The 259,072-nt window shown below is 38.6% G+C and overlaps 4 protein-coding genes across 10 annotated transcripts; 1 reads left to right on the forward strand and 3 right to left on the reverse strand.

The window, feature by feature from the left end:
• Positions 1–28,448: 28,448 nt before the first annotated feature.
• WASHC3 (WASH complex subunit 3) lies at positions 28,449–66,846 on the reverse strand. 2 transcript variants are annotated; one of them, XM_081128533.1, is made up of 7 exons: positions 66,665–66,846; positions 66,019–66,117; positions 58,836–58,901; positions 56,439–56,546; positions 52,222–52,329; positions 35,937–36,001; positions 28,449–28,986 (listed from the first exon to the last, which is right to left on the reverse strand). In XM_081128533.1, the coding sequence occupies exons 1-7, from the start codon at positions 66,713–66,715 to the stop codon at positions 28,902–28,904; spliced, it is 582 nt and encodes a 193-aa protein (XP_080984659.1). In that variant the 5' UTR covers positions 66,716–66,846; the 3' UTR covers positions 28,449–28,901. The 2 variants fall into 2 exon arrangements, with proteins under 2 accessions (XP_080984659.1, XP_080984658.1); XM_081128532.1 differs by having other exon boundaries at positions 52,222–52,332; positions 66,665–66,841.
• A 9,009-nt stretch (positions 66,847–75,855) lies between these two features.
• NUP37 (nucleoporin 37) lies at positions 75,856–109,520 on the reverse strand. Of its 3 annotated transcripts, none has more exons than XM_081128845.1 (10): positions 109,459–109,520; positions 107,869–108,089; positions 103,516–103,640; positions 100,029–100,101; positions 97,979–98,073; positions 83,496–83,586; positions 81,642–81,823; positions 81,107–81,157; positions 79,451–79,544; positions 75,856–78,966 (listed from the first exon to the last, which is right to left on the reverse strand). In XM_081128845.1, exons 2-10 carry the CDS (start codon positions 108,022–108,024, stop codon positions 78,853–78,855), a joined length of 981 nt encoding a protein of 326 aa, XP_080984971.1. In that variant the 5' UTR covers positions 108,025–108,089; positions 109,459–109,520; the 3' UTR covers positions 75,856–78,852. The 3 variants fall into 3 exon arrangements, with proteins under 3 accessions (XP_080984971.1, XP_080984972.1, XP_080984973.1); XM_081128846.1 differs by lacking the exon at positions 109,459–109,520 and adding an exon at positions 108,858–108,949 and having other exon boundaries at positions 78,704–78,966; XM_081128847.1 differs by lacking the exons at positions 97,979–98,073; positions 100,029–100,101 and having other exon boundaries at positions 78,705–78,966.
• Positions 109,521–109,602: 82 nt separating this feature from the next.
• On the forward strand, positions 109,603–149,057 carry PARPBP (PARP1 binding protein). 4 transcript variants are annotated; one of them, XM_081129809.1, is made up of 13 exons: positions 109,609–109,763; positions 110,981–111,126; positions 113,262–113,417; positions 117,095–117,328; positions 117,960–118,067; positions 123,617–123,787; positions 124,841–124,995; positions 130,932–131,115; positions 132,981–133,067; positions 133,945–134,123; positions 136,350–136,431; positions 146,648–146,783; positions 147,491–149,057. In XM_081129809.1, exons 3-13 carry the CDS (start codon positions 113,265–113,267, stop codon positions 147,829–147,831), a joined length of 1,830 nt encoding a protein of 609 aa, XP_080985935.1. In that variant the 5' UTR covers positions 109,609–109,763; positions 110,981–111,126; positions 113,262–113,264; the 3' UTR covers positions 147,832–149,057. The 4 variants fall into 4 exon arrangements, with proteins under 4 accessions (XP_080985936.1, XP_080985935.1, XP_080985937.1 ...); XM_081129810.1 differs by lacking the exon at positions 132,981–133,067 and having other exon boundaries at positions 109,603–109,763; XM_081129811.1 differs by lacking the exon at positions 113,262–113,417.
• PMCH (pro-melanin concentrating hormone) lies at positions 147,490–151,380 on the reverse strand. Its single transcript, XM_081129813.1, has 3 exons — positions 149,059–151,380; positions 148,530–148,728; positions 147,490–148,238 (listed from the first exon to the last, which is right to left on the reverse strand). Exons 1-3 carry the CDS (start codon positions 149,305–149,307, stop codon positions 148,189–148,191), a joined length of 498 nt encoding a protein of 165 aa, XP_080985939.1. The 5' UTR covers positions 149,308–151,380; the 3' UTR covers positions 147,490–148,188.
• Positions 151,381–259,072: the final 107,692 nt, after the last annotated feature.

Raw genomic sequence — 259,072 nt, forward strand, 5'->3', positions numbered from 1 at the left:
CCAGCTGAGGCATCTTTGTTTTCCTGATGCAAGCACAGAAAAAGTGCTCAAAGAATGTTGGTTTAGAAAATTATACCTCGGGTATAGGGTGGATGGTATCTGTCTGTAGAATTTCTTACAACTGTGTATGAATCGGACCCTAAAATAAAAATATTTCATTTAAAAAAATCCATAATGAACAAGGCCAATTATTATTTAAAGCTCCTCGGCCACCCCAGTAGAAGACCAGAGCCCAAGGTAAGTTCAAGGCTTTTATGAAGTTGCCAGTTCTAAATGGGGGAAGGAGGGGTTTGGATGCTTCAAACTGTTCGTCGTCGGGTGTCCTGGACCCCACTTGCTCTCAGAAATATCAAGTCCTGAGAAGCTTTGAGGGGGTTGAGGCACCTGCTAGCACAAACAAATCATATCAATTGTACAAAGGCGCCCCTCCAGGCAGATGAGTGGGGAAAGGGGCCTCCTGCAGGCCTTGCGGGTAGACAGCATCTGCGTGTGCAGTGAGAGTGTGACGTGCCTTCCCCGGGGCGCTTGTGCCCAGGCACACCGGCTAAGAGGGGTGTGCAGGCCGGAGTTCAGACCCCCTCTCCCCTCAGCCTGCGCTCATGGAAAAGCCTAACCTGGACACAGCAGCCCAGCCCGAGCAATTTCCCAGGTCCGCCCTCTCACCCCAAAGGGCCAGTGGCCATGTGTCCATCCGCTCGGGGCATCTGCTCATGTTGAAACATTACTCATGGGTGTAGCAAACACTTAGCATGTTCTGTTAATTTTCTTAAAGAAATCAATGCAAGTGTGGCTCATGCTCCACAAAAATTCATTTTCCTTCAGTGAATATCCCTTCCTTTTGGGTTTGCTCCTGGCGAAAGTTCTTGTCAGATACAGTCCTCTGTGGAGGCTTCTTTGTTCCTTGGGGAGGGAAAGTGAGGGTCCAGGAACAAGTCTGGCCCCTTTGTGAGCGGCCCTGCAGGACTTAGCTAATCAGGGAGAAACACGCAGCGCAACAGCCTGTCAAAGCCTCTTCTCACCTCGGTACCTATAAGTGTATTTGCATCTGTTGTTGCCTTGGGTTTCTTTTCCACAAGCACGTGAGCTCCTTGCGGGTAGATACCTTGAACTCACACCTGCTTGCTGGCTGATTTCCTGGGGTCTGATGCTCTCACACTCGGGGGGACAGACACACACCTGCTCCAGTGACGTGCAGCAGAAGGTGCTGGTTTACTGGGGAAGCTTCTGTGCCCAGGCGCAGCAGAACTCATGGGTGCCCTGGGCTGCCACCATCCCCAGAGGGATGTGTGTGTGACCGGCCAGAGCCGGATGCATGCCAGAGACCGCTCCAGGAGGAGGACCCTGCCCTGAACTGCCCTGCAGATTTACAGAAAAGGGATGGCGGAGAACATCTGGTATACTGCAATACTGGGAATTTCCTGGTTGAGCGCGAGGTCTTGTTCAAAGATGGAACAGACCCTCAGAGATCGGCTTCTGGGGTCAGCCTGTTCCTTCTTCGAGTTAACACAGACTTGCTCAGCCAGCCTCTTGCTAAGCTACCAAGAGGATGGCTGGGACTTGTCTCTTCTCTGGCACCAAGCAGGTAATTGGACACTCAGTGAGTGCTGGGTGTATGGAACTATTCTCACGAGGAAGGAACATATTTATTTCATTTAAATGTGCTCTCCTCCCACACGCTAGCCCTTAGGGGTAGATGAACTTGGGGGATACTTTCTGTGCCTGCCCACTTTATAGGGAAGGGAGTGAGCAGACAGCCTTGATGGGTTCTTTTGGCATCTAGATCCCTAGAATGGAAATCAAAGAAACTTCTCTCTCCTGCTGGGTTGAAGAGGCCGCCGCTGCAGAAGCACAGGTATAGAGGAGCTGGGTGGGCACAGCTTTCTGCCCTGCACCACAGTGTGGGCAGAGTAGCCTCTCTCGTGCCCAGGAGCATTCTGGGAGAGGTCTGGTTAGGGATGGCAATCATCAGGGCCTGTGGCAGTCACGTGCTCACTGCTGAGTGCTCTTTTGGAGGTTAATGTCTGAAATCAGGGCTGTTCCAAGGGGAAAAACAATCCAGAGTCCATCAGAAAGTTGGGTTTCTTATGAGCCCTGAAGGCGCCAGCATCCTTGAAGTTCTCCATCTGCTGTTCTGGGCTTACCAAGGAGCAGGATGAGTCTCCTGCTGCAACTGAAGGGGCAGAGTTTGGGGTAAGAGTCTGTAACACGAGATGGCTGGCTTCCACAGTCACGGCCACTGGTGGCGGGTCTCGGGGGTGGTGGTGAGGGGGTTGCATCTTTTGGAGTCAGAGATGTAAGGGCTCCGGCGGCGTGAGGGATTCTCACCACTGTGGGGCTGGAGAATCCCCTCCTGAGGAGGAAGGAGATGCATTTCCTTCCATGGGCAGTAGGAGGCGCTGCAGCTTTAGAAGGCAGAGGATGTGGTTCTGCATTGGACAAGCCTTGGTTACCCCTCCTTCAAACGGAAGAGACTCTCAGGGCGGGATGATCTGCGACCTCCGGGTGATGCTCGCACCCATGAACTTGCCAGGCCAATGATGAGGACACCAGGCCTTCTCTGCGGAGGGGCAATGTAGCTCATCCACCACCACTGCTACTGCTACTACTGCTGGCAATGCTCTGGGCACTCTGCTGAAAGCTGCATAAGGGTTTTTTTCACTTGACCCTCAAAATAACCCCATGAGCTAAGTAGTAACTCAGGAATCTGAAGCTTAGGGAGGCTACGCGATTTATTCAAGATGAAACAGCTTGGAACGGTATAGCCTGGATCAGAACCCAGCTCACTTGGACTCTAGAGGCCACAGTCTCAACATTACTCTGTTTTACATATGCCTCCAACGTCTCAACAGCAATAATCTATTGCAGCTGCAATATCTTCCTTCAGAAAGTGCCACGTGGCAGGGCCTGTGCTGATCCTGTCCCCCACTGTGGTTCCAAGGCCGAGGCCAGTGCTTGGCCCAGCTGGTCCTAGATACACAGCTGTGGACTAGAAACAGGGATGTGCCTGTAGCGGAGAAGCAGCAGTGTGTCCCCGGCCTCTTTCCTGGAGTGAGCTCTGAGTCACCTTCCTATACCAGATCCAGGGAAGGAGGCCATGGACCATCGGGCTGTTTGTGCTTTTAGTATTTCGAATTCAAAACAAGCATTGTTTTAGGATCAGAGTGAATTATCCTGACATTCTATCACATCTTATCAGACTCTTCTTTATTCAAAATGTTGTTGGTACTATTACCTAATAAACTGGAGCAAGCCATGAATTCCACTGGTCTACAGAGACTGCGGTTGGGTTCCCAGTACCAAAATGATTTTGATTATTGAGTTGGCATATACCTACACATTCCTAAATCAGTGGTTGGCAGCAGCAGGATTCTGAGAGGAAAAGAAAAAACAGTGAGCGCGCACACACACGCGCGCACACACACACGCACACACACACACACACACACACACACACACACACACACACACACACACACACACACACACACACACACACACACACACACCCCCCCCCCCCGAGCAGCTTCAAAGCCTCTTACACGTTAATGGATTCCTTATGGATTACATGTCTGTAATTGTGAAAGAGCACGAAGAGCTAGAAAGAACCTTATTTTTTTAAACAAAAAAAGACTCTTTTTAAAAATATTCTTTTCAAAAGTCAATTTTTTCAGGAGAGAGTAGGAAAAAAACCCCGAACATGATGGAACTCTTAAAAATGTGTTTCGGCAACACAATAGGAAACCAGAATGAATGTAGGCAAGGCAACCACACGAGGCAGTCACGGAGTGAGTTCATCTGCACCCCGGCAGCCAGCGGAGAGGGCGAGAGCAACCAGCACGAGGGAGAACGCCAGCTCATAGTAACAGGGCTGGGCGCGGGCGTGCGGTAGGGGAGGAACATTCTAGAATTCAAAACAACAGACTATTCATATCACATTCCTAAAATCCGTATCATGAAACCTGTTTATATTATCCTTAAATGAATAGTTCAACGTTCAAATTTCAGTGTCCTGGCCAACGACCCACCAACCATTTCCTTGTTCGTAACATTTTCTTTTCTTGGTCCCTTGAAAAAATAACGAATGAGTTTCTCCATTTATAAAGCTGCTCTGAAATGTCTTCTGACGTCACAGAGGCTCGGAGGTCATCTTGGGACACTGGATGTCATGGGTGGAGGGGGGGCTTGGGCCAGGGACCAGGAGGTTTGGTGATTGTGAGGCAACTTCTGATCTCATTAGCTGATGGTTGACTGACATTTTGGAACAAGATTTTGCAAGAGACTGGGGAAAGGAATAGAAAGAGCATGGGAAGGAAGCACTTAGGAGACCGAGAAGGCAGGAATGAGCCGAGTGCTCTCAGATTCGAGGAGGATTTTATTATTGGACGCAGCCTGCGGGGAGCTTTCCGCCAGGATCTCGAGGCCTGGCTGAGGGGCCTAGGTTTTCTTATCAGCTTTGTGCTAAGCTTACCAAGCAACGTGGCTCTGTAAGAGGGTATAAGTGAACTTCTCATTTACAAGTGAGGCAGCCAGGTACACAGCATAGCACAAGGGGTCAGTCCTCCCTAAAGATGACATTTCAGAAAAAAACAAAAGGAAGCATAGCTCAACACGCTTGGAAATGATTTCTCAGAGAAGCGACATAAGCTAAAAAGAACTAGTTTTCGTGAAAACTTTATCTAGGTTCCTGGTGCTAGATCTGTAATAGTTTATTATGGGAAGTGAAGGACTTTGGGGGGATGTTAAATTTTCCTCAGTAGTTCTATCAGAGGCAGAATGTCAGCTGGGTTGCACAGGATCTGTCTGAATATGTAATTTCTCATTGCAAACAGTAATTTCACTTTGAAAGATCTCAGGAAACCGCTCTTTCCAAAATGTGTGGAAGGGTGGGGGGAAAAAAGGGCTTTATAGTCAAGTAGACCTACTTTTCAACCCACTTGTACTACTTCCTGGCTGTGGGGGACTTGGGGAAGTTACTTAACTTCTCTGAATCTCCACTTAATAATGAAGATAAAAACACAACTTCTGTGAATAGCAACTAAGATCATATATGAGAAAACCCAGCATTGGGCTGGGCACATACTAGGTCTCCAATAAATACTAGTTTCATTTCTTTTCAATGCCTTCCTTTTCTCCCATGTTCCCACCACCTCCTGCACTCTGGTTCTTGAAATCTTTTAACCAGTGACAGAGCCTTTCCTTGCACAATAAAAAAAATAATAATGATAATTAGCATAACAGCATAAATAGCACAACATCACTGAGCACTTACTATACGTTCCATCTTATTTGACCCTCAAAATAATCTGATGAAATAGGTATCATTATTGAGTCCATTTTATAGAAGAAGAAAAACAAATCTAAATAGGGTTAAATACTGCTTCAATGATCTGTTGATGCCAAAACTCAGTGGCATGAATCTGAGGAATCATGTTTTTTGTTTGTTTGTTTTTTTAATATATCTTTACTGATTTCAGAGAGAGGAGAGGAGAGGGAGAGAGAGAGACAGAAACATCAATGATGAGAGAGTCATTGATCGAGCCCGCAACCCGGGCATGTGCCCTGACTGGGAATCGAACCCCGACCGCCTGGATCCTAGGTCGATGCTCAACCGCTGAGCCACGCCCGGCCGGGCAACAACAACCATGTTATTATATCTCACAGTTCTGAGTGGACTGGGTTCAGCTGGGTGGTTCTTCTGCTCCCTGTGATGTGTCTGTGGCTGTGTTTGCTGGGAGGTTCGTCTGGGCTGAGCAAGATGAATTGCTCATGTGACTGGTGCTGGGTGCTGGATGTCAGTGGGGAGCACAGCTGGGACTGTCCACCAGGGTATATATATCCGTGCTCCTCCACTGCCTCTCTTGGGATGGCAGCTGGACTCCACAGAGGAGTGTTCGCACAGGAAAGAAACGGAACCTTCCAGTTCTCTTAAGGCCTGGGCTCAGAAGTCTCAGTGCTTTGGTTCTGCCACAATGCATTGTCCAAAGCAGTTTCAGGCCCAGAAAGAGTTAAGGGGAAACAAGTTTCATGCCTCAGTGAGGGCAGGAATGGATGACAGCCTTGGTTGGAGTATCTATCACAAACACTTTGCCCACATTCATGGAGCTAGTGCGTGTGAGTCAAGATTCCAACACATCAGTCTGACTTCAAAATCCACGTGCTCAGCCGCTAGGTCATATACCTACACATGACCATACACAATTAAAATATTAATGTCTATGGAAAACACAATAAGCACAGTATAATTTCAGAGGAGAGATCAGTATAAAATAAAGAACTCTAGAGACCCTAGACTGAAAAAAGCACCTCTTTTTGTGCCCCTCCTCCCAATGTAATGTAGAATAAATGCTGTTTTTTGAAATGTCACAAGGGTTACATATGATAAGGTTAAAATGAATTCTTTCTAGATTTTTCCATTTTAATATTCTGGGTACATCCATTAAAGCTGAGATGTTTTTTCTCTGTGTATATATGTGTGTGTGTGCATGCACGTGTGTGTGTGTGTGTGTGTGTGTGTGTGTGTGTGTGTGTGAGGCCCCCCCGCTGACAAGTGCTCTAAGCACACAGTCAGCCTGCCTATTGGGTAGTTCCCACCTGCGTGGCAGAGGTCGCAGAGGCCTGGATTCAGCAGGAAAAGCTCTAGGGAGAGGCAGAATTTAGTCTGGCTCTGAACTCTCATGAGGATTTGAATCAGGGAAAGAGAGAGAGAGAGGAGGAAGGGAAAATATGAACGAGACATGGAGCTGGGAATGAGCAGAGTGGTAGCTCGGGGGATGGAGGATGGGACCCGGCTGAAGTAAAAGGGCCCAGATTTGGAAACGGGAGGGCTGAGTAGTAATTTCCTTGATGATTGGAGCTAAATTGGCTCCTCATCGTCAGAGGTGTCCCGGAGGAGCACTGAGAACCCGATTACAAAGAATGAAGAGCCTCATGACACCCAGGCCCAGCTGTGTAAACTCTGTTTTAGACTTGGCCTTGCCGGAGGCAGATGCCTGGAGAGCCCTGTTGGGGGCTGGGTGGGAAGGATGCTGCTCCAGGATCACCCGACGGCCAATCCAGGGACATCCAGGCTTACCCCACGGTCTGACTAGTTTCATTTGGAGAGGGACTGACCAGCATAAAGCAAAGCCAGTCATTACAACCTTCTTATAGCGCTTTCTGGAGACTTTATTAACCTAAATCTCTCTTATCTTGCCCCTCTATCAGGACTTCCTGGTGATGGCAAGGACATGGGGACTCTTGGGAGCCATTCTGAGCAAACACAATCTTCAGATTATTTCCCAAGTAAGGTGGCTTCCATCACTTTCGTTTGCAAACCCTTTTCTTTTTCTTCCCATTTGAAAGAAACCCAGTATGACTTGTAATTTTTTTCATGTAAATTACAAATATTTAGAGTCCCTGTCAAGGGAATGAAATAAAAGCAGATGTTTTCCCTTATGCTGAACCCAAATAATATCACATTAGAAAACAGAGTATTTTCAAGTCTTGTTAAAAAATATTTCAAGGAAATAAACATTTGTTTGATGCAAACAAGAACAGAATGCAGCATTTTTAGTATTAACATAGAATTCATTGCTAAGGGGTCTGAGGCCCAGAAAGACTGAGTGACTTGTGTAAGGTCACAGGGGGAGTTTACAGCCAAGTCAGAATCTGAACTTGGTTCTCTCAGGTCCCAGCCTATGTGCTTTCTTGAGACTCTGGGGTAGATTTGAGGCAGGATAGTAAGAGGCTAGGGAGGTTCCTTGACAAGTGGAATAAGGAAAACTGAGATAATATAATTAAACAAGGCCAAACAATTAGCTGGCTGAGCAACTGACAGCCAGCTAATGAACCACAAAGTTTTTTCTTCCCTAACCAAGGATATCTAGGAGCAAATGGTTTATATATTCCAGGCCATCCCGGGACAGAACGGCCTCAGTCCTGGTCCCTCTTCAATGACGTTCTTGATGACGTCCTTTAAAAATGAAACTAACCAGCCCTGGCCATTGTGGCTCAGTTGGTTGGGTGTTGTCCCGTGCACAGAGAGGTCACAGGTTTGATTCCCAGTCAAGGGCACATGCCTTGGTTTCAGGCTTGATCCCTAGTAGGGGGAGTGCAGGAGCCAGGTGATCAATGTTTCTCTCTCACATTGATGTTTCTCTCTCTCCCTTCCTCTCTCTCTAAAATCAATAAAAGCATCAAAAATAAAAGTATCCAGAAACTAACCCCTGACCCCTCTATGTGCACATTTTGATGAATCCACATATTGAAGGACACACTTGAAAAGCTAATGAATATTCTGTTAAGACTCTCCCCTAAGACGTCCCCTAGGATTCCTGCAGGCTAAAGAGAGATAAAAAGCCTCAAGACAAAGGAGCCAGGGTGCCTCTCACAAGAGCACGCCCATGCCTCGTATCTTTGCTGTTTTTCTCCTAAACATTAAGGGACCCTATTAGACTTGCAACCTCGGGAGCAGTGGGCAGTGGCAGGTCAACCTGCGCTAACCCTCTGAACCCGTCTCCAAGGCCCCTTTTCTCTGGCTTCCCTCTCCTGTTGCTTATTGCCTCTTCAGCCCTCCTTTGTTTCACTGCCCCAGCTTTAATAAACATCCTCTCAAAAGCCACCTGGACTTGTGCTGTGAAATCTTTCCTACATGAAGTCAAGAACACACACTAAGCTAGGGTCCTAGGCAGGCCCACCCCAGGCCCGGACCCCATCCCGTAACTGACTCATTGCAAAGACGGCCACATTTCTTCATGCCTCCTGTAGCTACATCCTTTGACTTATGGCTTAGTATTTCCTCCCTTCTCAAAGGTAGACCATTTCCCCACCTTTTGAATCTGGGCTGTTTGTTTATTGCATCCATTTTACAGGTGATAGAAAGAACTCAGAGAATAACAATGATAGTTGCTACCATATATGAGTATTGATCACTGCCCCACACCAGGCACTTTCCCAAGCACTCTCTGAGTTAATTTGCACAACAGAAAATGCAGACATAAGAAGCCGAAGTGACTGGTTCATGGTCACATAGGTAGTAAGCAGTAGAATGAGGCCTGGAACCAAGACTGTCTGGTATCAATGTCCACGATCTTAACCATTACATTATGCTGACCAGTTGGATTCCTGCTCTTACTCTCCCCACTAAAATATGATGCATATTACATCAAAACTTTGCTGGCATGAGATAGGACCCTAGGAAGCAAAAATTGCTTTGTCTACAGACAAATTCTGTGTTTTCAGCAGATGTATGTAGATAATAATAGTTACTTGAGTGTTTACTATGAGTACTGCACCTGTACACCTGACATCCAAGTAAAACACCCAGCATAATGCTGGCCCTTAGTAGGTCCTCAATTATAGTCGGCAAGAAGTAAGCAGCAAATATACAAGGCAAGAAAGAATCCAGAAATTATTGAGAAGTAGGGACTGCTAGTAGCAATATTGCTATATCTGTATTGGGACAAAAACATGTTTGTATTTTGCGAGGCTGGGTTTGCTTTATTTAAATATAGAAATAGCAAGTATCTACATAACCTTTACAAACCTGTTCGAAAGAGGGCAACTGGTACAGAATTATATTTTAGCCACACAATTATTTTTGTAATATAATTTCCCCATCTGTTTAAGCCATCCTGTTGCAAGGCATGGACACACTCCTTGAGAATAAAAAACAGACTTGAAGAATTTTCAGTTTCACATAAATTCTATTAAAGAAGAATAAAGCAGTGAAATCACAAAATTTCTCCCTTCTCTTGCACCATATGGGATTCTTTGAGGTTTAATAATATTATAAATAAAGCAGCTACGAGATGAAATACAAAACAGTGAACAACAACTTAGAAACATTTTGAAGAAATAAGTATTATATCCCAGTGCTGCCAGGCTTTCAACATAAAAGTAAGATAGAAAACAGAGCAAGAAGTCTCATTTGTTCTATCAAGGAGGCATAAATATTGGCTCTGCATTCAGCCAACCTCTTGCAGCTGTACACCAACTCACAACTATTAAAAAGATTCTTAAATTCCCAGGGAAACAAAAATCAATTTCAGCCATATAAGTCTGTACATAAATCTATTGTGCTTTATTCCAAGTATTTTCTCATCAAGGAGTTTGGAACAAAACAATTTCTGAAAGAGAACGTCTCCAGTTCACCCATTCCACTATTATAAATATTTGAATGACTTCCAGTAACTTTGCTTAGAAAATCTCAGTGTCTGTATATAACATGCCAACGACAGCTCAGCAGTGTGTCAATACATTTTGTTATTTGGCAAGACAACCACTAATAGCAATAAAATGGAATTCTGATCACCACTTTCATATATTATATTTCACTTCTGTCAAAACACAGGGATGGTTACTCTTGCCTCCTTGGCAAGGTAGCCATTTCTGGGCTTATATTAAAAATCTATTTTATCTATTAAAGCTTAGAATGACCTAAGTGATTACTATATGAATCCCAAATCAATATGTGTAGTCAGCTCTTGAAAGAATTCCAATTACTGTAGCCCTTGTTCATATTTTAGATGGAAAATAAAGTTATTGGGTTGTTTTCCTTAAGGCTCATTTTATATATTCTGTTTGTTGGAACTATGATTGCTGGCATAATAACTATTGTTCACATAGTTCGAATAAAGAAATGGGTTGATATAAATTTTCTGGGTTTGTAAGAATCTGTACTGGCCAAGAGAAACATACATATTGGCTAAAGTTTGGAGATATAGATCAGAATGGAGACGCACTTCTCAGACTTTAGTGTGCATTAGAATCTCCTGGAGAGCTGGTTAAAATAGATTCCTCGGTCCCACAACCAGGATTCTGATTCAGCAGGTCTGGGTAGGGATCAGGACTTTGATTCCCAACAGGTTCCCAGGTAATGCTGGTGCTGTCAGTTTAAGGGCCATCTTTTGAGCAGCAGTGGAATAAAATGGAGTGATCAATAGCAAAGGCTAAGATCGTGCCTTTGCCACTTACAGACTTGTCGATTTGGGGTAATTTACTTAGCCTATTTGTAAGCCTCAGTCTCCTTGATGGGGGTTTGTAAGGATTAGTTAAGTCTGTATGGCACTTGGCATAGTGCTGGACAGATACCTGGCAAGTGCTCAATAAATGACAGCCATGGTTATCAGAAATGATGTGTTCTCCTTTTCCAGGGTTGAATGTGTCAGGATTCTGCTTCATATCCTAGTGTATTTGCAAATTATTTGTTAAGTATGTGTAGATAAGGAGTTCTCCGATTAGCACCTATTTGGGACTTGAATTGCTCAGGTGGGCCCTAAAACACTTAAATATTTTGACCCTTGGGCCTTCCAACTAAACACCACACGAAAACTTTGATTCTCTGTCCTTTGGGTCATTTTTCATTTCAATTGCTTTAAGTTCACAACTCCACAGTTATGTCTCCTTATGAAAGATCTTTTTAAGAACATCAGTTTAGTTTCAAACTCAAACTCAAGTCTTTGGAGACTAATATCCTTTCTCTCCATATTTTACTATGAAGAGGTCTGGTGTTCTGCCAACGCAACATATTAATAAATTTAAGCCTGAGATTTTCATTGTCATGTGAACGTTGAAATTGGCTCTCAAGTACACCAAGCAGCCAATTCAGCAGGATACGTGTATTGGATTCACAAGGAACACGCCTGTGACAAAATTACTTTAAAATCCCTGATTTTGTGGTTTGCTTTTAATTTGTTAAAAAGGCATGATCCACCAGTTACAAGAATCTCAGCCAGTTCAGGCTAAATTACTTTTGAGAAATATATGATCTCACTTTAGTCAGATGTCAATAAATTATTTTGCCTTGCATTCAATCATTTATTCAGTTGTTCATTTAACACTAAGTCCCATTTCTGTGGTAGGTGATGGTCTAAACTCTGGGGAAAACACTTGCCCCAACTTCCCAGACTTTACAGTCTAGTGAGAAAGGTAAAAAGCACAGTTATTAGAACCTCATTTTCGCAGGCTGATAAATCTCTAGTCTTTACCAGTTAACAAGCTGTAGAAAATAAGCTCATTATTTGTGTTCATACCCAATGACTCAGGAATCTGTCAACAATCACCGAAAGCCTCAGACACATCCACAGCTCTGGACGACATCTTCTAGGAGTAGGATTGTCCAGAGCTTCTAACCAAAGGACCACTTTACATTTCCTATGATTTTATTTGTAAAATAAATTTAGAGAAATCAAATCAAGTCAACTTTATAGTTCATAACTAGGTATTACATGAACTCTCAAGTAAAAAAGAAAACCCAACAGAAAATGACATGATTGAAGATAGAGGAGCAATCTGTACATCAGAGCTGATTTCTTTGGCTCTTCAAAAGATACAGGGATTTAAATTCACATGACCTGTTATGGGCTGAGTGTTTGTGCCCCCACCCTCAACCCCCCTTACCCTCACTGAATTCATAAGGCCTAACCCCTAATGAGATGGTATTTGGAGACGGGGTCTTGGGAGGTAATGAGGGTTAGAAGTCATGAGGGTGGGACTTTATGATGGCATTAGTGTCCCTAGAAGAGACACCAGAGAGCTTGCTCTCTCCCCACCACGTGAAGACACAGCCAGAAGGTGGCCGTCTGCCAGATAGGAAGTGGGCCCTCACAAGAAACGGAATCGGCTGCCACCTTGATAGGGGCTCCCCAGCCTCCAGGACTGCGAGAACAAATTTCTGTTGTTTAAGCCACCCAGTTCTATGGTATTTTGTATGGCAGCCTGAGTGGACTAAGCCATCACCTTAGAAAGATGTCATGGATTTTTATAATACTGTGGGAATTTGTATAAAAACGTATCTCTTATTATTCCCAAGCAGGGCCCCTCAGCCCCAGGCTGCCTGCACACAATTTTCTCTCTCTTGCCCCTAGTACGCATTCCAAGTTGTGCTATTTTCTTTCCCCAAAATGCCCTCCCCAAATCTTCCACTTTCTGGCTCAGAGATTCATCTCTAAGAAATCTTTTGTGATTAGTCCCTAGTCTGTTTCCAAAAAAAAATTCCTTCATTGCAATGTTTGTTTTTCTGTACACTTATTTACATCTCTCTTGCGTCCTTTAGCTGGTTCAAGGTTGTAGGTCATATCTCCTTCACTAGACCTTGAGGCAAGCTTGGGGTCTAGATTTTCCAAATCTTTTGTGTCCTTCTTTGGCCCTTTTAGAGGGTTGTACAAATAAGACAGGGATGCAATTTACTGAATGAAAGTTGAACTAGATGCTGAGAGCCAGCGGATGTTCTGAGGCAAATGAATCAAGTAATGCAAGTAAGTACAACCAAACTTTGGCTCCTGAGCCTGCAGGTCGGCGTGGGAGAGAGTCGTTCTGGATAAGTGAGTTTAATAGATGGCTGAAGATTTATCCTTTTAAACACCAAGAGTTTTAATTATCTTGGATGGAAACATTTCCAGTATGTTAATGGTCCCTGCCTTCTAAAATAGTGCAGTCTGAACCTAATCCAGCGTGATGACTGGGGCCTGTCATTAGAGGTAGTATTGTGCTAGGACACAGAGAGGCCCTCAGGCCCCGAGGCGGTATGCAGAACTGTTTGTCCCTACTCTAAATGGCTGCAGATTGCTGTGTTTTTATTGTTACTGGGTTTTTGTTTTTTGTTTTTTTTAGCTTCTCAGGGCCTCCCCTGCTGCTGGACTGTCCCTCTCACAGTTGCCTGTGTGACTAATTATGCCTTTTCGACTCCCTGTTCCTCATTTTCGGCTTCTCATCTGAAATGAGTTTGGAAATCACATGCCCAAGCTTACTGTGGTTGTTGTCAAGATGATTATTGTTGGACACGTGTGTAAATGGAGAGAAAGGCTCTGTGGGAGGCTTGCCAGGGTCTCCACGGCTAAAGTGTGCAAGAGAAAAACACACATATGTTGTGAGCTCCCAGATCAGCTCCTCTGAAGACTTTCTAATTGACTTACTATTCTTACTCTCTGGGTCTGAAAAATGGAACTTGCTGGGAGTATTTTTTTTTCCAGATAAGTTAGGAATTCAGTCATAAATGTACAAGTAACTATCAAGAGGTAACGAAGTATAAGACACATGCTAGGTGCTATGGGATGGGCCTCTACTATGGATACTCTATGTCTGGCTTGCTCACTGTTTTCTGTACTGTACTAGCACATAGTAGGTACTCAATAAATGTGTTGAATCAGTGAAATGAACTTTATAATCTGAGCAGAGATAAGATATTGATACATACACACCCAAACAAGTTTACAATGTAAACTGTACTAAGAATCATAACAGAAATACAAATAAAGTATGTACAAGCACCAAAAGGCTATCTTTGGTCCTGCTGGAAAATCCAGAAGGACTTCATGGAAGAGGTAGTAGTTTTGACTTGAAGGATGGGGCTTGAAGGATGGGGCTATATTTCAATCAGCAAGAAGTTAGGGAAGCAAGAAGAGAGAAAATGGCACAGACAAAGACCAGATGCTACAATGGGCGGGGTGTATTTGGGAGACAATTAGTACATTTTGAGTACATGTAGCAGAGCAGAAGGAGATTACATTATAACATTATATTGGGGTCAGAGACTTTAATTTCAGGCTAAAGAATTTGGACTTTGTTTATTAGGTGATGGGGAGGAACTGAGGGTTTTTGACTGGGAGGTGACATGCTTAGAGCTGCATTTTAGAAATCTTGGTAGATGTTGGAATTTAGGAGTTGAAAGGAAACAGGGCTGGAGGTAATTCCAAGGGAATGGGTAGGAGGCAACATGGGCCTGAACTAGGATGCTGGCAGTGAGGGTGGCAGAGAGGAAATGAGTGTCAGATGCTGCAGAGGTAGAATCAGAGGGTTTGGCAATTTGTTTGTTGCCAGGAGTGAAGGGAAGGACACGTTGGGTATAACTCCAAGTGGTGACCTTTCTGGAACTCAGAGTCCAGAAGAACAGGTTTAAAGAGATGGAGATGTGTTTGATTTGGGATATGCTGAGTTTGAGAGTGAATCGTTGATAGCTCTGCTATAAAAAGCATGGGAAACTGCCCTGAAAAACACCAACAGGGATAAACAAATACAAAATGAGTGCTTATGTGGACTGGGCCGACAAGAAGGAGTTAAAGGGCCCTCGCAGGTTAGGCTCAGTGGTTAGAGCGTCGGCCTTGGGACTGAAGCGTCCCCCGGCTTGATTGCAGCCAAGAGCATGTACCTCGGTTGCAGGCTCCATCCCCAGCCCGGATGGGGTGCAAGCGGGAGGCAACCAATAGATGTGTCTCTCTCTCCCTTCCACTTTCTCTGAAAAAGCAACGGAAAAAACATCCTCTGGTGGGGATTCAAAAAGGAGTTAAAGGGCCCACATCTTATTCTTAGGCCCTTCTTGACATGACTATGTTAAATACTGTTCAGTCTTTTCTTTCAAAGAGCTCTCAAGGGCAACTTTAAAAAAAAAAAAAAAAAGCCTTTTACTTGTTTTCCCCGACAGAGCCCTCTAGCAAAGACGGGGGAATTAATGCTCTGAGAAGGTTGAGCATGACTGGAGTGGCTCATGGTCCTCCCTGCAACAACAGGACAGCGAGTGAGCAAGGAAATGAACAAAGTAAGAAAACTTGCCCCAGACAAAAGCTGGATCTCATCTTCTACCACCAGAAACAAGGCGTTTTCAGATTAGCAGGCAGCTCCCCCGTAGAATGTTAGGATACTCACTTGGATTTTATAGAATGGATGAGTAGGATTTTGACGTGGAAACAAGATAAAAAGGTACATTTTAGGAAAAGGAAACTGCATATAACCCTGGCACAAAAGAACGATACGGCGCGGAGCCACCTGGCTGGAGTATTGTGGAGAGAGTCTGGGGAAGAGACATTGCAATTAGGGAACCAGACAGAGGTGTAGTTTGGGAGGTGGGTTGGGGCCAGGGCTCTGGGCCTCATATGCAACACTGAAGAGTTTACACTTAGCCAGTGTTGGGAGCCATCTCAGAGGTCCATTGGGAAGCAGAACAATCAGATATGTTTAAGCGAACTCTCTGGTGGGTCTATGAGGGAATCACTTGAGAACTGGGCAGTAGAGGCAGAGATAAAGATGCTACTGAAGTGCTGCTGAAAGCAAACGAGGACCTGAGCACATGAAGTTATGAACCAAGGCTGTGCTTAGCCTATACCAGGCACCTACTGTGCGCCGATTGACAGGCTGCTCGGGTTGACACAGCTTCTGGCCCATCAAAATTGGATGGACCTCCTCTTAGATCCCAATCAGCTTTAGCAGTAGGTCACCAGGCCAGAGGCCCTGAAGTGTAAAAGGTTCTAGAATATTAATACTGTAGTCAGAAGCCAAGGTTAGTCTTTGGCTTGGGGTACAGTGTTAATACAGTAGACACCGGGAAGCAAAATACCAGCAGGGTCTGGTGGACCTGCTTCCTTCCAGCACACAGAGCACCCCAAAGCATAGTCATTACGGAAAGAAACAAGTCAGGTCCCGGGGAACATGAGTAGCTTCTAAAAAGTCTAAGGGAAAACAGTAAGAATCCTCCACCGAAGAGACTGTGCTTCTGTTTTTTCAGTACAGTGAATATGTGCTGCCCTGTAAGACTGCTCTGTCCACCATGGCAGACACCAGCCACAGGGGGCTGCTGAGATCTGAAATGTGACTAGTCCATCTGTGATTTGCATGAGTGCAAAACACAAGATCTCAAAGCCTTAGTAAGAAAAAGAATGTAAACTATTTCATTAATACTTTCTGTATTGGTTATAATATTAAAATGATAATATTTTAGATATATTGGATTAAATTAAATGTATTATTAAAATAAATTCACTTTTAAAATTTGACTACTAGGAAATTTAAAATAATTTATGTAGCGTATATTATCCTTCTGCTGGACAGAACTACTATGAAAAGTTGTGTTATTTTCTATTGCAAAAGTAAAATTGTTCTGTCCCCCCTGATTTGTCCTACCTTTTTCTTGTAGGGAAGTTGCCAACATGTGCACTTAGAACAAATTCAAAATGTAATAAATAGATTAATGTGTTCTTGCCTGCTGTCCAGAATTGTTTGTCTGCCGTCCGATGTTTCCATGGAGATTAGTGTAACTGCAGGCTTGTTCTGTACAGTTGGCATATTATGACATTATTTAAATGAAAATTTTTAAAGGGTTCATTATTTGGGGCCATTGAAAGACAAGAGGATGGGAGGCCACAAGGTTCATATGAATTGCTTTCATATCAGGGAAAGTGGTCTGACATGTTCAAATAGCCTCCCAAAAGAAGGGGTTACTGCAAAATACTCCTCTCCTGCAAAGAGCTTGGAGCTAATATCTCTATTAGAACATTGATTAGCAATCGCAAATTCTCAAAAACCAGAGTTCTTGAAGGATCACTTTTTTTTTTTTAATTCTCACCCAGGGGTATTTTTTCCATTGCTTTTCAGAAAGAATGGAAGGGGTGGGGGAAGAGAGAGGGAGAGAGAAACATCAATGTGAGAGAGACACATCGATTGGTTGCCTCCTGCATGTATGTGCCCCAGGGCCAGGGACCAAGCCTGCAACCGAGTTACCTGCCCTTGGCCTAAATCGAATCCGGGACCCTTCAGTCTGCAGGCTGAAGCTCTAACTACTGAGCCAAACCGGCAGGACTGAAGGATCATTTTGCTTTCACATTGGTGAACAGCAAGCAACTGTTCACAAAGGACATTCCTGGATCCACCTGCAGGGCCTCCTTTGTTTTCTTGTGGGCTAGTGGATATTGTAACATTTGACCCTAATAATGACCTTTAGTGTAATCGGCCCTAGTTCTGCAGACCCTTCCTGCTTCACACCAACAACCCCCTACGATTCTACAATTGCGGCGTGTGGTGGTGCTTCACAGAAGGCGAAAGAGCCCTGAGCACTCCCCACCAAATGGAACCGATCGTCCAATGAAGAGAGACGTAAGGAAGGATCTGAGACATCGTGTATTTTACTATGTTTTGCAAGGCTCTTTGCATTTGGAAGCAAGTAAGTTTGTTTTAAATAAAAGTGGCCTCTCCTCTTTAAAAAATAAAAGAACTAAAAGCAGAATCTTATTCAGTTTTGGAAGTGTGAGCAAAAAAATGTCCCCCCCAAAAGTTAAATGATGACTACGAAATCCACAGGGGAGAAGGGGAACCTGGGCCGCCTGCCACGCGGAGGGTCTGTGTGCTTCACGACAGCTGGCAGCAGCTGAGCTATGTATAGCGCTCGCCAGGCAGCGAACCTTGAGGACAGAACAGGCAGTTCTTACGTACCTGTCACCAGCCCCTGTACAGCCGAGCGAGATGGAACTGAGAGATTCTCCTGTCAAGTCTTTAATATCCGTAAAACAAAAATGACTTCATCTGTGCAATTAGTGAACAAGCTGTTCCCACTGTCTAACAGCTCCAGGAGGAGAAACTTATTTTGACTTTCATTTGTCCCATTTTTCCTGCGTACTGAATGTTGCAACCTTCTGTCAACTCAGATCTCTTGGCCTAACAATTACAGCCAGCATTGAAACACTCTGCCCTGAAATTATTAGTCCAAATAAAAGGAGGGAGAAATAAATTAGACTCAGCCCTCCCACCCCCATGTCACACCCCCTCCTGCCCCTCAGAAGGTCTGTGGTCAGGATCTCAGAATTCCTTCATCCATAAAATCAAACTACATTTTGTTTAATAAATTAACTTTACAGAGTTGTGTTTTGCAACAGCCATCATTGCTCTCTTTTCCTGTTGGGGCAGTGTATTCCATAAAGTTTAAGACAATTAAATTCTCCCACTTACAGGGAAGAAAGCCTAAGAGATCTCTTTCTTTCCCATTCAGTTTCAATTATCTGAAGGCAGAAGGTGGAAGAAAGTCATGGGCTTCTAGAAACATGTGGATGGGATGAGGCCAGTGTATACGAAAAACACACTGTGACTGGAGTAGCTCATCTAGAATAAAATTTTCAAGTATTAACATATTATGATCCAGAAAAAGCAGAAGATGGACTTTGTGTCTTCACTTTGACTCAATGGTGAGGCCAAATAGGCAGATCTGTGGATCTTTTCCATCAAAATCTGAAAAGAAATATCCCCCAAACTTTTCAAGCATACCATTCTCCCAGGCCTTATTGACCTTGCTAGTAACAAGCCCTAGGAATCTGGGGACTGTCAGCAAAACTGCTTAAGTGATGCCACTTCTTCTAGGACTTAAGAATCCAGACTCATTATTCCAAAGTGAGAAATAGATGTAGAATTAGGGCCATTCATAGGGAAACACAGTAGTAAGAAACCACTCACACTGTGGCTTAGCAGCTGGCACTCTTACGGTCACCATAACCCACTTTAATTTGGGGGGGATATGTTACCTAAAAAAAGTCATTTTCACTTTCCAAAGTGTTTCCATTTAATTCCACATCTGATTTGTGAAAAGTAAAAAAGGTTTTTTACCTCTTAGTGTAGATATGTGTAATTCCACTCTTGTCATGTCATTCCATTTATGAATGTGTTAGCACAGAATTAATATTTTTATAGTGAAAAGTCACAATTTTGCTATTGAGTGCCACACGTTGGGCTTTGACTTGTCTTTCTTCTGAGCTAATCAATGGGTGTGAGGACTCCCACCGGGACACTGCAGGAAATACAGAATTTCCCTTACTTCAAATTCAAATTCATGAATTTGCATGTCATTCCTGCTCAGGGCCATGTCAATCGTCTCTGTGTCATTCCAGTCTTAGTGTGTGTGCTGCGGAAGCGACTCTGTCATTCCATTTTTCAAAGGGCAAATGTGCTAATAGGGATGAAAGAAAGAACAGCAGCTGCGGAGGATTATGGGGGACACCCAAACACCCACTAAGGGCTGATTCAGTTATTAGTCGTGAGACATATTTACTTTATCTTTGTACAGGGGGAGCTGATATTTTTTTAGCACTTAGCATGGTAGCATGGAAATGACAAAATTAATTCCAACACTAGCAAATTCTTATTCTTTCTAGTCTTCAGACCATAAATTGCAGAGCCAGACCAGAGCCAGGTAAAATTATCAGCCAGACACAAAGTGGCTGATGAGGCATTTCCTCTGAGGACAAGGTAGGTCACTGGAATAGATCGCTGTTTGATGGGCGCACAACTATTAGAGATTCGGCTCATGAAGTTACCAGTGGATTAAGTCAACCAGAGGCACCTTCAGTTTGATGCAGGTCTGCTCTTAGGATCTTTTCCCCCCTCCTAAACATTTTAGAAATGATACGAAGGAATTTTAACCACACCAAGATGGAAGCAGAAGAGAATATTTTGGAGGAGAGAATTGATAATGTTCTTGGCATGCTGGGGAAATGATGAGAATTAAAAGGAAAATAGTTTATTAAGGGCAATGTTGGGAGAAAACAAGACCTCATTTGTTCAAAGATAGTTATTGAATATCTACTAGGTGCCATGCTCAGTGGTATGCTTAACTTCCAGGAGCATACCTTCTAATTAAACGTAAGGATCTAAAGTTGAAGCACTGAACTTCTACTTTGGGTTGTGATGGAGTAATAGGAACCACGTTTACCCTCCCCCCTTAAACAACTTAAAAACTGGTTAAAATCTATGAAACAAATTTTCAGACATTGGAAAATAGACAGTGCAGGACAGACATCTCTGAAAATTGATGGGGCTGGGGGGAATCTGATGAACGCCCCAGCTTACTGCCTGGTGAGTTTTTAGGCCACTGCACAGGGAAGGGGAAGCCAGCGGAGTTTGGTGATCTTCCTGAGTTGAGGAGACAGAGTTTGGAGTACAGCCATGCCAAGGCAGCCGGGCCTCATGGGGCAGAGCACCGGAGAGAAGAAAGCTGCAGTGAGAAGGAGCTCCAGTATCACAGAGGGTCCCCTGAAGTCTTTAGCTGAGCAATAATCAGTGCATGGGTTTGAGGGAAATATCAAGACAGAAGAAGCAGCCACTGGGAAGGAGCCGGTAGAGCAATCCTTGGAGCACAAAAGAGCTGGGAATCGTTTATATTCCTACCAGCCAGAGAAGAAAGACTTCCTAACACACAAGGAACTATGGAGAGCCTTCAAAAGAGCATTGCCACAGTAGCGGGGTCAAATTAGCCCTAGATTAAAGGCTCTTCGGCACTCACCAAACAAAGCTTAAGAGCAAGCCTCAAACACATCAAACTCTTTCCAAGTAATTTAACTGCATCCTATTGCAAAACCCCCAAATATTGGAAGCATTACAAACATATCCAGCACCCCCTCAAATGTTAAACAGTCTGACAGTAAATTAAAAATTACTGCTGAAACTAATAAAAATAATATTGAACATAGACTGTAATTGAAAAATAAAATTTAGAGAAGAAACAAGATTGCAGCGTAGGTAATAGCTGCACCCGCCGCCTCCCGCAACCACATCAAAATCACAACTAAAACACAGAACCACCGTCACTCAGAGCCTCCTGACACCTGGCTGCACAGAAGCCCCACAACCAGGGAGCTGAAGCAGCACCGAGAGCGGGAGGAGGGGGGAGATGCGGGCGGGTTGGGGCTGGATCGGAGACGTGGCCGTGGGCCCACACCCGGTGCCGCGGGGTAAACCCGGGAGGACATCTCGGTGCAGAGTTTTCCCAGAGGAGGGAGGGGTCCCAGCCCCACAGCAGGCCCCCAGCCCAGGGCTCCAGGGCCGGGAAGAGACGTCCCCACAACTCCTGGCTGTGAAACCAGCGGGGACTGTCCCTGAGGGTCGCGGAGGCTGCGGGAGCCCCAGCAGCTCCTCTAAAGGGCCCGGCACGGACTCACTCGGACGCTCCCTCTGAGCCCAGCGCCGGGCAGCAGCCGGAAAGGACCCGGGACCCTCGGGGAGGAACTAACCTGCCTGGAGTCGGGGCGAGAGCTGGAGGGGCCGCTTCCTCCCGGGCAGAAGGGCTGGCAGAGGCCACGGCTCCTGTGGCGAGTCCTCCCGGCACACAGCCTGCAGGCAGGCGCCATGTTTGAATCGCCAGCACCTGACTCGAACCTTTGGCCCCGCCCCGTGATTCCCGGAGGCCCCGCCCCTCCCCACCTGCAGCTCATCCAGGCCATTTCCAGGGGCTTTTCTGTGCAAGTGGCCTCTCGAGCCTCATGCTTAGGACTTTCCTAAAATCTCTCAAACAAGCAGCAGTGGGCCCCATACGGCTTGATAAGCAGCCCCAGGCCTGGCACTAGCAGCAGCCTGCATTGGTGCATAGCTTGGCCTCTCCTGGGCTCCTCCAAGCCCAGCACAAGTAGCAGCCAACTACAGTTTGCTGTGTAGCTCATGCTGGGGGGCCCTGGGCAAGGCACTGGCACAGGCTGACTGTGCACCTCCCGGGAGGCCCCAGAGACAGTGCACCTGGTGGTTAGACTCGACCACGCTGGATTACAACCCTACCACATCCACGAGTGACACACTCAAGGGGAGCACTTGGTGAACACCAAAGCTCCACTAAAGTAAGTCCTGTTCCATAGGGGTGTCTCCAGCACAGCAGCTCTTTGGCTGTAATTGCAGCGGGTCTTCACAGATGATTGGCCTGGGGGTCAGTTCCTCCGAGGGACGCCAACAGCAACCAAGGCTCAACTACAACAGGACAGTGCACACAGCTCACATAAGGGAGCACCTAGAGGGCCCAGCTCAGGTGACTGGGGAGGCTGAGCCACTGGATCCTACAGGACACCTACTACACAAAGCCACTCTATAAATTCCAGGAGACATAGCAGCTCTATCTAATACATAGAAACAAACACCTGGAAGCAGCCAAAATGTGGAGGCAAAGAAACATGTCACAAAGGAAAGAACAGAAGAAATCTCTAGGAGAGGAACTAAATGAAATAGAACCAAGCAAGCTACTAGATACACAGTTCAGAATTATGGTTATAAGGATGCTCAAAGATATTAGCAAGACTATTACGAAAACAAGTGAGACCATTGATGACTTAATAAAGTACCAATCAGAAATGAAGGCTACACGAACTGAAATGAAGAATAATTTACAGGGAATCAACAGTAGAGGATGCTGAGAATCAAATCAGCAATTTGGAACATGAGGAAACAAAAAACACCCAATAAGAAGAGCAAAAAGAAAAAAGAATCCAGAAATATGAAAATGGTATAAGGAGTCTCTGGGGCAACTTCAAGTGGCCCAACACTTGTATTATTGGGGTGCCAGAGAAGAAGAAAGAGAGCAAGGAATTGAAAACCTATTTGAAAAAAAATGACAGAAAACTTCCCCTACCTGGTGAAAGAAATAGACTTACAAGTCCAGGAAGCACAGAGGGTCCCAAACAAGAGAAACCCAAAGAGGCCCACACCAAGACACATCATAATTAAAATGCCAAAGGTTAAAGACAAAGAGAGAATCTTAAAAGCAGCAAGAGAAAAGCAGTTAGTTACCTACAAGGGATTCCCCCATACGACTGTCAGCTGATTTTTCAACAGAAAGTTTGCAGGCCAAAAGGGACTGGCAAGAAATATTCAAAATGATGAAAAACATGGAACTACAACCAAGATTGCTCTACCCAGCAAAGCTGTCATTCAGAACTGAGCTTCTCAGATAAGAAAAAGCTAAAGGAGTACATCACCACCAGACCAGCACTACAGGAAAAGTTGAAGAGTCTTCTCTAAGAAGAAGCTAATGAACAAAAGAATCTGATGAACTAAATAGATCCAGAGACATTGACGCAGGCAACAGATGATCCTATTTCAGAGGAAAGAGGGAAGGGGGATGGAAGGTGGGAAGAGATTAACCCAAGAAGTTATATGCATATATACATAACCCATGGACACAGACAATGGGATGAAGGCCTGGGGAAGGGTGAAAGTGAGGTGGAGGGGATCAATTGGGGGGAAAAATGGGACACCTGTAATACTTTCAACAATAAAGATAAATTAAAAAAAGAAAAAGAAAATTTAAAAAATTGCCAGGCATGCACAGAAGCAGGAACACTAGATCCAAAATGAGGAGAAAATCTATAGAAACAGTCTCAGAAATGACATAGATGATGAAATTAGTAGACAAAGACATTGAAACAACTATTATAAATATATCCCATGTTTTCAAGGGGTTAGAAGAAAGCATGAGCGTGACAAGGAAAGAAGTGGATGATATCTGAAAAGACTCAAGTCAAACCTTGACAGCTGAAAAATGAACGGAATGGGTCTGGGATTAACAGATTAGACATGAGAAAAAGAAAAGGTTAGTGAATTTGAAGACCACACTAGAAACTATCCCAAAATGAAACACAATTAATAGTGAGCTATGGAACAACTCCCAGCAGCCTAACGTATGTGTAACTGGAATTCCCGAAAGTGAGGAGAGACAAGTGGAGACAAGAAATATTTAAAGAAAAAATTGCTGACATTTTTATTTATTCAACAAATCTGCTGTGTACCTGGAGCTGGGACTATGATGGTAAGAAGTACAAACACCCTCCCAGTAGCCCAAAGGTGGAAGCAACTCAAATGCGCATCCGTGGCTGAATGGGTGAGCAAGATGCAGCGCGCCCATACAATGGCATCTTAGCCTCACAAAGGAAGGACGTTCTGGTAAGGCTACCACGACGTGGATGGACCTTGAAGATATAGATAAGCCAGCCGCAAAAGGACAAATGCTGGGTGACTCTACCTGTAGGAGGTATCTAGAGCAGTCAGATTCACAGATACAGAAAGTAGAATGGTAGTTACCGCCGGCTGGGAGGAGAGGGAGCCGGGAATGAGTGTTTAATGGGTTGAGAGCTTCAGTTGAGGAGGGTGAAAAGTTCTGGAAGACAGTGGTGGTGATTGCACAATGTGAATGTACCTAATGCCACTGCACCGTACACTTTAAAATGGTTAAAATGTTAAATTTTGTGTTATGTATATTTTACCACAATGAAATGATTAAAATCATGCCAGAGCCTAAGAACCGAACGAGGGAATATTGTTCCCATGAGATCCTCCCTAAAAGGGGAGACAGAAGAGCAAACAAGTAAACACGGTTGCAATGGAGTTTAACAACCAGCACCACGGGCTGGGTACTGCTCTAAGTGCCCAGGACAAAGGCTTGTTTATATAATGAATGACTGCTGGGTGCTTGCTATGTTCAGGTCCTGTTGGAGGTGTCAAGGCGACGGCAAGGAACGGAGCAGACAGGAGTCCCCACCGTTGTGTGGCTTGCATTTTTATCGGGGGAGACAAACAAACTATATTGTATGCCAGAGAGTGGTAAGTGCTTGAAAAAAAGGTTAAGCAAGGAAGGACAGGTAACTGGGTGAGTTTGTTTTGTTGAGTTCTAGGATTAACAGTTCGATTATATGTTTATACCTGCAGTTTAGTTTGGTTGGATATAAAACGTTTAGCTTGCATTTTCTTTCTTTGGGTGTCTTAAATATGTTATGCTTTTGTCTTTCAGAATAAACTATCACTGTCAAAAATTTTGATGACAATCTTATGCTATTTCATTTAGAAGTGACTTGTTTGATTTTTATTAGATGCCCAAAGGATTTTTCTTATTGTCCAACAGGCATAGTAAAATAAGTCTTGAGATCAGCTGTTCTGGGTTTACTTTTCAGGTATGTAGTGTGCCTTCTCAATATATAATTTTAATATGCAATCTTTTTATTTTAGGAAAGTTTTCTTAAATTGTACTTTTTGTACTTTGTTACATTGTATGGTTTGCTTTTCTTCTTTATGGACTCCTATTATATGTAGAATCTTCCTTGGTTTTATTTACATATATAAACTTCCCCTCAAATCCTCTACATTTTTGCTAGTGCTTGGTATAGTCAGCCTTTCAAATTTTAGCTGTTCTACTAGGTATGTAGTAGTATCTGGTTCTGGTTTTAATTTGCATTTTCTTAACGACTAATGATGCTGTGCATCTTTTTGGATGCTTGTCATCTGTATACCTTTTCTGAAGTATCTGATCAAATCTTTTGCCCATCTTTTTTTCTTTCTTTGAGTTTTGAGAGTTCTTTATATACTTCAGAGATAAGTCCTTTATCAGACGTATAATTTGCAAACATTTTCTCCCAGTCTCTGGCGAGTCTTTTCATTATCTTGACAGTATCTTTTGAAGAAAAGTTTTTAATATTGGTGTTGCTTTATTAATTTGATTTTTATGGCTCACGCTTTTAGTATTGCATCTAAGAAATCCCTGCCTAATCTAAGGTCACAAAATTTTTTTCGTTGTTCTTTTTCTAGAATTCTTAGTCTTAGGTTTTACACTTACGTTTATGACACATTTTAAGTCAAATTTATGTAACACTTAAAGTATGGATTAAAGTTTATTTTTTTAATGTATGAATATCTGATTGTTCCATCACCATCTGTTGTAATGCTGCTCTTTCTCCACTAAACTGCCTTTACATTTTTGTTGAAAATTAGCACCAAGTATATGTTGGTTTAATTCTGGATTCTCCATTTTGTCCCATTGATATATTTGTCTATTTTGACACTAATACCATACTTTAATTACTGTAGCTTATAACTCTTGAAATCAAGTAGGTTTAGCCTTCCAACTTTGTTCTTTTTTCAGAGTTGTTTTGGCTATTTTAGCTAGGTTCCTTTAATTTCTATATGAATTTTAGAATCAGTTGGTCAATTTCTATTTAAAAAAAATTTCTGGAATTTTTATTGAATTGTGTTTAATCTATACAAAAATTTGACAAGAGTTGACATCTTAACAAGATAGAGTCTTTCCCCATTGCCTTGAGAAGTATAACTAATGGGAAGTTCCAGCTGAGAGAGAAAATATAGCCCTTGATTTGGGAAGAAATCATTTATTTACTGAAAGAATTTTAGAAACTGGCTAACAAGTAGATGGCTTTAGTGGCCATACTTTTGTTTATTAATCAACAAGAAAGGTAAAAGGGAATGTTTTGAAAAGACACCTTGGTACTGCTGCAGCAGCTGTTGAAGGAAAGAATTAAACTGTGGGAATTTAAGTTCTTCAGGACTCCTGGAAATCAAGCTTGTTTTTGTGAAGAACTTGATCAGAAACAAAAGTTTCATTGGACATGATGTTGTCTGGGCACTTTTCAAGAGCACATGGACACAATTTACTCTCTAACAGGAGCCACGTTCTGGGTCAGATATAAAAGTTTCTCCAAAAGACTCTGTGGGTTATATGTAAAAGGAAACATTTAAACGTTGTATTATAATTGCAACAGACTATAAAGATATAGATTTAGTCATTGTTTATCCTTTGGTCATTCTTGGAAGATTTTAAAAAACTCAACATTTTAATGAAAATGTTCTGGAAATCTTGAGTGCAGCTTACCGTCCAACTCGTCTTTATATCCAAGAAGAAAATTATACATTTTAAATGAAAGTAAGTTCAGGCCAGTTTGGTATTTTAGAAGCAGCTGTCTATAGCTGATGCTGATGGCGGTGCCCTACGACATATCCTCCGGGCCCACCTTGGATTCCAGCCACCGCTGTGATAGAGTCCCACTCAATCTGACTCACCTTTTGGTGACAGCTACCCATCTCCAGTAAGTGCCCCACTTACCCACTTTGTGACAAAGTGTCCTTTCCAAGGCCATGGGAGGCCCTAGGCCTATGTGCAAGTATGCTGCATAAATGCAGAGGAGTAATGCCTTCAACCAGTGGGTCCAGGGTGGGTGGACAGGGGGTCCAGCCTCTAGTCTTTCTGGTGGACGATCCTGGGAAGCACTTGCTCATTTCTAAGGTAGTGCCGTGGTCCTGGAATCAAGTCCCAAGCTCCCAAATGGCAATCTTGATAGGACACTGTTGTATGGGTTTCCCCCCCTTACTCTCTCTGTTCTCTCTCTTCTGCTTCCTGGGATCACCTCGCAAATGACCTACATATACCGAAGCCCTTTTCTCAGGGTCTACTTTCAGGTGGCCTAAGTGAAAATGAGCACCATTAATCAAAGGTCTCTCTATATCTTTCCATGTAAGTATAGTTGGTTCTCCATACCTGCATATTCACCACTTGTGGATTCAACCAACAGTGGATGGAAAATATTTTTTTTAAATGTTACACTGTTGCTACGTGAACTATGTACTTAGGCATATGATGGTTTCCTTTGTACTGAACAGGTAGCAGGCTTTTTTTTTCTTGTCATTTTTCCCTAAACAACACAGCATAACAACTATTTACACAGCATTTATATTGCATTGGGTTTTATAACTAATCTAGAGATGATTTAAAGTATACGGAAGGATGTGTATGGGTTATTTGCAAATATTATGCCATTTTATATAAGGGACTTGAGCATCCATAGATATTGGTATCTGCGGGGGTCCCTGGAATCAATCCCCCCCAGATACCAAGGGTCAACTATATTTTAGAGATTTTCTAGACTGTGTGCAAATAATTATTCTTGAATTATTTGCAAGGTGAAGTGAGGACATTTTAAACCTGTGCAAAATAAAGATATTTTTCTGTTTAGGCAAAAAAAGAGCTAATGACAATGGTGCTTGCCCACTCTGAACTACACTGAAACTACCTTCAATTCCACTTCTATCTGATAATAAATATAAGAATATCTAACTTTGATAGTATATGATCTAATGGCCAGGTGGTGAAAGCTCTAGATGCTAATAAACACAATCAATAGGCTAGCTTTAGGTTGTCAGAGAGAACTTCATTCCAGTATTACTTGCCGCCAGAAATCCCTTTAACAACTCTTGTGGTACAAATGCGCACACCCCTCATGCAACATAGTCACAAAGACTGAGCGATGACTTGCTTAGTCACATTCACATTTTGTGTCGAGTCTATTTTTGATCACTAACTTCACGCTGACTTTACATTAAATGCTCACTGCATCCCTGTACCAACTGAACTTTTTTAGGCTATTTTACTTTTCAGTTCAGGGCCCTTTATTTTGGCAACAAGACATACTGCCAGGTTATAAAGGCTTTATTATGACGGTGATTTTAACACAGAGGGAGCTTGGTGGTGAGTATCCGGCCGTCTGATGGCTTCCTGACAAGGCGTCTGAGCTCAGGCTCTCTTCCGATAGAATGTAAATGTATGCCTACACATCTATATGGAATTGTTATCAAAATTAAACTCAGTCACTAAAAGAAGATTCGCTCTCTGAACTTTCTTCCGTGTTTTTTTCACCTTCGCCGTCAGGCACTGGAGCATCTGGCCTCCTGAAAGAGAAGGAAAAAAATGTTTCAAGGTTTTTCCAGTTGAAAAGAGCACTTACTCACTGTAAATTAGGTTCATCCTAGAATATTGCTGCTAATAAATCTGCCAAGTCTGCGCCCTTAACAGAGAGACTCCCACTCTCCACCGCAGCTCGCGCTCTGGCGTCTCCAGCACCATGGGGATTAAGTGCTTTCCTGCATGGGCCGGGCCGTGGCACTGTCTTCTCCTGCCAGTCCTTACAGAGTGTGCTGCTTCAGCACTTTACGCTCCTCGCTACCACGGAGACAGCTATAGCCGGCGATGCGAGCTGGGGAGGCTGGCACGACCAGTGCTGCAGCCGGGCAGCCTCCAAGTGCCCCGAAGAACAAAGAAAAGCCAGCAGTGGAATGGGAAGGAAAATCTTCATGCTCAGGAAGGCCGCAGGGAGGAATTTTTAAGATGGAAGAAAGTTCAAGAATGGCTATTGGGAAACATAGGCAATGTGGAAATTTTTCAGAGGCAAAGGTTCTTCATATTTGTTGAATGTTTTCACTTATATGTTTTATCTTCGGAGAATAAATATAAAAAGTATGAGTTGGTAAAAATAGTGTCTCAAAGATTCCCTAGGTACAACAAGGAGATACAAGAATGTTCAACTCCTACTGAGTGGCTGTGTGATGCTAAAGCAAAATAAAATTTTAACAGTGTCATTAAAAGCATCAACTAGACAGGCTCCACCGTGTCTGTCAGTGAATCATTCAGTCAACATGGCAGCATCATCACTCAGCCTCTATTCACGCTACCAAGAAAGTAACCTCGGTGAGTAAAGTATACTTTTGGGGAAACTAAGAGAAAAAGGAAGAATAATACAGCTGCTCTGTCTTAAAAATTAAAAACTACCAGACTTATTTCTCCCTCAAGCCCCTTCTTACTAAAGATTTAGAACACCAACAAACACAACTCTTCTATGCCAGACACGTAACTACTGTTACTAATGTAAGAAAATGTATAGTGTATTTACTTCCAGTTATTAGAAATCACGGCTGAGGTTTGGCTTGCATTTTTAATATCGTATCTGGCATCCTACAAAACAGAAGGAATGCTGGCACTGCTTCCTAGTCGTCACATATAAACCCGTTCACTCTGCTGTACAATTTTAGATGATGCCCAGGAGGGAGTCACAGGTACTCAGCAGTATAAAACTTTAAAGCTGACCACAGCATTTCTAGGTTTGACAGATGCTCCGTCCGCCTAACATAATAACACACGACCGCAGTCTTCATCACTGTCCACAAAAGCAAGACCTCTAGAAGTAGTGGGCACAAATGCCAGGCACATTTCCCCAGCAAATTTCTCTATATAGCCAATTTCTTATTGTCTTCGCTTTGTTAAAAAAGGAAAAAATTGCCAGAGGGGATTATTTGAATATTACCTCAAAATTATATTACTATCTAAGGTAACTCAAACAAATAAAACAATGTGTGTAACTCCCCTAAAATAAATGCTACTTAAGAACAGGGTAAAAGCAGCTTAGGCCTAGAAGAGAGTGAAACTACAAAATTAATTAACTGATGTGTGTAACCACTTTTTGATATATATAACGCTGTATAGCACAGTGGTTAAGAACAAAGACTGGAGACAGACTGATTGGGTTCAAATCCCAGCCTTGCTACTTACCTGTTGGGCAACTTTGGGGAAGCTACTTAACCACTACGCACCCAACTAACTGGATTGTTGTGATGATAAAAACATATCACCAAATGTAAGTCTACTGAATATCAGCGTACAGTTATTTTTATTACATAATTATTACTCTCATCATCACCATGCACCTACTTTGCCAGGGACTACAGATGCTGGACCTACAGAGATGGATAACAAACAGTTCCTGCCCTGAGGAGCTGTTATTCCAGGGGTAGACAGAAATGCAAACAATTATTGTTACACAGCGTGATCTATACGGATACAGCTGTACGAGCTACATGTGTGAAAAAAAGAGTAATTCTCTCTACTAGGGTTGGCCAGGCAAGACTCCAGATGGATGAAGACACTTGTGAACGGGTTTGAGATGTAAGTAGGAGTTCGCCAGAAACAAAAAGTACGGGAATAAGTGGGGATGAGAATCTGAGTAAAGGGGAAAACGGGAATGGCAGGGTGCTGCATTTGGAAGCTGTAAGTCATTTGGTAGCTGGAGTGTGAGGTATATTGCGGTACAAAAGTAGATGAGATTAGGTCATCTGGCAGGAGTAACAGGCGAAGGATGGGGAAAAGTTATATAAAATATGTTTTCACTGAAATTGCATAACTAAGTCCGGGATTCTTACGCAGCATTTATTTCACATTCACATGTTATGTAATCATCACTACCATCTCCAGAACTCTTTTCATCTTGCAAAACTGAAACTCTATACCCATTAAATAGCTCTCCAACCCCCTTTCCTTCCAGCCTTTGGCAACACTATTCTACTTTGTCCTTGAATTTGACTATTCTAAGTGAAATCATATAGTATTTGTCATTTTGTGACTGGCTTATTTCATTTATCATAATGAAGGCCTTCAAGGTTCATCCATGTTATAGCATGTATCAAAATTTCCTTCCTTTTTAAGGCTAATAATATTCCATTGTGTGCATGTAGTACATTTTGTTTAACCGTTCATCTGTGGATGGGCTTTTGGGTTGTCCCCACCTTTGGGCTGCTGTGAATGCTGCTGCTATGAATACGGGTGTACAAATACAGGGTGGGACAAAAGTAGGTTTACAGTTGTTCGCATGAAAAATAATACAATAATTAATAAATAATAATACAAGAATAAACTGTGTTTCACGTCCTCGCAAATGTAAACTACTTTTGCCCCCCGGATATGTCTGAGTCCTTCTTTTGGGTGTGTGCTCAGAACTGGAATTGCTAGGCAGTATGGCAAGTCTAGAGTTAACTTTCTGGAGGAACTGCCATATTGTTTTCCATAGTGGCCATATCATTTATACACAGTACACAAGTCTCCAATTTCTTTATAACCTCACCAATGCTTGTTATTGTTTGTCTTCATCTATTTTTTACAATTGAGATATAATTGACATATAACATTATATTAGTTTTAGGTATACAACATATTTTGATGTTTGGATATATTGTGAAATCATCACACAATAGGTCTAGTTGACATCCACACGCATAAAGAGCTTCAAAACATTTTTTTCTTGTTATGAGAACTGTAAAGATCTACTCTCTTAGCAACTTTCAATTCTACACTATTGTTAACTATAATCCCATGCTGTACACAACCTCCCCGTGACTTATTCAAAGTTTAAAATACAGATTTTTCAGTTTGAGAAAACAATATAATTCAGAAGGATAACTGCTCTGTGTATGTTAAATATGTCTTTGCTGAAAACACAATAGTATACAGGCAACTAGAGGATTACAAACAAGTTGTGATACGAAGGGCTGGTAAAGCCAATTGTTTAGAACTTGCTACATCTTCTTCCATTAAAACATTCATAAATCACAACTAACATTTACTGAACATTGACTGCTTTGTCCGGAGCTGTGCAAGTGCATACTCTTACTTAGGCTCAACAACTCTATGATGGGCGAACTCTTCTATTTCCCCTTTTACTCATGAGGAAACTGATGCATAGAGAGATTAGGTAATTAGTCCAAGGTCATATAGCTAGAAAGTCGCAGGGTAGAATCTGAACCCCAGCAAGCTGACCATGTCTAAAATCTGCCTCAGTGTGAGCCTTAACCATCACGGATCTCATCTCTTGCTGATGGGCAGGCCCAGAGGCTAACCCCTATACCCTAGACTAGTAAAAATATTAATTACTACGTAATAATGGTAACCTTAGTTCTGGGATATAAATGTAAGCAGGAAAGGATATGGGAGAAACGCTGTTTTCTTTTTCTTTCCCCTGGTAAGGAAATCCAGGCATTGGTTGAAAGAATTTATAAGGCGTGATCTATCTGTTTGCTCTATATTTCTAAATAAAAGCTAAATCAGATTAACCTTAATATTTTCCATTTCCATCCCCTTTAAACTCTGAATATGATGGTGACAAAGGTACTCTTTCCCATATCCTTTCATTTCAGTGGCACTGGAAACTAATTTTTACAAGCTAAAAGGACTAACTCTTGGTTATATAGAACTATTGTTATTTTCAAAAAATTGGATTTTAAAAAATAACTAAATAATCACTTAGAAGTAGCAAACAAATGCTATTTATCTGGTAATTATCAGGCATTTTTGTCAGTTTCACAGACTTCCTAAAATTCAATGGTAGTCTTTTTTCTAGGAGAATAGCCAGGCTTTCTTCTCCTTCAGCAGATAAACTGTTTTATTTTAAAATTATGTACTCATAGCTACTGAAATTTTATACATAATCAAATAACAATGTATTTTCTGATTATATTAAACTCAGCCTTGCTTTCTGCTCAGTGCAGACAGAGCTAGACTATTTCTTCCAACAGTTATATGACTCTGTCTTACTATCTAAGGCTAATAAAAAAGGGTAATTTATACTTTAAAAGAAAAAAGGAAACAGAACAATCTTTTACGGAAAGTTCTTGGACGAGGTTGAATACGTACCTAAGATTCTAAATAAAAGTCCACCCTTCACTTGGGTGGCACACTTCCTTCTCTTCCGTCAGCTGAGGCCTTTCTTCCAAAGTAAGGCTCCTTAACTTTTAAGTAAACACGATCCCCAAAGTGCCAGAATTCCTCCCTGACAAGGCAGGTGAGTCCACTTCTCACATCTAGCTAAGTGTAGTTAGGGCTGGTCTGCTAGGAGTGGTGGTGACAGGTTATAGTGAGTCACCCCTGCTCCAACCAATGCCCCTTGTGACCAATGGCCTGGACTTATGAGGTAATGGTCAGAATTCCGGCTCCAGGCTGCGGTTGAAGAACAAGTTTTGTGTAAGATGATGTTTTAATTGTTACTGGAATTCTACCCTAAAACTTGGCACCACCTTGCAATCAAATGTTTCTCAACATTTACAGACTATGACATACCCTCAAACTTGCTAAGTCAGATATGTCAAGGCAGGACTGAGGATACTGGGAGTTCTCGCCCTGGTAGTCATGCATGGACTTCTTAGGGTGTTGGTACCTAAATGGAGTCTTGAAGAATATGAATTTGGGGGAAGAAGCTCCATGGAGAAGAAAGAAAACATTCAAAGACACCAAAAGGGAACAGGAAAATGATACACTCTGAGAAGTGCCAGTAGTTTGCTACGGCTAAACGAGGGAGGTGGTATGGAAGAGTGGCAAGGAATGAAGCTCGAGTGAGATTCTGGGTCTTGATGACAGAAGCATTTCTGTGCAATTTGAATATGTCAGACTACATGTGGTAGGTAGTGGAGAGTCACAAGAAGATCTGAAGCAAGAATGAAGTATGAACAGAAACACTCTGGCTTTAGTGACAGATTAAAAAGGGAACTGGGAAACCAATCAGGAGCTACTGTAGTAATTCAGCTGAGAAATGATGAGAATTTGAACTAATCAGCAATGAGCACGGAGGAGTGTGGTCAGGGGTAAGGGACAGTAAAGATGAGACAATCATAGGGACTGACCTAGTAGAGGGTAGGGAAGAGGGCACAATTGAGGATGAATTTTAAGTTGCTAGTGTGGTAGCTGGTTACATTAAGGATTATGATGTAGGTTTAGTCTGGACAAGGGATGAAATGAAACCAATAGGAGATAAAGGGACTGGGTATCTAGCATTTGCTGATGCTTTCAGGGCTGCTAGTTTCACATTTATTACACTTTCTTTAGAGAGAGAAAAAAATCAGCATTTTAAAGGTCCCTTTAGCTTTCTGTTATTATAGACGTCTACTATATATTTCCAGAAGCAAAAAAAGAGGCGATGGTCAATGTTAAATATACTTATAACATATATTACAATGAGTACCAAAATAGATTGGACCCACATGTTCAATTCCCATTAAAATACATGTCACAAATCCATCCGCTTTTAAAGTGTGTGTCAGAAAGAATTTCCAGGACAAATGTCAAATATCCTGGAGATGCTTTAGTTCAAATTACCAACCTATGTCACTGTACTTCAACTGTTTTGCTACTTGGATATATACTAAATATAGATACATGTTGGAAATCAGTTCTTGTAGACTTTAAAAAAATTCTTAAATTTCATATTTTGGAAGATAAAATATGAGAAAAAGACTGTTTTATGGTGTTTCACCTCCAAAATGCAGTTTCTTGAAAGGGTGAGAGCCAAGAAAAATCCCAAAGCAGTACACTGCTAGTAGACAGAAAGCCTGGATCACACAGCTAAATGCACTGGGGTGAACTAAACCCCCAAACTGGAAAGACTCTTTACAACCATCTAGACACTTACAAAATGACTAGTTCTGAATAATCCATTATGATAGATATTTATCCATGATGAGATCTGTGGCCACGTTTGCTTAGATGAAATAAATTATTGCCAAATTTCTGAGCCACAAATTTTCAGCATTTCTCAAAAAATATTTTATAAACCTCACAAAAACTGGTATCTAGTTCCATCATAACCATGAACACAGACCTAGAGTGACTTTACCCTATTTATTTCTCAATCTGGCTCAACTGAGATCTTGGTAGAGTAAATTTCCTATATGCTAAGGTCTTAAACAAAAACCTGGTAGATAACTTTTTAAAAAAGAAAGAAAAAGGTAGCATGGAGAGGAAAAAACCCCACCTCATTTTTGCAGGCACTACTGCTGTACAACAAAACTGCCAACAAATTCCATCTCTTTGGATATATAGATTCACCACTGACCTACTGTAACTGCCCTTAAATGTGCAAAGGCCCTTAAATGTAAAAATTAGCAGCATAGATTTTTCATTTTTGTAAAATAGCAGAGACACTATACACTATGTATAGGAAAAATATAGAGAGTTTGAAATCTCTTTATTATAACTGATAAATTCAATATCTCAGCAGTAATATTATAACATTAGAAGAATTACTTACTCAAGAAGATCTGGGTCTAATCCTTCTGATATCATTTTGTTTCTTATTGCCATCACCGGAACACCCTAAGCAAAGGACACAATAGAATAATGCAATTATTAAAAATGTCTCCTTCATAAAAACAGAGAAATAGACCAATGGAACAGAACTGAGCACCCAGAAATAAAGCCCAAGCATATATAGTCAACTAATATTTGACGAGGGAGCCAAGAATACTCCATAGAGAAAAGACAGTTTCTTTAATAAACGGTGCTGGGAAAATTGAATATTCACATGTAAAAGAATGAAACTAGATCCCTATCTTTCACTACTCACAAAAATTAACTTGAAATGGATTAAAGACTGAAATGTAAGACCTGAAATTATGAAACTTCTAGAAGAAAACAGGAAGAAAGCTCCCTGACATTGATCTTGGTAATGATTTTATGAAAATCACACCTAAAGCACAAGCAACAAAATAAAAAATAAACAAGTGGGACTACATTAATCTTAAAAGGTTCTGCACAGCAAAAGAAGCCATCCACAAAGTGAAAAGACAACCTACAGAATGGAAAAAATATTTGCAAACCATATATCTGATAAAAGGTTAAGATCCAAAATATATAAGGAACTCATATAACTTAATAGCAAGAAAACAAATAATCCAACCGTAAAAATGGGCAAAGGACCTGAACGGACATTTTTCCAAAGAATATGTACAAATGGCCAACAGTTACATGAAAAGATGCTCAACCTCACTATTCATTAGGGAAATATGAATTAAAACCACAGTGAGGTATCACCTCACACTTTTAGAATGGCCATCATCAAAGACAAATGCTGGAGGAGATGTGGAGAAAAGAGAGGCCTTGTGTATTGTTGGTGAAACTATAAATTGGTGCAGCCACTATGGAAAACAGTATGGCAGTTGCTCAAAAAATTAAAAGGACAACTACCATATGATCCAGTAATTCCTTCTGGGAAAGGAAACGAAAACACTAACTTGAACAGATCTCTTCACCCCCAATGCTCATAGCAGCATTGTTTGTAACAGCCCAGTCATGTCCCCTGATGGATGGATGGATGGGTGGATGGATGGATAAAGACGTTGTAAGACATATATATATATATAGATATCTATATATCTCTACATATAGACATATATTTATAAATATAGATAGAAATTTATAGATATAGGTATATTATTCAGCCATAAAAGATAAGAAAAACCTTACCATTTGCGACAATATGGATAGATCTTGAAGGCATTATGCTAAGGGAAATAAGTCAGACAGAATAAGACAAATACTGTATAATTTAACTTATATGTGGAATTTAAACAAAAGAAAACCACACCAAACTCAGAAAAAGAGATCAGATTTGTGGTTATCAGGGTGGTGGTGGGGGCAGTGGGAATTGGAGGAAAGTGGCCCAAAACTACAGACTTCCAGTTACAAAATACGTAAGTACTAGAGATGTGACGTACAACATGATGACTATAGTTAACACTGCTTTTGATATATAGGAAAGTCAAGAGAGTAGATTCTCACTACAAGGAGAAATTTTTTTGTTTTCTATTGTATTTATATGAGCTGATGAATGTTAAGTAAACTTACCGTGGTAATCATTTCACAATATGTGTAGATCAAACCATCACGCTGTACATCTTAAACTTATACAGTGATACAGCACTAGGGCAACTCAGTGCTCTATGCTGAGAAAATGAAGATGTAGTCAGCCCCTGCCCTCAGGGAGTACAGTCTAATAGATGAGTTAAACATAAGATCACAATACAACCATGAAATTTATAACACAGGCCTGCAAAATGGGCAATGGCAGGCCTGGCAAAGGATTCACAGAGGTGAGTATTCAAGATGGGATAGGAATTTATTTAACATGAAAAACACCAAGACTAGAAATATATACAGATCTTTAAATAATCTACCATACACAAGCTTGTCTCAAATATATTTTTAAGAACAAATATATACTTGTCCAGATATTTCCCCCCTTCAAAATGCTGACTTTATTTTACATTTCACCCAATAGAATCTGTGTTTAGGTCCAAGCAAGCATACACTAAATATGAGTCAAATGGATTAGAAACTCAATATGAAGAGTCTTCAATGTTAATGACCTTATATCTCACATAGAATGTTACAGATCTTGCCAAATTAAGTTCAGGTCATTGTTAACTATAATCCTCACTTAAAAAATAATGTTAAAATTTTAATTCTTATTTACTCTTTTAAAAAATGTGCAGAGAAGATGCCGTCTACAATAATAATCTCCTATTTTGGGCACGGAGGAGGAAAATGTCCAAGTTCCCTACAGCTTGCTAGGAGAAAGGAGGGTGGGAAAGCAACAGCTCTCCTTCAGACGCACAGCTTACCAGGAGCACTCTCTCCTGAGGGGCGGCACAGGCGAGGCTCACTTACAGGCCCATTCACACATTTATCTCCATAACCGTTATGTTTAATTCTATAAGTTAGTGACATTTAATCTGTTAAGACGTGGATAACAATGGACACCTAAATACATCTTAAGTATCAGATGGATGAAAAGTAATAGCACCACCATAAAATTCTCTACAAAAACATACTCCTGAAAGTAATACTGTTCCATGGGGACAATCTTTAAGGTATTCTGAAAAATGACAAAGAAGGCAGAAGATAAAACTCTGAGCTTCTTGTTAGCTTATGAAATTTAAGGATAAATGAAAGGAGGGGAAAAAAAAGCAGTTGCTTAGGGGCATTCCACATTAACAGACTATTTAAAAAAAAATTAAAAAAAAATGTTTTTGTTGATTTGAGAGAGGAATAGAGAGATAGAAACACTGATGATGGGCTGCCTCCTGCACGCCCCCTACTGGGGGATCAAGCCCACAACCTGGGCATGTGCCCTGACTGGAATTAAACTGGTGACCTCTTGGTTCGTGGGTTGATGCTAAACCATAGAGCCACACCAGCCAGGCTATGTTAACAGACTCTTACATTTGGGATAAAGTAAGCATGAGACTAAAACTCACATCACTTTTAAAATATGTTACCTGAAACTAAGTCTTGAGAGAAAGATTTTAAAATAAAATGTACTTAATAATCACTTGAAAACAAAATTTATATAATAGTGGAGGAGAAAGCTGACTACTTAAATGACAAGACTGGGAATTTTATTTGATAATTAAATGCCATTCAACTATTTAGTATAACAGAGAAAGTTAAAAGTTTGGAATAGTTCATAAAAAAAAACTGAAGTGCTAAGGAGAAATGGAAAAAAGAGCTAAGTTAACATCACACTTCTTTAAAAAGACCTCTCAGTTTCTCTTAACTATGGTTTCATGGTATAAGGTCTTTCTACAAACTCAACTATGTGATTACTTATACTTTAGCATAATCCACAAGACAGCATTGGTAAGATTATACAAAATTACAAAGTTGAGAAAACAGAAGGGAGAAGAAATGAGGTTAAAAAAAACCACCCATTTCCTAAAATATAGCAAAGAAAGTGTGTGTAGGGTGTGGTGAGGGGAGGTGGTAATTGGTAAGGGAGGGAGGGATAGGGAACAGGGAAGTGGTGGAACTAACCAAGCTCCCTATTTTAACAGTTTCATGGGGTTGGTTATAGTATAATAATAATGGAATCTGAATCTATAAGCTCCTATTTTACCTTTAGTCTCTCAAAGCTGATTCCAGCAAAAGAATACAAATATTACCAAAATTTGGTGAGTCTTCAGTCTTTTCTGTATATGGATATAGATAAAAGAAAATACCTATAACTTTTAATATCTTACCCTACTAGAGACTTTACTATTATCATCAGCTTACTACAAGTATCATAAAGCTTGATACAAAAATACTTTGGCCTGTTACAAAGGATACATTCCAAAGGGATTTGCTGCTGTTTCTAGAGACGTTGCTTAGAAAATCTGTTGTTCTGCTGTATCCATCCTTAGAGGTTAAGAACAGTCTGGTTTGTTAACATCAAAAAGAAGTGTCCAATTTCTGATCTCCAAGAGACAAGGCTTCTGGTGGTCTAAGGAGGACAGGACAGACCTCAAAACTAAAGTCTACTCAACTGTGGGGTTATTTTTGGCAGGTGATAATGGCAGTTTGTCCAACATAAGTAATGAAGAGGAGAGAAGGCAGCCATAAGTCTGATGTTCCAAAAAATCACGTCTGTATTTGCGTCACTGGAGAAAGTGTGCAAAGAAGCCACAATAATGAAATTATGATGGCAACGCTATCATTTAATAGTAGTTTCTTATATCACAAAAACTGTTTGGAGATAATAGGACTGCCAGTATTGACATTTATTTGTTATTGTGTTAATGAAATCCAAGCTACTGAATTCCTTTAGAAACAATGTGGAAATTTTCCTAAAGTTTTAGATTAGAAGGGGGAAAAACCCTCTTATTCACTCCAAAGAGTGATTTTCATTTTTTAAAATAACAAAAAATGTTCCTTATATTTGAGTTTTCCTCTGTTTATGAGCTTGAATCACAATTCAGTTACGAAAGGCGGAAAATACGAAGCTTGTGAAGTTTTTCCTACTTGGTCAATAAAGGAAAGAGCTACTGGGGTGACAGGTGGACAGTGCTGTTTTTATTTTCAGGGAGAGGGAATGGGTAGGAGTTGAAAAGATACTATGGGCTCGAAAAAGGCAGGCAGTCCTCAAATTAGGCTCCTTCTCCTTAAATTTTAACTTAGTGACATGGGCTCAATCATTTCTTTCTCTTCTGATTTTCAGTAATACGCTCTTTAAAATATCTATGCTGCATTTTATGAAATATATTAGTAGGGTGTTATATTTAGAATAAAATTTTCAGATGAAATATTCTATATAATGGACAATAAATGTTTACTGAATAAACCATAACACAAAAGCAAGCGTATGCTTAATAATCTTTTCTCGTAGCAGCTTTCTGTGAAGGGACACAAGATTAATTTAAATAAATCTCAATCTGTAGAATGAATATGGCTATCTTAAAAAAAAAAAAAGGAAGCTTTATTTCTAATGACTGCAGATTTTGAAAATGACAGACTTTAAAATGATCTCTGCTATCGTTGCCTCCAAGGGTCATTAATTTGAACCTAAATATAGGGTAAATATAGGGTGTCCCCCCAAAATGTACACACACACTTTAAACAATTATAAGCGCAGTGTTTATTAAAATACATTTCAATTTCAAAATTGAGCTACCAGCTGTCACAGTGTTCATACATTTTTTTCCCTTTTTCTTTTATTATTTTAAAAAATTCATCTTTATTGTTGAAAGTATGTGTATGTATATTTTTGGGACACCCTGTATGTGGGCAAAAAAGCAGCTCACAAATCTTGACAGTGGTTTCTATGGAGCTAACAGGAAATTATTCCAAACAGATCAGCTTCACAGGGAGAGAGTATTCTTCACTGCACGTCAGGTATCTTTAAAGATGATATGATAAAATGGATAAAAATTATACCAGCCATGACCAGGGCCCCAGGAGGCTGGTAAGGTGGTTCATGTGAGCAGCTCCACCAGTGGCTTTTAGGCATGGGAACTAAGGTTAACCTAAATACCTATCAAGAAAACCTTTAGGAATTATTTTAAAAAGTTAGGGGTTTATTGTTATGGGACTCAAAATCTATTTCCCCATGTGATTGATTCTTCCCCTGAATATTCTTGTAACATGGTAAATATTAGATGTTAACTACTAAAAAAGTGCATGGCGTGTTCTTTGCATTTTGTAACTACTCAAGTTTTTTTTTTTTTAATTTCACAGTAATTAGGTGCCATGGAAGATCCACTTGCCTCCCTTCATTATAATATGAAAACATCTAAAATTTAAAGACTTGCTTTGATAGCCTAATTAATGCTATAACTTCATTATGAGTACTTCAGCTACATTATAGCTTTGCTAAGCCTCATTTCACTCAAATGATATTTATTGTTGAAAACGTGTTGATCAGAACTTTCTAAATTTAATTATACATTTACTTTCTAGGAATAAAAACATTAAAGAAATTTTTATGGCAAATCATTTTGGAATTTGCTACTTGACTTAAAAGTGTACTAAATTCAGATGGTCTCTTACTCAGTTTTTGGAAACTCATTACTAAATGCACATATTCAAGAGGATTTAAAGAATTATCTCCAAATATAGTAATAAAAGAATGAAATTCTTAGTAATTAATTATAATGATAATTCTGCTGATTGAAACCAAAGAATATCCACTTTCGAACTGATTTTTCAATAGCAGTAATGTGTTTGAACTGGTGTATTATGAATTGCTCACTCAATGTCCTTAGGGATCATAGGTACCTGTTTAAAGAGAGATGGCCAGAATTAGGCATTCCTTGTGGCTACAGAACCACAACGAAGGGCCCTGAATCTTATTTTGATGCGTCATCAGCACATGGTCTAACTAACTAAGTGAATAAGTCATTTGTGAACTTAGACTAGGGAAAGAATAAGAGAAGTTGGGATGCTGTATTATCTTATGAAAACTCCGGTGAGTTGTCCTTAGGCCTGGAGATAGTTATTTAAATTGCATTATTAAGATAAATGCAAAAGATGTAGATATCCTCAGACAGAGGAATACATAATTTTTACTCATTTTTCCCAAATATTTTTAACTCTATTTTATTTCCTTTAAAAACATAAACATATTAGTATTTTCTCCAAATTGTAAAATAATCCTCACCACAAAATTAACTCACAAATGAAGGATGTTGCTGCATCTTGCACTGCTGTGATCCACTCAAGGCACATTACCTGCCACACAGGAGTGTCCACACCATTATGAATGCCCACACTATGAGGTCCCTGCCCAAATGTGCTAAAACGCCTTCCTCAAGCTGATGGCCTAAGACCTCTAAGATACATCCTTCCAAGTGCAGCGAGTGCACTTCCTTACTACAAGTCATCTGCTCCTCTGGTCTTTACTTCTTCCATTAATTACCCACAATCTTAGAAAAACAAATTTATATTTAAGGTGAGATTCACAATGTATCTAAAAAGAGTAAATGTAAGTAAGTAACTACTTAATTGACATGACTATTATCTCCTCCTCACCAATTTTTAAAACTTTTATGTGAAAAGTACTTTATTTCTGGCAGAGGTGGTTAGTAGGAAAGAAAGAAATCAAAGCTGGATAAATAAAACAGGATAGTTGGATCAGAGTAAAAGAATTATACCACACATTTCAGCGAAGAATAAAAACTTTCATTATTAGTGTATATCTTCAAAAGCTCCCTTACGAAGCTTAATAGCAATGTTCCTTTTGTCACAACTTCTAAAGCAAGAGTTAAGAAGTTGTTTAAAGGAGTTGGAATGAAAGACAAAGTCCAAAGTTAAAGATGTTTTTCTGCTAAATGCCTGTCTTTGTTGCTTCCCGTTTTATATAGCATCTAAAGGAAATTCCCGTGAAATTTAAAACTTCCTTCAGCTTAGCCTCTAGAAGTTCCTTCCCCTGCCTTTGTTTCCTTTGCTTTTCCTTCTTTTTGGGGAGAGCTGCAGAGGTGTGGTGTTACAGCGACTCTATGGCAGATGAAGTAAATTTGACACTCAGCCAAATAAATACACTGAAATAAAGAATTACATGTTTTGGCTTGAAAGGACTTTCTGATAAACTGTCCTATACATTATCTTAATCATTTTAATTATGCCAGTGACACAAAAATATGATATAGAGAATATATTCCTTCAGAATATAATTTTATACTTAAGAAAAATTGTTTTGACAAATTTGATTATTTTGCATTCCCAATGTTACGTTTCACTTACTCTCCCCCTTAAAATTATTATTAAATGTAAATGATCTGATATATTCTTAAAAAACAAAGAATTCAGGTGTATAGTAGCGGAATACCCTCCTACGACTCTAGGGGAGACTTACATCTGTGTGCACCAGCGTGTTGGTGTGTGACAATTCTTCCACCATGACTGAGAATTCCAAAGCCTCCTGAGGTTCATGGTTCAAAATACATTTTTCCAGAAACTATAAGCACCATACATAAAAACAGTCATGGTCAAATAACTAGATCCTGGACACAAATTAATCACAACTCAGCACTTTCACAGTAACTGAATGCCACCTGATAGCTATAATGAAAAATATGTGATATCAGTATTAAAATATTCTGAGCTATATGATTATGGCAGCAGTGGTAGGAACACATAAGAATCAAGGCAGGTACGTACAATATTACCAAATGGATACTGACAACCATCTAACTTAATGCCTGCCCACTACGTGTTTCTCCTTCTGTATTCTAACTTCATCAGACATTAGGAAATAAGAAATTTCAACCCTAAACTCAGCAATATCATTGTTTATTGCTAACAAACATATATAAGAAAAATCAAATAGCAAAGAATAACAAAAGGGAAAATTCATCATTTAAAAGCAATACTTCTCAACATTAAACATGTACACAGGGTGCCTGGTCCTGAGCTCCCTGACTTTCACGGCAACTTGGGCAGGGTTCAGAAGGCAGCCAGCATACTGCAAAATCACAACCTGTGAAACTGGCGTAATTCGTCACACATGGTTTCCTTAGAAGCTAGTTCACTGACTTTAGCAGAGAATAAGTAATTTTGGTAATTCTTTGCCAAAAATACTAAGAAGAGTTACCTGTTTCTAGGTTCTCCAGATACTCAGGCCATGGCAAAGCACAGGTGAACCTCAGGGGCTCCCAACTGGCGGTTCACTGTCAGTTTCCTGCCTCAGGAGAAATCTCCACCTAACCCTTCTTGCATCTGATGTAAGACAGAATGTGGAGGAAGGAGGTAACTGGTTACCTGAGTTCCATTTACCCCAACTCAACATTACTACTCATATAGTGCATCACTCTGCTAAGCTTTGCTTCTTTCTTTGAGTTGTGGTCAAGTGGACCTGGCAGACCATTTAGTTGATGGGAAGAAGGAAATATTTTCTCTTTTCAATGGCCCAAGTTAGTGACATTATGCATTTCATTAGACAAATGTTCATTTGCATCTTTTCTTTATCTACATTCACACGTGGGGAAGCAATAATTTTATATACGGCTTTTATCTTGAATGTGAAACACCACTAAAAAGGTGTCCCCCGCAAACCTGTTTGTACTAAACAAATACTGACCTTGATACTGATTAGTAAATCTTAGTATTATAAAGGAAACAAAACACATATTGATATTATAATACCCATGGAGTTAAAAAATACAAAAAGAAATAACATATAGTTGTTAAATGAAATCAATACCAGTGTTTTCCACAGCTATGGTTACATATGAATCACTTTAAAAATATTTTATGTATTGATTTTGAGAGCTTTCAACAACAATGATTTGTTGTTTCACTTATTTGTGCATTCATTGGTTGCTTCTTGTATGTGCCCTGACTGGAGATCGAACCTGCAACCTTTATGTATCCAATGACGCTTTAACCAACTGAGCTACCTGGCCAGAGCCAAACCACTTTTGATTATGCTGCTGATCAGATGAGAAACTTACCCTGGAGCTCTCTAGACCATGGAAAGTCACATTGGGGTCATATCCCAAACAAGGTTCTAAGCCCTTTATTACTCTTACAAAAACTACACCTTATCTAAAGCGCACTCTACTTCATGCTTGATTAGTTTCACAAGGTCCAAGGTACATCACTTCTCGGTGAACATCTTTAATAATCAGTTGGAGATTCTTCGTCCTTAGGTAATGGAAGTCCCATTTCCCCAGGCCAACATGCCCTGTTGGCAGCAGATGCGTCAGAACCACCAGGACCAAGGAGATTATTCAATTTACATCTGGAGCCGCCAAAGAAAACAGAGCTTTAAAAAAGTCCAAGTGTCCGAAGGACTGTTTTGGCAAATTTGGTTTCAAAAAAATACAAATCGTTAGCTTCTCAATGTGGAAGTCGGACTTTCCCAATGCACAATTTATTACTGGCAAAGGATTCGCCAAGCTCTGCCAGTAAAAGGGGGAAAGTTGTTGGAAAAGTGATCTATGTACACAATTCCAGTTAAGTTATAAAAGCAATATGTAATTTAGTAAAGGCTGTGCTGCACTATTATGACAGCAAACATTAAATCAATTATCTGCTACATTTGGAACACAACAGTATTACTCACTCAAAAATCTTGTGTAAAAGTTGCTTAAAAAGGAGAAAAAAAAAAAAATCAGAAAATGCCAGCAGGTGTTCCAGGAACATTCGTTAATAATGAGGCCCAAACCTGGGGATCAATTAAACAGATCATAAATCTAGAGAAAACTCCAGATTTCATTTTATGTATGAAGAAACTGAAGTCTTAAAAGGTGACATGACCTGCACATGGTCACACAGGATTGTGTGACAAAGCTCAGAAACTGTATCATGTTGCGTCCTAGGGGCACAGAGTACAGATCTGGGTGTACTCTTTAGCATTCAGATGTCTTACAAAACAACTCCTTTCTGGAACTGCAGTCACTCATATCACACAGAAGGTAGTAATCCAAGAGAGACAGAAAAAGGAATGGAGACCAAAAAACGAGGTACTACTTCTTTCTCTGTGAACTAGTACTTGTGACATTTGAAAAATTCTGCTGGCTTATGTCCAAAGGAGTTTGTATTAATTAAGCAGTTTTAACAACCTAGGCTCTAAAATCTATTTGCAGGTTCTGTGACAAGTGAGGCAAAGCAAATATAAAAGTAGGATATTCCAGGAGATAGCGAGTCGCAGGAAAAGGTAGATTTCTTGGCAGCTCAGGAAAAAAGCCAAAAATATGATAGTTCATTGATACTTAGGAAGCCTGGAAGTTTTTAAAAAATCTGTATTTGTAATTTGTAGGACTTCCTATCTGGAGTTACCACTACATGGGTGGTCAGCAAACTTATATTAGCAGACAAATTAACATGGCTTGAGGAACATATGTCTACTCTCTGTCTTACTAGAGAGAATAAGGTGGTTCTAAACAATAATTCAGAAAGGAAGCAAGAAAGATCACAAGGGGGTTGAGGGCCTAGTAAGTATTAAGATGCTGAGTAAAAGAATATCACATTTTGGAAAAAGATAAACTCAGCTTAAGCAGAATTATAGGTGTAAGACCCTGGTTATGGAGCAAAAACTCATTTTTTAAATGATAAAAATATATTAAAAATGAAAGAGATCCTATTATTGTCTTTAAGAGGTGAAAGGACTTCTGGCACTGTTAATTTCCTTTTTAAGGTATAGAAATATTATTTTGGGGATCTTAGAATAGATTTTTTAAACTGTTGGTATATAGTGATTTTTTTTTTTTTTCCAGAAAGACAGGTTTTTTTTGTTTTGTTTTGTTTTGTTTTAGACCAAGTTAATGCTATCTTCCCTTTTGTTAATACAAGCAATTTTGTTAATAGAAGCCTATCCAAAATGTAAGCTTCTAAACTCAGCTTTGTTAACATGTAGTAATGTGTACAATGGTGATAAACTACTCAAGACCATACCAATAGACAAACTATAGCTTTTTGATGAGTTATGCAGATGATGGTCTTTCTCTATGTTAATAACTAAAACTAAATTTTGAGTAGTGGGCAGGTTGGAGAAACTTTAGTTGCCTTCTGAGGTCAAGAAAAACTGGATATTTTATTTTTTAAAATTTTTATTATTTTTAAAAATATATCTTTATTGATTTCAGAGAGAAGGGAAAAGAGAGAGAGAGAGGAACATCAACGATGAAAGAGTCATTGATGGGCTGCCTCCTACACGCCCCCTGCTGGGGACTGAGCCTGCAACCCGGGCATGTGTCCTGACCAGGAATTGAACTGCGACCTCCTGGACCCTAGGTTGACGCTCAACTGCTGAGCCATGCCCGGCCAGACAAAACTGGGTATTTTAATAAAAATCTACAATCTTCTAGTACTCATCAGGCAATTTGTAATGAAACCCCTCTGGAATGAACTGGGATTAGGTTCTTCCTCATAGGAAGTACTCAGATTTGTTTTTCTTTCTACCCACATGCTCTGAGCCCTGTTTGTTCTCAGTCACACTCAAGGAACTGAATCACCTTAGCGGAATGAACAACCAATTAGAAGACTAATAGAGAAAACAGGAAGGCACTTCACCATCTGGAAATATACACATACAGAGCTACCTAGATTCTTTCCATATCAGTGGCAGAAATAGAAGGATTCAACGATATAGGTTGTAATGGGTCTCTAATGACTCTCCTGTGAGGTATTTTCTAAAGTAGAGTAAGACTGTCATCTGTTCTAGCTAGAGTTCTGTGAAGACATGGATATAGAAAACACTATTAGCTATGCAGATGCTGCTGAAGAACAGTATTTTTGGTGATGACTTATGATACTAGAATAATTATACTCCTGGAAAAGTGCTAAGTGACTCAGAAGACCCAAAAAGGTTATGCTTAGCAAAACCCACAGGTATGATCAAGGGACTTTAAAATGAAATCAAAGGGTAAAAAACCCTCGGGGCAGAAAATCTGAATAGACATTTTTCCAAGAAAGACATACAGATGGCCAACAGGCATATGAGAAAATGTTCAACATCATTAGTTATTAGGAAAATGCAAATCAAAAACACAATGAGATATTGCCTCACACCTGTTAGAATGTCTATTATTAAAAAGACAAGAAATAAGTGTTGAAGAAGATATTGAGAAAGAGAACCCTCATACACTGTTGGTGGGATTGAAAGCTGGTACAGCCACTATGAAAAACAGTATGGAGGTTCCTCAAAAAAATTAAGAATAGAACTACCATATGATCCAGCAATTCCTTTTCTGGGTATTTATCCAAAAGAATATAAAAACACTAATTAAAAAAATATATATGTACCCTTATGTTCATTGCAGCATTATTTATAATGCCCAACATATGAAAACAAGCTAAGTGTCTAGCGATGGATGAATGGATAAAGATGTGGTGTGTGTGTGTGTGTGTATATATATATATATATATATATACATATACACACACAATGAAATACTACTCAGTCATAAAAAAGGAAAAACTGCCATTTATAACATCATGGAAAGATCTTGAGGTATTATGCTAAGTGAAATAAGTCGAATGGAAAAGTACAAAAACTGTATGGTTTCACTTATATGTGGAATATAAAACAAAAAAGTAACATAAACTGACATAACAGAAATAAACTCACAGATACAGACAACAGAAAGGTGATTACCAGAGGCAAGGGGTGTGTGGGGAGGGAAAAGAATGTATGGTAATGAATGGAAACTAGACTTTAGGGGTGAGCATGCAATAGAGTACAGATATTGAATAATAATGTATACTTAAAATTTATATAATGTTATTAACCAATGCTACCTCAATAAAAAATAATCTAAAAAATCCTCAATTAATGACAGGAGAAAAAAATCAGTGGAAGAACTAGCAGGTAATTATTAAGAGGAGAGATATGAAGAAATAGAAAACAAATCCAATAGCCTAAAATAAAAGTGTGTGTATTTGTAGAGAGGAAACACGAAATCTTGAAATCAGTGAATATCAGGGATCGTTAACACTTAGTAGAGTGAAATTAATGAATAGGAGCTGGCATTTGAAAGGCATGTCTTACATGTCTTACAGTGTTTTATAGTGGAAGGAGAAAGATATCTATAAATCAATACACATCCAGATATATGGGAATTCTTGAACATGGAGCTCAGAAAGGGCAGATGTTGTATTACCAGGTGGAGCATTCTTTTTGGCCACCTGACCAGGTGCAGGATTTGGAGGAGGTTTTCTGAAACATGTTGCAAACAAGCGGAAAGATAAAATACAGACATGATATAATGGCCGCTTAGTTTTGCCCAAAGGAGAGTATCTGATAAACGCCTACATCTGAAAGTTTTATCCTTGAACAGATGAAGCACTGAGGGAGCCGACTCAACTATATCACCCTTACATTTGGACAAAGAGGCGGCACTGAATGATGATACAGAAGTGGCCATGCCCAGGAAAGACCAACCAGGACATGGTCCAACGCGAAGCCTGCCCCCGTCGACGTTTCAGTGGTCACCCATGGCTTACTTAGGGACAGGAGAGCCGGTGGAACTACAGGTGGCCAAGCAGAGCGACGGCTGGCAGATTCACATTACCCATGAGGGGTCCACTACTTGGTCTACTCTGGGTTTGGTCCTACAGACATCTGGATGAATAACCTGGAGAAATGGGGCACTTCTACGCATTTCCAGCTGGCACGAGGCCTTAAAGGGGAGCTAATGTGCCGGGTGAGGAGCCCTCTCAGCGAACGCCGCTTGGGCGCTGCCACGATGGTGCAGAGGGGAACGCGGAGACGGAACAGGGCTCCGCTCCTCCCACGGCTCCCTTTCGGTGGGAGGGCAGCGTGCGTGGAGAGTCACCAGCACGGCATGGAGGAGCCGGCTTCACACAGGACACAGGCAGCGCGGTCAGACCGGCCAGCGACCGGGACAGCACTTAACGCTGCATGTGCTGCGGGGTTTGGGATCTGGGGGGTTAGTGGAAGTGCTCACAGGAGCGTGTTACATGAGTAGAATGGGGCACACAGCAATTAAGAGAAGGGAATCTACATCCAGAGGCGGGAGAGCATGGAGCTTATATTGGGAAGGATCTGTGGTTTGGTACAAAGAATGGAATTCAGGACAGGGAGCAGTAGGAAACAAAAGTTGGGTAATAAGATTCTGGGATCCAGGCTGGCACAGTAAACTGAAAACAGTAAAATGAAATTTAACTTGGATGAACTTGCAGTTTTAAGATGGCAGTGTAAAGATGTTGCTCTCCCTTTCTTCTTGAAAATTACCCCCAAACAGTAAGGTCTAAACTAAAATTTTAATGACTCAGAGGCATATACGAACCACAATAACATGGAAATTAAAAGCAGATAAAAGAATGATTGATGACTTAGCACAGACAGGCCAAGTCCACTTCCAGAACCCTGGAAACGTTGAGGAATCAGAAATGCCTGTACCAAAGGCAGAGGGGAGGCAATGGACTGAGATCAGGAAAAGTAGGCTAAAAAGAGGAAAAGTCTGAGGAAGAAGAAACTAAACCTCTGCTCTTACTTGGTGACAGCAAGCAAAAATAATGGGCTAAAGCTAAAGTACTTCTACATAATTAAAAAAATTAATAATCATTTATTCATTCTTAAATGTTTCTAAATAAAACTTCTTTTAATGACATAATAGAGGTTGACATTTTTTAAAACAGTTCCTAATCTGAAGAACTTTTTTTGGAAATACATATGCTCTAGCTTTAAGTCCCAACTTCAGAGATTTTAATTCAGTAGAGTAGGAGCCAAGAGCTTGTATTTCAACAAAGCTAGTCAATCTAAAAACCACTGAGCAGTATCACCAACACCCATCAAAAGGCAAAATGGCCTAGAGAAAAATATAGGCATTTTCATTCATTGGGAAACACTAGATGTCAGGTATTTTAGGGACTGAGAACAGTACAGTACCCAAAATAATCCTCTACCCTCATGGAGCTTGTATTCTAGTAGAGAGAGATACACAAACACAGTATGTAGGATATGTAGTATTTTAAATATTGGAAGGTTATAAGAAGAAAAATATAGCAGATAAGGTGCAAAAGGAATGGGGCCAGAGAGAAGGTATATGTGAGTAAAGATTTGAAGGAAGTGAAGGAGTACACCATGAAGATATCTGGGAAACAAATGTTTGAGGCAGAGAGAACAGCTGATGCCAAGGCCTTGAGAGAGGAGGCTGTCCATATATTTATTCAAGGAACATCAAGGAGGCCAGCAGAGGTGGGGCAGAGTGAGCAGCTTCTAAAGGAGCCCATCCACTCTTTCTGGTTGTCAGACATTATATGTTTTCAATTATTTTGGTGATTAAAAAAAAAGTATAGACAGCAAAATAAAACTATCATTCCATGTAATGATTTCCTAGGAAAAATATAAATTCTAAAATCATATAATAAACTAAAAGCATCACCTTACATGGCAAAGAGATTTATGCTCTTTTCTATGAACCAAACCATTGAGAGATCAAATTCAGAATAAGAATATTAAAAAAAAAAAGATTTGTGCTATCATATGGGAATTAAGCTAAAGCTGTATGAATACTCTACTTTCATTCCTCTATCGATATGCAATAACTTTGTGTAAAGCAATTATATATATATATAAAAATCTATATTAAACTGTTAGTCTTAAGTATGAGATTAATTTTAATTAGAGAGATATGACTTTTGGTTACTTTTTTTCAGGGCATTAACTGAACATAGGAAAGAAGTAAGCAAGAGAGTAGAAAACTTGGTCACTTGGTTTAGCAGTTATTCAGGTTGAAAAGCAACAATGAAACCCTCCAGAGTTAAGAATTTCAAAGGAGGCTGCTAGACAGAGAAGACAGATCAAATTAGCTTACCACTTGAACCATTTTGAGATATCTGGCATATCTTGGGTCCTTGGCTACAGTTAAGATATTTTCTGCTGTTACTTCACTTTCCTGTGGTCCAGAGTCTTGTAAACTTTTCTGCTGTAGAGAGTATTGCGTGTAAATCTTTAGACAGTTCACAAAAGGGGTCCATCATGCTACTTAAAAGGGATGTTTCTTTTTATAATTCTAAAGCAATCAACACCAGAAAAAAAAATCATATTTCTAAATTTAAATACCAATAATTATAAGATACATACTTCCAAATATTTACAAATATTTAAATATGATTCCAGAGGAACTACACTTAAAAATACTATATTTTCCCTTAAAATTGCAAATGTATTTATGGAATTTAAAAATATTACTTGTCCCCAAAGTGCTGATAAAAAGATGAATTATAGGTGGAAATATTTTAATAAAACTTCTAATAAAGCTAATAAAACTATTCTATTTGTCTATTGTTCCACTCTAATGGGCAATGAACTGATTTTCTAGGTATCCACCATCTACACAATTGAATTCCTCATTAACCAAATAATCTTTTCCTGTAATTATTCTGTCTGGGGCCCGGCAGGTCTGTGTGAGTTGGGTGCTTGTGGAGCCCTGACAGCCTGAGGCTTCTAACTATTGCTGACCGACTTCCGCGCTTGGTTTTTCTTTTATCTCAACATTTCACAATTCACCTCCTTTCTCCTCTCGTCATCTTCAGGTCATCTCCTGCTGCAGCTAGGCAGTAATGCTCCTTCATTATGATTTTCATAGGGCAGATGTATGCTTTTCTATCTCTGAGGTAGATAGTATTATCTTGCCCCCGGTTAACAGGGATAACATTTAGCAGTGGATGCTCATGAAGCCAGAGCCCTCCCTCCTCAGTATAAATAATCTTTTCCTAAGTGGATATGGCTATTCTATTATCTCAGAGAGCAATGCCTAGAGAATTTATGGAAGAAAAAATCATTTTTCAGACAAAATTATCTGGTTTTGTATATTTTGGCTACTGACGGCAATGTGAATGATAACATTCTCCACGGAGTGGCTAAGATTAAACGCTAGACACTACTCACAGTGAAGAACACTGGGGAGTGATCTAGGATAAAAATGCTTTCATCATATAGGCAATTGTCGCAGTACTGTGTCCACACTGCTGCGCTGCCCTTGCTTAAGTGCAAAGCAAGGGCTGTCTCTATACAGTTCTTGATTTTTCCCCCAACCTGAACATTTAGAATAAGTTTACTTTTATGAATTCTCATTCATTATCTGTATATTAGCATTAAGAGGAATTTCCTTAACAGGATGAAATCAACTTTATGTCTACATAGCTATGCCAAAATGTAGACAAATCGAGAAATATCTTTAAATATTCAGTTTTAAAAATATGAATGTGAATTATATAGTAAGGTTTTTCCTCACATAACTCAAATATAAATTAAATCTGTCAAAAACTGTGAAGTGAATAAAACATACAAAAATTCTTCAGGTTTCTACTGTTTTATGACACCATTAAGTACACCAAAAAGTGTGCATTCATGTGTGTATTTATTCATCTGTAAAGTAAATAAATACACAAAGTCTAAAGATTTAATTAAATAAAAAATTCAAACAAGACCCAAATATGCTTTTAAAAAATTATGAAAAATTATGAATGATGAACTCATACAATAGTACACAGACTAAATGATAATTACATAGAGGCCCTCCGGATCTCCAAACTTACCTGTTAACTTTCGCCTAATAATCAAGACCTCAACAAGGTTTAATTATGTCAGGTCTTACACCTTTGCTATTTGAATGACCCAATAAATCCTCTATCACATCTCTCAACTGTCCTTCATTTTATTCTCAATCTGCACAACTGGATGTTCTATTGTGAGTAATGATGAAATCTGAACCACAAAATTAAAGTTGCAGAAAAATCAGTATGCAAACCTTCGATCTTTGACTCATACAGAGATTGCAATGAATGGATAATTAAGAAAAAGTGCATGACTACCTTTTATCTGATAAGTGAGTTGACTGTAATACCAATGGAAATTCTGTATTAACAATACTTAAGTCTAATTCAAAATATTTTACAAAACTATACAAATTAATAACAATTGAGAAGAAATAAGTTAATTTGATATTAAGAACATGATAAACAATTATTTTATTAACCAAATCAATACACAACTTTACCACAATTTTTAAACTGAGGAAGCCAACAAAACTTCATAAATTCTCCAAATGAATATATATTTTAAAAATAAAATTGCCAGAGATATATCATGTTATTCTGAATTTTAGAAAATTTTCCTGTGATTACTCATAATAAATTTTTTGAGATGTTAAATAGGCAGGACAAATACAACTACATAAGTTTTAAAAGACATATTATAGATGGCATTCATAATAACACCTGGAAAATTAATATTCAGTTATACAGATACCACTTATGACAGCTAGTATCCACTCTACTAGGTAGAGTGGAAACACTTTCTTAATATTTTTTACACATCTTGTTTGAGGAAAAGGGTGGTTCATATTTAACTGAAAGAATCTTGTAAAGTTAAACAGCTGCATTTCCTCTTATATATCATATAGGGTGTCCTGCCCAAAATGTATACACACACTTTGAATAATTATAAAGGCAGTGTTTATTAAAATACATTTCATTTCAAAATTGAGCCAACGGCTGTTACAGTGTGTATAATTTTTTTTTGGGACACCCAAAAATATATATTCTAATGGCCATCATAATGGAATTTCCAATATTAATTCAATGGATGTTAAATAATCGAATTGTTAAGTAAATTGGTTATCTAATTCATTCCAGAAATCTATAAATATATGGCTCCTCCTACAGTGTCTCATACCGCATGGGCTCAATAAGTGTGATGAATTCAATATAGGTGCTAGAGGCAGTGCAGTATAGCAAGTAAGAGCCAGGACTTTTGGCACCAGATTGCCTGGGTTAAAATTCCAGCTCTTACACTTTTTGTTAGCAAATTACTCATCCTCTGTGTACCTTATCTGACACATCTGTAAAGTAGAAATGATCATATAGTATTTACTTTGTAGGGCTGTTATGAGGATTAAATGAATTAATTTATGGAAAGCACTTAGAAGTATGCTTGGCATCCTTTATATGTTAGTCATTATCATCATGGTCAACAAAATAATGATCTAAAAAAATCCTGTGAAAAGTACCTCCAGGTACAAATGTAGAATTCCATAGAGATAGGGAGTATACTTGTTCAGTATTACTTGATAGACCACCATGATTTTATTTGGAATTTTAATACTTCATTGAGATGCACTAAAGATTATTCTCAATCAACTTTTACTTCTTAAAATAAAAAGTAACATGAAATTTAAACTTATACAGAGAATACATGGACATTAAGGCATAAACACCAAATGTAAAGTGTGACCCTTACTAGGTTGCAGATTTGAACAAATCAAATGCCAAAACACTTTTTAGACAGTTGGTATTTCTTAGATCAGTATCTCTCAAATTTTAAGGAACCACAAACCACCTAGGGATCTTGTTAAAATGTAAATTCTGATTCAGTAAGTCTGGGTGGAGCTGGAGATTTCTAACAAGCTCTCAGGTGATGGCCATGCTGCTGGTTCACAGAGCACACTAAGTATAAGAGGTTAGATAATACCAGGGAATTACCATCAGTTATATTTGGTATGATAAAGGCATTGTGGTTATGCAAGATGTCAGAACTTTACAGAGATGCTCCAAGAATTATACAGGGTGAAATGGCAGGATGCTTGGATTCACTACAGCAAGTGATAAAAAAGAGGAAGGCAACGGCCACGAAATCTACACTAGTGAATCGGATAATGGACATTTGGATATTCATCATACTATTCTATTTTTGTGTATGTTTGAAAGTTTTTATCATAAAACATTTAAAGAGTGCATTTCTTTAAAGAACTCAGAAAAACATTTCCATAGTGAACTTGAAGAAAATAACTATATTTGAGATTTTACCTAGTCCTGTATAGAGCAAAGAAAATATAAACTTTAGGAAGCCCTTCAAAATCACAAAACAAAACAGCTAATTTTTTTCCCAAACTTCATTTTTGATCTTAAGGCTTTAAAATATTACTATTCAAAGTTTTACATTTTTAAAGTTCTTACATCAAGTCTGCTGCTTGTGTCTACCTGGTTCAACCAGAAGATCTGCTTATGTTCTTGGAAGTTAAATACTCACCTGTGATTGCTCTGAAGTGGCTTCAGAATGTGATTTGTTTGTGATACCAGTGGCACTTACAGGAGATCCTTCAACTGTGACATCATCTAGGCCTGGGATAGATGACAACTGAGAAGGGAAAATTAATGTTGGTATATGAGGATAATAGAAGGTGCTTAAACATTAGGTATGTGTTTTAAATAGCTCTCGTATGTTTTTAAGCCCATAGAAACAAGTTAATAAAATCTCATTTTTGGCCCTAGTCAGTTTTGTTCAGTGGTTAGAGCACTGGCCTGTGGACTGAAGGGTCTTGGGTTCGATTCCAGCCAATGGCACATACCTCGGTTGCAGGCTCAATCCCTGGCCCCAGTCAGGTTGTGTGCAGGAAGGAGGCAACCAATCCATGTGTCTCTCTCACATTGATGTTTCTCTCTCTTGCTCTCCCTTCCACTCTCTCTGAAAAACAATGGAAAAAATATCCTCAGGTGAGGATAAAAATAAATGAACAAATAAAAAAAATAATAAAATCTCATTTTTGGTGTTTGAAATTCTCCATGCCATAGACTATTTAAAAGGGAAAAGGCATTCACAAATAAAATATTTTTTAACAATTTCTTACAAATCTAATTTAGCTTATAACTATTCTGTTCCCAGGAATTGCTTTGAAAATATAAGAAAGCCTAGTGAAGGAATAAGAGCAATGGGCTTTGGAGTCAAAGTGCCTGGGTTTATGTCACAAGCCATGTGACCTTGTATAAATCTCCATAGGCCTCAATTTCTCACCTGTAGAGTGGGGATAAAAAAATTTACCTCACAAAGATGTTGTAAAAAGATTATTACTAAACATACTTTGTAAAAAAGTGCTTTGTAGCACATTTTAAGTATCAATTATTTGAGAAATGATAAGTCTTTCTTAAAAGATATTTAGTTTTTAAAGACTACCAAGACATACTGTGTTGTTTTTTTAAAAAAATTTATTGATTTCTCTGTGTGTGTGTGTGTGTGTGTGTGTGTGTGTGAGAGAGAGAGAGAGAGAGAGAGAGAGAGAGAGATATTTGTTGTTCCATTTATTTACGCATTCATTGGTTGATTCTTGTATGTGCCCTGATTGGGATTGAATCTGCAACCTAGGCCTATAGAGACAACACTAACCAGCTGAGCTACCCGGCCAGGGCTGACAAAACTCTTGTCATCACATTTTAATGTCTGACACAGCTCACTCTTTTTTTCCTTCTTTAAACATTTATCACTGAATGTTACTACAATGTGTTCTTTTTCATGCATAAAAGATGGATGTGCTGTCAGTGGTTGAGCATGTCATGTTGGAGTTGCACGATCCATGCAAACCCTCTTTTCTGATTTCGTCTTGATATCAATGATATACATTTGTCAGATGTTTGGCTAGTTTCGGAGATTAACCCATGACCATGGAAATAATTAAGGTTAACTTGTCCATATAGTAACTTAACTCATGACCTTGGATTCTAACTCAGGAATTCCCCAAACATTAAAACAAGACACATAACCATAATAAAGAATAATGAAAAAACCAATAGTAATAAGATCTGAAGCAGTGGCATTCATTGAGAACTGTTGACTGATGACAGTACTTAGCAAAGTGGCTATGGCCCAAATAGTTTCAAGTGGGTATCGCTGCTAGAATTTCTTGAACATGTTCAAGGCCAGGTATCCTAAACTTTCCAAGCCAAAGAAATGTTCTGAGAGAAATACAGTGGTTGAAGTCTATCTGAAGATGTAGAAAGTACAAATTAGACATCTGAATCCTTATGCTAAAGATATTATTAGTCACTTCCTCCTCATAAATATTTAACATTTTTTTTCAGAGTTTTTTGACAAAAGGACAAGTCACAAAAATATACTAGTGTTTCCATTACTTTATAAACACAAGCTCTACAAGCTTTCAAATCAAAACACCCTTCTGTTTTTGCTAGTTACCTTTTGTAATTTCTGACATCAAAATGCATATTCTTCATTAGTATTTAATATATTTGCAAACAGAAAATAGCTGATATTTTCTCCAAATTTTGCTCTGAAGACATCTCAAGTTTTATATAATTATCACTGTGTTATCAAATGATTTCTATTAAGATAACTGAAAATTCTCCATCAAATGAAGCAAACTATGTAATAGCTCAGTTTGTTAACATGTTACATTATGGTTTTGACTAGTATAATGAAAGAAATTTCAATCCATGTGTATATTTAAATAGAGTCAGGTTCATAATGAGTATCTTTTCTTTTTTTAATTATAATAAATTTAATAAAAAATACTGTATCACCTCAGGATGCAAGAGATAAGTTTAATTCATTCCCAAATGCAATTAAAGTTAAGTATAACTGAGAAAGTTGCTAAGAATACAGCAAAATTTATACTATAAATAATTCAGAAATACAAACCTTTGCATCTAAAATATTGAGAGTTGTTTCAATTTGTTGGATACGAAGAGAAAGGTCTGCCAGTTTCTGGAAAAGAAAGATTAGAAACAAATGAATAAAGTCTGATTAAAATAAGCTGTAAAAAAAAAAAGGGTAGATTTGAAAATAATAAAAACTATGGTTTAAGTATTTGTCATTTTCTAATATACTACTCTTGTATTTACATGAGTAGGAATAGGAACTAAAGTATTGTATTATTTTCATTAGCATGCTTCAGTTATTTTATAAAACTGTTTCACAGATAAGAAGTTACATTATCAGCCTTATCAAACTCATTATCAGAGCCACAATCAATATTGGGATCAGAATGTAAACTCCTCCCAGGACAGAGTTTTCCTTCAGTGCTATACCCCTAGTGCCCAGAACAGTACTTGATACTTAATAGGAGCCTAATAATTATCAGTTGATGTATGAAAAAATTCTTCACAGAAAACAAGAATAAAAATTAACATAAGACAGCCTGGAACAGTATCTGCCTTTATAAATTAATTAGACATGTAAGTATATACAATTAGTCCTAAATTCAAACTTTTCAAGTTTGAAAAGTAAAAGGAGATGAAGTTGAAAAGTAAGCAGTTTATGTTGGAAATAATTAAAACAAAGAAGAAAATCAGAGTCCTAAAAAAGCAAAAGGAATCAATCTACCATCAAAATCCCAGATAAACTAGAACCAAGGGCTTACTGTGCTCGAGTTACTCTATACAATTAAATTATCTATCTATCATCTATCTATCATCTATCTATCTATCTATCTATCTATCTATCTATCTATCTATCTATCTATCATCTATCTATCATCTTCTATCATCTATCATCATCATCATCATCATCATCATCATCATCTATCTAATCTATTACCACACAAAAGTAACATCATAAAATATGATCCATAAGAACTTTATTTAAAACACTCGATTCCTAAACATTATTATATTTAGTGACACAGTGCAAGAGCAGTTGACCAGTTTACTAGTTGGATGATATGCAGCATTTTGACTGCTTTCTGAAATATTATCAAGATCCTGACTAACTCATCAGCAGATTTTAACACCCCAAGAAATGGTTATTTTGCCCACATTTAGAAAGAAAAAACTAAAAGCCACCAGAGCAATTAGTGCTTCTTCACAGACACTTAAAGATGAGCATCTTGATATCTACAAAGATATAACTTAGAAATAAAACATCAGAATCTAGTTTTAATGGCATTTAAAGCTAAATTTCACTTTTTTTTCTGGATTTGTTCACAGGAGGCTTTTATGAATAAATGTAATACAGGTTTATAACATATTATACAAATGAATTCCTCTCCAAATTTTAGGTGTTTTCATGAAAATCATGAAAATTAAATCTTGGTCAATCTAATGAATTACTAATTACAGAAATCCTACAGCAAATTATTTTGTAAACTGAATAATTTCTGAATTATGAAAGTAAATGAAATAAAAAAGATGAATCAAAAATTAATATTTGTTTTAATATTTTATATAAGTATGTATTTTAAGCAATAATCATCATTGTAAACATTCGAGCATTTACTTTACATATCATTTGAAATCTCACACCAGATGTATGTATGAAGTAGGAACTATTAGTAGGACAATTTTCAAGCTGAGAACAGTCTTCAAACAAGTAAAATAATCTGAACTTAAATACTGCAACTCCAGATACTATTTTTGAAAGAATTTTACATTGTTTTGAAAGAATTTTACGCTGTTAAAACATGATGCCATAGGTGATGATGTGTCAGTGTAGATGGTAACACTGATTTAAACAAATGTACCCTACTGGTGGGGGATGTTGATAGTAGGAAAGACAGCGCAGAGGCCAGGGGTCAGCGAGTATATGGGAACTCAGTGCTTTCTGCTCAGTGTTGCTGTGAACCTAAAACTACTCTAATAAATAAAGCTTATTAATTTAAAAGCGATGGAAATTACCGAGTATTTCATAGACTTTTTCGTTATTCAAAGCTAATAAATAATCAATCCTTTTCTTACTAAGACAAAGATGCCACTGTGCTACACACTGGGAATCAAATTTCCTAAAACAGATGCTGTTTATCTGGAATTATTTAAAAATTGGTATTAAATTTTTTTCAGAGTTAGCTCATAAAACTAAACTGTCCTTCAATGAGTACTCAATGATTCATATTTAAAAACTGGTATTAAATTTTTTTCAGGGTTAGGCCATAAAACTAAATTGTCCTTCAATGAGTAGTCAGTGATTCATACAGGATAGGCTAAGGATTAAAATACAAGTCTTAGTAAATAGAAAATAAGAATGAAAATTTTTTTTTGAAAATTACGTGTTGATAAGGAAGATTATAGAGGCTCGGACAAAAATGTTATACAGCTGATCCTCCATATCTGCAGGTTCTGCATGCTCGGATTCAAACTGTAAATCAAAAATATTAAGGAAAGAAAGTTATGCTGTTGCTGATGTTTACTAAGGAGTTAGGACTACAATGGTTGTGTCTGTACTAAATATGTACTGACTTTCTTTTCTTGTCATTATTTCCTAAACAATACAGTATAACAACTATTTACATAGTATTTACATTGTATTAGGGATTTTAAGTAATCTAGAGATGATTTAAAGTATACAGGATGCCCCAGCTGGTGGGCTCAGTTTGTTGGAGCATTGCCCTGTACACCAAAGAGGTTGCAGGTTCAATTCCTGGTCAGGGGACATGTGTAGGTTCGCAGTTCAATCCCCTGTCAGGGTGTGGATGAGAGGCAACCCACCGATGTTTCTCTCTCACATCAATGTCTCTCTCTCTCTCTCTCAAATCAATAAAAAAAACATATCCTTGAGTGAGGATTTAAAAAAACACACACAAAAGTTTAAAAAAAAAAAGTATACAGGAGAATGTGTGGTTATATGTACATACAACATCACTTTAATAAGGGTCTTGAGCATCCCTAGATATTGGTGTCTGTGCAGGTCCTGAAACCACTCCCCCGTGCATACTGAGGGATGGCTGGACTTGCTAGAGCAATAATTCTTAATTGTTTTTTGGATGCAGAATTTGTGTGGTATGTCAACCTTTGGCTTTGGCACTCATTTTACCTACTCTCATCTACTTTATCAAAACCTCACCAAAATGAAATCACCCTTTAAAAAAATAAAACAAGATTATATGAATGACTTATTCATGCAAGACATGAAAGACACTTATCTAAACATCAATATATTTTAATTTGTAATAATTTATTTAAATATCCTTGATATCTAATCTAATAACAATAATTGTGAACTACAGTAGTCTCCCCTTATCTGAGGTTTTAGTTACCTGTGGTCAACCATGATCCAAAAATATTAAATGTAAAATTCTAGAAACAAACAATTCATATGTTTTAAATTGCACACTGTTCTTAGTAGTGTGATGAAATCTTGGGCTGTCCTTCCCAGGATATGAATAATCCCTTTGCCCAGGGTATCCATGCTGGATATGCTACCTGCCCGTTAGTTAATTAGTGGCCTTCTGGCTAATCAAATTGACTGTCATGGTATCTCAGCGTTTGTGTTCAAGTCATCCTTTTTTTATTTAAAATGTCTCCACGCCCTGGCCAGTGTGGTTAAGTGGTTAGAGGGTTGGCCCTCAAAGGGTCCCGGGTTGGATTCCCGGTGAAGAGCATGTATCTGGGTTGCAGGTTTGATCCCTAGCCCTGGTTGGGGTGCGTGTGGGAAGCAACCAGTCGACGTGTCTCTCTCACATTGATGTTTCTCTCTCTTTCTCTCTTTCCCCCTTCCACTCTTTCTGAAAATCAATAGAAAAAATATCCTTGAGTGAGGATTTAAAAATAAATAAATAAAATAATGGATCTCTTGGTATATATCACACTGCACTGTACATGTCCTAGAAGCCAGAAAGAAAAACAATTGCTTGTTTTATTAAGCTTCATCTGACACATAAGCCTAGAATTTGTAAAAGTTGTCCAAGCGTTGTAAAAGTAGTAAAAGTGTAGCACTAAATAGGGTTTTAAGCAAAACATTATTTGGTTGAAGATTCAGTCTAATGGTAGGCTTAAAATTGGATGTAGAAGATAAGCACTGTAAAGGGCTTTAGCTTACGTGAGAATTCTCAGCACTTCTGCCTATACTGACGTGTTTTAGAATATTTAAAAAAGGATTAAAAACTCAGTATTCTAGGCATGTTACAAGTCTGAGTCAAAATAATACATCTGACTGAACTGTTTATAGAGTACCTTTGACTTTCAAATTCACCATCAGGTTAAATTTCTGCTGAGTTTTATCTGCAATATGCATAGAACTTGCATTGCGCCCCCTTCCCCCATTTAAATTTGCAGTCTCAATGTGATTCTGCTGATTAGGGCCAGGATAGAAATGCTTACTGGGGATTTGTGAAGGAAGAAGAGATGACCCTAAGTAACTCTGTAACTTGGGTCGGATTCAACTTTCCTTTCTCCATCTTCTAACTTCGCTCCTGCCCTGGTTCCAATCATTAGAGTTACAAAGTAGCCTGGTATCCAGAAAGCTTTTAAAAAGTCAAGTTCTTCACTTTTCTCTTTATTAGAGAATTCTAAAAACCAGTATTAGTGCCGAAGAGAGCCCCAACAATTTCTTGGAAATTTAATTCAAGTTGAGTTTAGCAGTGACTGAAGTTATTACAGTTTAGTTCAAACCAGATTATGTGAAAAAAAAACACACAGCAGCAGCAAGAAAAAGTACAGGTTTTCCTCTCTCCCCCAGTTCACTTCCAGTTAAAAAAATAACAGCTGAGGTTCATATTTTGTGAAGGGAAACAGTTGTTTGGTTCCTGTTTAAGACTTTAACTAAACAAGGACTACAGACCTAGTAGGTGCTATCAACAATTTACAACACATTTCGAAAAACCAGATTAATCTTAATGTGGGAGAAAATGGCACTTTATGTTTAAATACATATATTACATTTATTAAAGACATTTCATCAAATGGACATGGCATAGCAGAGAAGATAATACAAATCTAAAAAATAAATTTTGAAATAGCTATAAAGAGAGACCATAGTCTCTCACTTGGAAATGATGTCAACATATCTCTCATTCAGGCCAGAAGGTGCAATATAACAGAATACTGAGACATTTTTGCTTTTTCCAGTTAACAGATTAGAGTTGGAATCCCAGCTCTGCTACTTTCTAGCCGTGTGTGAGAAAATTAGAGCAGCTACTGCAGCTATAAATATTATGCACTCAAATATAAGTTGAATGAGTGAATGGATGACTAAGCAAATTATTTAAACCTTTCCACATCTTGGTTTCTGTATTTCTAAAAGAGAGAAAACTGGATCTCTCTCAAAACGTTGGGCTCTGACAATTAAGTACATGTAAAGCACTTAATATAATGCCTAACGCAAAATAAGCACACAATATTAATTACTGTCATCATACCGAGCAAACAGCCTGCAGCTATATCCAAACTGCTGAAATATGGATTGTACAAAATGAGTTACTGTCAACTTAGATTATCATCCATTAAGGAAAAACAGGCAATAAACAACATTTAAACATCATGACTTTTTGGTCCAGTTTGTGTGTCTAGAGTTTAAGGAAGAACTAGGGAATACTGAAACAGTCAAAACAGCTGAGGGGCAGTTCAGAGAGGAACAGAAGGAAATAAAATAGTCCTGAGGCTTTGATAATTCATAAGCAATCAATAAACAAGAGACGGTTACTGTAAATAGCACTCACTCCTCGGACAGTGAAAACTGTCAGGCACTACAAAGGTGAGGGGCTATCCGTGGCCCAGAGCAGCTCAATCAAGTCGCTTTCATAGGTGTGTTTGCTGTTTGTTGTTGTTTATTTTATTTTATTAACTGGTGATGAGAAATATTTAACTGGGGGTGGAGTATTTGCTCCTCTCTGCTAACAATCCTGGAATAGTCTCTCTCCAGATACTTCTCCACCCTTCCCTGACATGAAAAGTGAAGGACTAACTCCCTGGCTTACTGCTTTTAACCAGTCAGTGTTATACTATATCCCACTTAGAAGGTAGTGGGATATAGTATAACAAGATAAAACTCTGGGAAGCAAGATAAAACTCTGGGAAGCAAGCATTGAGTCTCTGGGCCAGTTAGATAAAATATATTGAACTGAGTCTCTTTATCAATTATCATTTCACTTCCTTTTGTCTTACAGAAAAGACAGAAGTGATTTCGATAACTAGACAAAAACATCCGCTGGAATCTACAAGTGAAAATAGTTTTCCTGTCCCCATTCATTTTTACTAATAACACACCCAACAAAAACTCCACTTGCTAAGGCTATACCTTATATTAAATACAATACAGAAGGAAATGAATACTGTTTGTTTAATTGGCTCACCTGTGAATTATCTAATTTTATTTTCTCTTTTTTTTACATGTTTTTATTGATTTCAAAGAGAAGAAGGGAGAGGCAGAGAAAGATAGAAACATTGATGAGAGAGAAACATCAATTAGCTGCCTCCTGCACATCCCTATCAGGGATCAAGCCCAAACTCAGGCATGTGACCTGACCCGGAATTGAACCGGTGACATCCTGGTGCATGGGATGACGCTTGACCAACTGAGCCACACTGGCCAGGCAGACCCCTTCTTCCTTTCTTACACCCAATTTCAACCCATGATTCTTCCCATTCTCTTTTTTGCCTTTACTTCTTAAGACAGGGATCCCTGGATCTGGCACCTAATCCTTAATTGGGTACTTAATCCTGACTTCACAAGTCATTTATTTGCAGACAGTGTTTTTATTTCCATAATATTTGATGCCAAAGTTATATTTCTAGGCTACCTTCTTAACCTTTTTTTTTTTTTTGGACCAAGGAATGTAAAATAATTTTAATGTAAACTGAAACAATGTGTACCTAAAAATGTTAATCTCTGGGGTAAGAGAGAAACAGCTGATTTGAAAATAAAAAATGTCTTTGACTGTGATATTTTGGAATTCCTTACTGAGCTATTTCACAAAGGCCTCTAGAAACTTCAGCAGAAGTGGGGTACAGGAGTAATGGAACAGACTCAAAGAGGATTTAAAGTTTGTTTACATAATAGCTGAGTGAGATGCCACGGTATGGGAACCGACTGTAATTCTTGTTTTACTCGATTGCTGCCTTCAAAAGTGCAGTGATTTCTGGGCTGCTCATGAAGCCAGCATCACAGGACCTACCTCCTCACAAACTGTAGAGAAGCGGTTGAGGAACTGTACAGTGTGCACCACAAACTGGTTTAGAAATGCCACCGTTCTTTTCTGTTGAATAGCTGGCACCTGTGTTATGTAAAAAAAATACATGATCCGTACAGGAGGAACGTACACGGTGCAATCCCTTTGGTACGAACAACAACGGGTGTTCTGCTGGGACAGGAGCCCCCGAAGAGCCCTCATTTTCCTAAACCGTGGGGGTGGGGCGTCGGAAGATGACAGGGGCTATAGAAAAGTTTCAGAATGGGCTCTGGAGGCGCAAGCACGAACTTGTCGGTGACACAGCACATAAAAACACTCAAAAAGCTTGGGGGCCGACTCAAAGAGGAAGGGCGGGGGTCGCGCCCGGCCACGCCCACGCCGCCGGGCGTCGTCCCGGAGCGGGCCGACTCGGGACCGGCGGCGAGGGCCCGGAAGGCACGCTCACCCCTTAGACAGACACGGAGGGGCCCCCTTTTAAGGTGAACTGTGGGGCTCTCCCAGCCGAAGCCGGCGGAAAAGAAGCCCAGGTCAGGCACAGGGTGAGGCTTGGGGAGACGGGGTCCCCCTGGCCATCGGGCGTCCCTTCACCATCCCCTCCCAGGTCACCAGAAGTCCAGCTCTTTCTACAAACCTTGGTCAGGTCTATGCCTGACCCCATGAGAGGAAGCCCGTCCTCATCCATCTCCTCAGCGGGCGGGGAACCCGGGGGTCACCCACAAACCCTCCCCGAGGTGGCCTACCCAACCCCGGGATAGGGTTCGAGCGTCTCCCAAACTCCCCGCCTCTCCGGCCCTTCCTTCCGGAAGGAAACGCACTTGTTCTCCAATCACTGTGCGGCTCTCGGAGAGCCCGCCCCCCCGCGTGGCATTCTGGGACTGGTAGTTCCAGGTCCAGGTTGTAGCGTCAGACTAGGGGGCGCGAGGTGGAGCGAGGCTGCGGTTCTAGCAAGAAAATCTTTAAAATGTGGGAAAAAGGAAAAGTAAAAAATTACGTCCGTTTCAGGTTATCTCTGCCTAGTCCTGTCTGTTATATAGATAGCTCAATCGTTAATCAAATAGGTCATTTGTTAATCAAACATAAATAAATTTTCCTACTACTAAATACCAGATACTCTGCCAGGCCCTGTGGGGAATACGAAGATGGCATCACATTCAGCCTTCTGTGCTTTATGCCCTGAAGGAGAAAATAAGACTTTCCCCCCAAAAGACTTTAGAACATGAATAAAATGTTAAATGCTCCTGGGGAGGCAGAAACCAATGGAAATGACATCCACTTAGGGTGATCATGAAAAGGGCGCAGAGCACCTCTGGAAAGAACTTTGCATTTGGGAATAGACGCTCTTGTCTCGGGTGTTGACTGCGGTTTACCAGCTCTGTGATCTAGGACAAGTCGCCAAACCAAAAGTTGAACCCCTTCTACCGGGTACCGAGCAAGATGCTCAGGACTAAAAAGATGAAGAAAACAGTCCCTGCCTTCCAGACGCTTAAACTCCGGGTGTCGTGGCGGGTTCCGAGCGCCCCTATCGAGGCAGACGCGAACTGCACGCAGAAGGTTGCGCACCAACGGGAGCGCACACCCGCGCAGGGGCCAAGTGTCCCGGTACCGCAGACAAAAGGGCCTCCTAAATCCTATGAGAAAACCAGAGAAGGTAGCTTTTTTAGCAGGTACTTGAGTGGAATTAGCCAGGCAGACAATCTGGGTGGACCTCTGTACAAAGGCATAGAGGTAGGGGGAAGAGGTATGTAGGGGATGTGGATAGCTGTTAGGTTCTGTTGAAGCAAAAATTCCAGAAATGGAGAATAGTAGAGAAGGAGGCAGGAGAAGTAGACAGAATAGCTCATCATGGCCCTTTCATACTAGATTTGATACTACAGTCCGTCTTCCTCTAAAGTATGAGAAATTATTTGGGAGTGGCGGTGCTTCTTACAATGCACATTCCAGGAATTCCTTAATCAATCAGGACATCTGGGAGTGAGTTTAAAAATCTGCATTTTAACCAATCTCTCTTCCTACCTTCAAGTATCCTGAACCAAAAAGTCAGAAAGCTACTTCTATAGGTGATGGAAGCCATTAAAAAATTCTGAGAAGAGTGACATGATTCACATTTGTAAAAAGGCTACACAATGCCTACCACATAGATGAGTAAAAAATGTTGGAAACAGAGGAGTTGAGAGTAGTATTTGTATACGTAGAAATGGGAGATAGAAGTGATGAAGGATAGGATAGGAATTAATTTAAATACATGTTTCTTCATGTCTATAATTATATCTATATAATTATGTCTATATAACTTCTTCATATCTATAATTGAATATTTCATTACTATTTTTCAACATTTATTGAGCACCTTCCATGTTCTAAATACTGTACTAGTGCCACAACTATAAAAAAGATAAACACTGTGACAGTTCTAGGCAAACGTATTTTATGTTTTGTTTTTTTAACCTGGACAAAGTTCATATGAGGAGGAATTTTTCCATTAGGCTATAAATTCCCTGGGGCAAGGATTATCTTATTTTCTTATGAGTCCTCAGTACCAGCCACTCTGCCTTTCAAAGAATAATAATAATTTTAATACACAGTTTTAAGGGCTTATGATGATCTAAGACGGTGTCAGGCATAGAAGAGCCATCCATCCATAGATATCCCCTGCTATGTGCCAAGCACTGTTATATGAATCTGAGATATAACAGTAAAAAGAAAGACAAAAATTCTTCCCTCATGAAGGTAAACAATTAATAAATAAGCAAGCAAAAAGGTATTAAGTTGCTTGCAGTCCAGATAGGGTGATAGAAAATGGGAAGAGATTAATAGCTAAGAAGTAAAGAGATAAAGGCTAGGCTAAAGTATGACCCTAATAGGAGCACCTAACTCAGGTTGATGAAATTAAGGGTGGCTTTCCAGAGGAGCTGATGTCTTAGCTGAAATTTGAAGACATTAAAATTAGCAAGGTGAAGAATGGGGAGCACTTCACAGGGAAACAGCATGTACAAAGGTACTGAGATTTGTACACCAGAGATATACATGTTCCAGATAAGAGCACCCCTTCCCTGGCTACCTTTGGGAGGAGTAAAGACCACCACTTATTCTTTGGAAAACTGTCTGCTTCTGCCCAGCTTCTCACCTCCTCCTCTGCTACCACTCTGTGCCTGAAAACCTTCACAATTAGTCCCAGGCTCCCAAGTCATCCCTCGTCCTTCAGACCCTCAACCTCTTATGACTTTCTACATCACCTTTTCTGACCACTCCCCAACTTCTGGACCCTTCCTCTAGGGTTTGCAAATTGGGTCATTAGCAAAATCCTCATTTCTCAACCCCTTTGACCACTTTCCTCTTTCAACTCAAGTTTGACTGTTCCTTGTGGTTCTCTCACCCACACCCCTACATTATTGGGCCACGAGGAGGGGAAGGTGTTTTCTTTGCTTCTCCTTCCTTCCAGGCCATTGCCCTTCCTCATTCCATGAAAACACCCCACAGCTCTAAGTTTATGCTATCAAACATAAAATGGTATCTTGCAGCAGTCATCTATAGGCTCCCGGGTACTACTTACTCATTCCTGAAGGTCTTAGTTTTTGGCTTACTGCCATTGTTTCTAACACTACTCTTATTACAGTTCTTGGGATTTGAGCAACTACAAAGATCATCTTTCCAATATCCGGATCTCTCAAAGTTCCCTCAACTCTCCTCCAGTGATCTTGTCCTCTACCCTCCTACTTGGGCCACACTCTCCCTTGCATCTTTAATGTTAGCAATCTTGTGGGTGGGATGTGGGCTTAAGTGATTTATTTTTGTTATTGAGATCCTTATAAACCCAAGTCTGTCCCACCAGCTCATACTGTTGGCCAAGTTTCATCTGGTTTCTTTTTGCCTCTGCAAAGTCTCCCAGAGTGCCGTAGGCTTGCTCTTCCGCCTACTGATACCCAGGCCAGACCCTTCTCCTTGAGTAGCTGTCTGCTCACCTATGTCCCTCTAGCCATAGACATCTCCATAGAATTTAGTTCATGAAGGTCGTCTTTCCTCTGCCTCCTGAGATCCCTGATCATCGATCATCCATAGCTCTTGATAGCAGTGCCATTCACAATTTAATAACTGACTTTCCAGGACTGTTAAAAACAATCTATAGCTATACACCTTGGCCAACTGCCAGAAATCTCTGAAATATATACTCTTTCCTCCAGCCTTTTTCTCGTTGGAAATGTGTTAGCAGACTTCACTGACTGTAGTGAATTTCAGAGACAAGATGGGTAGATTGTAATGAATACTGATTTCAAAGGGCAGAGAATGTATATGCCACCTGCATGTATCCATTCAAAAACAATTTTTAAGATTTTTTCCAACAATTATCTTGGTTTTCATAGCAGATTACTAGAGAAATCACTGCTATTTAATTTTATCATGATTAAGTTCTCAGGTAAGATAAATGATGAAGATCGGGTTCCTATTTTTCTTTTGTGTGTCTTTCTGCTTTGCTTCAGGATAGAACAGTTAGAGGGGCATGGCGTTGGTTCATAATAGTGGGAAAACAGAATTAAATGCCCCCATCCCTGCCCCACCCTAACCCTCAAGAGTGACACAAATCCTCTGTTGGAAGCTGGTTAAGTGAAGGAACCCTAGCCTACTTACTGTGTCAAGAATTCATTGTTTCAGGCTACTTTTGAATTGCTCTGACCTTTGGAACTTCACTCAGAAGTTGGGTTGTAGGCTTATATCCTCCAGGCTGGAAACTGGATTCCTCTCTAGAAAGTTGACTGCTTCAAGAGAAGAGATCTAAGGACAGTTACAGTTTGGGGGTTCCTGATAAAACAGCAGGCAGCCTAATGAGGGGGCTGGGAAAAGGTCTCAGTTGCATTTGTACCTATGGGTCTTAATATGTGCAGGTGACTAAGTGATGACACAGAGAGGCTAATGCCATTGAAAGAATTCATTACTTACATTTCCCAAGAGAAGGGGGGCATGCCATGCCACACAGGGCCAGAGGGGAAACACTAGATTTTGGTTCAGAGGAAGACAGAAGCAGGAGCCTGGAAAGCCTAGGCCAGATTTTTTACTGGGATTTTTTTTGGGGAAAAGAAAGGCAGGGCAAAGGAAACGGTTGAAGATTGGCTACTGTGAATGATTCTGGAGGGCTTTGGGGCAGAGAGGCTGTCCCTAGCTTCTGTACCTGACTCTAGGTGGATTTAGGGCAGGGGAAGAATTGGCTTGATATAGAAAAAGGTACATAAGGTTTTTGGGGGTACAGGTATCCCCCTTTTCAAAAGTTCTTGTTATGCCACTTCACTAACTGAAAGATATCTGAAGAGGATTTTAGCTTTTGTACAAAAACATGAAAAGGGAAAATAGTGCTGTGGGTTTTTTTTTTGCAAGGAACCATTATAGAGGCAGTGTGCATCCCTTGCATCCACGAGTGGCCCCACCAAGCTCCTTCCCTGGGAACTACACTCAGCATCTCAGCATCAACCCATCAAAGCTTTGAACTGTCTGTGTGCATCTGGGCTTTCTTTTAGGTATTTTGTGCATCCCTTAGCAAGATATGTCCTAAAATGTCAGAGATGCCTAAGAGAGCTCATAAGGGTGTCACACTTAGTATAAAACGGGACATAATTAAGCATTTCGATCACCATGAACAAAATAAAGATATTATGCATGTGTTGAATTTTGGGTCTGAGAATGCTCAAAATTTTTCCATATAAATGAATGGTAATTGCTTCTTTGTTTCACACCATTTCAGACTATGAAAGATTTCATAGGAAACACTCCACTTTCAGATAGGGGAGGGAACCTGTAGTGGGTTAGGGATTGGTTGATTTGCATATAAAAAATGTGCTTCCAAGTAAGTTGTTTTATTATCTTTAGGAATTAGTTAGCCCTGAGAGAGGCAATCTCTCCCAGGGTTTATAAGGCCACAAATGCATGAGCTTCAAGAATACAGAAAATAAACAAATATAGCTAATATAATGAGCCCTGCAATGAATGGATGCTTAAAAGACAAATACAAAGTGTGAGAAAACACATAACACTCACCTTGCAGATGTGGACTTCCAGGTAATGGATTCAGTAAGGCACCTCTCTCCTGAGTCTAGGTTCTCATTCAGTTTCTCAAGAAGTGATCACAAGGGAACGAGGAGCTGCCTGGCGATGGAAGAAACAGGGAGGGCCTTTGGGGGTATCTAATCATTCCTCATCCAGACTCCATCAAACCTGTTTTAGTAACCCCAAAACACTCCACCCTCCCTTCAGAGGAAATGATGCCCCGCGAAATCCAAGTGTCTTAACTTTCCTGCCTCAGAAGATGATGCCATGTCTCTTCTGTTAATCCTTAAACCCCACCTTGCTACCTTTATCTTTGTGTGACCATGTGGGATTGCCAACCTCTTTGTAATTTCTTTGCAGTCAGAGGCCAGTTTCCATTTCTTTAAATCCCCTCACAACATTATATAGCCATGCACATGATATAGTTAATAGCTGCTTATTTTTAAGTTAAGAATTTATTATAAAGGTGAAATCTTTATCATGGAAAAAAGAGTAAAGGAAAAATAGGAGGAAAAAACGTCCCTCACGTCACCCTTCTAAGAAGTAACCATGACCATCTTAATAGTCAAGTTATTTTATTCTGAAACCACGAAGTCCGATTTCTCCGCCACTGGTGGGGCATGAGTGAGGCGGGTCTGTCACAAGTCTTTGCTTAGCTTTGTACACTCCATAGCACTTCGTGCTCTTCACAGAGTAACCCTCTCCATTTATTTTAAAAAAAATTTGCAGCAAATGATGCCACTATCAGCTGCTTCTAATTAACCTCCTCTGGCTGTTTCAGTAAATGACTCAGCACCTGGACTTCTTAAAGCGGTCAGGTTTTTTTGAATCACAACCATAAAAATCACTTAACACTACTCTGAAAGTTCAACATCAACATTTGGTCCTGTAGCCTTGTTTCTAGAATCCAAAATGATCATGTTAGAACCTTTGCTATTACCCTTTAAAAAAGGGGGCCAGGAGGTATGAGCCAGTCAGTCTAGGAAAGTGCTTCACAATATTTTCCAGTATGAGAAGCCCTTAATAGAAAAAAAATTTGAGGATTCCCAGATGACTGTGGTTGGATATTTAATATTCATTGAAAGAACACATACATTGTTGAGGATTTAAAATGGGAATATTAAATGGAAATGGTGAACTATATTGGGAAACCCATCTTAAAGTCCCAAATTTTAAATTGGAAGATAGTATTTCACACCCTTTTATTTTCCAGGCTAGGTTCAATTAGTTTTCCTCCCATACATCCTGCCTTACAAAGTCTTGCCCCTTCCATATCACATAGGCAGGAGTGGTTAACACATTCTGGCTTTCATCTGAATCCCAGAGCGAAACGTGGGATACATAATAGATATTGAGATAACAGGCACACCCTGACATATCTGGGGACTTTTTTAAAAAATATATCTTTATTGATTTCAGAGAGAGGAAGGGAGAAGGAGAGAGAGAGAGACAGAAACATCAATGATGAGAGAGTCATTGATTGGCTGCAGCCTACAACCCGGGAATGTGCCCTGACTGGGAATCGAACCCTGATCTCCTGGATACTAGGTTGACGCTCAACCACTGAGCCACGCCAGGCTGGGCTGGGAACTTTTTAACCCTCAAGATTTCTGAATGAGATCTTAAAACCCACTCTCTCTGAATTGGAGGGAAAGGTTCTTTGGCAGACTTATTCCTCCTACCTGTTAATGGTACTTGGCAAGAGGCAGATGGCAGGATGTCAGAAGTCAACATCTGCTAGGATCATGTAGGCAAGCTTGGTTTTGGAGCTGTCTGTATTATCTCAGGACCCCAGGAAGTCATGGCTTCAAAGGAAAAAGAGGATTTTGACAGTGGTAAGATGTGTACAATATTGAGAAACCCTTGTAATAATTCCTTATTCTGCCAGTTATTTGCCATCAACAGGTAGGAAGCAATGACCAGGGTTTTGTAAAGATTATATACACATGTGAACACATCTTAGTTATTGTGGCAGGTGACTGGAATGATGGGGAAAGGAATAGGCCAAAAACAATGAAAGAATTCCAGAATAGCTCCATGGGTTTAGAGGTTAGAGCATGTGTGGGGTAAGGCCTCTGATACAGCTGTGTATATATCCAGGTCCTATACTTGCTCACAATCAAGCACCAGGAAAGACTCACTAGAGCTCCACAGACTTCAATGAGGGATACGTGCACAGATGTTCTCGCTGGTACAGGCTTTTTGGAGAGAGATGCACCATTAGCTGTTCACAGCACAGCTTGAGGTTCCAGTGTCCAAGTCTCAGGAGAACCAGCCTTACAGAACATTTGGCAAAGTATTTAAAATTCCAGAGTCTAAATCTTAATGAAAATAATTTTTTTTTTGTAGGCTGGAAACCAAAGTGAGCTATTATACAATAATTTTAATAAAATATATCTAAGTTATTTTATCTGTAATAAATAAACACCCAGTTTTCATTATTACTAGTGGAAGAAAAAACTAGCACCTGCTAGAGTTAGCCAAGGAAACATTAGATTAAGAAAGAGGTAGAAAGTTCTTTAAAACATAACTTATATTGGTCTGGTTTAAACTCAATGTTAATGAAGAAAGTCATTTCTTACAGTTAATAGTCTTAAGTAAAAATGAACCCAAATGAACTAATTTGTTTAGACAGTCTATTTTCTTTATCACTGTGGTATAATTTATCACTAGTTGCCTCTGGCTTACTTTAGGGGTTAGTTGTCTGGGGCTTATTTCCTTTACACCCTGTCTCAAAAATAGAGACTTCCCAAAACAGTATTAGAAAGCTCTTAGTTGAGATGGTTGCAGAGATTAACCTTAATTTTGGCCAGATCTAATCTTGTCTGGATTTGGCTCAATGATAGGATAACAGCTGTGTTTATAAAAAATATCAAAGTATTGTGTTTAACCACCATTAGAAGATACCAGCAGCATTCATTGCCTTTTATTACAGAGAAAGGAAATGGTACTCAACTCAATACAGCACTAAAAATGCAGCTGGTAGAAATGCTTATTTCATGTCTTTACATCTATTAGGTTACTCAAATTGCCTGCAAAGGCTGAGAAACCTGGTGGCATCCCTTTTAACTCACTATTGTTCAAATGAATTTTATAAGTTTATATAAGTGTTACAAGCCCCTAGGTAGAGTATTCTTTAAAAATTAGTTGAGAAGGCAAATAGCTGTATAACAAAGACCGAAGTTAAACAGAAATAAGCTGATCCAGGGAAATTTCCAGGCAAATGTAACTTGATCTTACATAAGAGCCACAATTGTTTCCACTAAGGTAGTTCAAAGAATAGCTGAAAAGGGCAGAAAGTAGATTCAATGCTTTTGTATTTCCCATGAAGTCTGTGTCCATCCATGCAAAGAAATTGGTTAGGTTAAGTCTGAGTAATGGATATGTCATCCAATGTGTGTATTCACTTTTCCTTTGTGAAATGAGATCCTCAAAGCTGATATCCTAATTATTTTGTTGTGTTAGTGTGATTAGTTAACAAATGGTTGCCATACATTAAAGTCATGTAAATAATAACAGCAAAAGAAAAGAACCTATGTTTTGAGGGACATAGTTCTTTAAGTGTATAATTAGAAACGCATGTTAGTTGTTTTGAAAACCCTTTCCAATGCCTGTTAAAATAAATGTTTTTGAATCAGCAAGGTGTTAGATTAAAGAAACAGAGTGTTCCCTCTGTCCCTGCTGCTGAGCACACCAACAGCTTGATAACGATACACTGGAACAGAACACTGCTGCTGAGGACTTGACCAAACGCCCATGAGAAACATGTGGAAATGGATCATCATCATTTTTACTTTGTAAATTTTATTTGGGTTCAGAATGAAGGTTATTACTGGTATGGCATAAAGCTGGGTTAAACTGAGTTTAACTTTTTGAGCTACAGAAAAACATGGGGAATAATCTAGAGCAAACACTTTTTTTCTCCTTGGAAATTAGTCTTGGGCACGGTACTGTCTCATAACTTCCCAATCAGCATTTCTGGGATAATGTCAGATTTTGGACAATTACAAAAAACCAGACACAAATGTGCAAACCAGATTTCAACTTCTTCTCCACTGACGTGAGATTTAAAACAGCAACAGGAACATTTCTAAGTCAGTGTCAATATGTAGTCGCAAATTACCAAAGTAAGAAACAAATTGAAGCACATGGGTGTGCGATTTTGTGTTCTGGCATGGGAGAGACACTGAAATATTCGCAACATACAAGCCAAATCATAAAACTGAAATGGGACTTGAAAGTGTAGGGTTTAGTTCTGACATCTTGCAGATTTGTGATATCCTGACTTTTGCTTCAACAGTCCTAAATAATACAAGTTTTAGAACATAAGTACAACTTTTTTTTTCTTTTCACAGTGTTTGTAAGTGAAGCAATCCTGAGGAAAACTTAGTTTCAACAAAAGAAAAACCATCTTAGACATATTTATAAACATGGAAAAACTAAAACTAAGTGGGACACACACACACACACACTCACTCAGATCTTGTTATGTTATCGGGACTTAGATGTGATGACCAATAACTAATTCCCAATCAAACATTTCTTTCTGCCTTAGTCTAACTTAAACACAGTTTACTAAGGAAAAAAATATCATTACACCATTTAAAGAATTGTACACACTAATGTTTAATAACAAAGTAGAAACTAGAAAATGGTTGCACAGCCTATATGTAAGATCTAAAAAAAAAAGGAGATTCCAGCTCTCAGTGCTTACTAGGTAGAATGTATACCACTTCTGAAACTAGGAGGAAAGACATCCCTTTCATTTCTTGAGAATATCTTGTCTCAGACTCACATTAATTTACAAATGGGTCACAGCCTATATTTGGAATAACTGTATTTACAGGACCACCATGAGTTATCTTGCTCCTAACAGAGAGTAGTCCTACTGGAAATTTCATCAGACAGCATTTATATTGGGTAAGCCCTTACTCCAGAGAATCCATATCCTAGATGCCAAGCCCAACATACTCATCTCTCCAATCTCCATCCATAAATACAACTGCTCAATTCCTAAGTCAACTTTTCTAAGACAATTTTCAAACACACTGGCCCAATTTGTCACTGCAGGATGTATTGCTTATTTTCAAAATATATCCTGAAATGACAACTTCTTACAAAAAATCTTTGGCCTATCCTGATGCTGTTAGGGCTCTTTGTCCCATCACAGAGACTGTTAATGGGAACCATGTTAAAATTCACTGCCCTCTGCCCTTTTAAGCTCAAAATCTGCTTAAGAAGGGGTAAAGGAAACTATTTCTATTATTTGGCACTAATATTTTATTGTATTAAGTAATTGGCATGGAAATTGCTATGCTATGTAATTTTTCACCTGTACTTTAAAGTATATAACAGTTTACACCGAACATCTACATGATTACAAAACTTATACTGAATTTTAAAAATACCTGCACCATTTCCCTGGTTCTTAAAGGTAATTATCTTGATTCCATAAGATACTTATTATAAGACATCATATGAATAGAGAACTTGAGTAAAAATATTTATTGGCATTGTTAATTAAAATAAACTTCCAATTCCTCAAAATAAAAACTATACATTTCTGAAATAAATCAATACCTGAACTGTGTGGCAGATGCTTGTTAGGTATTTTTATTTGCCTTTACTCCATCCTCAAAGTAACTCTGCGAGACAGATTCCTGTCTCTACTTCACAGGATGAAATGCAGCTTCAGAGAGGGCATTAACTCACAGGTGTGCAGAGTTCATAGGAATTCATTTAATTCTACACCCGACTGACAGGCAGAACCCTAAACTTACACTCTTCTGATTACATCATGATGTGTCATAAATACATGGTGACCCTCCTTACATAATACTGATTTCAGTGAGCTTTGAGATGGTGAATACAGTTCTTTTGCCACTAGATGTCATCTCAAAACATTTAAATTTCTTGGTAAGAATGGTGAAAATTCATAAAAGGCAAATACTGTTAAAAGGTATTAAATGATAAGTAATTTTTCCAGTTAAGCTCTATCCTATATACCAGATGTTCTAAGAATGCAGAGATGTATAGTCACAAGGAATTTGCACATAGTAAACAGGGTTGAGTAACAAAATTGGTCAGGCCCGGCTGGGAGTGGCTCAGTGGTTGAGCATCGACCTAGGATCCAGGAGATTGCGGTTCAATTCCAGGTCAGGGAACATGCCCGGGTTGCGGGCTCCATCCCCAGATGGGGGCGTGCAGGAGGCAGCTGATCAATGACTCTCTCATCATTGATGTTTCTATCTCTCTCTCCCTCTCTCCTCTCTCTAAAATCAAAAAAGATATATTTAAAAAAAAAAAATTGGTCAGATTTTTAAAGAAATTAATAATCTGTATTATATTAAATTGAGTAATAATCTTTAATAATTCCTGAAAAAGTCATAAGATTCTCTACATATAACAGATTTCTAAAAAAATTCATGCTTGTGGGCACGTGCGCAGACATGCGCGTGCGCGCGCACACACACACACACACGCACTCAACAACTTCCAGAGTAACACTGAAAGATCCTTTTTTCCTTTTATAAATATTTGTCCCCGAGAATTACGAAAACAGAATATATTTAAAGTATAGATGAAAGGATATACTTTGGATAATCCTGTGATACACACCCTCTGAACAGAGTAGAAAAATAACTTTTCAAACCATCAATATTTTATTTAGCAAAAACAACTGGGATATTTCTAGAGCTTACAGTATATTTAATATAAAAATAAGGAATTTTCCAAAATATGTACTAAAAATACGGAGCTTACAAATCCAAGCTAGATGGAACATTTATTTTACATTTCAGTTACCCAAAACAACAGCTTGTGATCTCCTCCAACTGCACACAGTGGGAGAGTTCTATGCCAGGAAAGGCCAGATCCAATTACTACAGAACCAACGAGGATGGGCTATAAAACAAGAATTAAAGAGGCTTACTAAATCATCAAATTAATACACAAAAACTACCCTTCAAAAATAAAAAAATGCATTAATACATTGCCTTTATTTATAGCAGAATTTAAAAATATGCTTCCTCATAGGGAAATATACATTATTTATTTGCAGCTGGCTGGAATGACGGATACAAATAATCTACAAATAACTGGTGCAGCCCAGAGTCAAATATTTTTGCAGCCCAAACGAACCAAGTAAGCAAAATGATATTTAAATGGAGAAAATATAACAGAAGAAATAAAATGCTTCTTATATGAATGTAAACAAAACATCTATTACCACTGGTGATTTAAACATCAAAAAGTGCCTTTTCTTTCCAACTTAAGCAGATGACATTCATAAATATATTTAGTTACACATTACACACTTGGAGGTTATACGTAAAAAAGTGAAAAACACCAATTTAAAAACATATGTCACAAAACATCTCCACATTACCTGGGGGTGTCCTAAATGATGAATTTGAAACTGGCTTGCCATTTTACCAGGATAACCAGTGGTTGCAAACAAGTGTTCATTAATGGTGGACCACCTAAGAAAGAGTAAAAATAATTACAGTATCTTACAGATAACGATAAGCTTTCTGAAACAGGTTATTATTTTTTGTACAAAACAATAATTTTATAAGCCTAAATTTGTTAATATGGCTTTAAAATTAGACTGGAAATTCTAGGGAAGTTAATTATATTTTCTCATTCTGTGAATATTTATTAAGTGCTTATTGTGTGCCACTTTGTTAAGTTCCAACAAGGTTAGCAGCTCCTTTTTTTATAACCAACGGGCTGACAGTGTGGTAGGAGATACAAATAAGGCATCAGAGAGATAGGAAACATTTCGCAGTTCAATACACGAAAAACACACCCTTAATGTTCTTATTGACATTTGTTATAAAACAGTGATAAACTCACAAGTTTAAATTCCTTGGGATGATATTTACATATTTAAATATTCAAGTTTCAAGGCATCCTAGACGTTAGAATACAATGCATCAATGACTCAACACGTGTTAATGGAGCTCCAGCACCATCCCAGCACTATAAGTAGAGAGATGAGAAAAGAGAAAGGATTCCCTGCCCAAAAGAAAAAGTGTGGCATACATTATTAATTGCTTGCCCAACAGCCACTCTGCCCTTTTGCCATGCTAACTGAACCCCAACTACGTTCTGGCAGAGTGTGCCCCACCCCAGGGGATGAGATACGAGAGTTTAAGGCAATGACAGCAATTCCCAATGAAAAGGGAGTGCTCTTCCACTCCGCTCACTTTGGACAATGTGGGATGAAGCTATGATGCCTGGAAACTGGTAGTCAACTTGGGACTATGAATCAACAAGTCCAAAGCCTTGCCACTGAGGGTGGCAGAGGGAAAGGTCTGAACTTAGCTGACACTGATGAGAAGTCTGCCTCCTCCAGACTTCTTGTTAAGTACCATATATTTGCTCATATCTCTGAAGTCAGGATGCATCTTACAATCTATGGCATTCTTACATTTAGCGGAATATCATCTCAGATTTGATGTAATATAGCACATAATGAATATCCTATTGGCTTTAGTATGTATGTTTTCCTGTGACTTGAAGCTGAAAGCACCCTAAAGACTACACTACACAATGGAATACTATGCAGAAATAAATGAAAAACAAGGTAGACATGTACACTGACTTAAGAAAAAACAAAGAGCAAGTTGCAGATAGGTAATATCTAGTTTCTCATTTAGCACAAAATGAAGTTTACATGTATAAATATGGGTTCACCTACATTTTATATCTTGATCAGTACAAAAAATATGAAAGCATAAGCTCCAGATTGTGGATGGTATTCATACAGTGGCAACATGTTTTGTGTGTTTTATAAAATTAAAAAAACCACATTGAAAAACAAATCACTCCCTTGCCTAAAGACAAAAGCAAAAACTTAGGGAAACAAAATACCATTTATAAAACTATCAGAGAAAAAAGACAACCCCCAAACAAACAAGCAAACATAAACCCAGAGCAAAGAGGAGGATTAGGAAAGTACTCCAGGTGGTGGCAGAGCATGAACAAAGAAATCAGACTAAAAAAATAAAATGACAATTCCAACAAAAAGGTAAAATACCTAAACATGCAGGCTCGATCCACATGGACAGGTCTCTTCACTTGAGGGTAACTAGAAGACAACATTTTGGATTTTATGAATTAAGTGCTGGTCTCAAGTAGAAGAACTTAAATTAAGGTTTAAAAGGTATTTTCTTTTTAAAAAACACAATGGCCAATATACTTAAACTGTGACAAAATCCCAAATTAGCACAGGATTAAAGTCGATGAAATATGATGAAGACATAGCATGATGTAGAACTGTTACAAAACACAATCATTCAACATGGTCAGATTATTTCTGTTTTTTTTCAATGTAAGTATACACTGCTCAAAGAGTTCCTCCTCTGCATTGCTCTTTCTGGGTTATACTCAACGTAAATCTGCAAAGCACAGATGCCCAGCTATGTTATCTAAAAACCCACAGCTCTGGCCCTTCTACAGGAGAGACTAGCTTTTGCTCTACAGTGAGGGCCAGGTATACAAAAATGGCTCAATGGATCATTTAATAATAGTAACTGATTTTTTGGTAAGCAATAAATGTAAGAAGAAAGTACCTGGATCGAGTAATATCCCAAATTAACCAATCATTCCCTGCAACAGCTCCAACTTTGAAGGTGTTTTTTAAACACCAGTGTGCTGACATTAATGGTATCTGTTCTGATTCAAGAGATAAAATAGCCTGTTGGGACATAAGATCATAGAATCGGATTGTTCCATTCTTCTCTGCAACCATCAGCTGTAAGACAGGAAAATAAAGAAAATTCAACCAACTAATTCACCAAATTTGAGAAGTAGGCAGAGAGTCAATTTATATAGTAAAATTTAAACATCTACATATATTCTAAGTGGAAGATCAAATGCAAAGGAAGAAAGACTATGTAAAGCTCTTTATCAAATATATTTTTTAAAATGTACAGAAAGTTGGCAATAAAACTCAAGAAAATTTGGTATAGTTTTAAATAATGTATAGTCACCAGAAATAAATCAGCCTAAGGATTCATTCTGGGAAAAGTTACCCTTAAGTTATTGTCTAGAAAGGATAGATAAGTGTGTATCTAGCAAAAGAGAGATATTTATGTGTTACACAATCTTATGCAACATAAGTTTGTTTCCAGAACGGAAGGCAGCATGACATAAAGAGCACAGCCAGGCTGGGCGCCTAGGAGAAAGAAAAAGGGAAGATACATGGGAAGATGCTCACGGCGACTAGAATAGTGCAGCTTTAAAGATCAAGTGAGCTGGGTTTCAAGATAGAAGTAACAGTGTAAAAAGCTGCCTTGAGATTAAGAATGGAAAAGCCTACTGGATTTGTTAAAAATATCACTGATGACTTCTGAGGAGTAGTAGAGATTGAATGAGATTTTAGTGCTAGACCAAGAAATGGGGAAAGAGGAACTGAAGTTAAGGGTTCAAACATTTACAAATAAAAGGTGTGAAGACAGACTGAAATTAAACGGGGACACAGAAGATTGTAATGGTTAAGAGCACGAACTATGGAGTAGGCTGCTTGGGTTCAAATGCCAATTCTTCCAGTTAGTAGCTGTGTGACCTTGGGCAAGTTCTTTACCTTCTCTAAGCTTTGGTTTCCTTATCTGTAATGAGGCTCACCACAGTACCTATATCACAAGGCTGGCATGAGGAGTAAATGAGCTGATAACATACAAGAAACGCTGACGATGGGCCAAGTATATGTAAATATTATGTGTTTGCTATAACTAATCAAGCTTATCTTTTTGTGTAAGTATGAGGAAAGAAAAGAGTCAATGGAAAAGAAATATGAATACATCAGAGACCTGTGAACACAGGATGCTTAAGGAACTGGCATCAGCTCTAAATAACTGAAGGATTAACTTTAAGAAGATGAATGTGGTAACTTCTTAGATTCTAGGGAACAATAAAATAGAGTGACATGCAAAAGATACTGGCAAACAAGAGAACTCTTGTTGTGTGGCTCCCATCTTCTCAATGATAAGAGTTAGGGCCAAGCGATATGTTTAGAGTTTTAGAAAGCTCTACTCTGAATAGGAATTGACTATCATACAGTTAGGTCAGATTTGCTGCAAGCCACTGATGCTTTCTGTTTATAACTATGGTTCACAGCATGGACTTAACTTTTTTTTTTTTTAAATGAATACTGCTACTAGATAGTTTAGGCATCAGTTTTTAGATTGTAATTTACCAAAGAGCAGGAAAAGTGTATTCTGAATAAATGCCATTTACAGATGATGGTTGTCAAATAAAAACTTAACTATATAGAACTTTGAAGGTAAGTGTTCTAGAGTAAATGCATTTGTGACAATTAGAGTCTGAGGTGTAAAAAGTCATTGATTTTCCCATCCACGTGTGCATGTATTACGCATGTATATATCTTTTCAGCTTGATAAAAGAAAGCTGTTATAAATAACCACCTTAAAAGTTTCCTCAGGATGCCAGCACACACTCATTCCAGGGGAGTTAAGAGCAAAATGGGATGTCTGTATTCCCTCCAAGTTCCAAATCCTAAGAAAAGAAAAGGAATATAATTTTAAATATTTTTGATATATCACTAAATAAAGAAATTTCAATGAATTTATTCAAGGCTAAAGATTATAAGGTAGACATTTGTACTTAAAGCATATCTTTTAAAGAAAATTATAACCTAATTATAATTATTTTAGACATTTGTGAAAGTAGTATGAAGAATTTAACTTTTTCCATACTGAACCATGGAAAAACAGTCACATACATATTCTCTTTAATTCATTTAACATGACAACACTGGTAACCAAATTATTCGTATACTCCTTATTTTGTGGGCAGAATCTCAAACTACTCAGGCTGCATTCCTACATCAGTAGTCATTTCAATTAACAATAGTTTCTATCAAGGGTACCTCACTCACACACACACTCAGTGGTTCCCATTTTCAAAATAATATATAAGGAAGCTAGTATGAGGTGGTGTGAGTTTAGGAACACAAGGAATTTTTCCTGGTTACTTACTCCTTCTGCCTCTGGGTTTCCCTATCGGGGACTAATTCCTGTCTTATGCTTTTTGATCTGGCTTACTTCCCAGTTCTCTTTCTCAAAGGTGGCCTTGATTGATAGCTACCACATTAAAGGAAAAAACACCTGGTTCTTTCCACTCTCCCTCTCTTCAATACTTCCAAATCCATAGTAACAAGGACCAAGCTAATCACTAACTTGGCTTTCTCTCTCAATTGCTTTCCTATCCCACGTGGAGATAAAAACTCAGAAATCTCACTTTGTTGTGAGAAGTGCTATTCCCCACCCAGACCGCTAGTTTTCAGCTCATTCACACTTGGCCACTATTACATCTCATTGGTACAGAGTGCGGCATAGAGTTAGCATGGCAGGAGACAGAAGTTGGTGGATGGTTGGCAAAGTGCCCACAGATTTCTGGTCCTTAATGGAATTCATTTGTTAGAATGCCTAGGACTTTTCCTTCTAGGTTTTATAGTTTATACCTCATTAGGAACCATAAAAAATGTCAACAAATGAGTATATCTTTTTTTTAAAAAAACATATCTTTATTGATTTCAGAGAAAGGAAGGGGGAGGGAGGAAGGGGGGGAGGGAGAGAGGGAGGGAGGGAGGGAGGGAGGGAGGGAGGGAGGGAGAGAGAGAGAGAGAGAGAGAGAGAGAGAGAGAGAGAGAGAGAGAGACGTCAATGATAAGAGAGTTGTAATTGATTAGCTGCCTCCTGCACGCCCCCAACTGGGGATCAAGCCCACAACCCCGTCGTGTGCCCTGACTGGGAACTGAACCCTGATCTCCTGGATCCTAGGTTGATGCTCAACCACTGAGCCATGCCCGGCTGGGCAAATGAATATATCTTTAAAGTCTAGGCAAAAAATTATTTCAATGAAAGAAGACATATTTACTGAACAATGCTAGTATTCTGTACCAAACACATTATTCCAAATATTTTTTCTTCCTTGAAGAACTTATAGGGTCTCCAATCCTGAAATATTATAGTAACATATAAACTAACATAAATGTTTTTCACAATGTTTATGTACTTGATTAGATAACTGAGAACCATACTTTTTCTCTTGCCAAATGAATACTTTTCATCTGTATGTACTATATAAGGGAGAGAATTACAATATAATTGAAGAGGTGAATCACTTTTACCAAGGGTTTCTGCAGTTGTGTTTCATTCCCCATAGTGAAGATAATTAATTGTGGCAGCTGAATATTTCTTTCTTCTCCTTTGCCTTTTGTATGGTAAAGTACCTGGCTGGCATGTATTTTATCATGATTGAAATAGTAGAAATCTGTCTTGTAAATGCAGTGAGAGACCATGAGGAAATGGTTTAAAGGCTCCATTCTTTTGATCTTATTCTAATACATATTTGATTTTTGTTTGCAATTATATAAATTGAATACATACCAGAATATTTTCATGATTTTTTCCCCCCCTTTCAAATGAAGAAAACCAGAGGTAGGAAATATGGGTAAAGATAGTCTAAAGAAACAGGTCAGTTTATGAAGTGTATTCATGTCCAATAAACCAATTTTTTTCACAGTATTTTATCCTGAACAGAACCTGACACTTATTAAAATAAAAACCTACTTAAAAATGAGGAGAGTGATCCAGATTACTTTATAGGACTAGGATGAAATGATTTATGGTTTATAATTATATGCTTATTAAATAATTCTCAGTGGTTGCATACTCCAAGTACCAAGTATGCATAATACAACAAATTGGGATGAAATGAGTTATCAAAACTAAATTAGCTACAGATGGCGCACTTTAGGTTGTTAAGCCTTATTTCCCTTTTTGATAGATTCCATAATTAAGTTCTTCTCAAATCCTTTTGTGGAGCTCAACTCATTTTTCTGTGTCTTTACTATATGACTCATCTAGTTAATAACAGTTCCATCAGATTAAGTCACATTTCTTTTGTTTAAAATACTTTTTACAGTACAGCATACATAATAAACACACAAGAATCTTAAGCATAAAGCTCAATGAGAACACACTCAGAGAAAACAGTACCCAACTTAAGAAACAGTATTTCCAGAGCTCCAAAAGTCATCCTGTGCTTCCTGCTGGTCACATTGCCTTGTCTTCTCACAAAAGGTACCCGCTACCCTGACTCTTAACACGATAGTTTACTTTTGCCTCTTGAAGATCATAAAAGTGAATCTTATGGTACATATTTTCTTGGTCTGGTATCTTTTATTTAACATCAGATTTTGTGAGATTTACCAACATAGCTGCATGTTGTATTTTGTTCAGTCTCATTGCTGTAGGAAGTATTCCATTAAGTAATCTGCACTGTATTTATCCACATTACTGCTGATAAACATTTCAGTTGTTTCCAATTTTGGGTCATTACCAATAATGTCGCTATAAAATTTCTTGTATGTCTTTCAGTAAATGCAGACACCCACACACCCACGTACCCCGTTATACACACACACACCAACCCACCTCCTGGGTACATACCTAGGCGTGAAATTGCTGGATAATAGCTTACAAATATGTTCAGCTTTAGCAGGTATTGTCAAATAGGTTTCCAAATTGGCTGTACCTCATTTTTCTCTCTCTCATGTTTCTTTTTAATTAACAAATGAAAAAGCCTAAACTTCCTCTAACACATTTTCTGACAAAAACAATCTTAAAATAATCATTTGTCTGAATGGCAAAGGTATAACTTTTTAGTTCCTCTTATTTGTAAGGTAGATTTCTCAAATCACCCCCTTTTTCTTGCACTTTATGTTTTCGTGTGTCAATGTATGGGTAAATTTGCATCAGTTTTAAAATGTAGTGAACGCAATTTATATAGTACACACTCTCTTAACTGGCCTCCTTCTGACACTCTTCCTTTGCCCTTCTGTAGAACTGTTGAGAAAAAAGAAAGCCATTTTCTAATATTCTAACACGTGCATTTTGTAGGCATACCAAGAGGGACTATGAGTTCACTGCTAGCAAGCCACTGTTTGTGAGTGACGTAAACCCATCCTCATTCATGTAATTCTACAGTACTATACAAGCTGCAGAACATGAATGTGAAAGCAATTTCAGTGAAGCGAAGTTGATGGCAACTAACTAAAGGTTAAGTATCTAAATTAAAAAACATTCTTAAATTAGGCATGTGTGACAGTTACAAAAGATTAAGCCATAAATGTTATAAAAATCTAGATATATTTGAATTAAGACTGTTTAGCAAGTGTTTTCATTGTAGGCACTGTATTATGAGTGTGGTTTGTGCAAAAAAAGAGGTTCCCAAAACTAGTATATGGTCTCATAACTTAAGGAAAGAGAAAGCCTTGGCCTCATGTCAAAAGGTTGGCAAATGGCAAGTTGACAGATTTTCATATGTATGTTATATATGAAAACAAGGTAGGTAGACATTCCTTTAAAATGATTTCCTGAATTTACTCACTTTTTTGCTTATCTAAGGAACTGTAGGTTTAGACAATGTCAGATAAGAGAGTTTCCAATGTAATGGGGGGGGGGGAAATCCATAAATTTGGAAATTCATATTTTAATATTTCAAAAAATATTGTTAATAAATTTGTTTATCATAAATAAAATTACCTAAAAGTTAATTAGTTATAACCACAGAAACATAATTTTCAGAAAAGTGGTACATCACAAAACGAGAAAACCTGTAAGGGTTCACAGCCTTTTAATACATATAATCAAACATACAGAAAGATAATACACCATTTATAAAAATATAACATCAAATTAAACTACCCTGATCAAAAATCAGGAGCTATATGAAACATATGAGTATATGTACTTAAATGTTTGCAAGGAAATTTCAAAGTAAAAAAAAGCTTTTAAGGTAAAGTTAATCTGCTGACATATTAAGAAGCCATTAATATAGAGTGAATTAAAGGGCATCACTCTTCTAGTAAAATAAAATGACCCAATTTGACTATAATTATAACAAACATCTCTAACCCCTCACCACTCTATAGTCCTAACAGAACTCGCAGATTTACTCGTAAAATGTAAAGAGTTATACCGATCTAAGATTATGAATTACTTTTGGTAGTTTATTGTTAAATCATTTCAGACTGAGTACTTTTCAGCAGAACATTAAGTATTTCTACCATATATTATTTAAATGCAGTTGTCCCATTTAATTAATACAAAGATTTCATAAATTGGTTGTTGGCATACTGAGGATCCTAGATATTCTTAAGGGCCTTTTAAATTGAAAATTAGCAGAGGGAGATGTTCCTCTGAGAATTCAAAGGGAAGTTTCCTGGGTAATACTCTGTTCTTTTTATTTGTTTGTTCTCTATTTTTAATAGGCAGCTCATTGTCTGTTAGGGAGTTCATTGTATAAGGAAATTTCTGCTACCAAATGTTTATGACGACACAGACAAAGGAGGAATGGATGACATTAAATGACACATCTGTGTCCATTTGGCCCTCTGTAACTAGTAAAGCAAAAAATACAAACCACAATCTAAAAGACATGGCTGGATCATATAAAGCACTGTATTAATTAAATATAAAAGCAAGAACAAAAGTAATACCAAGATGTAATTATAAGGATGAGAAGACACTTTACAATGTTACTGGGTGTAGGAAAGGGACCTCCAACACTTACAGACAAGAAACATATTTTTCACTGAATTTGTGATGGCAAAATAAAGCTTTTCCCCCTCTCATTTTGAAATAATTAACCACTAAATTATTCATCATGCTATGGATGCTTCAAAAAAGGAGCAGACATGGTGTATTTCCTTAGTAAGTGAACTTACAATTAGAAAGAAAAGTGAAACAAATTATGAAATAATCTGGTATTAAAACATCTGGTTTTAAGTGCAAAAAGAGTTCAGAAGTGGGGGACCACTATAATTGAAAGCATAAATCTAGGGATTAGATGGACAAATCTTGACAGTGGATATGGTGGTAGGTTAGATTGGTGAATAAATAAACTGTCAGTGTGTGGCTTAGACTATGAAGGACTCTGATAGCTAGGCAAAAAGCCTTACCATTGGAGGCAACAAAATGGTATAATAGTACAAAATAAGAATTTTGTAAAGGGTGCTTCAGTATGTGTCAGTGTTGGAAATATATTCAGAAATAAGATTAGACTAATTCTGCTTTTTTAAAATATATGTACTCCAGACTACTAACCAAGTAGTATTAATGTACTAGTAGTATTAATGATAAAAGAATGGATTAGAAGAAATTTTACTGATCTAAGATAAAGAAGAATTATACGGAAGAAAATGAGGGATAACTGCACATGATTTACATTACCCTTCAATAACTAAAACTAATGAGTCAAAAATACAGTCCATAATCAAAGGCCATGTATGTTTTGGAGAGAGAAAAAGTGCCCTGTTTCAAACATAACATTAATAAGCCAACTATATCATGCAAAAAATAATCTACCATATATCTTCATGAAGCCTTGGAGAGCTTAAAAAAAATTTATAGCTTACTTGTTGTTGCTTCGTTTACTTGAAATTATACACAAATTTAGCAACTACTACTTACTACAAGTTTATCATCACAGAGGTAAGACACTACCTGAGGTCACCCCAGAGGAGAATTAATATCTTATTTAACTTACATAAATAAATATATATATTTAAATTTTAGTGGTTTTTTTTGTTTTTTTTTTAAATATATCTTTATTGATTTCAGAGAAAGGAGAGGGCAAGAGAGAGATAGAAGCATCAATGATGAGAGAGTCATTGATAGAGCCCGCAACCCGGGCATGTGCCCTGACCGGGAATCAAACCCCGATCGCCTGGATCCCAGGTCGACGCTCAACCGCTGAGCCACGCCCGGTCGAGCTAAATTTTAGTTTTCAATTACACTTTACATTCAATATTATTTTGTATTAGTTTCAGGTGTATAGCATACAGTTTAGTGGTTAGATAATCATATACTTTACAAAGTGCTCCCCCTGATATTTCCAGTACCCACCAGGCACCATACACAGTTATTAAAATATTATTGACTAGATTCCCTGTGCTGTACTTTACATCCCCGTGACTGTTCTGTAACTGCCAATGTGTACTTCTTATACCCTTCACTATTTCCACCTAATCTCCCAACTCCTCCCGACCCCTCTCCGCCGCCACCCCGCCCCGGCAACCATCAGTCCTCCGCATCCATGTATCGAACAGGTAGATTTTTGAAGGATAGGAATTGTCGAAAATTTTGTCACATTTAAAAATAAACCTCAAAATTAAACTCTCAACTGCAAAAAAATACCATATGGTAGTTTTCAGATATTATGTAATGATTTCATCTTCAAGGAATTCAGAGTAAAAGGACTTTTCCTTTAAGTAACATAAACTTTAATACAAACACCAGTAAAGCTACCAGGGAATATTAGCATTTCATTATTTCTAAGAAAAATTTTGATATACTTAAAAATTTAAAATTTGATTATATGCTATAAATGAGGGAAAGTACTCCTATCAGTCAGATAAAAAGACTTTGAAAATAAACCTAAAACGTGTTTATGGATATTATTCTCATGTACATAATTCACTTACTGCAACCACATGAGGGCCCCATAAAGCAGGCTTAAATTACTGCAATCACTGATATGGTAATCCACTTTATCAAGCAGAGGTTTTGTATTTCATCTATACAGGCACGAGAGAGAACAAAGAATTGAATACTAGACAGTGGTGTTACCAGTACACCACTATATAAAATTTCAGAAAATTCTTTCGTCACTTTATTACTTTTACTCTAGTATAATCTTTCATTAACATATGATTCCATTTCATTAAATTAAAATATCTGCAAATGTGATCAACAGGTTTTAGTATAAATTTTGGATAGTTCTTAATTAAGACAGAATCCTTATGTTCCATTAGCTGGAGGTAAACTATTACCAAAATCAACACAAACTATTTTATCTCATTCTTAAAGTTCCTGTTAGAACTATGCAATAATTAAAATGTTACAAAAATTAGAGGGAATTTTAGAAGACAGGCAGAGAACTTTATTTAGCCATAACATTCTAATGAATAACATAAACTTTCCTGATTTCTCTTTGCATCTAGAATTATTTAGGCATGATTTGCTTCTAAATGGGGATAACCTCCTCAGGGATGCTTCACTGGCCTACCTAAAGAAGGCTTTCAGTTCCCTTCTTCCTGTTTCCCACAGGACTATTTTTAAATAAATCACGTATTTTGTGATCCCAACTGGGGTGAGGGTGGGGAAGGAACATTCCATCTTAACTCTGGGTCTTGAAGACTGTTCAAATATATATGAACAGAGGTAATGTGGAAAGAACTCAGCTAGCGTGGGGTACACAGAAGACATCTGATAAACCTCCTTTTTCCTCTTACAAAAACTTTCAAAAACTGATACTATTGGCTTAGTGAATATCTTAGGTAACTGAGTATTCCCTTATCTAGTGATTTGGTTATATTCCTAAAAAATAAACTTACTCTTTATTTTTTATATCCCACTCCTCCCATTCTTTTTAAAAATGATGACAGCTAGAACACGACAACTACTAATATCCCATGCTTTATAGTCAAAGTGAATGGCACATTACTTGCCTCTATTATTTTCATCTTAAACTAAGAATTCTTTAGTTTCTAGAAGCCAATTTTCTTTCACCATAAATTTTATGTAATATTTTAAGAGATTACTGGTGGGGAGGAGGAGGAAAGGGATTTACTTCTGACATCCTTTGTAGTTACAGTGAGTACTGGGTCTTCTATTTCTTTTGTATCCCCAGAGAACTAAATGTTGGCTATACTAAACATGTTTAATAATTACTTGTTGATCTGACTTGCTCTTACAGAACCGTACTGTTTTTAATATACAAGAACATCTGCTATTTGGCACTGATGGGGAATGAGATGTTCTGTATTAGTGAGTTTTTAAAATAATAAGCTTAAGGCTTTTTTGTAGGTAGGAGATAATAAATCTTTCTAAATGAATATGTACTTATTTACTTTTCAAATATCATAACAATTTTAACTTTCTTTTGATGACACTTGATCTTAAATATAAATATTAGTATTTACATTTTCCCATGCATGTGCATACTCACAAACAGATATTTACGTAGATATGTGTACATGTTTGTATATGTGTTTTCATATGCTGGACATGATAAGGGACCGTAATAGAAATGGTGTAGAACATGAGGCTGAATGGTTAGCAATCCCATTCCATGACTTACTCGGAATTTCTTTACTAAACACATCTCCTGTCAGATGCTTTGTTTGGTAACAGCATCTTTTGTTCTAAAGACGTGGTGATAGATACAGATATCTCTTCCTTCACCTATTCACTGAGCACCTACCACAACAGGACGCTCCTAGGTGCTGTGATGCCTCTAAGGGAGTAAAGCATGGCTGGCTCTGCAAAATATTTTGTTAGTGAAGAGGCCAGAGTGGTCTACTTGAGAATAACTTCCCTTATCTGAAAACTGAGTTTGTGAAGTATGAAGAAGGACATGATGGCTTCATTTCAAGAACTCTTACTAGAGTGTTTCAAAAATTATAAATTCTTCTCGCCCGGCTGGGCGTGGCTCAGCAGTTGAGCGTCGACCTAGGATCCAGGCGATCAGGGTTCAATTCCCGGTCAGGGCACATGCCCGGTTGCAGGCTTGATCAATGACTCTCTCGTCATTGATGTTTCTATCTCTCTCTCTCCCTCTCCTTTCCTCTCTTTGAGATCAATAAAGATATATTTAAAAAAAAAAAAAATTATAAATTCTTCATAAGTAGAAGATAACACTTCTGTAGACATGACTCTAAGTACAATTCTATCAATCTATTAAGCCCTACATGACAGGTGATTTTGATTAGAATACACAGGCAATATGAGCATCTGCTTTTTCAGTAACAGAAAAAGACTAAAGCTTCTTAAAGAACCTTCAAGTAGAAACAGTATATGTAGTACTTTGGAACTAGACTGCCCAGGATCCTCCCTGTAAAAAGAGGGAATAATAAGAGAACACACTATATAAGGTTTTTGAGGATTAAATTCATACAGAACACTTAGAATAGTGCCTGGTCACATACTATTATCTAAATCAATGCTTCTCAACAGGTGGTGATTCTAATACCCAAGGCATTTTTGATTGTAAGAATTGGAGTACGACAGGCATTCAGTGGATGAGAAACAAGGATGCTAGACATTCTACATGACTTTTAAATGTCCTAGTGAAATTTAGAAATACCTGAAAAGGTAGGCACATTTCAAGATAAGAGATGCTTTTTGCAGTTTTTGTTAGTACTCCATCCTACAACAAAACAGTAAATAATTTTGATAGTATCCATATGAAAACTGGCTTATTTTCTCAACTCGACATCCTATAATTTGTTTTGTCATGTTATCTCTACTTTGATTAACACTATTTCCCTCTTTCACTTCCCATATTTAGTTTTCTTGTTACTACGGACATGAGTTTTTATCCTAATATCAAAATTTACTCAGGGCTATGACACTGCAGAACTCCAGATGGCACTATTTATATTGTACTCTATGCAAACCATAGCCCTGGAATTGTTCGACCTGGCAGTCTTGCCTCTGCCTTACATTTTTCTGATATTTAAATTTATTCATTGTAAAACAGCACAAAGACTATCTCACTATGTCTTCTTATGTAGCCATATTTGAGTGTGTGTGTGTGTGTGTGTGTGTGTGTGTGTATATATATATATATATATATATGCCCTGTTTTCTTTTTATAGAAATGTTTATACAACTAAAGTACTATAATTTTTACAATATATTTTGATAGGTTATATTTTCTATGAGTTTCATTAAGATTATACGGTATCATAAAAGATTTGTTAAAAAAGTGGGTATTGGGACTGACAAAGAACCACTGACTTAAATGAGAACTCAGTTTTCTTAAGAACTTGCACAGATTACAGAATACTAAAACTAGATGAAATGTCATATAAAATTTAACCTATCATATGAGTAGCACTTTGGCTCACAGTTTTAATAGCTATGTTACAGAATGTAAAGAAATAAAGATCTAAAATATTCTCAGATACAAATACCATCTTCTCAGGATAAAGGTGGAAACTGTCACTCAGGCAGAAGAGTGAGTGACTTAAGAGTGCAGGTGAGCTAGACTGCCTGATACTCTCATTACTCTAGGTAACAACTAAGTCACGGTCCATAAGTTACATAGCCTCTCTATAACTGTATCCTCACCTTGTAAAACAAGGGTAAAAACAGTACCGATCTCAGAGCTGTAAAATTAAAGAAATTTACATAGACAAAGGCATTTAGAGTGGTGAGCATACAGTAAAGCACTCAATAAAATACTTAGCAATATTTACTTATTAATATTGCATTTATATGAGGAAAATTACCTTTGGCAGTCTCAGAGAAGCCTAAAATGGTTCTGAAACCATTATTCACAGTTTAAAAATAAATCACTGATTGAGTGTCTAGCAGTGACTGGCACAAGGTAGGCACTTGATATTTGCTGACTGAATAAACTAATCTATTGATTTATTTTGTATACATTTACTTCTTCTCTATAACCAAAGATGAAAACCTTTTTAATGGATTGACATACACGTGCACGTGAGAACTATCTTTATTCTGTGTGATTCAGAACTTGACAATGTTCAATAAAATACATAAACTTTATGAACCAGTTCAGGGGAGAGATCGCTTTGAAATGGTGTTCCTAAGGCTATAAATCTAGCTGATTATAATATTGTCTCTCTTTTGGAAATGCCAAAGTCAAACATCAGTAAACATGTATAGATCAAAATACTGCATTTAAAAATTATTTTTAAAAAATTGGTACTAATTCAGAGAGAGAAATTACCCCTTCTTCTCTTTATATACAAAACGTTAAAAATTGGCATTGAGGGACTGTTCACGTTACACGCACGCGATGATGTAATATTCCCCTGCGTAGGCTGCGCCTCTCTCTCCTCCTCCCCGGTCCTGGCACCACCACCTGTTTTCTCTCTATGGACTTGCTTATTCTTCAGATTTTACATAAATGGAATCATAGAATATTTTATGTCTAGCTTCTTTCACTTAGCATAACGTTTTTAAGTTTTATCCATGTTATTATATGTATATTTATATATCTGTACTCTTCAATCCTTTATTTTTTTTTAAATGTTTTTAAAAACAGAGAGGGAGGGAGAGGGAGAGATAGAAACATCAACAATGAGAGAGAACCACTGATCGGCTGCCTCCTGCACGCCCCCTATCGGGGATCGAGCCCGAAACCTGGGCATGTGCCCTGACTGGGAATCAAACCATGACCTCCAGGTTCATGTGTTGATGCTCGACCACTGAGCTATGCCAGCTGGGCTGAATTGCTCAATTTTATCAATAGCTGGGGAGTTAAATTTAGAATTCATGAGCTCAGTTTGCCAGCTAGAAGTAAAGGAAAGTTATGATTGGCTATTAAAGTCAAAGTTTTTGGGTCAAAAGGTAAGCAATATAGATATGATTTTTAAAAGAAATAGAAGACACAAATAAGTCAGGAAGTTTAAAGTAAGGAAGAGAAGTATCATGCACTCTCATAGTAACAAAGGACAGAAGGAATTCTGAGGGGAAAAACTACAGTAGAAAAATGTTTCAGTACAACAATCTTCATTAACTCAAAGTGCAGAATTGCCAAGTTGTGAGTAAAGACACTATCCAAATGGCATCTATGCAACTGGGCAGAGGAAACAGACATTTCCATCCCAGGAATCATTCCTATCACTTTATTAAATAAAGCAATACCTCCTACAGTCTCAGTCTGCATGTCAGTGGTGAAATCCTTATCCAATCATAGTCAAAGCCTGTGTCACCTAGGGAGTCATTTTATAGGCAAGTGATACAATGCTTAAAAAGACATGCAAAACAGTAACTAAACTGAAGGTCAGTAAAGAAGTAGCAGATCTGAATAACATCTCAGTGGCTTACAAAAACAAGCATAAATTTCTTGCTCCTGGGTCTGTGGGAAGCTTTACTTCACAATAGCAGAGGGGTCCAGAATGTTTCTCATTCTGGGGCCAGTAGCTACCTAAGACATGCTCATCCTATAGCAAAGATGGAGGACAGTAGGTCAAGTGAAACCAAATAAAACACTTAGTGTTTGCTTGGGTCTGACCTGCCAGTATTAAAATGGCCTAAACAAGTCACACGGGTAAGCCCAACAGAGTGGGGAAATCTCCTTCCACGGGGGGCGGGAGAGCAAGTATTTGCTGAACAATAACACCATAAAACACAGTCCAGCAAAATAAGACAATTATGGGCAACATAGTGACTTTTTCAAAAAGTTAAATTTATGAAGCTTAACTTCACTTTGAAGTTAAGCCCTTTGTCCTTTTTAAAGTAATAATGCTCTTCCTCTCATAAAATTATGGTAATAGAAGGCAGTAGAACTTTTAAAATTCTTATTACTTAACAAAATAAGAAGTTGGAAACCCTGTGTCAGTCCCCCCAAGTTTTAGGACACTTTTACTAGTCTACAAAAACCCCAAAGTCTACTACAAGAAAAAAATCACAGATCACTGACTGTAATCCGGGTCTTCGTGGCTCTTACTAATCAGAGGGGAATCCTTGGCCTGCAAAGACATTCACTTCCCCCTTCTCAGGTATCATTATTCCAAATGCGTGATTGGGAAAGTCTATGTTTTAGAGAACTGAAGTGTTACCATTTATTTCCAGTGATCTAATCTGATTTTTATCTTAAAAATGTTCCCTTTTACTCTTTGGGTCTATATATAAACTTGGTTTTATAATACTTGAGGCCCTAGAATCTTAATGTCATGTAAATCTTTCATGTCCCTGACATGAAAATTTTAACAGGCAGTACATAAAGAATGGCCTAGGACTCTGTAACTTTAAAAAGATGAGCTATTACAAATATTAAAATTTAAATAGTAGATAGTGGCTTTACTTCCAAAGTGAAAGGACATATATTTAATAGTTTTGTATGTGTACAAGTGTTTATAAACACTAATGATTTTGTGATAGCCTTATCAAACATTAAAACAATGCAAGATAGTAACATACAGTGTTTTTTTCCTTTTTCTCACAGTACTGTTGAAAGAAATGAAGCAACTGACACTCCTATAATGACTGATTCACTCATTTCACTCCTGACTCCACAGCTTATTTCCACCTCCTACTCGGGCTCTTCATCTTGTTTTTTACTCGTGATATTCTCCAGCTTTAGGTACTACTAAATGTTGTAGTTACTTCACCTGTTCCAAACTGGGGGTGGGGTGGAAGAATGTGATACTGAAATGCATTATATGTACAGAAAACCTTATATAGAGACTTTTAAATTTGTCAAAACACGAATTTCCCATGAGTCTTGCTTTAGCAAATGAAATTTGCAATTCATCATTAAACACTAACTTACCAGACAGGATCTGTGAGATAACTTCACAATATGGCAACTGCCTTTTATTATCCTACTGATCTTGTCCAATATTGGAGAATTTGACCCAATATATATTTAGATTTCACAAATGTTCAAATATAAAATAAGAGGCAGAGAGACACCCATAAAGAGGCAGAGAGACACCAAGAGAAGTTTCCAAACTGGGATGAGAACTTAACTCACCAGTTTTGAAACTCACATTTATGTCACTCTTACAATTTAAATGAATTATCAGTTTGTGGGGCATCTATAGAAGTTACATTTTCTCTATTTTTTAAAATGTAATTTTTTTTTTTTTTTTAAAGTATATCTTTATTGATTTCAGAGAGGAAAGGAGAGAGAGAGAGAGATAGAAACAACAATGATGAGAGTCATTGATCGAGCCCACAACCCCGGCATGTGCCCTGACCGGGAATCGAACCCAGATTGCCTGGATCCCAGGTCAATGCTCAACCGCTGAGCGACGCCCGGCTGGGCTTAAAATGTAATTCTTATTAAAACAAAATGAAATTTTAAAAATGTGTTTGTATCATGAGCAACATACCTGCAGGTATGATCATCACTTACACTTGCAATTCCTTGGCCTTCTTTGGGGTCAAACACCATATCATTAATGAAATCTGAATGACCCTCTAAAACCTAACATAAAGGGAAAAATTAATAAGAACAAAAGAAAAAAATTGACAGTATTCCTACCTATTATTTTTACTTCACTGCCTTAAAAGCTTTCACTGCGTGCTTCTCTTTTCCATAAATATTTCTTAGCAATCTGCTATTTTTAAAGCATGATTTATACACCCACTTTTCTCTGAGGTTTATCTTGGAAAGAAACTGATTATTCAACGCACTGCTATTAGCTTGATCTCTCTTTTCTAGTATGCATTTCTTACAAAAACACATTTAAAAAAAATTTTTTTTTTACTGTACCTGTCCTCATATCACCTCCTTTTTCACTTATTACATAAAGTTTAAATAAAAATTAAAGCTAGAACTTTCTAGGGGCACTGAGAAAGAGTCCCCTCACCTATTTACCTCATACCTACTGCTCTGCATACTTGCTGCTGCCTAATAAAACACATAGTATGAACTTCACCATTTAAGGTCTTTATTCACTTGTTCAGTGCGACCCCCAGCCCTGGAGATAGCTAGTATTATCAACCCACAATCACAACCCACAAATCTGCTTCTGGTACCAGAGGGAACAAAGAGGAAGGTGCAAGGTGGAGGACTATGTGAGCTGGCAAGGTTCAATTAGTTTCAATCTTCATAAAATTTTGATTTAAATATTCTTGTGTAACTTTGACAAACTCAGATCCTCCAAACATTCTTCAAAGCTTATGCCACAGTCTACAAGACAAACTAAATTGATATTAAATATTTAATGTCTATTAACTCTAGCACACATTTTGTGTTTAAATCCTCATTGGAGGACATGTTTTTACTGATTTTTAGAGAGAGAGAGAGAAACATTGATCGGTTGCCTCCCATACGTGCCCCAACAGGGATTAAACTGGCAACCTGGGTATGTGCCCTGACAGGAAATCAAACCTGTGACCCTTTGGTGAATGGGACGGTGCTCCAACCAACCAAGCCACACCAGCTAGGACCCACTTTTGTTTTGCGGTGAGAACATTTAAGTTCTACTCTTAACAACTTTCAAGTATTTAACACAAAACTGTTAACTATACTCACCATGATATACATTAGTCCCCAGAACTTATTCATCTTATGATTTGAAGTTTGTACCATTTGACCAAAATATTCCCAATTCCCCTACTCCCCTAGCTTGATAACCACCATTCTACTCTGTTTCATTGAGTTCAGCTTTTTAAAGTTCCACATATAAGTGAGATCACACAGTACAGTTGTCCTTTGAACAATGCGGAAGTTAGGGGTGCTAACCCCCTGAACAGTCAAAAATCTGCGTATAACTTTGGACTCCTCCAAAACTTAACTACCCTCAGTATCTGCTGGGGATTGGTTCCAGGACTCCCTGCAGATACAAAAATCCGAGGATGCTCAAGTCCTCTATATAAAATGGTGTAGATCAATGCATACAGTTGGCCCTCCACATCAGTGCATTCTCAACTGTGGATGGAAAATAGTTACAGGTATTTATTGAAAAATTCCATGTGTAAGTGCACAAACAGACTGGAAGGTGACCAAAGTTACGTTATTAAAGTGGTAGAGCTGGGCCTCCAAGTCAGGTGTTTTGACCCTGTGTCTGTGCTCTTAACTGATTTGTAATTCTACCTTGCACTACACTGTACTGACCGTTTGTTTCCTCAAAGTCTGACTCATACTCTATATTTGTTCATGTCTATTATACTCCTACTATATCAACTGTGAATTCTAATTCTCCCTCATTTTCTCTGCCAGCTAATATTTTAATTTAGTAAGTGGTATCAGATTTATAATCTGCAGTCCTTACTAAGAACCTAGATACTATAGCCTAAAATAGAGTAAATGAGACCCTAAATTACATACTTTAAAGATGGTCATAAAAGTCATCTTAAATTAGGATAAATCCAATAAAAAAGCAAGAGATAATGAATGTTTTGAAATAAGCTATAAATTATACTTGTCAAGCATACCTTGTATTCATTTTTATCTTGAAGATCTGAAGTAAACAATCTAATTTTCTTATCAGTAGCTGAAGTACAAAATCTGGAAGCAAAAGAAAGAAAAACAAACCCACTTTTAGCCTCTGTAAATGAAAGTTCTCCACCTATACCTTCCAAATCCCCTCTAGTCATCAAAGCTACTTTCATAATCATGCTCTCTTTTGGGCAGAAGAAGTATGCTGTGACTCTGTTATAGAAAATGTTATATAGCCAATACTGAAAGCAGAGGCTCATAAATTTTTTTAAAAAACACAAAAATTAGTATATTCTGGATTTGTCTCTTCAAAAACAAAAGTGTACAATTTTATTATAACTCACCACATCAATTTAACTTTTAACTTTTTCTTATAAGTATAAAAAGATTTAAAAAGTATCTTCATTTTAGCTAGGTCAATATTAGACTTAAAAACACCATTACACATCTACCTCAGTCTTTGGCTTCTTCAGTTATCCGGAAGCCTTCTGAATTTTTCTATTCCTCTAAATAAGTTAAATTAGATGAAAGAAGATAGTATTTTACCTGTAAAAGCGGGTATATTTATATCTACTAAAAGCTGAAGTATTATTTATACTGACACTAAACTTTTGTGATATTTTTAGTAGTTCATCAATGTATACAGTACACCAAAAAAATCCAAACCAAAATCTAAGCAATAACTATTTTTTAAATTCATTTTATTGTTGAGAGTATTACAGATGCCCTCCATTTCTCCCTTTTGTCCCCCTAATAACTATTTTTTTAAATTAGTTTGCTTTTAAATCCTAAAATTTTTAGATTCTCAGCATGTCAGATTATGGCTGGGGAAAAAATAAAAATTATATTCATATACTGAAAAAGTTTATTTCTAATTGTTTTAGGTGAATTATCAAACATCTAAATTTCTTTAGTTCTGACTACATTAAAGTTAACCACATTCTTCCTCAACTAATAAATTTATTTAATAACATTTAAATTAAATAAAAGTAAGACTTCTAATCTATAGACCTCAACATGTTGGTACATCTGAGACCACATCTCTTTTCAGTGATTGGGGAGAGGCACATGGAGGAACTCAGTGATACATAGGGTGGGCAAAAGTAGGTTTAAGTTGTGAGTATAAGAAACACAGAATTTATTGTTGTATTATTATTTATTAATTATTGTATTATTTTCCATACAAATAACTGTAAACCTGTCCTGTATATGTCTTTCTGGCATGTATGCTGTATTTCATACATATAAAAGATAAGAAAAACTAAAAAAACAAAACTTATTCTATCTAATTGTCCTTTTCGAAGTTTGCCCCATTATTGTTCTGGATATTCCTTATTTCCCCACTCAGAGAAAACTCTAGAACAAATTTGCTACAACATTAATAAAGTGAGGGTCTCTCCCAAAGCAGATGTTCTCAAAGTTATGTCATAAAGAAATCACTAAGCCCGGCTGAGCGTGGCTCAGCGGTTGAGCATCAACCTAGGATCGAGAAGATCGCAGTTCGATTCCTGGTCAGGGCACATGCCTGGGTTGTGGGCTCGATCCCCAGTGGGGAGCATGCAGGAGGCAGCTGGTCAATGACTCTCTCTCCTCATTGATGTTTCTATCTTTCTCTCCCTCTCCCTCTCTCTTCCTCTCTCTGAAATCAATAAAGATATATTTAAAAAAAAATACTGTATTTAAAATCAATGGCTGGTTAATGTTTTGAATTTATAATTTATATTGGTATAGTTCCAAAATGGATTTGAGGCAGCTAATCAAAAAGCAACAAAAAAAAGATGAAACAATATAGGAAATCCATTAAAAAGAAGACAGGAAGACAGGTGCCATGGGAAAAAGACAGTTTCTATAGCTTTCAAAATCTGCTAGAGAATCTACAGACTGCTGACTGACTCTTTTTTAGCTCCAGAGCCTCTGAACACTTCGTTTTAATATAAAAGGAAATGAACAGCACACTGGCTACTAACAAAGGTATATGTATGTTGACAAGAGCTGTTGTGTAGATTATTTATAATTCAGATAACTAAGATGTGCAAAAGCTTCTAAAAAAAAATCATAGAACATGTTCACAGCCTTGTTGTAGGTGAAAATTCCTTAGGTAGGGAATAGAATGCACATGAAAAAGTGCTCAACATCATTAGTCATCAGGAAATGTCACTCGAGTACCAACCAGATGCTAAAATTAAAGACTGCCAACAAAAAATGCTGGCAAGTACGTAGAGCAAGTTGAATATCCTTAGGTTATTGGTGTGAATATAAAATGGTAGAACCATTATGGAAACTAGTACTTTCCTAAAATGTTAAATACACCCTCTGACTCAGTAATTCTATTCCTTAGAGAAATGAAATCATATATCCACTAAAAGCTGTATACAGAGATGCTCATAGCAGCTTTAGTCATAATAGCTAAAAACTGTAGACTGCCCGACATCCATTTATAGGAGAATGCATATAAATTGTGGGATATTTATACAATGTAATGGAATACTCCTCAAAAATAAAAAGAAATGAACCACTGGTATACATAAAATGGATGAATCTCAAAAACATTAAGCCAGACACACAAAAAATATTCTGTATGATTTCATTCATATGAAGTTCTAGAATAGGCAAAACTAACTTCTGGTAAGAGAAATTGGATCAATGGGTGCTTTGGCATGGGATGGAGTGCAGGAATTGACTGGGAAGAAGCACAGAGAATCTTTTGGGGTGACAAATGCTAAATATGACCAGTGAATGGGTTATACAAGTGTATGCATTTGTCAACACTGATGAAAATGTACACTTAAGAGTTGAGAATTTCACTGTATGTAAATTATCCCTTAATTTAAAAAAATTAGATTAGCTCAGTAAGAGCTTACTTGTGGATGGCTAAATATATTTACTAAAAGACAAATCTTATAGATGTGGGATTTGCAGAAGCAAGGTTAGTGTTTTATAACAAACCTTAAATAATCTGACATATTATGGCCCTGTGAAAAAGGTCTTAACAGGTAGTGTTACGGTTTTTCTCAAAAAGCAATAGTGCTTTTCAAATGCTTACATGAAAACTGAAGCGCAAAGATTAATTTTATGTACTTTTAAACACAAAAATGTGACCTCGGCCTATGTATAGGGCAGTAAAATTGATTAATGACTCAATCGAATGTAGTTCTTTTGACAGAGTTATACTTTCAGTAAGTGGTAAACTCAGTGAAGACTCTGTGAAGACTTAAAATGATTCCCATGAATCTCAGGTCGAAAGCTTTGTCCTCAAGTCCAGACATGTGCTCAAGGTAATCAGTGCAATGGCTGATATTTAAACCACAAATTCAGACAATAAGCCTAAATTATGAAATAATAGCAAATGTTAAAATATCTACCATCTAGAGTTGGAGAAAATGGAAATAAGAGGGAAAAAGTACTTAAAGATCAAAGGCTTCATTCAGATCACTTAACACAAAGGACATTAATAAATACTTCAGTTAACAATTTTAAACTTACCTGATTACTGGAGGCAATGAGTCAAGTCGAGTCTCTGGGCTCCAAGCTATGCCACCAACCCTGATTCCATGGTGAATTGTTTGTAGTGTTTTATACTGAAGTCCTTCAATGTCTGCTTCCTCTTCCTAAGTATACAGTCAATGTTATAGTAAGTTATGAGAGCAAACAATATAATACTCTCTATATATTTCATTATGACAAAGAATTTACCCGGAGGACATGTACAGTAAGCCCTCACTTAATGTCACTGATAGGTTCTTGAAAATCATGACTAAGCAAAATGATGTATAAAAAAAACAATTTTATTAGGGGCTAGTTGATATAAACAAGAGTTAAGTTCCCATGGCATATTTCTGGTAAAAAAAAAATCACCAAACTTCTAAATAAAGACCCAAACAACTTCTAATATTAAACATTGAAATGTGAGAAAGACTAACCAGTAGGATGATTTTCCAACCTGCTTATTCCAGTTTAGGGTCATGGATGGCTAGAGCCTCTCCCAGTAGCACAGGGTACAAGGCAGGAACTCACCCTTGCCCAGATGCCCTTCCAACACAGGGCATACTCAACACACACCACACTCACGCAGACGAGGACAATTTAGACATGCCAATTCATCTCACATGTGCAGCTTTGGGATGTGGGAGGAAACCCACACAGACTTGGGTATACAGGGATTTATTTTATTATTATTATTCTTTATATCTTATATTGATAATATATATTTTAAAATCCATTTTATAAGCTTAAAATATTGTGACTTTTAAAATAAACAAATCATAGTTTTGTTATTTATATCAATACCCTAATTGGGTCTAGAGACAAAAGCAAAATTTTTCTTTCCTTTTCTTTTTATATATTTACTTTATAGGTTTTTTAGAGACAGGAAGGAGAAGGAAAGAGAGGAACATCAATATGAGAGTGAAACATGGATTGGCTGCCTCCTGTATGCCCCCTACTGTGGATCAAGCCTGCAACTTGGGCATGTACCCTGACCTAGAATCAAACCAGCAACTTTTTGGTGCTCAGGAAAACGCCTGCCCAACCAACTGAGCAAAAAAGGTCAGGGCAAAAGCAAAATTTTTGATGACAAATTTGCCCAAGGAATCTTCTGTATTAAGTGACTACAGTTATCTTTTATAAAAGTTTATAGGATTATAAAATACCCGGGAAAAACCTAGAGCAGGTGAAATTTGATATTTAATGGAATACATGTGTCTATATGGAATAGAATTATCTGAAGGCTTGATCTAAAAATTCCATTCATCCTGAATCTAAATGCGAAGTTTTATAATGTGTACTTTAACTGAATCCTAGTGGATGTGTTGATTTTTCCAGGACTTTTCCTTTGAGATCTTAACAAAGTCATTTCACAAATATATTAACATCTTTTTTTCCACATAATTCAGATGTTCCTTGAAAATAAATTTAAATTTCAGGTAAACTTAGAGTTAACAGAAAAAAGTTTTTCCATAAATGAAAAAAAGGATAAAAATGCATTTATCAAGGAAAGAAAAACACTGTCAAATTTTATCACTTCATAATTTGTATGTATAATAACTGTATGGCTAACAGCCAGATATACCAAGGCAGCAACCACTAGGCAATTTTAAAATAAGGTTAGAAGCCTAATCATAGCTAACTTCATGGTTTCAGTTACATCTATTTTTCTACATTCAACAAATCAATCTTCTAAATATGAAGTTTTTACCATCAAAACAGACATTATTTTGCTACTGTAACAATAGTGCTGACAATTAGGTCCTGCAATTTGTTATCCAAAGTATATATGAAGTTATTGGGTGGTCGTGGGGATAAAGAAACCCCAAGGACTGTACAGCCTGAGCTTTATGTATTACCAGTGAAACCTTTTTTCCTGGCAGCAACGTCTGCCACTGAGCCAAGTAAAAGGCCAGGGTGCGTGTGTGGTATAGGCAGAGACAAATGCTATTCTGGGTGTAGGCGGTATTGTATAGACAGGAAATTAAGATACTTTGGAAAACTTGCTATAATACAAATCATTATATAAGGCTCCAGCATATTTGACGTTGGAGCAAAGCCAGGTTGATGAAAGGGCTATTCTAGGATTTAAAATGGGCAGGTCTTCCCACCACACCCATTTAAGACAAAACACAGAATTTTAGTTAGACGAGACTGTACAGTTTACCTAGTCCACTTCTTTCAGAATTTGTACAACCCTTTTCTAAACACTTTCAGTGAGAGGCAACTAGCTACTTCTTGGGGGAGCTTACTCCATTTAGAATGAGTTCTCTTTAACATTAGAAGAGTTCTCTTTAACATTAAACCAAAATCGCTTTCCATGTAAATTCTACTCATGACTCCAAATTCTGCTCTCTGGAACCATACAGACTAAGTCTAATTCAGTGATGGTAAATACCTGGCCATAGCTGATTCCCCCTTAGGGGAACAGACTCAAAGAAGGAGCTTTGGCATTATCTTAAATAGAATTGACAAATGATACAAAATACATTTACCATTCTGAGTCTAATTCCTCTTTTATGCAGCAGTTTTAAAATATTTTAATACCACTCTGAAATACGTCAAGTACATTATCTCCTTTAAATCAAAATATACTGCTAAGAACTAAAGAAAACATTAAACATTACTGTCAATTTACAGAGAATATAGAGCTGTGCTGTCCAATGTGGTAGCTACTAGCCACATGGGGCTTTTAAGCACTTGATATATGGCTAGTTCAAGCTGAGACGTGTACATTTTATAAAGTGCAAAATCCACACCAGATTTCAGTTAGTATAAAATAATATAAAATATCTGAATAATTTTTATATTGGTTATACATAAAGCACTTTGGATATGCTAGGTAAAAAATTAATTTCATCTGCTTTTCACTTTCCATAATGCAGTTACTACAACATTTAAATTTAAATTTGTGGCTCATATTATATTGCTATTGGACAGCACTGAATTAGCTCTTTGGCAGTTTAATCATTGCACTGATTCATGGTGAACATCCAGGTAATTAAAAACAGGAAGTCTCAATTCTCCCTTTTAGCTCTTGCAATCTATCATATTAAGACTTTATATTCATCTCTATTAAACGTTAGCTTGTTCAACTTGATCCATTAATTATATATTATACAACATTTGGATTCTGTGCAGAGTCTGACACACAATATGTGCGCAGAAAGTACGTTAAACGAAGTATGCCATCCAAAATATTAGGTATCCTTCTTAGCTTTATGTTCTTGCCTAAGTCCAGTGTTCTCATCCAAGTCCCAGTAGAGGCCTTAACTCATTATTGAGAAGACCCTCTGAATAGACTTAGAAACTTTCATGAGCTCTCTCTCCTATACACATAGGACTTTCATAGAAGTTTTCTTATTGCACTGGTTTACATTTAAACATCTCCTCCAGGGTGGGGTGCTTGCTTTTTTAACCTATATATCACCAGTTCCCGCACCAGATCTGCACTTCATGAATATTTGACAAAAACATGACAACAATCAATATTATCAGTCAGCTTAAATTTCCATCTTTCAAAAGAACACTGAGATTCTGAAAAATGCTTTGTTGAACTCTCCTGATAGTTGAACCCTCATTGTTCAAAAGTCTCTCTTACACGTAGAACTAGCTATTCTGTGAGAAAACATGGTGTCTGCTCACACAAAGCAATCTTAAATTTGGTGGTTAAATACAAGGCTGTGCCTGAATGTCACCACTGACCAAATCAATAACACCTAAAACTTGTATATGTATTAAATGTGCCAGATGCCTTCTAGGAACTTTACACAGAATAAAAACCTAGGCATTTTGGCTTGAGTTCATTGTCTTAATGACTATGCTAAACTGCCTGTTGAATTAATATGATCCCATACGTTGCATACTCTAGACATATGCTTCAGATGTATAAAAAGTATGAGAGCATATTAACAGGAAAGCAGAAAATTATGACAGCTATAAAATGGTCTGGAGGATTATATTTTAGGCTCTCAACATTAGTTTGTTTCCTATCTCAAAGTGGAATGTAGAAAAATTGCATTAAATAATTAGATCTCACTTAATTGTTTTCCCTATACATACTAATGGTCAGTTAATCATAACCTTTAATTATGAACATATTCCATTTCTAACCATGAGGCAAAAGAGAAGCCTTTTATTTTCCTTTTTCGCTATTTAATGTTTGCACAAATCTCAGGTGTAAGTTACTGGGAATGTCTCTCTGTAGCTTTTCTTATTGTTTTGTGGGGTTTCTTTTAATTCAAACTCAATATACTTTCAAAATTTAGCAAAGGTTTACCAATGTTTGCATAAGCTTTCTTATTAGTGAAATATCTTCACTGTCATTCACTGTAGTTTCTTTCATACACTAACCTGAAATGTACACGTGCCAATGACCACGTAGTTATTGCCACCATATGCAATTAGGTTTCCTGAATCCCCACTGTCAAAGGGATTAAACTCTACCACATGCACATAATCTTCACAATCCACAGTGTAGGCAGCATTCCTTGTGGCATCTTGCTTCATCTTGTATGTCAAAGCTTGAGGAGTTATAAAAATAAAATAGCCTTCTACTGGACAAGGTCACGAAGCTGTGAATTACAGCACAGAAGCAGTTAGAAACTGTGAAAATATCACTTTCAGCAAATGATCAAAATAAGAATACAGTATTGCAAATGCCACAGACAGCTCAAAAAAATTACTTATTTGAATACTTTGTGAATGATACCTGCAGCATAAATCACCGTAATTTTGTTTAGATTATCTAAAAAATACAGTGAATTCCAGAAGAGGAAATCACCTTAATAAACATATTTATAAAAAATTAAAGATACATGTGCCCGGGTTGCAGGCTTGAACCTCAGTTAGGGGTGTGCAGGAGGACGCTGATCAATGACTCATTATTGATGTTTTTTTGTCTCCCCCTCTCCCTTCCTCTCTCTAAAAATCAATTAAAAAATATTTAAAAAAGTTAAAGATAGTTAACATTTACAGAGCACTTTTTGCAGGTGCCATGTTAAGCATTTTACTGACATAATAGCATCAAATATTTGCATAAACTTTAGAGGGAGGTACTACCCATGGTTTCCCTTTTTAAAAATATTCTTTAGGATGTTGATAAGCTTGCCAAGGCCCTAGGACGAGCCAGAATTTGAAAACAGTACACCATGTGTTGGAAACCAGGGCTAGAGAAGAAAATCAGAGCTCTTGCCGTTCAAGGAGCTCACAATCCAGGGATCGTTATGGTTCAGTGTGAAAAGTGCTATAATGTAAGCAGATACAAAATACAGGATCTGGAAGGAATGACAAAATGTGTGATATAAAAATATTCATAAAACCTGCACAGAACATCAGCCAACCTGTCGGGGCCTGGTGTGCACTCTGGAGGTAGCATTCCCAAATGAGACATGGACTTGGAGGTCTTTTTTTTAAAAATTGGACACAGTTGTCCTGAATACAGATGGGCTGGGTAACAAGCACATCACATACCCGATGAGGATATACTGAGAATCAGAGGAGCCTCACCTCGGAAAGCCAATAAACTAGTAACCTGACAAGTGGGCGTCCGGGACTGGACATTTATCTTAAGGTGACCAGCACTTCGAGATGCTCTCAGAGGCACTGCGGTGTGGGAAGTGCGAAAGATTCACGGTTAGGATACTGGGTCCCTTATTGCTCATTGAAGCAGTGCCCGGTCTCACTACATTATCGGGGTCTCACAGGAGCTGGCGGGCTGGACTTGCCCCCGTACAACTGGAAGGGGACAGAAGTTCCCGCGAAGAGCTCACTGCCCCCCTCACCCGCCCGCCCTGCCTCTCCCTGTCCCAGGTAGGTCCCCGAGACCCCGCTACCCACTACCCCGAGCCCCAGGTCGGAGGAAAGAGGGGCGGAGAACCGCCTGGGGAGAGCGGGGCGCTCGGTGGCACAGCGGCTTGGCCCCCTGGGCTCCGCGATACGCACCGGGAATCAGCCAGACGGAAGCGGGTCTCCGCCGGGGGCTGTTGCGCCTCCCGTCGACTCTGCTTCCGGGTCAGAGGGCGGCAGCGGCGATTGGCTCGCAGGCCCTCCCGCGAGATTTAAAATGTAACCCGCGAGGCTCAAACTGCGGAGGGAGTGGGGCTGGGGCGGACCTCACCTCCGTCGGGGCTGCGTCTCCCTGCTCTGCCCCGAGACAGGGGAGCCTCACCTCTTCCTCACCCATCTGTCACTCGTTGAGTGGTGGTTCAAGCCGCGGGTTTTTCGGTGACAGGAAAGCGCCGTTAAAGGTATTTGTGCGGGGGCTTCGTTCTGGAGCCAGGTTGGGTCTGGGTCCCACAGTGTCTAGTAGTGGGTGGAGCCGGAAGGCCAGGCCCATTGCGGACTCTTTAGGATCATTAGTTATGTCAGGAATCGGGGTTCTAGTCCCCAAACCTACGCAGACTCCAGTTCTGCTGTATTCGCTCTCTTCCTGTTGTATCCTCTGGAGGAACTTTTTGGACTTGCATTCTGACAGTGATAGCAGCAACGATTCCCATTTTTTATTGAGCACCTATTGAGTGTTTGGCACTAGGTGGATTATTTGTCTCCCGAATGTCTCATAATTTTATGGGGTAGGAGAGATATCCTCCCCGTTTTACAGATGAAGTATATGCTCATCAGAGATTTTTTAATACCGAAGGGCATACAGCTAATAAATGGGAGAGTCTGGATGTGGACTCTGGTCTCTCAGACTCAAAAGTATAGTTCTTTTAATCACCCCACGCTGCCTCCCCAGTGACAGTTTCCTCTCTCACAATTTTTGCTCCGGTGCAGCTTGGAATCCAGTTTTGTTTTGCTTTTTAAAAAAAACCAAGTGTTTATTATCGCTGCCGCCTTCCACTACTGTTTTTTCATAGTGCAGCCTGACATTGAAAGGAATTGCGTGTTTGTTGTCTCACTGACTCCTCACAACTGGCTGGAAGGCATTATTCCTGTTTCCTTTTTGATGATACCTCTATCTAGGCAGTCGGGTGTAAAGCTCATTGCCGAGGCACACAGCCAGCTATCTACTAGGATGAGAGCTGAGACTAGATCAGGGATGGCAACTGTCTGTGGCACTGCCTGTTTTTGTACAGCCGGTTCCCAAGCTAAGAATGGATTTTACATGTTTAAATGGTTGGGGGGGAAAAAATCAGAAGATGGATGATATTTTGTCATGTGTGAAAATTATATGAAACTCAAATTTCAGTTCCTATTAGGTTTTGTTGAAGCTCATTTGTTTATGTATTGTTTGTGGCTATTTTCACACAGCAGGGTCAAGATGAGTAGTTGTGATGGAGACTGTATGGCTTGCACTCCTCAAATATTTACTATTGGGCCCTTTCCAAAAAGTGTACTGACCCCTAGATGAGGCTGTTGGCTCTTATATGTGCCAGGCACTGTTCTAAAAGCTTAACTTATATTTATGTCATTTACTTTTACAAAACCCGACGAGATAGTAACTGTTATTATTTTCGTTTTTCAGTGCAAGGAAGCTGAGGCTGGGAAAGGTCACCTAACTTGGCAAAGATCTCACAGCTAGAAAGGGGTGAAGCCAGGATTCAGAACAGCATAATTGCAGACTCGTCCTCATTTTCAGCAATCTGAACTCAGTACCTTTAAATAACACTAGTAAGTAATTTACTACTGAAGATTTATTTCATGCAAACTGATCATATCACAGAAGCGTTACTTCACTTTCTTTTTTATTTCTTATAAGAGATGAGGTGATATTTTTAAGAGGAATATAATTCTTAGCTATTTACTAGGATTTGTATTTAAGTAGATACTTTAATTTAGTCTTATACCTGTAAATTTAAGTTGCATCACTGATTGTGTCTATAAATTATTATTTTTTTAAGTGGCATATGCCCATTTTCTTGATCATAGACACCCAAGATACATTGGGATTTTGTTTATGTCACATAAAAAAAGAAGAAAAAGATCCCAGAAGGAGTAAGTAAATGGGATGAGTATAGTAAAATACCCAAAATAAGATAATGGCTTGTGAGTGTGTTGGAGATTGGAGTACTTAAAGTAGGAAAAAAACTGACAACCAATAGCAGGCATGTCTGTAAACTCGGAGAAAGGAATTGATGCCTTATACAGGCTTGGGTGCATAAAACATTGGAACTATATCCAATTCTTTTGAAAGACTTTTGTTTATCAAGAGAAGTTATGTAATAGAGTAATTTCAGAGCACAGCTTATGAAGTTAGGCATCTTGGGTTTAGGTCTGTTTGAACTTTTGCTAGCTAAGTGACATGGGGCATCACTTTTTTCAGATACAAGATGAGGGTAATAATAGACCTTCTTCATAGGTCTCTTGTGAAGATTGAATGAGTTTATAAATATTAAGCTTTTGAAAAGTATTTGGCACCAAGAAAGCTCCTACATATTAGCTGCTGTGTTGGTTATCTATTGCTGTGTAACAAACCACCCCAGAACTTAGTGGCATTAAAACAACATACTTGCTTATGATTCTGTGGATCAGTAATTTGGGCTGGACTCGGCTATGTAGTTCTGCTGGTCTTGCCTGGGATCACTCTTGTGACTGCAGTTAATCTGGCAGGTTGATTGGGGCTAGAGAGTCTTAAGATAGCCTCACTGGCATGTTTGTGAGTTGGTATTGGTTGTTAGTCAAAGCACCTAGTTCTCCTTATAAGGCTTCTCCAACAGGCTAGCTTGGACTTCTTCATATGGTAGTCTCAACACAGCAAGAGAATGAAAGCTGAAGCTTCAAGGTTTTACGCAGTCGGCCCCCAAGACCACCTTCCAGTTGGATGATTTGCTCAGAGAACTCAGCAAACTCAGCATATAGTCATACTCATGGCTATAGTTTATAACAACAGAAAGATACTAAGCAAAATAAAGAAAGTATATGAGGCAAAGCCCAGGGGAGACCAAGAACAAGCTTCCAAAAGTGCTCTTAGTGTAGTCACATAAGACATGCTTAATTCCTCTATCAACAAGTTATGACAACATGTGAAATGTTGTCTATCAGGGAAGTTCTTTACTGATTCCGTGCCCAGGGTATTTACTGAACACTTAGGCATCCTATCTTTGTTCCAGAATTCCAAACTCAGAAGGAACCTATGTGTTCAGCATAAACTACATTGTTTGTACAAGCAGTTTAAGCACAGTGAGCCACTCTTACCGGAAACCCTTCTGAAATCTAAGTTCCCAGATGCCAACCAAGGGCCAACCTTTTAAGCAGGACTTTCAAAGGATAGCAGTCAGGTCTGCTGTATTAACTCTTTTCTGCACTGGCCTTTTGAGGTCTAGTCTTGGAACTCCCACAGTGCCATTCTTGCTACATTCTATTGGTCAAATCAAGTCACAAGGCTGACTCACATTCAAAGGGATAATATAACGATGGGATGAAATTGGACTTCCCCCTCCCCAATCTACTACAAATATTATCATCTATCTCGAAACAATATTTTTAAACACAGTTTTAATTAGCTATGTGTCTATAATTATAAGTTTGCAGAATTGTTCTATCTGTTTTGTATGAATTTTCAGATCGAAAGTTACCTTTTGTTATTTCAAAAGATTTGGCTTAAGAAAACTAAAGGAGAGGAAAATGCAATTGGGTGGAAATTGTTTTCTGTTTTCCTAAATTTAATTAAAAGCAATCTTAGTAAATATGAAATGATCTCTTGGTCATTGCTTATTTTTCTCTAACTCTTGCTTGCTGATACATGTTAAGTATTAATTTCCAATTAAAATAAGGCCTTTTAACATTGCATTCTGCCCTACTTTAAGAGGATGACTGTGCTTCATCAGAAGTCTGTCTTAAATATGATTAAAGAGTTCAGAAGGAATTGGCACACTCTTTGTGACTCTGAGAGAACTACTGTATGTGGGGCAGACTCCATGCTCTTGGCATTGCAGCTTTCCATCGCAGAGAACAACAAACAGGTTAGTAGGCTGTATTTAGGTTAGCTTTTTTTAAAAAGTGAGTTTTGGTTGCTGCCTATTTGAATAAACTTCATTGCATTAATTTCTTTGCAATAGATGCCCTCCTATGATAATATCAACATACTATTTTCACAAATGCTTCTGTATACCTGTGTCAAAAATTGCGATTGGATTTTAAATGATTTATTTCAAAATTAAAGCCTTCATATGTGCACTGGGAAACGAGAGAGAGGAATTGAGGGAATTATTAAGAATCACTGTCTAGTGATTGAAGGCTGCTGCTCTGAAATCAAAGAGAGCATGTTCAAATCATCTATTGTTTGTTTGCTTGTGTATAAATAATTGAAAAGTAAATATATCAACAAGCTAAGTAGAATGTAGCCTGGAAAAATGTTAGTTCTCATTGTAGAAAAATTTAACGTATTAAAATAATCCACCCAAGTCAGTTATTCTTCGGGACTTGCCTGTGCAACATTCACTCAGGGTTTCTTCCTACTTGTTCGTGTTCTACTTGCTAACTCACTTTATTCACTGTGAAAGTTCAGACTCTGGGTGGGAAAAGGGGGAGTGGTGAATTGCAACTGAGCTTTTCACAGTTTGTGTAGGTGTGCACAGGTATGCAGTGGAGAGGGTGGGCTGCAGTTCAGTTTTACTTCAACTCTCTGTATACAGACTAAGCTTAGGCATTCCCAGCGGTGCTCAGACTTCCCAGTCACTCAGCAGTATGAAACAGCATACACCTGTGCCTGCAGGTGCACTCATAAGTAGCATACAGTAATAAAAGGGTGGAGTGGCTATATGTTTCCTCCACCTATATTTTTCACCCTGGGTTTGTGTTCTTGTTTGGGTTTTTAAGTCTCTGAAGTTTGAGAACATGAGTCCCTACAGTATATTCGCTATCACTGAATTTGACTGCAGTAAAACCTCTGAATACCTGCTTTAGTGGGGAAAAAGAAAAGGTATATTAAAATAATCTGAGTTTTAGGTTTTTGGCATGCTTTCAGAGGAAGAAGAATTTTTTTAGCTTAAATCATGTAATACCTCTCTAGCAGTTTTATTCTGCTAAAGATTTAACCTGTGATAGATTCATTCACTATTGACTTCATTATATGGCTAATATATATGACTTCATTAGGTTGCAAATAATAATTTAGCATTTCCTCTCTTTGGAATTGGCTTCACAGGTTGACTCTGTTTTGCAATTACGTTATAAAGGCTGTTTTTCGCCTTGAAAGCCTTAAGAACATTACAAGTGTTCTATTGGATGAACCAGACAAAGATATTAATGTTATAACTTCCTGGAAAGCAATCACAGCACCTGTGGTTGACTGTCAGCTGTGAAAATCACCTAGCGGAGACATAACAAGCAGCAGATTTTTAAAAATTGAATTACATTTAAATACCACTCCTCCCCCAGCAAACAGACTAACAATTATTTTACTTAGAATAAGAAAAGAAAGACAACTGATGTTTCTGATTGCCTAAATAAGGTGTTATTTAATATGTACAATCTCATTTTATAATCAAGGAAACTGACTCAGAGGGATTTCCATATCTCACCCAAGTTCACACAGCAAATTAATGCTCTTAGGTAGACCTGCTTTCTTTTCTCTTTTGCTAATAAAAATTCCAAGTTAGTTAAACATGTAAAGTTTATTTAAAATTTTGAATAATTGTAAAAATAACTTTGATAAAATATGCAAAGTACAAGAGCTCTGAAAAAGTGTAACTCTTGCTTTTTCTCATTTTATTCTTGTGAAATGGAATCCTCCTTATGTCCATCAAAGAATTAAAGCATTGAACATTTTGAACTTCCTTCATCAAATAGTGGCCAGCTGGCATGTTTTCTTAGCAAAACATTTTCTGATTTGACCACAGACTCTCTCTCAATCAGTTGTTACCGGTTTGAAAAACAGAATATGCTGTCATGGTGGGCACCTGATCATGAAAACTGATATCTGGAGTGCAATTTTATTTGGATTTAAAATGTTTTTACAGTCTCAGTATAAATACTGTTAATCTAGTCAGAGGCTTTTCTCACAAGATCAAGAGCTTGCACGGTTTTTCTTAAATTAGTTACAATCAACAGAATGAGATTAGATTATACATTTACATTAAGCAAAATCTTAATTTATTTTTACCATGAAGGATGTTATATCAAAATAGTTTTAAGATTTTTGAGATAAAACAGTTTAGTTTTGAAACTCTAAATAACTGGATTTATTTAACTTAAATACCATATGGAGATTAAATAGTATGTAACCTTTGTGGGTTTGGGGAGTAAAGTATGCAATTTTTGATTCAGTGCTGAGAAATTACAAATTGTCTTGTGTTTGGATTATGGATCTAAGGTTTGAGAGTTAAAGATTTTTTTTGTTTGTTCATTGAACTAGTTTTGTGAAATATAATTAATGTCCATAATTATGATATCACAGGTCCCTACTCTAAGGAAAATAAGGATAATTTTCTTAGCTGTTTTCATATGGATGAGTAGAGAGTTAATTATTTTAAGGCAGGTTGTACACTTTGTCTTAAATTTGGATAGTAACTGGAAAATGTGACTGATCTTTATAAAAGATATAGAGATGCAGGTATGAGAGAGTCAGATATGTAGAAATAGTACTATGTTATAGGGTTCTGTTTCATTTCTTTTCCTTATTCTTCATTGGCTAAATATGATGTTACAGTTTAGTTCCAGTGAATTATAGTTCTATTTAATATCCACCCATCTTTAAATGCAGTTACTATAATGGAAAGATGTAGGTGTTTGCAGAAACTACTAGCATATTAATGGACCTTAACTGTAGAAGAGAGCAGCATTGATACATTTCACAAAACCACATAGGGATACTTAAAAATAATTGTTATTCATGGAGCATTGAAAAGGAACAGTTAGAATTTTTTACTAAATCGGTTTGGCATTTTGTGGAGGACACCATTATTAATATTTGGGATACAAAATGGAAGCGGGATGCAATCAATTAAAAAAAAAACCTTCAAAATTCCAATTTTGAACAATTTTGCTTGATTAGTACCATCTGACAACTTATGGAAAGAAACCTGACTGACTTTTTAGCACTCGTTTAGTGTGTCCCTAAGCAGGGAAGAATAAAAATTATTTGACTCAGGTTTTAGCCCTGGTATTTTGCTTTCTCTGGAAGAGTAGTGAAATGAAACATAATTTTTAAAAATTTAATTTTTATAATCACTTTTAAGACTAACACTGGACTAGCATGTGTGGTACGTGGGAATTCACTGTGGCATTGACACTTTTAAAATAAGAGATTAAAAATACATTGGCTAAAAGCATGGATAGGAACTAGATATTAACAGAATCGAATGTTTCCTGGTCAGTAGTACTTACTTACAGCTCAGTGCCCACCTGTCGCCCCACTTTGGGTAGAAATTTAGTGAAGTTCAGGTAATAGACAATGCCTATATATTTGCCCATTTTGTCACATGCAAATTGGCTGTAGTTGTTCATACTTTATAAAATCATCAAAATCTTATTTTTAATAACTGGTTTTAAAATTATTTCATAGGTCCACTTAGATGTTCTCTTCAAATTCACAAGAATGTAATACAAAATTAAATTTATACATCACAACTCAATTATAACTTTATCAATATTCTGGCACCCAACTTTATCTTTTTATTTTTGGCATTATCTTTTTCAGCACAGTGGAGAATTCACGGTCTCTCTCAGCGATGTCTTATTGAGCTGGAAACACTTACTACATGAGAAATTGAACCTACCCATTGAAAAGATGGAAACAATTGACCATTATGAGGACATTAGGAGGACTTACGATAATTTCTTAAAGAATAGTAATATGTTAGATCTGATCGATGTTTATAAAAAATGTAGTGTTTTGACTTCTAATTGTGAAAATAATGCCAACATATCCCCCGTAAGTATTTTTTAAAACAATTCTAAATCAAATTAAAATTGGACTAGACTTATTTTTAACTCTGGTATTAGCACTTATAGTAACTTGATAATGCTTTTTCTCTTTGGATCATGTTAAGAATGGAAAATTTAGCTACCTGAAAGCTAGTCATTACTTGAAAGAAAGGTTTTGGTGGTAAATTTTGTTGAACCTGTGTTGTTGTTATTTGGTTTAAATGTAAGAATAGCTTCTTACTAGATACAAAATTTTTTAACAAAGAAATCAGTCTGAAATGCATTATTTCTTTTTTTAAATGTATTTATTGATTGATTTTAGAGAGTTAGAAAGAGAGAGAAGCAAGACTTTCTTTTTAATTTTCTTCTTCCATAAAAAATAAAAGATTAAGATTAAATTTCCAAGGTCATCTTTTAACCCTAAACTTGTAAACGTCTGTGAGTACAGGTGCCACTGGAAATTAACTGAAACATTTTGTTAGGAAGTTTAATTCCATGTCTACATATTGTTGACTGCCAACCAAGGCCAGCTAATACACTATATACTGGAACATCAGTGACATTGGGTAGAGCTAGGTGTGAGATCTTTTTTATAGTTGGCATAGCATTTTATTATTAATGTCCTGTATTTCCGGCAGAGTCAACTACGGGATTTTCTGTCTGGCAGACAGTCTGCAATAGATGATGAAACTGATCCTTGTGTACCAACGTCACCAATGAGTAAACACACCCAGGGTAATGAAAAGGTACCGATAAGTTATGAGTAAATTAAAGCAGAATGTGATCCCCTTCAAATCACTATGAATTTGATTGTACATACAGCTACTATATTTTTAATTTTTTGAAAGTTTTTAATTAGTTTAAATAAAACTATTTGCAAAGAGTAATACATTGGAGACTAGCGAAAGCATAACAATCAGTTACTACATGGTTTGGGGCCAAGGTAATAGGTACTGTGCAAGGATAGGTATCTCTCTAAGTATCAGAAACTGGTTGAAGGTCCAGATTGCCAGAGTTCTTTGAATCTTTATGTAGTGTCCTTTGGTAACTATGGGGGATTGGTTCCAGGACCATCCTCGGATACCAAAATCCACAGATGCTTAAGTCCCTTTCATAAAATGATGTATGTTGTATTTGCACATAACTTACACACATCTTCCTGTTTACTTTAAATCATCTCTAGATTACTTTTAATTTCTAATACAATGTAAATGCTATGTAAATAGTTGTTATACTGTATTGTTTAGGGAAAAATGACAAAAAAATCTGTGTATGTTCAGTACAGATGTAGTCATCGTAGCCTAACTACATAGTACACATCAGCAACAACATAACTTTAAAATTTAGACTATTTTCCACCTGGGGTTGGTTGAATCCGCAGATGCAGAACCTGTGGATACAGAGAGCTGACTGTATTTGGTAAACTTCACAATTACTGCTTTACACGTTTTTTTCTTGGGAAGATATGTACAATTGGAAAAATCTGCTCTGTACCCTTTGCAGTAGAATAACTGATGCATCATGAGTTCTGATAACAGGGTTTGTTGTACAAACACACCACAGAAAAGCAGTGCCAAGTACAGGTTTGGTCTCACAATTTACTTTCAGCTGGTAAAGCTAGGTCCCAAATTAAATATAGTAATCCCTCACTAACCGTGGGAGGTATGTTTATGAAAGTTTCTCTGGTTAATAAAATCACCATTGACAAGATAAAAGTTTAAGAGTAGTTTTAGATATGTTGAAGTAAAATTACATTCAACATATCTAAAAATACAATATATAAAAGGTTCCAAACCCAGGTGCTCCAGTAAGTTAACGTGTTTGATGAATCACCTTCTTCATTTTTCAGATTCTCTCATAAGTCCCATGCTAGATAGGTAACACTTTTAAACACATATTTTATCACTGCCCTCAAATCAATACCTATATACTTACGTTTTAGACTTAATAATTCACTTTATATCTGTATCTAATAATCTTTCTCTCCTGTATAAAAGTTAAATTGCTGATATCATGACACTTAATCCCTAAATGTCTTCAGCACATCATTTCCTGAAAATAAGGGCTTAACCACTATATCAGTATCCTATATAAGAAAACTTAAGTATCCCCTGATATCATCTGCTATCTTCCCTATTCGCATTTCTCCATTTGTCCCCAAAATGGATTTTATGTTTCTTTAGACTCTTGACCTAGGAGAATTCCCCTCAGCCTTTGTTTACTTCTTACTTATCTGATTAATTCCTACTGGTACTATTTAACTTGTTTCTCTATTTCCAATAAACTGGGAGTTACATCTAAAAGCTTTCTTTGAGGTTTAAAAGTTCTTCACAAATACTTTATAACTGATACTGATTTCATTTTGTATCATATCAGGAGAAACTCAAGTTGTATTGAATCGTCCAGTCTCTCCAGTATAAAGAAGTGGTTTTCCCTTTGCGTCAGCAAAGATCTGTGGGTTGTTACTTTGTCACTGTGTTTTCCCAGCAACCTTTCCCCGAATAGTTTTAAGCATGTATTGATCATGCTTGTCTAAATCAATTATTTCTTTAGAGTTTGCAGAATGGCAAGTGTCTAACTCTATCATGTCTTTACATTAATTAACTACCATTTCTCAATAAAGAAGAGCTTAGTCTTATCAGCTGTGATGAAGTACGGTTCCCTGAAAATGGCGGGGTCACTACTTAATTCTTTCTCTTTAATTACCATTTTAGGAGTTGTTATAATAGTTATGTATACTATAGGAGGTAAATTAGGTATTTTTTATATGTATCTTCTTTTTTATGTGTGTATATATTGCTAAGGACTCATGGAGTTTTATTTATTTAGGGTTTTAAAATTGATTGCAGCCATTAATCTTTGATGCTAAAGTAGAGGGATCCCCTTCAAGCTACCTTCTGTATCTTTTTTATATGCCCTTGTAGACTTTTGAGCACTCCCACCTTTCTGGCACAAGAAAATATCCCATCTACCTTTGAATATTTTCTACTAAGATTTGTGATTCCTTTTAGTGATTTGTAACATTTTCTCTTGCTTGAAATGAGTGCTTCACTTACATTCTGCTTTTTTCTTCCTCCTGCTCTAAATCTTGACAGAACACTTACTAAATTACTTGGTCTTTTCTCAGTGGTACTTACGGAGTACATTCATACATCAAAAGGGTAGATCGGTTACAGATCTGTTCTTTTTTATCTATTTTACAAGCTCTACAGGGAGGAAACAATTGTTATTATGCCTTTTAATTAGGAATGAACTAATTTGTATATGTAAAATGACCTAAGCTTTTTAGAGTTTTGGCTTACAGATATAAAATATTATCTTAAAGGTATACCTGTGAAAAAGGGTTATAGTTTATAGAAACCGATCTGTCTTCGTTAAAAGCATATAATTTTCTCATTTAAAAAAGCAATAGTAGTTTCACTGTGTTAATCCTTTACTTTTTATCTCTTGCCTCCTTTGGTTGTATTTTCCAGGAGAATTTTATCTACTACTTAGCTGATGGATTAGATTTTATGAGGACTATTAAAGTAGCAGCCATCCTGTAAGCCATTTTTCTCTTCCTTGCAGACTTCTAATTTTTCTTTTTGCAAAATATTTTTGGAAGGTGATGTATTTCTTTTAAAATTCCAGAGTAACTTTTTGGGCTGCAGTCTTGCAGAGATTTATTTTTATCACCAAATGTGCTTACTAATGCCACACAAGAGTCCTTAAATAGATGAATGGAATGAATATGAGAAACAATGTTTTTGTTTCCTTCTTTTATTTTACTTCATTTTATTTTTCTTAAGGAACTAAACTATTACTTTAGAAATTCTGAAGTAATGAAGGGAAAAGTACAATAAAGGCCCCAAAAGAAATAATCAGTTAAATAAAAATTTTTACCAGTATATTAGTTTTAGTCCAACTTTTCTGGGGTCATTATATATAATTTATATGTTGGCAAAGAAAGTAAAAAATACCTGTATAAATTATTAATCTTCTTAATTTAGAAAAACTGACTTCAAATTGAGATTAAATATTTGTACTCCAGTAATAATTAAGGGATAGGAAAAGAAACTTGGAGTTTTCAGAAAGCTTAAAGTTGTTCAACTTCTAAACAAACATTGCAAATACTTTGTGGTATGGATAGAATCAGTTTATTAAACAAATAAACAGAACAGTATCTTTATTTTCGGTATCTTGGTAAAAGCTTCAATCTTGTGGATTTTTTCAATTTAGGCCCTTGCTTCTGGACATCATCACTGTATTTATGTGGAATGCTTTTCCAGAGAGCCTCTTTAAAACCTGCTTGCAAATACAAGAGCAGGGAAACCATAAGTGCCATGTTATCTGACCATAATGACAGAGACAGATTTCTAATTACAGCTATGAGTTAAAAGAAACACACTAACTGTGAAGACTCCACGATGTTCCCCTGATGTTTGCCTAGCATCAGAAAGACAAAGTCTGTTAGCCTTAAAGAGCAAGTTGTAGGTGTGACAATTTTGTACCCAGTAAGGGTCAGATATATACATACTGATAAATCCTCATTGTTTTGGGACAGTAGAAACACAGTGAAACTAAATTGTGGTTTTATGAAATTAAATGTGGAAAAAATTAAAACGTTTCTGATTGCAGTGTGAATGTCACTGTTTCTCTGCCTTGATTTTTGGCAAATTGTGTTACTCATCCCAATATCAAAGGGATAAAGGAGAGAGACGTTTTGACGTACTGTTGCTCTTTGAAGTTAATATGGAAATGTTTGTATTATAGATTCACATGAAGTATTGTGATTTTTTTGCAAAAGTAAAGATAAAAGGCCCTTTGTAATATAAGCAGAGAACTGTCATATCTTAGTTTATAAAACTTTAGGACAGATCTTAAGGATGATTTTAATTTAATTGTACCTTAAAGTACTTTGCTTTTTAAGGCAATGCAGTAAAAACAGGGGCACTCATTTGATCCCACAGAAGTTTCAATTTTGGAATTTCTAAAAGGGCCTTTAATTTTGAGTTAATTTTTCTTTCATTCATCATTGAACAAAAACTAATTCAGAACCTATTAACAGAAATGGATTGATTTCCTAATATAATGCCAATCATTCTTTTGTGCCTTAAGGATACATCATTTGCTCTCATGGAACTCATAAAGTAGTAGAAATATAAAGAAAATAAACAAAATATCAGAAAGTATTAAGATCTATGCAGAGAATTATGTAATTGACTGACATACAGAGTTGTAACAGGGCAGTAAGCAAGTATGTGGATGGATGGCTACTTTATATTGGGAACTTAGGGAAGCTCTTTGCAAAGATGATAAATGCTTGTAAGAAAAAAGTTCTAGAGAGTTAATACTTAGACTTCTTCATTTAATCAGTTTTGCTTAAATTGCATTTTCAGTCCATATCCAACGTAACCTTATCCTGTTCAATGAAGTTTTTTTTTAAATTGACCCCGACTGTCTCATGTTTCAAGAATTGTTTTTCACATGGAATTTAAATAATTCAAAAGGGTGTTATCTTTAAAAGCGCTTTTAAGATTCATATGAACTTGAGACATCCTTAATAATTATCTAAAAGACTTCCTAATGATTTTTAATTTTTTGTTGCTACCTCTTTACCTCTCTTTATGCCCTGTTTTATCATTTGATTGTGAAGGACAAGTAACAGTATATATGAAAGAAATGATGCCCATATCAAGTGCTCTCAAATATTGTGCATCTCATGCTTGAATGGTCTATAGCTTTGTTTTGTCCAGTTAATGTCAACATCAACTATTTACTATTATTTGCTTAGCGTTTGGTTGAACCTTTTCATTTTAACTTACTTGATTATTTGGTATTGTCAAAGTCAGTATCTTAATTCTCCAAAATTTTAACCATATAATGTCAGCCCTTATATCTAGCCCTGAAAGGGACATAGGGCCAAACAGTGTCAGTTGATCCATGCCCTAGACTTCAGGGGGCTTCATTATTGGCCATTATTTATTGGCATATGTATGGGGGGGGGGGATGAAATCAGGCCTCACCAGAAATGCAGACTTTGGACTGTATCTTATATATCATTTTCTAAGAGCCATTTTCCAGTGATTATGATAGTTGGTATTTACTTATAGCTTTTCATTGCAGCAGGTTGGTTTTATGAGCAAGAAGAACATGTTAATTGTCCAACCCAAACTTTTGGTTTATTTGTCATTTCTTTTTCCCAAAGATCTGAGTGAGATGTTGTCATTGAATGGTTATAAGTATTTTTACTGCATATAAAAAAATGATGGATTTAGAACAATTTCAATAAAGAAAATACTATTTTATTGTGCAGGTGAAGTTACTAGCAAAGAAAATTTTCTACTCATATTTAAACCTGCTAGTGAATTCAAAGAATGACCTGGCTCTGGCTCATATTCTCAATATTCCTGATCGAGGACTTGGAAGAGAAGCCTTCACTGATCTGAAACATGCTGCTCGAGAGAAACAGATGTCTATCTTTCTGGTATGGATCTGTTCAATTTTTAAGATTTTTTTAAATAAAGACTCTTTGAACAGTGGATCCATGTACCTTGATGTAGAATTCTTATAACTATGGTAAAATAACTTCTAAACTGTTACTTGATGTCCTACCTCTGCATTTGAAAATCCATAGTATTTTTATTGTTTTGTCATATCCTTCACGTTTGACAAGGGAGAATTTCCCTAAAGCAGTGCTTTCCTGTATGTATTCTATACAGTGCTAGCCGAAGTCAGAAAGTCCCTGTTGCATGCTTTTTGAATAACTGTTTCCAAGAGAAAAAGTTTGGAAATAGTATGTACCTTCATTGGATATACATAAATTCATGTTTGTATTTCAAAATTTTGAGAAGTCCTGCTAAAGAAATCTGCTTAAGTTAAACTTGTTATTTAATCTTTGGTTTCCTAAGTTATCTTACTGTGGAACTTTTCATTGAATTTGTTTTTCTAAGGATACATTCTGGAAAATACTGCTTTAGAACATTGTTTTGGTGGAGATGCTCTTATAGTTAGTGATCATCTATGTATTTTTATCATTGTAAAGACAAGGCCTTTGAACTACACGTGGTCACATAATCCTAGGATGTGAAACTAGATGGGGCTTAGTGATTATCTAGCCTAAATCTTTATTTTTATATATAAAGAAGCTATAGCTTGGAAGAGTTGAATTAATTGCCCACCTTAAATAAATCAACACAGTTGATGCTGAAAACCCCTTTGTTCTGTGCAACAATTCCAGTAGCCATTACTTAATCTATGTAAGAATATATTCACGAACCAATTCTTTATAGCCAATAGTATACTCTTATGAACATGCTATTGATGCCCTTAATTTGCCCCCCAACCTTTGCTGGCATGAATTCTGCATGGCACCCATGTGTTTGATTATTTGCTTCTGAATTGAAGTGTAGTGTGGGCCACAAAAGTGCTTCACTTGTATAACCAGGATTATATCCATGTTCCCGGCTTCATAAAGTAAGTTGTAGTTTTCACTCACTAAATCATTAAACATAGCGGAATCATTTGTTTCAATTCATAGGTGGCCACATCGTTTATTAGGACAATGGAGCTTGGAGGGAAAGGATACGCACCATCGCCGTCTGATCCTTTAAGGACACACATGAAAGGATTGTCTAATTTTATTAATTTCATTGACAAATTAGATGAGATCCTTGGAGAAATATCGAATCCAAGGTAATGACTTTTCATGAAGTACAAACGTGGTATTACTCCGTCTTTAAAGCTTCACAGAATCAGAGGTAGGGATATAAGAGCTATTGAAGTGACCAATCATCAGACCAAACCGGGGAGAAGAAAAGATAGCTAATGAATAAAATATAATCCTGTAACCTTTCCCCCTGAGTTTTTGCTTCTCTGTGATTCCAAAATTTTTGCCAGAGTCAAAAGACATGCTCAATTTAAATTTATTTAGAAAAGAGGGTTTACCATTTGTCTTTATCTGGAAGAAACAGATTGTTTAGGACTGAAAATGACCTAATAGATAATATCTTTGAACTTTTAATTTGGCAGTAGGAGTCCCATATCTGTACCTAGCTTTTTACACGTTTCCACTCTACCGGAGCTATTTCGCAAGGATCGCTTTTCATCTTCAAATTGTCGTCGTTTTTGGTCTCTCTTGAGTCCTCAAATTTGATCATTTGCTCTCTTTCCCCCATAACTTCTGATATTCCATTCTCTTTATATTCTACCTACCTCTCTTGACTGCATATATGCAAATTCTAAATGTATATTTCAGTGAAATTCAAACCTCTTTCCTGAATTTCAAAAATATATCTTTACTTATATATAGGTTGTTACCTCAAAGGCAACTCAAATTTAACATTTCCCAAGCTAAATCTTCATCTTCCCTTGAAAACCTGCTTCTCCTGGCTTGATGAAGCCTCTCTCCCTCCAGTCACCCAGCAGGAACCCAGAACAAGTCTTAAACTCCTTTTTCTCCTTTCTCTATTCCTTCAGTCACCAAGATCCATCAGTTCCTCTTACTTGACATTTTTTATGTATTTCGCATCTCTATTCCCATAGCTACTATCTTATTTCCATTCTTTACACGGCCTGTTTTCAGATTTTCTCTCTTTCTTCCCTGGATTTTTTCACTTATTTCTGACTTGTTCATTCTGCCTCCAGTCTTGCGTTGCCCCATCCTGTTGTCCTCACTGCTGCCAGTGATCTTTCTGAAACAGCAAATGTTACTTCCATGATTAAAACCCTTTAAAGATTCCAAATAAGGTAACGGATGAAACTCCAGAAACCTCAGCATGGCATAGGAATTCTGTGTACTCTACCTACTGCCTGTGTATCACTCTGTCTCTCAGTGTCAAAACTTAGAGGTAAAAATTCATTCAACTCGCCCAGCCGGGCGTGGCTCAGTGTTTAAGCGTCGACCTAGGATCCAGGCGATCAGGGTTCGATTCCCGGTCAGGGCACATGCCCGGGTTGTGGGCTGCAGCCGATCAATGACTCTCTCATCATTGATGTTTCTCTCTCTCTCCCTCTCCTTTCCTCTCTCTGAAATCAGTAAAGATGTATTAAAAAAAAAAAAATTTATTCAACTCTTGTAACTGAGGATGAGTTTGTACTACTTGTCTTGTAATAGGGTGGTGGTGATAGGGAATCACAGTAATCTTTGAATCCAAAGAAGGATGGGGAATAGGCTGGCCGGGAAGAAAACTCAAGAAGCCATTCTCACACTTCCCTCCCCACTGCCAGGTTTCCCTTTGGCCCTTTTAGCTATAGTTTGGCTGCATTTCTACCCTTTGCCAGTAGGTGCCACCATAAAATGCATACTATACTTTCACTTAAAAAAGGTTTCAGGTTTCATAGTTGTTCAAAGGTTTAAGATTCTGTAATTCAGGTTTATTACACAGCAACTCTTTAATGGCACACCTGAATTATATATGTTGGACTAAGTATTATGCATTTTTAGAATATTAAATCTGGTTGAAATGATCCTGTCCAGAATCTCATTTAAATATATTTCAGAAGCATTTTGATACATGTTATGTAGCACCTTTAATTATATTTAATTGTTAGGGATATAATTTTTTTTAGTCCTCACCCATGGCTATGTTTATTGATTTTAGGGAGAGAAGGAAGGGGAGAGGAAAACATCTACATGAGAGGGAAACATCAATTGGTTGCCTCCTGTACACTCCCCACAACCTAGGTATGTGCCCTGACTGGGACTTGAACCCACCACTTTTTTGTGTGGGACAACTCTTCGTCCAACTGAGCCACCCCGCCAGGGCTAGAGATATAATTTATTTTAGTAAGTAGTTATCAAATTCATGAAGGTGGTGAGGAAAAGGCAATTGCTCTGTATGGTAAAGTGAGCTAGTAATTTAATTACATTAAAGCGTTACCAGCCATTTGTCTTTATTGTCGCTTCTTACTCTCTTTCAGGCACGATGCTTTGATACAAGCTTGGGGATTTCATTGTGTTTTCCTCACTAGCCTCATTTTTCTCTTTCTGCTACAGGGCTCTGATGTGATGCATTTAATAGCCAGGAGCTGCAGCTCACCTTCCTCTCCTAAATTCTCCTATTAATGTTTAGCCAGCGTAGTTATAATGTATCTTCTGGGAAGCCTTCCTGATTACCTCCTTGTGCTCTTCCCTTCCCACTCCAACTCTTTCTACGTTTAGTGTCTCATTGTATCATATAATCAGTTGTGACCTTTTAAAGAGAAAAGTTTATTCATTTTGTGTTTGTAGGGCCTAGCACAAATGTCCTGATGTCATTTGAGTTAAAACTTCAAGAGTTTCTAGGCTTTAGAAGTGTTTGAATTAAGCCACTGTGTCGCTGAGCAGATATTTGAATAGTTAATGGTTGCTTAGTGCGTAGTGAATGTGTAGCAACAGACTAGTCATGACACTGGTGTTTGAGGTATTTTGCCAGGGGTCAGATATTGACCTTGACAGATATTTTAAATGCAAGTCTTATAAATTTTTTGCTAAATAAAATACAATCATTGAGTTATATTATTTTAAAAATCTAGCATATTCTTGTGGAAAGAATGAGAAAAGGGAGGTAAAGGTGACTTTACCTAATATCATTCAAAGCCTTGGTTTTTTTTGTTCTTTTAATTGACTGAGACATTCTTTCATATTTTATTATCCTTTTGAATCTTTTTCAGAACTTTTCCATTAGTGATTAATTCCCAGAAAAAGCACATAATATTAATTATGTTTTCATTTTGGCTACATTTTACCCAATTACTTTCTGTGCTTTTAATTGAAAATTAGGAAAATACTAGCTGATAAAGAAAGTGCCTGTATACATAATATAATACTTAGAGTCTGCTTATTACGGATGTATGGCAGACTAGGTTGGCTGATTGACCCTCCCCTTTGACAATAATAATGCCGGATAACATTTTAAAAATACTTCTTAAATGCATTGATAAACAGGCAAATACAATGAAAATACAGACAAAAACTAGGGGAAGGAAGAGAGCCAGAAAGGGAAGTCAAGAAGGGAGGGCAGCTTTTATTTTCAGAGTATTTGCTGAATTTGGTGATTTGGAGAATCTATTCTTATAGCCACCAAAGTCTGAGGGGACAGAGGACAAAGCCCAAGGACTGCCCAAGGTGAGGAGTCTGTTAGGACATACTCATCCTACATGGCTACCCTCTCATTGTAAAATGAATTAAGAATAAGGGCTTTAACCTCATAAAGGGTTTCTGTGAAAACCTGTGTAATGGTAAAATATTTTAGGATTCTGTTTAAGATTTAGAACAAGACAAGAGTTCTTGGTCTCATCATTTCTTTTCAACTTAGTATTAGATGTCCACCTCACTGAAGTAAGGCAAGGAAAAGAAATAGGAGATACAACAATTGAAAAGGAAGAAGTGCAACTGATGATGACAGTATGATTATATGTGTAGAAAACTCCAAGAAGCAGAAGAAAAATCATTAAAATTAATAGTAGAGTTTATCAATGTTGCCCAGCACAAGGTCAGCAATTGTATTTTTACACCATCACCAAATAGAAAATGTTATAAAGTAGCATCAAAAATATAAAGTACTTAGAATAAATCTAATAAAAGCCATACTGGCTTCTCCCCCTTGGAAGTTTCAGGCACAATTTGAAAGTCAACCAGGGCTTTGTGTCCTGATCTTGGTGCTACTAGAGATTTGTTGTGTCCTCAGGAAAACCCCATTCATCCTGCTTGCTTACCACTCACGGCTTCCAACTTTCCACTCCGGCTCTTGTTTTTCCTTTTTTGGGGGAGAGATTGGGTGGTACTTAGAGGTTTCCTCCTATTCCTGCCAAGCTCAGTAATATTTCCCCGCAGAGTATCTAGAATCCAGTGGATACCCCCTAAGTGCTTCTGTATTGCAAATAATAATAATATGGATCATAGTAAAATATATTTTTATCTTATGTGTTAAAAACTTAAGTGTTAAAAACAATCTTTTGTTGATGTGATAGTGGTCAATTTCCTCAACAAGCATATCAACCATCTCTTCCCTGTGCCAGGAGTAAATGATAATATGAAGATTACTAAAATACAGTTCGTTTTGCCCTGGCCGGGTGGCTCAGTTGGTTGGAGCATTGTCCCGTGCGCCAGAAGGTTGTGGGGTTTCATTCCCTGTTGGGGCACATACCTAAGTTACAGGTCGGGTCTGGTCGGACACATATGGGAGGCAACCCACTGATGTTTCCTTCTTACATGGATATTTCTCTCCCAGCCTCTTCTCCAAAATCAACAAACACCCTCAGGTGAGGATGAAAAAGCATGAGTCCTTTCTCAAGTTGCTCATTTTTCCTGAAATGTTTCCCAACTTGTCTAGTCTTAAGAATCACCTGTGGTACTTTTAAAACAATGCAACTATTTAATGTCCTCTGGACATTGTGATTCATTAGGGTAGGATCTGGAGTTGATCTTTTAAACTAATGGTTAGTATGAGTCTAACAATCAAACGAATTTGGGAGCTACTGGTCTAATGTACTATTGCAGTTTAATTCTCTGTGGTTTTTTGCTAACTTTCCTTCTCTATTTGGACCAGCTGTTTAACTGTGAGCAATTATATTTCCAATGATCATTAGGGAACCTGGCTTGTCCCCTGAAACATAAAGTCTGGCAATGAGGCAGTGAGGATGAAAACCTTAACTCATAATTTCCTTCCTGGCACTGTAAAATTCACGGAGAGGTTAAACAGCGTACCCAAGGAAGCACATCGGGGAGCTGCGATTTGTGCTCAGGCAGCCTGACTCCACGCTCAGACCACACCCCTTCTTGTTTGGCTCAGTGCAGCCTTTCCACTGAGGATGGAGATCTCCTGACTTCAAAAAGTCTCCTTCTGTTGCTGGACACCTCTAATTTCTTTCTTGTAATGGACCCAAATCCTTCTCGCTATACATTTCTCATGTTGGCTTTAGGTCTGCTTTCTGAAGCAGGAACTGCAACCCAAATTTATTCAGGTTCAGGTTTACTATAAAGAAACAATTGAGTTAAGGTTTTTTAAAACACTTATCCGTTGGCCATAGTTGGTCCAGCCTCTGGTTTGCTTTAGATCAGTATTAACTAGCTTGCTCTTCTCTTTTATGTAATAACTCTTCTCATATTATAGTACAATATCATGTGTTCCAGGTCAGTCTCCTTCCTCACCACCTCCTTGCTAGCCCAGAACAGTATGTATTAATACTTGGATAAACTATTTAACTGTTTTGAGACCCAATGTTTTCACCTGTGATTTAAGGGTAATAATACTTATTGAATTGTTTTTAAGATTAAAGTGATATGTAGGATTCAGGTATCCAGGTAGCTTTTGTTACCTTAGTTGTATCTAAAGGCACATATTTTAAGTATGTTTTATGTATGTAATTGCATCTGAATCTCTCATATATGCTAAAGTATTTATTTCCCTTTAGCTTTCAAATGAAGGAAGAAGTAACTACCTTGTTGAAATGACCTGCTGTTGGAAAAACTTTTAAATTTTACTTCTAAGGGTCTCATTCTTTTCTTATATATATGTGTCACTGTTTGATTTTCAAGGTCAAAGCCTTATTCTTTGAAAAGTGTTGATTAACCCAGAGAATTATATTTTCAAGCTTATGAGCATGGTGGTGTAATATTGTTATAAAGGTGATCTTATTTCTATTTTCAGCCTTGCAGGGGGTCGGATACTCTCAGTGATAAAGATGCAACTGATTAAAGGCCAGAACAGCAGGGATCCTTTTTATAAAGCAGTAGAGGAAGTTGCTCAGGATTTGGATTTGAGGATTAAAAATATTATCAGTTCTCAGAAAGGAGACATAGCTGTTAGCACCACTGACATCAGTCCTGCACGGGTAATGAGCTTTTTATATTTTATTATCCTTCGGTATAGAACATTTTCTCTTCTGTTTGTTGTAGAAATGGTTTGCTGTTGCTACTTATGTCAAAAGAATGTTTCCTGTGTTGTGTTGTTGAAAACTTAAGCATCTCAGTAGGATTATGTAGGATTATGTTCGACTTGGATAAATCATAACACCTTTGGACCAAATTGTCTGTATTTGTTGAAGTGTAGGGCACTGGATAATTTTCAATATCCCTTGGAGCACTTGCAGTTTATAATTCCTAATAGATACTCAGGTGTCCTGCCCATAGCTTTTGATAATCTTATGAAATGATTATTTTACCTTTTACTCAGATATAAAATAAGAACTTGGTTTCTCTGGTTCTGACCTCAGTACTAGGCACCCTATAGAACAGCAACAGAAATGGTTTCTATTCAATAGTTTAATTTTCTTTTATAGGATTTTTCTATCTCTGTGTTTTTATATTTTCTACCTCCATTGCAGCACACTGTGAACATTAGGAATATTTCCTACACTTAGAAATCTTTTAACTGAATATTCCTAGGACATTCGCCTCTCTTGTTATTTTTTTAACATAGATTTTTGAACATTATACAGTATTATAACTATAGCATTATAGGAAAAATGGACTGCCATGTTTTTAGCTCTAAAACACAATTTTGGAATATGTGTTAAAATCCATTTGTTGCAGTATAATTATTCAAGTAACAAAAGCCCCTTTTCATTAGTTGTGATGGTGACAGCCAGTGTATAGAGAAACACTTTTGCTTATTTTTTAGTACTTATTTATTCACATTCCTTAGGGACTATTTTTAGATATTTTTCAATAACAATGCATGTTTTTAGATTAATTTGATGGGGGAGATTCTGGGTTGCTCCCATATATCCCATGTATATTAACAATTCCTGTGACTAGCTTGGCTCAAATGACAACTAGGTTATTGCTATCAGTATAAATTAGAAATTGTCACAACTCAGATAATTAAGAGCATCAATCTCTCCCATGCCCAGTCACCAGAAATAAAAATGCAGACAACCTGGTTCTTAATTGTATGTTTTTCACCAAATCAGAAATCTTCGAAAAATACAATTCAATAATTCTCAGTGAGTATTATTTAATACTAATTACTTAATTAGTATTAAACAATATGGACTTACCTGGTGTTAATGAAAAATATACATGTTAAGCACTAGATTGTGGTAGTTAATTGGTTGAAATTCCAGTGTAGGTGTACATTAAAGTTCATTGGTAGCCTGAGCCTGTGTCGGCCAAGTAGAGAAAGGAGGCCAAGACCACACTGATGAAGGCTGAGGAATGTCCCAGAAAGGGCAGCTTTGATATCTAGGCACACCATCCAACAACCCTACTGGTTAGGCACTAATTACCCGTTTTACCAGTGATTTAACTGAAGCACGTTGAGGTTAAGCAGCTTTCCCAGACTTATTCAGCACATGCAACTAGTAAGTTGGTATCAAAATTGAGCTGAGATACCTTCAGAGTTTGTGTTTACATGTATCTATATGTAATATTTTATGTCGTATAGTTTCCCTCATTCTTCTCTCCGGTCACTAAGTCTGTCTTTATCTCTACAGCTACTGTCTTCTTCAGTTCTAAGCTAGACTATTAGTCTCCTCAGATTGTGCTGTCTTCAGAGTTAATAATATTCTTATCCTGGAATATATTTTACACATTGCCATCATTTTTCTAAAATCTAAATTAGTACTGTTTTACTTCCTTGCTTAATAAGCCAAGAGATATTTAACTGTATAACAGACTGACTTCAGACCTCTCTGCCTGATACACAGAGCTTCCCAGGCTCGCCTCACACAACTCTCTCTGTTACCTTGTTCTTCAGTGGTGTCATCCTGCCTGGCCCCTGAAAGTACCTTGCTCTCTCCTATCCCTTTGTGTCTTCCTCCATGAAGCCATCCTTGATTCCAGGGTAAATTGATCACTACTTTTTGTGTGCTCCCAGTGCACCATGTATACTTTATGTTGGAAATAGCACTAAGCACTGTAATGCAGTCATTGCTTACTTATTTTATCAAGGAGACTGTGGGCTCCTAGAGGCAGTGGTTTTTATATTGGCAGTCTTAACTTCAAACACAGTGCTTGGGACTTAGTTTGTACTTATCAGTGATTACTGAATGAATGAATGTCAATTAGTTTTTCTTTTTCTGTTTTTTTCTTTTTTTTAAATATATCTTTATTGATTTCAGAGAGGAAAGGAGATGGAGAAAGAGATATAGAAACATCAATGATGAGAGAGTCATTGATTGGCTGCAGCCCGCAACCCGGGCATGTGCCCTGACTGGGAATCGAACCCCGATCTCCTGGATCCTAGGTTGATGCTCAGCCGCTGGGCCATGTCCAATCTGGCACTAGTTTTTTATTTTGTGTTTGAGAGATCTTTCCAGCCACCTGTGGGGTTGGCATTTAGATCACCAGAACCCTATCTCTCTGTGGTGTAAGAGAGAAGAAATACTCAGAGAGGTTAAGTCATGAGGCTGAGGTCACACAGCCAGGTAGTAGCTAAATTTTCTGACTTAAAGCCCAATGTTATTTTGACCAGAACCCTATGTCTTCCTCTTTAATGATACTATTTTTTGTATTCGTTTGTGTTTCTGGAAATTGATAAGATTGATTTCAGTCTGGCTTGAGGGAGAAATATTCCCATGCCTTAAAGCCACTTCTCATGGCCGATCTTTTATTAAACAACAAAGGAAGAAGGAGAACAGTGGCTCATGGACTGGAAGAGAGCAGCTGATTGACCCGGCAGGGTGATTATAGCGTTTACTTAAAATTGTTTTTTGTTCTAGCCAAAGTCTTATGCCATAAACCATGGCACTGCATACTGTGGCAGAGATACCGTGAAACTGTTACTGGTTCTTTTGGATGAAGAGGCAGCCAATGCTCCTACCAGAAACAAAGCAGAGCTTTTATATGACGATGAAAACACTATTCATCACAATGGAACTTCTATTCTTACGCTTTTCAGGTAAGTCATGTGGAAGCTGTATGTATGTGAATGTTAACTCTAGTCTATAAAAGGAGTTTTTGGAAAAGCACCTCATTGATTATAAAACCAGTACTAACTATGGTAGGAAACTTGAAGACTATAGGCAAGTATGAAGAGAGAAAACAAAAGTTAGTTAAAAGGAGATTGAGCACTTGAAGATGAGGGAGTTATATAGAAAAGGTAGTATTTTATAAGAGTATGACAGGTATTTTTTTTGTTTTGGTTCTTGTTTTCGTTTTTTGCTTTGGAAATATTTATTTACTTTCCTTTGTATGTCAAGAACTTTGCCACTCAGTCGGGTGTGGCTCAGTGGTTGAGCATCGACCTAGGATCCGGGCGATTGGGGTTCGATTCCCGGTCAGGGCACATGCCCGGGTTGCGGGCTCGATCAGTGACTCTCTCATTATTGATGTTTCTATCTCTGTCTCTCCCTCTCCCTTCCTCTCTCTGAAATCAATAAAGATATATTAAGAAAAAAAAAAAGAACTTTGCCAAATGTTTTTACTTACATTATCTCAGCCCTCACAGCAACCTCTTTTAATAATATCCTCACTTTATAAGTGAAGGACTAGAGGCTTGAGAGAGATGTTAAGTAATTTGCCTAAGAACGCTGTTAGCAAGCAGCAAAGGGTCTTCCTCTGAAGCCCAAGGTCTCCACTACAGGGACTGTGCTGCTCTGCCTTCGAAAAGGAGAGAGCATACACTGAACTTCCATGGGAATTGGCATTTACTGGTTCTTTCTCACATTGTGAAGGAAAATGCTGAATTAGGTTGGTGTTTCATTGATACTGTCCTGTTTTAACAACAGTTAGATCAAAATTGAATAGGTTGATGATATTTTTAATTAATAAGCGTTCATTTATAGAAACATTAAAAATGTTAGAACAACCATTTAAAATTATATTTAGTACATTGAGAATTTTTACAAAGTCTTCCTACTCTTTGATCTTTTCTATTTTCTGCTTGAGCTACTTTTTAGAAATCTAATTTTAGTCTAAAATTGTTCCTACACATCCATGCATGATTGCTTCATGTGGTCTCCCCAGTGCCTCACTATCTTTTCTCTTTAAACAGAAACATTAATGATTTATATGATATGATTCACTTTTGTCCTGTAAATCTTGTCTTCTTCACCAGTTTCCCATGATTATCCTTTTATATCTGGGCATATAATTCTTTCACATTCTACTTTAAGAATGCCCAAATATTTTTCTAACAGTGGAAATTTATTTTATCAATGATTTACTTATACCCTGTGTTAGAATCCCAGAAATGAGCATAAAGAAAATGAATCTTTTTTTTTTTTTCTTTCTCCTTTTGCTTTCTGTTTAACAAGATTTGCCTTTTAGGTAGAAATATAAATGATTTAAAATTTTCCCCATTCTACCATTTTCTTGGAGAAAGTTACTTTGTGTTAATGAAATATTTTTTAAAAAAATGAATCCCCACATCCATTTTAGAGAGTTTTTTTTTTTTATTTGACCATGTGGCCAAACACATTTTAATTGTTTACAGTTACCTTGGCACTTCCCATTGGCATTGTGCAGACAGGTGACCGTACATGGTAAAGTAAATTTTTAATGGTATCCATTGAAATGATAAAATTAAGGACAGTGTGGTATATGAATATAAGTCAATATACCAATATAAACTAGACTTTCTTAGAATAGGTGATTCTTTATTCTTATATAATGGTCTTTTAAGTCGAAGGGGTTATGACTCTGGCTCTGTGGAGCCAAAAAGGAATTTACTGGGGAATCTGGGTTTGTCTGGCTGCAAAGCTCCAGTGTCTGCTTCTCCAACCCTTCTCTTTATAAACTATGCTTTTCTCTTTTGAATTCCTCTGCTATGGCACTTATCCTGTTTTATTTTGAATTTAGTTAGGTGGATGTCTTATTTTTCTTACTTAGACTTCATGATGCCTGAGTTCAGGGCCAATGAACGAATGAACTTTTTGTTTTTCATAGTATGTTACACAGTGCATTACACATACTACAAGTTCAGATATCTACTGACTGAATCAGTTAAGCAAATCATTAATATTTAGAACTGTGAGAATAGAGACACTGGTATTTTTATATAGTTTTATAAACAACTAGATTTTGTAGTCTTTTATTATGGAACTGCTTTTGGTTAGGGGAGGGGTAAAAACTAGATTAAAAAAAGCTTTTTTAATTTATAAATTTTTGCTTTATTTGCACATAGCTCTCCAATACAGGTGAACAATTCATTGGTGAAACCACTGAGAGAACGCATCCATAAGTCAATGGAAGAGAAAAAAATTAAGGTACAATTTAATGTATTTTCATGAAAATGATAGAAATTGTTTTATTTTTAGAAGAAATATATAAAACTGAGCTGGATATGGTAAATATACTTTGTGCATGGAGCAATAGCAATTAAGTGGAAAATGAGTTATGACTGTTGATGTACAGAAATTGTTCTTTTATACAGCCTGGGCAAGTCTGTCTCTGGCTTATTCATCCCAGTGGATCTAAAATGGAAAGGAATTAGCACCCACTACTCTTAGTGTGCAAGAAATATCTGTTCAGTGAATGAAGGGGAAAATAGAGGGACATGTTTTCTCATTTACATTTCTATATCTTAAGCTGAATCTTGGGGTTACATAATTTCGGTTTAAAGACATAATGGCAGAATCTAATTAATTGTAATTTGAGACAAGAACATTTGACATTGTTCATTGACTAGAGCTGTTTTTTATATTTTCATTTGGTTTAAAATAAGTTTTCCTGTTCTCATTTGAAACATTTGTGCCTATAAGTAGTCAATAATGTGTTTTTCAAGCATTTAAAAACTTTTGGTCTCATTTTTCAAAATGAAACTCAATCTGAACACATTCATTTATTCAAATACATTTATTGAGTATCTACTATGTGCCAGATACTCTTCTATGGTGGAGAATTCATTAATTTAACAAAATTTTCATGTAAAATTTACAATTATCCTTTAAGTATCAAATAATTATTTCTCGATACAACTTTGAGAACTCTAATTTTTATGTTCTTTATATTCCCATTTGGAAAGTTCCAATTAGCAAAGCTTTTAACTATCATCTATTTCATCTATATATCCCAACCCCATTTAGTTTATTTATATGTATTAGTAAGTCTTATCTTTCTATTGATTATTAGTAGTTGCTAATAACTAATACCTGTGGAATACATCATTGAGTTTTTTATAATGTTTCTGTTGATAAAATTTGTCCACTCTTTGTTATATTAACCATAAGTACTTGTAGTTAAGGCATGACATTTTTCTTTTTTTACACCTCACCTAAGGATATTTTTTTCATTCCTTCAGAGAGAGTGGAAGGGAGGGGGGGAAGAGAGAGAGAGAGAGAGAGAGAGAGAGAGAGAGAAACATCAATGTGAGAGAGACACCTCAACTGGTTGCTTCCCCAATTCACTCCGGGAGAATGCACCCTGGGGGTTGGGGAGCAAACCCCCAACCTAGGTGTGTGCACATGACTCGGAATCGAACCCGTGATCCTTTGGTGCAAGGGTGGGCACTCTAACCACTGAGCAACACCAGCCAGGGCAAGGCATGAGGTTTTTTTATTTTTATTTTTAATTAAAAATTTTTATTTTTATTTTTAAATATATCTTATTGATTTCAGAAAGAGGAAAGGAGAGGGAGAGAGAGAGATAGAAACATCAATGATGAGAGAGTCATTGACCAAGCCCGCAACGCGGGCATGTGCCCTGACCAGGAATCGAACCCCATTCGCCTGGATCCCAGGTCAACACTCAACCTCTGAGCCACGCTCGGCTGGGCGGCATGAGTTTTTTAAAAAACATTTATTCTTTGGACTTGATTAGAAACAAAAATGTAACATATAAATTCTTTAATTTATTTTCTGCTATGGATACTGCCAGACTTTAATATTCTCATTTAAACATCATTGAGATATTTTGTTAGAAGTAAGTAAATCAAAATGAAAATATGTATCTGAAGAATGAGGAGGGATTTTTAGAAATTGGTAAGAGTCAACTAATTACTATAAAATGTATAGTATAGACAAAGTTAATGTATAGAAAAATTTAGAAAGTTTTAGAAAGTAGAAGAGAGATTGCCTAATCCAATCTCATTTACAGATGAGGAGACCAAAATCCTGAGAAAGCACCTTATCAAAGATCTTATAACTACCATGAAATATTCTACGCCAGTGTGCAAAGCCATGGTTAAATACTAATGAGATTATAATTGCATTGATTTTGTTACTTAATAGTGGAGCTGGCTCTGAATCTAAATGGCAATAAAGAAAAATGAAGGAATTGGTGGTTAGGATTATATTTAACAGTACAGTATTCTTTATAAAAGCAAAGTGTGAAAATAATTGGTTTAGCCAGGTATACAGCTGAACTATAGCCAGGTAGAGTGCTTGTTGGAATAATAAAAAATGCTGCTAATATTTACTGCTGAGTAACTATGGAAAAGCAATTTAACAGCTAATTACCTTATTATCCTGTTGCGTTTGCTCTTGGCATACAATTTTTTTTTTTTAAGTCATGGAAAGAATATATAATTTACACTTGAAATACTGTCTTGGAAAGAGTACTCACTGCAAAGGTAGAAAATATTAGGGAACTTAGAATATAGAATATGGATGTTGTAAATGATACTTGATTGTGAAATAGTCATGTCATTATTATGTGGAGCAAATTAAATTTTTTTAGATTTTTGTTTCCTCATTCAAAAATAGAAATAGATACTCTTCTGGCCATAAAATCCTACGAAACCATTATGGAAGGTATTTATTAACATACTCATTTCAAGTCTTCAATTCCTATGTCCTAGTGTAGCTTATTAGGAAACTTGTCTATTATGGTCAAATAAATTTTTCTGCGAAGGAAATCAGAAGTTTCTTCCAGAACCTTCATGGTTTTGGTAAGAACCTTTAGAGAATGTTTTCTCCCCATTTTCCAAGCAATTTCCAAGCAGTTTATGCAAGTACCCTTATTCCTTTTATTAAAGGAGTTTTCAAGGCCCCTTACCTCCTCATGTCTCTGTAAGTAGATTTGTGTCTTTCCTCCCAGCGTGGTGTAGCAGCATTTTGCACATTGGCACAGCTGAAAGGTCGTATTTACTGATCTTTCCCTTATCCCCCTATATTATATGTATGTCAGAATAATCATCAGTGTTAACTGACTTAATAATTCAAGTGAGCTGGTCAGGAAAATACTACATCTTTAAAACATGGAGTCATCGGGACAGTGAAAATTTGGACTTAGGTAGCATGAAAAAAATTGACCGCTCTAACTGGCACCTTTGTAAGCTGCCAGGCAGTCCAGTGCTCATGATGTTAGCAAGTTCTTAATTAGGTATCCAAGTTTAACCTTTAGAGTCTTAGAAACTCTGAGTATATTCAAATTAAAATGGTGGACTTATTCAACTCATAGAATTTCCCTCCCCTTAAAATGATACTTAAAATGAATACAGAATAGTAAAAACTAGCAAAAATATTCACCAAGAGCAAACAATAAAGAATAATGTGATTACATATAATAAACATCAAAAACAATGGCCAGGCAAAGAGACTGAAGATTGCAGAGTGAAGAGGCGCAGCATGACTTAGTGACTTAAGCTACTCCGGGGCCCAGACATCGCATGAGTGGGTTGACAGAATCCTGAGAATTATCACTAATATTTCTAAAACTGGGGAGCCAGCTGTGTGTGTGTGTTCTTGGGTTTTTTGTTTGTTTGTTTTTATTTTTTCCTTCTTGTCAGAGAAATAGTAGAAATGGCAGCTGCATCAGAAGGTGTGTAAAATGTGGAAAAGGAACCCTGGGATTTACACACTCACTCTGTTGCAGGGGTAGGGAACCTTTTTTTCTTCCAAGGGCCATTTGGATATTTATAACATCATTCTCAGGCCATGCAAAATCATCAGCAGTTTCTTTACACACAGTATGCAGCATGAAATAAAATATTCTAGACATGAAAAGAGGAAGATTTGTCCTTTAGTCAGGAGGAAAAACTAACAAATGATCCAGATACTAGAATTAGCAGACAAGTAGTTAAGATTTTCAACATGTAAAAGATGGACAAAGTGGATGAAAAGCTGTAGAATTCTAACAGAGAATTAAAATCTTTGAAACAGAACCAGATAGACATTGCAGAACTGTAAAAAAACATTGTCTGAAATTAAGAACTCATTAGATGAGTTTAATGGATCGGTCATAGCATTAGGTAGCATAAGTAGAGTTAAAGATAGGTCGTTAGAAAAATTCCAAACTAAAGCAATACAGAATAAAAAACTAAAAGAGAAGAGCAGGACACAGGAAAAGTATAACACTTGCTTATTTGGAGCCCCAGAACAAGAAGAGAAAATAAGATGGAAACAATATTTGAAGATATAGTGATGGTAATTTCCCCCAAAACTTAATTGGTTTCACATCAGGTTGTAGGTAGAAGTCATGGGGAAAATGTGTAGGGTTTCCTTTACTAATACAGAGTTGCATATGGGTTCTAATATTATGGACCCAGCAAGCAAAAATGTCCCAAAGTCTCTTGAGAATCCATTTGTAGCACACGGAAGTGCCACAGGACCTAGATTGTAAATTCATTCTAGAGCAGGGCTTTTCACTGGAACTTTCTGTGGAAATGTTCTGTATTTGTGCTGTCTAACACTGTAGGTGGCAGCCACATCTGGCTACTGAGTGCTTGAAACGTGCCTAATGCAACTGAGGAACTGGATTTTTAATTTTATTTAATTTGAATTAATTAGCTACATGTGGCTAGCATATTAAACAATTGCAGTTCTGGTAGATTAGGGATACCCACGGATGCAATAACTAGAAACCCATAATTAGTAGAGGAAATGGTGCTCTGAGCATGAGAAATTAGAATAAATAGGATTTAAATAGGCAGAGAGAATGGAGGAGAGCATTTCAGGCTGAGCAAACAGCCTGATGAAAGTATGAGATTGCTTTACAGGTAAAATGACCATGTATTGGATAGCTGTACAGAATAAGTGAATAAATAACATGGGACAAGGTTAAGGAAAGTGTGGCTTTTGTGGTTTTAAGGAACAGCTATTTTTTGTAGGGCTTATCATAAGGATATGTATATGAGAACCAGAGAGAGGCGGAGTATTTCAGGACTTGACAGGAACGGTTGATATAACGGAGCTTAAGGACTCTGATGCATGGCTGTCTGTGCTTCAGTGTGATTTAGCTTTTCTCTGCATGTGTACTTCTCTCTTGTTTCTGTACCCGATGGTTTCATTACTTTGTTGAACTGAGTAGAGTTTATTCTTCACATATTTTCCTATCTCAAGGCTTTTGTCCTCAGGGTGAGTTAGCTATTCTTTGCTGGTCTACTTCTCTCATTTCTCTATCCTGTGGTTTCCTTACTCTCGTTCAAAGAGTAGCCTGTATTCTGTACATTGTTTTGTACGTCCAAGCTTTTTCTTATTCATGTTTCTGTTTCCTCAGACCTTCTTGCATACACCTACTAGCATCTGTTACGACTTTACTGAATTCATTTCACAAACATGTATTAAATCCTTCCTGAATCTAGACACTGGAGGAACATCAGTGAACAAAACAGACAAAAGCCCCCTTATGGACAAGTCTTCTCCAAATATTTGTGGGGCTGGGGTGCAAGAATCCTAATGGAAGCACCTGACCTACCCCTGCACCCCTTCAACCCTGGTTCTGTTCCATACTCTTAGGAACACTGCCCATCACCCTTGCCATAAACAGTCAGCCCTTGAGCCTAGAGGAAGAGGCGAGTGCCAGTCCCATGCCTAGGATGGTTTGAGCAGGGGATTCTGGGTCCAGGTAGGTGTAACAGGCTCTAAAGGGGGAGTCACTGTCTCCTAGTGGGCAAGTCTGAGGCCCATGGGCTCCTTTCCCTGTGGGGAGGGGAGGGTCACAGGAAGGCCAGAGGTGGGCCAGTAGTTAATTGCCAAACTAAGGGTTTTGTTTATAGAGCTTACATTTTAGTTGGAAGAGGCAGACAATAAAACAAGCAAGTAAATTACTGCGTTTGGTATGTTAGAAGGTTATCAGTGCTATGGAGTGAAATAAAGTTGGGGAGGAGAGTAAGGGTAGTATGTTCCTTTGTATGCGTTTTGCTTTTGAATAGGACCAGTAGAGTTCTCTGAGAAGGTGACCTTAAGCAGAGACTTTAAGGGAGTGAACAGCATTTTGCATTAGAACGAAGATGGGATTTGTGTATTAGACTGAACTAGAAATTCAGTTAGAATTTGAACTCGTTTTGGTTGAAGTGACGAGGTTGGTATTTATTGAGTACCTACTAAGTGTCAAGTGTTACACTAGATAGACATTTTGTGTCCTTCATCCTCATGAATCCTTGCTCAGCTCTCGAAGGCATCCTATTCCAGACCATGCAGCGGGGAAGCAACAGAGCAAGGGTTTGTATCCAGGTGTAAGTCTTCAAGGTTTATGTGCTTCCTGAAGAGTAAATGAAGGCATAATGAGTCATAAGAAAGATAGTGCTACTACTTAGGTAGAAAATACTATCTTTCTGCTAATTAGCAAAGTAAATGAAATTTCACTGAAGAATAAATGGATCATTTGATGTATTTATAAATTCATGTCACAAGGTAGCATATCTGTTCTTTTGAAAATGTGAGAATGTAAGAACAAAAAGATAAATTTAGAGTACTTATTTTTAGTTACATATTTAAGAGGCATGTCGAGAATTATCTCCTCTTCCAAATTTGTCCATCTATTTATCAGTACAATGGCTTAGTACTCTCCTTTTCTTGATAACACACCGAGAGTGTCTGCAACTTTTCAATATTTTGGCTCATTTGTTTTAACTGGAGTCAGGCTTTCCTATGTGAAGTACTATTTTCCTCACACTGGGAACCTACTAATAATTTCAGTTTAAAAAGAGCTTGTGGCAAAAGGACTTTTTCAGTTCTTGGCAGGTTTGAAGTTTATTGCAATTTTACTGTGGATAGAAATCTTTCCAGAGGGGGGAAATCGCTCCACAAAGGAAAACTTCAATCCTCTTCTCTCGTGTGACTTGAACGTGAAATGATTTTAACAGCCATGTATGAATCTGGACGTTATTCTTAGTTGTTTAGTACTTCAAAAGCACTTGCAAGTGGGAATTGTTTTTGCTTATTTGTGATTCCAAATCAAATACACAGAGAGATTTGGAAGATTTGCAACAGGAAGTAATCTCAGTTCTATGTAGCCACTAATCTTGTGCAGAAAAATCCAACTTTTATGAACAAAGGAGAAGCATTCTCTTTTAAGTTATAAATATGAGCCAATGTAGCTTGTATTGTTTTAATAACTAAAACGAAGACTCTGATTGTAAGCTCATTTTTTGAGCTGCATTCCAAGAATCATTTTAGAGTTGGCCTGGTCCTGAGAAATTTAATTCAACAGATTTCTCACTCTATAGAAACACTGTCTTCAAAATATGTTAGATACATTAATAATTGCGTAGTACCCACACAGATTTCTAGAGTTTATATTAGTCCTTTCATATTTTTAACCTTATTAAATTCTGACAATTTTGTAAGATAAATATTATTTCCTTTTATATGTGGACAAGTGAGAAGTTTAGAGATTTACTTAACATCATCTAGTGGATAAGTGATAGAGCCAGTATTGGAAGCCAGGCGTTTTGACTGCAAATCTGGTGCCTTTCCCATCACATCGTTGCTTTCTGTGCTGATTTCTTAGCTGGACATTACATTGTTGGCTCCAGTCAAGTCCATGATAAATTAAAATCTCCAGATCTTTTTCATGTGTTGTTTTTAAGTTAGGCTCTCCTCATCCTGTACATCTGCAATTGATATTTCGAACTTAAATACAGGACTTCGTTTATCATTCATTTTCATCTTGTTATTTTCTACTTATGGTTCTAGCCATCTGAGATCTTTTCAATCTTGATTTTGTTATCCAATTTATTTATTATTCCTTCCAGCTGTGTGTCAACAGCAACTTTTATAAGTAGAATGCTTGTGTGATTAGGGAAGCCACCCTAGTACTCTCTTTAATACACGATGTGCCTATCACATAGTTGGAATTTAATAAGTAGTAGGCATTAATAAAAAGGATTTTTGTATAGGGTAGGGAAAGGAAAACCTATGTATAATTTTTTATACAGAGAAACAATGCCCTCAATGTACTATTCTTAGTTATTTCTTTTGGATGTAAGTATTAGATGATTGCCATAGAACTATTGTGGTTCTCTCTTATATTTTGGTATGTTTATGATTAAAAAAAAATAGTGGTTAACTATTTCCTTTCATAGCTGAATCCATTCTCAAGATTTTAAGAATCTATTGCCTTGTAATTCTCGTTTTCTGAAACTGACCTGATGTCACTAAGGGCTCAAGAATTTCTCAATGGGAGAGGAAATCTAGTTATAACTAAGAGGGCTGTGGCACTGTATGTGACTGTATTTACATAGCAAAGAAAGGCTTTTTACTTAGATGTATGTTAAAAAGTAATAAAAATAAAAATACAGCTTTCTAAAGAAATTTTTATTCATGCTATTGAGAAGACATTGTTTGTACTAAATAATATAATTATTACATTTTTATTTAGAGTATTTCGTGGGTGGTGCTGATGAAGACTGTGGTGAGAGGCTAAAGTCCCCCAAGCCATCCATCACGGTTTGGGTACTATGGGAATGACCCTAGCTAGCCACTTAGCACTCATTTACCTTCATGCACTTACCATACTCTGTAACTCTATAAGCAGCACGTTTATAATTTTCTGTAAGCAATAGCTCTGGGGAAATGAAAGAAACATTTTGTAAAACTATAATGTCAATAGTACTGGTTTTGCAGGTGGAAATAAGTTTTTAGATAACATTACTATAGTGATGTGATGTAATATAACATAAAGTTTATTTTATTAACAAAATTCACTTGATAGCTTTGTCAATTGCTTTAATTCTGTATTTGTGGAATTAATAAAGTCCAGAAAGGGCTAGTTAAAACCTTCAGTTATGTTTTAGGGCATCTCATGGTGGAAACTGTAATAGTTGCATTCATGTGGGTTCATGAAGATAATGGGATTGGCAGTTCCATTAATGAGCCTACTCTATTCAACTTTTAGAAAATAGTTTTGATCTTTTGCATTTTCTTCTTTTTCTCAATTTTGTGTATTTCTGTGCTTAAATGGGAGATAAATTACAATGGTCTAAATCTTAGTTAAATATAATTAGTGATCTAGGAAGTGGGGGTTTTCATAGGTGTCATTAGTCAGAAAGATATAAAATTTGTCACCCTGAGAAAACTTGATTTTATGAAGCAACCAAACTGGAGCCTGTTCTCACTTCTTCTGAACCATAGTCAGTGGATTTTACCCCATTATCTTTGCAGACAACTGAGCGGGCTTTTCAGTGTTCTCTCTTAATATATGAACATAGTATATAACTACTGATTACGTAACATGAAGTGCTGTTTTAGACTTTATGAATATATCAGTAAATGTTTTGTATGTAACCTTCAGCATGATGTAGTTATACTTGGAAATGTTAAAGCCCTCTTTCTTTAGTGATTTATTTGAAATTTAAACCTCATTTGTTTCTGAAAAGGATTTGGGATGATTTTGTACTTGGAGAAATCTCCTCATTATAACTGAGTGGCGTTACACATCAGATGTAATTGTCAAAATTTGCTTTATCTGTATGGATTACTTTGTTCTGCAATTAATTTCTATCCCTAAAATAGCCACTGGTTTTATGTTTGCAGAATACGTTTCCAAAACTGCGTTCTTGGCATCCTTTTCAGTGGCTAAGACTTAAATTTAGCTTTCTAATTTTCTCCAACTTATAATGTTTGAAGATAAATGCAAGAGTGTCTTTTGAGTATTCAACCATTAAATCACTTGGTCAGATTTTCCTAGAATGATGTATTTCAATCATCTTTCTTATTTTCTTAAATATTCAAGTTTTTAATCAAGAAATAATGCCTCTGAGTCACTGTTTTGTTTTCTTTCAGTTTATTTCTTTGTTAGTTTTTTTGTTTTGTTTCTTTCATCCTTTCTTAATTCTCTTTTTCATCTGAGCATTTCTTCCTTTCTCAATTTCTTAATTTCTTGAGTTTACATATACTGTTTCTTTCTCTAAAAGAGTTGTACTCTGTAATTCTTAGGATAGAGAACTTGTATTTTTCTAGGATTATGTATATCATGTATATTATTATTAAACTTATTATAAAACTTTCTTTCCAAAGCAGCTCAGACACAGGAATGTGTAAGACAAGCCTCTGAAGAGCCTAAAATTGATCTTTCTAAACTTAAAAAAATATGAAAAATATACATAAAACTGGTATTACTATAATGCATAAAAGTGCTAGTTGTAACAATGAATGAATTAGCAAACTATGAAACATCAGGGTTATAAGTTCTCAATGAACAATGGAATTTTAAGAGAAATTTGTATGATACCTTTATTACTGTCAAGTGTATTTCTATCTGGATGAAAAAAATAAAAATAAAGCATAAATTGTATGTTTTCTTCTTTCTTCCCATTACCAGATGAAGCAAACCTTAATTAGATCCCAGTTTTCTTGTACTTATAAAGATGACTGCCTGATCAGCAGGAATACATGGAATAATGTTAATTCAGCATCAAAGCCATTGTATGTTCTTCACATGGAAAATGACCTTTCTGGTAATTCACCTTTGAGTAGTTAAACAGCAGTTTAATTCTAGTGTACGGTTTTAACTTAAATAAAACTAGATTTTTTTTTATTTTTTGCAAAGTATAAAATGTGAAATGTAAAGGTGTCTATTTTTAAAGACTTGAGCTTATTTAAGAAGTTAAATATAAGTACAAATTTATAAACAGGACATAAGTTTTTTTGTGTTTTTTTTAAAAAAAACATGTCGTTATTGATTTCAGAGAGAGGAAAGGAGAGGGAAATAGATAGAAACATCAATGGTGAGAGAGTCATTGGTCGGCTGCCTCCTGCACGCCCCCAGCTGGGGACCGAGCCTGCAACCCGGGCATGTGCCCTGAGTGGGAATCGAACCACGATCTCCTGGATCCTAGGTCGATGTTCAACTGCCGAGCCACGCCAGCCAGGCAGGACACAGTTTGATTTAACTAAATAATATTTAAGAAATAACTCGTAGCATTTAAGGATAAAGTTTCATGCATTCAGACAAAGCAAATGTTGGTTATTTGTAGGGATAAAAAGTGATGTGGTAAAATGAAAAGTAATGTGATAACATAGTCGTAATTTATAGCATTATCTGAGTGCAAATCATAATTTTTTTAACATTCTTTAGCCATTTTTAAAGTTTATTGTAAAATTCTCATATGTAATAATACTAAGTATTATATAATCCCTTTCCCCTTTTCATCTTGCGTAACAGAAGGTGTAAATTCATCTGTTGGAAGACCAACAATTGGAACAAGTTCTGGAAATGTTCATCTGGACAGAAGTAAAAATGAAAAAGTAGAAAGAAAATCAAGTAGTCAGACAGGAAATAAAAGCTCAAAAAGGAAACAGGTGGATCTGGATGATGAAAACACTCTCTGTGATAATGGAAATGAGCCACTCCGACATAAAAATGTTAAGATGCCTAAGACATCAAATGATTTGCAGAATAAATTGGATGGTAAACTAGCCGGAGTAACAAAAAGCAACAAGTGTACTGCCAAGGACAAATTGATTACTGGCCAGACAAAGTTAACTCAGTTTTTTAGACTATGAATTCATCTTTTATGTGCTTTAGGTTTATGTACGTACAAAACCATTCACCAGAGGCGTTTACTTAGTTTTTAATAGATCAAGGTGTAAATTATGATGCTTTATTATTTTGGTCTGGAGTGTATGTAAGGTTAGTATGTTAAGCATTGTTTAAGAAATACTACTAAGTCATAATTTTGCAGAATATTCACAAGAGTTTAATGCACAAATAAAGCATATCATTTAGGTTGCTGATAGCTACTTTCTTTTAAAACAGACATTTAAAATAATATAAGTCACAGTAACATTAAGGGCTTTTCCCCCCACAGGCAATTAAATGATTTTGTTGTCTTCTGAAACGATGCTGTGGACCAACAGGTATCAGACTTGCCAACACGGCCGATAGACTCTTCCCAGCATACACCTGAGCACTGAAGGAAACAGAAAAAAGTTAAATCATTTAAAGGACTATTACTATCACACAGAATTTATTAGACATGAAAACAATGGATCTAGTATAACTGATTCCGAGTAAATCAAAATTATAATAGCTAATTAAATGCTTTTAAATTCCACATATTTGGCAGGGGTCACTTAATAGCAAGTACTATTGAACCATGGTCTTATTTAATCTTATTGTGATTGGATCCAAATTCAGTTAAACTCAGAGTTTCATTTCATGGTACTAAAATATAAGAATTGAACCTTAGAGGACTACTCACTGTCAAAATCTCTCCTTCCTATAGGAAATTTAGCTGAGTTTTCTTCATCCCCAATTTCTCTCTTTTCTTGTGTTGATTCAATATTCTGAACTCCATTCTCAGCTGGAAAAGCTACAGATCCTTTTAGCGCAAGAAAAGGTTTTATAGCCAGATTCAGTGGCAGACCATGATTCAAGAAAGTGTGTTTGGAGCCTGCATTCTGTAAAGAAAAGGTTGGTAGGTGTTTTAGCTGTCTTATTGGGAATGGTAATATAATACAACTGCATAATACTCTTACTGATTAATTCAAAGATGTACTATTTTGACTTTTTAAAAATATCTTAGATACAAGGTTTCTTGGAAAAAAACTTTTGGATAAGGGTTGTCCAGGATGAAAGGACTACCTGGTATATATGAAATTCCATCAGTTGTCCTACTGCATATTGTGACTATTTGCATATACTTCTGTTTATAAAACAAAAGTATCGACTTCACTTTCAAAGCACTCAAATAGCCATCAAAATAAAGGACAAGTCATATTGCCACTTACCTTTGAATTCTTGTTTTCCTCGTCACTCATGAAACCGCTTTCATCATTTTTATATTGTTCCAGGGAAGGAGCAACGGCTGATTTTTCTGCAGTATCTTCCTTTTGAAAGGCTTTCCCCAGCCTGAATGTGTTAAATACCATGTCATCTTCTAAATTTCTTATGGGCTTGGATGCTGAAAGTAAAATGCCTTGAGAAAGCAAAGAAAAAGTTAGTATTAATATGTAGGAGGAGAGACTCATTTTTGCCATTCTTAGTGAGCCGTTTGCATGGAGTCAAACAAGGATTTGTAAAATGGAGAAACTCTCCACCTGCTTCGTAAATGGTTCCTACCTTTATATATCTTCCAGCTTGAATAGAAAGCACTTCAAAGACCCACTTTCATCACTTTGAAATGATTCATTGGGTAGAGCTAACCTTTTGTATAGCTGCTAATACCTACATTGTTTGGGTTTTAGTGGCATGTTGTTTATTTTGAGTGTTAATTTTCTTGGAATCTGATTAAGATCCTTGGTAGAATGCTTTCTGTTAAACAGATTATAGTCTCTTAAAAATCGGTGGTTATTAAGGAAGACCACAGGACATCAAGCTCTCCATATTCTTGTTGTTGCCTCTGTATATTTTCTGATTAAGATATTAAAACCAAAGTTATTTCACTCACTGATGATAAGGATAAAAGTTTCATTTATTTTTAATCCTGATTAAATTGAAATAATCTTCAAAAAGGATTTTCTTTCATAAATCGTTGCTATAGTCTTTGGTGATTAAAGTGCATAAAGATGCCTGTCAGTGTGAACAGTTATTCATGTTATACTTTAAAACTGACCTGTCAGGTGTGTTTTATCTCTGCATTTACAAAAGGATATTACTGATATTTATTGATGAATTTAGCAATTAATGAACAAGCAGTTCATGAAGAGGATATTTATGTGCTGCATAAATATTAATTTTGGATGATGAGTATATTGTATGATTTTTTAAAAATTTATGTTTATTGTTTAAAATATTACAGATGTCCCCTTTTCCCTCCTATTAATCCCCTCCACCCTGCATCCACCCCACCCAGGCCTTTCCCATACCAATGTCTGCATCGGTAGGTTATGCATATAAGCATATAAGTTCTTTGATTAATCTCTCCCCACCCACTCCCCCACCCCCACCTTCCCTCGAGATCCCTCAGTCTGTTCCATGCTTCTATGTCTCTGGATCTATTTTGTTCATCAGTTTATTTTGTTCATTACATTCCACATATGAGTGAGATCATGTGGTACTTGTCTTTCTCTGGCTATTGTATGATTTTTATTAAACATTTCAGAGTTAATTTATAATTTTGACGACAACAAGTAAAAGAATACATTCCTGTATATGTGCAAGAGTTTTTCTAGGATATAGTTCTAGATATTAAATTGCCAGGTCATGGAGCATGTCCACGTTCAGCTTTACTGGTGCCAAAATGATCATAGAAGAGCAGCAACCAATTTAAGCTTCCACCAGCAGGCGATGAGAGTTCCAATTGTTCCACGTCCCAGCCCGCACTCGGTTACGTTACTCTCCTCTTAATTTGTATTTCCCTAATTACCAAAAACTTTGAGTGTCTTCTTATATGTTTATGACCCATTTCTCTTTTCTCTTATGTAAAATGCATTTTGAAAAAATACTTGTCCATTTTCTGTTGGGTAGTTTGTCTTTTTCTTATTGGTACATGGGAGTTCTTTATACATATATCCTGGATATTAATTCCTTGTTAGTTATATGTACCCTGAGATGGTTAACATATTTCTATATATTCTAAAAGTTAAAATGTTTTTACTTTCATATTTAAATTCTTAGTTTATCTGAAACTTTGTGTAGGACACAGGATATAAATTTTACTTTTTCTGAAAGTCCTTATACATTTCTTGAATAATTCATCACATTCCTGCTAATCTGCAGTGCCATCTCTGCAGTGTATCAGGTTTCTATACATGTATGGGTCTCTTTCTGAACTCTTAATTCCACTGCCAAATCTACAGTCTTAATAATTATAATTTTAAAATAATTTTTGACATCTAGTAGGACAAGTTTCTCAGCCCTCTACTCACTGCATCAGTTTTTCTTCTACAGCAGTTCCTTGGCTCTTGTCCATTTCTTTTCCTTATAAATCTTATTATCAGCTTTTTAAGTTCTGAGAAAAACCTTGATGGGATTATGGGGAGAATTCCATTGGTCCTATAGATTGATTTCAGAGGGGAATTGACACCCTTAAGATAATTTTCTTATCCATTGACATGGTACTTTTCCATATTTATTTAGATCTTCATTAATCTTTCAGTAAAATTTTCTTGTTTTCTCCATAAAGGTTGTATTATATATCTTTTGTTGAAAGAATTATAATTCTTTGTAATTTAATTATAATTAGACTTTATTTTTAGTTATTATAAGTGGTATCTTTAAAAAGTTTACCTTTTCTAACATTATTGCTGGTCTGTACTTGTGAAATTGGCTTTTGTGTAGTGCTGTTACATAAAAACTTTCTAAGCTCAATTTCAAATAGTTTATAAATGTATTCTTTGGAGTTTTCCATGAAGACAATTGATATAATTAATAAAGTAATGGGATTTTATTTCCTCCTTGCTAGTCTTTCTGTATATTTGTGTATGTGTTTATCTGTGTGTCTGCCCCCGTGTACACATACAGACTGACCAAAACCTCCAGTAAGTGTTGGAAATGGAGATAACAGCTCTTCAGATTTACTGATTTTACAGAGAATGCTTTTAATGTTTCACCATTGCTCATGATGTTGGCTCTAAGGTTTTTTACAGACACTCTTTATAACTTATAGGATGTTCTCTTCTATTTCTGACTTATTAGTTTTTCTCATGAATTGTTGAGTGTTATTGAATACCTTTTCTACATCTATTGACATGATCATACCATCTTTCTCCTTTATTCTTTAATTTAGTAGATGAAATAAACAGATTTTTCTCATGTTAAACCAACCGTGTGGTTTATGACACAAACCTTTTTAAAAAAGTCACTGGATTCAATTTGGTAGTATGTGATTTAGTACATTTTGTATTTATTATCATGAGTGAGATTGATCTGTAATTTCCCTTTCTTATATTGCCTTTGTCTGGCTTGGCATTAAGGTTGTACTAGCCTCATAAAATGAACTGGGGAGCGAGGTTTATTCCTTCCTATCCTGTAAAACTACTTGGGCTTGGTGTTTTCTTGGTGAGATTTTTTTTTTTTTAATGGTTGATTCACTTTCTTTAGTAGCTATAGAAATGTTCAACTGCTGGATTTTGTTTTTTATTTTAGTTTGTCTTAAGAATTTAAATTATTGTATAATTTGTCCATTTCACTTCAGATTTGCCAGTATAAAGTTATTAATAATATTGTCTTCTAAATATTTTAAGCCTTACTCCATCTGTAGTTGTATTTCATTCTAATTATACTTATTTGTGACCTCTCCATCCCTGTCTCTCGCCTCTACCTCTCTTTTGGTCAGGCTTGCCTTGTGGTTTATCAGCTTTGTTAGCCTTTTCAAACTAACTTTTGGCTTTGTTGTTCTTCATTATGTAATTTTTTTATTTCACTAATTTTTGCTTTTTATTATTTCTCTTTTGAGGTTCATTTTGCTATTTTTCTAATGAAGATTGGAGAGATAACTCATTAATATTTAGACTTTGAAAAATATTTGCATTTAAGGCTATACGTTTCTTTTTATGTATCATTTTTGCTAGGTCGCACAATTTTGATAGGTAGAATAGTCAATGTTTAGTTCTAAGTTTTATAATTTTTGTTGTTTTTGATATTAAATATCTAAGTAATATTAATTACTTAGATATTTTTAACATTCCTAATACATGGGAATTGAAATTTTATGGGAGAGGGTACTGAGTTCCAACTAAATTGGGTTGTTGTTAGAAATCTTAGTCTGTAGAGTATTTGAAATCTGTATTAGGTTGAAAATGTGTAATTGATGATTTTCAGTTTTTGATATACAATAGAAATAGCAATTTCGTATGGTTCATCATTTAGAAACTTGCCTTGTGGCCTATATCTTAGCTTTGCATAAAAAGTTCTATTTATTGCCCTGGCTGGTTTTGCTCAGTGGTTAGAGCATCAGCCCATGCACTGAAAGACAGGTTTGATTCCCAGTCAAGGGCACGTACCTGGGTTGCAGGTTCAATCCCCGCCCTGGTTGGGGCTCGTGTGGGAGGCAACCAATACATGTGTCTCTTTCACATTGTTGTTTCTCTTTCTCTCTCCCCCCTCCTCCCTCCCTTCCACTTTCTCTAAAAATCAATGGAAAAAATGTCCTTGGTGAGGATTTAAAAAACAAAGTATTTATTTTTTAAAAGAATATGTATCCACTATTGTTGAAAGCAGGGTTCTATATATATCCATAAGATAAAGCATGCTAATACGTTGTTCAAATCTTGTGTCTTATTGATTTGTCTCGTGAACTAACAATTACTGAGAAAGATATTTGCAAATCTTTCAGTATGATCATGGCTTAGAATTTAATTCTTTTTTAAATTTACAATTTTTGCTTTATTTATTTTGAGCTTATGTTTTTAGGATATTCATATTGGAAATTATTTAAGCTTCCTCATAAACCAAATCATGTGTCACAACCCTCTTTCACTTTAATAATGTGTCTATTACTATCGCTTTTTCTGTATCTTTTTGTTTTAGATATGCCTATTATAAATATTATATAGTTGAATTTGGAATTTTTAGTCTGACAGTCTTTATCTTTTACTTGAAGAGTTTAGTCCATTTATATTTATTGTGTTTACTGAATTACTAAGATTCGGTACTACTATCTTATTTTGTGGAACATATTTGTTTTAATATGTTTTCTCTTCCCTTTCTTGCCTTCTGGTTTATGTTTAATCTGTTTTTTCATTCTTCTAGAGGATACCTTAAACATTTTAATATCATCTTCAGTTATTTACATTTAAAGTTAATAAGTATTTTTGCCCTCCTCTCAAATAATGTAAAGATCTTAGAATCTTTAATTCCAGTCACCACGATTTCTAATTTATGTGCTATTATTTTCCAAGATTTAAGTTCTACCTTGATTTTTAAATATAACTATTTTGTTTTATAGTTACCTTTTTCCAGATTTACCTACAAATTTAATATTTTTCCCCACCATTCGTTTTTATATCTGAGATCTTTCTTTACAGCCATTTATCTTGTTTCTGAAGTGTACTAAGTTAGATACTAGTTATTGTTCCTTTGAACATTGCCAATTCCCTATTCTATTGCTCCTTCTGGAATTCCCAGTAGATATCTATTGGGCCTGCCAGCTCACTCTATTCTCCATATCTTATAACCTCTCTTTTCTATTTTGTTTTTTTCCTCTCTGTGTGCTGCATTTTAAATAATTTTTTCAGAATTATGTTCCAGTTCATTAATGCACTTTCACTTGTATCTAATCTTTTGTTTAATCTATGTATTGAGCTTTTAATTTAATTTCTTATATTTTTTATTTTTAAAAGTTCTTTTTAGTTCCTTTTCAGATCTGCCTGGTCAATTAAAATTTTCTATTTTTTTAGTAAATACATTTTAAATCCCTTCTCTTGTTGTTTTAAATCTGTAAAACATTTATTTATTTTTAAACATTTATTTTGTATTTGTATCTAATTATTCCGGTATCTGCTGACTGCTTATCTGATTCTGCAGTTTGTTATTTCTGTTGATGTTTTTTTTTTTTTTTAAATATATTTTTCTTGATTTCAAAGGGAGGAAGGGAGAGAGAGAGATGGAAACATTAATGATGAGTCATTGATAGGCTGCCTCCTGCATGGCCCCCATCAGGGATCGAGCCTGCAACCGCAACCCAAGCATGTGCCCTGACCGGGAATCAAAGCTTGATCTCCTGGGATCATAGGCTGATGCTCAACCGCTGAGCCATGTCGGCTGGTCTGTTTCTGTTGATCTTAACTCATGATATCTTTATCATCTGTTCAGTGGATTTTTGTTTTGTGTATATATTTAGTAAACTGTATCTAAAGGAATTCTTGAAAGTCCTGTGTTTGCTTCTGCCAAGCACCTGGAGCACGACCACTCCAGGGCCACTTCTAAACTAATTTTAGTGCTTGAGGCTTTTCAGGCCACAGTCAGTGCCAACACCAATCCGAGTGTGCCTTTGTCATTAGGAATTCTCAGGCCAATATATATCTCTTTCTCCCCACTCTCCTTCTTCCCAGAGCCATTCCAACACAGACGCGAAGCTTCCTTCAACTAGCTGGGGTTTTCCTAGTTCACTTCCTTATGCAGACTCCCAGCTTCATGTGAGAGTTTCTGATCTGATTTCTCATTTTACATGGGTCCTAAGCTTTACCTTTTGTCCCAGCACATGTGGGTTATTAAAACCAGGCACCAGATTACCGGGAATTCATAGAATCAGAGCACTTGCTGGTTCTGCCCCTTGTTAACCCCTGTGAAATATCCTTTCTCTTTTCTGGCCTATGGTTTTCTTTATTTTACCACCACTTCAGCCATACTCACTATCAAAGATGTTCTCACCTAGCATTTTAAAGTATTTTTTACTGAGAGTTCTCTGCACAGTTAGCCAGCCATCTTGCTGAAAACGGGTGTCTCAATTCATTCTCTCTCTAAGGGAATTTGAATCCATTTGCACAAAATATATCTGTATTGTGTATTAAATTATTTCCTTTTAAACTCAGATTATAGGGCTATATTTTAAGTTCCAAAATGGTAGTTTAATATTCTGAAAGAATTTTTCATAGATGAGTGTATTTAGGTATTGATTCTCTTGGGGACTATTTAAATCTTACAAGGCATATGTTTTCTGAGGATGTACTTGTAAGACTTTAAAATTCTCTGACTTCTTTGTTCTTAAGACTTTTTAAAAATCTTTTTAGTTGTGCCCTGGTTTGTTTCCCAGGGTTTGAACTCGTTTCGGAGGTGGCCTTTTAATCTACTAAAGTCCTTGTCAGTGGAGGCTTTTTCCCTTAGCTGCTGTTTTGACAGTATAATAAATATCAATAATTGTGTATTTTGTTTTAAATTTCTACTGGATGAATTGGTTTGGCTGATCTTCACCCAAAATTTGGACCAAATCCAAATCATTTTGACAGTTTAGAAAAGTTGGTTAATATTTTATTTTGCTTAAACTTTCATAGACTCTGAACATTATGAGGTTTTCCCATAATCATTTAATTATGGAGATAGTTTCCAGTTTTTCTTAATGATAACTTTTTTTTTTTAATGTTGGTTACTCTGATGTGCAATGGAGCATAGATTTCTTTTTCATTGATGCTGAAAATTGTGTCCCCAGTGGTAGAAAGGAACTTTGAAGAAGAAAAGCTATTGCCAGATGGGCTTGGGTGGTTCAGAAAACCTTGGAAAGGCACAAGGTTTATATGAAGTGTGATCTTCATTTTCTGAAGACCTACTGCTAACACCATGTATTTATAAATAAGTTAATTGAAATCTTTCTTTCAATTAACTTATCTTTGCCATGTGATACCAGTAAATTTATGCAAATCAAATACAATTGGTCATTGTTTTACTGTGAACCCTGAATTTTAAATGGCTAATTTTGAGTCTAAAGACCAAGATTGCTCACTTATACTATCAAAAGATACAAGAAAATTTAGAATGCCTTCCCACATTTATACAGTGAATAACCCATATACTTCTATCTTTCATACTGAGTGGTTTCTGTGTTTTTCTTTACCATTCTATGAACATATCACAATTGGTTTATCCGTCCTATCAGTGGACTCCTGAGTTGTATCCAGTTTTTTTGCTGTTATGAACATTCTTATGCAAATATTTTTGTGGATCTGTGTTTTGATTTCTCTTGGGTAAAAACCTAGGGATCAAATTGTTGGGTCATAGGGTAGATCTATCTTTAATTTTATAAGAAACTGGGAGATTGTTCGAGGCGACTCTGCCATTTTGCACTTCAACCAAGAAGGTGTTTAGAGCCCCAGTCGGTTGTTCCACATCCTTCTGGCCAACATTTGGTGTCAAGTCTTCTTAATTCTGGTAGACGAGTAGTGACATCTCCTTGTGGTTTTCATTTGCATACCCATGGTAACTAATTATGCTGAATGCTTTTTCACGTGCTTATTAGCTCTTCATGTATCTTCTTTCGTGAAGTGCCCGTTGAATTCTTTTGCTCTTTTGTGGGGAGGGTTGTTTCTTCTTATTATTAAGTTGTAAGAGTGCTTTATATATCCTGAATACCAGTTCTTTGCCATGTGTGTGTGCGTGTGTGTGTGTGTGTGGTGTCATGTTTTAGTCTCTCCTGACTATTTTGTTACTTGGCATTTTAATCAACAGAAGTTTTTAATTTTGGTGAAGCCTAATTGATCAATTCTTTCCTTTTTCATTTATTACTTTCTCTGTCCTAAGAAACCTTCGCTTACCTCTAAGACGTGAAAATATTTCCGTACACTTCCTCTAAAAGCTTTACAGTTTCGGCTTTTACATTTAGATCTGTGATCCACTTCCAATTAGTTTTCAGGTTTGGTGCGAGTGTGAGGTGGGGGTTAAGGTGTTTTTTTTTTCATATGGATATCCAGCTGTTTAGGCACTTGTGGAAAAGATTTCCTTCCCTCAGTATTGCTTTGGTGTCTTTGTCAAAAATTAAGTGACCTACTTTTGGGCCTTCTGATTTGTTCACTGATCTAATTGTTGATTCTTAGCTCGGCACTACATTGTCTTGATTACTATAGTTTTATATAATAGTATTGAAGTCAAGAGTGTAAAAGGCTCACCTTAGTTCATTTTCGAGACTGCTTTGGATATCCCATCAACAAATTTCACGTTTGAAATCCTAGAGTATATTTTCTTATCACACTAGAATTAAACTAGAAATTAATAACAAAAATAGGCAAGACTACAGATGTTTAGATACTGAGCAACACACATTTGAATAATGTGTGGTTGAAGAAAGCAATCACAATAGAAATTAGAAGATGTTTTGAAGTGAAGATAAAGAATGAAATAATGTGGGATTCAGTTATGGTGTCATAGGGAATTATAGCTCTAAAATGCACATTTTAGAAAATAAAAAGAATGAAAAGTCAATGATCTTGCTTACCTCTTAAGGAATTAGAAGCTTCCTTAGAAGGGGCAGTGTTTCAGCGTGTGTGTGTGTGTGTGTGTGTGTGTGTGTGTGTGTGTGTGTGTGTTTGTGCGCGTTTTGGGGGGGAGGGTGTAGGTAGATGGCAGGGTAGGATAGCTTTTGGTGGGCATTTAGACCAATCAGAATTCAGCGGTGCAATTAGGAGGTTACACTTCTGAGATAATTTGAATCTGGTTGATGAGTTGACTCCAGCTTTGTGGGAAGAATCAGTTTGTGTGTGTCTTAAATTTGAGGGCTCAGAGGAGATTCCAGGCTTCCAGTACCCAGGCCTGTGGGGAATGCTTAGAGATTCCTCATGGATATGGGGCCCATCTGAGACTTGTGGAAGCCGTAAAGCTCTCCAGTTTTGCTCCAAGAATGGGGATGGGTAGGGTATCTTCTCACCATGCTCCGTGCAGTGGGTTTGTGGGATGGTGGGTGGAAGGTGTGGGGAGAGTTGGTGATGCTCTACTGGAATTACTCCAGTGAGTATGGGACCAGGTGAGTAGGAACATTGTTTTCCTCAAGATTTCTTCCACTGTTGCAGTGGTTCATTGATTTAAATATTTATATTGCTACAACGCGTATTTGAATTATGGGCCTGCCTTGCATGTGGTTTCCCCTTTTTAATTAGTTGCATAAAGACTTGAATTCATCTCTGCCTGTGTACACTAGTGGACTGGCTTTTTCCCTGTCTCATTACTGGATGACATACTGCTATTAGTGTTATGCAAGCAGAATTCATAAGATTGTTTCAAGAGCCAAATGAAGGGACAGTTCTGGTGAATCACCAATTTTTAGAGGTTAGACTAATATCCTGAAAATCACCTTAAAATCTTATTGCCACAAATCAAGATATAAGTAACACCAAAGAGTTACATGAACATGCTTGAGATGATGTTTATGGCTAAATTTTGCAGTTGCCTTGCAAAGATGATTCTTGAATTTTGTTTTGATTCTTGGCAATTTTGGAGTCATCTGATAGCATGCTTCTCAAATAACAATCTGATGATAGTTTTCAACATTGGGTTACCAAAAAATGGTTATATTTTATACATTGATTCATAATTTAGGTTTCTTCACCGTTGTGGTAAAGACTGCATCGAGTCTTCGTTGTTGCACATTTTAGGAATCTTATGTTTGTACTCTCATGGCTGTTTTCAGCCCTCAGACATTCCTAATTATCACATTGAGAATGCTAGACTCAAGACATTTGGAAATGCAGTGGTTTTTACCATGTAGGAAGAAACATGAGATTCATTCGTTTGGCTTCATTTTCTTCTGTTTGTGACAGCAACTGGGTCAGATGGGAGCCTCTTGCTATTGGTACACATGCCAGTTTTTTTGTTTTTCTTTCTCTGTATGTACAGTGCTCCTGTCATAACTTTGTTCATGTTCCTCACCACTCTTAAAATTCCCTCATCCTGTCCCTCTACCTATCTCAGTCTAAAATGTCATTCAAGCCCCTTCTCTGTGCAGCTTCCCCTGAGTAATACCCAATCCCTTTTTTCTAAATGACAGCATCTGTAATATAGTATTATTCTATTTATAAAGTAATTTTTGCTTATACTTGGTTAATCAAGGTCCTCTGTAATTGCGGAGCCTTGTTGGCTTCTCTTGTTCACTGTTCCCCATATCCATGCCCTCCAGGTAAGCAGAGGCTTGAACCAGTCTTGCACACTGGAGATTCCCTGTTGAGCTTCTGCTGTCACCACGAAAACATTCCCCTGCCAGCTTCTGGAGAGAGTGCCATGTGGAGCAGAGCCACCATTGCCACAGCTGAGGCCATCTTTGGTCAGCAGACTTCCATTCAAACACCAGACGTTAGAGTAAGTGCAGTGGAGGTCAGCAGAGCTGCCTACTGGACTCCCTGCTGACTGTGTGTGTGTGTGTGTGTGTATGTGTGTGTGTGTGTGTGTGTTTGTTACGCAGCATTACTGTAGTGGTAGATAACTAATACAAATATGCTACATGCTCGTACCTCCCTCTTTCTTCACACTTCAGCCTTTTGATCTCTGCGATGTGCTGAGGTTATTTCTGGCTCCAGACCTTTGCCCTGTCCCTCTGGCGGGAGCATCTTCCTCTTATACTTGTACAGGTGTTTGCCTCCCATCGTCATGAGGCTCAGCTCAAAGGTCATGATTTCTGACAGGGCTTTTGTGATCCCACTGCCTAAAGAGCCCCCTCCCCAGTCATCCCCAATTCCATCTCACTCTTAATGTTCTTCGCTGTGCTTTTTCTAAAATTCTCTTATTTGCACACATTTATTGTCCATCTTCCCCAGTGTCCATGAGGGTAGAGACTTTGTTTACCTTTTTATCTCCAGCATCAAGAACAGAGTCTGGCACATAGTAGACTTTCAAGAAATAAGAGATGAATTTATGGATGATTTTTTGTTAATCAAGAGGACAGCACAAGGTATGATAGGTTCCAGAATATGGTATAGAGCATTGTATTCATTTCCTGGGGCTGCTGGAACAAATTACTATAAACTTGGTGTCTGGAAACAACAGAAATGTGTTTCTTACCCTTCTGGAGGCCAGAAGCCTGAAATCCAGCTGTAGACAGGGCCACCCGTCCTCCAGAGTCCCAGGGGTAGTTCTTCCTGGCCTCTTCAGCTTCTGGTGGCTGTTAGCATTGTGGCTGCATCTCTCTCTCTGCTTTGTCTTCAGACGGTCTTCCCTGTGTCTGTCCTCTTTGTGTGTCCCTAATATCTCTCTGCCCCACCAGGATAATCTAGAATAACCTCTATCTCAAGATCTTTAATTTAGTAAGATATCACTCACAGGTTATAGGGATTTGACAGGGATACTCTGGGGGGCTATATTTTTTTGCCTACCACCAGGGTAGGTATGATCAACTCCAGCACATGGGAAGTAGAATAGCATCATAGTTTAGCAGCCTGAGCTGTGGAGCCAGTGTCTGGGTTTGAATTGCTGTTTTGCCTCAGTGTATGCACTTAACTCTCTGTTTCTTTTCCTCTCCTGCAAAATGTAGATAACAATAGCAGTTACTTCAAAAGGTTGTTGTAAGAAGGGATATGTAAGCCCTCAGTAGTTGCTAGGACACAGTAAGTGTCCAATAAATATCACTACTGAGCATCCCTATGTGCCAGGCTTCATCCTGAGCGCATTTCCTGCCTTAGCTGATTTCATCGTCACAGCAGCCTTATGACAGAGACTAAGCCCCTTGTTCAAGGCCATGCATCTAACAAGAGGTGGAGGTGAGATTCAAGCCCATTCGTCTCGGGAGGCTGTGCTCTTAACCACTTCCCATACAGCCTCTCTGTGTTGCTGCTATTGTTGTTTTAAAATAATTGCTGTTGGCATTTCTGTTGGCATTTCCTAAAAAAGCAGAGGTTTCTGGGGAACATGTGGACCACACAGTAGAAACCATGAATCTTTATATCTGATTTAACTGGACTTCCTTTTGATAACAGTTTATTAGTCAAGACCTTGGTGTGAAACCCTTTTACTGGGATAGACTGTGGAGATACCACCCTTCCCTCAGGGATTTCGGTATGTGGAATCAGTTGGCCAGCCCCTTCTTGTTTCTCACCTTGCTCATTGCAGAATATACTTGACCTATGTCCATTGGAAGCGCCTGCTTATCGATTGTTGTTCTGGCAGGTATCCATGGGATCAGCTTTTAACAAGTTGTATTTATTACATAATTAAATAACTGAATTAAAAAAAAAAAAAAGTCCTTTGTAAAATTGCGAAGTACTTGCTTCTAGGCTTCTAGTTGCTAGAATGGAAGCTAATTGAGAGCAGGGGACTTCATCTGTTTTGTTCCTAAATCCACCCCCCCACAAACACACTCCCCCAACCCCAGCTGTCCCCTTTCAATATAGCATCCAGAGTAGACCTTTGAAAAGGAAAGTCAGATCATTTTGCTTGATTAAAAACTTTCCAAAGATTTCCTATTATTCTTAGAATCCCACTAAAGGTCCTTATTTGGAGTGGTTTCTAAGGCTGTCCTTGACTTTCTGATCTTCTCTGCACTCCTAAACTTGCTCTCTCAGCTCCAGGCACGTTGGCTTATTGGCTTGAACTTGCTGTTCCTTGAACTTGCTGTTTCCTTACCTGAAACTCTCTTTCCTCAGGTACCTGCCGGCTTGCCCTTTAGCTCCAAGTCTTGTCTCAAACGTCATCTTTGCAGTAAGGTCTTCCCTAGCCAGCCTTAGCCTGTACACCCTGCCCCTCTTCCCTGCTTTCTTTTATCTCCATAGAACTTAGGACCACCTGACGTGCTATCTATTTTACTTATTTCTTTGTTGATCGATTGTCTATCAAGATGTAGACTCCACAAGGACAGGGATCTTATCAGTCTGTTCACTGCTGTGTTTGGCACACAGTAAGCACTTAATAAATGCATGTGGAACAGCTGGATGAATGTTCTGCAATATGACAGTCCAGTTAGCCACCCAGCACTGCCCGGGCTGGGATAGGGTCTGCTATCTAACACTGAGAAGGACATATTATTTCTGTGCATTTATTTGTATTCTAAACTTGGTTTTATCATCTTAACTTTTAGTATTGAGTCCTTGAAATGCTGTTAGCTCTCTATTTAATTAAAGATGTCTAAACTCTCTTCTATTTTTTGTTCTTTCCCAACTACAACTTGGTAAAGTGGAATCCCCAGGCAAATGACCTATTAACCATCTTTCTTGGATTTCTTTTAGTTGTGTATATTTTTTCAGGCAGTGGAAGTTGGGGAAAGGAACACTCTAATGGAAAATCTTCAGTTAGGATTCCCCATTCCCTACTTCAAACTCCAAGAAATTCTTAACTGAAATTTTAATAAAAACCAAATGAGGCTACGTAGCATAAGATGAGGATCGGGTAATAGAGTGTAGTTGTACTGGCTGCAATTTAAGCGCTCAGTTGCCACGTATAGCTAGAGGCTATCTTATCGGACAGTGCAGTTTCAGAACATCATCATTGAGAAAACTTCTACTGGGTAGCATTGCCCTAGACAGTGGGAACTGTGAAGATTCATCTAGATATTAAGATATAATTATTTTATGTTTGTCACCTCAGTGGGGAAATGTAAGTATTGTGTCTTCTAACTCTCTTGTATCTTTCTTTATTCAATGAATGGTCATCATGCATCTAATAATATATGCCAGGTGCTGTGCTAGGCACTGGGATTCAGTAATGCACAAGGTAGCCTCAGGCCCTTCTATATGAAGCTTATATTCTAGTGGGAGAGATAGTCATTAATTAGACAATAGTACCAATAACTATAATCTGCATAGAGTTGGGTTTGAGGTAGCTGTTTAAATGACTGTTGATTAACGAATGTGCTCTGTCTCACCAGCTCCTTAGATCCTGACAAATCGGAGACACAAATAGCTACATAGTAATTTATAGTTCAGGTCTATAGACAACATCACAAGTTTCATTGCAGTCAATACATTTAGCAATATTCAGGCTGTTTTCTGTATTTTTCTTATTTCTGATATGGAGCCAAGCTTATGTCAGTTGCCCTGTGGTTTAAAGCCACAGTTATTCTGGGAGTACACAGTTGCCGTTATTGAACAGTAGCTGATCCAAAAGAATTCTAGCCAAGGTCTTGCCAGTGATGGAAAGAAAAGATGTGTCCTGGCAGTTGCCAAAAAGTATATTTTTTCTTGTTGATGGCAATCATTGTGTTTCTGAGGCTCTTCATATGTTGTGACATGTGCATATAAGAATCTTCCCCAGAAAGCCGAGGTTGTGCTAATTCATTCAAACATACTTACCTCTGTATAATTTGCAGTTACATAGTTGCCTACCCAATAAATGTTTTTGATGCTGCCGCTGCTGATATTGCTTATGACATTCCATAGAAAGTTCTAGAAGATTAGCCATGAAGATTGGCACTTAACCATCGCTTAGTACTTTAATTTCATTTTCCCCTCCAAATCATCAAGTCTTGCTAATGCTGTTAAGTCCTAGCAACTTTTTATTTTTTTTAATATGTAAGGAGGTATGAAGTATAATTTCAACCTCTGGGAATTACTTTTTGTTGATTTTTGCAACTCCATTTCTACTTCTCTAAAGTGATATATGTGTGTGTGCTTTTTATTGTTGGACACTGACACCGAGGATGCACATAATAATCAGAGAGATTGTTGTATTGGTTAATAATTAGCTGAGTAACAGATTCATTCACAATGCAGGCACTTAAATATGCAAAGAGGAGTTGGAATAATCAGATCAGGGCCAGTGTGGTGGCTCCACAATGTTACAGAAACTAGGTTCGCTCTTCCTTCCTGGCCATGCTTAGTACTGGGTTCCATCCCCAAGGTCACCACAGTAGCTGCTGCAACTCCGGCCATCACATCTCTATCCTCAGCTGGAAGGAGGTGGAGGGGGGAAAGGCAAAATGGCACATGTTGGCTGAGAGCCCCATGAGGTATGTCTGTGCACTCACAGAAGCCTTATTACAAGGGAAGCTAGGAAGTAGTTTCTAGGTAGGTCCAGTCGGCACCCCAAATAGTATTGAAATCCTATTAGTAAGGAAAATTGGGAGTCTGGATAGCGTGTTGGAAGCTCACAGTCTTGCCCGCTGTCTGGCATCTACTATGGTGAATGGTGGGCAAGGGGAAAACTGCTGTTTTAGGAGAGTGAAATGGCTGCTGAGCCAGCTTTCATTACTGTGACGCCCGTGTGGCTCTATGGAAAGCTAAGAAAATACGCTTTCTACTTTCATAAAGGAAAAGCTGGTTACTGTGATGAAATAGTTTCAGTAAATTTTGTTTGACCATAGCTAGCTAAACATTTCCTGTGATCCGAAGTACTCATTCAAGGGAGAAAAAGCAAGCGCATAGTAGGCACCCAATAAATCTCATGAAATGAGCATATGGACCTGTCTTTCACTAGGGGAAGTCCTTCATGTGGCTGCTTTGTTAAGACAGGGTGACGTTATGCTAGTGGGAATGATTAAGGCCATGGGATACAGGACATCATCATGCAAACTTATTTCTTTATGTAGCTCAGTTCCCTCATTTTAAAATATAATAGCAACATTTTCTAAGCGCCTGTTATAATAAAGCAATTCATATTTGACCAGTCAGATATATGCAAATAAATATTTCGTGAAATGTTTTGCCATTTTATTGTCAAACAAACAAATACAGAAAACACACATAAATGTATAGCTTAATGCGCTATTATTAGATAAAATTATCACCACCCAGGTAAAGAAACAGAACTTTTCCATGTACCCCACAAGTCCCTGTGTGTCCAGTCTCAATCTCAACTCCAAGTTATCCTCCAAAAGTAACTATTGGCGTTATTTTTATAGTAACTAGTTTTTTGATTTTCTATATACTTTGAATACTCAAGTGTACATGCCTAGACCTCATAATTCAGTCTTTTTAAAAAATTTATCTTTATTGTTGAAAGTATTACAGATGTTTTCCCTTTTGCTCCCCACTTCCCCCTCCACCGTACTCCTGCCCCTCCTCAGGCCTTCACACACTATTGTCTGTGTGCATGCGTTATGCATATATGCATGTAAGTTCTTTGGTTAATCTCATAATTCACTCTTGCTTACTAAAAAACTTTATGTCATTTAAGTTTCTCTTAAAATATAGGTTTCCCCTCCATCTTTTTCTTTTTCTTGCTGTTTATCTGGTAGTTAACCCAAGATATTTGACCTGTAGAACTTCCAAGAGTCAGGATTTTGCTGATCATGTACTTAGAGTGAAGTGCATCATATTTATTTGCCCAATTTCATGCAAATTGGTAGCAGGAACCAGAGACTTAATAAGACTCATGTTTGATCTCTTTGGCAAGAATAAAGTGAGGTGGTGGTGTGTTATTTTTTTCAGTCGTACACATAATTATTTGTGTTATCAGGTGTTGATGTTCAATTGATTGGAGGTTCAAGAACGGTGATATTCTAATTCAAATTTTATATAGTTTTAATTTATTATTTAGAATACTTTTTATAGAAGATGTATTCCTATCTAATATTTTGTTACCCAGAGGTACAGTATATGTAAGAAATGCCAGATAAATGCTTGATTTTTTTACTTTACTTACAGTACTTAAAATACTGATTTGGTTCCCCCTCATCCTCAAAAGATGATCATATACTTTTCCCCCCCTATAAGTTTCAGTGTGAACTCATGGATTTAAACATCTCTGCTGTATTTCAGTTAATTGAGATTATCACCCAACTTGGAGCTCAAATTGTCCCATATTTGGCCAATGGGAACTACTTTACCTGGGCTCCTGAGTCTTTGATGGCTTTCTTGCCATCTGGTGTGACACAATGTTCCAGGTTCATGTATATTTCTTTCCCCAGACTTGGAATTTGTTATTTCCTCAAGAAGTCTTGAAGTGAGAATTAGAATATCTGTGCCACAATATATGTAGCAGAGATCTCATTGCTACTGGGTTGGTCATTTTTTCTAAACCTCTTCAATTGGATAGAGCAGATGTAAACAATATATTAAATACCATATCTGATGAATTTGTACTGATGCCTTCAGTTCAAATTCAATTACAGGGATCTGTAACTTAGTCTCTTCTGTATTATAGTTATACACATATCTCCCTTTCCCTCCCACTGAAAATCCTAGTTCTCAAAAACGGGATATTAGAATCTCATAATTACTCATGTATTTGACCCTAAATTACATACATCACAATCTTAAAACATTAATCTACTACTAATACTTTTACTACCAATATAATTACTGAGGAAAGCTTAAAGAAAGTGTTGGTTTTTGCATATGCCTGCTCTATTTTTTGGTGGTGTACAAGAGTTGATCATTACCTGAGCATATAACCATTACATACTGTCTTCTGTTCTTTTAAAACTCATTTAGTATTAGTTTTATAAGTAACTATTATAGGTTGCTCATTACTAGACTTACGTTGATGTCTCCGTAGTCATTTTGGTTGCATGAAGCTAATTCTCTGTTTCCTCCCTAAGGGCTCATGGGAACAAGACTCCCTGAATTTTTGCATGTTATTTATCAGTTGTCCTCTTTATCATTGAAGGTAAGTTTTACTGGGTATAAAATTCTTAGCTCACGTTTTATTTTATTGAGTAGCTTATTTCATCAAAGCATTTGATTAAATTCCACAGCTGTTCATGAAGAAATTATTAATAAATTAGCAATGACATGAAAAAGGACACATATCATGAACCAACACCAATGTAATAATTAACACTGAAACATTTGCATTGTTATCAGGAATAAGACTTGATGGTGGCAGTTCTCACTATTATTCATCATTGTTCTGGAAATTTCAGGAAATGCATTAGTAGCAAGAAGCAAAATGTATTCTGGTATTTGCCAGAATGGAGGTGACAAAATTGCCATCGTTCACAGATGATAACGAGTGTCTAAAGAGTGCAAAAGTCAACACAAAGGAATTGAAAACAAATATGTTTAGTATGATAGGGCCAGCATCAACATACAAAATCATCAGCTCTCTTATTATACAGGAAAGGGTTAGCTCAGCAGGTCTTGGTTGCTCAAACCCTGCATAGTCCCAAGAAAGACTCTTTTTCAGGATTGGCCTTTGGTTGGCTCCTGGGAGCTGAGCTCTTGGAATGTTTTGTCTAATAAGAATGTTTTTTCATGCCTGAGGCCTTGAGCCATGCTGTATCAGTTTGTCCAGATAGTTTATGACAGCAGTTTCCAACCATTTTCATCTCATGAACACATTAATTACTAAAATTCTGCGACAAAAAAATAGGCATAATTTTTATTCATTCACACCAGATGGCTATTGTGTTGGCTGTTGTCTTTTTATTTGACAACCTAAGGGAAAAGAGGTCAGCATCCCTGACTGAATAGTCAGGTACTGCATGTTGTAATAATTCTTACGGCACACTGGTTGAAAATTGCTGGTTTATGCTAACAGTTCAAGTTAGGCTGAACACCTGCTTTCTTTCTGGACTCTGGAGCTTGAGTACCGAGGTGTGTTGTGCAAGCGCTGTATGCCTACATGAGTGGCCTCTGGGGGCTCAAGTTTGGGAGAGCTTTTCTGGTTGGCAGCATTTTGCATATGTTGTCACAAGTTGTTACTGAAGAAATCATGTCCCATGGTACTCTCCTGGGAGGGGACATCTGAGGGCTTGAGCCTGGCTTCCAGATCTGAGCTGTGCCCCTTAAGCTTTTTACTTTTGCTACTTCTGCTCTCAGTTTGTTCTTTCACTGTAATAACCCAGAGCCATGAGTGTAACGGCTTTTGTGTCCTTTGAGTCTTAGTGAATCATCGAGCTTCAGGATGGTCTGGGGGAGCCCTGACACTTCTATATACTGGGAATAGCTTATAGAAAGTAAGATCGCATTTGTCAGTGATAAAATACAATATAGATTGTACCAATAGAATACTTAAAAAACTTTTAAAAGACTCAAAACAAAAGACTAATAAACTTTAAAAAGACTTAAAAGACAAAAATTTTCTGAGACATTTAAGAGGAAATGAATAAACGGAGAGAGAGGGCTTATAAAGATTTCAGTACTCCCCAGATTATTAAAAAGCTTAACATAGTTCTAATTAAAACCATAGTTCAAACAAACAAACAAACACCTCGATCACCTGAGAAAATAGACCATGCATTTTGAGGAAAAGAGTTCTAAGTAGGGCTTTACTTCCAGATAATGTATATATTTTTAAGCTATAACATTTAAAGTAGTACAGTCCATACAGAACCAGTAATAGATAATTTAATGAAAAGCTCAGAAATATACCCAAGTACTTATTAGAATTTAGTGTAAGCTAAAGACTGCATTCAAATAAATGAGGAAAAGTTTTATTTATTGAGGGTGCTGAGAAATGGGCTAACCATTTGGGAAAAAGGAGTTAGAATTCTATTAGTTCTTATAGGAAAATACAGCCCAGATATAAGTAAATGTTTAAATTCTGAAAAAAAACAAACTATAAAAGGATTTGAAGAAAACAAGAAAATGGTTAGATTAGCTTATAGTAGAAAAAGACCTACATAGAACCCCTAAGGCACACTCTTAGAGAAGGTATTTATACCTTGCAAATATTCAAATCTGATTTGTGTGGCAAAGCAACAGCAACACTGCAAGAAACAAGCCACCCCACTAAAAAAGTGCAAGTTAAACTCCAGTAAGTTTCTATAATCTTCCTATTAGATTGGCAGTGATTTGGAATAATGATAAAAGCTAGGACTGGTGCCCGGGCGGGCGTGGCTCAGCGGTTGAGCATTGACCTAGGATCCAGGCTATCGGGGTTCGATTCCTGGTCAGGGCACATGCCCAGGTTGCGGGCTCGATCAATGACTCTCTCATCATTGGTGTTTCTATCTCTCTCTCTCCCTCTCCCTTCCTCTCTCTGAAATCAATAAAGATATGTTAAAAAATACTAATAAAATGAAACTAGGATTGGTGAGGATGTGGGTAAATTAGGACTCATATGCTGCTAGTGTAAGTATACGATGATGTAACATTTCTGAGAGGTACTCTGTGCCAAAATATGTATCTTTTACCAAGAAAGACCAAATCTAGAAATCTTTTCTAAGGAAATAATCAGAAAATATGCCCAGAGATATATACACAGTATTGTGGGGTTTTTTTTTAAAAGTTAGAAATTGTTTAAATGACCATAAATACAGAATTGGCTAAACAAGTTATGGTGCAGCCATAGTATGTGGACTCTAAGAATGACGATGTACATATATATTTGTGTACATGGAAAGATGCTTTTAACATATTATTTAATGAAAAAAGTTACAAAATCATTTTAGGATACCCTTTCAAAACACTAAGCATATATGTTTATTTGTATGTATGTGTGTGTCTCAAAGACTATACACTAAAATATCAACAGTGTTATTTCTGGGTGGTAGGATTAAAGGTAATTAAAATACATGTATTATTTTTCTTTGTGCTTATCTGTATTCAGAATTTTCTCTATTAAACCTTGTTATGGAAAAGTAATGAACTAAGAACAAAACAGCTCATTTTTACTGCTTTAATTGTATCAGGCTTCCCATGGGGGATAGGCTTTAAAAATGATTTATATCTCACGTAGTTTATTTTACCCCTGGCCATCCTGTTACTGATGCTCACTGATTCCAGAGCTGCAGATTGAGACTACCTTCTGCACCAATGCAGATTTTGATCTGCTTCCTTGATTTTCAACATTCCTGTTTTGTCAGTGACTAGCAGTTTCCTTTTTGCCATGACCCTAGCACTCCCCACACCTGATGATTGTCCCGAGGTCAGTATTGTTTGAGCATGTTCCCCTTCAGAGAGTTGTTAGGAATAGCTATGACTGTTAAGGTAATACTTACAAAGATTTAAATAAGCTCTAGCTGGTTTTTCTCAGTGGTTAGAGCACCGGCCTGCAGACCAAAGGGTCTTGGGTTTGATTCCTGGCCAAGGGCACGTACCTCAGTTGCAGATTTGATCCCCAGCCCAGGTCGGGGCGTGTGTGGGAGGCAACCAATTGATGTGTCTCTCTCATATCAATGCTTCTCTCTCTCCCTCCCTCCCTCCCTCCCACTCTCTCTAAAAATCAATAGGAATAAAATCCTTGGGTGAGGATTTAAAAATATATATATTTAAATAATAGCATCTTTTATCTCCAAATACTGGTGGTTGGAGGGGATTAAGAACCTGAATCCCATGTGCCAGCCTTGCCTTCCTTAAATCTCTTTAGATGAATATTAAGATTATGCTTGGTTATGGGGGTTCCCTTTGGAGCAGTGAGGAGACCTAGGTTCCAATACTTCCAAGGTAAGGATGTTCAAGAGAGCTTCTGGAGAATCTCCTTTAGAATTTGGCTTGCTTGCAAATGACTCCTTTAACATTTCCTGAGAGAGAGAGCTTTGGCTGGGTCAGTATGGTATTTATTAAGCAAATGTTTATACCAGGCAACTTCCGATGGCATTCGACTTTGTATTTAGCCACCTTGGGATTTTATATGAGCCACTTGTCCATCATAGTGATGAAAACTGAGACAGTGCTAGTGATGGGGTTACATTCGCCCCTTTTGCATCCTCGATTTCGGTGGTCAGTCTTCCTTGGAACCCCCTCTTTGCTGGGGCCATCGATTCGGAACCCTGAAGCCCCCTGTGATGGAGCGGGTGTCTGAGCTGGATCCATCCATCCAGGACCAGGCTGCAGGACCCTCACTCAGAATGACACAGTTCTCGATTATATGTCTGGTCTATGGCTTAGGTTGTCTTCACCACACCAAATGGCTCCGCCATGAAGCGTTTTCCTCCTACTCTCTTTGCTTCTTATACAACTTCTTTTCCTCATACAATTCCACTCTGTTTTTGTGGATCTGTAGAATTCAATGAATCCTCCAAGCCCAGAGGCTTCAATCTGAACATCCCTCTCTCTTCCCTCCAGTTCCTTTTCCAAGATGGCATTGAGGATGTTGCCATGTTTGTTTAATCCGACTTATTATTATTATTATGATAGGTAATAGCTATTCTATTTCAATTCAGAACTAAAATTGCTAGCTTACCTTTTTCATTATGCTATGGTTTTTAGGAACACTGCATTCCAGTTTTGCCACTGGATATTTTAATTAAGAGGCAGGAGCTAAGAGAATAGAATGTAAGAGAAGCCTCTAGAGAATTTTAGAAAATAGCTCCAGAGTTGACCATGTTACTGCATCCCTATTTGGGCCCATCTTCTCTAGGTGCAGTTAGCTACAACGCTTGGAGGGCTGCTTCTAACACTGGCACTGACAAGGTCATTTTTTCCACTCTCTCTCCCAGAAAAGATCAGGAAGTGCAATAAGGTTCATGAAAATTTAAGCTTGAAGTTTAGAAAACTCAAAACAACCCAAACCCTCAAACATTCAGTTTGGTTTGAATCTCGGACAAAGGTTTGCTCTGCAGCTAGTGGAGTCATTCCAGTTGAAGGGCTGTAGGAACTTCATTTCAGGGCTGGTGACGGGGAAATTATGAAACCATAACTTGGATCTCATCTGAACAAAACCAAGAAACAAAAACACTTACTGGGGAATCTGCATGGGAAAGGGGGCCTACCTAACCCCAATTGCTGCTATTTTACTGTGGCAGCTCCTCTTACTGTAGGAATTATGAAACCATTCTTTCCAATTCCTTTGTAGAGAGCTGACTTTTGAAAGTGATTGAGTTGCCTGCATCCAATTTATAAGCCTCCTGATGTGCACAACAGGGAAAGATCTTTCATAGGTGATTAAACCCGACAGGGTTAAGGTCTGCCAGAGTGATCTCCCTTGTGGTCAGAGTCCATTTCAAAAGTCATCCCAGGAGAAAAACTGTGGCTCTTCACCTAGCTGACTTCTGAAACAAATTTTCCCCTTCAAAGAGAGCCCAATAATTTAGACACTACCCTTCTTGGATACCACTTATTTGTTCCAGGGATAAGAATTCAATTTAATGACTATTTCTTGAGTGGCTTCATTATATCTGGCACAGGAGAATATATTCCAGGCAGGGGTATATTGCACAGAAAAGAATAAAAATGTTCGTCAGAGATCTTATGGACCAGACTATAATCAACAACGAAAACATCTTAGAACAAAATCAAACACAAAAAGGATTCATTCTGAAATGATTTAGAAAAGTTTAGTTAATTTTCAAACATGTCCAATAGTCTCTCACCTCATTTACAGCTGTTCACTTATCAAATACTGCAGAGCACAATGAGGTCAGGCCTCAGGCTCTGCAGATGAGGCAGCTGGAGGGGTAGAGAATCTCAGGCCTGCTCAAGTTCTAAAGCACACGGGAAAGATCTGGGGCCTCAGAACACTCAGAGATACTGAAAATTTAACAAAATATGCATTTTTTTATTTAGGTAGAGACTTTGATTTTCCCCATAATGGAAGTGACTAAGCTGACAAGGTTCCGGATTAGCAAATAGACTAAATATTCCACAAAGTGTCCATATTCTTACCAAACTGGTTGGTTCTCTTAATTGAGGATACATTTAGCCAGTGATTTATGTTGGATTATATCAAGCATTCACCATCCTTTTATGTGATTGTTTCTGCTACTACATGGAGTCATGTTACTGTGAAATTTGAACTGATAATTCACATGAAATCTGATATGAGTCACAAACCAATGAGCTGTGATTATTGATATTTGTCATAACTTGAAGTTTTTCTCTTTGCATTTCTGTTAAAATGAAATATTTTAAATATGCTTTAATGACATCGCTATCTAACTCCTTTCCTTCTTTATGTATGTACTTCAGAATGACAGGAAACTGGCCTGTTCCTTTAAAATATAAATCCAGTTAACTTTCCAAAATTTGGGGATTTCTTACAACTATTTTCTGAACTAATTGGTGCCATAATGTTAACAATTAACAGTAGAACTATAGGAATATCACAATCTTTAGTAACTTGGAGTTTAAAATTTTGATTCTGGATATTTATTAAAGCTATTAATGGGCAACCAATAAGTAACTGTGTAGAGTCCTGTATCCAGAATCAAAAGTGAGCCAATGGTTGAGGAAATGAAATAAATCTGAGTGTTAAATGCCTACTGACTGAGCAGCAGGGACAGTCAGTTCCGAAGAAGGAAATAATCATTTCCAGATGGAGGTGGTCTGAGGATTCATGGGGGATGTGAGAGGTGTGTTGACCTCTGAAGGGCGTATGGCTTTGGAGGAAGGTGAACAAGTTGTATGAGATGTGAGGGATCAATGCATCAGAGACTGGAGAATGCACGAGTGTACAGGGGACAGAGAGTTAGTAGGGGAGTAATGGAAATTAGAGCTTGAAAGGCAGGTGAAACCAGATTTTGGAAAACTAAGCCAAGGAGTCCGGGCTTCATCCTGTAGTCATAACGAGCTGTTCTAAGTTGTTGGGAATGAAATGGTGAGGTAATGCTTTAGGAAGATAATATTGATAGTAACCTGTAAGATAGATGAAAAGGGGAGTGGTTGAAGGCAGAACAATTGATTAGAAAACTTTCTCACTTGCCTAAAAAAAGATGATAAAAGTCTAGTGTACAGTAGTGGAAAGAAAATCATTAGGAACAGAAAGAGAAATTAATATAACTTTAGGATTATTAGATGTGGGAAGTGAGGGACAACATAAGTTAACATCTTTTGGGTGATGTATGGTTTGGGACCTGGGTGTCAGGGGAAATGATTGCAGACAGAGCATTATCATAAAGGAGAAATCTGGACACTCGATTGGGTTGGGCTTAGGAGAAAATAGTTTTGTTTTAGGTGAATTGCTCTGGGGTGATGGCGTGTCATTTAAGAAGCATTTGGAAGTGTACTCAATTTTATGAGAAGGAAAGGAAGAGAGGGAGGGAGAGAAAAAAAAGTCAGGACTAGTAATAAAGGTTTTGGGGTCATCTGCAGGTAAGCAATGGCTGAAGAGTTGAAGTTGGGGGCGTCGATAAGATCACCAGTGGGCTTAGGGATGGAGGAACAAATACCTGAGCTGTCAGGTACACTCACACTTGGCTGATGAAAGGTGGAGAGAGGACCGTGAAGGAGACAGAAAGGGAAGCGAGAAGAGAATCAGAATATGGTAGAATGGTAGTTAAAAAAAGTAGAGCATTGTAAGAATGGTAGTGCGGGGCAGTTTCCCATGCTTCAGAGAGGCCGTGGAGAGCGGGAAACGAAAAAGCCATTGATTTTGAGAATTAGGAGTCTTTGGAGCCAATTACAAGTAATTTTCATAAAGCAGGAGGAGCAGAGTCAAAGTATATGAGTAATAAGGAGGGAGCGGTAGCGTTAGAGGCAGCAGGTATATAAAACCGCTGTAAATAATCTGACTTGGGAAGAAAGGAAAAAAAAAGAACAGTAGCAAGATGAGTGCCAGGCCCTTCCCTTTTCTCACTGCAGGTGCTCTCCCAGGGCAGAGTCAATCTCTCTCTCATGTAGAATTGCCATTTACACATCAGTGCCTTTTAGAAGTATTTCTCAAATCTAGACCTTGGTCCCGAACTCCCTAATATCAAGAACTCTATTTGGGTATGAAATAGGCACTTCAACTTCGACATCTAAAACTAAACTCATGATCTCCTTCACTTCCATGAACTACAAAAACAAAACAAAAGACAAATAGGCATAAGTAAACCACAGCCAGATCTTCCAGTGTTCTCCATTTCAGTAACCGACATGGCACACTACCCAGCTGCTCAGGCTGGAAAACTTGGGGTCATTCCTGATACATCTCTTTGTTCGTCTCATCTTATCCATCACCAAATATTGTGGCCAGCCTTCTCTCTCTATAGCCATTGCCCACCCTAGTTGAAGCCACTGTCATCTCTGACGTCACTACCTGGATTACCTCAATAACTTTCCAAGTGGTCCCTCTTCATCTGCTCTTGCTCACCATAGCAGCCAAGATGATCCTTTAAATCTGCAAATCTGATTACTGTTACCCTCCCGTTGAACACCTTCCAATGGCCTTCTGTTTCCTTTAGGCCTAACAACTTTGTTAGAATGGAGCAACATGCTCTGAATGGACGAACTGGGGAAAGGTTTGCTAAGACGTTGGCATATGAACTGCCGTAAGAGTTTGCAGATAAAGCATAGTGTCAGGGTGGAGTAGGGGGTGCAGGTGGCAGAGGGTCATTCCGGTTTGGGGAAAATCATGTGCCAAGGTAGGCAGTCAGGTGTTCAGAAAAGGGTGACAGAGTTCAGAGTGGGTACTCTCTGATGTCAGGGGGTGAAGGGTAGTCATTGAAGCCAGATTGAGAAGCTCCTTTGTGTTTGGATTTTATGGAGGTTTTAAAGCAAGGCGTGATGTGAAGGGCCAGGCTTTTGTTGGATGAGTTTATGGCAGAGGGAAAATGGACTGGAATGTTGAGAGCAGGGATAGAGGTTTAGAGCCTGTTGTAGTGACCCAAGAAGGGTGACAGAGGCCTGGACAAAGTTTGTGGTGCTGGAGAGAAGAGGGACTCAAGACATATGTTAGGGTAGAAGCAGCACAAATGGCACAGCATTTCAAGATATGTCTCCAAGAGCACCAACATTGTGAGTAGGTTCCTGTGCAGAGCCTACCATTTGTAGACCCTGGATTGACATGTTTCTAATTCTGATATTTTCTGAACTTGGTCAAGTCACATAGCTAGTCCAAGGCTTGAATTCCTCATTTGTAAAATGAGGATATTGACTAGAATGATTAGATGACCTCTAAGGTCCCTTCCAGTTCCTGATCCCCAGTCAACTTCTACGGCATTTCTCTAATTTAGATGATTGACTTGAGTCTTACCAGCGGGGAGCAGACTGCTCCATAGTTTCTTGAGGACATAGCTGTCTTCTTAGAGGACTGATGGTCTAGGGGGTGTTCTGAGTAGCATTCCTAGACGTCCCTTGTCTTGGGAAATGCATTATATTTATAATCCTTTTAGAGGACTCTTCCAATCTCCTATAGCTGGTATCAAGAAAAAAAAAATAAAAATCTGCCTGGCCAGTGTGGCTTAGTGGTTGAGCTCACGGCTCAATTCCCAGTCAGGGCACAAGCTCCCAGGTTGTGGTCTCGATCCCCAGTAGGGGACATGCAGGAGGCAGCCAATCGATGATTGTCTTTCATCATTGATGTTTCTCTCTCTCTCTCCCTCTCTCTGAGATAAATAAAAACATATTTAAAAAATAAAAAAATTCTTTGAGTTCATGGAAGCTGTTTGGGATGAGTTAATTATAGTTCTACATGGCACATTCTCTTCTCTACCCAAGGCTTAAAAGCAGACTCATTGTCAAGTCTTTCTAGACCTTTGGTTTCAGGAACTTTGTAGACTAATGAGGGTTTGTGTGTGTGTGTGCGCGTGCGCGCGCGTGTTTTAGTGCAATCAATTTGTGGAAGGTTGGAGACATAATGCAACTTAAGAAATGTTAAGCTTCTACAGGTTTGAAGCATCATGGAGAAGAAGAGTGGCTAAAGGATGGTGCCAAGATGAAAAAGGCATAATTTCTGTCTTCAGGGGAGTTTATGGCTCAATAGGAGACCCGGGAACAGAAACATACAGAGAGTAGTACAGCAGAGGGAAGTGCAGACTGTAGGGTGAGTGCCATTCTGGCCTCAGGTTGCATGTTACGACGATTGTCTTCTTGTAGATGCTGTTCCTGAGTCCTGCCTGAGCAGGTGGATATTAGTGTCACTTGAGTCTTGGATCTAAAGCAATTGATCGACTTGTCTTTGGCAAATGTATCTCATTAATCTCATTAATCAAATTTAGATCAAAGCCTATTGTTCTTGCAAGAGATGCAAAAAGGACTGACTCACTGAAAATGGTTAATTGGTTATAAATAGACACCGTCTAGATTTTTGGCCAAATCCAGATGACAACTTGTATGAAGTTATGCGATTGTGGCAAGATATTGTCAACTGTTACACTAGTAGACAAGTCATTAGAAAGTCACATCAACATTGTCAGTATGTGACTTAGCAGACAGGCATGCTGGCATAAACAAGTTATCAAGCTGCAGACTAAACTGAAGACCTATGAAAGAATGTTGCTCTACAGCACATTCTATGGGTCCTACATCTGCTATGTATATCACATCTGACTTCGGATGATTGTCATCTTTAGATTTCCTGTGTTGAATTTAACCTAAAGGTGGCAAGATTAGGTTTCTAAACATAGGGCGGTTATGTCATTCAGAGTGCTTGCTAAAATATTCTCATTCTAGAATGCCACTCATTTGAAAGATAAGTGGTTTCTGGTGGTGAAAAGGGTTCTTTCCTGTTTTGTCTTTGTACATTTTTTTCAGCTTAACACATCAAATGACAGAGTTTAGAATACTGAGGCTAAACTGTTGTAGGTGCTTTGAGTAAACTTTCAGGTTTAAAGAGTGTAAGAAAGCTAATAAGCCAGGAAAGTTATTTTTTGGTGGGAGTGGGCTGGGTTATCATCTTCAGCTAATTATGGAAGCCTTTGGAACATTTAATTATTTCATGTCGAGATAAATCTGTCTAAACTGTGATGAAAGTTATCCCAGATTTGTGTCACTAGGTTTTGAGTAAGAGCAGTCCTGCAAATAACTTTCAAGATGTGTAACTTGAATGAGAGCATTGAAAAGTCTGAGCCACCCATGGGGTATGTTTCCATTGGCTCTAAGCCCCAAACCTGGCCTGGCCCCAGTGACTCTTTGTATGCTAAGGCATTGTGTTTAAAGAACCATTGTTAAGGTGAAGTCTATTATCTGGCAGGAATAACTCATTAATATATTAGCTAACTTTCAAGTGCTTAACTGGTGCCTGGCCTTGTGCTAAGCATGCTCTATTTGTTATCTTAGTTAATACTGAGAATCACCTTATTAGGTTGATACTATTTAATCACTTTTAAGACACACCTTTTTTTTTTCTTCTTCTTCACATTTTAACACTCTGAAATTGGGCTGTATCTTATAATCAATGGTGTCTTGTAAGCATAATTTAGAACATTCTTTTCTTTCCTGGGGGCTTGTAAAATCATGTGATACTGTAAAAGGTATCACAGATGAGATGAAATACAGGATTTGCCACCGACCCCATTTATCCAGTCCTACCTAAAAGGAAACCGAGACAGGAAGTTAAGAAGGCTGTTCAAGATCACAGAACCGTAAGCTTTTGAGCCAGGATTTCACACAGTTGTCTAATTCAATCCAGGACCAATACTTACAACCAGCACACGGTGCTGCCTGCTGGTAACCTAGCAGAATTGGCGTGCCCGATTGGCCATCCTCAGGAGCCGCACACTTTGGAAAGCAGGGCTGGGAAGAAAGGGAATTTGCGAGGACCACAGTAGACTGCTGAGTGAAGGGGCCCAGGAGTGGACCCTTGGCAGCCCTGGTAATCATGAGCGAAATGGGCCCTGAAAGGACAAGAGCTATAGAAACATTGGGAAGCCCTGAAGGCGAAGGCCACCCACTTGGCTGTTTTGTCCAGAGCTAGACCTGCATGTGCACAGCTTCTAATTGGGACGCAGAGAGAAAATTTTTGTGTAGTAGAGTTATTATCTATCTCCTATCTATCTATCTATCTATCTATCTATCTATCTATCTATCTATCATCTATCTATCTATCTATCTATCTATCTATCATCTATATCATCTATCTATCATCTATCTATCTATCTATCATCTATCTATCTATCTATCTATCTATCTATCTATCTATCATCTATCTATCTATCTATCTATCTATCTATCTATCTATCTATCTATCTATCTATCTAATCTATCATCTATCTATATCTATCTATCATCTATCATCTAGCTATCATCATCATCTATCTATATCTATCTTTCTGTCTATCAATCTAGAGACATCGAAAGAGATTTGTAACATGCTTTTTTTTTTTTTTTAAATATGTCTTTATTGATTCACAGAGAGGAAGGGAGAGGGAGAGAGAGAGGTAGAAACCTCAATGATGAGAGTCACTGATCAGCTGCCTCCTGCACGCCCCCAGCTGGGGATCGAGACCAATACCCAGGCATGTGCCCTGACCTAGAGTCGAACCACAGTCTCCTGGATCCTAGGTCTATGCTCAACCACTGAGCCACGCCAGTCGGGCGGTATCAGACTTTTTTTTAATGGGAACATTACATTATTAACAAACACTCTTTTACCCTACATTTAGATTTTAAAACTTTGTGTGCTATGCTTTATTTTTTTATTTGCTTACTTTATTTTTTACAGTGCCTAGCACAGTTTCACGTAAGTGGAAGGTGAGCCATTGTATTGAATAAATGAATAATAAGTTTCTCTCTTTACTGAAAATACTACATAGAATCTTGGAAGCATATTTGGGTTTAGAAGAAGAAAGCTTTAAGTGGGGGGTGGGGAGCCTCTTAGAGTTTATCGGCTGTAGAGATAACAGCGAGCACTGAGACTTCGATTCCTGCTGGTCAAGGAGCGAGGTGGGCAGATTCAAGTCAGCCAGGGCCTGACACTGCTGAGCTGCCTCCAACCGCACAGAGCCAAGGCGAAGAGAGGCCAGGGAAAACACTGTCCTTGCTCCCTGCAGCCCAGGGGCCACTCACACAGCACGACACAGACCCACACGCATGCACACACGTATATAAATTTTTGTATTTTCTTTCTCCTGTGTGTCTAGTCAGCTCAAATGGGTCGACTCGTGTTTTGGCTCAGATAGCCAAACCAGACTCTTTGGCTCAGCTCTACCTGCAAACTTTCTGGCCTGCTTGGGTATAGTGAAGTGGTTTGAGTTTCTGAGAACAAATAATTAGGCTCCAGGAGAAGGCCAGGGTTACACAAAACCCATCCGTTTCTGCCTCTGCGGGTTCCGTGACCCTGTGCAAAGGAAAACAGAGTTAGACAAGGACAGCGCTCAGCTCCAGGGGCTTTAGGAGACTGTTCCTCTGGTGGCATCAGAACTTTCATTTAATTATTGCTCTAAGATTGGATAAACTTAGGGATTGATATTTTCTAAATTGCATCTTTTTTAAATCAACCACAGAAAGCTGACCTTGTCTTTTTAACTTATTCTCACCCTTTGGCTTCCAAGGCGATAAGATTTATTCATTTATTTAAAATAAATTTTTATTGATTTCAGAGAGAGAGGAAGAGATAGGGAGAGAGAGACAGAAGCATCAATGATGAGAGAGTCATTGATCGGCTGCCTCCTGCACACCCTCTGTTGGGGATCAAGCCCGCAACCTGGGCATGTGCCCTGACTGGGAATCGAACCACGATCTCCTGGATCCTAGAAATTACAGGCATTGAATTTCCTAACAGAAGCACAGCCTTGTCTGTGAAGCTTGAGGGAGGTAGGCAACACCTCATGTCCATAGGAAATAAAGCAGAATGGACCTTCACAGATGGTGGGGCTTCTCATTTCTTAGGCGGACATGAGGAAGGGAGTGGTGTTCACCTCCGTGAACCAACTTTTTGTTTCTGATCTCTTCTATCAGATGGCATTTTAGGGTTCAGGGATTTCAGTATCACCTATGAGTTATTAACAGAATTGAAGGTTATTGTGATCAGTGAGGTAGAAGAAGAGAGATGGTAATAGGTCATATTATGGAACAGGCAGATGAGATCTCAGGAGAGTAAAAATAACATCAGGATTGTCTAAAAGTTAACTAAATAGCCATTTTCCTCTCCTACCCCCAACTAAGTCTTTTGTGGGATAATTATAATTCCTTAAATAAGGGCAAAACTGTGGTGAGCAATTGGTTTAAAACCAATACTTGGGTTTTAGAACAACTGGACAGGTGTGTTTATGTTTCATATACTTTTCAAGCCCCACCACCCTTTGAGGTTCTGTTTATGCTACTAATTTGAATCTCTCCTTATTTTTTTAGTTTCAAAGATGTTAATTCCATTTTAGTCTAACATATTCTGGAAGCTGGTACTGAGAGTAAGGAAAATGAAGGTAACGAAACATCAGATTGAAAATGTTTGGAAGGGGACACCGGATACTCCTTCATGGTACAGTGCAATGTTGTACCTCGTCAATGGTGATTTAGGAAGTGTTGAAATAGCTTTTTACTTCCATGTGCTTGCTCTGTGTTTTTTTTTTTTTGGAATGACAGAAAGTTTTGCTTGGGTCCTTCAACAATGGACTTGGCCTAGTTCCCATGACATAATGCAGTAAGCAATCTGGGGTTTGTCTTTTCCATTGGAACACTGAAAATTTACCATCCGGCCAATATCAGAAGGGTGATTCCATTGGAGCTGCAGCAACCTAGGTCATCAGCCCATGAAGACAGCTCCATGTTCCACTAGAAGTAGACGTAGGATGAGTTTGGGGACCCTGTCAACAGGGGCACTCTCATAATTATGGGAAGCTTCTTTTGACTTCTGTACAGCTTGGAGGACAGAGTTGTAGACCCTGACTCTGATGGTGACAAAGAGGAGAGGCAGGATGACGTCAGAAGCCACTGTGGTCATGCCCAAATCTCCAGGGAAAGTAGCACTATGAGCATGGGGTAAAAGACAAGCTCAGCTCTCTTCACATTGTGCCAGAAAATGAGATGGTGTATTGTAGAGGCGGCTGCAGAGTAGGCTCCCAGCAACGCTCTCTCATTTTCCCTTCCCCCATCACTGGGCATGGAGGGTTGGGCCCCAGAGGACAAAGAGGAGTTGGTGGAACTGAGTGGCCTCCAATGGCTCTACCATGGGCGTTTTCAACAAAGGCAGGAGAGAAAGGGGGAAATAAAATAATTGTGCTCCCATGTCCCTCCACGCCTGCTTTGTGCTTAGACTCTGACTACTAACGTTTTGATATATGGCCTTCCAGACTTTCTCAATTATTTTATATGCTAACTTGAACTTTTCTTGTTTAATATTTCACTTTAAAAAAAAAATTCCTTTCTGCCTTTGCATTTCCCCCACTGAAAATGTTCTCCAATTGTTTTCTTTTGTCTCTACGCCCTGTCCTAATCCCATTCCCCTAAGGTAGCCTCTAGTAATGTTTTGATATATAGCCTTCCAGACTTCCTCAATTATTTTCTATGCTAACTGGAACCACGGTCTGTTTTCACTGGAAGGGATCTCGGAGATCATCTTTCCATCGCTCCCCACCCCCTCCACTGTCCCCCCACTGCTGGCTTCCAGAAGATACATAGACAGGCTTAATGCCCCACCTGAAACGCTACCTCAGCCAGTAATTGACAAAACAGGACTAGAACCCAGGTCTGCTCCCTCCTTGTTAAATGACCTTTCTGTGGTATCTCACAATTTTATTTTCTTAGTCTGTTTCATGCTCTAAAGAAGCAGTTTCTGTAAGAAGGACTTAAGTGATTTATGGCTAGATTTAGTGTCTGAGGTGACCATTCAGTTTCAGATGACCAACAAGCAAGCAAGCAAACACACACACTTCTACCCAAATAGATGTGGCTAGAATTCATCGACTCTATTTCTTCTTTGGCCATGGGCCCAGTGCTCTGCTCCCCTTACTAAGATTGTCATTAGATACATCAATCATATAGTCAACCTTTACCTCTTTTTTCTCTTATTGGCCACTTGCTTTGAGCATAGGCGTAGCTCTTCCTGCTTTGTCTTCAAGTGTTTTAGAAAGATGAACCTGAAACCAGCCAGGCCATTGAAGATCCTGATTTTCTGGGTATCTTTTAGGTGTTCCCCATAAAAACCAGGACTCTCCCCTGGCGCAGGGCATCATGTTTTTAACTCACGTGCCCTCAACTGAAATTTCGTCAGTAAGTTCCAATCTACCTTAAACTTCTAGTCTTGTCTTTTTCTTTAAAATTTTTAAACAGACTTCCCAGGCTTTCAGAGTTCAACTTGAGCACACACATACATCCCGTTTTATAGAAAGAAAATGCACACTTTCACAAAATAAGTCTAATAAAACCTTTGGGCCCTCAATCTACCTCCACTCCTCTGCCACCCCAACCACTCTCAGGTCAGTTCACTTACCTGGCCCACCTGAAAGTCCGAGGAGCAGTCTTCCTCACCTCAGGCCCACATCTTTGGTCTTCATTCAAAGTCCATCATGTCATCTTAGTTATAATAAACACGCTTCCTTTAACTGTAGTAGGATCTCTGACACAGATAGAACTTAGTGATTTGTGGTTATGATATTTTCTTTTCTTTTTTTTTGCCAAGGATCCAAATAGAACAAACTTGAGTTTTGAAGGCAGAACACATGAGGGAGTGGACGCCAGAGAGGCCCACTCTGCAAATAGGTTGTGCAATGAACAGAGTACAAGTGAGCTCTTCTGAACTGGATGGTGATGGCTGTCGTTTGGGGATCTCTTTCTTTCACATAAGCCTCTGCCTGTTGTTACCTGCCTTTGTGTGCGCTCGTGCCTGTGTTGTGGGGATGTTAAACATCGTGTTGTTCGGTGCGATTGTCCAGTGCTTTCATGTTTACCTTTCATATCCACTTTAAGGGTGGCATATCCTTTACAACAGGGGCTGCTGCTGTTACGGAATCTGCAGCATCGCCTCCAGTTCGGGCACATGCCTCTGAAACCTTAATCACTAACAGATGCTGCTCTGAATCAAGAATTCCCCTCTCTGCCTACTCAGCCTGAGCAATGAGCTGCCTAACTTGGATCCTACAGGCTTCTTGAAAAACTCCACAGGCTCCTTCCTAGCACACGGGTAACATGCAGGAGATTGATATTTTCCAGGCCCAGGCAGGACTTTGAAATAATACCTAGCAGTTGCAGAGAGCTATTTCTTTCCCCCTCCTCCCACAAGTGTTTCACATACATGATCTCATTTTATCCTGCAAACAGTCCTTGGAGTTGAGGCGGGAGAGCAGTATTTTTCCTAGGAACCCGAGGTCCAGAGATGTTAAGTAACTTGCTCAAGGTCACACAATTAGCCTTGACTCCTAGTCTCGTGTTCTTTCCACCAAAACGATACCAGTATTTACTTTGTCCCGGGTCGAAGTTGTCCAAAGTCTTTCCAGGTGCTTTATGTATCCAAACTATCATCCTTACAGCTTGGATTAAATTAAATTTGTAACAGCTTTTAGTGTTTATTTTTCTTCTTCTAGTCTTTAAGCTCTAAGTCTAAGGCCATGGTTATGTGTGCCTAAAAATTATTTGGAGAGGCTGTTCAGTAAATCAAAGGTATAACCCCAAATTCAGCATTAGAAAAACACCAAAATAACCCACCCATGTGGTTCTGAATCAGGTGGTCTGTGTAAACACTGTTCTAAAATCTAACGTAAGCAAGGCACTTAAATCTCCAAACCTCGGTTTCTTCGTTCTAAACCAAAAAACCAAAAGACAACAACAAAAGAAAGCAAGACTAGAATTAATCATTAAAAGAGCTCCAAAAATTAACATGGATTCTAACATAAATTTAACAGTTTGCATCAGAATTCCCCTTATGGGAGAAACAGTATTTGTCTGGAAAAATATGTTGGAGGTAGAGAGTGAAGAACCCGGGGTCTGGGTTTTCTACAGAGGGCAGGGGGTAAGATGAGAGGGGAGTTTCTGGAAAGACATGAAGTGAGGTGCTGAGTGTGTTAAGGGCCAGCCAAGGAATCCCCAGTGGTGAGACGTCCAGAAAGGACACTGGAGAGGAATGCTCGATGTGGAATTTCAAGCGATCTGCTCTGTGGCTTAGGCGATGATCCTTCACTGTGGTCCCTATATATTCAGTGCCATCTATATTTTGTGTGAATGGAGGCTTTTCTGTGGTAATTAATGAAGGGGCTGAGTTTTACTTCTGAATTGACATAATGCAGAAGTGAGCAGACAAGATCATAAGAACACAGGTCTTGGAAATTGCAGAAATCTTGGGTAGAACTTCGGATTTCTGCAGACTAGAATTGGAGACTTATACCCATTTCACCTAGCAGCCCGCAGGATAGATGTGACCAGGTGACATCTGGGTGAATATGTGATAGTGGCATCAAAGCATTACATGATTTCTGAAATACTCTCATGGCTGGATAGGATGTGATTAGAGATCTCATAAGAAAGGTGCACATCAGGAAAGCTGATGTGAACCAGGCTGTCTCCGGATAAAGTAGGCGCAAGATTAAGAGCTTTGAGGTGCAAGTCTAGTGGAGGCCTCGTTTGCTGAGTAAGTTCTAGTGCCTTCGTTCCCTTTCCTGTGCAGCACATAATGGTAGTTCACATGGACGGTTGATGCTTTTAATTTTAGCAACCAGAGCCCAAAAGCTGGAGATTTTGTACATCTGGAAAAATTTACCTCGAGATCTTGAGAAAGAGTTCTTGGTTTGAAGGAGCAGAGGATGGGGGTGGGGGAGGGTGCAAGGCAGAGGGCAAACCCAGGCTTTGCTTTCCAGTTTAGCAAAGAACAGGCAGTTTCCGTGAGTTCAAGCAGCAAAGACATCCTCTTTGCCCAGAAGTATGGACCCAGATGTACGCAGTGTTAACCGTGAAGCCATGTCCTCGTTTGTGGTATGGATCTTCAAGAGTCCCAATCGTCTTCACAATTTAGGGGCTGAGATGACAGCGAGATTCAGTGAGAATACTTGCGCTGAATGGTTTCAATTCTCTCAGTAAAGAAAGGGAATTAGCAACATCTGCTGAAAAATAAGAGTTGGGATTATAGTAGTTTGTGGGATTTACAACAGAGGCCTGGACTAGTTTGGGGAGAATTAAACTAGGGAGGCAATGATAAATTAGCGGCAAGACTGCCTATGAGTGGCGAGGGCCAAAGAAACCCTACACAGCCTTAGACAAATTTCTCAAATAAAGTCCACCCCCACCTCCTTGCCATCAGCAAAATTCAATTCCCTTTGAGAATATTGCTTAAGGGGGCTTCTCTTTCCCCTCCCCTCAACCTCGTGGAACCAGGTGGCACAAGGGGAGAAAAGTCCAATACTTTTTGGTTTCCCTTTCATCATTTATTCTTTTTAAAAAAAATTATCCTTATTGTTGAAAGTATTGCAGATGTCCCCTTATTCTTGCCATCAGCAAATCTTTGTTGAGCAGCTTACTAGTCTAGGTGCGGTTTTACTGTGTCAATATCCTGCCTCTTGCTCAATTCTGCCCCTTGCCAGGGTGTCCGATGCTCCCTTTTCCGCCTCCCCAGGAGCCTTACTCTCTCGACTGGCTCTCTCACCTTCATCTGCCCATTTGCTTAGCTTGTCTCTAAAAAGTCATCCTTAGACCTCATAGCTTGTTTTTCTTTGTAAATATCTTCATATATTTCTTATGATCTGCTTTCCCTGATCCCACTCCCTTCTCATCTACACTAAAACTAATGGGGTAGTCGTTGCAACCTTTTGTTTTCCTGAGATTGATGTCTCATATTTCAAGGCCAGAGAACTTCCCCCGTAAAATACCGATGTTTGAGTAACAGATTATCATTTAGGGTATAAAATGATTAAAATATTATTTTCTGAATACCAGGAAATTCATATGGTTTTTAACAAGCAGTAAGTTTTATGTTCCATGTGATGCCTCTCTTAGCTCCAGCATCCAGAGATTCACATTCCATTTTTTGACACTTCCTGAGATTTTCAAACTACTCCAATTCTGACAACCTTTCAATTGTAGTTGGAATACAAATCGAAACTTTTCCTGTTTGTCATTTTGGGTAAAAATGTATTGCATTTTTATGAAGCAATATGACATGATTTCTATATAAACGTTGGTTAGAAAATGTTATATTAGGAGACTCACATCAAACAGAAGTTTGGTTATTAAGATACAAGAAGTGTTTTTGTCAGGAACATAATAACTAGGGAGACATTCTGTAGAGCCACTTGGGTAGAGTAGCCTCATTATTTGCTAATGACTGTATATATGCTATTTGTAGGTTTGTCATAATTTTACTTCTATGTAGCCATTCTCTTCTAGATGGTCATTTTGATTGCTTTTAATCATTTTCTATTATAAAATGATTATGCAATTAATTTTTTGTATCTGTATTATTTCATCGATGAAAAAGGATATTTGTAGCAGAAATACCTATATGTAATGTTCTTGGCTCAAATTTTATGTGCATCTCTAATCCTTATAAGTGTTGTTAATGGATAAAGTTGTACCAATTTACCTGCCTACCAAGAATGTGTGAGTGGCTGTTTCCCCAAACCTGCATGATGATAGTGTTAGCAAAATTTCTCTTTGCCAATCTTAAAAGTTAAAAATTACTCCTACTTGCAGTTTAAATTTGGTGTTGTTTTTTTTTTAAATTATGAGTGTGGTTTAAGATATTTTCATGTTTATTTAATCTGGAAATTCCTGTCTTTATCTGGGATATTTAGACAATTTATATTGAAGGTAATAGTGAGATAATTGCATTTGGATCTGCCATTCTGCTTTTTGTGTTCTATGCCCTATCTATTCTCCTTGCTCATATTTTTCTCTTTTCCTGTGTTCTTTGGATTGAGTATTCTTTGAATTCCATCATATCTCCATTATTGGCTTGTTAGCCAAATCTCTTTGATTTATTTCCTTAATAGTTGCTCCAGGATTTGAAACATGGATCTTTAACTTACAACAAGTCTACTTTCAAATAATATTATACCACTTCACATGTAATGTAAGAAACAACAGTATACTTCCATTCATCTCTACTCTTTTATGTCATTTTTATACATTTTATGTCTATGTAGTATACATTCGACAATATATTATTTTGCTGTAAATAGGCATTTATATTTTAAAGAAATTTTAAAAAATGAGATGAAGTTTTATATTTATCCATATCTTTACCATTTATATATTCTTCACTTTTTGTATAGATCCAAATTTTCATCTGGTATTATTTTTCTTCTGTCTGAAAACCTTTAACATTCTTTTAATACAGATACCCTGGTGATAAATTCTCTCAACATTTGTGTGTCTTTGATTAAAATATGTTTGTTTTATCTTTATTTTGAAGGATGTTTTACTGGATGTGAATTCTAGATTGATAGACTTCTTTCTTTTCTTTGAGTATCTTGAAGATGTTGTTTCATCCTTTCTACCTTGAATAGTTTATGATGAGAATACTTAAGTTATTTTTAGTTTTGTTCCTCAGTTCATCATGTACTTTTTTTTCTGGCTGCTTTTAAAATTGTTTTCTTCATCATTTTTTTTAGCAATTTATTTGTGATATACTTAGATTGCTCCTATCTTTGAAATTGTGTCTAGGCCTTACACAGGGTGGGACAAAAGTAGATTTACAATTGTAAACCTACTTATGGGCAATAATACAAAAATTAATAAATAATAATATAGGGATAAACTCTGTGTTTTGTGTATTCATAACTGTAAACCTACTTTTGCCCTACCCTGTACAATTTCTTTTTATTTTTTTGAATTTATTGGGGTGACATTGGTTAATATACTTATATAGGTTTCAGGTGTACAATTCTATCACACATCATCTGTATATTGTATTGTGTGCTCACCACGCCAAGTCAAGTCTCCTTCCATCCCCACTTATCCCCCTTTACCCAGTTCTGCCTGCCCCACGCCCCTTTCCCTCTGGCAATCTCCATAGTATTGTCTGTGTCCATGAGTTGTTTTTGTTTGTTTGTTTGTTTGTTTTGCTTAATCCCATAGTGAGTATAGACCTTATACAATTTCTCTCTCTCACTATGTGTGCTTTGCTTTAAACACATAAATGTCACAATAGCTACTTTTCATGAAGTGAGATTGTTATAGAACATTACATAGGTCTCAGGTATACGGCACTGTAATTCAACATCTGTATACACTACAAAGTGATCACTGAAAATCTAGTTACCGTACAATAGCTACTTTAACACTCTTGTTGGCTGGTTTCATTCTCTCTGTCATTTCTGAATGTGTTTTTATAACACTTTTTGTTTGTTTGTTTATGGGTCACCTTTGTGGCATGCCCGATGATTTTGTATTAAATACTGGTCATTGTGTGGTTTACATCATTGATCTTCTTTATTCTACCATATTAAAATAAAATACAGTAAAATAAAGATTTTGTCCCACCCTGTATAAGGTCTAGACACAATTTCAAAGAAAGGAGCAATCTAAGTATATCACAAATAAATTGCTTTGTTTCAAGAAGTAATTAGTTCGCTTTTGGACCCATTTTGTATCTTCGAGGCCCTTTGAGAACTGGCATATGCATCTAGAATAGTAACTCTGGGTCTCCAGTATCGCTATTCTTTCTTTTCCTCTGTTTTCAGCTATTTGTTTCTGTTTCCTTTTATACTTTCTAATTTTTGATTGAATGACAAAAATTGCATATGAAAGAATGTTAGAGATCGTTTGAGGGACTAAATACTGTCCCTTCCTTCAGACAAGGTTTGCAGTTGCTTCTGACAGGCAGTTCACTTCCGTCCAATCTGGATCTACCTGGTTCAAAGGTGGATTTCAGTGAATGTGAAGACTCATCCACTTCCAGCTTGGCCTTAAGATGTAGTCTTTAAGGGAATCTAACTAAACACCTGCGATGTTTACTAGAGTGTCCTCCTTGATGGGCCTTGAGGTACAATTTTTGTCTCTAGCATGAGTAAACTGCCTAAAGTTTCACTCTGCTTCTTAGGATTTGTTATGGACTGAATTGTGGGCACAATTTCAATTTGGAAGGGGCTTCCAAATTCATATTTTGAAGTCCTAACCTCCAGTACCTTAGAATGTGTAGATAAGGTTCTTAAAGAGATAATTAAATTAAAATGAGGTCACTAAGATGGGCCCTAATCCAATAGGACTGGTGTCCTTGTAAGAAGAGTTTAGGACACAGACATGCACAGAAGAAAGGCTGCGTGAAGACACAGGCAGGAGATGGCCATCTACAAGCTGAGGAGAGAGGCCTCAGAAGGAGCCCATCCTGCCAATACCTTGATCTTGGACTTCTAGCTTCCAGAATTGTGAGAAAATAAATTTCTGTTTAAACCACCCAGCCTGAGGTACTGTGTTATGGCAGCTCTGGCAAACTGATCCTAGCAGCAACTTTGCGCTTGGCTTTTTATGTGTCCTCAGTCCCATGTTATTTATGAATTGGCAAATGCCTGGAGGTTAATTTCATCGTTGAATGCTAGGTTTGTTTTAATACATTTCCATTCTCTCTGAAGATCTTTGAGTCTCCAGTCTCAGCCGTCTTGGTAAATTCCAGGGTTTTCTCCCTAATCCTGTGAGGCTACAGAAGGTGCTGCTGAGCTTCTCGGCCTCACAGCCAGGCCGTTTTGCTCAGTTCTCAGATGTCAGGCCATGCTGCTTGCGAATCAGCAAATGCATTCCGAGGAGGAGTGGGGCAGATGTTGGGCTTATCTCAACACACTTCTTGGCTCTTGTTGAGTTTCGCCTCCCAAGCCCTGGCTACCTTGATAGTTTCGAATGCTTTCAAACAGATTCTTTCATTTTATCCTCTTTTTGTTTTTTGGTAGGGAGGTTTGGTTTGGTACAAGCACATCTATCAAAGCTGTAAGGGGAATTATTTTTATTTTAAAAAATAATATAAAAAGGGAGCTCCCTCAGCTCTTCTGCCACCTGAAGACACATGGGAAGACTGCAATCTATGAACTTAGAAGTGGAATCTTGGCAGATGCTGAGTCTGATAGCACCTTGATCTTAGACTACCCAGCCTCCATAACTGTGAAAAAATAAATCTCTGTTGCTTACAAGCCACCCAGTGTATGGTTTTCTATGTTGGCCAGAGCTGACTAAGACAGTAAATATATCTCTGTCTTCCAGCATTGAGTGTTGTTGTGAAGTGTGAGGCCAATCTAATTGTTCCCCTTTGTATTAGGGATGGGAAAGATATTATACCAAAGTACAAGATATAATGATTTAAATAAGATTGAATTTTGTATCTCTCTCATATATCAATCTGGCCTAAGTTATCAGAGCAGCTGCTGTCTATTGTCACCAGGGAGAATTTCTTGTGTCTGGTTGCTCCCCCAGCCCTTAGGACTTTGCTCTCATCCCCAAACTGAAGGTGGGACGCTGGCAGATCTACATTTCAGTTTGCCAAAGAGAAAAAGAGGCAGAGCTCAGAGAAAGCAGCTTTTCTTTAAGTTGCAGTGGACTGCACTCTCCACTCTGGTGCGTGTCCCGTTACCCAGAACATACCCCTGTGGCCTCCCGAACTAACTGCAAAGAAAGCCAGGAAACTCAGTGTCTAGCCGGCCGTTACACAAACAGGAATAAGAGAAAATCTAGGGGAAACAAGTAGGGGTCTGCCTCAAACTTGTAGGATACTTAACCATTTTTCCTGAATGCTCCAAGATTTTTGTGATTTTTTCATCATCTTTGAAGTCCAGTACTGTCATTAGCATACATATTAGTGTTGATCATATTGCATGAGCTTTTAATTTTTCAAAACTTTGCCTTTAAGTTATTTTTTCTCCTGTCTTTGTTTTGTGTTGATTCTGTGTGTGTGTGTGTGTGTGTGTGTGTGTGTGTAATTCACATCTCTCTCTTTTGCTTGCTTCTGTCCCCTGGTGTGATCTCAGTGATGGCCTTGATTTGTGCTGCTTAATGTGGCCTTGATTTCTTAGATGGATTTATTTATTGTTCCTTCTATTTATTTCTTAAGTCGGCAAGCTCATGTTTCATCTCCTCCAGGTCTCTGCTTTGACCGCTTTGGTTCATCAGGTGCCTTGTATCCCTGACCACGTAGTTGGTTATGATTTTTATCTGAGCAGTGGCCATATTTTCCTGGTCTGGGTTCATCACCTGACATTTGTTTTTCCCACATTTTCCTTCCTTTTCCTGAAAAGTAACTGCATAGATACTTGGCTGGTTCTTTTTTTGCATATTATGTTTGTGAATGAGGCGACTCCTTCCTGTTATTTGTGAGAGGTTCCTTCAGGGGAGAGACTAGAGCTGTGTTCCAGGCAAGAAGTAACTGTCTTTGGTTCACAGCAAAGTTCCTTTATGGCTCAGCGGGGGGTGTGTGTGTGTGTGTAAGTGTGTGTGTGTAACATTCATTTTGCCCTAGTTCAAAGACAGCAGCAGTTTTTGGACTGCTCATAATAAGGGCAAATAATCCATTTTCTTTACCTACCTCCATGACATGTTGCAAAAATATACGTTCCCTTGCTCAGTCTCATCTCCTTGTCTATGTTATGGGGTCGGGGGAAGCTCCCTCTAGGACCCAGGCATCCTGTTCCTGTGGTTCCAGACAAGATTTGTGGTTTTGCCCACATACTTTGGGTAACTGTGCTCTGCCTGATTCGTTTGCGATCTGCAGCCACGGATGTCTCTTCAGGCCTTTCCCATATCCTTGCATGACCTTCCCTGCATTTGGCAGCTGTTTCTCAAAGATTATAGTTCAGGGTTACAGGGGTCTCCTCACTTTATCAAAGATTATTTCTCTCTTTCCTTCCATTGTTGTTTTGATTTGATTTATTAGAGAAACCTGGATGGACTCACCTTTTGTCTGGCATTTCGTAATCAGGTACTGTGAATGTCCATTAAGAGAAACCCATTATTATTTAGTTAGGATTAACTCCCTTAGGTGGTGTTTTTGTAAAATTTTAAGAGTCTGATCTGTTTTTCAAAAGTTACACAAATCTATACTCTTCCACTAGTATGTGAAAGTTTCTATTTTTCTGTACCCTTACTAATACATATATAGAGCTTTGCCTATTTGCTATTCTATCATGATATGCCTCTTAAGTTGCACTTTTAATTGTTAGGTGACAAATAGTTATATCCCTTTTGAGAATTTTCCATTATTGTCTATTAGTGATTTTTTTTTTTCCTTTTGGTATCTTTGTCAACCTTCTCTGGATTGATATGAGCTTTTTCTTAAAGGTATATTGCATACATTTTTCTCAGTATTTGCATGTTTTATTTTTAATGTAGTCTTACCAAATAAAAAAATATTTTTATAGCAAGTTTAATATTTTCCCATATACCTTAGGTATCATTTTCTTTACTGCACCAAAATTATATATTCATATATATGTTATATATATGTTTTCTATTAGTGCTATATATCTTATTTTTCTATTTAAATTCTAATAAGTCTGGAATTTATTTTGAATATAGTATAAAGTTTAATCTAGCTTATTTTCCCTATAATTGTTAGTAATGTGCTCCATCACCATTTACAGACTAAATTTTTCCCCCATTAATTTAATATGTCACTATTAACACATTAATTGTATGTTTATCCAGAAAAAGTTAGAAACTCCAAAGTTTATTCCATTGTTTGCTTGTCTTTATGGCAGTACTATACTATTTTAATTATCATTTTATATACTAATATGTTGTATTTTCTAGCAAGTCAAAGGAGTATCATTACTATAATTTTCAAAATCTCTTAGTTTCATGTATTCTTCCAGATGAACTTTAGAATCATTTGTTGAGTTTCCAAAAATAAGTCCTCAAACCCACTGGGATTGCACGGAGTTTATTTATTTATTTGGGAAGAATTGACATCTTGATAATATTAAGTCTCCTTAGCCAGTAACATGATATAGTTATCCATTTAGACAAATTTTCTTTTATGTCTTTCAATAACAATATTGCGGTTTTCTTCACAGAGATTCTGCATATTTCTCATTTTAACTCTTAGGCAATATATATTGTTTTGCTCTGAGAATGTAATTATTTTCTAATTCATTATTGCCAGAATGTAGGAAAATGCTGAGCTTTATTTATTTTGTAATTACTATACGAATTTTTCTTATAAACTCTAGTTGCTTTTCAGATTATTCTTCTGAGTATTATTTCTACACAATGATGCCATCTAAAAATAGTTGTTTTTCTTCTTCTTTTCCAATATTTGTACTTCTTAATTTGCTTTCTTACCCAATTGCATTGGCACACTTTTCCAGAACAGTGTTAATTATTATAGAGCAGGTATACTTTACTTGTTATTCATTATAATAAGAATATATCTATAGTTTTGCTGTTAAAGTGGCTTTTTTTTTTTTAATAGACCACGTGTAATTAGGTCTATTAAAGATTTTTATTTTCCCATCTAACGATCACTCTCTTTTAATTGGTGTGTGGATCTAGTATCATTAAAGTAACCATTGATGGTTGAATTTAGGACTGCCTTTATATTATTTGTGTTTTTGCTTGTCACCTCTGGTTTTGTTTCTTTGTTTCCTTTTCTTACCTTCTTTTTAATTTTACTCTATTGATTACTGATCTTAAGTTTTTCCTTTACTTATTTTGAAACTTTGCTTTTGGTTGCATACATATTTTAGATTGTTGTGTTTTCTTGTTGAATTCTTCTACATATGGTATACTCCCAACAAAACACAAATATCTTTGCTTTAAATAGTTTTTAAGCGGAATAGAGAGCCCAGAAGTAAACCCACACCTTTATGGTCAATTAATATTTGACAAAGAAGGGAAGAACACACAATGGGGAAAAGACAGTTTATTCAAGAGATGGTGTTGGGGAAATTGAACAGATGTGTGTAAAAAATTGAAACTAGACCACCTTCTTACACCATACACAAGAATGAAATTAAACTGGATTAAAGACTTAAATGTTAAACTAGAAACCATAAATATCCTAGAAGAAAACATAGGCAGTAAAATCTCTGACATTTCTTGTAGCAATATTTTTTCTGATATATCTTCTTGGGCAAGAGAAACAAAAGAAAAATATAAACAAATGAGACTACATCAAATGAAAAAGTTTTTGCACAGCAAAGGAAACCATCAACAAAATGAAAAGACAACCTACTGAATGGTAGAACATACTCACAATGATACATCTGTTAAGGAGATTTCCAAAATTTACAAAGAACTTATAAAACTCAACACCAAAAAAACAAACAATCCAATTAAAAAATGGACAAAGGACCTGAATAGACACTTCTCCAAAGAAGACATACACAGATGGCCAATATACATGTGAAAATATGCTCAACATCACTAATCATCAGAGGAATACAAATTAAAACCACAGTGAGACATTACCTCATGCCTGTCAGAATGGCTATCATCAACAAATCATCAATAAATAAATGTTAATTAAGAAATTAACATTTATTAAGTGGAGGACAGGGTGCAGAATCATGAACTGGAGTTCAAAAGATCACAAGAGTTTTTGAAACAAAGCTTATTACTCACTGGTCCTGAAGGAAGTCATAGCATGCCTTGAGGGTCTCCACAGGGCCCCTAAAATTAAAGAGATCCAGATCTCTGTCTAATATTTTCTTCAAAGCTGAGATGCATTTCTAGTACTTATGAATTCTCTCAGGTTTTGGTTATCTGAATATATTTTTATTTTGTCTTCAATTTCAAAGCCTATATTTTTCTGAATATAAAATTCTAGGTTGATGATGTTTTCCTTTCAGTGCTTTGAAGATGGCATTTCATTGTCATCTGGCTTGCCTTTTTTTTTTTATGAGAGATGAACAGTCATTGTTCACTTGTATGTGATTGGTCTTTTTTCTCTGTTCCCTTTTTAAGATTTTTCTCTTACTCTTTGGTTTCCAGAAATTTGACTGTGATGTACTTAGGTGTTTTTTTTCTTGTGTTTATCTGGCTGGAGTTAGTTGAATTTCTTGAGAAATTGTGGCTCTTGTTTCTTTCTTTATTATTTTTGCTCCAATATCCCTTTTCTCTCCTTCTAGAATTCTAATTACATATTTGTTAGATAACTTGATATTATTCCACAGGCCAATGAAGCTGTATTCATTTTTTTTTTTCACACTGATTTTCTCCTTGTGAGGAAAAGCCAGCAAGTGATGTTAGATGGTAAAACAGTCCTGTAAACACAATACCAATGAATTCTTCTTTGAATCATCCCATTCTAAACTGAGCCTCAAAATTCGTCATGCTATTTACTGTCTCTTTTGAAAAGGGGGCCATGCTTTAACATGAGACCTGGTGGTTTTGGCAGCGTTCAAGGAAGCTGTCTGGTATTAAGCATGACTGAGAATGAATGGATGGGGATTTTCCATCTTTCCGTATTGATAAAAGAATATAGTGTCTGCATTTCTATATAATATGGTGGGTGGCGGTCAGGGAAGGGAGTTTAAATGGGGATAACCTCTAGGATTTCTACCTTGGCTCAGAGTGCTTGTGTTATTGTTGTACTTAACTAGTTACTAATATTAATAATAGGAAGAGAGCAAGGGGGAGGCCTGACATTATAAGCATGGTCATCTGGGCAGCTTCACCAGGAAGCTACACTTCACACACTCCCCAGGGAACCACCGGTCCATTTCCTGCAGATCACTGGAGGAAGGGATCCAATAAAGGGGGAGATGTGTGCATGTGCAGGAAAGTCGGGATGGCATGGGAAAGGCGCTTGACTGTCAGTCTAACCTGGAAAAAAGATAGGTGTCTAAAGGGGTGGGGCCACTGCAAGTGCTCAAAATTTTGCACGGTTAATTGGTTGAGCTCCTGGTTATAATCCCCAGATGAAGAGTCGTCTCTCTTACATGTTCTTACTCTTGTGCTCTCTTGTTTTGTGACCTGTGCTCCCTTTCCATAGCCATGTGACCTTAAGGAGCCGCATGGCCCAGGACCAAGAGGACTCCACATGCAGGATGCTGGACTTGACTGTGCTTTAATGTGGAGTGGAGACTCTGGACAGTGGCCTTAATTCTAGACCTGCTGAGGACATGGCTGGACTTTTTTCATGGCAAGATGGAAAGAAATGGGACATTGGAAACCCAGGGATTTCCTCCCATGTGAGTCTTAGGAAATCCCTTTCCTTGTGACATCGCAAGAACTCCACTTCCACCAGTAATGGGTAGGGACACAGAGGGCACCCCACCAATAACACTTGCAACAATAGCTAAAAAAGAAAACGCTTATTAGCAATTACCTGCCAGATTTAAAAGGTTAGTGCTTATAGTTGAAGCATATGAGAGGATGGTTATATATAAAATTCCAATAGAAATGCTTGGCCCAAGTCAGATGAATTGACTCTATCTATAGACCCAAATTTCCCTGAGAAAAGTGCATTTCGCCTTGACCGTAGTTTTCCCCTTGATCGGTTAGTTAGCATCTCTTGACCTTTTTCGCGCCATGAATCCTTTTGAGCATCTGGTGAAGCATATGGAACCCTATGGAGAACGGTGTCTTTAAGGTGTTTATAAGATAAAATGCAGTTATGCGCTCCATAATGACACTCAGGCCAGCTGCACGCTGAGCGCACGCCAGTGACCCCATAGGATTGGAGTGGAGCCAGATAATTCCCATCACCTCGCGGAGCTGTTGCCATCGTAAGGTAGGAGGGCAAAGGCTTCATCCCGTGTTTGTGGGGATGCTGGTGTAAGCAAACCTACTGCGCTGGCGGTCGTATGAAAGCGTAGCACATACGATGATGCCGTGCATGAGACTTGATAATGATATGACGACTGTTCCTGGTTTATTATTTACTATATTATACTTTTGATCATTATTTTAGAGTGTAATATTTCTACTTATGAAAAAGGCTGCTGGAAAACAGCACAGTATGCTATGTTATGCCAGCAGCAACCTTGTTCGGCTTGTGTTTACCACGTCTCTTGATTGCATCATTTTTTCTTGTGCTTGATTTAATCTCCTGTTGTTTTGTTCATCGTGGCCTCCAAGCATGCAAAATCCACTGCTGATGTTGCCAGTAAGAGGCCACGTGGAGTGACTGACCTGGAAACAAAATTAAAAGTGATCAAGGCTTATGAAGGTGGAAAATCAGTGACGGTTATTGCTTGCCACTCAAGCATGTCCCGTTCCACAACAGCTATGATCTTGAAGTATAAGAACAAAGTGATGGAAGTTGTTAAAGGATCTGCTTCATTGACTGCGATGAGACTAACAAAAATTTGAGAAGGGCCTATCTCAGAGGGGGAGGAACTCTAATGACCTGGATCGAAGACCAGACACAGAAGCATATCCCTCTCAGTGCCATGACGATCATGGCCAAAGCAAAGAGTTAGTTTGCCTTGTTGAAAGAGAAGCCTGGACCTGACTACTATGTGAAACTTACTGCTAGCTCTGGGTGGTTTAAACAGGAATCATTATTATTATTTTTTTTAATTTTATTTTATTGTTGACAGTATTACAGATGTCTCCCATTTTCTCCCTTTTTGCCCCCTCCACCCAACCCCTGCCCCACACCAGACCTTCCACATGCTATCGTCTGTGTCCATGAGTTATGCATATATATTCTTTGATTAATTTCTTCCTGTCTCCTCCCGACCCTCCCTCACTGAGATCTGTTATTCTGTTCCATGCAATCCATACCTCTGGACCTCAGGAATCATTATTTGTTATATAATGTGAAAGTGAATGGTGAGCCTGTGAGTGCTGATGTGAAGGTACTTAAGACTTTTTGGAAACTCTATAAGCTGACTGCGTAGGAAAATTACTTTCCAGAGCAAATGTCCAATATGGCTCAAACCTCCCTACTTTGGAAACAGATGCCTAAAAGGGCTTTCATCCATAAGAAGGCCAAGCCAGTGCCAGGTTTCAAGGTTTTTAAGAACAGGATAACAGTCTTGCTTAGGGGCAATGTTGCAGGCTATAGATTGAAACCCATTGTGATGTGGCACAGTGAGGATCCCAGGGCTCCAAGCATATCAGTAAGCACACAGCGCCAGTGTACTACAGGAGCGATAGGAAGTCATGAAGGACACAGCTCCTCTTCGGAGGTGCCCTCCTGAATTGCCATGCCAGAGAAATGGAGAAGTCCTGTTTGGGAAATAACATACCTTTCAAGATTTTGCTTATTGTTGATAATGCTCGTGTACATCCTCTTTTTATTGGTGGTCTTCATCCCGATATCAAAGTGGTGTTTCTCCTTCCAAACACCATCTCTTTGGTCCAACCAGTGGATCAAGGAGTTTAGAGCAGCTTTTAAGGTCTACGACCTGAGGAAGACCTTTGCCCAGGCTATTGCTGCAACTGAGGAAAGCACTGAGGAGACACTGATGTAATTCTGGATGGGTTACAAGATAGACGACTGCATCAAGAACCTTGCTTGGGCTTAGGGTGATGTCACCAAAGAGTGTATGAATGGCACCTGGAAGAAGACACTTAAGAGGCTTGTCCATGACTTCAAAGGACTTGCCAAGGATGAACAGGTTGCAAAAATCATGACTGTGGTTGAGATGACAAAGGACTTTAATCTGGGTGTGGATCAGGATGACGCTGAGGAGCTCTTAGAGGTGGCTCCTGAGGGACTGACCAATGAGGACTTGTTGAAACCGGCATGGGAACGCATAGCTGCGGAATAGGAGAGAGGAAAGGAAACTTAAAGAGAAGAAAAAGAAGGGCCCCCAAGAAAATCCATAGTGAAGGGTTTAGCAGGAGCCTTTGCAGACCTCAACAATCTCCTAAAAATGTTTGAAAACATGGACCCCCAACACCAAAAGGTTTTTATTAATAGAGGAATGTTTATGCTACATTATCTGCTTGCAAGCAAATCTATGATGAAAAAAGAAACACACCAAGCAAACCAGCAGGGACATATTTCTGAAAAGAGTGACTCGTCCTCAAGAAGAGCCTCAAGCAGGCCCTTCAGAAAGTATTTCAGAAGAAGGCATCGTTATCAGAGGAGACGTCAGCTTCGTTTATGTTACTGCCCCTGAAGACCTTCCAGTGGGACGATGGTGGAAGATGGTGATGTTGATGATCTGACTCTGCGTAGGCCTAGGCTAATGTGTGTGCTTGTGTTTTCGTTTTAACAAAAAGTTTAAAAAATTTTTTTAAATGTTTTTAAATAGAAAACAGCTGTCCAGCCAGTGTGGCTCAGCAGTTGAGCATCAACCTAGGATCCAGGTGATTGCCATTCGATTCCCAGTCAGGGCACATGCCCGGGGTGTGGGCTCGATCCCCAGCAGGGGGCGTGCAGGAGGCAGCCGATCAATGACTTATCATTGATGTTTCTCTCTCTCTCTCTCTCCCTCTCCCTTCCTCTACCTGAAATCAATAAACACGTATTTTTTTTTAAAAAAGCAAATGGCTTATAGATATAAAAATAAGGATATAAAGAAAGAAAATACTTTTGCACAATGTGTGTGTTTTAAGCTAAGTGTTATTACAAAAGAGTAAAAAAGTTTAAAAAAGTTTAAAAAACTTAAAAAGTTTATAAAGTCAAAAGTTAAAGTAAGCTAAGGTTAATTTATTATTGAAGAAAGAAAAATATTTTTAAAGTAACATTTACATGTTTTATTTCATAGTTTTTAAAAACTTTATTTTTGTTGTTGACGCTATTATAGATGTACCCATTTTCCCCATTGGCCCCCTCCGCCCAGCCCCTGGCCCCTCGTTAGTGCAGCCTAAGTGCACAGTGTTTGTAAGTCCACACAGGACAGCGACAGCCCCGGCCGTCACATTCACTCACCACTCACTCACTGACGCACCCAGGGCAACTTCCAGTCCTACAAGTTCCATTCATGACACGTGCCCTCCATAAGTATACCATCTTTTTTTTTTTATACATTTTATCTTTTATGCTGTATTTTTACTGTACACTTTCTATGTTTACAAATATACATAGATACACAAATACTTACCATTACATTACAGTTGTCTACAGTATTCAGTACGGTGACATGCTGAACAGGTTTGTGGCCTGGAAGCACTAGGCTAGACCATATGGCCTAGGTGTGTAGGCTGTACCATCTAGGTCTGTGTAAGTGCGCTCCCTGTGATGTTTGCACAGCGATGAAATCTCCCGCCCGGCCTGGCGTGGCTCAGCGGTTGAGCGTCGACCTAGGGTCCAGGCGATCGGGGTTCGATCCCCAGTCAGGGCACATGCCCGGTTGTGGGCTTGATCAATGACTCTCTCATCATTGATGTTTCTGTCTCTCTCTCCCTCTCCTTTCCTCTCTCTGAAATCAATAAAGATATATTTAAAAAAATAAAAAATAAAAAAATAAAAAAAATAATAATAAAAAAAGAAATCTCCTCATGATGCATTTTTCAGAACATATTGTTGTCGTTCAGCGGTGTATGACTGTACATTGAATTACAAAGGAAACATTATATTTATATACAGTTATCAAGATATTAAATTTATGGCATAGTCACAAATACACTTCTTTATTAATACATTAAATTATAAAAAATGCATTTAAAGTATGGTTAAGTTAAAGTGAATTGTATTCATTAAAGACAATATTAGTGTGAGAGCTCCCACTGCTTAGCTTAAATGAGAGCACTAAACTCCGAGGTGGTCCCTGGCTCAACTCTTCCAGTGACTGACCAGTAATTGTAGACAGGACATACTGGAAAGCAACATGGACCTGGGTCCCCCGCGTGAGAGCATGTGACTGTAACGTGAGGCCGTGAGAACGTGGTGGCCGAATGGCCATGAGGTGCGGAGTCGTTCAATAGTTGTTCATCCATGTTTCACGCTGAACATCTACAGGCAGGAAGACTGTAACCATATGCAATTCTAGCAGCAGGTTAACTACTACCATAATTTTGGAATTTGATAAATGTAAAGAATATTTTTACATACCTGTAGCAACTATATATATTGTGATGTGAAAATATTTGTGGTTTCTATTGGTGACAAAATTACATATGCTGCTCATATTGCTGATTAGTTGCCTATATTGATAATTGAGTGAATGTCAAGTTAGAGTCTCATGAAAAAGAAAAGATGTAATTTTCCCCCCACCCATGATCACGAACCTCTCAAATTCTATCCTTGGACCCCAGGTTAAGCATGTTGGCCTGAGGTTCTTTATTCTAGTCTCACTCATGACCTTCTACCATACTAGTCATGGGTTTTTAGACACAAACGTTGGAACCGACCTTGATTTCCAGACATGGAACTGACCTTGATTACCTCCCTGCCACAGTGCTTCAGTTTTATTGGCATTGAATCTTGAAGAAGGTGTTTTTGACAGGGATGTTAGGTTCTGGATGGTGAAATCTGAGAAGAGTGAACTGGGCCAGAAAACATGGAGTCTGGTTGTTTTCAGATCTAAAAAATGACTTGTAAGAACAGACTCACCCTGCTTTTCCTCAGGACTTGAGAAAGGTTGAACCCACTTTCATGTCCATGCTGAAACTTTGTCAGCCACAGAGAAGGGTCTGGATCAGGGAGACACGTGGGCGGAAGCCTGGCCCCCAGAAGTATAGTTAGCCCACCAGCACCGTCCTGCAAAACACACTCTGACTTTATGGTTTTAATCACAGCAGCTAGTCTGGATTTGTTTAGCTTCTTTTTTCGTGTTAATGGTGATAGCGTGTGGGGGGGAAAAAAGAGTCTTTATTTTGCTGCAGGCTTAGATCCAGTGGGAAAGCTGTCGTGAAGCCTAATTCTGTAATCTATGTTGAGTTTTCCAAACACATAAATTTAAGATATATATTTGAGCTATATATATATAGTAACAACCGCTTTAATGGAAAGTAGCGTTACAATGTTTGATGTTCCATCTAGTGTTCCTTCCAAATGTTAGGGTCTTGAGGCCTTTGTTACAACTTAAAATTGTAAAAGTAAACACACTGTTAGAAGGGTGAACACATTGTACCTAATTTCCTATGTGTACCGTTTTCTGAGGTTTAGAAAAATTACGAAGATGACTCTTATTTAGTGTGAAATTCCTTGACTGAGAACAGGGACTTGAGGCTTGTGTTTGAAAGTCCTCAGGCTCTGCTTTCATTGTGCGGTCCTCGCAATCTGTGCCAAGTGGTACTAGGAAAAGCCTGCTTTTAAGAGGAATCCATCTTAAGTGGTGACAAAAATTTTTAAATATATAGTGAAAAAGCGTTTAATTAGAACATTAGGTGGAAAAAGAAAGAAAATCACTAAGTAAGTTTATTTTATTTTGCATTACAAAATTTGGCTTTTAACTATGGATTGATTTAAAACAAAGAACGAATTAAGTCTTTTTTGGCATACGTTTTCTGCCAGTGGGTGTGAGAGTAAGGATATGGCATTTTTCCTTCATGTTTTTTAATTTTTCATAGTGTGATAACATAGAGTCATTTTTTTGCAAAAGTTTTTAAGGGCTTCACCACTTTCCCCAACAGCCCATTTCACATTTTTATATTCAAACCATCCTCTCTAAGGTGCCTGTCTTGTCTTTTTCATTTTGCAAGACTTAAATTTTCTTTTTCGATCTTTTTGCTCTGTGTCGTCAGTGAGGAGACTGAATCTGCGTGAGGGCAGACACCAGTGTATCACCTTGGAGGGCATGTGGAGTGGTCACTAATTTCATAGGCATCTGTCTAGTTCATTAGCGAAGCTGTTCCGTTTATAACTATTATTCCGCTATGTATCCCCCTCACTGCGGGGAGGACTCATTTCCCAACTCTCCTTTAATATATTAGTGAAGACAATAGAAGAAATATGAAATTATAGTAGCACTAAATCCCAGGCATATTAGTGGAAGATCTGTCCTATACCAGGAAGAATTTCCAATGCTCGAATGTGGAAAGGGCCCTGGGGAGGAATGTGGGGTTGAACTGGTAAATAGTAGGATATTTCTACCCACTTCTGCTATGTCACCCACCTTGGAGACAGGGAGCTTTCCTTGACCAGGGACTAAAAGTGAGTAGGAGAGTGTCTTCTGCATTCTGTCTTCTATATCTGTTTTCTAAAACCACCCAGGGCATTATTATCTCCAACTCCCTGTCATTTCTTTCTACCAACTAGTATTTTCTAAGTCCTTTTGGAGATGAAAACGTTCTGTGAGACACTGTGTCAGGGACAGTGGACAGCCAGTGGTTTTTCGTGAGTAGACGTGTGCAGACTGTAATAATAACGATTGTCCATCAGGACACGACCGTTATGACTGATAACAATAGTGCTAACATTGAGCCCACACTGTAAAGCAGGCACCCACTTCGGAGCTTACCCCACCTTTACAACAACTGAGCGAGGGAAATGCGGTTATTTCCATTTTACTAATCGAAACGGAGACACAGAGCGGTTGAGTAACTCGCCCATGGTCACGTAGCTAATAAGAATGGAAGGTCAGAATTTGAACGCAGGGTCCACAGTGTGCCCACTATGTTTGGTTGTCTCCCTTCGGAAAGAAAGAGCGGAAACTGGAGTTGCCATGAGGGCAGGGTGCTTAAGGCAGAGGTGCCACGCATTTGGACTCAGGACTGATAGGAATACGAAAGGCAATAGGGCTTCGAAAGGCTATTGTCACCCCCCCAAAAATGCATAGTACAAAAACTGTGTGCCTTGGGACCAGACTGCTTTGGTTCAGATTTCCATTCTACCACTTTCAGTGTCTCCCATTGTTCTGGGGATGGGTTAATATTCGATATCCAGCTACTAACCTGGGTTCTTCTTCTCTTAGAATCTCTGCTGTCAAGAGGAGAGTTGGCTCTGGGACCTTCCACAGGGAAATGATGTAAACGCTACAATGAATTGTTTGTATGTATTTACCTCTTTGCATGTTATTTGAGTATATCTGAACTATAATTCTAGAAGTAGAATATAGAAATGACATTGATGTGCATTTAAAATTTTAACAGATGTTGCCCAGTGGCTCCACAGGGCATATACCAGGTGAAATTCCCACCTCAATATATGAGTGCCGATTTCTATTTATCAAACTTAATTCTTTTTTCTCATATGCTGAATGAAAATTAGTACCACATTATAGTTTTTATTTCATTTTAAAATGAATTTGTATTTTCTTTTGTACTCCTTTCTTAGGTACCTGTTCATGATCTTTGCTCACTTTTTAAATAGATTTTTATGTGTTCTTTATACATTCTATGAAATTAGCCCTTTGTAGTTTGAATTGTGAATATTTTCTTCCAGTTTATTGTTTGTGCTTTGACTTTATTTATTTACACAATTTAGGCTTTTTATTTTTTCATTGATGAATTTATCCATTTTTTTCTTTTGTGGTTTTAGTTAGACTTTCCCCGCTCCAGAGATTTTCTATTTAAACTACATGCTTTCCTTTAGTACTTTTTTCTACTTTTATGTGTATGTTTAAATCTTTCTCAGTTGGAGAATCCACTGCTGTAAAGGGAAAAGCAGGATGTCAATTGCTATGCCCATGGTTAAGTTCCTGGTGACTCACGTGCCATGGGATAAGATTCTGCTTCATACCTTCAGAATAAGCTGTTTGAATCACTTGTTTAATTTACTTGCAACAAATAAGTTCTGCAAGAAAGAAAGTCTTCAATTTACTTTTATTTTATTATTTTTTAAATATATCTCTTTATTGATTTCAGATTGAGGAAGGGAGAGGGAGAGAGAGAAATAGTGAGAGTCATTGATCGGCTGCCTCCTGCACGCCCCTGACGGGGCACTGAGCCTGCAACCTGGGCATGTGCCCTGACCGGGAATCGAACCCTGATCGCCTGGATCCTAGGCTGATTCTCAACCGCTGAGCCACGCCCAACCGCTGAGCCACACCTGGCCGGGTCAATTTACTTTTTCATCCTTCAAAAAAAGCCATCCAGTCTGGTTGAGTTAATTGTAACAAGACTGGAGTGGGGAGTAGGTCCCAGAGAGTGTTTAACTATTGTAAATTTACTGAGCAAATGCAAACTATGTCATAAGCACGATTTACAGTTTTATGTGAACAGAGACACTTCTCTAGGGCTGGCATTCTAAAACATGCAGTTTCCTATAACAAGAATTTATGTTCTCAACATTTTGTAAGTCAACAGTCCTTGAAATTATTAAAACAAGCCTTTGAGTATTGTAGGAAAACTGTGTTATTCTGTAAACTTAGGCAGAAATTCGACTTTAAAATAACATGACACAGAATAAGTGTAGGTTTAATTTAGTTTTGATGGTAACTGATATATAAATATTCTCTAAACTCCTTTATTATCTAGGTATAACAGATGGTAATGGCTCACCCAGTGCTTTGCATTCTTAAAAGCACTTGTGTTAACAACTCCAAGTTTCTTATTAAACAGCATTGAAACACATTGCTATTGTAACAACTGTTATTTTAACCAAGACTGAGTCGAAGACCTTGGGCACAGAATAATGCACTTTAACAGATAGGAATAATGAATTTAAGCTATATGACGCTGCAAAATATGGTACTTTGAATTTAAACTCAGCAATTGATGAAAACCCTGTTGCAAAAACACTTTCTGTTGTCATGCTTACTAATTTTGATACTTTTTAACCTTCTAAAGTTTTTTTAATTACAAATTAAAATATGAGTACATTTGCTTTTCAAAACAGTGAATACAACAGATTGGCTAAAATCCTTTTGTCTCGGCTCCTTTACCTGTTTCCTCTCCTCCAAAACCCCAACCTCAGACTATTGGTGAGTTTGGTACTTATACTTTCAGAGATTTATTTATGTCTTCACTCAACAATATATTTTCAGATCATCCATGTTGAAACATTTAAATTTTGTTAGTTTCTTTCAACTGTTGCACAGTACTCCATCAGACACACGCACACGCAGCCACATTCCTCTATTGTAGTTTCTTTCCCTTTTTCATTATTATGAATAACATTGGGATTAATATGCATGTCTCCTTCTGCAACAATGAATATTTTTTTCTTAGGAAAGAGTCCAAGAATTGGAATTTTGGAGTTATAAGGTATGAGTATTTTGAGTTTTAATAGACTCTGTCAATTTATTCTCCAAGGGGCTTAAACTAATGTTTCCATCAGCATTGTATAAAAATATGAATTTCCCCAAAATCTTTTCAACAGTTGATTTTGTAGACTTTTAAAATTATTGCTACTGTAGTTAATGTGAACTAGTATCTCTTTATTTTAATTTGCATTTTGCTGATTGCTACTAAGTTGATTACCTTTTGGCCATTCAAGTTTTTTCCTCTGTGGATTGCCTATTCCTATCCTTTGCCTATTTTTATTTCAGGCTCTTTTTCAATCACAGTTTTCAATTTCTTATAATATTGTTACTAATTCTGATCTTTTTTAATCTTCTAAAAGTGTTAGAATTTTTTGTTTTTTCAGATATTAATTCTGTTTGTACTATTTGTGTTGCAACTCTTTTACCCATGACTATTGATTATTGCAGTGTTTTTTTAATATGTGAATTATATCTTTCTTCAACTCTGGAAAATTATCAGTCATTTGTCTCTTCAAATACTGTCTTTGTTACACATCTCTTCTCTCCTTTAATCAAATTAATCTTGGCCCTTTTTTATCTTTTTTTTTTTTATCTCTACTTGTCATTCATATTTTCTGTACTTCTTTTTCTCTCTATGCTGCATTTTGGGTGACTTCTTATGGTCTGTTTTCCACTTCAGTAATTCTCTCTTTTGCTTTGTTCAGCCTGTTGCTAAATATACTTGAGTTTTTAAATTTAGATACTGTGTTTTTATTGTTTTTTTCTTGTATACTGTAGTTTACATTTTATACTTTTCACTTCTTTTCAGATATTTTCAACCTTGACCTTATTTCTTCAAACCTTGAAAGACTATTTGTTATATAATGTGTCTGATTATTCCAGTAGGGACATTTTTGTGGGTCTCATTTGGCTGGCTATTTGTGTTTCTATTCTCACTACTGGTATCATGTTCTCTTGTGGACTTAGTTATTTTTGACTGCGTATTATCAATTGTCTTTGAAAAATTATTTGTGGGGATTCCCTAGAGCTTAGGGTGAAGTTTTCTCTTCTAGTTAGGATTTGCATTTGTTCTTGTCAGAGCCCTAAAGGCATAAACAGTTCAGAACCACTTTAAACTAAATTTACAGCTTGAGGTTTCCTGGACCACCCCACTGATGTGAGTTAGGGCTGAAAATCTATGCAAGAGCTCATTTGTGGTTACCATTTTTAAGAGACAGGTTTTTTCATTCCCTTTCCCCCTTCTCCTTTGCTCAGCATGAAATCCCATCCTCAAGTTCCCTGCATGTTGGTTGTGGTTAGAAAGGTGCATTTACTTACTTCAGAGTTTCAGTGTAATGTGCTTATTTCCTATTTGGCTCCTCAGTTCAGGTGGGATCTGGACTTTGAAGTATAGACTCCATGTCCCTTGTGATCATCTAAATTGCAACTCTGTCTTATCTAGATCAACAGATGTCCTCAGGGAAAAGGCAGCTTTGTGGCTATTTACTTTTCTAGCTGTCTACTTTCTTCTGAAGTTTGTCTTGGCACCCCATCCTCACTATCTTTTGAGTACTTTGATGCTCTTAAAAAAATGATTTTCACAATTAGAGTTGGTATGACTAACCTAACCTGCATTTCTGGAAGTTGTAGGAAATCTTTTAAATTTATCTGAGTGCTTACAGAATTCTTTCTTTTCCCTTGTAATTTAAAAATATCACTAAGCTATGTTGAGGTGACGGCTTTTTAAAATTAATTTTTTGGGGGTACACAGTAAGTCCATTTGGTCTAATGATTTGAGTTTCTCCCCTCTCCCAGCTAAATAAAATTTTCATTTTATTGTATATTTATTTATCACCTCTGTTCCATTTCTTCCGATTATTTCTTTAGAAACCGAGTCCTTCCTATCTATCATTTTCATCTTTTTTTTAAAAATCATTTTCATCTTTTAGGTCCTTCTACTTTATGTTTTAGAAGGATTCTCCAGCTTATCTACCTCATAAGTGATTTTTCCCCCCTGCAATTTTGTTGCTATTTTAATTTCTACTTCCAGTAATATGTAAGATATTTATATGATGTTATTTACTTCATTAGAGCTTTTCTATATTTTTCTACTTCTCTTTTGTCTCAGTATTTAGTTGTTTTCAAGTTATGATTTTTCACATACTTACGGATACTATAATTTTTGTAATTTTATTGGATATCACTTCCTGGTGTAAATCCTACATGAAAATGATTTTATCTCTATTGTTAATCAGTATACTTATAACTTTTTTTGTTTGCAGAACATTTGTATTTGTAAACAAAATAGATACAGAATAATAGATACATAGAACAGACTGGCAGCTGTCAGAGGGAGGGGGTTAGGAGGCGGGTGAAAAGAGGTGAAGGGATTAAGAAGAAAAAAAAAACCCATAGATATGAACAATAGTATGATGATTGTGAGACGGAAAGGGGGTTGGGAAGAGGTGGAATTGAGGAAAGGAGGGACAAATGGTGGCTTAAAGAGACTTGACTTTGGGCTGTGAGTGCACTATGCGATATGCAGATGATGTGTTATAGAATTGTACACTTGAAACCTGTATAGTTTTATTAACTAGTGTCACCCCAATAAATTCAATTAAAAAAAGGTGCAAATGGGTTCCCCATTGCTTTTCCAAGAAACACCTCCTAATGGGCTGCTGATGAGCTAATCAGGTCAAGTGTTCCCTGAGTTGCCCTCTTTGTACAGAGTCAGCAAGCATAACATTTTGTTAACCTATTGACAGAGGGGAAATTTGTTTTCCATCTGACCTTTTACAGTAACTACTCAAAATTACTTTCTCTTCAGCTAACAAAGTTAATGAAAAATTATCCAAGTTTGACACTCATGGACAGTAACATTTAAAATTATATGTTGTTATTCGTGATCATTTTGTTTTTTCTTTCCCCAGGAAAAAAAATTTTAATCTTTACTGAAAATTTGCAGTTTTGGTTTAGAGAATAATACTCTTTAACCATTTGGAATCAACCGCATATTCACAAAAGAATTAGATATTTTGCAGATATTATATTCAGGTCGAAATGGTCACATGGTAATTTTATAAAGCTTAGAAACTCTATTAATTAAAAATTTGTAACCATTTGCATAGGATAGAATGAAAGTTTAACTTTGGGCCACGTATGAGCAAAGGGTTTAGGAAACTGTTATTAAAACAAAAATATATGGGGTATTTTAAATCTGGAAATAAACTTTTTTCGAAATGGAAAAGAGAATTATGATCATTGCTAACATTCTTTATTACATCTTGATTCTACGAGTCTCAACTCACCAAAATTGTTTTAAATGTATTCTTTCAAATGACTAAACATTCCCAAAGTCCAGCCTTTTTTGTTGTTTCAAACTCACCTTTTCCCTAAAAAGGTCCAAACTGGAGGTTTAGTCTGATACATGTTTTTGATGGTACATTCTATTCATTACTGCTGGAGAGATGGTCACCCACGTCAGTCCCAGAGGTGAGCACTCTCACTCTTGAGTGGCTGACCGGTTTCAAATACTTCTTAGAGAATACGATTATACAGTAGGCCCCCTTATCTACAGCTTATAAAATGGAAAACTTTAGAAATGAACAATTCATAAGTTTTAAATTACTCTCTATTCTGAGTAGCATAATAAAATCTTGCTCCCCCCTGCCCTGGATGTGAACCATCCCTTTGTCCAATGTACCCACAGTGTATACACTACCTGCCTGCTACTCAGTGGTGATCTTGGTAGGTTAACAGACTGACTGTTTTGGTATCACAGTGCTCGTGTTCAAGTCACTGTTCTTTGACTTAATAATGGCTCCAAAATGCAAGAGTAGTGATGCAGGCAATTGAGATATGCCAAAGTGAGCCATAAAATACTTCCTTTAAGGGAAAAGGTTAGTATGGTACAATAAGATATTTTGAGAGGGAGCACATTTGCACAACCTTTATTATAGTACATTGTTATAATTGTTATATTTTATTATTAGTTATTGTTCATCTCTTACTGTGCCTAATTTATAGATTAAACTTTATCATAGGTAGTACCATCTGAGGTCTTGGACATTCACTGGGGGTCTTGGAAGATGTTCCTTATGGGTAAAGGGGAGGGGACTAATGGGTAAGTGATAACTGCTTTTGTTATCAAATATGTTTATAAAATGTTTCCCCTAAGCTTTAACTTAAATTTGGGTGATGTTGAGTGAAATCTCCTTTATTTTCATTATTTATAGACCCAAGTACCAGAGAGTCATAATATTTTTTTATTTTTTGTGTTGTTTTTCTAAAGCAGAAAAACATAAGCCTCGCATGGAAATTCTTAAGAAATGTCAAAGAGCTGGTCCCTGTTGGAAAGCTTAGTAGCTATAGAGAAACATTTCAAAAACATAAAGGCAGCAGTTTTACACATGGTCTAGTGCCCAGAATAACATGTTGGTTTTGTTTTCCATTTTTAACATAAATATCAACTGCCGCTGTGTAATTGAGTCACAAACACATTTGAATTCAGGAATTTTTATACTGAACTATTTCTCTGTGAACCAATACCACCTCACCAAGCAGAGAGATTTGGTTACTGTTTGTGTGTGTTGAAAGCGAGAAAGCCTTGTATTATATAAAACTCCAGCGGGTAGTTTGTGCATCTGTGCGCCTTCTTGTTCCACTCCCGTCGCATTTTTGTGTTTCTGAAGGTATCTGGGAGAGCGTTTTGCATGCTTGCATCCCCTTAAGGATGGTTCTGGGCATTTTCGCCGTAAGCACTTTTGCTGTACACATGTTTGCCGCAAGCATTTTCACCGCACAATGAAGTGGCCGTTAGACAGTTCCACCGTCAGAGATAAAATAGCTGGCTGGCAGCCTGGCTTGCGTTTGGCAGGCTTCACGCGTGGGCGGTGCGGCCCCGTTCTCCATTGATGGGCATCTCCCAGCCCTGCTGTTGTGTTTTATAGAAATCCTAGCCCCAGGGTCTACACCCCGGCGAGTAGACCTGGTTGCATTAAAGTCGTGGACGGGAGCAGCTCTGTGTGAAGCCAGATGGCAAAGGCCTGGAAGGCCAGAGGGCGTCCTCGGCTAGGAAATGGGGACACAGCAGCTTGCAAGTCCTTCTGTGAGCACGGCGTCCCGCCCGCCCGGGAAAAGCCTGAGTTTCCAGAGCTGCGCATGGCAAAGGTAAAGGAGGCGGCTGCTAATTCACGAATCTTCCAGAGCATTCATGATCAGCTCTTTAGTTGGAAACTGATACCTCTTTCAAGGAAGGGAGAGACTGCAGTGAGAGGGAAAAAGAGTGACGGCCGAAAGAGCAAATATATCAACAAGCGACATAAACAAGAGTGTAATACTATGACCGGAAGGCGTCAGAGACAACGTCTATTCATTTATTGTTAATTTTCTATGGTTCATTATATCCTTTTAAATATCCCATCTTCTATTTTTTGTTATTTTATCTTTTATGGCAAAAGTGCCTTATGGCCAATCAACCGCGTGGCGAAAATGTTTGTGGTGAAAACGCTTGCTGCGAAATCCTTGGGGCCAAGATGTTTACGACAAACATGCTTACGATGGCAATTCCGATGGCAATTGCGATGGCAGTTCCGATGGCAATTCCAATGGCAATTCCAGGTGCGCTAAAAAACGGAGCTCAGCGCTTCGGCCCTTGTCTTCTGCGGCCACACTGCCCGGGTTTCAGTCTTGTTCTGTAACCTTCAGCCCTATGACCTTTGGCGGTTCACTTAAACTCTTGTGTCTCAGTTTTCTCATCTGTGAGCGAGGAGTTGCATTAAATGTTGGTGGAGTAAATGAATTAGCACGGGCAAAGCATGTAAAGGAGTGGCTGGCACACAGCAAGCTTTCAGTAAATGTTAGCTAGTATTTTAACAAGTATTTACAAAAACACCTATTATGCGGACACTGTGCTATAACTGCTGAGGATACGACAACAGGCAAGACAGTCACAGTGACTCCTCTCATAGAATTGACAGCTTAGTAGAAGATTCGGGCAAATACACAGGTCATTATAGTACAGTACAGAAGCTAATGGGATGGGGTGGTGTAGGGTGCCCCAGCTGCCTAGTGGGGGCCCCTTAGCAGACTAAGGAGATCGGGAATGTTCTGGACTGCAGAGTCTAAGCTGGGTTCTGAATATAGGTAGGGGCTTGCCATGTGCTCGTGGACAGACGGAGGCATGGAGCTTGGAGAAGGCAGGGTAGCCGGAGACCTATTATGAGACGTTTCCATGGGCAAGAGGGAGCACAGCCACTTAAGGTCTGACGGAGGCTTGGCTAACTGTACTGTGCAGGTGAGGGTGGGGGTCATGCAGGGCCACTTTGTTCTGAGAAGAACAGGGGGTCACTGAAGAGACAGGAGAGGAGAGTGTCATGTTCAGGTTTGAGTTTTTTTAAGATCCCTCTAATTCCAGTGTAGATCATGCACTGGAGTGAGTTAAAGATAAATGCAGGGAAGCCAGTTAAAATGCCAGTATAGCATCCAGAAGAGGGGTGTTGGAAGCTTGGAACTAGTGTGGTAACAGTGAAAATAAAGAGAGAACTTGAGAGATCTGAGAGACGCTTGTGGGGAAAGATCGAGAAAGGCGTGGTGGGAGCACAGTGCTGGATGTGGAGTGGGAAAAGACCTAGAGGGGACTTCTAGGTTTCCCGCCTGAGCGTGTGAATGGCACCATTCACTAGGACAGGAAACACTCATTGTAATCGGTGGGCAATTGTTGTCACTCAGCGTATATTCTGGGCAATTATGTCCCAACCTTCACCCAGGAGCAGCCCCTCCTCAATCTCAATCCGTGAGTTTCTGGACGGAGTCGCCGCCACCTTCAGTTCGGGAGGGCCAGGCAGGGCCAGTCAGTGCACCCCATCCTCCTGGCCACATTTCAAGGGTGCTAGCTCGAGGAAGGGGCAGTCAGATTCTGTGTAATAGAGATGAATAGAAAATTCTATTCTTTTATCTAAAGAAAGTCTCTGGGGAAAGTTTGAGGAGCTCAGCTTGGCAGTGAAAGTTATGCTTTTACCAACCATGTGAACATAAATGGATGAATCTCAATAACATAATATCGAGTGAAATAAGAATAAACATTATGGCTCCATTTATATAATATTTTTAAAAACAAAATTAAACAATGTATTGTTTAGGGACACATGGTTGGTAAAAGCATAATGAAAAAAGCATGGAAATGATGAAGCCAAAATACAGAGCAGTGGTTACTTTGGGGTGGGGAGAAGAGGGCTGCAATTAGGGAGATGCATATGGAAGTTTCTAAGCCACATTTAATATCATATTTCTAAAGCTCAGTGGCAGATACACAGTTCATTTTTATGAGAGTTTTAAAGAACTGTACATAGATTTTCTACACTCTTTGGAACTATGCTATATTTTACCATAAAATAAAAGTGACAGTTCAGTATGAATTGATGATATGATATGACTGACTCAAAAAAGTTAGTTGCTCTTGTACATGTTACTATAAAAAGTCTGGAGTTGAGGAAATTGAGCATATTGTTCTATCTAGCCCTTATCACGCCATTCTTTTTAGTACATTGCTCAATTCTGAGTACCCCACTTTAAGAGTGATACAGAAAAACTAGGGGGTATTCAGGGGACAGTGACGAGACTGGTGATGATTCTCAAAATTCTGCTCCCTGTGGGCTGATTTAATAAGTAATTGAGAAGAGCAAAATGGGAGAGAAAATGTGAATCATCAGTTGGAACATAAGTCTTCATATACTTGAAGGGCAGACATGAGAATGAGAGCTTAGATTCATACTACATACCCCAAGCGTAGAATCCAAATCAGTAGGTAAATGCTACAAGGAAATGGATTTTGTCTTAACAGATTAAAGAACATTCTGATAAGCACATTTGTTCAATGACCTGCCTTGAGAAGGAGTGAGTTTCCCATTGGTGGAGGTGTTCTTGCTTAGGTTGGATAATCTGCTTATGAGATATGATCAGGAGGTGGCCCTAAAAGTTCTTCTGGACCTGGAGATTCTTAGAGGGTTTCCAAAAGTCTGTAGTCAACCTGATATTTATATTCAGTATCTCCTACTTGAGTGGCAACACAGAATCTGGAACCAGATCCCTGGGTTGAATCCTGGCTTTGCCAATTGCCACCCAGGTAACTTTGAGCAAGTTACCTAATCTCTCTGTGCCTCTTTTCCACAGTCTGTAAAATGGGTTTGTCATCTATCTCACAGAATTATGAGACTTAAGAGCATGCCACTTAGGCCTAGCTAGTGGTGCTCAGTGGTTGAGTGTCGACCCAGGAACCAGCAGGTCACAGCTCAATTCCCTGTCAGGGCACATGCCCAGGTTACGGCTCAGCCCCCAGTAGGGGGCTTGCAGGAGGCAGCTGATCAATGATGTTTCTTTCTCATCAACATTTCTATCTCTCTATTCCTCTCTCTAAAAATCAACAAAACATATTTTTTTAAAAAAGAGCATGCCACTTAGTAAATTCCCACTAAATGTTTGTTTAAAAATTGTTTTTCTTGCCATGGCTGGTGTGGCTAAATGGTTAGAGTGTTGGCCTGTGCACCAAAGGGTCATGGGTTTGATTCCCGGTGAAGGGCACATACCTGGGCTGCAGGTTCCATCCAGTCCAGTCGGGGAGCTGTGAGAGGCAACAGATGGGTCTCGCTCACATCGATGTTTCTATCTCTCTCACTCTCTCTCTCTAACCCCCCACTCCTTTCTACTCTCTCAATAATAATAATAATAATAATAATAATACTATAATAATTTTTCTAAAAGTTACTCAGTTTACTTTGAATTAATTACATTTATGCTTTTGTTTTAAACTCCTTTTCTCTCTTTTCCTATGAGTAATCCGTTTAATTATCTCCTGATTTACAAGGGAACTAGAGATTTTAAAAAAAATCTATGGGCTCTAAATCAAAATAATTCCAATGAGTGTAAAATTTTTATCTAAAAAGGCTCTTACTTTGACTTAAGTGGCTTTAAAGTAGCTCTATTATGTAATCAAAGGACCACAGAGTCCAAAAAGAACCTTGAGAGGATAACCCAACCTCTTTTCTTATTCCTGGAATTAGGTACCGAGTGTGCCAGGCCGCCTTATCTTTGAGGGATTGCTGCAAAGCCTATCCCATTGTTCAACCACTTTTTGGCTCATCTAGTCATCACAAACAGGAGGTGGATTGTCTGTTAGAATTTAATAATGGTGAGCTAGGGGTCTGTCATTTTCGGTTTACCTGCAGCAGCCAAAGGGGCAAATCTACTTATCCAATCAAAATGTAACTGTTTGCTCTGGACATACCACATTGTGCTTTTGAAAGGGCTATTGCAGGATGAGTGATGTTGAGGTGATGCTCTGGATGAGCAGAGAGGGCAGGGGGGAGGGAATTTTTAGGGAGGCCGCGTTGGGTGGGGCAGGGTTTTGATAGCAATGAATAGATCAATTTGCTTGGAGCAGAAGCTTTCCCACCACCACTCCCAATCCTATTAACCGAAGGGTTCACTGAGTTGAAATAGAATAAAGCCTCTGTTTCTTACTTACCCTCCTGTGCCTCGGTTTCCTTCTTTGTAAAATGGAGTCAGTCATCTCTACCAGCCACGGATGCTATGAGTATGTGACAGACAATGCCGAAAGGAAGGTGCTAAGTAAGGGTTTCAGCCTCTCATCTCTCTTCACTAAATTCCTTGAGGTCGGCTTAATTCCAGTGCTGTCACACTATAAAGAACCTCCCTCCCCCAATTCCTCTTTAAGGATTGTTTAAATTTGACTATCACTGCATCTGTCTAGACTAGTTTCTAGTTATCATCTGGTTGAAGAGAATTCTCTTGGCATACGCCGTCTCTTTGAGAAAGGAGACCAATGCCCCATTCAAGAGCTTTAAAGAATTCATCACTAAGTAGCGCGGGGTAGCTAGAGCCTAAGGAGCTAACGGGGAGTGACTGCAGATGACAAAGCCTACTCTCCTTGTTGTAGTTATGGCAACGTCTTCCTTGACATAAACTGCACTGTAAACAATAGGCAAAATATATGCCATTGCTGCGAGGAATTCATTTAAGAACTGACTGCAATCGCGTTTGAGGGAGATGACTCAGGTCTGGGGAGAAGCAACACTGTCCTATGCGAGCCTGGTCCCCACGCCGTGTTAGAATGTTTCACTGGCTTGCGTGGTTGTGATGGGGTCGCCTGCATCCCTGGGCTCTTGTCCTTGTGACTCACTGTTTCTGCTGTGGGGGTAACTCCCTGCAGTGAAAAAGGGAAGAGTTACTTGCCCGACCGTATGGAGTAGAAAACAGCACATTGACAGGTTTTAGTGGAAGCTGAAAGCACATGCGCTTAGTGTCCCAGAGGGTAACCCTGGAAAACTCTTAAACAGCTTCCATATAGAGGTGTTTAATCTTGAAACCTTAAGATTACAAAGATAGTTGGTGGAAAGAGGTCAAGAGAGGACAAATGGTACAAGGTATGTGATTTCTCTGCCTTTGCTTATGTTTCCAGTTTGGAGAAACTGGAAAAAAGAATGCCTCCCTTTGATTTGCCGTAAATCTACCTGGACCAGGCTGTATGACCATGTCCGTGTGTGTATAGATTCTTGGACTTAAACTCTGTGAACTTGGGTTTCTGTGGTCCTGTGTTGGACAAGCTAATCATAAGGAGTGTGGATGAGCCAAGGAAACTGGAAAGCTGGAAATGCATGTGAGTTAGAGAAGGCTCCTCCTGGCATCTAACTCTGACAACCCATGGATCTGTTGATTAATGGTGGCCTTAAATACAAAGTATACCTGGCTTAGACCTGGAACTGTTATAAAAGAATCTAACCTCCTTCTCTAGCTCAGTCATTATAAATTTATTGAGCAACTTCGACGTACCAGGTGTGTGTTAGACGCTGGGGATAGAAAAATGAACAGGACACAGTCTTGTGGGAACTTCCAGAACAGTGGAGAGGACCGTTTGTGAACAGTCATAGAGCAATGCGGCAAGTATTATGATAAGGGAATCTGTAGTGAGCTGTGGTAGCAAAGAAAAGAAAGCATTTAAATCTGCTGATCATGAAGGGTCAGGTCAGAGAAGGCGTAATCCTGGCAGGATGAAGATGCTTAGAAGCCCTAAGCATGGACCATATGGCACCTTGAACGCATATTTACCTGCACGCAAACACAACATTCTGATTTTTCCTAAGGTGACTACCTGATGCTTTTTTTTGAATTACCAGTGGTTAAATTTGCTAATCTTTTGTTCTTTTGGTGTCCCTGAATAGTCACCTCTTGGGTGACCATCACCTAGTTCTCAATTGCCCTATCTATAAAATAAATTAGTAAATGGGTTAATCGGTTAAATTTCTTTCAGGTCCCAACCTTTGATCCCAAAACAACTTGATCCCCTCCCCTTTGTTTTCCCTTTGTTTAGCTTTATTGGGGTATAATTGACAAACCATAAGCTGCATGAATTTAAGGCATATAATTTGAGAATTTTTGACACATTTATACCTCTGTGAAACCATTGCCAGAATCAAAATGGTAAACATATCCACCGTCCCCACAAATTTTCTTCTTGTATTTGGCAAGTCTTCCACCTTTACCCACCCCAGCCACCAACCAACTGTTGAGCCAGCTGCTTTCTGTTACGATAGATTAGTTTGCATTTTCCAGAATTTTCTATAAATGGAATGATAGAGTATGCATTCTTTTTTCTCTGGGTTCTTTCACTCATTATTTTGAGATACAGCCATGCTGTTGCATGCATAAACAGTTCATTTCTTTTAGTTGGTAAGCAGCATTCCATTGTACAGATATACCACAATCTGTTCACCTAGTCACCTATGGATGCATGCTTGGGTTGTTTCCAGTTTTGAGTTTTTTATAAATCTGCTATGAACATCCATGTATGAATCCTTGTATGGACATCAGAATCTATTTTTCTTGAGTAAATACCTAGGAGCAGAATGGTTGAATCATAATGTTTCAAGAAACTGTTTTCCAAAGTGGTTGCACCATTTCACATTTCCACCAATAGTTGGTGAGTTTTGGTTCCTCCATATAGATCCTCACGGATGTTTTGTATGTCATTCTTTTTCAGTTTAGCCATTCTAATAAGCATGTGGTAGCATCTCATTGTGGTTCATATCTGTATTTCTCTAATCATTAACAGTGTTCCAAGTCTTTCCACGTGCTTATCTGCCATCTATATATCTTCTTTGGTGAAGTGTCCTTCCAAATCTTTGTCAATTTTCTTATTGAGTTTTGAAATTTTAAAAAATACATATTCTTAGTAAACGTTCTTTGGTAGATATATAATTTGTAAATATTTTATCTCGATAGATGGCTTATATTTTTATTCCCTTAGTGTTCAGTATGTTCTTAAAGAACAAGAGAGTTTCAACACATGTGAGTTATGTTATAAACTCTTAACCTCAAAGAGGAGCATAGGAGGGTCTGGGAAGGAAAAAGTATTAGCAAACAATTCAATGATTTGGCATTGGGTGCCTTTTTGTATGGTTTCCTTTAGTTAGCATTTATTGAATTACTTTTCTGTATAAAGCTTGGAGTATAAATAAGCACTGTGGTAAGTAATGTTTAAACTTAAATTCTGGCCCAAAGCAAACTTTTTAAAACAGTCTCCAGTGTAGAGAGGGCTCTTACTCTCACGGTTCTCACTGTGTTATGTCTGGTCGGCAAGCAGTTTCGGCTAAAACACCCATGCATGCTATATTTATATATCTATACCTTTATCGTCTGTATCTATTTCTATATATACGTACGGCTTGTGAAACATCTGACTTGATTCACATTCTAATGTCTTTGGTTAGACATAAGTGTTGGGAAGACTATTATGAACTCAGAGGTAAGCTAAATGACAATATGAAAATACACATCACAAAGCCTGTGCACTTTGCTCTACAGCAAAAACAGGACTATTCCCTCAGGCCTTTACCCAGACAACTATTTATAAAGCAAGACAGATTATAAGCAGCCAGGCCACACTGACAGCATGTAGAGTAACAGTTTACAATGGTGGGAGGAGAGAGAAACAAAAAACTACAATGCACAGGAGTCTAGATTTATTTTCTATAGCTCCAGAAGGCCTTAGAAGCATGAATTCTCCAGAGGAGTGTGAACCACCAAAAAGTCTATGATAATTTATTTCAGAAGGAGTTGGAATAAATTATAAGTTCTTAAAGAGAATAAAGTTTTTAAAACTGTATAATGAAATTCTTGATAATATAAAATAACTTATATTATGATCTGATCTCAGGCTATAAAGAATACAAGAATTGCCCTGGCTGGTGTGGCTCAGTTGGTTGGGTGTCATCCAGCGCACCAAAAGCTTGTTGTTTCAATTCCCGGTCAGAGCACAGGCCCTGGGTTGTGGGCTCAATCCCCGGTGGGGGGTGTGCAGGAGGCAGCCCGATCATTGTTTTTCTCTCTCTCCCTCTTCCTTCCTCTCTCTCTAAAAATCAATAATAATAATAAAACATTAAAAAAAAAAAAAGAATATAAGACTTGCAAAAGAATGGAGTCTAAGAGCTGAATGGAGTTAAGGTAAAGAGTTTATTTTGAAATGCTTCTGCTTTAAATATTCTAAGTACAGATTAGAAAGATACAGTTAATTGTAGGTCAGAACAGAATGACTATTGAAGGCATTTCTTTATGGAAATAGTAATTTAAAAGGGATATTACCAAGCAACCGATTATTATGCCTCCTAATATTAAAATTTGTACCTAATATTTGAAAAATTGTATCTAGAATTTTAAGAACAGGTAGGGTTTCCTTCATCATTTGTATTTCCTCTGTTAGAGCCCATTAGTGCTTAAGAACATGGACTTTGGAAACAGTCCAACTGAGTTTGAGTCCTAGCATTACCCCTGGGTTGGCTTCCACAAACCCTGGGGTTCTCATTTGCAAAATGGAGCTAAAAATCCCCACCCCTTGGGATAGTGGTTATGACATGAAATGCAGGTAAAGGGCTTAGTACAGAGCCTGGTTCAAGGTTTCAAACACCCAGGAAATATTAACTATTACAGTTATCATTATTGAGTCCTCTAGGCAAAAACCTAAAAGTGAGGAAGCACTGGGAAATTCAAGCAAAGGACATGAGTTGTCAGTGTCCCATAATTTGAGATTGAGGATTGAAATCAGGTTTTATTTTCATCTGTTTTTGTGTCTCTGATTTTAATAGAAAAGTTGAGGAAGCCCCTCAAAATAACTGACCACTTTTGGAGGGTGTCTCTTAGCGCTTTGTGGGCTCCACCTGGGTTGCAGCCGTTACTCTACCTACTTGACAAACAAGGAGGTCCTGGAGGTTAAGTGTCCTTCACACCACACCCAGGTCAACGGCAGAGTTCAAGTATGTTCCAGTTCACATAACTCATTCTCTGTTCAAGAATCTTCCCTAATCCCTGGTGCCATTTGGGAACGGTTTCAAAGGCATTCCAACTGCAGAATCATGCCAATGTGCTGGTGATCAATTATTTTGTTGATCCTTTAGCAAATCTTTAAACTGATTTTCTTCTGTCCTCCTGGGACACAAATCACAAAACTGACCTTAACAGCTTTGGCATCTCACCTCCACTCCCAAGGCGTACAAAAGAGCAGGGAGGGCCTGGCGATTTAGTGTTTTCCCATGCAGGTCATGCTCCAGCCCAGACAGATAGGGAAGATCTGTCTTTAATGAGAGAAATGTACCATTACTTGGTCATAAATTCAACTTAATGGTAATTTTAGTAGGGCAGCTTGCCCAGGGTTTGTAGAAACACAAATCAAAAATCCCAAATTCCAGGCATATCCTCCTAGAAACTCTTTTGGCAACCCCATTCCCCTTGCTTTTTAAGGAAATCAGTTCCCCGAGTCATAGGCCCTGTTTGCTTAGGGTGGGTTTGAACAAAGTCTAGAATCACTGTGGCAGCAGAGAGGGGAGTGGGTGGCATGCTGCTCAAATTATTTTTGCCAAGCATCAGGCCTTGACTTCAGTCGCCAAGGAGGCACCAACGGACAGACGCACAGAGTCGGTGTACGGCCCTGCAAAAGTAGTTTGCAGTTGGAAATTCAGATGACTGTCTAAGGACAGGTTTTGTTTTTTTCAAATCCTTATGTCCCTGGACAATTCTAAACCGACTAACACTGGTCATTACGACTTTCAGATCACAGAACCAGATTTTAATCCCCACAGAAATGACTTCATTGGAGTTGCTGGGTTAGAAGCATATACAGAGTATATTCAGGAACAAGGCTATCAGACATCTTGCCACGCTCTTAGCAATAGAATTGGACCCTTTTTTCTCATATAATATCCTGTGCGCACTTCCTTCATAGAAACTGGCATCTCCTTTTGTGCTTAATTATTCACAGGCGCTGCCTTCTAGTAACCTGTGTGCTCCCAGGTGTAGGATGATGTCGGATGGGAGTGCGTTTGTCTCGTTTCTAGCGCAGGGGCTGCCACGGGCAGATGCGCAGTTAACATTTTTGAATGAACGGAAGTCTGAATGAATGAGAGTCATGCTTTCCAATAAGGTCTGCTTCTAATTCAGGGAGATGGTGAATGGCCATCTCTCCCTATTTTCGGGATGATATACTTGGTTCAGGTTGATATACTTGTGCTCTGGAAGACAGTGGAGAAAAGACAGGACTGAAGATAAGTGCCTCCCATAGGTACAATAACTGGAGCCTGTGAATAATATCACTTCATTCATTTGGACAAATATGTGTAGATTGCCAATACAGGCAAAGCATTAGCGCCAGGTACTGAAGAACAGTCAAGGTGACTAGCAATCAAAGTGTTTACAATCGATTGCTCTTTAGTTCTAGGATCCAATGTATGTTATCATAATTTTTTTTTTCCTAATAGCATAGCTCTACCCAGAGAAAAGACATGAAATTCTCACTCTCCTCCTCTGATTTGGTTTTGTAGGTGGGTCACCAACACTCCTTTCCTTGGGTGTACAGGGGAGTTTAGCTGGCAGTTTATTTGCATTGCTAGCCGCAGGTCTAGTATACGGGAGGGTCAGGGTTAGAGGAGGAAGGAAGGCCTGGAGCACCGAGGGGTAGCATGTTTATACTGTGTAATTCCCTAGCAAAAGTGATAGAGAAGGATCATGCTGGACACCTCCAGCTCATACATGTTGTATGTCCATTACACCTCAATAAAGCTGGGGAAAAATAATTCAGCAGGAACAAGAAGGCAGTGGCTCTCAAGCTTGAGCAGGCGTCAGGATCACCAGGAGACCTTATTAAAACACGGATTGCTGGGCCCCGCCTCCACAGTGAGTCAGTAGGTTTGGGTTAGGATTCCGGAGGTTGCATTTCTAGCAAGTTCCCAAGCAAAGCAGATGCTACTGGCCCAGGACCAGCTGATCTAAGGTGAACAAGCCCAGATACTTAACTTTCCCCAAAGCTTATTCTCAGATCATCTTGTATAACCCCACGGAGTGATTCCAATGGCACAGTTTTCTCAGGGTCACCTTGGACTGGGGTGAAAAAATCAGTTTGAGTTATTTTGTAGCCATTGTTTAGTGACCTGGAGCAACTTTTTTTAAAGTCAGATATCTGTTTTGCCAGTTAGCCCATGTACTTATGGGCTGCCTCTCCCGTCAGCGGTTGGAAATAAAAATAATAATATCAGTGAAAACAGCACATAAACCTATTGTTAACAAAGGGGTACATTCATGTCACTGGCCTTGCATGAAAAAGCCTGTGAAATGATGACTTTAACATTAGCCCTTGGATTCTTTCTTCTTTCCCTCATCTGCTCTGACTAGGAAAGTAATTGGCCTACATGGGGAAATGTCAGCCAGGTCTCTCTGTCTTCTAGATAGCGCCTGTAGTCCAGCCAAACTATCTGGCTTTCTGATTAGACAGTTTTTATAAAGAGCACAAATATTTTCCTGAGAATCACTTTTAATTATTTTCCCCTCTCATGATGAAAGGGTTTTCTAAAAGCCCAAACTTCATTCAGGATTCTTCCCCGCTCTTTGTCATCGCCTGTCCTTCCCTGACCTGACTCACCCCTCAGCCAGCCAGGGATTTAAAAATATGTTGGAAGACGTTAATGGTGTCTGCAGAGTAGAATTACATTCTTCTGGGTAACGTTCGGACACCGAACAGAAAGATAGCACAGCCTGTCTGGCTCTTTGTAATTAGTTCCACGATATTGTTTTAATTGTGGCACAGCTTAATCACTGGCTGCGAGCAGATTATGCTGCATAGTTAAAATAATTATGGGGATTTGATAAGATAAGTTTGAATTCATGTAAAGCTTCTTTTCCAACAGACTCCACATTTTAAAAGGAGAGAGCAAAGAAGGACAGCCAGTCCGTGCCAGCATTGCTCACTTTCTGCACCTCCTCAGGGCTGGCCAGGGTAACATACATATATTCCCTATTTTAGGCCATCTTCTAAAGGAACCATTTTACTCAGTACTCAAAGATTCTGAAGATGTGTGAAATAGTGCGTAACATTTGCCAGCTAATACTCAATACGGGCTGCATAACTGGTAACCTAGGCAAGCTTGTATGCATGCGTCCATTCTAAACCTAATGTTTGTTTCCGTCACTGATGGCTGCTGCCTCCATTGGCAGTTTTTTTTAATTTTATTTTTTGCTTTCAGAAGAGTGCAATCTGGTCATGAATCTTTCTTAGAGCTACCATATAATTTTATGGTTTACTGAACATTCATTCATTCATTCATTCATTCACAGTAGCATGCCTACGATGTGCCAAGTGCTGTTGTAAACTCTAACAGTGGACAAGTTAAGCAAAGTTCCTACCTTCATGGCACTGTCGTTCTAGACGCAGGGGGACTGACCGCAAACAACCAGATAATGATTTCAGATACGATTACTCCTATGAAGGAAACAAAGCAAGATCAGGGACTAGAATGTGACTCGAGTGGGGCGTTTTAGGTAGGCCAGGAAATATCTTGAAAGGATGACATGGGAACTGAATCCTGCTGATGAGAAGGAACTAGACATCTGAAGACTTGGGGGAAGGGAATGCTAGGCAGAAGGAAGAGAAAATGTAAGGGATTGAGTCTATAGTGAGCTTAACTGTCTGGGAACCGCATGCAGGGCAGAGGGGCTGGCGCTGGGTGAGTGAAGGGTAGAGTCGTTAGAGCTGAGCAGAGGCCAGGTTAGAGCGCTGTGCCCCATGGCAATAGGATTGGATTTTAAGGTGATGGTAGGTCCTCCAGGGTTTACGTTGCCTGATTCATGTTTGTGAAAGATCACTCTTGTTGAGAGGATATTAGAAGTATACACAGGAACTGAGAAGGAAACACTAAGGAATGCAAGACTTGTTTTTAGACACGTTGATTTTGAGATAGGTATTACACATCTAAGGGGGGAGTCTACTAGAAAGTTGAATATATAAACCAAGAGCTCAGGGGATAGGTCAGAGCTGGAGATACATACATATGTACATATACATATGTGTCCTTACTGTAAACATACAGTATTTATTGCCTAAGCTGGATTTAGGGTGAGTGGTGAGATGAGGTGATACAAAGAAAGTATGCATCATTGCCCTACCTTGAAAGAGACTTTAAAAAATGGTATCTTTTTATGATGCATGTAATGAATACTAGAAAGTAATGTAGAGTGTGACTTTAATACAATTTTTTGTTCGTTTGTTTAATAGCAAACAGACCAAAATTTAGATATTGAAATAGGTCTTATCTTTCACTTTCAAAGGAGCCACTTGGGAGGTCTGGCCAATTGGCCCTACAAAGCTGCCATTGTTTAGAACTTTCTGGGAGTGATTGGGACTCTCTTAGATTTGCTGGGCCACACAAGAAAGTCAGCCTAACTTTTTAATAAAATTATCTACTTTTTGATTAAAAAATAGAACTGGCTTGAAAATTCATCTGCTATCGAACTTGTAACAATTAAAAAAAAAAAAAGGAACCAATACTTCACCAGAGGGAAATGACCTGACACCATGGATGATTTAAAAGTGACTTTATCACTTGCTTTGGCCGCTCTCAGAACAGCGCCTGAATGCGTTTTCAGCAATAAGGAGACGATTGGAGTAAGCACACCACCTCTCCTGTGAAAACTTTGAAGGAAATGCTGTTTATTTGGATTTAAAGCTTTAGTTCTATTCATTCCTTCATTTATTCATTTGTAAAACAAAAATCTATTATCTTCCATGTGACGGGTGGTTTTCTAGGCAGCTAAAAGCAATAAAAAGAATAAGACAATGCTAGTTTTCAGGATTTCATCTTTGGCCTAAAAGATGAGTATATCTTAGCTTTCAGAAATGCCATTTTTGGTTCAATTAGTCAATTTCTTGAAACAAACAAAAACGTTCAAATTAAGGAATAAAACTGAACCTTACTTTTGCCATCCCCAGCTGTTTTCTTCTTCATATCATAGTTTCAGAAACCTAACTCTCAGCCTCTGGTTTTTAAGCCTAAAGTAACCTGTCCCTGTGTGCTATAAGGCCCCCCTCAGGCGTGGCACACCCTTGTATTTTTCTCTCTCCTCCAGTTTGCTTCTAGGAACTGTTGACAATTCCCTGGGTTAGGATGCTAATGCATTAACTAATTCACAGAACAGTGTACAGGAATCGATGCTGACTCCCTACGGCCTGAATTTTTATTCTAACAACACAACAAGACTTAGATCAAAGACATACATCTGTAACAATGGAGACGAAAGCATTTGCAAGTAGTGAAATTATATATTTCTTGGCTGAGAGCCTTCTTTATGTCACCGAAATCATAGCCTATACAGTGCACTGACATTACTAATCGTAATCTCTAGGAACAAGAAACTTTGTTTCCCCCTGATGCTACTACTGCTTTTTCTTTAAAAAAATAATAAATTCTGCAGCCTTCCTGTGCCACATAACATATTAGCAAGACATCCTCATGGCTCTGCTAGAGCAATGGGCCAAATTCCGCCGCGGCCTCTGTTTAGCTGGAAGGCGCCTGCCCGCTGAACTGGGGGGCTGTCCACCACCAGGGCTCCTCCAGCCCGTGCAACGTATTATTACAATCAGCTTCCCTTGTTCCCAGTTCTTTCAGCATCTGTAGTGGCAGCTGGCGCATCTCCCACTTCATCAGGAAGTGTATTCAAGGGCATCTGGCGAGAAAGATCCCCCAGCAAGCATTTCTTCATATTGCAAAACGCAGAAGCAAGGTTTCAGTTGGAGGGATTCATATCTAGGGTTAAGTAAGGTAGCGTAAAGTTGGGGAGATCTTCCATCCTCCAAGTGTCTTCATCATGGGTGAGACCAGTAAAAAAATCCACTTTTTTTTTTTTTTCTCTAGTAGACTGGCATTCCTTTGACCCTGACTTTAATCAGAAAAGCGATGAGCAGAATTATGTGATTGGCACTGCCTTTGTTTGTTTTCTAAATTTTCAAAGAGAATTGTTCTCATATCATGGGTTTCCCTCAAGATCTACAATTCTGATAACCATGGTTCACTTTCTTGTGGACCTTTTTGTGTGTGTTTTTTTTAATTTTGCCTCTGGATACCATATCTATCTTTCCAGCAGTTAACAGAAAAATTCCAATGTGCCAATTGTAGTTTTTTGGGGTTTTTTTCCTGAATAAACAACCTCTGTTGTCCTCCACCTACCTTGACCCCCAGTATTCTGTACTGAGTGTAACTGCAAGTTGGAGAGGGTGGTGGTGATGACCAGCACATGCCAGAAATGTTAGAAAACTGTTCCAGTTCATGAGACAGAGCTATGGCCTAAGAGGTTTAGATCGTGAGAAAATAACTGTGGCCCAGAGAACTAACTTTTCTTCAACATGTTCTCCCTGGGGAAGAGCTTTGGGAAAACATCTCTCCAGGTCATTCATTTTTGTCTTTTAATCTTTTAGTATGCTGTGTGCCTGATAATTGACATGAGAACCAGTGTTGCTAGCCTTCAACAGTCCTTGGCAGATATTGAGATAGATGTGTCTCTTGAAGAAAGATTCACTGGAGTCTGATATGTTTCTGCAAACTAACATTTACTGAGTACTTATTTTGTGCTAGACAATATGCTAGAAATTTATGGAAGTAATAAAGTCTTAATTTTTCTGTTTGTTAGTTGGAATACAGATTTCGTGTAGTTTTATTTATTTTTATTTTTTGTTTGTTTGAATATTGTTGAAAATATTATAGATTTCCCCTTTTTACCCCCATTGATCCACCCCGCATCCATCCCACCCCCAGGCCTTCCCCAGACCAGGGTCTGTGTCCATGGGTTATGCTTATAAACATGTAAGTTGTTTGATTAATCTCTCCTTACCACTCCCCCTTCCCCCCCTTCCCTCTGAGATCCCTCAGTCTGTTCCATGCTTCTATGTCTCTGGATCCATTTTGTTCATCAGTTTATTTTGTTTATTATATTCCGTATATAAGTGAGATCATGTGCTACTTGTCTTTCTCTGACTGGCTTATTTCACTTAGCAAAATTCTTTCTAGTTCCCTCCATGCTGTGCCAAAGGATAAGAGATCCTTCTTCTTTACAGCTGCATAGTTTTCCATGGTGTAAACGTGCCACAGCTTTTTTATCCGCTCATCTACTGATGGGCACTTGGGCTGTTTCCAGATCTTAGCTGTTGTAAACTGTGCTACTATGAACATAGGGGTGCATAAGTTCTTTGTGATTGGTGTTTCGGGTTCCTTAGGATATATTCCTAGAAGTGGGATCACTGGGTCAAATGGCAGGTCCATTTTTAATGTTTTGAGGAACGTCCATACTGCTTTCATAGTGGCTGCACCAGTCTGCATTCCCACCAGCAGTGTCCTAGGGCGCCCCTTTCTCCACACCCTCGCCAGCACTTGTAGTTCATTGATTTGTTGATGGAGCCATTCTGACAGGTGTGAAGTGAAACTTCATTGTGGGTTTAATCTGCATCTCTCTGATGATAGCGACGTTGAGCATTTTTTCATATGTCTCTTAGCCATCTGTATGTCCTCTTTTCAGGTCCTTTGTCCATTTTTTAATTGGATTGTTTGTCTTCCTTTTGTTAAGTTGTATGAGTTCCTTATATATTTTGGATATAACCCTTTATCAGATGGGTCACTGACAAACATGTTCTCCCATACAGTGGGCTCCCTTTTCGTTTTGCTGATGGTTTCTTTTGCTGTGCAGAAGATTTTTATTTTGATGCAGGTCCATTTGTTTATTTTCTCCTTTGTTTCTCTTGCCCTAGGAGATGTATCAGCAAACATATTGCTACAAGTGATGTCTGAGATTTTACTGCCTATGTTGTCCTCTAGGATTCTTATGGTTTCATGTCTTACATTTAAGTCTTTTATCCATTTTGAATTTACTTTTGTGTATGGTGTAAGTTGGTGGTCTAGTTTCATTTTTTTGCATGTACCTGTCCAATTTCCCCAGCACCATTTATTAAAGAGACTGTCTTTACTCCATTGTATGTTCTTGCCTCCTTTGTCAAATATTAATTAACCATAATGGCATGGGTCAATTTCTGGGTTCTCTGTTCTGTTCCACTGATCTATATGTCTGTTCTTGTTCCAGTACTAGGCTGTTTTGATTACAGTGGCTTTGTAGTATTACTTGATAGCTGGTATTGTAATCCCTCCAATTTTGTTCTTCTTTCTCGAGATTGCCATGTCTATTTGGGGTGTTTTTTGGTTCCATATAAATTTTTGAAGTGTTTGTTCTAGATCTGTGAAATATGGTATTGGTATTTTAATAGGGATTGCATTGAATTTATAGATTACTTTGTTTAGTATGGACATTTTAATGATGTTAATTCTTCCAATCCATGAACATGGTATGTTTTCCCATTTGTTTATATTTTCCTCTATTTCTTTTTTCAGTGTCCTGTAGTTTTCTGAGTACAGGTCTTTTACATCTTTAGTTAAGTTTATTTCTAGGTATCTTATTTTTTTAGCTGCAATGGTAAATGGGATTATTTTTTTAGTTTGTCTTTCTGAGAGTTCATTATTGGTATATAAAAATGCCATTGATTTCTGGGTGTTAATTTTGTATCCTGCTACCTTGCTGAATTCATTTATTAAATCTCGTAGTTTTTTGGTGGAGTCTTTAGGATTCTCTATGTGCAATATCATGTCATCTGCAAATAATGACAGTTTTGTTTCCTCCTTTCCAATTTGGATGCCTTTTATGTTTTCTTCTTCTCTGATTGCTCTGGCTAGGACTTCCAGTACTGTGTTGAATAAGAGTGGTGAAAGTGGACACGCCTTTCTTGTTCCTGTTCTTAGGGGAAATGGTTTTAGTTTTTGCCCATTGAGTATGATGTTGGCTGTAGGCTTGTCATATATGGCCTTTATTATGTTGAGGTATGATCCCTCTATTCCCACTTTGCTGAGAGTTTTTATCAAAAATTGGTGCTGGGTATTGTTGAATGCTTTTTCTGCATCTATTGATGTGATCATGTGATTTTTGTCTTTCAATTTGTTTATGTGATGTATCACATTTATTGATTTACAAATATTGTACCAGCCTTGCATCCCTGGAATAAATCCCACTTGGTCATGGTGTATGATCTTTTTAATATATTGCTGAATCCTACTTGCTAATATTTTGTCGAGGATTTTAGCATCTATGTTCATCAGGGATATTGGCCTATAATTCTCTTTCTTTGTAGTGTCTTTATCTGGTTTTGGAATTAGGCCAATGCTGGCCTCGTAAAAAGAGTTTGGAAGTGTTCCTTCCTCTTGTATTTTTTGAAATAGTTTGAGGAGTGTAGGTGTTAATTCTTCTTTCAATGTTTGGTAAAACTCCCCTGTGAAGCCATCAGGGCTTTTGTGTGCTGAGAGGGTTTTTTTATTACTGCTTCAATTTCATCAGCAGTTATTGGCCTATTCAGGCTTTCTGACTCTTCCTTATTGAGTTTTGGAAGGTTGTATTTTTCTAGGAATTTATCCAGGTTGTCCAGCTTGGTGGCATATAGTTGTTCATAGTATTTTCTTATAATCCTTTGTATTTTTGTTGGGTCAGTTGTTATTTCACCTCTTTCATTTCTGATTTTGTTTATTTGGGTCCTCTCTCTTTGTTTCTTGATGAATCTGGCTAAAGGTTCATCAATCTTGTTTATCTTTTCAAAGAACCAGCTCTTGGTTTCATTGATCTTTTGTATTGTTTTTTTAGTCTCTATGCCATTTATTTTTGCTCTGATCTTTATTATTTCTTTCCTTCTACTTACTCTGGGCTTTTCTTGTTGTTCTCTTTCTAAGTTTTTAAGTTTTGGGTTAGAGAGTCTATTAGAAGTTTTTCTTGTTTTTTGAGGTAGGCTTGTAGTGCTATGGACTTCCCTCTCAGGGCTGCTTTCATTGTGTCCCATAGATTTGGAGTTGTTGTGTGTTCATTTTCATTTGTTTCCAGGAAGTTTTGATTTCTTTCTTGATCTCTTTGGTAACCCATTCATTGTTTAAAAACATGCTTTTTAGCCTCCATGTGTTTGAATGTTTTTTAGTATTTTTATTGTTGTTGATTTCTAATTTCATGCCATTGTGGTCTGAGAAGATGCTTGATATGATTTCAATCTTCTTAAACTTGTAGAGACTTGTTTTGTGTCCTAACATGTGGTCTGTCTTTGAGAATATCCCTTGTGCACTTGAGAAGAATGTATATTCTGCAGCTTTGGGGTAGAATGTTCTGTAAATGTTAATTAAATCCATCTGACCTAGTATGTCATTTAGGGTCACTGTTTCCTTGTTGATTTTTTGTCTAAAAGGCCTATCCAGTGAAGTCAGTGGGGTGTTAAAATCCCCTAGTATGACTGTATTGCTGTCGATCTCTCCCTTGAAGTTCTCTAGAAGTTTTTTATATACATTTAGGTGCTCCTATATTGGGTGCACCTGATATGTCTATCAGGGTTATATCCTCTTGTTGGATTGATTCCTTTAGTATTATGTAATCAGCTTTCTTGTCTCTCGTTATGGTCTTCATTTTGAAGCCTATTTTGTCCTATATGAGTATTGCTACCTCAGCTTTTTTTTTTTTTCATTTCCATTTCCATTTCCATTTCCATTTTTTCCATCCCTTCACTCTCATCCTGTGTGTCTTTTGTTCTGAGGTGGGTGTCTTGTAGACAGCATATATTTGGGTCATGTTTTCTTATCCATATAGCCACCCTATATCTTTTTATTGGGGCATTTAATCCATTTACATTTAAGGTTATTATTGATAGATATTTATCTACTGCCATTTTATTTCTTTATGCCTATGTTTCTCATTCTTTCTATTTCTACTTCTAATTGTAATAGTCTCTTTAACATTTCCTGTAATGCTGGTTTGGTGGTAATAAACTCCTTTAGCCTTTTTTTGTATGGGAAGCTGTTTATCTCACCATCTATCTTGAATGATAATCTTGCTGGATAGAGTAGTCTTGGTTTCAGATCCTTGTTTTGCATTACCTTGAACATTTCATGGCATTCCCTTCTGGCCTTTATAGAGTTTCTGATGAGAAGTCAGATGACAGACTTGAGGGGGCTCCTTCGTAGGTAACAGATTGCTTTTCTCTAGCTTCCTTTGATTCTCTCTTTGTGTTGAGTTCTTGGCATTTTTATTATGATGTGTCTGGGCTTGGGACTCTCTGTGCCTCCTGAACTTTTGTGATTTTTTTCTTGACCAGGTTAGAGAACTTTTCTGCCATTATTTCTTCAAGCAGGTTCTCTAACCCTTCCTTACTTTCAACCTCTTCTGGCACTCCAATAATGCAAATATTGTTATGAAAATATGCAATAATGCAAATAATGCATTATTGTTGCATTTCATGTTGTCCCACAGCTCCCTTAGACTGTTCTCCTGTTTTTTAATTGTTTTTTCTTTTTGGATCTCTGATTGATTTTTTTCTACCCTGTTTTCTAATTCACTGATCTGATCCTCAGCTTCCTCTAATCTGCTGTTTATTCCTTCCAATGTATTCTTTATTTCTGCTATGTCATTCTTAATTTCCTTCATAGTTTCCATATCTTTTTTCATGCTGTTAAGCATCCTTACAATCAGTATTCTGAACTCTATTTCTGATAGATTGCTTATCTCCATTTCACTTAGCTCTTTTTCTGGAGACTTCTCTTGTTCTTTCATTTGGGGCTTTCTTTTTGGTCTCCCCATTTTGGCTTTTTTTTTTTTTTTTTTTTTTTTTAAGTGTTAGGTAGATCTGCTAGGACTCTCAGTCTATTTGGAGGTCTCTGGTATAGGCCAATGTCAGATGCAGTTTGTGACTGGCCCTGAGTACCCTGTTTGGGGCTATCAACAACCCTAGGCTTGAGGTCTCCACTGCTGGGGCTGGGTGCATTTGGACAGGACCAAGACGCACAACAAAGTCTGCTTTTCTAAGGCCTAGGTCCCAAAGCAGATCAGCCAAGACTCAAAGCACCCTGAGGTCTGCCTCTGCCTGCAGACTGATTAATCTAATTCTCTTAATGAGCCTCAGGCTGTAGAAGCTCCACAGGGTGGGGTGGCTGGTTGTTATCAGTCTCTTAACAAGTCTCAGGCTGTAGAAACTCCTCAGGGCACGTCGAGAGGCTTTCCAGCAGGGTGGGGCAATTGCTTCCCCCTCAGGTAAAAGCTGAAAATTTGCTGCCTGAGAAAGATGTCCCCCACAGTCTGGGGGAATGACTTGGCACAGGAATTCAGCGGGCATCCCCTGATCTCACTCTCCAGAGCCCACGACGCCAGACTCTCCTCACACAGCTCCCATCCACTCCACTCCCCCTCCCCGGAGCCTAAGGTGAGTGGCTACACACGAAACATTGTGCGTTGGCTCTTTCAGAGGGTGCCTGCATTTCCAGCCCCCTCTCCCTGGAAGACAGAAACCCTCCTGCTTTTCACAGCCAGGTGTTATGTGGGCACCTTGCTCAGTTCTGGTGCTCTGGGCTGGGGAGCCCAGCCTGGGGTTTAGGCCCCTGAGTCCTCAGTGGGATCCCCCACAGCTGAGATCTTCCTCCAGACCTTCAGCTGCTGACTGTGGGAGCCCAGCCAGGCCTCTCGCGTCCGCACTTTTCCTCCTTGGTTATGAGGGTGCTGTCCTGCTCATCTTCAGTTGGTTTTCAGGATGGTTTCTCTCTGTTTTAGTTGTAAATCCAGGTTGGCCTCGGGAGAGTGTCAGCGTAGCTTCCACTCAGTCCACCGCCATCTTGGATCTCCGATTTCATGTAGTTTTATTGAAATCTTATTTCTATTAAATTTGGTCTGAAATGTTACTTTTGTAGTTTTGTACTTGAGGAAAAGTGTATTAAGTGTTCTAAAAGAGCAGCAATTTGGAATTAGATCTGTTCACAAAGTACATAAAGAAATTCAAAGTACTCAAGTAAATTTAAATTGCAGAATTAGGGCTAGTCAACGCAACCAGAGTCAAGGGAGCTCACAGGGCAGTTTGTACTGTGGTCAGCACTGGGCTGTTTATCAGTGTTTCCAGGCTTCCCCTTTGGCAATGCTCTTGTGCCATGTAACATATTAGCCATCAATCCTCATAGTTAAGTCTACATTCTTGAAATTAAGTGTGGCCATGTAACGTGCTTTGGCCAATGAAGTATGAGCAGAATTGATGAGTGTCACCTTCAGGCAGAAGCTTTTAAGGTCAGTGCACCAGTCACCTCCCACCTCCCACCATAGTGTTCAGTAACATTGCAGAAGGGAAGGCTCTGCCAGCCTGAGTTTTGACTGAAGATAATGTGAAGGCTAACCCGCCATTGACCAAATATAGAATGAGTGACAAATAAATGTTTGTTGTTATAGGACATTAATATTTGGGGATCGTTTGTTACTATAGCACAACCTAGATTATTCTAACTAATGTAGGCACCATCCATCCAGAAAATAAAAACCCAGAAAGTCCTTCCTAAATGTATCTGCTTTCACCATATGAGTGGTTTAACTAGAAGTTTAAATTGACAAGTGGTTTAATCCCTTGTCATGCGTTACGGGGTCTGTGCAGTCAGGATGCTTCCTTCCAAGTACCAGCCCTGCTGCTTTCTATCTGTAAAGATCAGAAAGAATTTGGAAAATGAAGAGAATAATAGTACCCACCTCATAGGGCAATAGCCCTGTGTGGGAAAATAAAATAATGTTTATAAACACTTAGCATGGAGAATATTACATTATAAGTTGGGTAGAGGAGGCAAAGGGGGATAAGTAATCAATAGACTTAATGTTTCAGTCAAGCAAGGTGGTTAAGTGCTAGAAATGTGCTGTACAGTGCTGAACCTATAGTCAACAATAATACATTGCACTCAAACATTCATTAACAGGGTAGATCTCACATTGTGTTCTTTCCACAGTAGTAATTAAAAAATAAATGCTAGCTATCATTCTGTTATCCAGAACCACTGGAGGCTGGCTTTATGGAGCCTCTCCTTTTATAGCCTAATTGTCTGGATAATTGGTCTTTAAAGTCCCTTCCAGCTCTAAAACTCTACACGTCCATGAAATACCTTGCTTTCTGCTTCTTAACTTCCCTCAAGGCAGCTTCAGTTGTGGTTTGAGTTTTGTGGTGCATGTGGGAACTGATACTACTGATACTCTGGCTTAGCAAGAAATCCATCCACTGAAAAATCAATTTATTCTGCCTCAACTTTCTCCTGATTGTCCTACTCCATCATTCCTTGAGGCTGTTCAAGAATTCTATTTCACTTTGTCATTGCTTGCTTCTTTCTCACTCTGAAATATGTTTTTCTTTTTGGCTTTTCACAATGGACTCCATAAGTTTTCCTTTTAATAGACTTGCCCGTGTATATAGTAAATAAGACCAGGACTATGTCAGGGAAATTTCCCCAAGAGATTATGGAGGGCTTTGATGGTCGGTGTGTTAAGATCTTCTAGAGACACTAAAGAGTATAGAGGAGAAAACTTGTTGTTAGATGCATATGGACCAAAACATTTCATTTGCACACACTTGCAGTATTTCTGATTTGCCATGCATACTTGCCAGTGTTCTCTCTAGGAAAGAATGCAGTGTCTCCTGATAAAGTCATCATCATTGCCTAAAAATGTTTTGTTAAAATATAAAAGTGCACTCTTAAGCATTTTATTGGCATGGTTGGGATCAAAGACTATTGCTTTGAAAGGCAGATGTGGATTGGGAAGTTGTAAACAGGATCATTTGAGGAAAATGGTGTTGTCCAGGCTGGTGGAAAGGCTAGGAGCTGTGTCAGGTGTGAGCAGGTGATGCCATGGGTGATGATGAAGGGGGAGGGTGGTTGAGTTCCTGGGACAATACCCTGAGAAGGGTAGAGGGTAGGAACCCGGGGGTGGCAGAGGGGAGAAAAACTGAGGCAGGAAGAATACAAGATCAGAGAGGACAGAAAAGGGCAGGGCTGCAGACAAAGCCCTCGGGACCAAAGCCAGAGAGAATCCGGTTTGTTTAGTCCAGAGACAGGAAAAAGGACATCCTCTAAAGAGACCTAGGTAATGGGCTGGAGGGAGAAGATAGATAACAGGAAAGAACCTGGCTTCTCTGGGGACCTAAAGGGTGAGGCCTGTCCCTCCTGCCCCCTCTCTTTATCCTGGCTGTAACCTTCATCCAGCTTAACTTGAGGCTGGAAGGTAGAAATGGGACAAATTATCTGAAAGGAGAGAGAATCCAAGTCCCCAAGCCAGCAGACAGCCAGGAAGGACCTGGCAGGAAGGCCAGCCTACTAAGAATGGGCCTACAGTGACAGGCCATCCAGGAAGGACTTGTCTCAGGGTTTAAAAGCATTCATTTATCAAATAAATGAGTGGGCAGAGTGGGTAGCATTGAACTTGAGCTGAGCTTACCAGCAGCGTGGCCTTTGACTTCAACTCTAGAAGCTGAGACTAAAATTCCCTCTAGAGCTGGTGCCCAACAGATACCATTAAGGGAGAAGACTCCGGACACTGAGTCAGATGTGAGTGGAGGTGGAGAGAAAGGCAGGAGAGATGTGAGTGGTGCTGGAAAGCTAGTGCAGATGGAGCGGTTCCTCTTTTCTTTCCCCCAACCCTCAGTCAGGGGAGTAATTGGGAACTCTGATTGGTAGATCCATCACAGGAAGTAGGTGGCTTTCCAGTGATGACGTGTGTCATTCGCTGTAACATTTCCATTGTATAGGCTACCTGCTCACATCTGACACAGGTCCTAGCCATTTCCACCAGCCTGGACAATGCCATTTTCCTTGCACAATCCTGTTCATGGCTTCACAGTCCACATCTGCATTTTAAAGCAATAGTCTTTGATCCCAACCACATCAATAAAATACTTAAGACTGCACTTAAAACATTTTTAGCCAATGATGACGACTTTTTCAGGAGACATTGCATTCTTTCCTAAAGAGAACACTGGCAAGTATGCAGAGTGAATCAGAAACAGTCCTGCAAGTGTGTGCATATGAAATGTTTTGGTCCATATGTATCCAACAACAGGTTTTCTCCTCTACACTCTTCAGCGTCTCTAGATCTTAAAACACATCAAAACCCTCCATAATCTCTTGGGAAATTTTCCCTAGTGTAGTCTTGGTCTTATCTACTCTTTATTACTTATTTACACTGCAAATCTAAAGCAGTAATAGAGTTTGGACAACCGCTGCTAGACAGGTCTCCAGAACCCTCTGCCAATTCAGTGTCATAAATTCCCATATATTTTTTCCCTTAGAATCTTTATAAATTTCCAATGGAATCAGGTCTGATTAGGTTTTAAGAGACTTTGATTCTTTCAGTTTGGTTAACTAGACCCCAAGGATCTCTTGACTTGCCTCTCTCCTTCTAAGGGGGCTTCTCAAATGTTTTCTGGGGCAATGGCCTTGGGTGATGTTACCTCAAACTTTGGTTCTCCACTCATTAGTTATATGTCCTTAGGAAAGTGCCTTTCTTATCTGAGCTTCAGCCTCCTTATTAATAAAATACAGTACCATTTGGGGAGCTATATGAACTGATGACGGGGTACACTTGAAGAGTGTCAAGGCTGGGTCTGGCACCCAGAAGTCCTCTAATAAGTGTACCCCTTCTCTCAGAATGCCAAGTATCTAGTATGTCTTCTTTGCCCCAGTAAACTTGAGGGATCTTACCCCACAAAAAAATCAAGCCAGCTTTGTGTGAGAGTCTCACAGACTGCTCCAAAGAGATAAGCTTTTTCCTCAGTAGCCAAACAGGCATGACCAATGGACTGTCTACTGTTGTTTTTATGCGCCTGTTGTAGACCTCTTCTTGCAACTGTGGTTGCCTGAAGTTTTAAGCCACTGACCTCTTCATGAGTCCAACAGAGGACTGGGTATGAGAATTGGGGAAAATCACCACCAGGAGGGACTGCAATAGCTAGGAGATCAATATGATCTTGCCCTCTGAATGCCCATGGGCTTCCTCTCCTAAACCTTGAGTTTCTTGGTGAGAAGCAACGTTGAGTGGGATACTGCTGAGTTTAACAGTCAATCATACCTACATAAAGAAGCCCCAGTAAAAACCCTGAACACCAAAGCTGAGTTTCCCAAGTTGGCAATACTCTGTTCATATTGTCACATATTGATGCTGGAAGGGTGATATGTCCTTGGGACAACAGAAGCTTTGCTTTGGGAACCTTCTTAACTCTGTCCTGTGGGAATGTTCCTTTTGTTGGTTCTAATCCTTCCTGTGATAAATCATGACCATGTATATAACAGCTTTCAATGAGTTCTTTGAATCTTCCTAGTGAATGATCAAACCTGTGGTGGTTTGGGAATCTCCCGAACTTGCTGTCAGAAGTGACTGTTAGAGGTGAGGGCCATCTGGAAGGCTGGGCCCTGGGACTGCAGTTTGGCTGACTCTGGTAATCACCCCCCACGTTCCCCTCCTTCCCCAGAGTTTGAAACATGACCTGAATCACAACATTACATTGTTGTAGTTTGGGAGAGACAGGGCTGACCTTTGCTTGGGTTCTGATTTATTTTTCCACCCACTCTGTCTGTGCTGGCTTCACTTCTGCAGCCTTGCTCGACCTCTGGTCCCTCTCTCTCTCCACAGTGTTGCTCACCTTGTACTCAGCCCTGCCCAGCTCCAGGCTTCACGGAGGTAGGACAGATGGGAAGAGCTGCCTCTCAGCTGGTGCAGCTCACTATTAAGGGTCTCTAAAAGTCAGACCTGGCCTCCTGGGACTCATGGATGACCCTTTGCAGCTGTTCCCCAGACTTGAAATTTTCCTTACTCCCCATCAGGTATGGATTTAGTGCCACCAGGGGAGGACATTAGGTGCCTGGGGATGCTGGCTCCCCTTTGCATTAAAAACTCTCTCTACCCATTCTCAGTACTTCCTGAGGTTGCTTGGCCAGGTGTTTTATGAACCTGACTGATCATAAGGATCACTTCCAGCTCTTGTTAAACTTTTAGATTTTCAGCATGTCTCATGGAGATTTTGATGTAGGTCTGGGCTTTGGCTCCGGAGTCTGTGTTGTTTTCATCTGAATAATAAGTGCCTCAGTTATTCTCATAATTACCAACCATATCCTAAAGCCTGGACTTCTGCTTCATATCTACTTCTGACTTTCAATTACCATCCTATGTATTTTCCTTGTCGCTGCTAGTGTTAGGAAACAAATCTGTTTTGTGCGCTCTCTGAGTTGGAGGAGTCGTGCCCTAGCCCTGGTGCTGAGTCTGGCAGTTCTCCCATCCTGCCCCGTGAAGGCCAGCTCTCCTCCCTGGCACCAGGATCTTTCCTGTGCCCTATCCCAGCGTCTGTAGTCTTTCCACACACGGGTAGATGGATATCAAATATGAAGACCAACTCCACAAACAACTTCATTTAATTCAATAAACATTTACTGACTTGAGTTATGTCCCAGGCACTGTGCTAGGTGCTGGCAAGATGGAAATAGGAAAATACTCATCGTTTAAAGGGTGTGACAGACACTTAAAGAAACAGCCATAATATGGTGTGATGAATGCTTTAGCAGAAGCATGTACAAAGTGCTATGGAAACTCAGACGGGGGAGTGATTAATTCCTGCTGGGAAGGGTCAGGAAAAGTCACAGAGAAGAGTTTACATTTGGAAGGTGACCGAAAGTTCTCCCAGAGGGTGGGGGGGGGGCATTCCAGGCAGAGAGCTAAGCCAAGGAGAGCAAGAGTGCTCCCTGCACTCAGGCAACTTGGACGGCGTATCCTGGTGGACCAAGAGCAATGTGTTTTTCAAGTGTCCTCAGGACATCGTCACCATAATTCCCCAGGGATCTCACTAAATATGCACATTTCCAGGCCCCTACCTCACACTTACTGATTTAGAATCTCAGGGGTGGTGCCTCAGCAGTTTTTATTCTTACCAAGCCTCCTAAATGATTTTTAAACCAGTTAGGGCAGTGGGCCTCTACCTCGGTACACTGTAATCACCAGTGGGGGGTTACAAAGTATTGATCAGTCTCAGCCTCAGAGATTCTCATTTAATGAGTCTGGGATATGACTTGGGCATCAGTGGATTTTTAAAGTGCCCTGGTGATTCCAGTGTGGAGAACCAACTTGAGAATCACAGAACTAGAGCATCCGATTGAAGAAGGTGAAACAGGCACATAGAGAACCACTGGGAATCATGATGGAGCTGTAGGAAGCTTCTGATAGGTTTTCCACGCCAGGTTGGGGAGTTTGGTTTTGATTTTACAGGTGATAGAGACAGAATGGGGAGGTGGCTCCTACAAGTTGCATTTCTATTTAGGTCTCATTAGATGATGGTGTTAGGAAACAAGACCCCGTGTGGTCTGTACATATCTTTGTGTTGGGGGAAGCAATGCTCTCCTGGGAGCTTGTGTGCATGAAGTGGCTCAGCTATGCCCTCAGGATAACTGTCCTTTCCTGGTAACTGGGTATTTGAGTATTCCTGTTACTTTCTCAGAGAATCACTGGGCACCTATTCTGTTTCCTCTGTTGAAAAATCCCCATCTGTACCCCAGGTGAATTCTGAGCCTTGCCAAGGTTCAAGGAGGTAAGATTGCAGGGAGATTGGTGGTGGTGGTGAGAAGGGAGTGGGTTACACATTCAGAGTCTCCATTAGGCTCAGAGGTTAGAGATATAAACTTTAACCAAGTTCCTTAGCTTCATGAATAGAAGAAAATGTGTTGTGTGGATTACAGTGTCTTTGGAGCGCAGAGGAGAACTTTTGGGGTGGGCCACAATAGCATAGAAGAGGGAGAGGTAGAAGGTGAGGGTGAAAGTACAGGAAAAAATCCAGTCATCACCCCAGATCCTGGGACCTTAGTGGGCCAAGTTGATCAAGATAGAATCAGATGTTTCTGTGGGTACAGGTATGAAGGGAAAGGAAAGGAAGGCAGAAGTCCAGTGCAGAAGCCGCCTGAAGGCTCCGCATAGTAGCTGGTCACACAGACCTCACTGAAGTCTCTCCCTCTTATAGTCACCTAGATTTTTCTCTTCTTTCCCTCTTCCAACGTCTGTATTCTTTCTCTTCTCCTTTAACCCTCTACATCCTTGCCACCCATAGTCCTTCCAGGGACAACCAGCAAAGTCCACCAGACTCAAGTTTTTAGATGAGCCTGAGTCACAGCCTTTGTTAAATCTTAGAGCTGAGAAAGAGCGGGGGCAGTTCTTTGGTCCAACTCCTTTTTAAGTGCAGAAATTGAGATTCAGAGGGAAGAAGTGAAGGCTCAGAAAGGAGAAGATCACACAGCTAGTCAGCAGCAGAATTAGTACAGACCCATGCCTCCTGACTCTCTCCCTGAGGCTGAGTCTAAGTCGTTGTCACTGTGGTGAGTTTTTGTGTTTTGCATGGTTAGAGTGGTAGTTTTACATTCACTGTGCTTCATTCCTCTACAACCACTTCGTAAGAAGGTTACAATGATCAGTTCCTCGTGTTTGCTAAGTCAGCTGGAGAAGAAAAGTACTTTGCTCAGAAATACAAGTTTCACCAGAAAGGAAGCAGAACTTTACAAATAGGGAATTTCAGCTTCCCATAATTTTAGGCCATGTGATCAGAATTTGCATGAGTAGATTCTAGAATTATGGCTTGCCGTTATCATGATTTAGAGCCCCAGAACCACTCCCCTGGGACAAGGAGAGACTTTGATGGCCCAGTGGTTGAGTGCAGGAAAGGACATAATGTGGCTGTATGACTTCGGCACTTTGACCTTTGTCTTGCTTCCTTTCTAAGTTGTCTGACTTTGTCTTCTGATGCACTCACACGAGGATGTGGAAAATGAGCTCATTGCTCCATCACAAAGCAACAAAATGGTGCCTTAGCTGTGTATTTATGGAACCTGGGAACCCAACGTAGTATCTGACTCAGGGGTTATTTATTGAAATGAGTTGAGATGAAGTCTACGGAGCCGTGCTGAGTTACCACCGAGACAACCTTGGACAAGTCATTTCCATTCTCCAAGCTCACTCTTTCCTCCTACAAAATAAAGATGAGAACCAGACAACTTCTGGTGTTCCTTCCCAATCAGAGATTATATATATTTTGGCATCTCTTTTTTAAAAATCCCAGGAATTGGGGCCCAGAAGTGACTTTGAAGGTCAATTAGCTCAGCCCACAGCTTGTTCAAGGCAGAGCCAGATTATTCGAAGAGTGGAGATTTGGCAACTTTTTGGTTTGTGTAATAGTAAAAGTCAGCCAAAAAGAATAATTCAGATTAAAAATCATTTGAGGGCCAGCATTATGTTCTTTTGCTTAATGAGAAATAGTTAAGTCTTTGCTATGGTTTTTTTCTTTGGTTTCTACTGATGTATAACTTATATACAGTAAAATGCACAAATCTTAAATGTACAACTTGATGAATTTTCACATATGTATCCATTCATGCAACTACCTCCCAAGATATGGAGAAAGTTCCCTCATGCACTCTCCCAGCCACTACCCTCTCTCAAGGAAGAGAGGTCTACTTTCTATCACCATAGGTTGGTTTTGCCTAGTTTTGAACTTTGTATGAATGAAATCACACAGTATATATTCTTTTATGTCTGACTTTTCACTGAACATTATGTGTGAGATTTATCCATGTTATTTCACATGTCAGTAGATTGTTTTTATTTTTAATTGCTCTATGTGAATGGTAAGACTATATCACATTGTGTAACTACCACAATTTAAGAATTCACCAGTGCAGAATATTAGCTACAGTCCAGAAGAGAAAGTCAGAAGACTTGGGTTCTAATCTTAATTTTACCACTAAGTAACTATATGATACTTAATTACTGGGCCAATTTTCCTCATTTGTGTATGAAGAGATCAGGCTAGAGAACCATTAGCAATTTTTCTAACTCTGAAGTTTGACCAATAAAGTATATGAATCATAGACTCAGTAAGCAAATGGAAGATAGTCAGAATCATATACCTGACAAAGAATTTATAACAAGAATGTATAAGGGACTCTTATAAATCAATAAGCAAGAAAAATTAGACAACCCACCTAAAAACAGGAAATATGCTTCTTGTGTGTGTATGTGTTACTGTTGTTATGATGGGGGAAAAATTGGTTGAATGGGAAATCTTGGGGTGCTATGACCATGTAAGAAATATATTTAGATGCTCAGAAACATTTAGTCATCTACGTGCTGTAGAAGTATCTTTTTGGATTATGTTCTGTGAGGGAGGCAACATATTTAACTTTAACACATGCATGAACTGCACCCAATAAAAGGGCTTCCTAAACTGTAAAGCTCTCTGCAAATGAAAGGCATTATCATTATTCCAGATATGAGTGCAGCTGACGTCAACCACCATTCATCCCAGTCGCAGGTGTAACAACCAGCAACTTTATTTTCCTTTGTTTCTTTGCCACGGCTGTGGGAGAATGTCTGAACCCAACGCGCAAATAACAGCTGCGATTTTAATTGAGACCTTTGAGTGGATAAGCAAGGTGTACACTGAGTGCATAGCAACAGATAGATTTTCACTCAGGCAGCCACATTATTATTTCCTCAGCCTTTGAAAAGGGAAAGTTTTAGCAGACCTCTTGGAAGGGACCCTTGTTTTCCCCCCACCTGTTCGCAGTTACTGTCACAGAGTGCGTCATCTCTCTCCCACACGCACAGGGGGAAAACATCTTTGTCATCCACAGCGAAGAGTGTGTTTTGCTGTGTCAGGGATCTGAGAGTCTGCATATGGTTCAGTGTTCATTTCCCAATTAGGCTCCCTCCCCCGACCCTGGAGTTTCCTGCCAGGAGAGCCTGCCTAGGATCCTTATCATTTCAGCAGAAGTAAGTCAGCATCAGAGGCCACTGCAAACCAGAATTTGGCCAGAATGCTTGTGGTCTCTCCCTTGTCCTTTTGAAAAGTTTTGCAATTCTTGTCCGGTATTAGCAGGGTGAGAAATCATCCCAACAACGTAACCGACCCAGAGTGGTCAACAAAGGGAATGTCCTTTCACTCACATTTGCTCCTTGTATCTTCTTGGGCCAGGATATCCCTGTGGCTCTGCTCCTTGGCTGGGGTGACTATTGAATATTCCCTTTATAGTATTGAGCATAGATGTGTTTCAGACACACACACACGCACACACACTCACACCCCTGATCTAAATACTGTAGCTGTAGAGTGACAAAGAGTGTCAGAGTCCAGAAAACCTGGGTTTGAATCCTGGATTCATCACTTATTCCTGAATGATCAGCCTCAGCTGCCTTATCTGTACAGTGCAGGTAAAAATAGCTGCCTTGCTCTTGGTTCTTGTGAAGTCAAGAGAGGCAGTGCACGCACACCTTCCCAGAGGCCTGGCCCGCAGCGATTGCCTCATGAGCAGAGGCTCAAATGATTGTTCCATATACTGTGCAACTGGGGCAGATCACCCTGTGCATGGAGGTAGCCTGCCCGAGTTTTGCAGTAAACTAATGCAGACTTGGGACAAAAGTTAAGGCCCAGAGCTCTTTACCACTCTGGAGCATAGGGGCCCATGTACAAGGACTGCTTCTGAAGGTTTAGGGTGAAGGCAAAACAAAATGAGACAAAACGAGACAAAAACGCTTCAAGGAGGTGAATTATTAAACCTTGGTGATTTCTTCAGCCGAGTAGCCTGTAGTTGACTGGTATGAAAGTAGGATTTTGTTTTTGTTTCTGAAATCTAGTTTCTCTTTATGTTTCAGCATGGCCTTCCTGTTTGGTCAGAGGCATGTGTATTGCTTCGAGGAGTGTTAGGATAGTTAGATCAGAGAGCAGAGGGAAGGAACTAATGGCACAGGTTCTTTTAGCCCACAACAGAGCACGGATTTCAACGCGAAGCTTCTGATTTGTAACAGCCAGGTTTCACTGCGAGAGGAAAGAGCCCTTGGGAATCTAAGGGAGGAAGGTTCTTTAAAAAGCTGGCTATAGAATCTTGGACATAAAATTAGGTGACAAAGAGAGGAGGGAAAGAACCAGGTTACCATGGCCTCTGTCTGGGCCAGCAGGTGGTGGTCACCTGATTAGAAGAGGGAGACGAGTGGTGGGCTGAGGGTTGGGATGAGCAGGCAGACCTGAGGGGACCCTGTGGAGGGGGCTGGTGAGCACAGAGGGACAGCGTGCCCTATAGACTATGCATTGCCACAGAGGACAGGGCTGTACTAGCTGTTTCTCTCGGACTTTTCCATTGAAGACCTTCTGTAACCAGCTGCCTGCATGTCACCCACAGATTGTGCCCGAAGGGATTCCCCACAATGTCCCAAGATTTTGCTAAGTTTCATATGAGCTATTTACTTGGATATTTCATTTTTAATGACCAAGGGCACTAATAAATGCCATAAAACACAGACACAGTTCCCAGAAAGTGGATGGAGGTATGAAGGGGAAGCCCCTAGCGTTCGTACTGCTTGTGCACCAACCGTCTTCATTACCTGGGGTTAATTTTAATTTTAGGAGTCAGTAGAGCATGGTGATTGAGAGCGTGGTCTCTGGAGCTAGGCCAACTGCTTTATATCCCGGTTCTCTCCCCTTATTAGCTGGGAAACTTGGAGGAATTTGATGAAACTCTTGGCTTTCATGGCTGCCAGGTGGCACAATCACAGTGCCTGCCACATGGGTTTGCAGTGACCAAATGAATTAATATGCACGAAGGACTTAGAACATCGCCTGGTGCATCGTGGAATTCAATGATTGTTGTAATTGTTCTTGCTGTCTGTGTTCCATACCGGGCAGACTCGTGTGTGTGTGTGTGTGTGTGTGTGAGAGACAGTTGACAAACTGAGGTTTTGTTTTTTTTACAACCAAAAGAGAAGTTAAATTTTCACTACCTCAGCTTTCTGGGCTAGTTCATTTGATTTTCTATTTATTCATTTGTATATGCTTTCAAGAAATATTTACCGAGCCCCTTCTATATGCCTGCCGAGCACCGTGCAAGGTGCTGCGGACAAAATAACATATAAGACAGACGTATCCCTGCCTTCATGCAGTTTGCGATGCCAGCTAGTCCCTTCCAATAACTCCTTTATCTGGGGGCGCGGGATGGACAGGCCAATCTCTTAGTCCTGGAAACCTGGGGCCCTGCAGTGGGCCATAAAATGCATGGTATGTGGCTTTAATAATGTTGGGGGAAATTTTCAGTTAATCCCTTGGACTGTGGGTACACTCAGGATTCAAAGGCCAGACCAAACCGGCACGAAGAGAAACAGAGAACTGGTCATTATCTGGTGAATTTGGGTCATGTGGAAAGCCAAACCGAATCACTTTAGCCAAGGAAAAAATGATTTTTTTCTCTTCACATGCATTAGTAGTTTTAGGAAGATTTTGCTGGGGTCTCCCTTCCCCTTTTTGCTTTATTCCACTAGGTATTTCCTAGAAACCCGCATATTTTGAGGACAATACAAAGACAAGGACTTTGAAGGAAAGGATCACAGGGGATGTAATTCGGGAAGCCCTGGTCCTGTTTCCGTAGACATATGGTAAATCTAAGCAAGGTTCTCAGTCCTATAAAGTTCGCGGTGTTACACACCCGGTCAGACCTTCGGTGTCTAATTATGAACTAAATCTCACAGCTTCTCTTCGCTTGTGAAATAAGCGTTTTTGAGTTAGATGCTTTCTTACGTCCTTCTTAGTTCTAAATTATATTGTATTTTACATTTATATTTTTAAGGCAATTGCAAATGAAGGGAACGTGCTTTAAATTTTATTTTGTGAGCCATTTATTATCCTTCTCATAGAAGATTTCAATGCATTCCCCATCCAGGAACCGGTCATGGAAATTGCCTACTTCAACACATAATCTATAAAACCTTGTAAAAGAGTGTAATGAGAATTTGTCACTTTGTCACCTAGCTGACCTTTTACAACCCCCTCAGAGGCAAAGTGAAGTGACACCTTCCCGGCTTGGATAAGACGCCCACATAGTTGACTGTGTTCTCACCGAGAAAACCCTTGGGCCAAGATTTCAGCCAGTCCCGGTCAATTTTGAAGCAAAGCGCATAACCAGAAATTGGCACAAACACTCGTATATCATCCTTTCCATATTCAAAAGCTGTCCGAGACTCATTTGATTAAGCGTGAAAATAACCCTGCGAATGCCATTAGGAAGGCTGCCGAGCACCCACGCCTGGGCCCTGCGCTTGTGCTCCGGAGACGCGCTGTTAAGTCACCGCCGCAGAGCTGTCGCAGGGGCCTGACCTGCTCTCCTGAGCCTCAGGGACGGTTTTCCTGTCGCGGGGAGAAGGCTTCACTTTTCTCTGTCCACGCAGCAGCAGGGAAACAGCTGGCAAGCTGGGGGCGGCCTACGGTTCACTCGGCCGGGCTGCTAGCCTCCTGGCTGCTTGGGTTCCAGAGCATCTTTACTCCAGCAGGGCCCCTCCCTGCCAGGTCCCCTCCCGGAGTGACCTGCGGGTGGGAAGGGGTAGGTGGCATTCATTTCACAGGCTGCGCCTTCCGAGCTTCCATATTCTCCATGTTTGCCTCCTGTTTGACTTTCCCTTGACCTTGGCCGCCTCTTCTGGCAGCGCTCCAGCCCAGGAAGCGGGGGGCTCTCGTGGGGTCTCATAGGCCACTCCTGGAGGTGGCATCTGGCATCTCCTTGACCCTCCCTGGGCTCAGCCGTCATCTGTGCATTTATTCTGCCACAAGCCCTGACTCTTACACGCGAAATGGCCTTTTGCACTTCAGGCTCAAGCAGTCATGCCTGAGAATGTATTGGTTCAGCGATGGGGTCCTATTTCACTTCTCAGACCTGCTTCCCCCTGAGGCAGGGGCAGGGGCAGGGGCCTGCTTCTTTCCAAACCCTGCAGAGACCAAAAGGCGCCTGGCCTGCGGCCACAGCTGGCGGCAGGAGCGCAGGGAGAGGCGTCAAGGATAACCCGTTTGTACACGTGTGTGATTCCTCAGTTCACAGAAAGAATACTGCTCATTTAAGTACTAGAGAAGCTTCCAGAACAGTTTTAATGAAGCAACAACAATATTCCCCAAATAATGCTTTGATCTCAAAAAAAATTAAAAAGCCAGATGAAATGTACAATTTTGGTTGACTGTAAGGAGTTTATTGAAGGTTGAAAGAAAGTATATATACATGTGTGTGTGTATGTCTTTCTCTCTCTATATCTTCAACCTCCAATAGATGTTTACTGTGGCTTAAATTTTATTTTTTCTGATTACAAATGAGAATGAGCACTTTTTTCATATGACTCTCAGTCATTTTGTTTGTTCACTTGCACAAGTTCTCTGCTTATGTCTTTGCCTACTTTTCTACTGGGTTATTTGCATTTTTATATTGATTTATAAGGATTATGTATAGATTCTGCATACTTTTTTTTCTATTATCTATATTAAAGCTAGTTAACCTTTCTAAGCTGTTTTCTCAATAGGGAACCTTGATTACCTATGCTAACCTAAAAATAAAAGGCCAAATCGAGAGACAAATCTTTATTTGAGATTTAAAAAAAAAAAAAGGCTATTCGGAAAGCTCTGATTCAGGCAGAAATCTAACTAGTGTTCAGATTAGGAGGCACGGGCAAGGGGTATGGGGGAGAAAGGGAAGGGGAACAGTTACACCATTAGAAGAAAGGCGTTGCTGTAGGTGCGTACAAGCTGACATATTCACACTCATTCTAAACAAGGTTTTAAATGTTCAGCCTGGTAGTCATCAGTCTGGTAGTCATCAGTCCAGTAGTCATAATATCTGCTTTTTTGTTATCCTTGCAAACAGTTCTTTGGCACACAGTGCTGCTTTAGGCCAAGCCCAAAGGTTATTTTGCCCTGCTTTAACATTCCAAAGTGTTGAGGCATAAGATGTGCAAGGCCCTTTCTTTGGGATGGCAGCTCTGACCCCATTTTAAAGTAACTCCAGTTATATTATTTTGATACCTCGACTAGAGTGACTGACTATTGAATATTCCCTTCACAGTATTGAGCATAGATGTGTTTCAGACACACACACACACACACACACACACACACACTCACACCCCTACTCTAAATACTATAGCTGTAGAGTGACAGAGTGTCAGAGTCCAGAAAACCTGGGTATGAATCCTGGATTCATCACTTATTCCTGAATGATAAGCCTCAGCTGCCTTATCTGTACAATGCAGATAAAAATACCTGCCTTGCTTTTGGTTCTTGTGAAGTCGAGAGAGGTAGTGCACGCACACCTTCCTAGAGTACACCTCAAATTTTGAGGATTAATTGAGGTAGAATACTTAAAGCTCTTCATGCAATGCCTGGCACTCAGAAATCCCTCAAGAAATCCACTATTGTTTATATTTTTATTACCCGGACATATAATCCTTGGCCCATCACACAACCCTATCAAATTTTTCTCAGGCCCTGACTCAATTCATTTTCCAACTATTCTGTGAATCTTGATTGAGGCCCTATTATGTATCAGAGTCTGTGGTAGGTGCTGGGGATGCATCCGTGAGGTCAACTGACAAATAAACCCATGAGCACTTGCATAATACAGAGCCAGTAACAAGCGCTATGGGCCAAGGTAGGAGGAGGCTATTTCAGGTTCTTCGGGTGGCCGGGGATGGCCTCTCTTTCTTTTCAGCAGAAACCTGTACAAAGTGAGGAAAATCCTTGGGAATAGTTGGGGAAAATCCTTCCAGACAGAAACCAGGCAGTGCAGTGGTTATGATGTAAGATGTATGTTTACCTTTGAGGAACAGGAAAGGCCAGAGGGAGTGGACTTCAGAGGGGAAGATCTGAGAGTAGCTCGGGACAAGTTCACGTCCGGCCTGGAAGGCCATGCACAGGACTTTGGATATTATTCCAAGTGTGATGGGAAATGAGAGCGGGAGGATTGTGGGCAGGGAGTGCCTGGATCTGATTTTCGGTCAAATGGACAACTGGTTGCTGTGTTAAGAATAGACTATGGAAGATAAAAGGGTAGTTCGTTAGTGGATTAGGGAAGCCATAGCAGATTACTACGAATTATGTGGCTTAGAGCAACAGTATTTTTATTCTTTCACAGTTCTGGAGGCCAGAAGTCTAAAATCAAGCTGCTGGCAGGGCCACTCTCCTTCTGATGGCTCTAGGAAAGAATCTTGCCCTGCCTTCTTCAACTCTGGTGGCTCTTGGAGTTCTCTGGTATATCCCAGCATATCTTTAGTCCCTGCCTCCATCTATCTTCATATGGCCCTCTCTCATTGGTGTCTGTCTCTGTGTCCAAATTTCCCTCCCCTTTCTCTTATAAAGGCACCAGTCATTGGATGTAAGGCCCACCCTAGATCCAAAAGTATTTCACTGTGGATCCTTAACTCATCACTCCTGCGAAGACTCTATTTCCAAATTTGGTCACTGCCATAGGTACTGTGGGGTATTAGGAAGTGAACATATCTCTTTGAGAGGCATAACTCAATCCACTACAGCAGCAAGGAACCAAATCAGAATTGTAGGTGAGCTTATGATGGGGATGTAAGGTGGCGGGGTAGGAAGGACACTGAGTTTAAATTCACCAAGTTAAAGTGCTGGTAGTACTAGAAGTTAGGCATCAAGTAGGATCACGCCAGGTACGCAGTAAGTGCTCAATAGCTGTTGAATGGTTGGTGGATCTTCTAGATCAGCACCGTCAATAGAAATATAATGAGAGCCATAAATGTAAGCCTTGTGTCATTAAATTTTTTCTAGCAGTCATATTTTAAAAAGTAAAAAAAAATCGGATGAAATTAATTTTCATATATTTTACTTAATGCCAAAATATTATCATTCCTACATGTATTAATTATGTTATGTTTCCTTTCATGCTAAGTCTTTGAAATCCACTGTGTTTTTGACCTACAGCACAGCCAAATTTGGACCGCCGTATTTCAAGTGTCCGGTGGCTGCTGTATTGGACAATATAATTCTAGGTGGAGGTGACTGGCAGGCAGCAGGCTATAATGACTAAATTTCAGAAGAGAGAGATCGATCTGGCATCATCTGCATAGAAGAGGAAACCGGATGATAGGATGAAATTAAGGGGGAGAATACCAGGGGAGAAGGGAACCCAAGACAGAATGGGGTAATAACTCATTTATTAAAGGTGTGGCCACCCCACTAGATTGCCTGGCCCCAGAAAAGAGGTGAATGAATAGTAGTGACTCAGTTCATGTTTTCTCATAGGGCCCTCTTGTTTTCTCTACTATTTGCAAGCACTCGTTCATGTATTTGTTTTTTGCCCATCTCCCTCTTACTATACTGTAAAGTTAATTTTGTTCTTGACTTTATTCCCAGAATGGTATCTCTGACATATTAGGACTCAGTACATACCTGTGGGATAAAAGCCAAATCCGTGCCTTTGGGGAATTTACAATATGATTGATACGCAAGGGCTGCATCGAGGAAAGATCGATTAGCAACAGATTAGTAGGGAATTAGATTCCTACTGAATGGTGTTGCTAATGTGAGATCCAAGGCTTAAAAAGAAAGAAAGACTCATAGTGTTTGAAGTACCCTGCAAGGAGAATTGGGAGATGGGCTATGTCTTAAATGGTGGCTAGCCTTTGGACATTTGGAAGGAAAAGGCTTATGCAAAGGCAGGGATGCACATGAATAGCTTAGCTGTAACAGATCGTGGGGAAATGTAAGATGTCAGGTTGGAACAACAGACGCTGAGTAGCCACTGAAGTTTCTGAGAAGGCGAGCTAAGCAGAATTTTGAGAAGGGTATATATAGAGTGCACTGGAGAGGGGAGAGCTGGTCAGTCATTCTTGCAGCTCTTCAGAGGGTTGATGATGTTTGAACTATAGTGCTACTTTGGAGGGTAGGCAGGAGGAGAGATATGAGAAATGTTTGACTAGAGGCCTCAGTGGACTTCGTTTTGGAATAAATGTGCATTGGGTGGTCAAATGTGTCACTAAGGACGACTCCCAGGTTCTGAACTTGGTTGGCTAGTGATGGTGCCATAGACCGAAAGTTCAAATGGTAAATTCCTTTATGGGTGAGGGCTGAGAGAGGAAAATGGGTGAAAGTCAGAGTGATGGAAGCTATCCAAGTGGAAATTTCCAGTAAGCCTTCAGATGACTAAGGGATTCGGAGAATGTAGGCTCTTTCCAAATCCGCTGTTCTTTTTGCCTATATAGAAAGTGTTTACTTTTTGTGTTTCCCTGCGGCTCTGTTGATTACATTCCTACGTGTGGTTTGAAGCTCCTCTGGCCTCAAACCTGTATTTGTTTTGGGCATGTTTGGAGTAGTGCTAACGAGCTCAAGGTCACGGGTTTGATCCCCAGAAGGGCCAGTTAGTTTCATGGAGAGGAAGCTTGTGTGCCGTGGTTCACAGGCTTCATCCTTAATCCTTCTGCTTGTCTCTAGACAATGTAGTGTTGGTCCCAAGGGCGTCCAGTGAAAAAGTGCGAGTAGTTGTGTGCAATCCATTGAAACTGCTGGGAGAACGGCTCCAAAGGGGTTTGTCTGGATTGCTTCTTCGAGAAGCATTGCTTACCTTCCTCCCTCAACTTGTGGGGCAGAAATCACATTTTCAGAGACAGTATCCTGACCAAATGCACGTGGAACTGTCATGTGCGTGGCCACCCACATGATTTTCCCACATTCATTTACTTTCCAGGTAAAAAGGGGTGTGATGACCCAGGAGTGTGTAGTTCTCAACTGTCTGCTTGTAAGTGTTGGAGTCGTATCAGTTTGACTTTGAGAATTGACTTCCTAATATTATACAAATAAATCCTGGAGAGCATGAATGTGCCCAAAAGACTCAGCCAGCCTTTCGCTGGGAGATTTTCCTAATCAGGCTGCTGTAGCTTGTGGCATATTCTTATCGGGAAATACAAGTCTAGACTCAGAATTCTTGCAAAAGGGTCATACAAGGATATAGTGTCGACTGTGTTGTGTTTAAAAAAGTGACAGTATCCATAGAGCAGCCTTGGACAAACCCACAGAAGGCATCTTCCGCACAAGTACAAAGTTCACAGCATTTTCTGGGATAGCATCTGAAGTCTGTTTCTGTGGACACTGCATTTTCAAAAATCAGTCTCAAATTGCTTCTCCAGTTGACCGATACACCTGTGGGTACTGCAAGAGGAGCCTCAAAGGGGATTTGAAAGAATGTTATATATATATATTGAAAGATTCAAAATAAATCAGCTTAAGAAGGATTTGAAAATAGGTTCGCTTTTTTTCCTTCCAGGAACTTGGTGCCTGCCACATCAGGGATATTTCTACTGTCTGACCTTATGGAAAATTTAAACGGCTAAGGACCGTCAAATATCATTTAATAGATTGACTGCTAAGCCTGACAGTGGTGACTGGGAAGGGTATGGTGTGGAACAAAAGTGACTAAAAGTAAAAGGCAGAATAACTAAAGTTATATGCTGATAAGTTCAGTAAAACTGGTTGAAAAAGTACTGGTGTTTAGGTTGTGCATAAAAACAAAAAGTCATTTCCTAGTAGTAACAGTAGAAGCAGTGATGATAAAAGTAATCATGGAAATGTCAGGAACCACACCAAACAAGAGCTTAGGAGTAGATGCTGGACTGGGTTTTCATCTAGTCACAGAGAAACGAAAAAGATGAAAAGAATAGATTCAGCCAATGTGATCAGTTTCCAGAAAGCTAAATTTATTCCTTTTCAGGCACTGCTCTTTATTCTGAGTTATAGCCATGTTATTAAATGAAGTCCCTTGCAATGACATAATGGTGATGATTGATTTTTTTAAAAATGCCCTCACTTTAGCCAAATAAAGATTTTTGCCACCTTATGTGAATTTCTTGCAATTTCTACTTTTATTTTTGGAAATTTCACTATTTGGGGAAATCTAGAAATTTAGGAACTCTTGCATGATAATGTTTAACCTCCAAATATCAATATGAGGTACATGATATTATTATTATTATTATTACCATTTTACAAAAGGGGAAACTGAGACTCACAGAGGCGCTTTGGTTTGTTGAGAGCCCCCAGCCCAAGTGTCAAAGCCACGGCACAGACCCGCACCCGCTTGACCAGTGCCCATGCTTCTTGCCATCATGTTATTCCTGCGGCTGTTAGTTAGGGTCCAGTAGGAGAGCAGAAACCGCTCCAGGTATTTTCCACAGGGTATTTAATACAGGTGATGGAAGGGATGCGCAGACAAATAAGCGAGGGAGGTCAGCCCAGCCATGAACAAAGTCAGGAAGTCACTACCAGCCCTAGGACTTAGAGAGACACAGAGAGGAGATGGTGTTCCCGTCTGGATGGATGGATGGATGGATGGATGGATGGATGGATGGATGGATGGATGATGGATGGGTGGGTGGGTGGGTGGGTGGATGGATGGATGGATGGATGGATGGGTGGGTGGGTGGGTGGATGGATGGATGGATGGATGGATGGATGTGGGGACAAGGTGCCGCTCATGGTGCAGGGCAGGAACCACGGAGGGAGGAACTGCAATTACTGCCAAAGATGCTACTTGGGGCCGAGAGAGAAAAGGGCAGAAATACCAGAGCTTCTTCCTTCCGCCTGCCCTCATCTGTCTTAGTGCCTCCTGTTAGCCAAACCTACCCAGGCAGCAGAGAACATAGAAGTTGGGAAGTGTAGTTCATTGTGAAACAGAGCAATGGGGGAATGTTGGGAAATGGGTATGAGAGCATACAGATAAACAACCGGTACATTCTAGCATAAACATCATGAAATGATCCCACCGTACCTTTTACTAGGGCAGCGGGGTCTGGATACCAGAGAGACTTTTCAATATTAACAGTCTAAGAGAATTTATTTGCCTCGAGGAGGGGTGGGAGGCAGAATGTTTCCATTTCCAAATGAAGTTTAAAGCAGAGAGAGGCAGAAGAAATAAGGAGAGAAATTCGGTGTTCGGATAACCCTATCTTTGAGTACTTTAGGTTCTGTGAGGGTGGCTGAATTAGACGCTCTGGGCCAAACAAGGGGACAGCACAGTCCTGGGTATTGGCCCTGTTACTGTTGTCTCCCCTCTCTAGAGGACAGTCTCTCCCCCCACCCCACCCTCATGTTTGAGAGATTAGGGCAGGAAAACAGAGCTCCGTGTTTGCCAGGTAAAATGAAATCAGCCACAGCACTCATATAGAGAAGCAGCCGTGAACGGAGGCTGTGACACCCCCACCCCGTTTCCATTGGGAGGGAGGTTCTCCCCACGGTTCCCTCTGGAGGAGGCTTGGAGCTAAGCAGGAGCCCCTGAGTTAAAGAAATGAAGTCGAGTTAGGAAATTAAAGGACAGTTACCCAATCTTTCACTTTCCTGGTAGTAACCATTAAAAAGAGAAGCCTCCCTTCCAGGCCCCATTTCCTCCCTCGCTGGAGATCCAAGGTCGAATCTGCCTTCTGAGGCACTGCTGCAATTGCCTCCAAGCCAATTTACATCTGTTTTTGTTTTTAGTAAGTGCTTTATTCTTTTCAAAATCATCTATTCCCATCACAGGGTGAAGGAAAGAACATTTAGAAACCAGATGTTGTATTCACCGTAGCCCTTGCCCTTTATTGGATCCCACAGAGGTTTAATCTCTATTCAGAGCAAGGTGAGAGAGACACCGGCGTTCAGCTCAACTTTACGCGCGAAGATGCCTCACTGAGAAGAGGGCAGAAGCTCTGCCATCCCTCTGCCATTGTGACCCAGAGAGGATCATAGTGGGTGTGTGTATGCAGCCCAGTGGCTCAGCGCTGTCAGACCCAAAGCTCCCCTTTTTATAATGATTATTTTAAGATCTACCCTTTAATGTCCCAAAGTGAAATTCATAGATAATACTGACATATATAATTCAAGTAAAAATCAAAATGATGCCTGAGCTGTAGTATCAGGGAGAATGAAAATGAAAACAATTTATAATAACGTACATTACAAGACAGAAATGCTCAGGCACAGCTACATTCGAAAGTGAAATGAAGTGGTCAGATGTTCCCATATGTGTGGCGAATGTCCGCTAAGAAAGTTGCCAGCAGACCAATAGAGGTGGAGAGTGGCATCCATGGTTTTTTTCTAAAAACAGTGGGCAACACTTGGTGAAGTTCCACATGAAATAAAGCACCACCCTCCCCTTGATTTAACGTGGCCATTCCATTCCTGGAAAATCCAGCCGATATTAAAATCATGTAAAAATACTTTGAGTTTATAAATAAATTGGAGTTCTATTCTAGGCTTAGGTAATTATAAGTAGGTGTGTCATCTACATGAAATGTCTGGAGCCCTAACCCCTGCTCAATGAATGCCAATAACGCCCTCTTCAATCACTGTAAGTGACAACCCCAAATGTCCCTGCACCTTTTCAAAATGCCATTTAGGGCTGGCGCTGTACCCATTGGGAACCCTGGAGTGGGATGACTGAGGCCTTATTCGAGGGGAGGGATATAGGAATGTAGGTCTCATGAACCTTACTCCACAAGCCCGCAGTTTTATCTGTGGAAGCCCTGATTCAACCATAATGCTTGAGACGACATGCCTTTGATAAGCTGTCAAGAAAACAGTTGGTGTATAGTCGTCAGAGCTTTTGGAAAGATTCTTTATGATCAGCTTCTAGTTTTACTTAAGTGGAAATGGTTTACTTCTGGGCTGTATAAGGGCCCAAGACATACCCTTTCTCATGGAGGTCTCCCGAGATCGGTTTACCATTGGACATCTTATGCACGACTTGAGGGACTGTGACTGACACTGCAGTGTGAATGGAGTGACGAGTGACAGTGGGCAAGGTTGAAAACCCAGTTAGATACATTGGTTATTGAGCAGAAACGCTTACTTATCTTAATAATATTCTATTCAAAAAATAGCTTACCACTCAAAGATGCAATTAGCTATAAACCTGCCTGTAGCATGTAAAACCAAGTTGAACAAGAATGTATTGGTCGGTGTATGGAACAGTCCTTATGTCGGGACTGGAGCATGAGGTGACATAGTGAAAATACAGGTTTTGATGTTCTCGGACCTGGATTCCAGCCAGCTTCGACTGTGACCCACAGTGAGTTATGTCTTTGAGCCTCCGTTTCCTCGTCTGTAAAATAGGGTTCATAATAGTGCCTGACTCACAGGATTTCTGTAAGGGCTGATGAGGTGATAGTAGGTAAACACTGTGGCATGGTGACTGACCCATAGGAAGCGCTTGGCGACTGCTAACCATCATTATTGTTGGGATGCGCTGGCAGTTATCAAATAATGTCATTTTTAAAAAGGCTGTGTTTTGACCGAGATGACACTGAAGGAAGACAGAATTCCTCTTAGGGACAGAATTGCTCTTTTGTTTAGGAAAAAAGACCCTTCCGCCATATTCAGTAACAAAAGGTGAGCGGGACCCTGCCCCACCCCCACCCTCCTCCCCACCCCCACCCCCACCCTGGGTGAAGCTGTGACGGGGGAAGATTGCTGGGCCCTACATAAGAAGGTGAGAGGGTCTTCTTGCAATTTCTTCCCAACCAAGAGGGTGAAGGGTGGGACAGGAAGGAATTCCTGGGAGAGTCTGCAGAAGAGGGGAAGGAATGTTACTAAGATGACAGGAGGCAGATGAGCAGCCAGAAATTCCTCAATGGAGTTTAGTAGCAGCGCAGTTGGAAGCTCATGGCCACAGGAGGCAAGATGCTGAGCATGGAAAGGGGCAAGGGGGCCCCGAGAATGCTAGTCCTGGGGAGAGCCCTGGAAATTTGAGGGAGTGAAGTTGGGAGTGACGGGGAGCTGCCCAAGGAAAATAAGAAAGGAAGCTTCAGTATTATTCGTAGCTCCCTAAAATCAAGCACAAAACTTATGAGCCTTTATTTTACGTTTAGCTAACTTTCCAAATGGCCCACAGAGGATTTAAGAAAAGGAAAGTGAAATGAGATGCTTTAAACAACAGGGAGGTCGCTAATCTTTCCACATTGTCTTCTACAAATGCTGCTGGGAGTTTGATATTCACTGCATCTGCTCAGGAAAGAATTAGACTTATTGCAACAAAAACTCAATGCTGAGAGATCACATTCTTATGAAACCTCTGATATGGGAGTGTATTAAATGCTACTTGTATATTACGTGTGCTATATGAGATAGAAAATCTTTCCCCAAACGCTTTGTGTTGTGGATTGTAACTCACTATTGGGCTATGTGAGTGGGGTCAGTTACTTAAACCTGCTTTATTGTGAATGAAGATATTTTATAATTCATGCATCACTTATATAGGTTGTACAAGTTCTTTGACACATATTTGTTTTTAAGTATAATCTGTAAATTCTATGAGATATCGCCATTCAGGTATATGATTATATTTTTCTGGGTAAGTCTTCATGTTTATTCGTGGCAGTGACCTTAATAAAAATGCTGTATCACTATAGAATTCTTCAGGAATGACACATTACACCAACACTGTCCAAAAAAGAAAGAATTCATCAAATATGATCAATTTTAATGTAGTTACTAAAGAAAGAGATATCATTTTATTATGACGCTGTAGCCATACATTTTCAAAATATGCTTATTAAACAGTAAATGTGAGATAATGATTCAGTTAGTTACATTTTTAGAAGTCATTAGGATTGATATTCTTCTGCCATAAATGAATAATAATTTCAAATACAATCAGAAGTAACTTAACAGAAAATATGCTTTTGAACTAAGACAGATATAATGAATGACCAATCATTGTTTTCTGGTTTCAAAGTAGCAGGGAAAATTAATTCAGTGTCTGTAAGCTTATCACACTTGGCCTGTAAGTGTGATAAAAACATATGAAGCAAAACACATGATGTAATCCCATTTCTCAGAGTTTCTGAACCTTTTTAGCAAAAAGAGATCCGACATGGTACTTAGGGACCTTATGTAAACTGAATATGAGCTGCATGATGCTTGAAAGTTTTTGATATTTTGAATAGACATGTTAATGATACACAGACACAGATAAGAGATGTGAGGAGACGGCTTGAGGTTTCAGAGTCCCTCCTGCAGTGTGTGTAGCAGCAGGTACAAGATAAATATCCGAACAAAATCAGATTAAGGGATTAACGGAAGTGGCTTGGCCCTGGGTGAGTGAGTGGGGCCAGTGGGGGGCTTGGAAGGGATTTTCGAGCCCCATATTCGTTTTTCCTACTTTTAGCCCAGTGAATTTTGGGCAAAAGAGAATGTGTAATGTTTATTTTAGGGCGAT

The sequence above is a fragment of the Miniopterus schreibersii genome (genome assembly GCF_964146895.1).
Source record: "Miniopterus schreibersii genome assembly, chromosome: 2".
NCBI classification, from domain to species: Eukaryota; Metazoa; Chordata; class Mammalia; order Chiroptera; family Miniopteridae; genus Miniopterus; species Miniopterus schreibersii.

Coding starts and splice junctions, on each gene's coding strand:
- WASHC3 (XM_081128532.1), bottom strand. CDS start 66,715: ATGGATGAGGACGGGCTTCCTCTCATGGGGTCAGGCATAGACCTGACC. Junction 58,902..66,018: donor TCTCTACAGTTTGTGAGGAG/GTAGGTCCTGTG, acceptor TTTCTTTTCCAG/AAACTGGCAGACCTTTCTCT. Junction 56,547..58,835: donor TCAATATTTTAGATGCAAAG/GTTTGTATTTCT, acceptor TTCCCTTCTCAG/TTGTCATCTATCCCAGGCCT.
- NUP37 (XM_081128845.1), bottom strand. CDS start 108,024: ATGAAGCAAGATGCCACAAGGAATGCTGCCTACACTGTGGATTGTGAA. Junction 83,587..97,978: donor AGTGATGATCATACCTGCAG/GTATGTTGCTCA, acceptor TTCTTTTCTTAG/GATTTGGAACTTGGAGGGAA. Junction 78,967..79,450: donor ATCATTTAGGACACCCCCAG/GTAATGTGGAGA, acceptor CTTGTTTTATAG/CCCATCCTCGTTGGTTCTGT.
- PARPBP (XM_081129809.1), top strand. CDS start 113,265: ATGACTGTGCTTCATCAGAAGTCTGTCTTAAATATGATTAAAGAGTTC. Junction 113,418..117,094: donor TCGCAGAGAACAACAAACAG/GTTAGTAGGCTG, acceptor TATCTTTTTCAG/CACAGTGGAGAATTCACGGT. Junction 123,788..124,840: donor AACAGATGTCTATCTTTCTG/GTATGGATCTGT, acceptor TTCAATTCATAG/GTGGCCACATCGTTTATTAG.
- PMCH (XM_081129813.1), bottom strand. CDS start 149,307: ATGGCAAAAATGAGTCTCTCCTCCTACATATTAATACTAACTTTTTCT. Junction 148,729..149,058: donor AGGAAAACAAGAATTCAAAG/GTAAGTGGCAAT, acceptor TTTTCTTTACAG/AATGCAGGCTCCAAACACAC. Junction 148,239..148,529: donor AGGAAGGAGAGATTTTGACA/GTGAGTAGTCCT, acceptor TGTTTCCTTCAG/TGCTCAGGTGTATGCTGGGA.